The 288,358-nt window shown below is 41.8% G+C and overlaps 2 protein-coding genes across 5 annotated transcripts; one reads left to right on the top strand and one right to left on the bottom strand.

Moving 5' to 3' along the window:
* Nucleotides 1-85,373: 85,373 nt before the first annotated feature.
* Nucleotides 85,374-235,356, bottom strand: LOC117511367 (receptor activity-modifying protein 3-like). Its single transcript, XM_034171415.1, has 4 exons — nt 235,088-235,356; nt 127,979-128,008; nt 121,397-121,562; nt 85,374-85,799 (listed from the first exon to the last, which is right to left on the bottom strand). Exons 1-4 carry the CDS (start codon nt 235,137-235,139, stop codon nt 85,544-85,546), a joined length of 504 nt encoding a protein of 167 aa, XP_034027306.1. The 5' UTR covers nt 235,140-235,356; the 3' UTR covers nt 85,374-85,543.
* Nucleotides 235,357-239,553: 4,197 nt separating this feature from the next.
* LOC117511343 (mucin-5AC-like) lies at nt 239,554-286,189 on the top strand. Of its 4 annotated transcripts, XM_034171402.1 has the most exons (6): nt 239,617-239,702; nt 277,099-277,208; nt 277,325-277,487; nt 281,525-281,570; nt 282,173-283,972; nt 284,018-286,189. In XM_034171402.1, exons 5-6 carry the CDS (start codon nt 283,939-283,941, stop codon nt 285,103-285,105), a joined length of 1,122 nt encoding a protein of 373 aa, XP_034027293.1. In that variant the 5' UTR covers nt 239,617-239,702; nt 277,099-277,208; nt 277,325-277,487; nt 281,525-281,570; nt 282,173-283,938; the 3' UTR covers nt 285,106-286,189. The 4 variants fall into 4 exon arrangements, with proteins under 4 accessions (XP_034027278.1, XP_034027286.1, XP_034027293.1 ...); XM_034171387.1 differs by lacking the exon at nt 239,617-239,702 and adding an exon at nt 239,554-239,610 and having other exon boundaries at nt 282,173-286,189; XM_034171395.1 differs by lacking the exon at nt 239,617-239,702 and adding an exon at nt 239,554-239,610 and having other exon boundaries at nt 277,310-277,487; nt 282,173-286,189.
* The last annotated feature ends 2,169 nt before the right edge of the window (nt 286,190-288,358 follow it).

Below are 288,358 nucleotides of genomic sequence, written 5' to 3'. Positions count from 1 at the left end.
CACCTCGGTGACCTCAGTCTTTGGCTGAAGGTGCTCTGACAGGGAAGGTGTAACGGATGGTGAGCAGTTTTCTCAGCATTCTCCTCTCCAACACCTATGACACATAATAAGTTAACACCTGTGAAATGCATTAATGCGAATTCATTTCAACTCCAGTAATATTTTTGACCCCCAGTTAACGCATGTACATCCTGTGACCCTCAGCCCACACCATAGTTTAGGACAGAAAGTGATGCTGTAGTGTGTGGATAGCAAATGGGAGCAAACCTCTTTCAGCATAAATACGAGATTGAGGCATCCTTTGATTGATCTGTATTCGATTAAGTAAACTCGAGTCACCAAATAAGTCTCTGTGTCAGCTATGTGTCATTCTTTCACTCTTTCCACATTCTCTTTCATGGAGCAGTCACAATCTCAGAGCTGCCAAGGTCAAAGTTTAAAAACACACAAAACTTCAAGTACAAGTTTTTTTTTTTTCTTTTTCTAATGAATAGCGAATGTGAGACATGACCTTACTCCCAGCCTGTCAGGTAGAGATTTCCACAGAAATTCAACAGGTTTTACTCATAGCATGCCCGTATATAGAGGGGGTTCAGGGGGTTCAACTGAACCCCCCCCCCCCCCCCGAGAATTCTGCTGATTTTTTTCTGATCTGGATATCAACGTTATGTATTTTCTTTTCATTGATAATAAGCAACAGGCACTAACTGTTACACAGCTATTATCACACACCCTCAAGTTTCAATTTCCTCTGCCAGAGTAATCCCTTAAGTGATGAAAGGGGAAACTGCTAGATAAACTTTTCCCATGGGGGTTGAGAATTTTTGCTTCCTGGTCCCTATCCTCCTCTGATATCAAACAGATTAGTAGGCTTGTATAGACACACAATTACACTTGTCTGGTTTGTAAAAACATGTTTGTATGTATAAGCTGAGAAATAAAGGGAGCTTCTCCTTCCTGTTGCAAATACTGTAAAGGTGCAAATATTTGCGTGGGATTTATTATGCGAATTTCGCGAGTTAAACAAGGTCGCCAAATTAAATACCGCTATTTTAATACATTACGTACATATACGTACATATTCATAATGTAAACGTGAATATTAATACCGCTAAATACAAGGTCTGTTAGAAAACTATCCGACCTTTTTATTTTTTGCAAAAACTATATGGATTTGAATCAGGGCTGGACTGGGGAAATTTTTCAGGCCGGGCATTTTTAACCAAGACCAGGCCACCACCAGGTATCGAAGGGGAAAAAAATTAAGCCTGCTGTGACAGTGTTTTGTTTTGTTTTTTTGGTCACTTAACCGATCAATGTGCACCAGGAGACACATACATTTTAACACTATAAGAAGCATTATGAAAAGTTCTCCCGAAATACAGTTATCATAGGCTTATCAAAAGTACGATCTATTGACAGAAGGTCACATTACATTTTAGACATAATAAGCCGTCATTTCATTCAGCCTTGTTATTTAAATTTAGAAATAGAAATTATATCAAAACATTTGTTATAGAAATACTGTAGGCTATACTATAAATAATATATCATTACTTGTGTGATACAATTCATCATATAAAGCAAGAAATGACTGGATGACTGGACCAATGACTGGATACAAAGGTTGAACTTTTGAAACTGCAATACACAAAAAGGCCACAAGATGGCCACAAGATGATCTCACTACAAGCTACAAGTAACATCAAGGATTTCTTTTATTACCAATTTGTGTTGCTAATCAACTTAGAGAATGACTCTCAATTTAAAGTAAAATGTTAGGTATGTGAAATTATGCCAGGACTTTGGAAAATACATTTTAGACAGGGACACCGTTATACCACGCCACAGCACCGCAGACTGTGCAAAACAGCATACTTCGTATGACCGACGCACGACCGTCACACAAATAGAATAAAGAATAAAGAAACAACCTGGCGGCGACAGCATGGTAGCTAGCCATGCACACCATTTGCACAGGTTACATTAGCCTAGCAATGTAACCAATGTTACGTGACTGGCAGAGTTAGCACGAACGGAAATAATATCCAACCTTAATTCATATCTGAGTGATCCAGTTAGACAGCACTTTACTTCGGACCAGAAGATCAGAATGTCTCTCTCATACACAGATGTCTGATTTATGAACATGTTAGGTTGCTGTTCATCAGTTAATAGCTGAAGTTAACCTTCACTTACCGTCATGGCCGTAGTGGTCCCCGCCTCACTTTATAGTCACCCTTTCTTGACTTCAATGAAAATATCTACTTGTTTTATAAAAAGTAAAATAAAGACCTCTTTCTTGACCTCATATTTAACTGTTGACAGCACTGTAACAGTAAAACTTGTAATTTCTAACCTACATTGTTAATAAATGTAACTATTAAATTCTTTGTAACATTTTAATTTTCTCTAAACATTTTACTTGTCAAAATTATTATTATTTTAAGTAGTATTAGTAGTTGTAGTAAAAAAGGCTTCAAAACTGGACCTTTAATCTAGGGGTGTTGTGAGGGGGGGACATCCTTGCCCCACGCCCCCATTCCATCTGGATTCGCCCCTGCTTTGGCGTTTGAGCAGAAAGAATGGATAACATTTATTTATGCAGAAAACATGACCAGATTTACAGGTCAGAAAGTTTTATTGCGTTTTCGCATCATGCGCTCCCCAGAAAGAGAGTTTAGGTGCATTTCAGTGGAAAATAGTGTTAGTTGTTGACGCGTCGCGGAGGATCAGCTGTTTTAACGGGCAGATACGGAGCGGCTCAGCTCAGCTCTAAATAAAGGAGGAAAAAAAGCATAAAAATGTCTTTGTAAAGCTCAGTACAGGTGTGCTGTTATCACCGCGCTTTAAGAGGTGAGGACGAGTCGTAACTGCTACAAAAAAAAAAAACGCGGATGAAAAGCTCACAGCTCGCTTTAAAAAAAAAAATCCGCAGGCCAGTAGGCCATCAGGCCACCGGGCAAATGCCGGTGTGCAATACTATCAGTCCAGCGGTGATTTGAATCATGTGCGCTTGCATCAGCCAAGCTTGAACCTTCCGTGTGCATGCGTGAGTTTTTTCATGCCTGTGCAACCGACAGGCAGGTACAAAGTTTGCATTAATGTTATCTTGGTTCTTCCTGGGTGGTTCTTATGGCAACTGATCCAATCCCAAGCAAGGACTATTTCTATATAAAAATGTATTTCCTAAAATGATACATTTTGGGTTTAAAATGAAATTTATGTAGCTTTTTACCCCTCGAAATCCTCAAAAAGCTTCTGCTTCGGGGGGCTTTGCCCCCCCTGAGCCCCTCATGAGGGCATTGCCCCTCGACCCCACCGGGGGCCCTCAAGGATTTGAACCCCCCCTTTCACATTCATATATACGGCCCTGCTCATAGTCATCTGTTTTGTTTTTTTTTTAATGTTTTTTTTTTTCTCCAAGTGTGCAGCCAGAGAGGGGAGTCAAAAGCACCCTGTCCTCTTGTTAGAGTAAAAGTCTACTTTTGAAGACATTTTAAAGACTTGTTTTTACATGCATACAACCATAGTATAATAATATTAATAATAATAATTCTAATAATCATAATCAGAATTAATATATTTTAACAACTAAAATGTCATTCGTTGACTATTACGCAGTGTGTGCTAGTTTTACTACTACAATTCTACTGTAAGTGGAACTGATGAGATATTTAAAAAAATGTTTACTCATTTTTTAAATAAATAAATAATGATTACAAAAATTAAAAAGCAGCTTGAACTGAAGATACAAAATATGTGATTAATTGCAATTAATCATGAGTTAACTATGGACCATCATCCAATGAATTGTGATTAGATATTTTAATTGATTGACAGCCCTAATTTTATCGCTCATAGGGGTTGAATTTAGTGTGCATGTTAAAAGCAATGTAAATACCTGTTGCTGTTTGCAGTGTAAATCTACCAAGGTGTCAGATGGTGGTAGTAGACATTCTGACAGATGCACACATTAGCAGCTGTAATGATTCCTCTGATCCTAGTCCTTATAAAACCAGTAATGGCCGATGTATGGCTTTCATCCCAAAAATATGTGTAGCCCTCACTCAAACAAAGAACGTCCTGACAATATAATTTAATTTGAGTGTAGGCCACATAACTTTACTGGAAGGAAATTCTTCACAAAATTGATCCAATGAGTCTGTTTTGTTTTGTGTGGTTTTTTTTTTAAATTGTTGTTGTTTTCATGGACAGATGACCTGGGATGAGCCAGGAGGACACTATCCATTGTCTACAGAGGGTGCTGGTGTGGCATCTCCAGTCTGGATGGCTGAATCTTGCTTCTGGATTGCCATAGACAAATTAGGACATTCTTGTAACTAACAACAGTCACTGTATTCACATTGACCAGTTTCAGGTGGGATAGAGTGACTTATGCACTGAGGTGTTTGTTGACCATAACAACTTTTCAGAACAGCAGGTGTAATTTCAGTGAGTGGCAGAATGCCTGTAAAAACAACAGTCATCAAACAGGTGTAAGGTGAACTCCTGGACACCTCATATCAAAGTGACTGAGATCCATCAGCAGTGGTGGGCACAGTTCCGATAATCCAATAACCGATAATTATCAAAGATAATGTTTTCATTATCGGATTATCATTTTAGATAACTTTAAAAACCATTATCAGACTAATTATCTTCCGATAAATTTTTGTCCAATACTTTTTAGACCGATACCGTAGTAAATAAAGCTGAACAGCTACAAATATTTATAAACCTTATAATCAGTTCAGCACCTACCTGTTAAATGTTTCGTAGCAGATGTGCAGTTCTACCCTCTGCAAAACAGAGAAGAGCTGCTTCTAGAAGAAACTGCTCTATCCTCTGCAGGCAAAGGAGAACTAATCACAAAAAACTCATTTGTATTAACCCCATACTAACACGAGGGGAATATCACCCAAGTCATCCAGAGGCATACATTTTTAACATGGTTCAACTTTTAACCAAACTAATTTCAGATGAAATTATGATTTAAATTAATGTCATGTCTGAAGTTTTATAAAGTGAAAATATCAGATATATGTTTTAATGTGCCCAGCACTGCATTATGGGTAGGATAGGGTAATCTCAGTACGTTCACGACATGAGAAATGCATTTGAAACACTCTGATCAGGCTCCACGGACAACAGCATTAAACTCTAGTGCCTAAAACTCTCGTGAATACATTTTCTGGGTTTAAAGACATTGTTATTGTGTCTGCGTTTATTAAATTCCATGCATCTTAAATGTAGCAGACACGGATTATCTGTAATTTTGTTTTGGCAAGTTTTCAAGGTCTCTACTGCCATCTACTGGCCAGTAGTGTTCATGGCAGTATTGGCCCTGAAGCTGGGCTGATATATTTTCATTCACTGTACTGGGCGACAGCTCAAACTGTACCACAGAATCGCACGGTGTAAAAGTTCAGAGCGCACGTCGATGGGAGTACGGAACCCGGGAGAGGTCACTTAAAGTGATATTTTTTTTCTGGCCATGATAATTTGTTCCCACGTTTTCCTTTAATTGAGCCCACAAATTAATAAAACATGCTCTCAAATTAATAAAACGTGCACACGTATTCCTGGCCGTGATAATTCTTGTGCACATTTTCCTTTAATTGAGGCCTCAAATTAATAAAACGTGCGCATGTTTTCCTTTTGTTCAAAATTAACTTCATAATATGACCTAAATTGTCATCCTGACAACGGGGAGACGCTTCGCCCTCAGCATCCTTTTTAATGTGCTTAAATTCCAGATGATGGGCAGCTGGAGTTCTCTATATGTCCTTGTGTGCCCAAACCATGATGATACACTCTGACCAGATCCATTTCTAATGGGGAAATGTATTACACCGTCTCCTGGTTTGTTGGCTAATAGCCAACATTTATGTGTCAAGACAATATTGAGTGCACGTTTTACAAATTGTGGCCACGTTTAAGTAGATTGTGCCCTTGTTTTACTCAAACAATGCTTAAAACATGCGCACAATATAATGAGTGCACATTCCAGCGCTCCGTAAAAATGCCTGTTTTTACAAATAAAAAAATGGAATATTTTACAAAAGCACATTTATCTGTAAACATCAACACATGACACAAGTCACATTACAGTTTTTCTCAAATGCTAAAACACATTTCACAAACGTTTCCTCCATGTCCCCCAATGTCTAAACACAACACCCTTTTCTAAAGCTACACAAACACAACCACACCTTCACACTTCAAAACTCAAACTTTCACACCAAAAGAGCAGCTCAAAGCTTTCAAAAATGTAAACACTATACATATCATTACACACTACAGCAAAACAACTGAAAACACAATGCTCAATTTGTGAGACGGTTCTTTGTTTCATAACTGCCAATGCATATTTCTAGAAACTTTACAGTAACGGATCTTCTTAAATCTCTGTACAGGATTAGGCATTTAGATTTGTGAGTTTCATATGAAGAGTATAAATCTATAGAAAATACTGCATGTACACTACTGTAACACAACTCAATGCAAAAACAGAATCTATTGCACACAACAGTACCCTTGAAAACATATTCAGGGTGTGAAGTTGTTTTATTTACTTTATTCACACCACAATCACTGTGCGGCATCATGTTTCTGAGCTGCATCGGGCCACATCACCTCATCCACATCGCAGGCTATATTCTCTCTTGCCAGGCACCGCGAGAAAAACGCCCTGGAATGGAGAATCCATCCTTGGAAGGCCTCCACTGGGATGTCAACACAGGCCAGCTCCATTGCCCTTAGGAGGTTCTCTCTAGTGTATGGATGTCTGTCATAAACCTTCCATCTCCACGATGAGAAGAACTCCTCTGTAGGGTTCAGGAAAGGCGAGTAGGGTGGCAGACAGACGTTTCAAAACTGGTTACTCTGGGGGTGAACTACTCTCTGATTTGGTTTGTTCTGTGGAAGCTGACATTGTCCCAAATGATCACATAAATGGAATGTGCGGGCACAGGATGGTGTTGGTGGCGGTCCAGGAGGATGTCTCTTAGCTCCTCTAGGAAGGTGAGGAGACGTTGGGTGTTGTAAGACCCAAGGACAGCATGCCGGTGGACAAGCCCCTCCGAACTCATGGCCGCACAAAGAGTAATATTACCCCCCCGTTGGCCAGGAACCTCAGTGATGGCTCTTTGGCCAATGATGTTACGGCCTCTTTGCCTTTGTTTCTGCAGGTTGAAGCCAGCCTCATCCAGGAAGAGGTACTCATGAGGTCTGGCCATCGCGTCCAACTGTAATATCCTCTGTGAACATGTGAAAGTGCACAGGTGTTCAGAACAACAGTCAATCAGGTAGCGCAGTATTGTCCAGAAGTACTGTAGGCCACTGAGCAACACAGTATGTCCACTAACTGTACTGTGAACATGGATGTATACTTACTTGCACATACTCGTAACGTAGGTCTTTGTGTCGCGCAGAGTTGCGCTCAACGGGAACCCTATAGACCTGTTTCATCCGCATCTTCTGGCGCCGGAGAACTCGGTCTATTGTGGCCAAGCTGACATCATCAATGCTCTCGAAGTTGACATTATCGGCAATGACTTTGTCTCTGATCTCCCGGAGTCTGATGAGGTTGTTCTCACGAACCATATCCACAATGAGGGTTTCTTGTGCCGCTGTAAATATGGCAACCCTCCCACCTCTATGTGGCATTCTTTCAACTCTAAAGAAAGGAACATGTGTTGTCAATTGACATGTTTTACAATAACAACTGATTTGGAACCAACAGACAACTTTCACAGGCTTGTAAAACTGTATTGTGACGAAGAAAGCAATAGAGTACAATACCTGTTGTGTTGTCTGAATGCCCTGATAATGGTGGCCACGGTGAACCTACTCAGGTTTGGACGGACTCTTAGTCCTGCTTCAGCCATTGTCATGCCATGGACAATGACCTGGTCAATGACTGTTACTCGCATCTCGTCCATAATGATGGTGCAAGGTTGTCTTGCTCTTCCTCCTGGACCTTCTCCTCTCCCTCCTGGACCTTCTCCTCTCCCTTGTTGGCCTGCTCCTCTTCCTCCTCTGATTTGAACTCCTCTTCCTCGTTGGCCTGCTCCTCTTCCTCTTCTGATTTGAACTCCTCTTTCTCGTTGGCCTGCTCCTCTTCCTCCTCTGATTTGAACTCCTCTTCCTCGTTGGCCAGCTCCTCTCCCTCCTCTGACTCGAATTCCTCTTCCCCTGACTCTGCCTTCATCCATTGTGTTTGTTTGGAATCTTCAGCAAACTGTGCACTCTGAACTTGCTTTTATACATGTGGTCACAGCATTGTCAACATGTGTCTTCAATTTTGAGTCGTGTGTAATGAATGACGCCAGGTGTGTTCATTGTGTTCAAATATTGCTGCAAGCATTTTGCATCACATGAGCTTTCACTTGAGAATATGAGCAGAGTTCTTTTGCAACTTGTGTTTTAGCAAGGAAAAATGTGTTTAGATTTATGAGAACGGGGGATTGTGTTTTGTGAATTGTGTCTTCATTTGAAATGTGTTTATGATATTGGCAAATGATGGCTAGATTTAGTACATGTGTTTAGACAACTGGTCATTTGGTTTAGAGGACTGGCTTTTGTGTTTTAGCATTTGAGAAAAACTGTAACGTGTTGGTTTACATAATGAATGACTGAACCAATCAGTGTTTAGCAGAGGCACATTTTACCCAGAACCCTTTGCGATCTGTCTGTGTTTGTTACAAAACTTCAGAATTAGTGCATTATTCAACATTAAAACATATATGTTATATTTTAACTTTGTACAAATGACAGAATTGACATTAATGGAGTTATTCTATCAATATTCATTTTATTTATACACCAAACCATAACTCAGCATTGCTTTATTTTCCAAGACCTCTGCCTGACCGGAGCATTGTCATTGGGCAAAGAGCTGGGCTTTGTGGCTGTGTGTAGCTTGCCTCTGTGCTGGAAGCCATGTAGAGCTTCAGGCAGGGGGCAAGATGTTCAAAGACAGAAGTGCGGGCTCATTGTTTTGGGTCTGTTGTCACTTTTGATGCTACCAGAAGTGATTGTGGTGTTAAAACTCAAATTCAGCTTGTTAGTAGTTGCAAATGTACCAGAGACAATACTGGAAGTTATCGGGTATCTGTAACTTCCAATACATTTGTGGGTGGTTTATCGTTTTATCTTTATCAAACATAACTTTTCAGTTATCTGATTATCTGTTATCGAAGTTAATTTTTTGGTTATCTGTGCCCACCACTGTCCATCAGCAAAACGTTAGCAGTTATACAGAAACTTTCAATCCAAGAAACTTGCTTGAGTGACAGACATCAAGTCTTGTAGATAAAATGGGGGTCCTGCTGTTTCAGAGTGGGCTTTGGGAACACAGACTGACACTGATTAACTGAGTCATTAACATTTTTGTTATTGCAGACTATGATAAATATGTGCTGTACACAGTAAATTTTGCTGAGTAAAATATACTCTGCTGGGATAACATTTGGTCCCAGTCTAAATAGAGTAAAATACACTCTATAGAGTGAAATCAGCTCTACCATCTTGTCAAATCAAGTGTTTCTACTCCAGTAAGAGTTTATTTTACACTGTGATAGATTATATTTAACTCTGTTTGGACTGGGACCAAATGTTATCCCAGCAGAGTGTAAATTTTACTGTGTACCTTCTGTTTTATGTTGTTATAACGGACATAGCAGATGGTCACCTTATTGACTCCTGTCTGCTTGTGGTTTCTTCCTACAATCAAAAACTGTTGAGGGAATTTTTACCTATGACTGTCGTTAATGTGCTTGCTTGTGCTTGGTGGGTAAGGTCAAGACCATTCTTGTGTATAGTGTTTAAGCTAACAGCTGCAGAAGAATTGAGATGTGCTTCCTCAGGTGGGGGGTCGGGTTAGACTTGACTCTTGTGAATTGTCTTGAGGTGGCTTATGTTGCCATATGGTGCAGTACAAATACATTGAATTGAATTATGTAAACATTCAAATCATTATAAGTTTAGTTTCTCTTTTTGTCTTTCCTCAGCGGGCAGCTTAGCTTGAAGAAACACACCCCTTACTAACATTAAACAGACTTCAGAAATAATTTCCAAAGGTTTTAACCCTTGGCCTGTTTGCATTTTTATTTTCACTTTCTCAGCAATTTCCAGATAACTGAAGCATTGTTCAAAAAGTTGACTTTTTCTCTTAAAAACCTTTTTAGCTCAAAGGAAAAGTCTTGAAGTGATGTGAGGGGATTTCTTTTTCATAATCATGACTCTTCTGAATCTGCATCATTGTGCACGCTCTGTCACACTGCCAAATGACCCGGGTGTCACCACAAAAGGTGTCTGTGATTTAATGCTGTATGACTCACTTGCCAGACTAATAAATTAGTCTTGCATAGTGCATGACATTTCATTCTTTGTGTGATTGTCAAGAGTAAAGAAATGTACCACACAAGATACAGTACGCCCGCAACGTATTCACAGTGCTGCAATTTTCCCACATTTTGTTATGTTGCAGCCTTATTTCAAAATGGATACCCCATAATGAAAAAAGGTTGTTGTGTTTTTTGTTTGTTTGTTTTATTTATTTATTTATTTTTAGATTTTTGCAAATTTATCCAAAACAAGAGCAGTCTGAGATTTCTGACATCCACCAGTCTGGTTCTGGATCACCTCCAAAATTCAGTGGAGTCTTCCATGTCCTAATGTCTATCTGTGGTGCAAATTTTGTCAAACTGCAGTAGTTTTGAGATAATCCTGCAAACAGACAGACCAAAAAATTAATAAACACAGATGTCCTTAGCGGATGTAAAAAATAAATAAATAAATAAATAAGAAATCACTTGTACCTAGGTAAGTATTCAAAGCCATGAAGCTCAAAATTGAACACAGGCCCTCTCTGTTTCCACTGATCATCCTTGAGATGTTTCTACAGCTTAATTGGAGCCCACCTGGGGTAAATTCGACTGGACATGATTTGGAAAGATACACACCTGTCTACTTATAAGGTCCCACAGTTGACAGTGAATGGCAGAGCACAAACCAAGCATGAAGCCAAAGGAATTGTCTGTAGATCTCAGAGACAGGATTGTCTCGAGGCACAAATCTGGTGAAGGGTACAGAAACATTTCTGCTGCTTTCAAGGTCCCAATAAGCACATTGGTCTCCATCATCCATAATTGGAAGAAGTTTGGATCCACCAGGACTCTTCTAGAGCTGGTCACCTGTCTAAACTGAGTGATCGGGGGAGAAGGACCTTAGTCAGGGAGGTGAGCAAGAACCTGATGGTCACTCTGTCAGAGCTCCAGCATTCCTCTGTGGAGAGAGGAGAACGTTCCAGAAGGACAACAACCTCTGCAGCAATCCACCAATCAAGCCTGTATGGTAGAGTGGCCAGACGGAAGCCACTCTTCAGTAAAAGACACATGGTAGCCCACCTGGAGTTTGCCAAAAGGCACCTGAAGGACTCTCAGACCATGAGAAACAAAATCATCTGGTCTGATGAGACAAAGATTGAACTCTTTGGTGTGAATGAATAAGATTGTCCGTCATGGGGATGGTGCATGTTTTGCAGAATAATAAGCCTGTTCATGCACATGTGAGTATATTGTCCCTGAGGCAGCAGCATCAATACACATCAGTGTGTGAGTGTGGCTGTGTGTGTGTGTGAGAGAGAGAGAGAGCAAACATTTTTAGGAGTGAGAATAGATGCAAACAGGAAGAGGTAGCTGGAGGGAATGCTGCTTTTAGAAAAATGCCTTTGAATCCACTTTTGTATTCAGAGCTGCAGGATGCAACACCCAGAATATAACAAGGCACAAACGCGTCACCGGAAGAGTCTGGGGTTACAAGTACTTCAGACCTTTACTTTTCTGTAAAAAAAAGAAAAAGAAGACAGCTAACAAACTGTACATCATCCACAAACATAATTAATTCTTGCCATATTGTGCCATTAGAACACTGAAAACGAACATAATGCTGGAAATCCTACTGCTTCCTCACAATTAGTGTACTATATACAACCCTAATTCCAATGAAGTTGGGGCGTTGTGTAAAATGTAAATAAAAACAGAATACAATGATTTGCAAATCCTCTTCAACCTATATTTATTTGAATACACCACAAAGACAAGATATTTAATGTTCAAACTAATAAACTTTATTGTTTTTGAGCAAATATTTGCTCATTTTGAAATGGATGCCTGCAACACGTTTCAAAAAAGCTGGGACAGTGGTATGTTTACAACTGTGTTACATCACCTTTCCTTCTAACAGCACTCAATAAGTGTTTGGGAACTGAGGACACTAACTGTTGAAGCTTTGTAGGTGGAATTCTTTCCCATTCTTGCTTGATGTACGACTTCAGTTGTTCAACAGTCCGGGGTCTCCGTTGTCGTATTTTGCGCTTCATAATGCGCCACACATTTTCAATGAGCGACAGGTCTGGACTGCAGGCAGACAAGTCTACCCGCACTCTTTTACTACAAAGCCACACTGTTGTAACATGTGCAGAATGTGGCTTGGCATTGTCTTGGTGAAATAAGAAGGGACGTCCCTGAAAAAGACGTTGCTTGGATGGCAGCATGTGTTGCTCCAAAACCTGGATGTACCTGTAGAGTATTCATGGACAGCAGTGGTCAAAATCACATATGTGAGAAAGGGACTTAACTGGTGATACAACCAACACAAGCTTCACAGTGCACAGTCTCTCCAGTCACAGCAATATATGCAGTGTCTTGATGGTTTCCCTCAGTAGTGTCCGTCTTACTGGGTCAGTTCACTGTGTCAAAATTTGGGAGACTAAGATATGGAGTATCACTCGCACTGTGAGGGAGTGTCAGTCATGGTATTTTTGCCATGTGGCCCAATTCTCAGGGCATGATCCAGGACGCATGAGTGTTGAGGACCCAGCAGCTGGAGAAGGCCAAGGGGATGCTGATGCCTCACCTAGCTATGAACAATACATTGTCACTTTCAAGAGTTGGGGATGTGTTGATTGATGGGTGGTTGCCATCCATGATGCAAGGTTATTCCATAGTGTTTTGGATTCCCATTCCATTATTTTGACTTTGATACTTACTTACTTACTTATACTTTATTGTCATTGTCATAGTAACAACAGTTATAAATAACGAAATTTCGATAGAGCCTCAAACAATGGCATAGTAACTTATTCATGACATAGTACCTTATTCATGGGCAATAAATATGTTGTGAGCCTTCATTATTAAATAAGGCACAGAAAAACAATAGCATCTTAGTGCACAGTAAAACAAAGTAAAATAAAATAAAATACATATATGTGAGGGGGGTTACAGTAAGCAGGGATGTTAAAAAGTGTTGAGTGGTTGCTACAACAATGCAAAGACCAATTCACAGTTATTGTAGTGGTGGGATATGACGTGCAGTGATGGCGGGCGATGACAGAGAAGGGAGGGGAGGGAGAGACTGCAGGTTTAACAGCCTCACGGCCTGGGAATACAGACTGTGGGCCATTCTGGAGGTTCTAGCACGTATGGACCTGTATCTTCTCCCTGAAGGTAACAAATGAAATCATGTGCAGGATGATAACTGTCCCGAAGTATGTTGTACACTCATCTAAGGCAGCGGCTGGTGTAGAGTGTCCTGATCTCCAGGAGGGTAATCCCGATGATCTTCCCCGCTGTCCTCACCACTCGCTGGAGAGCCTGCTGGTCAGCCTTAGTGCAGCTAGAGAACCACACTAAGAATCCGTAGGTTAGCACACTGCTGATAGCACAGTTGTAGAAGTTAGTCATTAGTTACTGAGGAATTTTAGCGCATTTTAATTTCCTCAGAAAGAAGAGGCGTTTTTGGGCCTTTCCTACAACTGCAGCTGTGTTACTGTCCCAGGACAGATCCTCTGTCACCGTCACGCCTAGGAATTTGAATTTGGAGACCCTCTCCACAGTTTCACCACCGATGAAAAGTGGAGAGTGGGTGCGTTGACCTTTCTTACGAAAATCCACAATTATTTCTTTGGTTTTCTTAATGTTCAAAACCAAGTTATGATTATCACACCATGATGCCAGTTGTTGCACCTCATCTCTGTATGCTGCCTCATTGTTGTTGTTAATAAGTCCTAGCACTGTGGTGTCATCAGCATACTTAACAATGAGGTTTGATGGAAAAGAAGCTGAGCAGTCATGTGTGAAAAAAGTGTAAAGTGCTGGGCTGAGCACACAGCCCTGTGGGACCCCTGTACTAATGGAGATGATGGAGGAAATGTGCTTGTCCATCCACACACATTGTGTAGGGTTTGTTAAAAAGTCCAGAATCCAGTTGCATAGAGTGGTGTTCAGTCCAAGATTGTAAAGTTTGAGTATAAGTTGGTTTGGCCGTATCGTGTTAAAGGCTGAACTGAAGTCAACAAAGAGCAGCCTCGCATATGTATTCTTGAGCTCCAGGTGTTCTAAGAGTTTATGGAGCACAAAAACGATGGCATCTTCTGTCGATCTATTCCTCCTGTATGCAAACTGGTATAGGTCAAGTGTTGGTGATATTGATTTCTGTATGTGTCTAATGACTAGTCTCTCCAGACACTTTGCTGGTATAGGGGTGAGTGCCACAGGCCTGTAGTCATTCAGGCATGTGACATTAGACTGTTTTGGAATGAGAACTATTGTAGCTGCTTTGAAGCAGGACGGGACCCAGGGTGTCGACAGTGAGATGTTATAAATAGAAGTGAAAACATCCGCCAACTCATCCGCACAGTCTCTCAGCACCCGACCCAACACTCCATCGGGTCCGGCTGCTTTCCTGGGGTTGATGTTTCGGAGGGCGAGTCTCACCTCGTGTGTGCTTAGGACTGGAACAGTACCACTAGAAGGGAGGGGTGACAAGGGGAGATCAGTATTCTCCCTGTCAAAACGGGCGTAAAAGTTATTTAATTCCTCAGCTAAGTTGGAACTACAGTTTACTGAGGTAGATGTTTTTTTATAGTCCGTTATGACCTGTACGCTCTCCCATATTTGTCTAGGGTCTGAGTTAAGTTGTCCTGCATATGTTTCAAATGGTCCCGTTTGGCAACAGTAATGCCTTTCCTTAAAGCAGACCTAGCAGTGCTATAAGCAATCGGGTCCCCTGTCCTAAAAGCTGCATCCCTGTCTCTAAGCAGCCACAGTACGTTATATGTCATCCAGGGCTTCTGATTTGATAACATGTAGATCTGTTTCCAGGATGTTACACAGTCCACACAAAAGTTGATGTAATCCAACACGGTGGTGGTGTATTCATCCAGAGACTCACGAGTAGGCGTGATATCTATATTATAGTAGCCAAGTGGCCTCTGTGTGTGCATGTGTGTGTGTGTACATGTGTGTGTATGGTTTAAATCATGCAAAAACTGGGGAGAGCTGACATTTGCCATTTGCCAAATCTATACAACAAAACAAAAGGGGAAACATACATCATCTGCAACTTATGAAATATGAGGGCTTCTTGATTTTCTTTTTAAATGGAATATTTTTGTTTTTGACAGATTATTTTGAAAAACCTTCCTCTATATTATAATAGCCAAGTGGCCTCTGTGTGTGTGCGTGCATGCGCATCAGTTCGATCATGGCAAAACTGAGGAGAGCTGACATTTGCAGTTTGTTATGCTCAGTTATTTAGGGTCAAGGATGAACGGTGCCAAAATGGAACATTGATAGGACTAATATTTTGGAAGAGACTACAGATATTAGCTGACATTACTAATTACAATCTGGACTAACGCCATTCCAACAGAAAACAGCTTGGGACTCCAGCGAGGGTGGTTGCATCTCCTCCTCTCTCCTCTTCTTGTGTGTTTTTCTCTATCTCTGCCCCATCCTTCAAAAGTCCCAACTTCACCAGACTGTGTATTCTTCAAACTATATTTGGAATAACCATGGAATTGATCAGCTGGTCTCTCAACACTACTGACACCATTTTTTCAACAAGGAATCATGGCTGTGGACCCTGCGTGCCCAGATGGAACCTGTCTTGCAGGCTATGTTCTCTCACCTGGGAGAAGTGGCGCGTCGCATGCTTGGCACCACTCTCCATGGACGTCAAGGATTTATTTTTATTTGCCGTTATGGTAGGAGGTCTTATGCTGCTTGATTATGCGCTGCCCGGTAAATTGGCAAGACAGCTGCTACCAAAACCACAACCCCATATCTGTCCATCATGATTAACGAGGTGGGCAAGGAGGTACAATCTCAGATTGTGTTAATTTTGAATTTAAACGCAAGTGGAAACCATCATGGAGCAACTGTCTGCCCTGCAAAGGAATTGGTGTTGGAGACCAGTGAATATTATAATTGGATCTGGATGGTAATTCTGTGTCTCTCTGGCTAACCCAAACATGGCAGCCTTATCAGCTGCCGAAGCTCAAAATGCCCCGCTCTTTTTCCTGGCGAAGCATTTGGCTCCCTCTTCATTGCCCTCCCCTACAGACTCTATGCACACACGGACAGAGACTGATATGAACTCATCTGCACACATGATGCATGGCCCCCACCCCTACCCCTTCTTTGTGTTTCTGTCCACACCCCCGCCCCACCTCGGCCTCTGCTCTGCCACTCCGGGAGGTCGCATGGCTTTGCTGCAGCACCCCCCCCCCCCCACCCCCAAACTAGGCTGCGCGGGACTCTGCTGTGGCCTACACTCATTTCAATTCGGATGATGGACAGATTCAAAGTTTAGCGTACATCAACAAATCAAATCTATATGTGCAGTTGTTTTAATTCTGATGTGTGCCATTATTACGTGCAACCAGTAATAATTGTGGATTAATTGTTGTATTTCTGAGGTAATTAGATGTAAAGATAATTTCGTTACACTTGTTGTAATGGCAATAAATCATCATTCATTCATTCATTCATTCAGAGGGTGGTAAATCATCTTTATATTAACAGCGTGAGTGCGTTTGTGATTTTATTTAGTAAGTTCAATGTAAGTCCATAATATAATTGTCAATACATTAAAAATACATGGATGACACAAGAAAGTGAAAACAGGTATTTCCATTGACAAAATACAAGTAAAAATAAAATATAATAATAACAATAATAATGATGATAATAATCAATCAATCAATCAATTTTTTTTTATATAGCGCCAAATCACAACAAACAGTTGCCCCAAGGCGCTTTATATTGTAAGGCAAGGCCATAATAATGATAATAATAATGTGTATATGAGAACAAGAACCAAAACTATTTTTAAATACATTAAGTCAGTAAATTAACATTAAAAAAATTATATAATTCACAGTGAATTAAAGGGTTGCGTTCCTCTTCTAAAAATTGTTCAAGTCTAAGGTTCTGAAGCCTTGGTCCCACCGAATAATAAGCCATGAATAATGAGCCACGCATGGGAGTGTCAGCAATTATTCAAAGAATGATCCATGTTTTAAGCTATCACGTATCCACTACTAAGGCGGATACATGTGCCACGTATCAGCCTCTAGTGAGCCACAACTGACCTGTCATTTGAGCCCCCATCCTTTTGAAGCGTTTGATGGTGTGGATTGTTTTCTAGAGGATCGGTCTAGGTGCCAGTCAAGAACCACATTGTAATCCCCAGCCATTATCAAATTAGTATTTGCAAAATCAGGAATTTTGTTAAAGATTCTCAGAAAAAAACCCGCATCATCCATGTTTGGGCCATAAATGTTCACTAAAGTAACATGCATGGAATAAAGTCTACCGATTACAATCAAAAATCTACCATTAACATCACTAATTGTACTAATATGTTCAAAAGGAATGTTTTTCTTTATTATAATAGCTACTCCTCGTGCCTTACTAGAAAAAGTTGACTGAAATATTTGTCCTGCCCAACTGCATCTTAAACGTGCCTGATCACATGGTCTGATATGGGTTTCCTGTAGAAAGGAGACATCAGAACACAGAGATTTTAAGTGTGCAAAAACCTTAGCCCTCTTAATACAATTACCCAAACCTCTCACATTCCAACTGACCATATTAACCCCTCTATCCTTCCTATTAACCGTTGTCATCAAAGACTATGGTAATTATTCTCTGATAAGTGAACAAGTTTAATGCTCCATACAAGAAATAAATAGACAAAAAAACAAAAAATACATAGACCCCTTCCCTCCCCCCTACCCCACTACCCCAAACAAAGCAGGGCAAAAAACCCCAACCTAACATCAATCTAAGGGGGTACTTCTAACAGTACTCAGTAATGAAACCTACTAAGCTGTTAAAACACAAAAACAACCACTTCCTTAAGTGTACCCCTCTCAAAAACATATTTAAATTAAAACACCTTATTTAACTTAAGCTTATTTTAAGGCACTACAACATAAATTAACACTGCAAAAGAGGTTCATCCTGTCATACTTAAATTCAAAACATACCTTGTATAAATTAAATATTAAATTACCTCAAATGTCCATTCAATTTAGCCATAAAAGTACTAAGTGTGCGAGAGCCAAATAGGGACTGAATCAAACCAACAGTGCCCCATACCAAAGTTCTCCTCAATATTGTTCACCAGTTACCAGGCCATCCACGAAACTCTTCGCCTCCTCCGGTGTGTTGAACGTAGATGTTACATTGTCATGGGTAACCCACAAGTGAGCTGAGTAAATGAAACCTGTGCGGTAGCCCACAGCTTTCAGCTTCTTCCTTGAATCTTCAAACAACTGACGACGCCTCACAATCTCCACAGGAAAGTCCGGAAAAATATGGATATGTCGACCTTGGTACATCAGGGGAGAGTGCTCGATTGCCAGTCTCATAATTAACTCTTTGACGCGGCAATTATGGATCCTCGCTAACATTATACGAGGCCTGTTAGCATCCTTAGCCGGTTGACCACCTAGCCTGTGCGCTCTGTCCACTTCAACAGGTCGTGGGAAGTGGTCACGCCCAAATAAAGTGGGCAGCAGGTCGGACACAAAATCAGCTGGCCTCCCGGACTCCACACCCTCCGGCAGATTCACAAATTTTATATTTTGACGCCTGGAACGGGCTTCTAAGTCGACCACTTTCTCTAACAAAGTCTTATTAGCCTCCTCTAGCCACCTAGCTTGTTGCTCCAGCGTGGCTAACCTGCAATCATGATCATTCGTTGCCTCTTCCACAGCACACAGACGCTCGTCGTGCTCTTTGAGAGTGACCTGGCTTTCTTTCAAATCCGACTGCAAAGAGTTGAATCTCTCGTCCATTTTTCGGCTCATTTCTCGTATTGCTTTGAGGACAACCACGGTATCCGCCGAGGTGCTAACAGCTAGCTCACCTAGCATGTCGCTCTCGCTCATTTCCTCCGCGGTCGCTTTGGTGATTTTCTTCGTTAAACCTTGTTTCTTCTGAGACATTTTTCGATGACAATCACCAGCTACACTCATAGACAGTGTTTTTACAGTGAGTGCCTTTATCATAAAGGTGTTTTAAAAAGAAAAACTCGATTTGTCAGAGGAGCACCCGAGAAACGCATCTAATTACTCATGTGCATACCCCCACCTTGCGCACTCTTGTTCTGAGTAAATGCACGTCTCGAGTCATTGTGTCAGCGTGCACAGTGCACACCTCATCTGATCCATTATAACAAGATGTTAAATCTATTACAGCTGCTTATAAAGAAGGAATGAACATGCAACTGTTTTACCAAGCTATTACAATATAAACATTACAAATACTTACCTTTTAGGCTGTTCCAAATATGTTCTCCACCTCAGTGCATGAGACAGAGAGACGAAAAAAGCTCCAAATGTCTTCTGTGATTCCAGAAGCGATTAGAGGTGTCTTCAACATCCAAACTGTGATAGAAAATGATTAATCTGCTATAAAATAATTATTTAATATACAGTGTCCGGTGCACAAAGCAGGTGAGATTGTAGTGTGCAAGAGGGCAGTGCCAACATAACCTGTCCAAAATAGCCAGGCCGGTCCTCGTAGGTGCCAGGTGCTCAGATAATGGGCTTTTAACAGCCTCGTCCTCTCCACAGACATGCCTCTAAAATCCTCGTTTGTCCTCGTAGTACCTCATACTCAAACTGCCCCACGCTGTTGTTGCTAAACTTTGATTTTCTTGAAATTAGCGCAACGCTCAGAGATGAGCCTTGTTAGCTGAATATCCTGCCTCTAAGAGCCTCTCAGAGCCATTATTCCCCCACGAGTGTTAAATAACTGGACTCGTACCAAAAAAAATCATGCTACGTGGCTCATTATTCATCCTTCATTCTTTGGTGGGTTCAGTGCTTAAAAACATTCTAGACTCACATGCCATTCCAAGTCATACAAGCTTTGCTTAATTTATTACCACCCTTGAAAAATGTCACCAACCTATTTTATAAACACTACCCAATCTCGAGCCCGTGGATCTCCACAGACAATGCGGTAGCTTTTGTTTAACTTATAATGAACACACAAGCAGATTTTTTTCTTTGTCGGAAATGTGGAAAAAGTGAACTGTTAGTTGTAACTAATATTGGTTTACAAGTGTTTGCCATGTAGCACGGTGGCTTAGGGCAGTACTATCTCATACATGCAACTGGTGAAGAGGAGGCGGACGCAATATGGAGCAAAAACAGGAGAAAAGGCAATAACTTTCTCATGTGGAATCTCACTGAATTGGTCCTCCCCAACACGTGCATGCATAGCGGCCAACTTTTCTATATGGAGTGGTGGTGATAATTACAGCCATAAATCTCGAGCAGTCCACACACACACACCATGCAAAGGACACTGATGTGGTGTGTAGGACACACTCAACAGTCGAGCGGCACTGACACATCCTTTTCAGGCACATGGATTGGCACACAAATGCTGCTCAGCACTCTCACTGGAGTGGCTGACACGGCGACATGTTTGTGCGCACAGTGCTCAGGACAGATGTGGGCTATTACAGTGTTATTATGGAAAAGAGACTTTGAAAATTCCCCCAACTTTAGACAGAAAAAGCACTGAAAATAATAATTAAATAAAGTAAAATGCAGAATAAAATAATAATAATAATAAATAAGAATTAAAAACACAAGAAACATATAGACAGCCACTCACGGACTTGCAGAAGATGTCCAGGAGGTGCTATACGTTAATATTATTGTCCCAGCTGGTGACTCTCCACTCCTCCTGTAAATGACTGTGCAATCCTCCACGGGCCGAGCACCGTGATGCGCTCAAAGTGCTGCTCTATGCGCACACGGGCTCTGTGATCCTCTGGAAGCCCTCCGATGAAAAAATAAACTAAAAAAATAAATGCAGAGTATTGGCATCGCCCTCATTCAACGCACATCGGGTGTGCGACAACCAGGAGCATTAAACTTAAATACACTTCTGTCCTCAGAATAATAAATAAATTAGACACAATGAATCTGGTTCATGCAGCTTGTGCGTCCAGCCTAGTGTGCATGTTGAGTGTGTGCTGACCAGGAGAATTAAACTTAATTTCCAATTCTTTCTCCATTAAAAAAATAAATAAAGAGACACAATGAATCTGGTTCTTGCAGCTTGTGCATCAAGCCTAGGGCACGTGGGCACATCGGGTGTGTGCTGGCCGGCTGCAGGGCAGGATGGTTGGCAGCTGCTGGACTGTTCATTCACTTCCAGAAGTGCTATTCCTCTCCAATCATATAAAAACAAAAGGGTGTCAACCCCTCACAAGTTGTCTCATGTGTTGTTGCAGAGATGACGTGGTGAGGGGTTCAACGTGTCTGCTTGAAGAGTTCGCAAGAGAGTTCATCACGCCGATTTTTTTGGTTTGTTCAAAAAACAAGCAACACCAGGGCGTCACCCCGATACTGAGGCGACGGGACGGTGAACAATCACCAACCTCACGACAAACAAATTTCCTTATGGGTGCCATTTGCAGGCTGTCACAGCCGATTGAGATACGACCGTTAGCAGTTAGCATTAAGAAGGTCCTGGGTTTGCTTCCCACCTTGTCCGTTTTGTGTAGCATTTGCGGGTACTTTCTCAACAGGTACTCTCTAAACATCAAATCATCAACACCCACGGATATTACGCCAGTTTTTTTAGTGCCTGCAGCTGAACTGGTTCACTTTTTGGCCAAAAAAGTGAGACGACGGCGGAGAGGAAAACGAGCTGGAGCTCTCGTGCACCTCAGACGAAGGGGCACGCGCACGCCCCTACCTGGGATATTTCTCTCCAACGTCCACTCACTCCACAACAAGATGGATGAGCTGACACTGCTGATGAAGAAGAATAGAGATTTCTCCTCATCTTGTGTACTGTGCTTCATGGAGACGTGGTTAAATGCACAGACACCGGACTGCGCGCTCCAACTAGAGGGATTCCGACTCCTCCGCGCAGACAGAGACCGAGCACTCTCTGGTGGAAAAACAAGAGGTGGAGAACTCTGCTTCTATATCAACAACGCCTGGTGCTCCGATGTGACTGTGATCTCCCAACACTGCTGTCCCTCTCTGGAATATCTCCTCATAAACTGCAGACCGTTCTACTCTCCACGTGAGTTTAACTCTTTCATACTTTGCTCTGTGTATATTCTACCGAGTGCGGACGTGCATGAGGCCGAGCGCGCGCTCGCGGATCAGATTATGAACGTGGAGAGAGACTTTCCGGACTCTCTTGTTATAATTCTCGGTGATTTTAACAAAGGGAATCTCAGTCAGGAATTACCAAAATACAAAGTTTGTTAAATGCCCAACCAGAGAAGGGAGCACGTTAGATCATTGTTACACGACAGTGAGCAGCGCCTACCGCGTGGTGGCCCGTGCAGCTTTGGGACTCTCAGATCACGTGATGGTCCACTTGATCCCCACGTACAGACAGAGACTTAAACTCTCTAAACCTGTTGAGAGGACGTCTAAAGTGTGGAGCAATGAAGCTGTAGAGGAGCTACGCGCGTGCTTGGCCACCACGGATTGGGATATGTTTGAGGCTTCAACAGACAGTCTAGATGACTACACGGACATTGTGACGTCATATATTCATTTCTGTGAAGACAGCATCATCCCACAGCATACCAGGGTGAGATATAACAATGACAAGCCCTGGTTCACACCTAAACTCCAGCAGCTCCGTCAGCAGAAAGAGGTGGCTTTCAGAGAAGGAGACAGAGACAGCTATAGAGGTGCAAAGTACAGATTTAACAAGGAGGTGGCAAAGGCTAAATCCATGTACAGCTCACGTCTGCAGCAAAGGTTCTCTGCCAACGACTCGGCCTCTGTGTGAAGGGGGTTGAAAGAGATCACCAACTACAAGCCCAAAGCACCTTGTTCTGTTGACGACCTGAAGCTGGCCAACGACCTGAACGTCTTCTATTCACGCTTTGAAGACAAGGACTCACACCTCCCCACCCCCCACACAACTGGATACTCAAACACTGTGGACCTCCCCCCTCTCACTGCTGCCCTCCCCACTCCCCCTGTTGCCCTCTCGGTCCAAGAGGAGGACGTGAGGAGACATTTCAAAAGGCTGAATCCACGTAAGGTCCCGGGCCCAGACTGTGTCTCTCCTGCCACCCTGAGACACTGCGCTGATGAGCTGGCCCCAGTCTTCACGGGGCTCTTCAACACCTCCCTGGAGTCATGCCATGTTCCAGTCTGTTTCAAGTACTCAATCATAGTTCCAGTCCCCAAGAAACCACGCGTCACTGGACTTAATGACTACCATCCTGTGGCTCTCACGTCTGTAGTCATGAAGACCTTCGAACGCCTGGTTTTATCCCACCTGAAGTCCATCACCGACCCCCTCCTGGACCCCCTGCAGTTTGCCTACAGAGCCAAAAGGTATGCAGACGCCATAAACCTGGCCCTGCTCTTCTCCCTCTACACTAACTGCTGCACCTCCAGCCACGACTCTGTAAAGCTCATCAAGTTTGCGGTCGACACCACCCTCATCGGACTCATTTCGGATGGGGATGAGTCTGCCTACAGGAGGGAGGTGGACCGGCTGGTGACCTCAACGCCCAGAAAACAGTGGAGATGATCGTGGACTTCAGGAAAGCCAAGCTCCCCGCCCTCCCTCGCCCTCACCAACAGCCCCATCACCACTGTGGACTGTCACCACTTCCTCGGCACCACCATCACCCAGGACCTCAAGTGGGTGTCAACCATCAGCTCCCTCATCAAGAAGGCCCAGCAGAGGATGTACTTCCTGCGGCAGCTGAAGAAGGCCAAGCTGCCTGTCCAGCTGATGGTGCAGTTCTACACGGCCATCATCGAGTCCATCCTCTGCTCCTCTATCACGGTGTGGTACGCCGGGGCCACAGCCAGGGACAGACACAGACTGCAGCGCATTGTGGCCTCTGCTGAGAAGGTGATCGGCTGTAGCCTTCCATCTCTCCACGACCTGCACGTCTCCAGGACTCTGGGCCGAGCAGGTCGGATCACAGCTGACCCTTCTCACCCTGCTCACAGTCTATTCAAACCACTCCCCTCGGGCAGGAGGCTACGGTCCATCCGGACCAGAACCTCCCGCCATAAGAACAGTTTCTTCCCCTCTGCCGTTAGATTCATGAACATCTCATAACTCAGTCACCTTAAGCTTAACTCTGTCACTTTATCATTTTATCACGGGTCACTTCAGACAATGTACTTTGGTTTTTAATTGCACTCCTCCCACTGCACTGTTTTTTTCTGTTTCTCTGTTTTTCTGTTGCACACAGCCTTTCATATTTCATATTTCTTTTTTTTATCTTATATTTTATCTTATTTTGACACATATGTTATATTTTATCCTAGCATTTTATCTCTTCTTAATGTTGCACCATTGTACCGAAGCAAATTCCTAGTCTGTGAATCCTGTTCACTGGCAATGGCAATAAACTTCTTCTGATTCTGATTCTGATGTTTTTTGTTTGTTTGTTTGGTGCCAGGCTCTAAACATGTTTATTTCTGCTTTAAAGGTGGGGAGTTTCACATGAGGGGTCTGTGGGGACTGACTGGCTTTCGAAGCCAGCCTCAGGTCGTCATTTTATTAACTACAAGTTTTGCTTTTTGTTTTTTCCCACTTCTGCATTGGCTTCATTTGTCATGACTGGAGGTCGGGGCTTAGTAACTACACCTCAATAACACCACTATATCTACCTCCAGCTTCTAAAATGTCCCTTGCACTATGTTGCGCAAACCAGAGGACATCACAACAATCAAATCAGCCTTCTGGAAAGTGAGAAATCTGCAATACTACGGTTTCTTTTTGGATTTGCATTAAGCTGTACTGTTAAACTAAATATGTCAGCAGTGTGTCATGCCCAGAAAGCTTACATCAGAGGATTGGTTTGAAGTTTGGTTCAGCAAGCATTCATTAACATGTTGCGAGTGGAAAGACTGTGCTATAGTATGTACATTGGGGGCAAGCGGTAAGACAGACATTTATTCAAGTGTGTATAATCTGTTAACCTGCAAATCTGCCAGAAGAGAATGTACATTTGTATCAAAGAACTCTGGGTTTTTCTCTTTGTTCTTGTATTTTCTGATCCTTGTCCAATTCATACCCCTGCAGTGACCCAGTTTGAAAAAGGGAATCATGAAAATTTCATGTCATCTGTTGCAAGATTTAGGAATTAAGGATTTGCCGTACTGTTCATTTAGATTGAGGAATGAAGGCTTTTTTCAGTTTACATTTGTTCAGCGTTTGTTTCTTACTGGCACAAAAAGCAGTTTGTTCATTTGTTAGTGTCTATTTTAAAGCAGAGGGTCTCAAGCAGAAAATAGCAAACCATGTTTTCATCAGAGCCTCAGAGATTCATTATTGCATTCATTCGAGTTACAAAATAATTCCGACCTCTTCTTTAGCAGATCTGTGAAATTAGAGAATAAATACCCTGAGGACATTAGAAACATTTTCACTAAAGTCTGCTGTAAACATGATAGCAAAGCAGAAAATACTTAAAGCAAAGATGATGCAATAAGAGCCAATCTGACATAAAGCCAACAAAAATTTTAGTTTGTCATGTTACTGGAAATAATTAGGCAAGACATTAGAAAAGTTTTTAAAAAGTGACCTTTGAGACAATGGCCACATTGACACACCGCAGTCAACACAGTGGGTAATTGTTTTTGGATTCACCAGTCAGTTCCTACGGAGCCCTGGAAGTATCATTGCAAAATGTTTTGCATGTGGAGAGAACATGCGCACGTTTTGTTATATTGTGTGCACGTTTTGTTATATTGTGCGCTCGTTTTATTACATTGTGTGCACAAATGTGCATTCAATATTGTCGTGACACATAAATGTTGGATATTAGCCAACAAACCAGCAGACAGTGTAATACATTTCCCCATTAGAAATGGATCTGGTCAGGGTGTATCATCATGGTTTGGGCGCACAAGGACATACAGAGAACTCCAGCTGCCCAGCATGGCATCATCTAGAGATTAAGCACATTAAAAAGGATGCTGAGGGCGAAGCGTCTCCCCATTGTGAGGATGACAATTTAGGTCATATTATGAATTTCATTTTGAACGAAAGGAAAACGTGCGCACGTTTTATTAATTCGAGGTCTCAATTCAAAGAAAACGTGCGCACATTTTATTAGTTTGAGGGCTCGATTAAAAGAAAACGTGCGCACATTTTATTAATTCGAGGGCTCGATTAAAGGAAAACGTGCGCACGAATTATCACGGCCATTAAAACGTGTGCACGAATTATCAAGGCCAGGAAAACGTGCGCACGAATTATCACGGCCAGGAAAACGTGCGCACGTTTTATTAATTTGAGAGCACATTTTATTAATTCATGGGCTCAATTAAAGGAAAACGTGCGCACAAATTATTATTATGTCCAAAAAAAAACTTTAAGTGACCTCTCCCGGGTTCCAGTTCCAGCACAACTGAATGATGAAATGTTAGAAGTTCAGGACAACACTCTCACAGTGACACTGGTGCTACGATGTAATCTATAGCTACATCCAAATACTCATACTAGTTTTCTATATAGTTGGTGAAAAAACAGTTTGTCACAATTCGTACAGCACCTAAACACTCAACAGGCATTTATTAGTAGTCGCATGGTGCATGAATGATCTACTACCTACAGTGTGCAAACGTATGAGACATTGCAGTCCCATGAGGTAGCTGTAGCTCTGTAGCCAACGAAGAAGAATTTCTCGGGGAAAATTCAAAGAAGGTAGTGGACATTGGTGACCAGTGACCAGTGGTGGGCACAGCTAACCAAAATATTAGCGTCGATAACCAGTAATTCGCTAACTGAAAAGTTAACTTTTATAATGCTAAACTGATAAACCACTAAAAGATTTAGCGGAAATTACCGCTAACTTTTAGTATTGACTCCGTCACGACCACACTGGATTACACTGTCGGCTACTGATAAGCCAGTTTTGAGTTTTAGTGCCACAGGGGCTGCTGGGTAAATTAAAAGGTCAAGTCCCATAACCGGCGAATTCCAAGGATTACAAACACAAAAGAAACGCAAGGAAAATAAATAATTATAAAATAAAACCCCAAACACTGTCATCATCTTCATCAAAAGCATATTTATAAACTGCTAATGGAGCTACGTCTCACCCGTATTGCATTCACAAACACAAAATAAATGCACGAAAAATAAAATCCCAAACATAGTCATCGTCTTTATAAAAAGCAGTAAATCACAGTATTAATAGTCACAGTTTATCTCTGTATTATATTTAGAAACACAGGAACGGCTCACCTGTGTTGCGTTCAATACGAGTGGTAAAATCTACACCTCACCTGTCGAGTTCAGCTTCCCCACTGAAGAAAACCCACAGAATTTTTGTCTTTACATATAAATACAGCAGTAAGTGTCTTTTCACTTTAAAAAAAGTAAAGATTTGCATGTACATGCTGTCTTTAAAGCAGACACACTGTCGATTTACAGTACAGGAGCTCATCTCGAGAGAACCGTGGCCTGATTGTTGCTGACACACAACAAACAGGAACTAACATGTATGATTTTATGGTTTACAAACATTTTTGAATATTAAACTTTAGTCACTTTACCAGCAAAAAAAAAAAAAAAAAAATGTTAGCAGACTGAAAGTTAGTGGAACTAACTTTAGCAGAAGCTAATTGGTCCACTGATGGCTTTCAAAGTTAGCTGAAAAGCTAATCCACTAAGGAAAAAGTTAGCTCACTAATTAGCGGTTAGCAGATTAGTTTAAGTGTGCCCACACTGGTAGTGGACATACATGAAAAATGTAGTGGCATTCAATGGGCAAGCATAGTACATTCATTAGGCACCGGGAACTGTTTTTAAAAAGTCTGCTGTTGCAAAATAGAAATTTTCACAGCATACGTGTGCATGCACATATGCTTCATCTGTAAACATCCATGTCGAAGGACAAGCAAGATGTCAGCGGTGTAGTACATCTGAATTTTGTCAGATCTACTCACTGGGAGGTTTAGTTTCATTTTTGTTCCAAGATGAGTGTAGTCGCATTGTCTCTGTCTAGGTTCAGAGAGAGGTGTCTCTCTACAGACATATATTGTCACTTTGGCACTCATTGTCCTTGTTGCGTCCTCCTTGTTTTATCTACACCATTTTTATTATGGTCTTTTTGTGGGTTTTATTTATTTATTTATTGCACATTCTCTCTGCCCCACTCATCCATGTAGCATCCGTGACTCTTGTTTACATTCAGTTTCACGCCTCACTCACACCTGCATTCAAGTTAATCACACACTCTTTAAGTTAATAACTATCGATTGGCGGCACTTTAAAAAGAGGAGACTTGCCTTCATTTGCTGCCAGATGGTAAGTCTTCTACTTCGATTCATGTGTTCCTTGTGGGTATTTGTGTCCCTAGTGTACAAACAATTGCTTGTTTTTTCATTTCTGTGTTATGCCTCTTGTTGTACTTTCACCTGTGTGTGTTTTGGGTCTTCAGTATTGAGATCCTGGACTGTCTTTTGGATTGTGTATTAGAGTTCCAGACGTGGATACCATCACCTTGCTTACCGACATTTTGTGTACCAACCTGTGCCTAAACTGTGACCATTTCTTGCCAAGCCCTTGTGTTAAAGTAGACCTGCATTGAAATAAATGCAGTCAGATCTTTGGACCAAAAAATAACTTATATTTACACATAAGATCCTTCTGAATGTAGTAAAGTAAATCTGCAAGCCCAGATCTGTCATTCAACGGAGAAATCTTCATTTAAAAATGAGAAATTTACAGCTAAAATTTAGCCCTCCGCAAAACTGTCATCACATCCGGGACGCTGCCGAGATGTCAGGGAGAAGACCCTATCCCAGCATGCATTGCGCGCGCCAACTGTAATTTGTGGATTTACGTCAGTTTGCATCTGCACCTTTTTCTTGTCTTATACGGAAGGATCTACTTTTTTAAAACTTCACATTGTCTTGCAGTACGTTTGGTGAGTACACATTTCTTTTATTTGTGCTTGAAAATTATTTTGGGGGACTTTTCCATATGCCCGTTTGATTGAGTGGTGTCACATTGAAAATCTACTGTCTTTCGCCTCTGGTGTTACTGTCACGGGGTACGGAGGCGGGACCCGCAAAGAATCCAAGTCATTAAAAAGATATAATCCTCTCTCAGCGGCCACGGAGCTCTGCAGCTCCGATTACCGAGACGTGCGGCGCTGCAGATTTTGCCACAAGAAGTCTGTCCTTGTGAGCAACAGGTGTCACCGGGCGCTCCGCATCAAAACGGCGAGCGTAGTCTCTGGACTTGTGCCAAGTTGGCTGCACCTCCATTCAGTAGACAGAGCCGTGTCTGCGGCTGCACAGCAAACACGGGGGTGTGAATGGCCCACGGAGGCATTTAACGAGCGCATGCACTCGGTAAGCGCATCGGAGGCAGTGAGAGCAAGCCGTCGGGGAAGAACGGTGCCCACTGTCGATACCGCCGCTGATCTGAGCATGCAGAGCTGTATCTTGCATTCATTGCAGCTTACTTTTGGATGTTGAAACCTGGATGTGTATAAAAGTAACATTACTAGCAGATAAAATCAATTTCAATGCGGGATCGGACTGAAGGCGCGAGCCACGTCGTCTTGTCCCCGACGTCATGGAAATGATCTGGATGTACAAACAGTTTTCGCAGAGGGCTAAATTTTAGCTGCAAATTTGTCATTTTTAAATGAAGATTTCTCAGCTGAATTACAAATTTTGTTCTTACAGATTTACTTTACTGCATTCACAAGGGTCTTATAAATACATATCAGCTATTTCTTTCTGAAATACCACCAATACCCCATCCCCGTAGAGACGGTGCCTGCTCCCAGACCACCAACAACCAGTAAAAATCTATTTAAGCATAAAAATTAAAAAAGAAAAAAATAATATAGCACCTTCAACTGCACCACAGACTAAAACAGTTAAATGTGGTTTATTAAACATTAGGTCTCTCTCTTCTAAGTCCCTGTTAGTAAATGATATAATAATTGATCAACATATTGATTTATTCTGCCTTACAGAAACCTGGTTACAGCAGGATGAATATGTTAGTTTAAATGAGTCAACACCCCTGAGTCACACTAACTGTCAGAATGCTCGCAGCATGGGCCGAAGGGGAGGATTAGCAGCAATCTTCCACTCCAGCTTATTAATTAATCAAAAACCCAGACAGAGCTTTAATTCATTTGAAAGCTTGACTCTTAGTCTTGTCCATCCAAATTGGAAGTCTCAAAAACCAGTTTTATTTGTTGTTATCTATCGTCCACCTGGTCGTTACTGTGAGTTTCTCTGTGAATTTTCAGACCTTTTGTCTGACTTAGTGCTTAGCTCAGATAAGATAATTACAGTGGGCGATTTTAACATCCACATAGATGCTGAGAATGACAGCCTCAACACTGCATTTAATCTATTATTAGACTCAATTGGCTTCGCTCTAAATGTAAATGAGTCCACCCACCACTTTAACCATACTTTAGATCTTGTTCTGACTTATGGTATGGAAACTGAAGACTTAACAGTATTCCCTGAAAACCCCCTTCTGTCTGATCATTTCTTAATAACATTTACATTTACTTTAATGGACTACCCAGCAGTGGGGAATAAGTTTCATTACAGTAGAAGTCTTTCGGAAAGTGCTGTAAATAGGTTTAAGGATATGATTCCTTCTTTATGTTCTCCAATGCCATATACCAACACAGTGCAGAGTAGCTACCTAAACTCTGTGAGTGAGACAGATTATCTCATCAATAGTTTTACATCCTCACTGAGCACAACTTTGGATGCTGTAGCTCCTCTGAAAAAGAAAGCCTTAAATCAGAAGTGCCTGACACTGTGGTATAACTCACAAACTCGCAGCTTAAAGCAGATAACCCGTACGTTGGAGAGGAAATGGCGTCTCACTAATTTAGAAGATCTTCACTTAGCCTGGAAAAAGAGTCTGTTGCTCTATAAAAAAGCCCTCCGTAAAGCTAGGACATCTTACTACTCATCACTAATTGAAGAAAATAAGAACAACCACAGGTTTCTTTTCAGCACTGTAGCCAGGCTGACAAAGAGTCAGAGCTCCATTGAGCCAACTATTCCTTTAACTTTAACTAGTAATGACTTCATGACTTTCTTTGCTAATAACATTTTAACTATTAGAGAAAAAATTACTCATAACCATCCCAAAGACATATTGTTATCTTTGGCTGCTGTCAGTAATGCTGGTATTTGGTTAGGCTCTTTCTCTCCGATTGTTCTGTCTGAGTTATCTTCATTAGTCACTTCCTCCAAACCATCAACATGTCTATTAGACGCCATTCCTACAGGCTGCTCAAGGAAGCCCTACCATTAATTAATGCTTCGATCTTAAATATGATCAATCTATCTTTATTAGTTGGCTATGTACCACAGGCTTTTTAGGAGGCAGTAATTAAACCATTACTTAAAAAGCCATCACTTGACCCAGCTATCTTAGCTAATTATAGGCCAATCTCCAACCTTCCTTTTCTCTCAAAAATTCTTGAAAGGGTAGTTGTAAAACAGCTAACTGATCATCTGCAGAGGAATGGTCTATTTGAAGAGTTTCAGTCAGGTTTTAGAATTCATCATAGTATAGAAACAGCATTAGTGAAGGTTACAAATGATCTTCTTATGGCCTCAGACAGTGGACTCATCTCTGTGCTTGTCCTGTTAGACCTCAGTGCTGCTTTTGATACTGTTGACCATAAAATTTTATTACAGAGATTAGAGCATGCCATAGGTATTAAAGGCACTGCGCTGCGGTGGTTTGAATCATATTTATCTAATAGATTACAATTTGTTCATGTAAATGGGGAGTCTTCTTCACAGACTAAGGTTAATTAAGGAATTAAGTGCTAGGACCAATTTTATTCACATTATACATGCTTCCCTTAGGCAGTATTATTAGAAAGCATTGCTTAGATTTTCATTGTTACGCAGATGATACCCAGCTTTATCTATCCATGAAGCCAGAGGACACACACCACTTAGTTAAACTGCAGGAATGTCTTACAGACATAAAGACATGGATGACCTCTAATTTCCTGCTTTTAAATTCAGATAAAACTGAAGTTATTGTACTTGGCCCCACAAATCTTAGAAACATAGTGTCTAACCAGATCCTTACTCTGGATGGCATTACCTTGACCAGTAATACTGTGAGAAATCTTGGAGTCATTTTTGATCAGGATATGTCCTTCAATGTGCATATTAAGCAAATAAGGAGGACTGCTTTTTTGCATTTGCTCAATATGTCTAAAATTAGAAAGGTCTTGTCTCAGAGTGATGCTGAAAAACTAATTCATGCATTTATTTCAGAATTAATTTATTTCAGAATTAATTCAGTTTTACATAATTATTGTATGGCCTTGCCTTACAATATAAAGCGCCTTGGGGCAACTGTTTGTTGTGATTTGGCGCTATATAAAAAAATTGATTGATTGAATTGATTGATTGATTTCCTCTAGGCTGGACTATTGTAATTCATTATTATCAGGTTGTCCTAAAAGTTCCCTGAAAAGCCTTCAGTTAATTCAAAATGCTGCAGCTAGAGTACTGACTCTCACTAGAAGGAGAGAGAGAGCATATTTCACCCATATTGGCCTCTCTTCATTGGCTTCCTGTTAATTCTAGAATAGAATTTAAAATTCTTCTTCTTACTTATAAGGTTTTGAATAATCAGGTCCCATCTTATCTTAGGGACCTCATAGTACCATATCACCCCAATAGAGCACTTCGCTCTCAGACTGCAGGCTTACTTGTAGTTCCTAGGGTTTTTAAGAGTAGAATGAGAGGCAGAGCCTTCAGCTTTCAGGCTCCTCTCCTGTGGAACCAGCTCCCAATTCAGATCAGGGAGACAGACACCCTCTCTACTTTTAAGATTAGGCTTAAAACTTTCCTTTTTGCTAAAGCTTATAGTTAGGGCTGGATCAGGTGACCCTGAACCATCCCTTAGTTATGCTGCTTTAGACTTAGCAGAAGACTGCCCCTCCCTGAGCCTGGTTCTGCTGGAGGTTTCTTCCTGTTAAAAGGGAGTTTTTCCTTCCCACTGTCGCCAAGTGCTTGCTCACAGGGGGTCGTTTTGACCGTTAGGGTTTTTCTGTAATTATTGTATGGCTTTTGCCTTACAATATAAAGCGCCTTGGGGCAACTGTTTGTTGTGATTTGGCGCTATATAAATAAAATTGATTTGATTTGAAATCTGACCACATTTATTTCAATGCCAGTCTACTTTAATAAAATTGCCTTTTTGCAACTCAAGAATGTGTTAGTTTCCCACAAAGGTATCACTGTCTCCCAATGTATGACAATGTCTTGTAAACGCTACAGTAATGGCTGGGTAGTAGATTCCTAACCAGTACTAGAGGTTAGTGCATACTAATTATTCAAAAACAGGATTAGGCTACAAAGCAGCCAGTGAGGATGTGGCATGTAACTGTTCCAGCTGTCATTAAAAAGTTCAAATAATTTGAAAAAGGTTGCAAAGACCAGAGCATGCACTGCAAAGATGAAAGTGAGACATTGTTGCAAAGACGTCAAACCTTGTTGAACATGTTCCTGATTGCATTTTGTGTATTTCAGGATCTTTTCATCCACTCACACAGTCCAGCTGTGAGCTCCCTATGGAGCGGGGGAGTTGAACAGAGGAGGGCAAAGGGATCACTAGGGTAAAGGAGCAGGCAAGAGGATGGGGGAGGAGGAGGAAGGGAAGAAATATATGAGAAAGGTGAAAGCAAGAAAGACACTAGGGCCAAGTTTATGTAGTAAAATGAAGGTAAATCATGAATTTTTCAAAAGGTATTGGTGTTTTTCTTTATCTCCTTTAATTTAAATCAATGGCTTGACAACACTGCAAAGTCACAGATCTTAAAAAAAAGTTTTTGAAAACTGGGATGTGTGGTTTATGGAGGCAACGGGGGTACTGGAAACTCCAGAGGGTAAAAGACTGGAAGGATGTCCTGTTTGGGTCATGTGCTTCAGGGGTTTTTCACTGTGGGAATGTGTGTGCCTGTGTATGTACTGCATATACATGTGCTTCTGTGTGGTCTGGTTGTGAGAACTGACTTTTGACAGTCCACTGTTCCTAGAAGGGTGTTTTGGGATAGGGACATGGATTTTTAGGAGCCACTTGAGGGTGTGTTCGGTGTTGTAGAGACTCAGTGAGCAGTATCTGGAAACTTTCTACAATAGACTATTAAAGGATTATTAACCGACCAAGCAAGGTTAATAATTTGTTCATTATATGGCTATTATATACAACCCCAATTCCAATGAAGTTGGGACGTTGTGTGAAATGTAAATAAAAACAGAATACAATGATTTGCAAATCCTCTTTAACCTATATATTTAATTGAATACACCACAAAGACAAGATATTTAAAGTTCAAACTGATAAACTTTTTTGTTTTTGTGGAAATATTATTCATTTTGAAATGGATGCCTGCAACATGTTTCAAAAAAGCTGGGACGGGGAAACAAAAGACTGGGAAAGTTGATGAATGCTCAAAGAACACCTGTTTGGAAACAGGTGAGTGTCATGATTGGGTGTAAAAGGAGCATCCCCAAAAGGCTCAGCCATTCACAAGCAAAGATGGGGCGAGGATCACCACTTTTTGAACAACTGCATGAAAAAAAAAGTCCAACAGTTTAAGTACAATGTTTCTCAACGTTCAATTGCAAGGAATTTAGGGATTTCATCCATATGTCAGTCCATAATACAACCCCTGGCAAAAATTATGGAATCACCGGCCTCAAAGGATGTTCATTCAGTTGGTTAATTTTGTAGAAAAAAGCAGATCACAGACATGACACAAAACTAAAGTCATTTCAAATGGCAACTTTCTAGCTTTAAGAAACACTATAAGAAATCAGGAAAAAAAGATTGTGGCAGTCAGTAACGGTTACTTTTTTAGACCAAGCAGAGGAAAAAAATATGGAATCACTCAATTCTGAGGAAAAAAATTATGGAATCACCCTGTAAATTTTCATCCCCCAAATTAACATCTGCATCAAATCAGATCTGCTCATTGACACTGACCCTATGCCATGACATTGACCCTATGTGTCTTTTTGCAAGGAATGTTTTTGCAGTTTTTGCTCTATGGCAAGATGCATTATCATCTTGAAAAATGATTTCATCATCCCCAAACATCCTTTCAATTGTCCAAAATATCAACATAAACTTGTGCATTTATTGATGATGTAATGACAGCCATCTCCCCAGTGCCTTTACCTGACATGCAGCCCCATATCATCAATGACTGTGGAAATTTACATGTTCTCTTCAGGCAGTCATCTTTATAAATCTCATTGGAAAGGCACCAAACAAAAGTTCCAGCATCATCACCTTGCCCAATGCAGATTCGAGATTCATCACTGAAAATGACTTTCATCCAGTCATCCACAGTCCACAACTGCTTTTCCTTAGCCCATTGTAACCTTGTTTTTTTATGTTTAGGTGTTAATGATGCCTTTCGTTTAGCTTTTCTGTATGTAAATCCCATTTCCTTTAGGCGGTTTCTTACAGTTCGGTCACAGACATTGACTCCAGTTTCCTCCCATTCGGTCCTCATTTGTTTTGTTGTACATTTTTCGATTTTTGAGACATATTGCTTACGTTTTCTGTCTTGACGCTTTGACGTCTTCCTTGGTCTACCAGTATGTTTGCCTTTAACAACCTTCCCATGTTGTTTGTATTTGGTCCAGAGTTTAGACACAGCTGACTGTGAACAACCAACATCTTTTGCAACATTGCGTGATGATTTACTCTCTTTTAAGAGTTTGATAATCCTCTCCTTTGTTTCAATTGACATCTCTCGTGTTGGAGCCATGATTCATGTCAGTCCACTTGGTGCAACAGCTCTCCAAGGTGTGATCACTCCTTTTTAGATGCAGACTAAGGAGCAGATCTGATTTGATGCAGGTGTTAGTTTTGGGGATGAAAATTTACAGGGTGATTCCATAATTTTTTCCTCAGAATTGAGTGATTCCATATTTTTTTCCTCTGCTTGGTCTAAAAAAGTAACCGTTACTGACTGCCACAATCTTTTTTTCTTGATTTCTTATAGTGTTTCTTAAAGCCAGAAAGTTGCCATTTGAAATGACTTTAGTTTTGTGTCATGTCTGTGATCTGCTTTTTTTCTACAAAATTAAACAACTGAATGAACATTCTCAGAGGCCGGTGATTCCATAATTTTTGCCAGGGGTTGTATAATCAGAAGATTTAGAGGATCTGGAGAACTTTCTACACATAAGCAGCAAGGCCGTAAACCAACATTGAATGCCCGTGACCTTTGATCGAGGTGGCACTGCATTAAAAACCAACATCATTGTGTAAAAGATCTTACCGTGTGGGCTCAGGAACACTTCAGAAAACTATTGTCAGTTAACACAGTTTGTCGCTACATCTACAAGTGCAACTTAAAACTCTACCATGCAAAGCGAAAGCCATACATCAACATCATCCAGAAATGCTGATACCTTCTCTGGGCCTGTGCTCGGCCTGTGCTCATTTGAAATGGACAGATGCAAAGTGGAAAAGCGTGCTGTGGTCTAATGAGTCCACATTTCAAATTATTTTTGGAAATCATGGACGTTATGTCCTGCGGACAAAAAAAGGAAAAAGACCATCCAGATTTTTACCAGTGCAAAATTCAAAAGCCAGCATCTGTGATGTTATGCAGGTGTGTTAGTGCCCTTGGCATGGGCAACTTACACATCTGTGCTGGCACCATCAATGCTGAAAGGTACATCCAGGTTTTGCAGCAACACATGCTGTCATCCAAGCAACGTCTTTTTCAGGGACGTCCCTGCTTATTTCAGCAAGACAATGCCAAACCACATTCTGCACGTGTTACAACAGTGTGGCTTCATAGTAAAAGAGTGTGGGTACTAGACTGGCCTGCCTGCAGTCCAGACCTGCTGCCCATTGAAACTGTGTGGCGCATTATGAAGCGGAAAATACAACAACGGAGATCCCGGACTGTTGAACAACTGAAGTCATACATCAAGCAAGAATGGGAAAGAATTCCACCTACAAAGCTTCAACAATTAGTGTCCTCAATTCCCAAACACTTATTGAGTGTTGTTAGAAGGAAAGGTGATGTAACACAGTGATAAACATATCACTGTCCCAGCTTTTTTCAAATGTGTTGCAGGCATCCATTTCAAAATGAGCAAATATTTGCACAAAAACAAAGTTTATCAGTTTGAACATTAAATATCTTGTCTTTGTGGTGTATTCAATATAGGTTGAAGAGGATTTGCAAATCATTGTATTCTGTTTTTATTTAGTTGGGCTCGTTCCCTTTCTTCACCTCCACTTGCTTAACAGATGGCCCGGTCGTTACCTGGTAAGATTTCAATCTGTGTGTTTTTTCTGTTGCTGTTTACATATTTATGGAGTAAGTTCATGTCCTGCAGACCGTGTTATTAGCTTCCTGGTTTGTAACGAAAATACGCATTGTGGACTGATTGTCATTGTAACTGGTCCAATATGGGAAACTATCCAACCGGTAATCAGCCAATCAGAGCACGCATAGTGTCACAGCCATATAATTAATATGCATACTGTACAAATCCTGTGTGACATCACCCACAGGTTTTCTATAGACACCCAGAACAGCCAATATGAAGCTCATATCTGGCTGTTGCCATGTTGAGGTCCCCTCCTGTGCTGATTTACGATGAACTCATTAATGCATAAAAGGGTGGAGTGTGGACAGTGTTGCCAACTTGGCGACTTTCTCGCTAAATCTGGCGACTTTCCAAACCCTCTTGACGACTTATATTCTCAAAATTGACTAACGACAAATGTAGCTACTTTTCCTGGCATCACTGGAGACTCTTCTGGTGTTTGGCAGCCACGTCTCTGTTCTCACCAAGTGGCAACGGGTCTCCCCTTCTCCACTGCGGCTGCAAAGCCACAGAGCCCTATTGCAAAGCACTGAGCGGAGGGATATCTACAATCCTCCGCGTTCAAACACACACGTGCGATGCTTCCGCGGCTGTTCCTGCATTGAATGGCAAACCTGACTCAGTCAGCTTTTACCTGAGGAAGCTTCTGCAATTAGAAGTGAAATGTCCTCGCATCAAGCAACCCAGTCCAGTCGAAGATTCAAGCTTCTCCACATAGCACAGGGTCTATTCTCTTTAATACCTGTAATATTGATTTTTTTGACACACTAGACTCTAAAGTGTGTTTCAGAACACAAAAGGGAGACATCAGAACTCTAAAGTTTAGAGTAGGAGCCATTATCAAAGATAATGTGGAAAGATTGAGCTGGCTGTTGCAGCTATGTGACAGAAACACAACTGAAAAGCTCCCACACACACACACACACACACACATCACAGCCAGAGTAAAACAGGCGCTATTCTGATTTTTATTAGTGAATCATAGGGAATTCCTCTCAATAAGTGTGTTAAATTGTTGTTAGAGCTCTCATACTATTCATTTTTGGCCTTTTGTCTTCTTCTCACCCTTTGTCTTACCACCAATCATTTTCTCAGCACAGTACCCCTCTCTATCACTTCACTGCATGACCATCAGATTTGTAACGTCATCTTCCCCAGACCATCATCATTGACAAACCATGAACTACAACAGTCCTATACTATTGTACAGTTTGTAGCTGTAGTAATAAATCTGTTGGATTACAAACAAAGGTTTCTGTATCCAGTGGTAGGCACAGTTCCGATAATCCGATAATTATTGAAGATAATGTTTTTATTATCGGATTATCTTTTTAGATAACTTTAAAAACCATTATTGGACTAATTATCTTACGATAAATTTTTGCCCGATAATTTTTAGACCAATAACATGGTAAACAAAGCTGAACAGCTACAAATATTTACAGAAATTAAAATCAGTTGAGCACCTACCTGTTAAATGTTTCATAGCTGATGTGTAGTTCTACTCTCCGCAAAACAAAGAAGCTGCTTTAAGAAGAAACCTCTCTATCCTCTGCAGGCAAAGGAGAACTGGTCCCCCCCCCCCCCCAATAAAACCTCATTTCTTTTAACCCCATACTGATATGCGGGCAATATCACCCAAGTCATCCAGAGGCATACATTTTTAACTTATGGTTCAACTTTCAACCAAACTAATGTCGGACAAGTTATTTAAATTAATGTCATGTCTGAAGTTTTATAAAGTGAAAATATCAGATATATGTTTTAGTTTTAAAGAAATGCACTAATTTTTAAGGTTTTAGTGTGGATTATATGCTGTGCCCAGCAGTGCATTATGGGTAGGATAGGGTAATCTCAGTACGTTCACGACATGAGAAATACATTTGGAACACTGATCAGGCTCTACGGACAACAGCATTAAACTCTAGTGCCTAAAACTCCCGTGAATATATTTTCTGGGTTTATAGATGTTGTTATTGTGTCTGTGTTTATTAAATTCCACGCATCTGAAATGTAGCAGACACAGATTATCTGGAATTTTGTTTTGGCAAGTTTTCAAGGTCTCTACTGCCATCTACTGGCCAGTAGTGTTTATTCGCCCTATTGACGTATTCCATAATCCCTTGCATGCCAGAGAGTCGCTGCAGTCAAACAACATATACTATAGAGAATCAACACGATGACAGTTGTAAATTAATATTATACTACAAAAATGTATTTTTTATGCTTTTCATCACGTTAATAAGAGACTGCATGCATGATACCCTGAAAACTTGCTAAAACAATTATAACAAATAATCTGTGTCTGTTACGTTTAATCTGTGTGGAATTTAATAAACACAAACCGAATTTCAGACATATTATATATATTAGTCTCGACCAAAGAGGACAAACAGTGTTGTAAAGAACAATAATCAAGACGTTAAAGAGCAAACCTCACTTTCCCCCAGAATGACATGATCAGGTAGCGAGCGTAGCTCACAGCAGCTCCCATTGAAAATAACGGAGAAACAGCCTGTGATTCTTGCATGTTTACATAAAATAAACACAATAACAACATCTATAAACCCAGAGAATATATTCACGAGAGTTTTAGGCATAATATAAAAATAGTTTTATGTTGCAATGTTAATGGTGTTGTCTGTGTGCAGCGGTTAAAGTGCAGCGTGATCAGAGCGTCTCAGTGCAGTTCTCAAGGTTACTGAGATCTCGCAGCGCAGTGAGGTTTTGCAGGATTTGAAACATCAATGGGGCGAATAGCCAACATTTATGTGTCAAGACAATATTGAGTGCACATTTTACAATATAATAAAACGTGCGCACAACATCATAAAACGTGCACATAATATAATAAAATGAGCACACATTCTCTCCACATGCAAAACATTTTGCGATGACACTTTCAGGGCTCCGTAAAAATGCCTGTTTTTACAAATAAAAAATGGAATATTTTACAAAAGCACACCAACACACGACACGTCACATTAACGTGTTGGTTTACATAATGAATGACTGAACCAATCAGTGTTTAGCAGAGGCACATTTTACCCAGAATCCTTTGCGATCTGTCTGTGTTTGTTACAAAACCTCAGAATTAGTGCATTGTTCAACATTAAAAGATATATGTTATATTTTAACTTGGTACAAATGACAGAATTGACATTAATGGAGTTATTCTATCGGTATTAATGTTATTTATAAACCAAAACCATAAGTCAGCACTGCTTTATTTTCCAAGACCTCCGCCTGACCAGAGCATTGTTATTGGGTAGGAAGCTGGGTTTTGTGGCTGCTCTCAGCTTGTGTCTGTGCTGGAAGCCATGTAGTAAACAATAGCTTCCAGCAGGGGGCAAGATGTTCAAAGACAGAAGTGTGGGCTCATTGTTTTGGTCTGTTGTTGCTTTTGATGCTACTAGAAGCAATTGTGGTGTTAAAACTCACTCAAATTCAGTTTATTAGTAGTTGCAAATGTACCAGAGACAATACTGGAACTTATCGGTTATCTGTAACTTCCGATACATTTTTGGGTGGTTTATCATTTTATATTGATCAAAGATAACTTTTAAGTTATCTGATTATGTTATCGAAGTTAATTTTTTGGTTATCTGTGCCCACCACTGTCTGTATCAAATATTAACGTCTGTTTTTCTACTGTATCAAATACTAATTTCATGCAATAAAATGCAAATTAATTATTTAAAATTCATACAGTTTGACTTTCTGATTTTTTTATTTTTATTTTTTTAGATTCTGTTTCTCACAGTTGAAGCGTATCTACGATACAAATTACAGACCGCTTCATTCTTTGTAGGTGGTAAAACTTGCAAAATCAACAGTGGATGCAATACTTATTTGCCTCACTGTATTTACTGAATTGGGTCACCTTAATCATTTTCAGACTAATTTCAGAATAATTATTGAAACAAAATTAGGCAGGTGCATAAATTTGGGCACCCTTGTCATTTTATTGATTTGAATACATTTAGCACTAATTATTTGAACACAAAATTGGTTTGGTAAGCTCATTGACTCTTGACCTCCTTACACAGGTGAATCCAATCATGAGAAAGGGTATTTAAGGTGGCCATTTGCAAATGTTTCTTCTCTTTGCATCTCTTCTAATGAGTGGCAACATGGCAGCCTCTAAAGAACTCTCAAATGACCTGAAAACAAAGATTGTTCAACATCATGGTTTAGGGGAAGGATACAAAAACATTGGAGTTAAATCAAGGCCAAAAGTTTTGTAATCTGAAAATAAAAAAAGATTGAAAAAATAAATTTTGAAACTGAAAATTAAAGTTTGGTAATCTGAAAATAAAAGATTGAAAAAAATAAATATTGAAACTGAAAATTCAATGTTTGTTCTTGAATTTTATAATCATTTAAAAAAGTATTATCAAAATAAGTATTATTATTTTGTATTATATTTAATTATATTATAATTTTAATTATTTTAATTAATTGATTAATTATATTAATTCATTTTAATTATAATTATATTTTATTAATTATATTATTTTGATAAGTATTATCAAAATAAAAATAAGTAAGATTTATATTTTTCAGTTTAAATAAATTTTTGATTCAGCTCTGTAATTTTTTTTTTGATCAAATAATTTTTTTCATTCATATTTCTTTTTTCATTTCTTTTTTTTCTTCAGATCGTTTTTTCACTTTGAGATCTTATTTTTTTCAGTTTCAAACTTTTGGCCCCATTCTGGCGTGAGAGGTTGAGAGGGGCATGGAATTGTGAGTGACAGGAGAGCAATCAGTCCTCACATGATGTTGCTTTCAGGAAACGTGGGAACTTTGATGTAACAAAGTTGACCGCCCGTAAATCCAAAGCCGCCCGGAAGAGTGCTCCGGCTACCGGCGGTGTGAAGAAGCCCCACCGTTACAGGCGCAGCACCGTGGCACTGAGAGAGATCCACTGTTACCAGAAATCCACCGAGCTTTAAAAATTTATTTTTTCAATCTTTTTTTATTTTCAGATTACAAAACTTTAATTTTCAGTTTCAAAATTTATTTCTTCAATCTTTTTTTATTTTCAGATTACAAAACTTTTGGCCTTGATTTAGCTCCATACAAAAAGCTATCTCAGAGATTTCAGCTGTCAGTTTCCATTGTGAGGAACATAGTGAGGAACTGGAAGACTGCAGGCACAGTATTAGTTAAGGCCCAAAGTGGTAGGCCAAGAAAAATCTCAGATAAGCTGAAGTGATGGATTGGGAAAATAGTCATAGTCAACCCACAGACCTGCTCCAAAGACCTACAACATGATCTTACTGCAGATAGTGTCTCTGTGCATCGTTCAACTATACAGCGCACTTTGCACAAGGAGATGCTGGATGAAAGAGTAATGCAGAGGAAGCCTTTTCTGCATACACACGACAAACAGAGTCGCTTGAGGTATGCTAAAGCACATTTGGACAAGCCAGCTTCATTTTGGAATAAGGTGCTGTGGACTGATGAAACTAAAATTTAGTTATTTGGACATAACAAGGGACAGGAAAAGGACACATCATTCCAAGAAAAACACTTGCTACCTACAGTAAAATTTGGAGGTGGTTCCATCATGCTGTGTGGCTGTTTGTCCAGTGCAGGTACTGGGAATCTTGTTAAAGTTGAGGGTCACATGAATTCCAGTCATTCAGCAGATTCTTGAGAACAATGTTCATGAATCAGTGACAAAGGTGAAGTTGCGCCGGGGCTAGATCTTTCAACAAGACAACGACTCTAAACACTGCTCAAAATCTGCTAACGCATTCATGCAGAGGAACAAGTACAATGTTCTGGAATGGCTATCTCAGTCCCCAGACCTGAATATTATTGAAAATCTGTGGTGTGATATTAAGCGGGCTGTTCATGCTCGGAAAACAAAAAACCTGAGATGTTTTGTAAAGAAGAATGGTCCAAAATACCTTCAACCAGAATCCAGACTCTCATTGGAAGCTATAAGAAGCATATAGAGGCTGTTATTTCTGCAAAAGGAGGATCTACTACATATTGATGTATTTTTTCTGTTGGGATGCCCAAATTTATGCACCTGCCTAATTTTGTTTAAAGAATTATTGCACACTTTCTGTAAATCCTAGAAAGTTCATTTCACTTCTCAAATATCACTGTTTGTCTGCTATATGATATATTTACTGAAATTTCTGATCCAAACAACCAATGATTTATAAATATTTCTGTGAAGGCTTTCGGTTGTCCAGGTGGTTTCCATTGTAGAGAAGCTTGAATCTTTGACTGGACTGGGTTGCTTGACGCGAGGACGTGTTGCTTCTAATCGCAGAAGCTTCCTCAGCTAAATTTCTTGATCTGGTTGTCTGACTTCTGTCTTGACTCTTGTAGAGAAGAATAACAGAAGCCATCAAAGCTGGAGTTTTAAACCTAATCAGACCCCTCATACCGAGAGGCAGACTGCTATAGGCTAGTGACTAAACAATACCTCTAATTAACACCTATTGTGCTGTGGTTAGCACCCTCCTAATACAGGGCAGCTGTCCCTCCTAATGATGGGACTGACACCTCTCCTGACAACTCTCCTGACGATGTGAATGACTCATTACCATGAACAAAAGACTGAAACTGCTTTGACCTGATTACCCATTGCAAATAGGGGACAAAGCGTGTCTCAGACCCCCTCCCCGGTTAAGGCTGGGTTTCAACTGTTTCACATACAATGCTTCCTTCACTCCCCTCTCAAACCATTTCTTTTCTCTGGCTAAGATTTAAACTTCCTTGTCCTCAAACGTGTGGTTAGTGTCTTTAAGGTGGAGATGAACTGCAGACTGAGGTCCACCGGTGCCCTCTCTGTGGTGTTGGCATAGCCTTTTGTGCAACGGCTACTTTGTCTCACCAATGTAGTGTTCGTTGCAGTTTTCCTGACATCGGATAGAATACACTACATTGCTCTGTTTGTAACTAGGGATCCTGTCCTTAGGGTGAACTAATTTCTGTCTCATCAAGCATCCAGATTCATTGGGTCCAAACGGGTTGATGTTGTGTAAGATCTCCTCCATCATCTTCACAATATCAGCTTCATCATGCACCAGACGTTTCTTTCTGCATTCTTTGTGTTGTATATATATATATAAATATAATATAATATATTATAATATATCATATTATAATATATAATATGAACTTCATATTTTCAGTTTTAGCAGTATATTGTTCCTGTGACAGTCTGGTTACCTTTATATGACCTCAAAGCAGCATGAATAATTGTTCCATAATAAGTAACCCTGTTCTTGAGTCGAATGCGTGGTTCTCCAGTTGAATAAGAATACACATCACATCCACCAAGCAACAGTTTGTTGTAGAACTTCAGTCATTCAGGAGACTATTATATTGCAAATCAATGCTTTCAACATCATTCTGATGAAATATCAGTTCTGTTAGCACAGTTAAATTTGCCTCTCATCAGTCTCATACCTCTTTTTACATGTTCCCGACCTTAAAAAACATAGTCGGCGGCTAGTTTGTCACATAAAAATGGCCAGTCAAACATTTATTCTTCAGGAATCCAAATTTGGTTTGGTTTCACAAGATGACCTTGAAATGACCTTGAAATGTAATTTGAAGGTCACACTGGAATGGTAAGATGAAACATTGCGATCATAATAATGCTTGACATTTCAACACCTCAATTATGGTCAGAAGCGGCTTTCCCCCAGGTTTGACAATACATGTATGGTGTGTAACCATAACAACGGGCAATCATGGTGTGATCCCAAATTGCTTCCAATGTGAAGTGCATTGACTGCCCTCTCCAACAATACCACATAGTCCTTGCTGGTATGGAGCAAGTTTTACATATGCAATGTGATAGCGCTCGTGAACACTGAAAGTGTCACTTTTACATGTATGTTCAAGGTCATCCCAAGGTCACATACTGCAGCCAATGGTAATACATGATAGGTAGTCATGATGTTCCATTCCTCCTCTCTCAACATACCAACTTTGGTGTCAATCGGTCATTCCTTTTAGATTTCAGAAGCAATCAAAGAGAAGCACTCCATTATTGGACTGTAAATCCCAGGTCACGGGCTGTTTCAGGTCATTGACCTTTGAAGGCCATTTCCATGGCAAGGGCCCAGGGTCTGATTTTTATGAATGTCGAAATTGAACCCCTCAGGGGATTACCTTTCCAATGGTACCACATTTGTCCTAAAATATACTTTGACAGACAAACTCCAAAAATAAGGCTCTTTTGGGGGGTTGGCTTCTAGACCATAAGGGCCCCTTCACACTTAACAAGAAAGATGCAGAAACTGGAAAATCACTGAACCAAAAAATTAAATGGGGAACCATGAAACATTCCACCTGCTGTCAGAAGGGGCGCATGGTTGGACAGGTGTGCACAATACCATGGCGATGGTTTTGTGCATGCTCGTGTAGGCGCACACAAACAAGCATGTGGAAAGTCATGCACACAGCAGCGGAGAAAAAATATAAAAAACATCACCACAATTTATAATACTTAATTCCTGCTATAAAGAGCAGACTTAGCCTCCGCCTAGACGTACACAAGAAAGTAATGAAATGATGTTGATTACTGTTCTCCCTTTTATGTTTTACACAAATTACCTGATGCGCTTCTCTCATGAAAAGCCGGCCAGCTCCCATCTAACGAAGAGTCGGCTCCCATGTCATGAAGAGTCGGCTCCCGTCTCATGAAGAGCAGGATCTCGCGTCGTGAACACATCAGCAGTGATCCGCTGCAAATGTGATATACAGTATGCAGTGGTACAGATAACCAAAAAATTAACTTCGATAACAGATAATCAGATAACTGAAAAGTTATCTTCGATAAAGATAAAATGACAAACCACCCAAAGATGTATCGGAAGTTACAGATAACCGATAAATTCCAGTATTGTCTCCGGTACACTTACAACTACTAACAAGCTGATTTTGAGTTTTAACACTGCAATCGCTTTTCGAAGCATTAAAAGTGACAACAGAGCCAAACAATGTCAGCACTTTTGTCTTTCAGCATCCTGCCCCCTGCTGGAAGCTCTAGTTTACTACATGGCTTCCAGCACAGACGCCACTCAGAGAAGCCAGAAAGCTCAACTCTAATCAATCACTGTGCTGCCATCAGGCCGAGGTCTTGGAAAATAAAGCCCTGCTGACTTATAGTTTGGTGTATAAATAAAATGAATACTAGGGATGGGTATTGATAAGGTTTTATCAATATCGATGCCATTATCGATTCTGCTTATTGATCCGATTCCTTATCGATACCTCGTGAATTTTGTACTAAAAGTAGGCTTTACAGGTTTTCTATGTATTTCCTTGAGTCTTAAAGTAAATAAATATGAAATTAGTCACTGTGGGCCTCATGTATCAACATTGCGTACAGAATTATTTGAGTGTATATGGGGTGTACGCCAAAACGGCTGTGCTACTTGGCATTTATCAATGTGGTCGTTGGCGTACGCTGTGCTGAAAATATACACCAGGTCGAGAGGTGGCATAAATTATACACCAAAATGAACCAGCGCTGGAATCCACATAAAAATGAAGATGATCAACATGATAAACAGTGCCATTATACAAATCAATGCATATGTTACATAAATAACACTTTCCTGATTATACTACATAATAATCAATACAAATCCCGCCTTTGCGGGATTGTTATGGAGCACGATCCCTGGTCACAGCGCTGACTGCAAAGAAAGCGCTACTCGCCTTTTTCTCCAGACTTCCAGCCTGGAGCCAGAGCAGCGCTGAGCTTAACTTCATGTGGTGTGATCGTTTCAGACTATGAAATTGATAATAACAACTGTAGTTTCATCATTCCCTTAATTCGCCCGTTCTGCAACCAGGTTTTGTCGTCTCCATTCGGTTGTCACAATAAAATAAATACAGAAATACATTTAAAAAATAAAGAAATCTGACAGATTAGGCGTGTCTTATTAATTGAGCGAGCAAATATCCACATGTCAAGAATTATTGACATGTGAAAAGAGAATACAGTGGTCCCTCGCTATAACGCCGTTCACCTGTCGTGGCCTCGGAGTCTCATGGAGTATTTAGTCCAATTTTGCATGCCTTTTTTTTACAGTGTTCTGTGTTCTGCATATCTGTTTATAAGAATCTTGTTGCCCAGAAGAGAAAAGAGCACCAACAACTACTCATAACTGTGTTTGTCACACGGACACAGACACCTGCTGCAGCGAGATGTGAGTGGAAAAAGCGCAGCGCCAGGACGCAGAGGAGCAATCTGTGACATACTGGTGAGTCACTATTAATAATTTCTTATGTGTCCGACCTCGTTTGTTGATCGTTAAAATTAATTCGTTAGTTCTAAATGCCATCATAATTATTTATAGGAAAACGTTCTATTTTTATTTCTCAAACAAATGTTTGGGCCTGAAAACAGTTTGGTATTATTTTCCTACTAAGGTTTGAACTTTGAGAGTGTTTACACACGAGAGAAAAGTGAGAAAATGTTCATGCCTGACTGAGAAAGTGTATAAACTGTGTAGTGAGAGGTTTTACAGCTTTGAAACGTCTATAATAATTGTAAAAAATAACGCTGACTACGTCGCGGTTTCGCGTATTACGGGCTATTTTTTAGAACGTAACTCCAGCGATTGAGGGACCACTGTAAAACTTTTTTGATTATGCTACAAAACAATTGATACGACGGCCGCTTTTGACGCTCTATTGGCACGCGTCGTGATTGGTGAAGTTCTTTTTCATTGCCGTCTTCCCGGCTTCCATGTCGTAAAATGAGGATGTGTCTGAAGCGGAGTCTGAATATTTATGGGCGTGTTTATTATAATTACGATCGTTTCTACCCGCTGCATTTATCAAGATCACGTCAGGCGTACGCCAGAAATGGGCAGGTGCGCACTGCTTGATACATGTCACGGCAACTTTGGTGTATTTCAAGTTTACGCAGTAAATTTACGCCACAAGTGCACAACATTGATACATGAGGCCCTGTATCCTTGATCTCTGGACATAAATAAAAATAAACAAAACTGTGTTTCGCTTTGAAGTTATTAATTCAGACTGAATTCTATCGTTCTATCTTGACTTGTCAGAGAGCCGCGCAACGTTTGGAGCTGTGTGAACAGAACAGAGGATGATTCTCATTTCTTTCTCGCAACAAGACAGGAGTCCCAGTTAGTAACTTTAATCCGCACAAAAGTGAATCACAACTCATATTTAGGGATGAAAGTGGTGAAAAACAAAAAAAGCTGAAACCCAAAATTACCCCCAACACCACCTGCACGAAAATGTTTGAATTCTAGAATCTCTGAAATGCAATCTGGGACTATTCCAGACAATAAACTGGAGTGAGTGCTGAATCCATTTAGGTGACAAAAAAAAAAAAAAAATACAACTTTCCTTATTCAAATTCATTCCAGTAGTATTCTGCTCTTACTAGGATGCAGTTTTCTAGTTTGGCAGATAGTTCTGGAGGAAATCACTGAAGAAATTAACAAACTGAAAATATGGTTTGACCGAAACAAACTGTCATTAAACTTAAATAAAACAGGGATGAAATGGAGGTGTGAGAGTCACTCGGTGTTCACAGGAAACACATATATTTCTGTATGTATTTATTTATTTATGTTAGTTGCTATTATATATTTTTTCTGTTGTGTTTCTATTCAGGTTCTTTTTGTCTCTTTCTCTAAAACTGTATATAATAATCATTAGATTATTAATATATAAGCAAAAATAAATTTAAGGAATATTACAATTTGAAAACAAATGCACCCGAACGTGATGACGGCTGCAATTGCTAAATGCTAACTTTTAACATTGAAAATGCCATAGACATGCTAACGCGTTAGCATCGCTCCCGTTTTTAAGTTATAAAATACATCTATCAACTGTTTCAGAAGACCATAACAGGTCGGTTTAACATAGAAAAGGTAAATAATACTCAGAGACGTATGCTCTTTAGGGTTTTAGCGGGGGAAAATTAAGCGAAAGAAAGAAATAAACGAAGCAATCGACCGAAGCATTGCTTCAATCTGTGAACCACGCTTCGATTGGTTCAAGGTTCAAAGCAAAGCCGCGCTGCAGAAAAGTTAAGGACCGGCTGCAGGGTCTGTAATCAATGTAGAGAAATGATCATTTTCCTGACAAACACCCGCCAAAACAACGGCCACTCTGAAGGACCGATAACAGAATCGTTAAGCACAAAGCTTATTGATGTCAGTGGATCGAATCATTTCTTAACGATACCCGAAAGGAACTGGTTCTCGACACCCATCCCTAATAAATACTGATAGAATAACTCCATTAATGTCAATTCTGTCATTTGTACAAAGTTAAGATATAACATATATCTTTTAATGTTGAATAATGCACTAATTCTGAAGTTTTGTAACAAACACAGACAGATGGCATTCTGGGTAAAATGTGCGTCCGCTACACTGATTGGTTGATTAATTCTATGTAAACCAACACGTTAATGTGATGTGTGTCATGTGTTGGTGTTTACAGATAAATGTGCTTTTGAAAATATGCCATTTTTTATTTGTAAAAAAAACAGTCATTTTCAAAAAAAAAAAAAAAAAGCCAAGTTGTAATTAGATAACCATCTGATATAACCGGTGTCAAAAAGACCACTGCCAACTACTGGGGCCAGTGCGAATTTTGGCCCTTTTTCAGCTCACATCTCACGAGTCACGACCACCTCCTGATCACCGATCGTATGGTCAGATGAAAATCAAACCTGTTTGATATTCTTGTGCCTGTGCAAACACCGCAGAGCTGTCTTGTAATGTTTTTTTTGTTTTTTTTACTTTGATATCTCCCATCGAGAGTTTTTGTAAATTAAGTCTGAAAAAAAACATCTGTTTACATTTTGCTTCTGGAAACACGAGCCCGACATGTGGTTTTTGAACATACAATGTGTGTGAGAACATAAATCGGGCGCTCTGAACTTTTACACCATGTGGGTCTGTGGTACAGTGTCTGCCCAGCTTGAGTCTGAGCACAGCCATGAACGCTACTGGCCAGTAGATGGCAGTTGAGACCTTGAAAACTTGCCAAAACAAAATTCCAGATAATCTGTGTTGCTACTTGCTATGTTTAAGATGCGTGTAATTTAATAAAAGCAAACACAAAAACAACATCTATAAACCCAGAGAATATATTCACGAGAGTTTAAGGCACTAGAGTTTAATGCTGTTGTCCTGATCAGAGTGTCTCAAATGCATTCTCCTGTTGTGAACGTACTGAGATTACCCGATCCTACCCATAATGCACTGCTGGGCACAGCATGCCCACACTAAAACCTTAAAAATTAGCGCATTACTTTAAAACTAAAACACATATCTGATATTTTCACTTTATAAAACTTCAGAAGTGACGTTAATTTAAATAACTTGTCCGAAATAAGTTTGGTTAAAATTTGAACCTTAAGTTAAAAATGTATGCCTCTAGATGGCCAGTTCTTCTTTGACTGCAGAGGATAGAGCAGTTTCTTCTAGAACCAGGTCTCGTTTCTAGAGGGTAGAACTACACATCTGGTCACCTTTGTTTGCCATGTTAACGGTCTAAAAGTTATCGGACAAAAATTTATCGGAAGATAATTAGTCCGATAATGGTTTTCAAAGTTATCTGAAAAGATAATCCGATAATGAAAACTTTATCTTCGATAATTATCGATTATTGGAAGTGTGCCCACCACTGGATATATGTTTTAATTATTACAATGTGGGGAAATCCTCGTGGGGGTGTCCCGTGGGGTGATTTCCTGCATGGCACGATATTCAGCAGTGGTGGCTCTGATTTTTCATGAATGGCATGCATTTCCTCCTTCGTGCGCTAGTAGGCTTCAATCGTGTTATGTTTGAAGCAGCCCTAAAGATGGGGATTTTTCCACTTTTACAAGATTTTTCCTGACTTTGACCTTTGACCTATGATCTTGAAAATAGAATCAGTTCTTGCCTATCAGGATATGAATCTTAAGTAAAAATTTCATAGCAATATATGAAAAATTGTGGGCTCCAGGTTGTTCACAAACAGACAAACAAACAAAAAACAGGGCTGAAAACTTAACCTCCTCCATCTTCGCTGGCAGAGGTAATTATATGTGACCCTGAACTGAGCCAGAAGGTGAGGCTCTCAGTTTACCATTTGATTTACAGTCCTATCCTCACCTATGGTCATAAACTTTTGTAATGACCGATAGAATAAGATAGCAGATACAAGCGATGGAACTGAGATTTCATAATAGGTGGCTTGGGTGTGGGCATTAAACATTATGACCGGATTATTTCCTCAGTAACCGTGGAGTAACATCATGAAGCTGGCAATTCTTGCTGGCAATCCTAGTGGTGCTAACATGCAATTTAAATAACGTGAAAAGTTCACTTGATGAACACAAGACTTTATAGATGGTCCATTCATACAGTTAAGTGCACAGCAAACCATATATCTCAGATATTTGTAATATAATGTTCAGAAAGGTCAGCCATGGTCCATTGGGATAGTATCTCACTGGGCTGTGAATGATGGCGACAAAGCACACAAATTAGTCAGAATTTTGCAGTTGGAATCTCACTGAATTGGTACTTATGTCACTTGAGCACATGTTGTCCAAATGTAGGCTGAATCTTGTATGGCCTGGCAGTGAAAATAGAGACAAAAAAATCACAAGTAGACTGTATACATACTGTGCCGGTGTCACTCAAATGTTACGTGACATTCTTGCAAATGTCAAGTGCCACTTAACACATTTGCGAACAAAGTGCTTAGGATGCCTATGGTCTGTTATTATTCTGTTATTATGTGAAAAGAAGCTGTGCAAACACCTCAGACTGTTGTCACGGAAGGCAAAACCCTTCGGTTTTGCTAAATATTGTGTTCACAGTTTTACTTTTGTGTTGAGAATTTTACTTTTGGGGTGTTTTATGTTTTGTGGCTGTACACTACTAACAATACTGTATATACAGTATAATGATTATTTTTTTATCTCCATTGTGGTGGTGCACAGAGACAAAATAGCAAAAATTGTGTCTTATGTGCACCTCTAAATATCATATAACGGGAACATTTATCCTTGTGTGTACACCCATGTATTTTCTAAATATGACTCTCTGGTGATGGTGGCTGAGAAGAGACCACTGGACAAACTACTGGACATTATGGGTGATGCCAGTCACCCTCTGCACACTGTCATCAGCAACCAGAGGAGCCTCTTCAGCCACAGACTGCTCCTTCCCAAGTGCAAGACCAACAGACTGCAAAACTCCTTTGTCCCTCAGGCCATCTGACTGTACAACTCATCACTCAGGTGGAGGAGGAGTAACAAGAAGACAGAGGACAGGAAGGAGAGGAACAGTCATAGCTAGTAATCCAGTATTGATCAGTATGTTTGGTATATTGTGTATTTATATTTATATTTGCAAACTGTTTTTTACACAAGGCCAACATATGGCCATTGGGTATTGCGAAGACCTGGCGTCCATCCGTCTGTGTACAGCATAAGTCCACAGACCACAGTCTTCAAATTCACAGGGAACATTCCTGGGACACAAACCTTGGACACGTTCAAAGATGGCTAACCTTCACCTCTTTTAAGAGGTATTTTATGATGATAAAATGTCACATTCTGTACCTAATGTCATGGCATGATTTCGGGGACTTTAGTGCACGAGTGTGGCAACATCTCTTCCTGCTATCGCTAGGTGCTAATTTTGGTTCGATTTTTGGCTAGAAATAACACCTTTCTCATATATTATGTAAAAGCTAGTGAGAAATAAACACTTCTAAAACTGAAAACACTGTGTTTGTAACCTGATAACACATCTGGAAGGATTTACAAAACATTTAGCAGACATTAGTGTGGTGACGTCACAGGTTGGTAGCAAAACTGTTTTGTTTTTGTGTAAATATATCATCTTTGTCATATATTATGTGAAAGCAAGTGATAAATAAACACTTTTAAAACTGAAAACACTGTTTTTAGAACCTAATAATACTTCTGAAGTGATTTAAAAGACATTTAGCAGACATTAACATTGTTTTGTTTTTGAGTGGGGGGGGGGTGACAGCCAATTAGAGTAGAGGTGCACTGTGACATCACAGTCTGGGAGCTTGCTGAAAACTCAGTTTTTGGAACCTAATTATTACTTAAACAACTGCATATTATACACAACATAATGCTCATATGACCAAGTATATTTTAGCATTGCGTTACGTTCTTTTTTACTTTCAGTTTTGATACTTACCCTGTGTGCTGCTATACAATGCTGATGGAATCTCAGTTTTCCTGAGGGAGTCTTCCCAAGGGATCAATAAAGTTCTATCTAATCTAATCTAATCTAATCTAAGCATATAATGTGAAACATAGTTGAGTGTGTATGAGATGTTTTTGTTCAGCACTTTTTGGGGCTTTAAAACATCTTTTACAACTATCAGAAGTGTAACCAGAGCAAAATCCTCATCAGTTATGTGTCAGAGAAACAAACTGTAGTTGTTATGGTGCATGAAGGATGCAGTCTCACTCTGAAACACATCACAACTTACATGACAACCTGCTCTGTTGCAGTCATGGTTTTGCTGTTTCAGTTTACTTGCTGAGCTAAAGCCACAGTCAGACTAAGCCGAACAGGCGTTCTAATCAGCCGCTCTGTGACCTGTAATATTTCAATGGTGTCAAACCTGCTAAAAGATTCCATCTATATTACTGGTTATCCAGGAAGGCCTTTCAAGGTAGGGCGAAGGCTGCACGACAGCATCAGGATGGATAAAAATGGTGAGCCAATTATGTGCAAATCTAAAGCTCTGTTGATTGCAGGAGCTTGACAATCCCTTTTTAAAATCACTAGCCCACTATATCGTATTTCATCATTGCCCTGAACGAGCAAGGGAAGGAAAATTAATATATGCCGCACATCTGTCAAGGTCATGGCTCTGTCATTTTGTTGTAAATTCAATTCATTTATACAGCAGCAAATCACAACATAAGTTGCCCCCAAGTAAGGTCACAAGCAAGGTCGAACCTTACCCATCCTCTGAGCAAGAACATTGATGGCACAGTGGTCAGGAAAAAAAGCTTGTCCTCGGACAGAGAACAACAAGCTACTGCTGGAGACATAGACTGTATCCGAAGGGGAAGCTGCCTGTGCAGCCAAAACCAGGATAGTTTGATTAAACTCTCTTCTCCGAGTTAAAACTCCGGCCGGAGCATTTTGAAGCATTTGAAAACCTCAGATACTGGTGTGTGATGAACCAGAAAATAAGACACTACAATAATCAATATCAAGATGAAACAAAGGCATGAATCAGTGCTTCTGCATCAGCCATGGTCGAATTTTTGTAATATTACACAAATGGACAAAAGCATTTGTTTGTAATTTTCCTAATGTGGAGGTCAAAGGATAGTGAGGGATCAGAGATAACCACTAGATTTATTTTCTTTATTATTGTGATGAATGACATATGTGCTTCTAGTGTTAATATTAGCTGATCAAATGTGTGCCTGTGTTTCATGAGACCAATAACCATCATCTCAGTCCTGTCCAAATTTAAAAGTAAAAAAAATACAGCACAACCAGTTTTTCACTGATACCGCACAATTCTTTAAAATCCTATTTTGACAGTGATTATTTGCATTAATTTGCATATACAGCTGAGTGACATCAGCGTAGCAGCGTAATGTTATTACACAACTGCACAGAATCTGTCCAAGAGGTGTTATATAAAGACAAAATAGCACAGGGCCTAATACAGAACCCTGTGGCACCCCATATTTACCAAGGAAAGTTTCAAAGTGATGTTATAGTCCTAAACACACAGAGATCATCCACCTATAACCGCTTACTTTGATGGGCTGTCTCAGAGAAAATCATGCAGAAAAAGAGAAGTTGTCTGGATCACCATCACTGATTTCCATGAAACTTTCCAGAAGTGAGGAACAATCATAAAAACTTACCATATCATTTACCCATAACATTTTTTCACTCCATAAAACATTCTGAACAACTTCAATTTTTAAAATGATCCACTTTTGGCCATGCTTGCCGTCTCTACATTGAAATATAGAGTAAAAAAGCCGATTTTGAAAGTGAATGTTCTCAATTATCAACGCCTGTATTGCTTTTCCCTGTGTACCAGAATTTAGGAAATATATTTTTATAAATGTTTTTAGTGTCTGTAGCATGGCATATTGCAGTGTAAATTAGCAAAGTGACGTTTTCTGAGGAAATGTCAAATTCCCTAGTTACTGTCTTTAATGAGCTGTCTCAGAGAAAATCATGCGGGGGTGGCTGGATGACCGACTCTGATTTTGATGAAATTTTCACCATATACCCTTCAAGTAGATTGATTAGGAATGGCAAAGTTAGTTTTTCCATCAGGCAAAATTTTACTTGAATTTTGGTCAGTTCAAAATTTGATGTCAAAATGGAATCAGATTGTGTTACATTAAAATATAGTAAAAATGGCAAACTTTGACATATTGGTTCTCAATTCTTGACAGGTAGATAGAAAAAGTGAGTGTGATTCCTCATATGGGGTGCCAGTGACCTTCAAAAACCACTGTTCGTTCTCGCTCTACTGCCTCTACTGGTGGTTGGCTCTCACTGTGATATTGTATCACTTCCTGTTCCGGAGCACAGCGGTGTTTTGCTGTATCTGTTAGCTGTTTAATCTGTGTAGTTGGATTGATCTAGATAACTAGATAACGATTTGTTTCACAGTGTAATCTTCACATGCCTTAACTAAAGCACTCCCTCTGCTGAATCACCTCTAAATTATTTACACATTATTCACTTTGTGTGTTTTTAGGAATCCGCCAGCTTAGCACGGCTACTAGCTCTTAGACGGTTTAGCATGGCGGCTTCTCCTGTCTCTCCCGCACTTCTCTGCTCTGGGTGTGAAATGTTTAGTTATTCCTCAGCCTCCTTTAGCAGTAATGGTACTTGTAACAAGTGTAGCTTATTCGTAGCTTTGGAGGCCAGGCTGGGCGAATTGGAGATTCGGCTCCGCACCTTGGAAAATCCTACAGCTAGCCAGGCCCCTGTAGTCGGTGCGGACCAAGGTAGCTTAGCCGCCGTTAGCTGCCGCCCAGCGGATCCCGAGCAGCCGGGAAAGCAGGCCGGCTGGGTGACTGTGAGGAGGAAGCGTAGTCCTAAACAGAAGCCCCCTGTACACCATCAACCCGTTCACATCTCTAACCGTTTTTCCCCACTCGGCGACACACCCGCCGAGGAACAAACTCTGGTTATTGGCAACTGTTTTGAGAAATGTGAAGCTAGCGACACCAGCAACCATAGTCAGTTGTCTTCTGGGGGCCAGAGCAGGCGACATTGAAGGAAATTTGAAACTGCTGGCTAAGGCTAAGCGTAAATTCGGTAAGATTGTAATTCACGTCGGCAGTAATGACACCCGGTTACGCCAATCGGAGGTCACTAAAATTAATATTGAATCGGTGTGTAACTTTGCAAAAACAATGTCGGACTCTGTAGTTTCTCTGGGCCCCTCCCCAATCGGACTGGGAGTGACATGTTTAGCTGCATGTTCTCCTTGAATTGCTGGCTGTCTGAGTGGTGTCCAAAAAATGAGGTGGGCTTCATAGATAATTTGCAAAGCTTCTGGGGAAAACCTGGTCTTGTTAGGAGAGACGGCATCCATCCCACTTTGGATGGAGCAGCTCTCATTTCTAGAAATCTGGCCAATTTTATTAAACCCTCCAAACCGTGACTACCCAGGGTTGGGACCACGAAGCAGAGTTGTAGTCTTACACACCTCTCTGTAGCTTCTCTCCCCCTGCCATCCCCCCAATACCCCATCCCTGTAGAGACGGTGCCTGCTCCCAGACCACCAACAACCAGTAAAAATCTATTTAAGCATAAAAATTCAAAAAGAAAAAATAATATAGCACCTTCAACTGCACCACAGACTAAAACAGTTAAATGTGGTTTATTAAACATTAGGTCTCTCTCTTCTAAGTCCCTGTTAGTAAATGATATAATAATTGATCAACATATTGATTTATTCTGCCTTACAGAAACCTGGTTACAGCAGGATGAATATGTTAGTTTAAATGAGTCAACACCCCCGAGTCACACTAACTGTCAGAATGCTCGTAGCACGGGCCGAGGCGGAGGACTAGCAGCAATCTTCCACTCCAGCTTATTAATTAATCAAAAACCCAGACAGAGCTTTAATTCATTTGAAAGCTTGACTCTTAGTCTTGTCCATCCAAATTGGAACTCACAAAAACCAGTTTTATTTGTTGTTATCTATCGTCCACCTGGTCGTTACTGTGAGTTTCTCTGTGAATTTTCAGACCTTTTGTCTGACTTAGTGCTTAGCTCAGATAAGATATTTATAGTGGGCGATTTTAACTTCCACAGAAATGCTGAGAATGACAGCCTCAACACTGCATTTAATCTATTATTAGACTCAACTGGCTTCGCTCAAAATGTTAATGAGTCCACCCACCACTTTAATCATACTTTAGATCTTGTTTTGACTTTTGAAATTGAAGACTTAACAGTATTCCCTGAAAACCCCCTTCTGTCTGATAATTTCTTAATAACATTTACAATTACTTTAATGGACTAACCAGCAGTGTGGAACAGTGTTGGGGAAAGTAACTTTGGAAAGTTACTTCATTAGTTAATCTATACAGTTATATTTTACAGTTACTTCTTACATTTACTTCATTAGCAGCTGCGGACACCTTGTCGGCAGCTGCTGAATGTAATTAATAAAGTTACTCATAATCTAATTTGGTTATTTTTAAGATTTAGTACTCAGATTAGTTACTTTTCTGATTGCTCAATCTTACGAGTAACCAAGTTAGATTACTTGTTACCTTATTAGTTACATTACTTATTAGTTGCAAGTTTTCTGCAGATTCTAATAAAGTAATTGCATAAAGCTGCTAATGAAGTAACTGCATAAAGCACCTGTATAAAGCAACTAAAAAAGTAACTAAAAAAGTAACTTGTCAAAGTTACTTTCCACAACACTGGTGGGGAATAAGTTTCATTACAGTAGAAGTCTTTCAGAAAGCGCTGTAACTAGGTTTAAGGATATGATTCCTTCTTTATGTTCTCCAATGCCATATACCAACACAGTGCAGAGTAGCTACCTAAACTCTGTGAGTAAGATAGATTATCTCGTCAATAGTTTACATCCTCATTGAGCACAACTTTGGATACTGTAGCTCCTCTGAAAAAGAGAGCCTTAAATCAGAAGTGCCTGACTCCGTGGTATAACCCGTAAGTTGGAGAGGAAATGGCGTCTCACTAATTTAGAAGATCTTCACTTAGCCTGGAAAAAGAGTCTGTTGCTCTATAAAAAAAAAGCCCTCCGTAAAACTAGGACATCTTACTACTCATCACTAATTGAAGAAAATAAGAACAACCCAAGGTTTCTTTTCAGCACTGTAGCCAGGCTGACAAAGAGTCAGAGCTCTACTGAGCCGAGTATTCCTTTAACTTTAACTAGTAATGACTTCATGACTTTCTTTGCTAATAAAATTTTAACTATTAGAAAAAAAATTACTCATAACCATCCCAAAGACATATCGTTATCTTTGGCTGCTTTTAGTAATGCTGGTATTTGGTTAGACTCTTTCTCTCCGATTGTTCTGTCTGAGTTATTTTCATTAGTCACTTCCTCCAAACCATCAACATGTCTATTAGACCCCATTCCTACCAGGCTGCTCAAGGAAGCCCTACCATTAATTAATGCTTCAATCTTAAATATGATCAATCTATCTTTATTAGTTGGCTATGTACCACAGGCTTTTAAGGTGGCAGTAATTAAACCCAGTGGTGTCAAAAGTACACACATTTGTTACTTAAGTAGAAGTATAGATGCTGCAGTTTAAAAACACTCTGGTAAAAGTTGAAGTATCAACTTGACCTCTTTACTCAAGTAAAAGTGAAAAAGTATGTGCTCCAAAACCTACTTAAAGTATAAAAGTATAAAGTAACCTTTAAAAAAAAAAAAAAGTAGATGCCACTAGATGAATTGAAAGCTTAATTTAAAAACTGATTTGTTCTACATGTGGCCCAAGACCCAAAACCCAAAATTACCCCCCAACACCACCTGCAGGAAAATGTTTCAATTCTAGAAGCTCTGAAATGCAATCTGGGACTATTCCAGACAATAAACTGGAGTGAGTGCAGCATCCATTTAAGTGAGAAAAAACCCAACTTTCCTTATTTAACTTCATTCCAGTAGTATTCTGCTCTTACTAGGATGCAGCAGTTTTCTAGTTTGGCAGATAGTTCTGGAGGAAATCACTGAAGAAATTAACACATTGAAAATATGGTTTGACCGAAACAAACTGTCATTAAACTTAAATAAGACAGGGATGAAGTGGAGGTGTAACAGTCACTAGGTGTTCACAGGAAACACTTATTTCTGTATTTATTTATTTATGTTAGTTATTATATATTTTCTGTTGTGTTTCTATTCAGGTTCTTTTTGCCTCTTTCTCTAAAATTGTATATAATAATCATTAGATTATTGATATATAAACATAAATAAATTTAAGAAATATTACAATTTGAAAACAAATGCACCTGAACGTGCAATTGCTTAATGCTAACTTTTAACATTGAAAATGCCATAGACATGCTAATGCGTTAGCATCGCTCCCGTTTTTAAGTTATAAAATACATCTATCAACTGTTTCAGAAGACCATAACAGGTCGGTTTAACATAGAAAAGGTAAATAATACTCACAGAAGTATGCTCTTTAGGGTTTTAGCGGGGGAAAATTAAGCGAAAGAAAGAAATAAACGAAGCAATAGGTCAAAGCATTGCTTCAATCTGCGAACCACTGCTTCGATTGGTTCACGGTTCAAAGCAAAGCCGCGCTGCAGAAAAGTTGATTACAGGAGCACATGACGTGAAATATATATATATATATATATATATATATATATATATATATATATATATATATATATATATATATATATATATATATATATATATATATATATATAAACATTAAACTGAAGCCAAGAGTAACGAGGCTGTTTGTTTTAAAAAATGTAGGGAATAGAAAGTACAGATACTTGTGTGAAAATGTAATAAGTAGAAGTCAGAAGTAGGCAGAAAAATAAGTAATGGAGTAAAGTATAAATACCTAAAAAGTGTACTTAAGTACAGTAATGAAGTATTTGTACTTCGTTACTTGACACCTCTGATTAAACCATTACTTAAAAAGTCATCACTTGACCCAGCTATCTTAGCTAATTATAGGCCAATCTCCAACCTTCCTTTTCTCTCAAAAATTCTTGAAAGGGTAGTTGTAAAACAGCTAACTGATCATCTGCAGAGGAATGGTCTATTTGAAGAGTTTCAGTCAGGTTTCAGAATTCATCATAGTACAGAAACAGCATTAGTGAAGGTTACAAATGATCTTCTTATGGCCTCAGACAGTGGACTCATCTCTGTGCTTGTCCTGTTAGACCTCAGTGCTGCTTTTGATACTGTTGACCATAAAATTTTATTACAGAGATTAGAGCATGCCATAGGTATTAAAGGCACTGCGCTGCGGTGGTTTGAATCATATTTAGATAATAGATTACAATTTGTTCATGTAAATGGGGAATCTTCTTCACAGACTAAGGTTAATTAAGGAGTTCCACAAGGTTCTGTGCTAGGACCAATTTTATTCACTTTATACATGCTTCCCTTAGGCAGTATTATTAGAAAGCATTGCTTAAATTTTCATTGTTACGCAGATGATACCCAGCTTTATATATCCATGAAGCCAGAGGACACACACCAATTAGTTAAACTCCAGGAATGTCTTACAGACATAAAGACATGGATGACCTCTAATTTCCTGCTTTTAAATTCAGATAAAACTGAAGTTATTGTACTTGGCCCCACAAATCTTAGAAACATGGTGTCTAACCAGATCCTTACTCTGGATGGCATTACCCTGACCTCTAGTAATACTGTGAGAAATCTTGGAGTCATTTTTGATCAGGATATGTCCTTCAATGCACATATTAAGCAGATATGTAGGACTGCTTTTTTACATTTGCGCAATATCTCTAAAATTAGAAAGGTCTTGTCTCAGAGTGATGCTGAAAAACTAATTCATGCATTTATTTCCTCTAGGCTGGACTATTGTAATTCATTATTATCAGGTTGTCCTAAAAGTTCCCTGAAAAGCCTTCAGTTAATTCAAAATGCTGCAGCTAGAGTACTGACGGGGACTAGAAGGAGAGAGCATATTTCACCCATATTGGCCTCTCTTCATTGGCTTCCTGTTAATTCTAGAATAGAATTTAAAATTCTTCTTCTTACTTATAAGGTTTTGAATAATCAGGCCCCATCTTATCTTAGGGACCTCTTAGTACCATATCACCCCAATAGAGCGCTTCGCTCTCAGACTGCAGGCTTACCTCTAGTTCCTAGGGTTTTTAAGAGTAGAATTGGAGGCAGATCCTTCAGCTTTCAGGCTCCTCTCCTGTGGAACCAGCTCCCAATTCAGATCAGGGAGACAGACACCCTCTCTACTTTTAAGATTAGGCTTAAAACTTTCCTTTTTGCTAAAGCTTATAGTTAGGGCTGGATCAGGTGACCCTGAACCATCCCTTAGTTATGCTGCTATAGACTTAGACTGCTGGGGGGTTCCCATGATGCACTGAGTGTTTCTTTCTCTTTTTGCTCTGTATGCACCACTCTGCATTTAATCATTAGTGATTGATCTCTGCTGTCTTCCACAGCATGTCTTTTTCCTGATTCTCTCCCCTCAGCCCCAACCAGTCCCAGCAGAAGACTGCCCCTCCCTGAGCCTGGTTCTGCTGGAGGTTTCTTCCTGTTAAAAGGGAGTTTTTCCTTCCCACTGTCGGAAAGTGCTTGCTCACAGGGGGTCGTTTTGACCGTTCGGGTTTTTCTGTAATTATTGTATGGCTTTTGCCTTGCAATATAAAGCACGTTGGGGCAACTGTTGTGATTTGGCGCTATATAAATAACATTGATTTGATTTGATTTGATTTGTGGCATATTTCCTTATATTTCTGTAATTGACCCTTTTTGAATCTTATATAGTGCAGCAGATAAGATAATATTTACAATGGAATCCTGCAAATGGTGATACAAGCATCAAATTTGGCACAAATACTCCTTAGACATTACTCGTTTGAAATAACCGATTAGCTGCCTGAATTTTCAATAAGCATCCAGGTAAGGGTCAAATGAAGAATTACACAGGGGTCAAATGTTTAAAATGCTCCAATCATGTTGAATTCTATACCACATGATTTGTCTGATCATAATGATTCCAAAAATGTATAGTATGAACTATCTGTGACTGAACTGCATGGAGTTATGGGGTAAAAACAGCAAAAATGGTGACAAAGGTCAGTGTCAGTTTGTACAGGGGTCAAAAGTTAAAGTTGCTCCAGTTTTGGTAAAAAAAAAAAAAATGATGCTGACGTTGTGTCAAATGTAAATAAAAACAGAATACAATGATTTGCAAATCCTCTTAAACCTATATTCAATTCAATACACCACAAAGACAAGATATTTAATATTCAAACTGATAAACTTGTTTTTGTGCAAATATTTGCTCATTTTGAAATGGATGCCTGCAACACATTTCAAAAAAGCTGGGACAGTGGTATGTTTACCACTGTGTTACATCACCTTTCCTTCTAACAACACTCAATAAGCGTTTGGGAACTGAGGACACTAATTGTTGAAGCTTTGTAGGTGGAATTCTTTCCCATTTTTGCTTGATGTACGACTTCAATTGTTCAACAGTCCGGGGTCTCCGTTGTCATATTTTGTGCTTCATAATGTGCCACACATTTTCAGTGGGCGACAGGTCTGGACTGCAGGCAGGCCAGTCTAGTACCCACACTCTATTACTATGAAGCCACGCTGTTGTAACATGTGCAGAATGTGGCTTGGCATTGTCTTGCTGAAATAAGCAGGGACGTCCCTGAAAAAGACGTTGCTTGGATGGCAGCATGTGTTGCTCCAGAACCTGGATGTACCTTTCAGCAGTGATGGTGCCATCACAGATGTGTATGTTGTTCATGCCATGGGCACTAACACACCCCCATACCATCACAGATGCTGGCTTTTGAACTTTGCACTGGTAACAATCTGGATGGTCTTTTTCTTCTTTTGTCCAGAGGGCATGACGTCCATGATTTCCAAAAACAATTTGAAATGCGGACTCATCAGACCACAGTACATTTTTCCACTTTGTGTCTGTCCATTTCAAATGAGCTCAGGCCCAGAGATGGCGGCGGCGTTTCTGGATGTTGTTGATGTATGGCTTTCACTCTGCATTTTACAGTTTTAACTTGCACTTGTAGATGTAGCGACGAACTGCGTTAACTGACAATGGTTTTCTGAAGTGTTCCTGAGCCCACGCGGTAAGATCCTTTACACAATGATGTCAGTTTTTAATGCAGTGCCGCCTGAGGGATTGAAGGTCACGGGCATTCAATGTTGGTTTTCAGCTTTACCGCTTACGTGTAGAAAGTTCTCCAGATTCTCTGAATCTTCTGATTATATTATGACTGTAGATGATGGAATCCCTAAATTCCTTGCAATTGAACATTGAGAAACATTGTTCTTAAGCTGTTGGACTATTTTTCATGCAGTTGTTCACAAAGTGGTGATCCTCGCCCCATCTTTGCTAGTGAACAGCTGACACTTTTGTGGATGCTCCTGTTACACCCAATCATGAGCATCCTCAGTTCCCAAACGCTTATTGAGTGTTGTTAGAAGGAAATTTGTATTCTGTTTTTATTTACATTTTACACAACGTCCCAACTTCATTGGAATTGGGGTTGTAAAAAAAAACAAGATATTTTGCATTTTGCACACAACCACATTGTTCTGATTGCAATACTATTAAATTTATTTAACTTATATACAGTAGCACCAAATAACAGCAAAGTTGCCTCAAGGCGCTTCACACAAGTAAGGTCTAACCTTACCAACCCCTAGAGCAAGCACACAGGTGACAATGGTAGGGAAAAACTCCCTGTGAAGATTTGAGGAAGAAACCTCATGCAGACCAGACTCAAAGGGGTGACCCTCTGTTTGGGCCATGCTATTGACACAATTGACAATACAAATATACAGGAAATTTTGGGAGTCCATGCTGGTGCACAGGATGAGAGGCCTGTAGAAGAAGACACCACTCTCATCTCTGGATGGAGCCACACCTCAAACAGAGAGGGAAAAAAAACAGAATCATGCATCAGAAAGAAAACAAATACAGTGTAATTTGTCAGCATTAAGCAAAAAGAAAACAAGAAGAAATACTAAGGTGATCACCGGCCACTAGCCCTAAATTTCACTAAAAGACCCAGAATTTAGATAAAGTTGAGGCTGTGGTGTGCTCCGTTTCCTAATAAAATGAATTTAAAAGGGTTGAAAGCATAGTACCATACTATGCTGTATGCATGGAAAATAAGTGCGTCTTAATTAAGTTTGGACTTGAAAGTCTCTACAGAATCTGACTGTTTTATTGATGCAGAGAGATCAATACTTGACACAGGCAGTTGCTTGTCATCTAAGTCTAAACCTATTTGGGAGTAAAAAAGGGACTGAATAGATGGGAAAAAAAATAGCAGACACAGAAGAATGAGAGGGCTGACTTATCACATGACCACTTTCCACCAAAGACGTGAGCGCCACCATCACCAAATATGTAAACATGCAACAAGTCAGCGCAACATTCTGCAATGCTGTACCCAACTGAACTTGTTTACTACTGTACTACAGAGTCTGTAGTACTCCATGGTGTATGTGAGCCTCTTATCTGTGCTGTTGTGGAAAAGCCTTAAGGCCCGGTCACACGACACTTAACGAAGGGTAATGAAGCCCAAACGAAACAAGAAACCTGGACATTCATTGAGTTTTGTGTTCATTGTTTAACCGTCACACAGCTTCCTTTCTGCAGACGGTGCTTTGTCAGGATTTTTGAACTGTCGAAAAATTTTAAGGAATGCCACAGAAAACCTCAATTTGTCCGTATTTCATTTTGCTGTAGTTCTTGATGGTTTTTATCGTTTGCTTAATTTTTGTAATGTTGAAATAACTGCACATGTGAGTCAATGCGTGTTCACACAGACTGATTAATTTACTGCTCTGATACATTCAATCATCTTTACACTTATATTTATTCCCCCTTTTGACAGTTTTCTGTGATTAATCAATATATATGGTTTAGTAATGCAATAGAGTGATACAGCAGCCACCACAGCATACCAGTGTTTTTTTGTTTTTAATTGGAGCAAGACGGAGTGCGCAGCGCATTGTCGTCTGAACCAGACAGTGAGGATTCTGATGATGAAGGAGATGAACCCTCTTTTATTCTGGACGAGGAACCAGAGCAGGTGGATCCATCAACATGCGCACAGATCTCCACAGTGGGTTGGATCGTGTGCTTCTGTGTGCAGCTGGAATCCAGAGCAGGACGCAGACACGCTGCTCCAGCGGTGGCTCCAGGCGTGTTTCATTTAAAGCGTGGAGATCGGGGAAAGCTCAATCGATGGGGAAATCTCAATCGTCCACCTTTTTCTCAACAATTTGTGACTTTTTTACTTTTTTCCCTTTGTTCAGAAGTTGTTGTATGTAGTGTGACTGTTGTGTGGGCTGCCGAAGAGGAGGTACTGCTGGCCCACCACCACAAGATGGTGCCCTGCTTGAAGTGCGGGCTTCAAGCACGAGAGGGCGTCGGAGCGACCAGGAGTGACAGCTGTCACACATCATCCGTACCAGCTGTCACTCATCCACTACTCATCACTACCACCATAAAGGCCGGACTGCAACTCCACCTCCCCGCCGAGAAATCAGCTACCATTCAGGTAATTTTCTCTGCTGACTCAAAGCATTGAGTAATAATCTGAACTTCGTTGCAGCCGTTTTCCTGTGGTGTGTCCTTATCTGTGGGATTGGCATTTGGTGTGATCAGCAACGGCTTCACCTCACACCCCAAACCAGATAAGTGGTTAAACAGGAGCTGCACGAGTGTGTGATTGGAGGTGGAGGTGCTCCCTCCTAACTAAACACTGACTGTGGGATTACTGAGGGTGCGAACTCACACTCATCAGGACTGTCTCTGTTCTCTGCCAGCAGTACCGGGTCTGACTGCTGAAGACAGCGGCCACCTGGGGCGCAGGTCTTGGCGGCTCCGGTGTTCTTCAGCTCCGTTGGTGGTGGAAGCTGTGTGGGGATCTGGCTCTTCTCTCGCCAGGCGTCTTCTATCGTCGAGCCTGCCCACACGTCACCTGGTGTATGATTGACAGTCCACCATATTGTTCTTGTCTGTACGTCGTTGTGCGATTCACAACATTAAATTGTTACTTTTGGCTTATCCATTGTCCGTTCATTAACGCCCCCTGTTGTGGGTCCGTGTCACGACACTTTCACAACAGTGACCTGGCCGTAACAGCTGTGCGTGTTGTGGTTAAACTGAAGAAAAGCTGTTGAATGAACATTGTAATATTTAAACTTTTATTTTTGTATTTTTATTTGTTTATTTATTATTAAGAAAAGAAAAACAAACTGGACCAGTAAGTAGGGCAGTCACAATTATTACAATATTCACCAACTGCGATTATTTTTCATATTCACGATTATTTTTCATATTCGCGATTACCGTGAATTATTTATTTTATCCGCAAAGCATAAAATGACTCAGAATCTGACATCAATGTGCTGCAGCCTCACTCACTCTGTTTCTCTCTCATCTTAAGGCAGGACAATAACATGGAGGCTGAGCAATCTGTCCTGCCATTTGGATAAGACAGTCGATTAAAACTGTGGCCGTCTTCTTCAAAGCCGTCTAAAATGCGGAGTTTACCAAAGGAGCTGTCGGTGTGTGTGTGTATGTGTATGTGTGTGTGTGTGTGTGTGTGTGTGTGTGTGTGTGTGTGTGCGTGTGTGCACGCGCGTGGAATCTTCAGGCTGCAGACTTCGAGGGAGGGGGTGGGGGAGGCAGATTCCTGAATGGAGGCACAACACGTTAGTCTGCTGAGAACCATCAGTGCGCAGTGAGTGCGGAGCGGAGAGAGGATTTTAACCCGAGTGAACATGTTAAAAAAATAAAACCAAAATGTGGAGCTGCCTTTACTTCTCTCTGAACTTTCTCTCCCGGTGTGATTCTGCCGTTACTGTCCTGTTCACACCATGTGCACGTCGTATACTGAATTTATGAGATCATAAGATGAAGTAAACGGTCAAATATTTTTAAAAACATATTTAAAAAATGAGAATATATGAATGAACGTGGAGAAGCTGTGATGATGTTCAGACGCACAGATCACAAAAAGCAGGTGAGAACTCTGAACTTTAACAGCTGTTATTTTCCAAAGGTATTTATTTGTTCAGTCTTGAGCTTAATGTAGTGTTTAAGCACAAAACGTAACTGATGTGGAGAAACAATTTCAGAAATGCAACAGAAACAACCACAAATCAGAAAAAGTTGGGACTGTACGTAAAATGAAGATAAAATAAAAATGCTGCACTATTCCCAGTTTCTCCACTCAGAGAAGCCAAACGTTCTTGAGTTGTGTAATTATACTACGATAGTAGAATATAAAGAAGGGGAAACAAGAAAAAAAATAGACAATATATTCATCAATCGCAATTATTTGTCTGACAATTAATCGTCTCCAGAAATTCCTAATCGTGACAACCCTACCAGTATGACCTGGGGCCTCGTACAAAGGCCCGGTACGCACAAAAATGTTGCATACGTCCATTGCCACACCAACATTCAGATGTATCAAAAGTGAAATGACCGTGGAAATGTGCATTGCGTCACAAAAAAATCCTGGCAGCCATATGCACGTTTCTACAGCTATTGTTCCACTGTCAACATGTACAGGTGATGCTGGGACACTGTTAATAATGTAAACAAGAAGTCATCAGAGTGATGTGCACATCAGAGACACAGATGAACAGTTAACACACCCACGTGTTTGAAATTATATGGGTTTATATAAAAGCATGCGCAAAGTGATGCGTAAAGTGGCATTAACAGTGGCTGCATTAGCGTTGTTAGAGGACCTTGCAAATGGTGCAATCCGACGTGAGCGTGTATTCAGGGATTGCGAGGATTTACATGTAAATGACAATAACTGGGTCATAAACCAATTTTGATTACCAAGACCACTGTTACTGGAGTTGTTCTTTGTATTGCAATGTAGATTTAACATTTTTCAGTGAATTTTATCCTGGAGGGACTTAGAGTAGCACTCCTGCTTCTGTAGTCCATCTCCTGTCTGTGTCTGTGGTCTGTCCTTTGTTGGTGTCCTGGTGTTGATTGTCATGGTGTTCTGTGTCAGTATTCTCTGTGTTCTGTCACTTGTCTATGTCAGTCATCCGTGTTTGTCATCCTTGTGGTTTGTCTCCTGTCCGTATCTGCGGTCTGTCAGTTCATTGTCATTGTGAGCTGTCCTTTCTCCGTGTGTCTGTGTTTTTGGTCCTTATCTGTTCAGTCTTGTGTTCTTTGATTTAGTGTTATGTTTCTCTGTCTGCACTCTGTTCATTTTTGAGTTCCATGATAGTTTTCTGCTGTTGTTTCTGTTATGTGTCGACGCGGGTTGAGGAGCGGACCTGCGTCAGACGGAACCCAGCGCTACAAATAACCAGAAAAGCGGTTCCAAAAACAATAAATTTATTTCACCCACTAGTGCATAAAACGTGTAAAAACAGAAATAGCGTCCTTCTGGTGGAGTGAAGGCTGGCACGCTCTCCAGCGCCCAAAAGGATCGAAGCCCGGCGCTCCTGGACCCACTACCACCGCCAAACACCCCCCAGGTGGACACGACAAACCGACTCTCTGCGAAGCATAGAAGAGGTGAGGTAAGTTAACAGTTACAACTAATATCCTTCAAAAGACACACACTATCAGCAACACATACAGGTCTGTATTTTAAGCTTTATGCAAATAAGCAGCTTCTCACAACGGGTGGAGGACCACTTGTCCGCATGCCACAGCAGTGAGAAGCAAGCTGCACAATCCTCATCACAATTCAAGTATACTGCGTAACAAAATACCAAGTTACTATCAACAATTAGTCAAACACTTAATCACCTTTGATGTGTGCTGACAGCATGTGTCCCTCACCCTTCCTTGCTTCACGGGCTCGATGTGTCAAACCCAGGCGCGGTCCTCAGCGTCTCACAAACGAACATCACAAGGTCGAGTTCCCAGCAGTTCTGCTCGAATCACACATGACTTAAATGCAGAACGCCATCCAATTATCTGCTTCAGCTGAAAGTCTTTAAGGTTGCATGTGAGCACCATTCACAGGTGCTACACATGATGTTGATGAGGGAGAAGGATTCTTCAGCCAGCACCTTCTCCACAGACAAATCAGTTCTCATGCCACCTGGAGAGCAAAGAAAAGAAAACACCAAAACATCCAGCCACACCCCCCAACACACAACAGTTTCCTTGGTTTGGTTTTTGGTTATTTTGTGGTTCTCTTTGTAGTTTGATTATTGTTGTCATTATGTTTTTGGTTCTCCACACCCCCCGGGTTTCTGTTGAGTTTCTTTTGTTTGTCAAGTTCAGCACGTGTCCCCTTATTCATACACCTGTCGCTCATTTGTCATTTGTTCCATTGTATATTTAAGCCTGCCCTGCTTTCTGTTTAGTTTCTGTTTTGTTTCTCTTTGGTTCTTCCCTGCAATGCGAGTGTGAGTACTTTGCCGCCTCCGGTTCGTAGCTGTGTCCAGTTTATCTGTTGTGATTTTGTCCTTTGTTCCTCCATGTTTCCCTGCGTGTTAGATTGCATGTTGTGTTTGTTTGACTCCCATTTTGCAGCCTGTTGATCTTACTGTTTGCTGGACTTACTTCATGCGTTTGAACATTAAATCACCTGTCATTCACTTTACCTACTGTTTGGTTGGGGCCTGCTTTTTTGGGTTCACTCTGACATTGCATAACCTAACTGTTAGGTTATGCAATGTCACAGTGAATAGAAAGGAGAATGTCAGGTCCTAACAGAAAGGAGCCAGCTGAGGTTGTTCGGGCACCTGGTGAGGACGCCGCCTGGTCATCTCCCTGGAGAGATCTTCCAGGAGGAGGAGCACGCGCTGGAGGGACTCTATTTCCCAGGTTTGGGACACACACACACCCTCGCCAGGAAGCATTAGAGGACTTGGCCAAGGATTGGGAAGTGTGGGATGAGCTGCTTAATCTGCTGAAATCCAGATTCAGATAAGCAGCAGAAAATGAATGAAAGTAATGTAAGAGAAAATAGAATAGGTGAAAGACAGCAGCAGAGAGACATTTAAAATGCATCAGCAATTACTATAAACTTCATCATTCAGCTGATTATGAAACGAGGGTTGACATACGTTACCACAAAACTCTCATGGCAAATCATTCGGTTTTGATTGCTTTAAAATGTTGAATTCATGTTAATGAACCTTGTAGAGCTTGTTGCTGCAGGGGCAGAAACAAAAGGATGAAGGGTGAAACCAAATCATTTCTATGAAATCATGTATTTTGCCAATTAGTACACAGTCATACAGAATTCTTTAAAAAAAAAAGTGCATGAAAACTAGGTAAATTTACCTCCTTTGATATGAAAAAAACCCCTTAATTTTCTAACGTTTATAGTTACCTGGAAAACCTGAAGTAGGATACAGTGTTACGTATATTGACAGCAGTCAAATGGGAGCGCAGTATTCAGAGGCCTGGCACTCTCACACGTCCTGCAACACTTTTGGTTAAAACCACTGGCTCAACCCACTTCCCTGTATTCTTCTGTCAACTCTGGGAAAAAAAGCTTTAATATCCTTCCTGCATCCAAAAGGCTGGTCTCTGTGAAAAGCCATCCTTGAAACCAGCTGAGCGTCATCCATTGCCTCAGGGTGACCTATTGTCTTTTCTATTTGTGTCTCTAAACTCTGTTATTTCAACTCAACAGAAACAAACTGTCTTGTCATTTCCTGGACAATCTCACATGGAGTAAATTTTCCCTGATATCTCCAATGTGACTAATTTAGGTGGCGTCAGTAATGATATTGTAATTGTTTTCTGGGGTTTGTGTTTGACTTTTCCAGCTTATGTCTGCAGTAAAGTCAACATCACACCTTAGGCTCCTGACAGTGATGACTGCTTTGTTTGACTGTCACTTTATGTTAATGATGAAACAATATCTTTTTTTTTCTGCAGGGCAGGGACCATTGTTTCAAATCTTTACCTGGAAATAAATACTAAATCTGTCCTCCATCCATGTATTTGTATTGGAGAGAAAATATTGGAATTAAAAGAATAATACATAATACATTTTCATTTGCACCTGTGTTTCTCTGTTCTGTGTTTTTCTGTACTCATTTATCATATGTTCAGGAATAATAAACCTTTACTTTTGGGTTTGTCAGTTCAAGAAAAAAATTGGCCATATTGTCATAAAGGCATAAACTTGAAAAATTCCAACTCTTTCCTGTATCGCTTCCTGCAAACTAACTTCTGAATCATGATCTTCATTAAATCGCAAATATTAAATCTTCTTCACATTAATCTTAAAGCATGTCTTTAAAAAAAAAAACTGTTCTCATTCTTCTACTGTATGTCCTCTTTTTGAATGCTTCACAACATGATGTCATCTGCCAAAACAATGCACCAGGTGGATTAGTGTTCTACTCTAACTGTAATCTTTGATAATCTGAGACAGCCTGTAATCCCAATCTTCACTTCCGAAGATTTTAAACAGTTATGATGCTCATCTCTGGTATTCTACTTTATGTACTTCCACACATCTCCACATTGTAACATCATGAACCTTCTCCAGATCAACATGCACTATATCACCTTTTCTATTTTTCACAATACTTCTCCAAGACATGTCTTATTGTGATTGGTACACTAGTTGTTCCTTTCCTTTGTCTGGACTAAAACCAAATTGCTCATTGGTTGTCACAGGCTCTTCCTTTAGCATTCTACCTGTACTCCTCGTACTGATGTTAAATTCTATGTGAGATGACTTTGATTCCTCTAGTATAGGTGTCCACAAGCCTCCCATTTCAACATTCCTCATTTTGAAGCTCTTTTGCATCATACAGCACAACATCCCTAGTCCCTCTTCTCTTAAACACATGTAATTCAGATGTAAAGTGAAGTATACAGTAGTGTTCAGAATAATAGTAGTGCTATGTGACTAAAAAGATTAATCCAGGTTTTGAGTATATTTTTTATTGTTACATGGGAAACAAGGTACCAGTAGATTCAGTAGATTCTCACAAATCCAACAAGACCAAGCATTCATGATATGCACACTCTTAAGGCTATGAAACTGGGCTATTAGTAAAAAAAAATGTAGAAAAGGGGGTGTTCACAATAATAGTAGCATCTGCTGTTGACGCTACAAACTCAAAACTATTATCGTCAAACTGCTTTTTTAGCAATCCTGTGAATCACTAAACTAGTATTTAGTTGTATAACCACAGTTTTTCATGATTTATTCACATCTGCAAGGCATTAATTTTGTTGGTTTGGAACCAAGATTTTGCTCATTTACTAGTGTGCTTGGGGTCATTGTCTTGTTGAAACACCCATTTCAAGGGCATGTCCTCTTCAGCATAAGGCAACATGACCTCTTCAAGTATTTTGACATATCCAAACTGATCCATGATACCTGGTATGCGATATATAGGCCCAACGCCATAGTAGGAGAAACATGCCCATATCATGATGCTTGCACCACCATGCTTCACTGTATTCACTGTGAACTGTGGCGTGAACTCAGAGTTTGGGGGTCGTCTCACAAACTGTATGCGGCCCTTGGACCCAAAAAGAACAATTTTACTCTCATCAGTCCACAAAATATTCCTCCATTTCTCTTTAGGCCAGTTGATGTGTTCTTTGGCAAATTGTAACCTCTTCTGCACGTCTTTATTTAACAGAGGGACTTTGTGGGGGATTCTTGCAAATAAATTAGCTTCACACAGGCGTCTTCTAACTGTCACAGCACTTACAGGTAACTCCAGACTGTCTTTGATCATCCTGGAGCTGATCAGTAGGTGAGCCTTTGCCATTCTGATTATTCTTCTATCCAATATAATGGTTGTTTTCCATTTTCTCCCACGTGTCTCTGGTTTTTTGTCCGTTTTAAAGCATTGGAGATCATTGTAGATGAACAGCCTATAATTTTTTGCACCTGTGTATAGGTTTTCCCCTCTCCAATCAACTTTTTAATCAAACTACGCTGTTCTTCTGAACAATGTCTTGAATGTTTTTGTGTAGGCTCTCAGTTGTCCAGGTGGTTTCCATAGTAAGTACTGTAAGAGTAGAATGGGAAGCAGAGCCTTCAGCTTTCAGGCTCCTCTCCTGTGGAACCAGCTCCCAATTCAGTTCAGGGAGACAGACACCCTCTCTACTTTTAAGATTAGGCTTAAAACTTTCCTTTTTGCTAAAGCTTATAGTTAGGGCTGGATCAGGTGACCCTGAACCATTCCTGAACTTTCCCCTTCCTACCGGTGGTGACTGGCCAGCTGCTCTCTGCTGTGGTCCATGGAGTGTTGTTGCCCAAACCGCCTCTGCAGAACTATGGTCAGGTTGTGGAGGTCTCGCTGTTCTGCCGGGGCAAGATTAAGGAGCACTTGGACTGCCTTCCCTTCCAATGCTAGGGCCAGATGAGTGGCAGCTTGTTCATTGCTCCAGCCATTGTGCAGCATTGCTAGCTGGACTTGGGAGGCATGGCGCCAGCAGCATCATCCCATTGTATTTGGGCAGCTTGACTGGTGGCTTTGGCACCACCATAGGCTGTGACAGTCTTGCCGTGTTCGTTGAGGGGAGAGGCTCATCGGCAGTGGCAATCTCTGGTGCATTGTGATCAGCAGTCATCATGGCATCAGTGGCAGTAGCCCCCCCATCAACAGAGGGTGACGAGAGCACAAAGCACTGGAGCCATCGGGAGCATCATCAGCAGGCAACATGGCTCTGGCTGCACTGCCCCTCCCAGCCACCAGAGGCTGACATAACCTTGGGGTGTCATGTCCCTCTCTGGTAAGCTCTCTCTTCTGCCACTCCAAGTCCTGCAGAAATGGCATGCTCTGCTTCATGTCTTGCTCAAGCTTGTTCATTTCTCTTTCCATTCTTTCAAAGGCTGTAATCCCACTTCTGACACCAATGTGGCAAGCTGGGTGGAAGAACAAGCCAGAGCTTTTGTGTTTTCTGCACTCAGCCACTAGCAGGTGCTTTTATTTCTCACATGCACAGAGATGGTGGCAGAAGAAATCAAACATGATACAGTTTTCACTTATGGTCATGAGGACATGACACTCAACCAAACTGACTAAACCAATTGAACTACAGAACACAACAAATCAACAGCACTAACAACACTGCTAGATCAACATGAACCACAATAATAATGCTAAAAACACCCAAACCCCAAACTCCCATAATGCACTAAGTTAGAATGTATGTCTCAAACTGAAGACTATTTTAATTTCACACAATTGTGTTAGATTGGCTAGATAACACTATCAGGATGGACATTTGTGCCATTTCATTCCGCTGCCTTTTCTTTAATGCATAAATGCATTTAATGCATTTAGAGAAAGCATTTGACTAGAGAAATAGCAAATTGGGCTGGCGGCACAGTACTTGCATGCATTGCAACCTTAAATAGCTTGTATACTAAATAATTCAAAATGAAGCTCTTCACAAAATCAAATTGTCATGATCCCTTTAGGATCTATCAGTGTTGTACTCTAATGATCACATTTCCTTCTAATAATTAATTAATCTTTACTCTCAGTTTTGAAGAATCAGTTTTGCACAATTTATGTTGTCAATGATCAAGGTCATGTTGCTGATAGGAACTTGCTAATACTTGAAATAGTGTCAGAATAGTAAACGTCATCTGAAAAGATTTTTCTTTTCTTCTTTGAGTTGTCTTTTTCCACCTAGATGATGTGTGGAATTGATGTGGAAATGAACACTTACACAAGCACTCCAGATCCATCATAGATTAAATCTACAGGTTTTTTTTTGTTTTGTTTTGGTTTTTTTGTTGTTGTTGTTGTTTTTTTTGTTTGTTTGTTTTTTTTGAAGGGGGCAGCCAGTTGTACTGTTGTCAAGTCGGAAGTGTTTTTTGTTTGTTTTTGTCTTGTTTTGGTTATTCTGAGTAACATGATTTCAGAGTGTTAGTTTAAAGCAACTTCTAAAATGATTATAGTGGAGCTGTATGTGACACTGTGTTGTCAGTCACCACATCACTTGAATGCAGGGCCCATTAATGTACACCAACAACTCACTTCACAGTTCTAATTCCACTGAAAGTCTACCTTATCAACTGTGCAGTTTAAAACAGACTCTACAGGGAGTACATAGAGTCTGACTCCCAAATACTGCACTCTAGCTCCTATTAAATCAATTCTGTCATACTATTAAGGTTGGCTGTAAAGTTATGCCTCCTACATGGGCATTTAAATAACAAGCAAGATACCTACATACAGTGTATCCAAAAAGTATTCACAGCGCTTCAGTTTTTCAACATTTTGTTATATTATAGCCTTATTCAAAAATGGATGAAATTCATGTCCCCCCCCCCCCCCCCCCCAAAAAAAGAAATTCTGTACAAAACGCCCCATAGTTTTTACATAAGTATTCACAGCCTTTACCATGAAGCCCAAAATTGAGCTGAGGTGCATCCTGTTTACACTGATCATCCTCAAGATGTTTCTACAGTTTAACTGGCATCCACCTAGGGTGAATTCAGTTGATTGGTTATGATTTGGAAAGGCACACACCTGTCTACATATAAGGTCCCATAGTTGACAGTGCATGTCAGAGCACAAACCAAGCATGAAGTCAAAGGAATTGTCTGTAGACCTCTACGGCAGGATTGTCTCAAGGCACAAATCCGGGAAAGGGTATAGAAACATTTCTGCTGCTTTGAAGGTCTCAATGAGCACAGTGGCCTCCATCATCCATAAATGAAAGACGTTCGGATCTACCAGGACTCTTCCTAAAGCTGGGCACCTGTGATCGGAGAAGAAAGGCTTTAGTCAGGGAGGTGACCAAGTACTCAATAGTCACTCACTCGAGCTGCAGCATTCCTCTGTGGAGAGAAGAGAACCTTTCAGAAGGACAACCAACTCTGCAGCAATCCACCAATTAGGCCTGTATGGTAGAGTGGCCAGACGGAAGCCACTCCTTAGTAAAAGGCACATGGCAGCCCACCTGGAGTTTGCCAAAAGGCACCTGAAGGACTCTCAGACCATGAGAAACAAAATTCTCTGGGCTTGTAAGACAAAGATTGAACTCTTTGGTGTGAATGTCAGGCCTCATGTTTGGAGGAAGCCAGGCACCATCCCTACAGTGAAGTATGATGGTGGCAGCATCATGCTGTGGGGATGTTTTTCAGTGGCAGGAACTGGGAGACTTGTCAGGATTGAGGGGAAGATGAATGCAGCAATGTACAGAGACATCCTGGATGAAAACCTGCTCCAGAGTGCTCTTGACCTCAGACTGGGGTGACGGTTCATCTTTCAGCAAGACAGTGACCCTAAGAACACAGCCAAGATGTCAAAGGAGTGGCTTCAGGACAACTCTGTGTGAATATTCTTGAGTGGCCCAGCCAGAGCCCAGACCTGAATCCGATCTCTGGAGAGTTCTGAAAATGGCTGTGCAAGGATGCTCCCCATCCAACCTGATGAAGCTTGAGAGGTGCTTCATAGAGGAATGGGAAAAACTGCCCAAAAATAGGTGCACCAAACTTGTGGCATTATATTTAAGAAGACTTGGCTGTAATTACTGCCAAAGGTGTATCAAAGTACTGAGCAAAGGGTGTGAATACTTATATACATGTAATTTCTTAGATTTTTATATTTAATAAATTTGCAAAAATAAAAAAAAAAACTTTTTTGATGTTAAAAATTAATTTACTCCATTTTGGAATACACCTCCATTTTCTCCATTTTGGAATATAATAATATGTGGAAAAAGTGAACTGCTGTGAATACTTTCCAGGATGCACCATATGTAAAGTAAAGCCCATTCTCACATTCACTGCTATGCACACCAGGAGGTTGCGGTCTGTCACTGTGACAAACTGCCATGTGAAGATCACAGTTGCCCAAGAATGTGATCTAACATGCGGTGTGATGATATAACATGTTATTATGAGGTGTGACGTCTGCAAAAGTATAATCACAGACATCATAGTACACCTTTAGCAGTCGTATGGCTTTATGGGTTTGTATGGTTCTTTGTGTTTAATCGGGGGCTGCTCAGCTGGGTGAAGCAACATTTAACAGAACATTAAAATTTGACTTGTTGCGATGCATTAAAAACTGAGCTTGCGCAACGCTCTGTGGGTATCGCGCATTGCCGCTTGTCATCAGGCTGCTGCTGTCAAAGTTCAACTCAATCCAAATTTCACCTGTGCGCACTGTGATATAGCTTCGCATTTCCAATTTAAGTGAGGCATCAGGCCAAAACACTGATGACAAAGTGCAGAAATGTGCCAGAGGAACATCAGAACTGATCATTTTTACACAGCAGTTTTCTGAAGAAAATCCTCAAATGTTTTTTTTACCTCAAGATTAATTTCTGATTACTGTATATTTTGAAGTTATAAAAACATTTCTTAGATTAGAAAACTTGTAATTAAAATAGTTTTAAGTATAAAAAAAAACAAGGTTTTTTAGAAATCTTTAGAACATATCTATTGTTGTTTCAGATTAGACGATTTTTTGATTACTGTGATAATGAACCTTGGACATTTAGTTTTAGACAAATAAAATAGTATGAAAAATGTGTAAATTGTTAAGTCTGTGGGATTCATTCATTCATATTTGTATGTCAACCAGGAAAAGACACCATAAATAAATAAATACAAATATTTATTATAAACACAACAGGAGATTATGTAACAATGACTGCAGTGTGCCTGTTAATTAGTATTTCTCAGTGTAACATAAACCTCATAATGAAATCATTTAATTTCATCATTTCAACATCTAATCACATCCTCATTGACTATGTGATTGCTCTTAATGTGATCAGGGCAGAGTAACTGCTATAATATGAATTTGACTATTGTAGTGAATGCTTTGAAATTGTACACAACAGCGGTGGGGCTTCTACCTTTGCAAGTGTCTTTTTAACTGAACTTTGACTTCATGGGCATGTTTAATGATTCATTTATTTCATGTTAAAATATAAAAGGAAACAGCTTTTTCAAATATTAAAATAGTTGCGCTTTAAAGAGCCTTTGTTTTATTTAGAAGCGTAGCAGCAGGTGTTAGATTTCAGAGACGCCAAGTGAGCTGGACCCTCAGGACATTTAACCATATGAAGGTCTCCCCTGCAGCTTCGACCTCTTGGTGGAGTTTTTGGACACATCATTTTAAAGAGAAGAGATGTTCTCTTCTTCCTTCTGGACTTCAGGTTTTGGTGTCCAGCTCCATCACTGGATGATTTTGAAGTGCATCTTTACTCACAAGGTTCTCTACACAGCAAATGCAGAGATGTTCCTGATGTGGGACAAGTGAAGAATTTCTTAAAATATGAAGAAACATGAAAATTTAACTAAAAAAAAACTAAGTTATTTAAAGTTGCGACTTTTATTGTGGTCACAGTAGTAACTATTTTAAAAAAGTACGTAGTTTTATTTGGTAAAAATAAAAAAATAGATTGAACAATTTACAAATATAAAATGCTCACTCAGCTCAACTGAGTGATTCGGCAGCTAAAGGCTAAGCTAACATTAGCCGATAAATAGCGGTGCACTACATCACATTTTAGTTTCGATTACTCACTCACCTCAGACAAATTTGCAGAAGCTCCGTTTCTCAAACTGAGTGAGTGTATATATACAAAAGTGAAGAATTTCAGATTTAGTGTGTCTCCTCAATCATACCGGGTGTTCTCTCTCTGCCCGGGTCTCTGGCATGAACACCGGCCACTTCAGCTAGGCTCGGCCTCACTCGAACAGTCGCTGAAAAAAAGCTTCTCCCAGCAGGGTGATGTCCATCACTCATTCTTCTGCATTTCTCTTAACATTGTAGTTGGGTGATTCTTAGACTATGGGCACTTATTATGTCCTTTGATCATATTGTATGAAAAACAGAAAAAAGGGGAAATTTCACACTTTTATAGTTATCTTTACAATGAAAGTGTGTTAAGAAATTTGTTCTAGTAGTCTGTGATTACTTTTTCACCTTTTTTCAGCATTATTATATGCAAATATTGCCGTTTTGTGCTTGTCCCACACCCAGACTTTTGATCTTCAATGATAAAAATGAATGGTAAAGAAACATTTTTTCTAATGTTTTAAAATATCTCTGAATAAAATATCAGTAAAATAATAATAAACACCCCCCAGGTGGACACGACAAACCGACTCTCTGCGAAGCATAGAAGAGGTGAGGTAAGTCAGCAGTTACAACTAATATCCTTCAAAAGACACACACTATCAGCAACACATTCAGGTCTGTATTTTAAGCTTTATGCAAATGAGCAGCTTCTCACAACAGGTGGAGGATCACTTGTCCGCACGCCACAGCAGTGAGAAGCAAGCTGCACAATTCTCATCACAATTCAAGTATACTGCGTAACAAAATACCAAGTTACTATCAACAATTAGTCAAACACTTAATCACCTCTGATGTGTGCTGACAGCATGTGTCCCTCACCCTTCCTGCTTCACGGGCTCGATGTGTCAAACCCAGGCGCGGTCCTCAGCGTCTCACAAACGAACATCACAAGGTCGAGTTCCCGGCAATTCTGCTTGAATCACACATGACTTAAATGCAGAACGCCATCCAATTATCTGCTTCAGCTGAAAGTCTTTAAGGCTGCACGTGAGCACCATTCACAGGTGCTGCACATGATGTTGATGAGGGTGAAGAACTCTTCAGCCAGCACCTTCTCCACAGACAAATCAGTTTTCATGCCACCTGGAAAGCAAAGAAAAGAAAAGAACACCAAAATGTCCAGCCACACTCCCAACACACAACAACAACACTGTAATGTCCCTTTAAACAGTTTGTATGAAAGATTGTTTGGGTAGTTTCTATGGAGATAAACAGTGACATCAGAGCACATGTATATAGTGCCAAATCACAACAAACAGTTGCCCCAAGGCGCTTTATATTGTAAGGCAATGGTGTGGTGGAAATTACATTTACAAGGCCAATAGTGCCCATAGTTAAAGAATCACCCAGTTATAGTGTGAGAACAAGATGCCATCAGAGTGATGTGCACATCAGCAACACAGTGATGAGCAATGCATACACGTTTGCAATTATATGGGTGGATATAAAAGTATGCTCAAAATGAGGCCCCAGCAGACTAAATTTTAGCTCATGTTCACCTTATACAGGCAGGTTCACAGTGCACACACACTCTGTACACAAAGATGTGCATGTCGTCCTCCTCATCATCACTCATCAAACTAAAATGAAAATGAATTGAAAACAGCAACAAATAAACAAAAAACACACTGGTTGTATGTCTCCCTGTGTTCACAGTAGGAGCTTGCCATGGGCCATTCTGTGCCTCTTAGGATATGGAGGAGATCTGGGGCCTCATAGACAAAGACTTGCAATGGATTTTTTTTTTTAACTGAAACATGGCGTATGCCAAAAACCAGAAACTGGTGTAAGCACAAAAATATCCAGCTGTATCAAAGTCTGAGTAAGCATGGATCCAAGGATGTTCCGTTCGTACTGTACATCCCACTGAACGTGGAATTGAGCATACATGCACCAAACTCCACCCTGGCCATGCCCAGTTTAAATATGCAAATCAATGTAAGGTGGCCCTGGAGCTGGGATTCCCCACACCGTCACTGGGATTCCTCACGCCGTCACATCAGACAACATGAACACAGAAAATAATTTATACCCAGTGTGTACTACAGATGACTGAGAAATGCGTGGAGACATGCAGAGATAGTTTATTTGGTACCCCATTAAATGGAATAATCACGAAACTGGAAAAATATTTGTGGTAGTGTGTGTGTGTGTGTGTGTGTGTGTGTGTGTGTGTGTGTGTGTGTGTGTGTGTGTGTGTGTGTGTGTGTGTGTGTGTGTGTGTGTGTGTGTAAGGCCGTAAATTCTGTCGGCTCACAACAGCGCACACACAATTAAGTAAAAAACTTTACGCACGCGTTTATTGACAAACACTGAACACAGGAAGACAATCGGTTAAGAACCTCTGCTGCTTCAGTCTCGTCATCAAGGAAAACAATACACATTGATAATAACAAACCCAAAGCCCAAATGTTGTCGTTTGGAACAATTACACGAATACACTATTTACACAGCAAGCAGTCAGCCATCATGCACCGTGCCAGCCTCCAGCCTGATGTGAACATTGATGGAATTAAATTGTTTCCTATTAACAAAAACAAATTCATCATGTGATGACCCCTTTATAGCAATATGTGTGCAGTTAATAGCTCCAATTACATTAGGGAAACCAGCTCTTGCTGCAAATTGCACTTTAATGTTGGAATGTGATGTACCTGGATGACTTTTGGATGACTGCTTTCCACAGGTTGACTGGCACAGTCATGACCAGTCGGTGAGCTCCCGCTGGAATGCCCCTGTTGCCAGGAAGTCCAGCGTGGTCAGCACCTGTGTGGGCACAGACAACTCCTGGCTCCTCGCTGTATTGTGCTCCGGGCTAGCTGCAGTTCTGTGCACAGCTCCAGTAACAGTGGTCTTGGTAAGCAAAATAGGTTTATGAGCCAATTGTCATCATGTGCACATAAATCCTCACGTTCCCTGAATACACACTCATGTCGGATTGCACCATTTGCAAGGTCCTCTAACAATGTTAACACAGCCATTGCTAGTGCCATTTTATGCCATCACTTTGCGCATGCTTTTATATCCACCCCTATACTGTAACTGCAAACACGTGGGTGTGTTAATTGTTCATAAGTGTGTCTTTGATTTGCACATCACTCTGATGACGTCCTAGCATCACCTCTACATGTGGGCAGTGGAACAGTAGCTGTAGAAATGTGCATATGCCAGCCAGGATTTTTGCGTGATGTACCACACATTTCCACAGTCATGTCACTTTTGATACATCTGAATGTTGGCGTGGAGATGGATGTATGCCACATTTTTTTGTGTACACACGCTTTGTATATGAAACCCCAGGTGGTTTGAGCAAGAAATTGTTGCAGGAATTAGGTGCTCACCTGCTTCACCTCTGGAAGCTTTGGTGGATGACTACTGCTCCAGTAAATGATCAGCTCAATCCATTTCCTCCCCAGAAAACCTTTCGCCTCTGTCACCTATTGAATCCACCATTGAAATAGCAACATGCCAGGTACAAGCCCACTCGGCTTTCAAATCAAATTGATGTAATTCCTGTTAGGCCCAAAACACACCCATGATTTATTAAGAGATGTATTACACCCCTTTTCCACCCTGCACCTTACTTTGAACTTAAATCACACGCCATGTAAATAGCAACAAGGACACACCCCAATTACAGTTACACTCCATCCTTTAGACTGTGTGCTATACATCGTCAAGATAGGGCCCACAATGTTTGACAAGGAAAAAAGGGACTTGTACTTGATTTATTTTCCTCCATGACTGATGATTGCTGCAACTGAAAGAAACAGTGAAGTTCATGCATTAAATCGAGAATTTCTTCAAAGGAATTCATTTTAAAGCATCAGTGTATATTTATTATTCTGTCTGCACAACAGTGGAAAGACAGTTCAGATACAGTAGACAGCATGGACACAGACGAGTTGAATATTGTGAGGTCTAAATATCACTATACGTGGTTTTTTTTTAACACTGAAATCCCTCCTTGTGAGTATTTTATTCCACAATATCTGATAAATTATTTTTAAAAAATTATACATTGGAAGTTATGCAGTCACACAAAAATTCAAATCCCAAAATGTATGAATGTTATTTTGGTGACACACACAGTGTATCCTTTTCCAAAGGTGACAGTCCGTGCAACAGTTCAACACAAAATTGACATGCACAATCAATGCAGCATTCTACAACACCACATTGGTAGTGTAATACTGTACAAAATCCACATTTGACTTTTGTTACCTTTCCAAGCCAACGTAAAGTCACATGAAATTGTGTAAGTAAAAAGTTGCTGTCAGAGCAGTCCTATGAGAGTCGTATTTTCCATAGTTTCGACTCTGTTTTTGGTACTTTTGTAGATATTTTGATCTTCAGTAACCACACAGTGCTCTGACAAAAAATCTCTGAGATCTCCAGTCCACAACCACAAGCTTTGAAGAATACAACAACTTTGATCCAATGCATCAACTCCACATAGCATTGAGAAAAGGTGACGAGAAAGAAGAAGACATTTCACTGGTTAATCTAATATGTTTTGACAGTATCAGTGCATGAAAATTGTGGGTGTTGTAATTATATTCATTCTATTAAACAGATGAATGGAATGCCGTGGACATACAGTAATATCAGATATATGACGGTTGTTCTCATGCGCATTAATTATACTTAAATTCAACACCTTCAAAAATCCTCAACTTGTTTTTGTACCAGTTTAGAAATACCAGCCCATAAAATAAAAAAAAAAAGAAAAGTGGGTGACTTCAAGATGTAATCCCAGCATATATATGGCTTCCGAAGAAAACCTACATAAGCCCTGAGGGCCATTGGTGCCGGTGTTTATCCCCAGGTTCTGTAGTATAAAGTAGAAAGTCAACAACCTGTCCTGGATAGGACATTAGATCATTGCTGGTTACTTCCCCAGCTAAGGCTGGTACCCATTTACATTTTGCTGGGGGAACTTAGACAAAGCAGAAAGCTAGCCCAAAGGGGAATCAAACCCAGATCTACACATTGGTAACCTAACTCTTTATCCCACTGGGCTACCTGCTCTGAATGGGCGGCACATAAACATATTATCCAGATGCTTCGCATCAAAATGTTCAGAGCAGTGATCATAACACCACCACTCCAGTTCTGCTGCGTGTACACTGGGCAACATCTCAGACCGACTGAGCGTTTCACCTCATGACACCATTGATGTTGGCTGTAGTTCAATTAATTGATCTAGCCAGAATGATTTATCTGGATTTGGTGGGTACAAATTTATCTCCAACAGGTGCATAATGCTAAATGTCCTTTTGTGTTATTCCAAATTGAAGTACCGATCTGTCAGATGAAGGTCATAATCTCTCTCTCTGTTGTAGTTGGACATGGGATGTAGCGGTAAGGGGAACTATAGTCTTGCAATATCAACAAATTTGTGAAAAAAACATGAGCAGGTTCAGTATAGCGTGCAAGGCTAAGCTTAGATTCAGTCCAAGATGCCAAATTCATACTTTTTTGTCAAATCACTCAAAAGGTCAAGATGTCTATATTCATTCATTCATTTTCTAAACTCACTTTTAGCCCTGTTAAGGGTCACAAGATAGTGTGTGTGTGTGTGTGTGTGTGTGTGTGTGTGTGTGTGTGTGTGTGTGTGTGTGTGTGTGTGTGTGTGTGTGTGTGTGTGTGTGTGTGTGTGTGTGTGTGTGTGTTTAATAATTTCATAATTTCAAAAGTACAAAAATGGGAATTTGCAGTATCTAACCACAACACCAGGAATGTTTGAGTAATTTTCATCTTAATGTCTGTATCTAAGCTAAGCATGGCAATAATGATACAACAATGCTTTGAATTCTCAAAGATGACGTTCCATGTTTCACTAGAAGGTGCAGTTGGTTTGCATTGGCACTTATCAGGAAGTCTGACCAACAAAAGAACCTCCAACAGATCAGTGCCTTCCTTTCTCAGGTACAGTTTTGTTTGAGTGGAGAAAGTGAATCACTCCTTGTCTTCTTCTTCACCATCCTCAACTCCTGATTAAGCCAGGATGTCACTTCTCTTGCTGCACCACACCACCAGAGCAATCATAGCCAAGGTGAGGAAGACGGGAATGAGGATGAGGACGGTCAGCGTCTCATCTGGAGGATCCGCCCATATGACTTCCTCCAAGGTGCAGTTGGAGAAAAGGTGCTTGTGTATGTGGATGATGTAATTTTCCACCAGTGGGTTGGGCCAATAGCAGTTGATACTTTTGGACTTGTTCTCCGTGCAGCTTGTGAAGCTGTGGTACTCACTGTAGAGAAAGAGAGGAAACAGAATCAAGGAGGGTCAAATTGTAGGTTTTCTGATTTCTCATCTTTCTTGCTTTGATGTAATTTCAGTGTACTCTCTCCAAGCTAAAAACCATATTGGAACCATATTGTGTTCCACTTCACAGGTTCATGTTCTTTACTGTTTGCCTGTATGGACACTTGACTAACAGGAACACAGGACTTTACAAGTAACTGAAAACCTAGCCACATCGTCTCTGTCTTGCGTGTTTGACAATTCTTTGTTCAGATGGTCACCCCCTCTAAGGCTGGTCTGCTTGAGGTTTCTTCCTGCAATCAAAATACACCTTAAGGAGTTTTTCTTTACAACTGGTGCTAATGTGCTTTTTCAGTGGGGTGGGTAAGGTTAGACTTTACCTTTATGAATCACCCTGCGGCAACTTTTGTTGTGATTTGGTGCTATATAAATAAACTGAATTGAACTGATTAAGACCATTCAAGCAATAAATCTTGTGTGTTTCATAGTGGACGTGGTCTACTACAAAGGAGTAAATAAAACCACAATCCACTTTAAGTCTCACAGTGTAATTACTTAGTCTGCACTCGGTTTACTGAAGGGCACCAACCATTATAAAAAACTCTACTGGGGTTTCAGTTTGTTTCTGTAAGTAATCCATCATTGTTACACAGGATATATTGGCTTCAATTTTATTTTTTTATTTCACTGGGGTGGGGGGGAGGGGGGGTTTCATACACTATGCTATTTCAAGAAGCATTCAAGGTCAGTCAGAACCTTCACAAATTTTTCAGGCTTAAACCTCTGCTTTGACGAATCCTTTCAGCCAACACTAATTCTACTTTTTTCAGCCTAAATCCCATCAAGTCCAGCCTCTTTCCTCATCACATTCACTCACTACCTCAAGCAGAATAATGAACTTAGCAATACATTTATTTCATCTACACATGTAAACATTCACCCTGCTGTGGGGTCAGACTTTAAGAATGATGAAGATGGATGGCTGGGATGTGATAAAGTCAAAGAAAAACATATATAGTTCTCCCTGTGTGTATATTTATATTCATGAACATTTTCTCACACAGACACACACATACACTTACATGGGTGATTCTTAGACTACGGGCACTTATGTCCTTTGATCATATTGTATGAAAAACAGACAAAAGGGGAAATTTCACACTTTTATAGTTATCTTTACAATGAAAGTGTGTTATGAAATTTGTTCTATCAATCAATCAATCAACTTTTTTCTTGTATAGCGCCAAATCACAACAAACAGTTGCCCCAAGGCGCTCCACATTGCAAGGCAAGGCCATACAATAATTATGAAACACAGTCTACGTCTAAAGCAACATAACCAAGGGATGGTCCAGGGTCACCCGATCCAGCCCTAACTATAAGCCTTAGCGAAAAGGAAAGTTTTAAGCCTAATCTTTTGACTTGATGACTTTTTCACCTTTTTTCAGCATTATTATATACAAATATTGCCGTTTTGTGCTTGTCCCACACCCAGACTTTTGATCTTCAATGATAAAAATGAATGGTAAAGAAATGTTTTTTCTAATGTTTTAAAATATCTCTGAATAAAATATCAGTAAAATAATCAAAACATAACTGGGGTATTCAATGTCATACAACTGTTGTGATTTTTTTAAACAAAATATAGTTGTCCCACACTATTGCCGTAATTTCCACCACAACACTGTAATGTCCCTTTAAACAGTTTGTATGAAAGATTGTTTGGGTAGTTTCTATGGAGATAAACAGTGACATCAGAGCACATGTATATAGCGCCAAATCACAACAAACAGTTGCCCCAAGGCGCTTTATATTGTAAGGCAATGGTGTGGTGGAAATTACATTTACAAGGCCAATAGTGCCCGTAGTTAAAGAATCACCCACATATGGGCTGCACAAACACCACATTTTTCATCATGATTACAAGTACAAGCACCTACATTTGGGTATCTGCCAATACAGAACATGGACACGAATACTGAATAATGCCATATTTCTGCAGAAATTAACAGGGTGCTGATCGGCCAGTTCAGAAAGTCATGGACCTTTGATTATGCCAGATTCTATAGATTGTGTTATGTGGTGACAAGTGGGAAACTCATACCTGGGCTCCAGCACCCAAGAAAGCGACAATATTTCTTAAGGGCCTTTCACACTGAATGCGTCAGATGCGTCAGAAGCATCAAAAATCGGTCTAAAAAGCATTATTTTCAATGAGACACATTGCTTTTTAGACACGTCAGAAGCGTCGCATCAAAAGCTGAGCTAAAACGACGCTTCTGATGGGAGCGCGCATTGACGCTTCTCGGCAGGCTGACGCGGTCAAAGTTCAATCCGATCCAACTTTCTACGTGCTGAGCCTTGACATAGCTTCGCGCTGTCCAATAGGAATGACGCGTCGGGCCAAAACTAGAAAACTAGTGGCAGAAACCACTGATCTATACAAAACGGATTGGTGCAGAAACCACTGATCTATACAAAAACAGAAACGTGTCACAGGACTGCTCATTTACAGAGCAGTTTTCTGAAGAAAAGTCCTTGGAAATGTTTTTTTGTTGTTTGTTACCTCAGAATTTCTGATTACTGTTAAAAAAGTTTAGAACACTTCAGGTGGTAACCATTCGGAAAATTCAGATGGCTTTCAGGGACCATTTTATGGGATTACACAGATTAAGGAGTGCTCCAGCCGGTTTAAAGACCGCCCACAGTGTCTGAAAGCGCGGCGCACTCCAAGCGCCGATCAACAGGCTGACACCCCGCTGAAACAACCAGATCATTTCCAACGTGAAGGCTTTGTTGATCCGGGACGTCGTCTGACTTCCACAAAAAAGGCATAAGGCGTGGACATCAGCACTTTTTCGGCACATTCCACTGTTACAGGAGTTTTCTTCATGGAAAAAGAAGTGGACGGATGCGCCACCGTGCCGCTCATGGCGCAGGACAAAACCACCTCCGTGTTGGTCTCACAGGATGGCTTTGAGATGGATTTCAGACGGCTGTCGGTGGCTTTTTAGTCGTGTGACTATCCGAGAAATTGTGCATGAGCTGGACATGCCCCACCATGTCCTGTGAGGCTTCATCACGGCATTGCTTTGCGCCATGCGGCTCTGCCCCGATGCGCGGAATTCCTCCGCTCCTCTTTCCATGACAAAAACTCCTGTAACAGTGGAATGTGCTGTTCATTTCTAAACTGGACGCTCTGTTTTATCCAGGACGTCCTCTGACTAGCACAGAAATTGTGGAAGACGTGGAAATCAGCACTTTTTCGGCACATTGAGACAGACGTGGAGGAATTCCGCGAGTCGCGGCAGAGCCGCATGGCGCAAAGCAATGCCGTGATGAAGCCTCACAGGACATGTTCTGGCATGTCCAGCTCATGCACAATTTCTTGGATACTCACACGACTAAAAAGCCACCAACAGCCGTCTGAAATCCATCTCAAAGCCGTCCTGTGAGACCAACACGGAGGTGGTTTTGTCCCGCGCCATGAGCGGCATGGTGGCGCATCCGTCCGCTTCTTTTTCCATGAAAAAAACTCCTGTAACAGTGGAATGTGCCGAAAAAGTGCTGATGTCCACGCCTTATTTTATGTGTAATCCCCATAAAATGGTCCCTGAAAGCCATCTGAATTTTCCGAATGGTGTCCACCTGGAGGTCTCTCACAGTTTCTGGAAAAAATTGATGCAGCAAAGCTCCAAATCGTTCAGACATTTATTCGCAATAAAAATCCAACGACAGGGGTGGACCACTGCTCACACAAAGCCTACTCACAGGCGAATGACGCAATAGACAGGCGTGAAAAAACTCACGCATCCGCACAAAGGTTCAAGCTTGGCTGATGCAATCACATGTGATTCAAATCCATATGGTTTTTGCAAAAAATAAAAAGGTCCAATACTTTTCTAACAGACCTCGTATATGCATAACGCTGCATGAGCCACTAAGCGTGCGCACGGGGCGTACCACTGGACAGCTTTGATGAAAGTTTGCTAACATTGAGCCATGCTGTCCCCTGCATCAGATGGAGGCTTTCCCGTGAATTTCTTGAATTTCTTTTTTCTTTTGTGCTCACTTCAGGAGCACAACACAACTCTGGACACAGCGATGGTTGGATTATCACATGGGATTTATTTTTGTGTGGTTCATTCCAGCACACAGCAGCTGGGTTAGAGGATTTTAACCACAGGCTGCGGTCCGTGGCGCCACGTCCACGTCCATGCTGTGAAACACTCCTGGACCTTTGTTGGAGGTGAGATTCTTGTTTATTAATGCTGTCATGGCCTGGCACAACAGTTCAATGTCATATCTCCTACCGAGTTAGAAGGTGATCATATATTACAGCGTGAGATCCATTCAGCTCCGAGCCTGATGCGTGCAATGATACATTACTGCGCACCACGGAGAGGTGCAGCTGGCCGTGTTATATACAGTTATGATGGAGACAATAGTTCACATTATTTACGTCGCCCATGGGAAGGAATGGACAAATATCTGTACTGTAAGGTTTATTGTGGATATAACAGCCTGTTCAGATTTTCAGCAGCATGCACACAGTAGCGCACAATGCTATCGGATTGATTTTTTTTTTTTTTTTTTTTTGGCCTGTTGTTCTCACAGATCTGGCAACTTGCTTCTGAATGATTGTTTGTTGCTGTGACACTACTCTGAACTTCACATGGTTGTATACACTTCTTTTATTTCTGTTTAGCACTCTTCTGGTTATTAATTGTTTCTACTCTGAACGTTATTTAACAACAGTCCTGTTGTGAATCGCTAGCAGTTAGCATTCGCTAGCGGTTAGCTTTCGCTAGCTAGGTCGACTCCTCCCCTCCCCCGTCGATACTTTTTATAGCTGTTTCTTTTTTACCCGTTTAATACTTCTGTTCGTTTTTCAGTCGAACTGCTGTGAATTTTAAGTAATTAATTTTACTCCTGTGTAAAATCTTAGGAGCGGCTATCATTTCGCTAACAGTTAGCTTGTGTTAGCTATTTTGGACCCCTGTCATCATTTTTTCATTTCATTTTTTTATACTTCTGTTAGTTAATTAACTGTTTAGTGTAACTTGTGAATTTTAGGTTAGTACTTTACTCTTGTCCGAAAGAATGAGATCGCGAGTACAAGCGGCCGAGATGAGTTTCCTCCGCAGGGTGGCTGGGCGCTCCCTTAGAGATAGGGTGAGGAGCACGGTCACTCGGGAGGAGCTTGGAGTCGAGCCGCTGCTCCTCCACATCGAAAGGAGCCAGTTGAGGTGGCTCAGGCATCTTTTGCGGATGCCCCCGGACACCTCGCTGGAGAGGTGTTCCGGGCATGTCCCATCGGGAGGAGACCCCGGGGAAGACCCAGGACATGCTGGAGGGACTGCGTCTCTCGGCTGGCTTGGGAACACCCTGGGGTTCACCCGGAGGAGATGGGGGAGATGTGTGTGGATCGGAAGGTCTTGGCGGCTTTGCTTGAGCTGCTACCCCCGCGACCCGACTCCGGATAAAGCGGAAGAAAATGGATGGATGGATGGAGTTTAATTTTAGGAGTGGTTTCTTTTTCGCTCGCTAGGTTGACTCCTCCCCTCCCCCGTTGTTGTTTTTATAGCTGCTGCTTTTTTACCTGTTTAATACTTCTGTTAGTTTTTCAGTGTAACTGCTGTGAATTTTAATTCATTTATTTGCATTTGTGTGAGCCTTAGGAGTGGTTAGCTTATCCATTATTGGTTAGCTCGTGTTTGCTTGGCTACATTCTTGAATTTCTTAGTGCACAGAGTAAACTACAAATCCTACGTTACACCCTCTGTAAATCCTGCATGATGTTGGAAGATAGGGTGGCTCTCTTAGAGAACTGTGTCCGTAAGTTAGAGCAGCTTCTTAGCTCAGTGGAGTTAGATGTTATGGGCATGCCACATGAGGTTAGTGTTGGGCCGGCTAGCGAGCCCATTAGCATCAGCTTCGAAACACCGGCTGTGGAGGATGGCTTTCGGACTGTGGGTAGGCGGAGGAAGCCCCGTAGGGCTTGGTGCCCAGTTGTGGCACCCCGATCACACTCGCCACTGCGAACTGTGAATCAGTTCTCCCCCTTGGATTTGCCTGATGTAAATTCTCTGAGCCCACAAGTGACTTCCACTCCTGTCTCCAGGCCGAAACACCGGACTTTAGTGATAGGGGATTCTATCACCCGCAAAGTCAGGTTACAGACGCCGGCTGATGTTAAATGTATTACTGGGGCCAGAGCTCCCGACATTGTATCTTATCTTAGGGTGCTGATGCTGCAGAAGGGAAGACAGATGAAAGAACATGACATGAGATATAGTCACATAGTTATTCACGTTGGCACCAATGATATCAGGATGAAGCACTCAGAGGTCACAAAAATGGACATAGAGAGGACTTGTGACCTTGCCAGAAAGATGTGTCAGCATCGATTAACAGTCTCTGGTCCCCTCCCCTCCTGGGGTATTGATGAGGCGTTTAGCAGGCTGACATCATTAAATAGGTGGCTAGCGCATTTTTGTAGACAGCAAGGCTTTAGCTTTATTGATAAATGGCCTTCGTTCTGGGGCCGCCGTGGCTTGCTGATGCCGGACAGCCTCCACCCTACTGGGGAAGGTGCCGCCATCTTGTCTGTGAACATAGACAGAGCTCTACAGGGAGAGTAGCATTAGGAATTTACAGCAGGCCACAGAGCAGGTAATTAGAGACCCTGCAAGGCTTATGACAAATGTGGGTGTGGAATTCATTAGCTTAGCGGGGAAATTAGTGCAGAAAATCCACTGTGGTGATAGTCCAGTTTATTTGCCAGGGAGGGAATGTCAACAAGTTGAGACTGTGGCCTGCCTCCATAGTCGTGTCCATAAAAATCATAGAGGGATATGCTTTCCAAACTTAATATCCATTACTATATTGGATGATGTTGAAACTGAGGATGGCCCAGTGGTTGTTCCAAGAACTGCAAAGATTTCATGTCTGCTACCTACAACGCGTGTGGAATGTCTCAAACCTAAACCTACTTCTAGGCATCTTATATATGCTACTCTGGAACCACCCCTATGTATGTAGAATGGCCCAAGCAGAGGGTCACCCCTTTGAGTCTGGTCTGCTTGAGGTTTCTTCCTCAGAGGGAGTTTTTCCTTACCACTGTTGCTCTGGGGGTTGGTAAGGTTAGACCTTACCTGTGTGAAGCACTTTGAGGCAACTCTGTTTTGATTTGGTGCTATATAAATGAAAATAAATTGAAATTGAATTGAAAATTGTCTTTGTGATTCAACTAAATATAGGTTGAAGAGGATTTGAAATTGAAATTGATATCCGCTGTTCACATTCACTGTACATGATAACAATTCATAATTGTTGTCATGATGAAGTGTGCCACATACATTTCAACAGTTCCTTTGCGCTCTGTGGGGTGGACGTTATTATACGTGACACCTGCAGGTCATACCGGCATGCTTTGCTGTGCCAGGTCCATCTCAAGGTTCTCTTGTATGCACTCAAATTGTTTCAGATCCTGTTTTGCCAGCATCGGAAATTTAAATTGCAGTCAGATGGTCCTCAGATTGCACATGGACTGCCGTCGGATAGGTGTCCCATGTCAAAGGTGCCTGGACGTTTCTGAACATGTGTATCACACTCAGGGCCTCTGGTCGATTTTGACCAACTGTGTGGACTCCTGTAGATGGCTGTCAGAATGTTTTGGCACTAAAACCCGACACTTTTCAGGTGTGCACCGATTCGTCATTCTGACACCATTCTGCGTGATTCTGACTATGTGTGACGGGGGTATCAGTAACCAGTCATTTGACACAATGTCATTCCAGTGGTACTTATGGATTCTAAAGACCTAGTACCAAAGGTATACAGTCTTCACCTGCAGTCACCGATGAGTAACCAAGTCTCTAGGAGCTCAACCTTTGCATTAAACATAGATACACTTCTGAAGGCCAAATCTTGGAAGAAATGGAAGGCCTGGATCTTAGGCTTGATCCAGGACAGTCACAAACACAGACACCCCAACTCCTTCATCAGCTTCTCAAGTGCTGCAATCAAGACATCCACAGATTCGACAAAGATCACGGCACAAACTGCCACCAGCACATCACTACTCATTACAAACACATCACACAAAGCCAAAACTTTGCCGGCAGTCACCACAGTGTGGCGAGTGCTTTGAACATGACCAAAACATTCACATGGAGTTACAAAAGTTTACAGTAACCTTATCCACAGGCAACAACCATTTATTGCATATAACGTTGATTAGGGCCCCTTCACACATAGTGCGAAGTTTGGACGAAGTGCACACTTAGTGCGCATGACGCAGGAATCATGTGCAAACCGTGTGATGTCGGCCCTGCCATCAACGCCTGTTGCTACAACTATTTGCGCACGCAAGTGCCTGAAAGATAAAGTTTGCGGTATGCAAACCCATCACACTCTCGCGGCAGGTCTTGGACGAATTCCAGGTGACACGCACGAACATCTAACACCGCTCGCATGGCACTTAGAAAATGTGAGGCCAGTCGCACTTTTGGCATGACAACAGACTGCAGACAATCACTGTTGTACTGCTGTGAAATTTGTCAAAGTTCCCCACAAGTGTGACTTTGCAAACACACACTGACACGTGGGTGTGTGCGCTCCACTCACAGGAGGCATGGCTTCCAACAGAAGCAACTATGGTGATCTGTCATTCTGGACATTCCAGCTACACAACACCTACTGTGTTTGGACAGTCATGGACTAACAACTGTCCACTGTGAGGCGCCTGTGTCTGATTGCTGTATTAATGTGGACATAAATAAAAACATATATCGCCATGGTGGCGACAAGCTGCAGCAAGCGAGCGCGCACATGGAGCGGACACTGACAGCCCTCCAGGTTGAAACAGACCATCAGAACAGAATATGCAGTGGGCAATCTGACCGTCACGTCACCCACGTGAGCTCTGTTCCACATGACATGGTGTCTGTGCCGTGGTGCACCATCCACAAGACACGCATGTCGGCCAGAACACACACGCGGCCAACTGGACACACCTGACCAGTAGATGTGGACATGATCAAAGCACACTGCTTCTCATTCATGTCATTTCATGACTGTATGTGTTGGGAAAGTGTAGTGACACGGACCCACAACAGGGGGCGTAAATGAACGGTCAATAGATGAGCCAAAAGGTAACAATTTAATGTTGTGAATGTGCACAACGAAATACAGACAATCACAGAATTTGATATTAGTCAATATACAGAGGTGACGTGTGGGCAGGCTCGAGGATAGAAGACATCTGTCCAGAGAAGAGTCGGGTCCCACACGATTTCCACTGCCAACGGATCTGAAGCACGCCGGAGTCGCCAAGTCCTGAGTCCCCAGGTGGCCACCGTCTCCAGCTGTCAGATCTGGTACTGCTGGCAGGAGGCAGAAACAGTTAACGGTGGGTGTGTTTGCACACACCCAGCAAACAGTCAGCAAAAATGTTCTCTCTCTGCTGTCCGGTGGGAATAACACCTCCACCTCAATCACAAGTTCACAGTCATGCAAGGTTAGTCTCCTACTTTATTGCAGTTCGGAGTAAGAAGTGAAATCCGTTCACTTCTTCACCATCCACGAACTCGGCTGTAAGTACCAAGCGAACACCTGCAAACACAATCAGAATTGCGAGAGAAAAACAACGTGCGTTCAGCACAAACATGGCTGAGAATTTACCTTCGGGTAGTCGATATCTCGGCAGTGAGGTGGAGAAGCTGCCCGGCTTATATGGTGGTGGTGGTTGATGAGTGACAGCTGGCGTTGATGATGAGTGACAGCTGCCACTCCCAGTTGCTCCTGGGGCAGATGCGCCCTCTCGTGCCTGAAGCCCACACTTCAGGCAGGGCGCCCTCTGGTGGTGGCCAGCAGCACCTCCTCTTCAGCGGCCCACACAACAGTATGTCTGTGACCATGGATCATCACCAGAGGAACAGACGGATCATATTTGTTTTGCTCGCTTCATAAATGCGCTGTTTTTATATGGTGTGTGATTTAATTTTTTTTTTTTTTTTTGTAATACTTCCATGTCCTTCCTGATATGAGGCAGCTTCCCACCACTTTCAAAGAACAGCTCTGTAGCTCAGTGGTAAAATCTCTGACTGGGAATCAGAGGTTTTGAAAGGCACGAGTTTGTGCCCCAGGTGGTGTCTTTTTTTTTGTTTGTTTTTATTATTTTTCCACATAAGTGGCGCTATGTGGTCCCACAGGTACCGGCTGGTTTTTATTTTTTTATTTATTCCACATAAGCGGCGCGATGTGGTTCTACACGTACCAGCTGGTTTTTATTTCTTCCACATAAGTGGCGCCATGTGGTGCACCTGGTACTGTTCCTGCTTGATGGACACCGGCACGTACACGAACTCTTGCACCGGGTTCGTGCACACCTGCCCGTCGGTGCGATGTTTCGTGTGCTAATTTCGAACTGTTTCGCGCTGTTTCACTGTTTTCATCCAAACGCTGTCCAAACTTTGCACTATGTGTGGAGGGGCCATGAGTTTTGTAAATATAGTTTTTACACACACACACACACACACACACACATATACATATACAGTTGTGGTCGGATGTCTACATACCCTCATCTTGGACCTGAATGTTATGGTAATTTTGGGCTTTTAATGTGCTGTGGGGACGCCAACTGACAAAACGGAAAATCCAAAGGAACATACTTTCTTGTGCAAGTGTTGTGGCCGCACTCTACGATGTGTTGTTATGACTCCACCCATTCGCTCCCCTCGGGACGCGAACTCACGATCCTCGGCATGGAAGTCGGACTCTCTAATCAGAAGGCTAAAACCCAGGGCTCTGGCCTTGTGACCAGAGAATCCTTTTGAGCTGTTGGGAGTGAGATTTACTAACTACATCTGCACAGCGACACCTGCTGGCCTCCGTTACACAAGGCTAGTTAATTTTTATTAACATATGATTGATACAAATATGAAAATCATATGTCCATTTTCATAAACAAATTTGAAGTTAAATCTTGATGTGGTCTTTTTAAAGTGAAAACATTTTTGAAATACTAATTTATGATTATTAATGACTATATCTTTTAATTTAGTATTTTTGTAACTGTCACAGTTGAAGACACCAGGCAAGAAATGGAAGGACAGTGGAATGAAGAAAGAAAGAAAACACAAAGAAAATAACTGCAACAGAGCCTTCAGGCACAAGTGATGAACGTGGAGCATTCAGGATTGCAGGAAATAAGAAACCTTTGAAGTTATTTCCCAGATGTAATAAACGATAGCCAACAGGCTTTCAGGCTGTTAGCAGCTGGGAAGGTTAAAAAAGCTCTGTCAGCTTCACACTGAAGCACCTGGCACTAGAGAGCACTGCGACTGTAAGTGCAGCATTAAAGTCACACTTGTATTTTGAGTGGCATTAACTACTACATTCAAGTCCTTCGATCATGCTTCATATATAATGTTGTCAGGTACCCACTGACTTGATACATTGAGTCGTATTCCTTCAGTCGTACTGAACCTTCACTGCTTACAGTATATCACCACTATCTGCTGAAGCTATAAATGCCACGTACAGCCTCCTCCTTATCCACGAAGGTTTTAGTTTTTACATGGATCTCATGGTCGGGTATATACCTTCTTTTGGTTAGACTTTTCTTTCATTCACCAAATCTAACATGATGGGCCCTGTGACAGACCAACAGACACCAAGGCTGAATCTCAATTCTACCCCTTGGCCCTTCCCCTTCCCCCTTCCCCTCTGTTTTGCATGGGCACGAGCGACAGAGGGGTGTCCCAATTCTCTTTTTGGAGTGAGGCGGAGGGGTAGGCAGAGGGCTACAAACCTCTCCGTTTGGAGTGAATCTGGATGCACACTCCGTTTGGAGGAGTAGGAGGAGCTTACTGCTGTCTCCGAAAAACAAACATGGTGCTGAAAGAGCCGCACAAATTACGCTGTTTAGAAACTTATAACTTGCCAAAAAACTTTACAGGCAGTTGTCTATGACAGCAATGTGTATGCTGCTGGATGCATGTTGCGTATATTGTCGTTCTGAGGAATATCGTAACTTCGCTCGTGCGCTGAGGCGTTATAATGCGCATACACACAAACGCTACGATAAGACACTTTTATATCTCACAATGGAGAAAATCATGATAAAGGATAAGCAAGTTAATTTGTATGTTCATAAATCTTTGGATAATATCATCCCTGCTGTTGGATTTCAAGGTCTGTAACGTGTGTGTATTTAGTAAACAAACAGGGAGCCCTGAGCACACAGGTGCTGATCATATAATTAGAATATCATGAAAAAGTTGATTTATTTCAGTAATTCCATTCAAAAAGTGAAACTTGTGTTGGGAAGGTGTCATAGCACGGACCCACAACAGGGGGCGCAAATGAACGGACAATGAGTAAGCCAAAAGGTAACAATTTAATGTTGTGATAATACACAACGAAATGTGTCATAATTTTCACAGTCAATAAACACCAGGTGACGTGTGGGCAGGCTCGAAGATAGAAGACGCCCGACGAGAGAGAAGCCGCGTCCCACACGGCCTCCACCACCAACGGTCTGAAAAACACCGGAGCCGCCAAGTCCCGAGTCCCCAGGTGGCCTCTGTCTTCGGCTGTCGACCCTGGTACTGCTGGCAGAAAACAGAAAGATGATGTATGAGTGTGAGTCCGCACACTCAGTAATTTACAGTCCAGACACCGTTAGGAGGGAGCACCTCCACCTCCAAATCACACACACTCGTGCAGCTCCTGATCAACCACTTATCTGGGAGGGGGTGCGAGGTGAAGCCGTCACTGTCACACCAAACGCCAATCCTCCAGACAAGGCAACACTTCAGGAAAACGGCTGCAATAGAAGTTCAGTTGGTTACACAATGTGTCAGTCAGCAGAGAAATTACCTTGGTACTGGTAGTCGATTTCTCGGCGGGGAGGTGGAGTTGCAGTCCGGCTTATATGGTGGTGTAGATGAGTGACAGCTGGAGTAATGAGTGACAGCTGTCACTTCCTCTGGGTCTGGCGCCCTCTCGTGCTTGGAGCCCGCACTCCAAGCAGGGCGCTCTCTGGTGGTAGTGGGCCAGCAGTACCTCCTCTTCAGCGGCCCACACAACAGGACCCCCCCCTCAACGGGCGCCTCCTGGTGCCCGACCAGGCTTGTCCGGGTGTCGTCTGTAGAAATCGGCCAGGAGGGCCGGGTCCAGGATGAAGCTCCTCTTCACCCAGGAGCGTTCCTCAGGTCCATACCCCTCCCAGTCCACCAGATATTGGAACCCCCGGCCCTTACGACGGACGTCCAGGAGCCTGCGGACCGTCCAAGCAGGCTCCCCGTCGATGAGCCGGGCAGGAGGCGGCGTAGGTCCAGGTGCACAGAGGGGCGAGGTGTGGTGTGGCTTGATACGGGACACGTGGAAAACAGGGTGGACCCGCAGTGAAGCTGGGAGTCGGAGCTTCACTGCGGCCGGGTTGATGATCTTGAGGATGGGGAATGGTCCGATGTATCTGTCCTTTAACTTGGGTGAGTCCACACAGAGGGGGATGTCCTTTGTTGACAGCCACACCTCCTGCCCGTGCTGGTATGTGGGGGCCGGGGAACGTCGGCGGTCCGCATGGGTTTTGGCCCTCGTCCGGGCCTTTAACAGGGCAGAGCGGGCGGTCCGCCACACCCGGCGGCACCTCCTGAGATGGGCCTGGACCGAGGGCACACCGACCTCTCCCTCCACCAGCGGGAACAATGGGGGCTGGAACCCCAAACATGCCTCAAAAGGGGAGAGGCCGGTAGCAGACGAGACTTGGCTGTTATGGGCATACTCGATCCAGGCCAGATGGTGACTCCAGGCCGCCGGGTGCGCGGAGGTGACGCAGCAAAGGGCCTGTTCCAACTCCTGGTTAGCCCGCTCTGCCTGGCCGTTGGTCTGGGGGTGGTACCCGGACGAGAGACTCACGGTGGCCCCCAGCTCCTTACAGAAACTCTTCCACACCTGCGAAGAGAACTGGGGACCACGATCTGAAACGATGTCCGACGGTATCCCATGCAGCCGCATGACGTGGTGGACCAGGAGGTCTGCCATCTCCTGGGCCGTCGGGAGCTTCGGGAGGGCCACGAAGTGGGCAGCCTTGGAGAACCGGTCCACTATCGTGAGAATAATGGTGTTGCCCTGGGACGGCGGGAGGCCCGTGATGAAGTCCAGGCCGATGTGAGACCAGGGGCGATGAGGCACTGGCAGGGGTTGGAGGAGTCCCGTCGTCCTCCGATGGTCTGCCTTGCCCCTGGCGCAGATGGTACAGGCCTGGACGTCGTCCCGGACGTCGGTTTCCAGGGACGCCAACCAGAAGCGCTGCTGGACTACTGCCACGGTCCTACTCACTCAGGGATGACAGGAGAGCTTGGACCCGTGACAGAAGTCCAATACGGCAGCTCTTGCCTCTGGTGGGACGCACAGTCTGTTCTTGGGGCCAGTCCCCGGGTCCGGGCTCCTTGTCAGGGCCTCCCGGACGGTCTTCTCCACGTCCCAGGTGAGGGTGGCCACGACAGTGGACTCGGGGATGATGGTCTCGGTGGGGTTCGACAGCCCCGCTTTGGCTTCTTCTTCGTGCACCCGGGACAATGCTTCTGGTTTTTGGTTCTTGGTCCCGGGGCGATACGTGATCTGGAAGTCAAAGCGCCCGAAGAACAGAGACCAGCGGGCTTGCCTGGGGTTCAGCCGCTTGGCGGTCCGGATGTACTCCAGGTTCCGATGGTCTGTGAAAACCGTGAAGGGCAACGATGCCCCCTCCAGCAGGTGTCTCCACTCTTCAAGAGCCTCCTTCACCGCAAGAAGTTCCCAATTGCCGACGTCATAGTGCCGTTCAGCTGGGGTCAACCTGCGGGAATAAAAGGCACAAGGATGGAGGACTTTATCAGCCTCCACGCTCTGGGGACAGCACGGCTCCTATCCCTGAGTCAGAGGCGTCCACTTCTACTATGTACTGGCAATCAGGATCTGGCTGCACCAGAACTGGTGCAGTCGAGAACCGGCGTTTCAACTCCTGGAACGCGGCTTCGCACCGATCCGACCAGGCGAAGGGGACCTTGGTGGAGGTCAGGGCAGTCAGGGGGCTAACTACCTGACTGTAACCTTTAATGAACCTCCTGTAGAAATTTGCAAAGCCAAGGAACTGCTGTAGTTTCCTGCGGCTTGTTGGTTGGGGCCAATCTCTCACCGCCGCAACCTTAGCCGGATCAGGGGCGACGGAGTTGGAGGAGATGATGAACCCCAGGAAGGACAAAGAAGTGCGGTGGAACTCGCACTTCTCGCCCTTCACAAACAGCCGGTTCTCCAACAGCTGCTGTAGGACCTGACGTACATGCTGGACATGGGTCTCAGGGTCCGGGGAAAAGATGAGTATATCGTCCAGATATACGAAGACGAACCAATGCAGGAAGTCCCGCAAGACGTTGTTTACCAATGCTTGGAACGTTGCGGGGGCGTTAGTGAGGCCGAACGGCATGACCAGGTACTCAAAATGACCTAACGGGGTGTTGAATGCCGTCTTCCATTCGTCTCCCTTCCGGATCCGAACCAGGTGGTACGCGTTTCTAAGATCCAATTTAGTGAAAATTTGGGCTCCATGCAGGGGCGTGAACACTGAATCCAACAGAGGTAACGGGTATCGGTTGCGAACCGTGATCTCGTTCAGCCCTCTGTAATCAATGCATGGACGGAGTCCGCCGTCTTTCTTGCCCACAAAAAAGAAACCAGCACCCATCGGGGAGGTGGAGTTTCGGATCAGCCCGGCAGCTAAGGAGTCCCGGATGTAGGTCTCCATTGATTCGCGTTCCGGACGTGAGAGGTTGTACAACCTACTGGACGGGTACTCAGCGCCCGGGACCAAATCGATGGCACAATCATACGGTCGGTGCGGGGGAAGAGTGAGTGCCAGATCTTTGCTGAAAACGTCAGCAAGATCGTGGTACTCCTTTGGCACCGCCGATAGATTGGGGGGGACTTTGACCTCCTCATTAGCCGTAGTGCCGGGAGGAACCGAGGATCCTAAGCACTCCCGGTGGCAGGTTTCGCTCCACTGCGTCACAACCCCAGACGGCCAATCTATCCGGGGATTGTGCTTCACCATCCATGGAAAGCCCAAAATCACGCGGGAGGTAGAAGGTGTTACATGGAACACTATCTCCTCCCTGTGATTCCCAGACACAACCAAAGTCACTGGTTGTGTCTGATGTGTGATTAATGGAAGCAGGGTGCCATCTAGTGCTCGCACCTGCAATGGTGCCGGCAGAGCCACCAGAGGGAGCCCTACTTCCTTTACCCATCTGCTGTCCAGCAGATTCCCTTCAGACCCCGTGTCTATCAGTGCTGGGGCATGAAGGGTTAAATCCCCACAAAGGATTGTTACTGGGATTCGTGCAGATTTGCGGGGTTTTCCCGCGTGCGTGTTATGACCCACCCTTAGCCCAGTTTCTAAGGACGGGTGTTGTAGTTTGACCGTTTTAGGGCAGTCCCTCTGCATGTGCTCGCAAGAGCCGCAGACGAAACACTCCCCGCGGGCCAGCCTCCTTTGTCTGATGTTTGATTTTAATTTGGCCCTGCTCGTGTCCCTAGCCTTCTCAGCAGGGGGAGCTGTAGCCACACGGAGCTCTCTGGCAGTGAAGCGTGGGGACGACGTCACCTTATCGGAACCGGAAGGGGGAGGGACGACTCGTGCCCGGTCATGCCTCCCGGCCTGCTCCCGACGATGCTCATTTAAACGGCTGTCTAAACGTATAACCAAATCGATCAGCCCGTCCAATTCCCGCGGTTCCTCCTTGGCCAGTAGGTGCTCCTTAAGGACCGGGGACAGTCCATTTACAAAGGCGGCGCGGAGCGCAACGTTATTCCAGCCGGACCTCGCTGCCGCGATGCGGAAGCCGACTGCATACTCGGCTGCGCTACGACGCCCCTGTTTCATCGACAGCAGCACGTTCGAAGCGGTCTCGCCTCTGTTGGGATGATCAAACACTTGTTTGAATTCCCGTACAAACCCAGTATAAGACATTAGGAGCCATGAATTCTGCTCCCAAAGCGCCGTAGCCCATGCGCGTGCCTCTCCTCGAAGCAAATTAATAACATAAGCCACCCGGCTAGCGTCTGATGCGTACATGACGGGGCGCTGTGAAAAGACGAGCGAACACTGCATGAGGAAGTCCGCGCACGTCTCGACACAGCCCCCGTACGGTTCCGGAGGGCTTATGTATGCTTCAGGGGACGGTGGGGGGTTCGTTGAACGACCAGTGGAACGTCTAATACAGGCCCAGGACCAGCCAGAGGAGTGGCTGCAGCAGCGCCCTGATCGCGCGCTTCCACCCTGGCGGTGAGAGCCTCCACCCTCCGATTAAGGAGGACACTCTGCTCGGTCACTAATTCTAACCGGGCCTTGAAGGCAGTTAAGATCTGCTGCAGCTCACTCAACCCGCCTCCCGCTGACGCCTGCGCTCCTGGCTCTTCCATTGGCCGTTCAAGCTGGAGTTGACGCCCCTCGGAGTCCATGACGATGGCCGAGAAATCCTGTTGGGAAGGTGTCGTAGCATGGACCCACAACAGGGGGCGCAAATGAACGGACAATGAGTAAGCCAAAAGGTAACAATTTAATGTTGTGATAATACACAACGAAATGTGTCGTAATTTTCACAGTCAATAAACACCAGGTGACGTGTGGGCAGGCTCGAAGATAGAAGACGCCCGACGAGAGAGAAGCCGCGTCCCACACGGCCTCCACCACCAACGGTCTGAAGAACACCGGAGCCGCCAAGTCCCGAGTCCCCAGGTGGCCTCTGTCTTCGGCTGTTGACCCTGGTACTGCTGGCAGAAAACAGAAAGATGATGTATGAGTGTGAGTCCGCACACTCAGTAATTTACAGTCCAGACACCGTTAGGAGGAAGCACCTCCACCTCCAAATCACACACACTCGTGCAGCTCCTGATCAACCACTTATCTGGGAGGGGGTGCGAGGTGAAGCCGTCACTGTCACACCAAACGCCAATCCTCCAGACAAGGCAACACTTCAGGAAAACGGCTGCAATAGAAGTTCAGTTGGTTACACAATGTGTCAGTCAGCAGAGAAATTACCTTGGTACTGGTAGTCGATTTCTCGGCGGGGAGGTGGAGTTGCAGTCCGGCTTATATGGTGGTGTAGATGAGTGACAGCTGGAGTAATGAGTGACAGCTGTCACTTCCTCTGGGTCTGGCGCCCTCTCGTGCTTGGAGCCCGCACTCCAAGCAGGGCGCCCTCTGGTGGTAGTGGGCCAGCAGTACCTCCTCTTCAGCGGCCCACACAACAACTTGTATACATTCATTGCACACAGACTGATATATTACGTGTTTATTTATTTTAATTACAAATTAATTCATTACTAATCAATCAATTAATGATTAATCAAAAATATTAATTATTACTAATATTAATTAATTATTACCAGTATTATTAACATTAAATAATTACTAATTAATTTATTATTAATACTATTAATTATTATTATTATTATTATTATAATTTACAAATTAATTACATTCATTAATATGACGTGATTGCGACTTCTATTTCTTTGCATTTACACAGAAAGGCGAGAAAATAAAAAAGCAAACAGGCTACTGCAACAAGTTGCAATTCGGTTGCCATGTTAGCAAACAGTGAAGACGGCAGTTTGACACGGGCAGTTTTTTTTTTTCTCCTGAGGCGGAGGGGTGTCTCAATTCATAGGGCTAGAGCAGTGCTTAATTTGTAAAGTGGGAGGTCCCGGAGCACAGAGGATGAGTGGCTCCGGTGCAGAAAAAAAAGAACGCTGTGCGCCACACCGAAAATAAACTGGGCATGTATTAAAACCTAATAACACTAGTCACACCAAATCCGAATAGAGTACAAATTCCTATGTTTAATGCTGTACAGTGGTCCCTCGTTTATCACGGGAGTTACGTTCTAAAAATAACCCATGATAAATGAAATCCGCGAAGTAGTCAGCGCTATTTTTTACAATTATCGATGTTTTAAGGCTGTAAAACCCCTCACAACACACTTTATACACTTTTCTGAAACAGGCATTAACATTTTCCCACTTTTCTCTCTTGTGTAAACACTGTCTTTTTTCTTCTGGGCGAGAAGATTATAAACAGACACGCAGAACACAATGCACGTGGTCTCCCTTCGCTCACTGCCTCCGGAGGTATGGATGCGGGACCCGCATGAATCCAAGTCCTCTCTCTGTGGCCACGGAGCTCTGAGGCTGCGGTCAACATCCGGATCAAAACAGCGAGCGTAGCCTCTGGACCTGTTGCCAGATTTGGCGCAATTCCGCAAAGCAGACAGGAGGGCAGTGTGAGTGGCAGTGAGAGCAATCGCGGTGATTTTATATACATATATATATATATATATATATATATATATATATATATATATATATATATATATATATATATTGTTAGTCAAGAGAGGTGGCGGATCACCGGATCCAGTATAAATAGCTGGCGGAGCGCTCGTCCGAGGTTCCGGAGCGCACTCCGGCTTGCCCCCCCTCAAATTAAACCCTGGGCTAGAAGCATACCCCTTCATCTTACCCCTTGTTTTAAAGGGGTAGGCGTAGGGGTAGGGCCAAGGGGAGGAGAAGGGGTACAAAAGAGAATTGAGATTGGGGGCTAGTCTTAAGTCCAGTGCAGTGGATTTATGGTGACAACTTGGATTACAAATGATATTTTTAACCCTCTGAGGTCCATGTGTACATATACAGACATGTCTAAGTTTACTTTTCATCATATTTCTATTAATAGATCAGTTACAGAACATCAGAGACTTCATGCAACCACTTCCTGAGACTACAAATATCACCTGTAAAATTCATCTCACCTCTAGATGATCTTGAACTCAGGGCCAATCCCAGAGGCCGGAGATTGTCATATGGTGTGCTTCCTCTCTGTTCCTATGAGAGGCTGCACTCTAGCTGCACCACCAATTAGTGGGAGATCCTCACTGAAAAAATAAAGTCTAAAGAAATTAGGGATGCATCGATACCAATACCCGTATCGGGCATCGGCCCGATCCCATATGAATTTATTTGTACTTGTATTCATAAAACTGCTCTGATACTAGACCCCCGATACCCCTTTACTGCACCGTGATGTCAACCTATCAATGCAGCACGTCTGCAGGCATACACTGTGGTTCGACGGAACTGCCCACTTCGCCCACGAAGCGTTTGATGCTGCAAACTTCTCATGTTTTCTGCAGCGCAACTCAGAGTTGAGAACAGTTGTCATCTCTGAAAGCACGGTGACGGCAGCACACCTGCACTGAACTTTACAAAGACATTTTTAGGCTTTTTTTTTTTCTTTAAAACTCTGTGCCGCTCCGTGCGGGTCCTCACTAAAAACAGCTGATGTGCACGCATTAACAAATGCTAACGCTTGTTTTTTCCACCCAAATGCACCTAAAGTCTCTTTCCGAGGATGACATGAAGTAAAAAAAAAAAATGCTGAAAAACGTAAAAAAAAAAAAAAAAAATCCCTACATGTCATTTTGGTCATGCTCTTTTTCCATAAATACACTGTCAATTCTTCCTGCACATACGGCCATCCAGGGGTGAATCCAAACAGAAGATTAAAGGTCCACTTTTGAAGACAATTTTTCATACTCCTACTACTAATACTACTAATACTACAATAACAATAAATTTAACAATTAAAATTTTGAGAAATAATTTAAATGTTGGAAAAATGTTACAAAGAATTTAACATTTATAAACAAAGTAGATTATAAATTGTAAGTTTTACTGTTACAGTGCTGTCAACATTTAAATCTGAGGTCAAGAAAGATGTTTTTATTTTTATAAAACAAGTATTTATGTTTATTGAAGTCAAGAAAGGGTGACTATAAAGTGAGTATTGGGAAAAATAGTATTGGTTATCATTTTCATATTGAGTTGGCGGGGGTGTTGTCAGCAGCTGCTGAAAGTAACTAATAAAATAACTAGTAATCTAACTTAGTTACTTTTAAAATTGAGTACTCAATAAAGTAACTAAGTTATTTTTTCAAGGAGTAATCAGTAATTGGATTACTTTTTCAAAGTAACTGTGGCAACACTGGTGCTCACAGACATAAGTAAAGTTAGTGATGGACAATTTCAGTTCCGTTATTGGTGTTGTATATTTTGTAGTGCTGACGTCCACAGGTTACATTTAAGTGAGATGTCTGTCAGTGTCATGTTTGTTAAGAAACGCAAGGTTAATGTTAAAGGCCTTTTTTTGTAGTCAAAAAGTGAAGTTACATGATTTAAGTGGACTGATTGTAAATAAAAACAAAGCTAATGACATTGGTAGCAGTTATTATTGGGGGAGGTGATTGTCTAGTGGTTAAGGTGTTGGGCTTGAGTCCAGAAGATCATGGGTTCAAATCCCCCCCTGACTGGAAAGTCACTAAGGGCCCCTGGGCAAGGCCTTTAATCCCTTATTGCTCCCGGTGTGTAGTGAGCGCCTTATATGGCAGCACCTTGACATCGGGGTGAATGTGAGGCATAATTGTAAAGCGCTTTGAGTGTCTGATGCAGATGGAAAAGCGCTATATAAAATGCAGTCCATTTACCATTTACCATTTAGCAGTTATAGTCAAAAAGTAAGGAACAACTGATGAATAAAACATTTTCAAAGTCATAAAAAACTGTAATGGTATCATTAAGTATTCATATTGCTATTCAGTATCAACGAGTACACAAATGTAAGTATTTGTACTTCATCACAACTGGACTTTAGTAAGTCTCTTTGGCATCTCCCTTGTTTTCTGCTCAGGGTCACCACAGCAGATCCAAGTTGGATCCGCATGTTGATTCGGCACAAGTTTTTCAACGTGTGTCCTTCCTGATGCAACCCCATATTAGAGAACTGGCAGGGGTGGGTTTCAACTGGGAACCTTCCACACTGGAAACAAGCACATTTAACCACTACCCCTGCATCACAACTGGATTTTAGTCACACTAAAAGGACTTAATCCAAAACGTGATTCATTTGTTTTTTTATTTTTAATAAATTTACAAAAGTCTTTAAAAAAAACTTTATTTTTCCACTGTCATTATGGGGTATTGTGTATAGATTTCCAGGGGAAAAATTCATTTCATCTATTTTGGAATAAGGCTGTAACATAATAAAATGTGGGAAAAGTGAAGCGCTGTTAATACTTTCTGGATGCACTGTAGCTGCTTAGCTGTCATTAGCTGCTGCTGGGAAAAGAAATAAATAACTGTAATGACTTTAGGGCAGCCTCTGGTCAACATATGGGCTGGTTGTCATTTCTAATGGTTAATGATCATCATAAATGTTGTGCAGAGGCTGGTCACAGTAATATGCTTCCTGTGTGTGGAGCGTAAAGGCTGTAAACCTCTCAGACAATCAGCACGTTATTGAAAGACCACAGTGGGCATGTGCAGACACAGCCAGTCGATACCTTTCTTTTTGTGTTCAGATGAGGGCTGCATCTGTTTACTTCACTGTTGGTCATTCTGTTGGTTATTTTTTAATATCACTCAAATAATCAATCTATGAATTATCCAAGAATAGTTTCCAAAAAAAATTACAGTATCTCAATTTCACATCTGCTGGGGAAAAATGTTTAATATAAAATATAAAGCAAGATAAAACAGATTAAAGATTAAAGGATGTCACTGTTTTAGAGCCATTTTTAAACCAAAAAGTTGTATGTTTTCAATTATTGTTATTAATTCTAAAACACATTTAACCTACTGCCTTCTTGATGTGCAATAATTTGGGAGGAAATACTCACAATTATGAAAGTGAAACAAGTTCACAATTGGAATTTTTATTACTAAATTACTTGAGTAATTTATTATGAAATAATTTAACAAATCATATTTTTTTCTGTCAGTACATCCAGCACTAGTTCAGACGAGCTTGGACCAGCTCATTTCAAACAATAAATGCCATGTGTGTGTTTGCTCAGAATCGTGGCTCATTTGTCAAATAGAGGAAACTGCTTGAGGGTCACTGCTTGTTTAAACATGAGACCTCTCACTCTCTCGGTCTCATCCTGCTCTCTTTCTCGTGCTCTCTTGCCCTTGCCTTTTTATCACCTCCTTGCAGGACCCAAAGTAAGCTGCTACTGAGAAACCAGCACGTCCTCCACAATGTTCGATTGTGGGTCAACATACTGTCAGGATTGTGGATTTTGTCATGTGTTTGTGGGATTTTCTCTGTTACTTTTCTGCTTGGGATTTGTCTGACTGCTTTCTCTTGTCTGTCACTTGTGTGCTTGGTGATGGGTGGTCCCCCTTCTTTTTTCCACACCCTGTTCTGGATCTTTCCTGCACACCTGTTCCCTATTACCTGCTCATCACACCCTGTATTTAAGCCTCTCGTTTCTCTCTCTTCCCCGCCAGGTCGTTGTACTTTATGCCTTTGCTTCCAGCCCTGTTTCTTGTGTTTATCTCTGTTTATCTTGTTGTGTTTTTGTGATCCACCTGCCTCTTTTTTGGGCCACGCCTTAGCCTTATGATTCTGTTACCATTGCTGATTTTGGACTGCCTTTTTTGTGTAGCAAACCCTGCTCATCTACACAGTAAAACCTTTTGACCGAATCCCATTTGTCTGAGCTTAGCATTTGTGTCCAGCCTTCTTGTGTCTCAAGGTCTGATATACTCGTATACAGGCAAATCAAATGACTCGAAATGTGTTCAAATGTTTTAACAACACTGAGTAAAGAAGATGGCGGCACGGTATCACAGTGGTTAGCACTGCTGACTCACAGCTGATCCTTTCAGTGTGGAGTTTGCATGTTCTCCCCATGTTCACAGGGGTTCCATTTGGGTGCTTCCACCCGCTTCCAAAGACATGCAAGTTATGTGAATTTGAAACTTTTAAATTGACTGCAGGTGAGAATGAATTTGTCTGTGTATATGTTGCCCTATGATGCACTGTTGCCCTAGACCCTATGAATGCTGGGACAGGCTCCAGCCCCACCATGACACTTGATTGGCGTAAGCAGGTGGAGACAATAAATGAGTAAAGACAAAGATGCTGCAGGTCACATCAATTTGTCATAGTCGTTGGTATTTTTGCTTAACATTATGTTATAGTATGGAGGGAGGCACTGTCAGCATTGTCTGGAAGAAAATGACAGACCATGTGTTAGCGCAGTAGTATCATTTATTTCAATTAACTACTCACTATTTTGGCTTGTGAATTAAGTTGAGTTTTTTAATGTCATGTGCACAGTAAAAATGGGCAGTTATACCACAATGAAATTCTTACTCTGTTCATTCTCACTAGAAAATTTGCATGTAGAAAGTTCACATCAGATGATTAAAAAAATTATAAAATTCACATGGTTAGACTGAAGAGTGTATTCTATACACTATTTAAAGAATGTACAGTTTATGCAGTTGTAGCAATATTGTGTAGTTTTAAGCAGAATCCCTGCTGTGCAGGAGTCGTACGGTGCATGGATGCATTAATAGTGAACAGAGCTTTTATAATAAATACTTTGAGGATGATAGTAATAATAATGCGGAGGAGAAGAATTACAGTGAAATAACTCAGCTGGTGGAGGGGTCAGTGTGTAAGAGAGTTATTGAGAAGCCTAATGGCCTGTGGATAAAAGCTGTTCACCAGCCTAGTAGTCCTGGACTTCAGATTCCTGTAGCATCTGCCTGATGGTAGGAGTGTGAAAAGTGAGTGTTGGGGGTGTGTACTGGCCCTGGCAAGGTTGTGTGTCCTACGTAGGACTCTGGTTTGGTAAATGTCCTGCAGTGAGAGGAAGGCTGCCCCAGAGATGTAATGTGAGGTCTTAATCACACGTTGGAGAGCCTTCCTGTCTTGGACTGTGCAATTATCGTACCAGACTGTGATGGCAGTGGTGAGGACACTCTCAGTCATACACCTGTAGAAGCTGCTTAGAATTTTAGCTGGCATGCTAAATTTTCTCAGTCTTTTCAGAAAGTACACTCTCTGCTGGGACGTCTTGATAATCTGGTGGCTGTTGTAGTGATTACCTGTCAAGCAGACATAGGGCCACCACAGCTCAGTAGTAAAGAGGAGCACGAAGCATGAAAAAGTGAGTGGATGCTGGGTTACAATCACAGACTATATTTACACTGGCAAAATCCTCTCTGACATCACCCATAGGTTTTCTGAAGAGCAGGACTAAAGTTCAAGTGAAGCATCTCTAGATGTTGCTATCTTGGCAGTGTCTGATCCTGCTTAACTCCTGGCTAACCCATAAATGGGTAAAGGGGTGGTGCATGAGCAAAAACAGTGTAACCTGAGCAAGTTACCAAGCAAAGTTACAAAAAAAGCTCAGACTAACAGGCTAGGTCACCTAAATTATTGTGTTTTGACGAACACTTATTTTGACAGTCTGGGTGGTGGTTCTTACAAAACAGTCCAGCACATAGTTGGAGGATGAAAGATGGGACAGCGTGCACTGAGAGGCACAACCAAGTGTTGGGAATCGTGTACAGGAACATCTCTGCCACATGCGGATTAGAAGTCCCAATGGGAGATGCCACCAAAGGTGGTTGAGCATGACAGGGCTAAGGTCCTGTGGGACTTAAAATTCCAGACAAGCAGCTGCCTGCCAACCAACCAGACATAGTGGTGGTTGACAAGGTAAAGCAGACCACAATTGTGATCGATGTGACAGCAACAATAGAAAATAAGGAGCACAAGAAAATCGAGAAGAACCTAGGGCTGAAGGAGCAGATGTGGAAGATAACGTCCAAAGGGGCCCAGTGGAAATAGGGGGCACTAGAAGCATGTAACCCCCAAACTGAAAGAGTGACTGCAGCAGATTCCAAAGACAACATCAGAGGTCTCTGTCCAGAACAGTGCAGTCCTAAGAACAGCTAAGATACTTCACCGAACCTTCAAGCTCCCAAGCCTCTGGTAGAGGACCCAAGCTTGAGGAACACACATGCCACCCTCCCCAGGGCGGTGTGAGGTGTGATATATTCGGCATTGGCTGAGGTTTATCAACATAATAACAGCCCTTGTTTTGATCGTCTGAAAAAGCTGCTTCTCCTACAGTTTACATAAATTTTGTTCGTTGGTGTTACGAGAAAAAACAATACAAGATGAGGGGTCACTGCAAAAATGTAATCACTTCTAAAACTACAAATATAGCACACTCCCACAAGATGATAACAAGACCTGGCAGAGGATAAAGATAGCAGCTCATAACTGTGGGTGTGTTTCAGTGTCTTTTTTTCCATTTGCTGATTTCTACTGGCTGTTGTACAAAATGACCAAATCTGCTCTTTGCTTGAGTTTAAAAGCTACACATGGAGTATCTCCTGGTGAGGACATGTGCCAATATGTCAGCATCAAAAATTACAGCTGCACTCAAAAAATAATATAAAGAGATCTTTTGAATTTTACTCTTGAAATGGCACCCAGCAGTCATCAAAACCTAACGTTCATTTTTACTGAAGTTAGATATGAGGCGTTCAATGTCTTTGCCCAGCTCAGTGTGTTTACAGTTGTTTGGTTATGTAACTACATACATAAGGGTGATTCTTTAACTACGGGCACTATTGGCCTTGTAAATGTAATTTCCACCACACCATTGCCTTACAATATAAAACGCCTTGGGGCAACTGTTTGTTGTGATTTGGTGCTATATACATGTGCTCTGATGTCACTGTTTATCTCCATAGAAACTACCCAAACAATCTTTCATACAAACTGTTTAAAGGGACATTACAGTGTTGTGGTGGAAATTACGGCAATAGTGTGGTACAACTATATTTTGTTTAAAAAAATCACAACAGTTGTATGACATTGAATACCCCAATTATGTTTTGATAATTTTACTGATATTTTATTCAGAGATATTTTAAAACATTAGAAAAAACATTTCTTTACCATTCATTTTTATCATTGAAGATCAAAAGTCTGGGTGTGGGACAAGCACAAAACGGCAATATTTGCATATAATGATGCTGAAAAAAGGTGAAAAAGTCATCATAGACTACTAGAACAAATTTCTTAACACACTTTCATTGTAAGATAACTATAAAAGTGTGAAATTTCCCCTTTTTTCTGTTTTTCATACAATATGATCAAAGGACATAATAAGTGCCCGTAGTCTAAGAATCACCCATAAACATTTTATATTGATGGCAGCTCAGCAGACAAGTAGTGTAGTTACAGTGGTGGGCACAGCCAACCTTAAAGTGACCTTCAATAACTGTTAACCCACTAAAGGCTAATTGTGATAACGCTAAAAGGATAAACCACTAAAACATTGAGCTGACGCTAACACTAACTTTAATTATATGAATTCAGCTTTGACTTGGTTATTTTGGCTCTAAAACCCTGAACAAGAGTGCTCTCAGAGCATAATATTCCCCACTGGTGAATGCTGCTTTGGTACAATATTTCAAGGACTTGTACCAGTTTTCATGATATTCGTCCTAAATATGTGAAAAGGTGATTTCAGAATGTAGGCACCCTCTCATGAATTTAACAGAGTCTAGCTGTGTTAATCAAGGTCCATAACTCTCAAATGACCTGAAAACAAAGATTGTTCAACATAATGGTTTAGGGCAGGGGTGGGCAATCATGTGCCATGAAGGGCCGAGACACTGCAGATTTTCCTTACAACCAATCACCTCAGCAGGTGATTTCATTGACGATCAGGTGTTTATGTTCAGGGGAGAAGCTCATCAGCAATCCACTTGCTGAGGTGACTGGTTGCAAGGAAAACCTGCAGTGTCTCGGCCCTCGCTGCCCACCCCTGGTTTAGGGGAAGGATACAAAAAGCTACCTCAGAGATTTCTGCTGTCAGTTTCGACTGTGAGGAACATAGTGAGGAAATGGAAGACCATAGGCACAGTACTAGCTAAGGCCTGAAGTGGCAGGCCAAGAAAAATCTCAGATAAGCTGAAGCGAAGGATAGTGAGAACAGTCATAGTCAACCCACAGACCTGCTCCAAAGACCTACAACATGATCTTGCTACAGATAGTGTCTCTGTGCATTATTCAACTAAACAGCACACTTTGTACAAGGAAATGCTGTATGGGAGAGTAATGCAGAGGAAGCCTTTTCTGCATACATGCCACAAACAGCTTGAGGTATGCTAAAGCACATTTGGACAAGCCGGCTTCATTTTGGAATAAGGTGCTGTGGACTGATGAAACTAAAATTGAGTTATTTGGACATAACGACGGGCAGAAAAAGAACACAGCATTCCAAGAAAAACACTTGCTACCTAGTGTAAAATTGGGAGATGGTTCCATCATGCTGTGTGGCCAGTGCAGGTACTCTGAATCTTGTTAAAGTTGAGGGGCACATGAATTCCAGTCAATGTCAGCAGATTCTTGAGAACAATGTTCAAGAATCAGTGACAAAATTGAAGTTGCGCCGGGGCTGGATCTTTCAACAAGACAACGACTCTAAACACTGCTCAAAATCTACTAAGGCATTCATGCAGAGGAACAAGTACAACATTCTGGAATGGCCATCTCAGTCCCCAGACCTGAATATTACTGAAAATCTGTGGTGTGATTTTAATTGGGCTGTCCATGCTCGGAAACCAATAAACCTCAGATGTTTTGTAAAGAATGGTCCAAAACTGTTATGTGTCGGACGCAGCTCGGAGAACCGACCAGCGTTTGAAGGACCCAGTATGAAATAAGCACAGCACGGTACAAAGGCTAACTGAATTTAATACATAACAGTGATACAAAAATAACAGAAAGTGCGGTCTGGCGTGGTGCGCTCCCAGCAGCGCTAACGGTCTGGAGCCAGAAGCTGTTCGGACCCAAGGACCCCGCCGACACCCCCCAGGTGGCCGCAACAAACCGAGTCTGTGAAAGAAGGAACCATTATGTGAGTCCACACTCTACACACAGAGAGAACACTTAAAGGTGTACAAACAGCAAACACTTCCTGGCTTGATTACTAATCAGCTTCCCAACCTGCAGGCATGGAACATCCAGTTCACAAAACTCCACTGCAGTGGAAGCCGATACATGACTAACATACAGCTCAATATAATAAAGGTGTGAGGGACACCACATTTACTGACTGTATAAATGTTAGTCACAAAATCTAACGTACCTCAGGAAGTGTGCTGACGAGCGTGAGACCTTACCCCCTCCTCTTTCACAGACCGTGCATCAAACCCTGGACGTTCTCTGCATCCACTGATGATGAGATGGCTCCCGAGACGACGATCTCACCCGTCTGGTCACAAGGTCGAGTCTCTGGCAAATACACACTGTATACTCCAGTCTTAAATGCCACCATGTTCCAATCCATATAGATGCACCTCAGCTGTGAGTCCTGACAAGCCGCAGGTGATCAGGGTGAGGTCCTGATAACCTCAGCAACACAGCCACTCAGTCCCAAATGCAAGCCACCTGGAAGGAGAAACAAAGGACAGAAACAAAAAGGCAGCCAGGCCCCCCCAGCCATATAACACAAAACACCTTCAACCAGAATCCAGATTCTCACTGGAAGCTATAGGAAGCATTTAGAGGCTGTTATTTCTGCACAAAGAGGATCTACTAAATACTGATGGGGTTTTTTTGTTGGGTTTTTTTTTTGGGGTGCCCAAATTTATGTACCTGCCTAATGTTTAAATAACTATTGCACCCTTTCTGTAAATACTAGAAACTTCATTTCACTTCTCATATATCAGTGTGTTCGTCTGCTATATAATATATTTAACTGAAATTGCTGATCCAAACAATCAATGATTTATAAAGGAAAATAATGGAAATTATCAGGGGTGCCCAAACCTTTTATATACCACTGTATTAAGAAATAAAAAGATACATGGAAAATAATATTAACAATCTAATTAATGTGCATATACTCTGTCTTGGCCTAGTGCTCCTTCATCTCCTCGAGGTGATGCTTGTTGCCTTTGCATGATGTCAATTTCAATTCCAATTCAATAATTCAATAAGTGAAATCGACATCATGCAAATGTCGATTTCACTTTTTGAATGAGTGTATACGTTCCAACAGGAATAAACATGATTTTGTGGTTTGCAACCATTTTTAACTGTTAACCTTTATTCAGAAAAAACTTAGCTGACTAAAAGCAGAAATAAATTTAGTGGAAGCTAATTGGTGAAAAGCTAATCCACTAAAGAAAATGTTAGCTTTGCTCGTTAACTGTTAGCTGATTAGCTGAGCTGTACCCAACACTGTGCAGTTCTAGGTTTACTTTTGTTATTCTTCATTGTTCCCTGAACAACAACATTAAAGAAGACTGATTTTTTTTTTTTTTACCTGGGGCCTATATGACCTGTACAGTGGAGACAAGGAATATTTTTGCCGTGATGTTTTTTGCTTGCCCCATGAGCTTACATTATCAGCTGTTCAGCAACTGATGTTTTTTTAATAATCAAACTAAATAATCCACTAATTAAAATCTTTTTAGTCCCAAGTTAAAAGTTGAACCCAAAGCAAACTAAAGTGGGTTCAAGTTAAAAAAAAAAAAAGTCAAAATTCCCCTTTAAGCTACTTTTACACTTGGCTGAGTTTGGGCCATAATGGCTCCAACTACAATTCTGTGAACCTTGGCTGACTAAGCAGTTCTCACTAGCCCATATTCAGCGCAGAGTCCACCCAAACGGCCACACCACTTGGCAAAATCTAGAGAAGTTATTTTTTCTGGAGCTGAGGGCTCCCACGATATACAAATTAGATGTGATCATGTAATCACGTAATCTACTGACATTTCAGAAAGCCAGTAGTGACTTCTGGTGGGATATTTTTGGCAACACTGCTTATATGTGCAGATACAAGTCCAGGCAAGCAGTGGATAGCACCTCAGTGGATATTACAATAACGAGGAAAGACAAAGGCAGAGAGTAATTTCCCTGAACAAAGCAGAGGACCAGGAATGATCACCTTCTAGCAGCTGAGACTGACAAACACCATTCAAAAGGAGGTCAGTCAAATGGGAGTCAAGTTTAGATTCTTAAATTTGGACCAGTGAAAAGGGCTGCACCAAGGCAGCCAGTTCAGAGGCACAAACAATCTTGGAGAAAGTGGCAGGAGCCCTGGGCACAGTGTGCTTTCTTTTGTGAAGTGCAAGGCACCCTGTAGTGGGTTTCAGAGAGGTCTGTGCACTGACTGCATTGCAGTTCTTCTCCACCCAGCATTTGTTAGAATAGAATAGCACCTTTACGAGGTCTATTAGAAAAGAAACCGACAGTTTTATTTAAAAAAAAAACTATATGGATTTGAATCACATGTGACTACATCAGCCAAGCTGGAACCCTCGTGCGCATGCTTGAGTTTTTTCACGCCTGTCTGTGACGTCATTCACCTGTGAGCACGCCTTGTGGAGGAGTGGTCCAGCCCCCTCGTCGGATTTTCATTGTCTGAGAAGCTGCTGAGAGACTGGCGCTGTGCTTGATCAAAATTTTTTCAAAAACTGTGAGGCACATCCGAGTGGACACCATTTGAGAAATTCAGCTGGTTTTCTGTGAAAATTTTAATGGCTGATGAGAGATTTTGGATTGTTTCTATCGCTGTAAGGACTTCCCACGGAGCAGGACGTCGCGCAGCGCTCCGAGGTGATGTCATCATCCTGTTGCAAGCTGAAAACCTCCAAATTTAAGCCTCTGTAGACCCAGGATGTTGTGAGAGAACAGAGAACTTTCAGAAGAGGTCGGAATCAGCAGTTTATCCGGACATTCCACTGTTAAAGGAGATTTTTTTTAATGAAAGACGTGCGGACGGATTAGTGCGTCGGCTCGTAGCCGGCGCGGGGCGCCCGCCACAGGAAAAACACCTCCGTGTTGATAACCATTTGTAAAATCCAGGCAGCTTTTGGTGGCTTTCAGTTGAGTGTGTATCTGAGAAATTGTTTAACAGCAGGGCATGTTCCAACTTGTCCTTAAGGCTTCCAACGGAGGTGTTTTTCCTGTGGCGGGCGCGCTGCGCCGGCCGCGAGCCGACGCACCAATCCGTCCACACGTCTTTCATTAAAAAAATCTCCTTTAACAGTGGAATGTCCGGATAAACTGCTGATTCCGACCTCTTCTGAAAGTTCTCTGGTCTCTCACAACGTCCTGGGTCAACAGAGGCTTAAATTTGAAGGTTTTCAGCCTGAAACAGGATGACAACGTCGCCTCGGAGCGCTGCGCGACGTCCCGCTCCATGGGAAGTCCTTACAGCGATAGAAACAATCCAAAATCTCTCATCAGCCGTTAAAATTGTCACCGAAAACCAGCTTAATTTGTCGAATGGTGTCCACTAGGATGTGCCTCACAGTTTCTGAAAAAAATTTTGATGAAGCACAGCGCCAGTCTCTCAGCAACTTCTCAGACAAAGGAATTCCGACGAGAGGGCTGGACCACTCCTCCCACAAGGCGTGCTCACAGGCGAATGACGTCACCGACAGGCATGAAAAAACTCTCGCATGCCCACAAGGGTTCAAGCTTGGCTGATGTAATCACACGTGATTCAAATCCATATGGTTTTTTAAAAAAATAATAAGGTCGGATACTTTTCTAACAGACCTCGTATAGTGCAAAGGTTTGCATTCTTCTACTTTTAAATAATTAATACTGCAAAACAGAGGGAGTGTTGCTTTCATTCTCTGCACTGGATGCCATAAAGACAGTATTATTATTTAAAATGTCATTTATAAGACCTTTTTTTTGTCTGAGGGTTCCGACAGGCGTGGAAAAACTCACGCATGCGCACAAGGGTTCAAGCTTGTCTGACGTGAAAATATACTCAACAAAAATATAAACGCAACACTTTTGGTTTTGCTCCCATTTTGTATGAGATGAACTCAAAGATCTAAAACTTTTTCCACATATACAATATTACCATTTCTCTCAAGTATTGTTCACAAACCAGTCTGAATCTGTGATAGTGAGCACTTCTCCTTTGTTGAGATAATCCATCCCACCTCACAGGTGTACCATATCAAGATGCTGATTAGACACCATGATTAGTGCACAGGTGTGCCTTAGACTGCCCACAATAAAAGGCCACTCTGAAAGGTGCAGTTTTATCACACAGCACAATGCCACAGATGTCGCAAGATTTGAGGGAGCGTGCAATTGGCATGCTGACAGCAGGAATGTCAACCAGAACTGTTGCTCGTGTATTGAATGTTCATTTCTCTACCATAAGCCGTCTCCAAAGGCGTTTCAGAGAATTTGGCAGTACATCCAACCAGCCTCACAACCGCAGACCACGTGTAACCACACCAGCCCAGGACCTCCACATCCAGCATGTTCACCTCCAAGATCATCTTAGACCATCCACTCGGACAGCTGCTGGAACAATCGGTTTGCATAACCAAAGAATTTCTGCACAAACTGTCAGAAACTGTCTCAGGGAAGCTCATCTGCATGCTCGTCGTCCTCATCGTGGGTCTCGACCTGACTCCAGTTCGTCGTTGTAACCGATTTGAGTGGGCAAATGCTCACATTTGCTGCCGTTTGGCACGTTGGAGAGGTGTTCTCTTCACGGATGATGCGAAGGAGATGTGTTGCACTGCATGAGGCAAATGGTGGTCACACCAGATACTGACTGGTATCCCCCCCAATAAAACAAAACTGCACCTTTCAGAGTGGCCTTTTATTGTGGGCAGTCTAAGGCACACCTGTGCACTAATCATGGTGTCTAATCAGCATCTTGATATGGCACACCTGTGAGGTGGGATGGATTATCTCAGCAAAGGAGAAGTGCTCAATATCACAGATTTAGACTGGTTTGTGCACAGTATTCGAGGGAAATGGTGATATTGTGTATGTGGAAAAAGTTTTAGATCGTTGAGTTAATCTCATACAAAATGGGAGCAAAACCAAAAGTGTTGCGTTTATATTTTTGTTGAGTATATATGAATCAAATCCATATAGTTTAAAAATAAAAAATAAAAAGGTACGATACTTTATGGACAGCCCTCGTACTAACTAAACTGTGAACTTTTCCTGATAACAAACACTAAGAAGCAACTGAACGGTTTTCTGGCTGTCTGCTTATTTGGACCAGCTGCAATCAGTTATCATTGATTCAAACCGAACTGTGAACTTTTATGATAAAACATAACTTGAAGAATCTGAACTGAATCACTCTAACAACTGCACTCCTGGACCAGCTATGATAGTTTGTCACTGACTGACTGTGAGAATCACTTCTGGAAGTGACCCGCTCAGCACTCACTCCTCTGTCTCTCCTCCCCAGTCATGTCGACAGCTTGCAGGCAGCCACCTGGCTCCGGGACCCTTCTACCGGAACTGAAGACATCTGGGCTGCAGTTCCCCTGGTTCCACCGCTGAGTGGGCCTGTCTCCACGCGGCTAGATTGCCGCATACTTGACTCATTAACCTCAGTACTTGAACTCATTGTAAATAAATCTCTTTTCTTACGCACCTTTTCTGCTCCCTGCTTTTGGGTTCATCCTTCATCCACGCCGAACCATAACATCTGATGCAGATGGAAAATTGCTATATAAATGCAGTCCATTTACCATTCATGAGTCACAGGGTGTGCACTCTGCACTTGCTGTGCTTGCACGCCCCTTGGTCATGTCTGTTTGTTCGACAGTCCGATTGTTTCCCCTTGGTCTGTGTGTGTAGGGGCGTTTCTGTCTTTTGGCTATGGTTTGTCATCTGTCTGCCATGAGCTGAGTGTGTGTGGATTGTGCGAGTGTGTGTCTGTTCGTGTGGGATTTGACTGTGTGTTTGCACTCCTGGGCCACTCTCCCGTGCCCATGTCATTCTGTGTTATGTCTGTCAGTCAGCTGTGTGGGTGATCCCCTCGGGGCGTGTTTGAACTGTCATTCCCTACTGTCTTGTTCGGCCTTCCCCTTGTGTATGACAGCTTTCAGTCATCCCTCTGTTTCTCTGTGTTTGAGATGTTCCCACCTGTGATCTGGTCTTTAGTTTGCTCCCCCCCCCGGTGTTTACCCTGTGTCCATTTGATGTTTGTTGATTTCATATTTATGTCTGCCATGGTAATACTGTCTGTTTCATATTTAGTCCACGTGTGAGTTGCTTTGTATGTGTCGGCGTAATGAGTCATGATCGTGTTTTTATTTTCTCCACTCTGTGTGTGTTTCTCTGTGGGGATTTTGTGATCACGGCTTTATTTTCTATGATGTCTGTTTTAGTCACTTTATGTTCTTCCAGCCCTCACGTATTTGTGTTCGTCCTCCCCTGTTTTTTTTTCACCTGTTACTTGTTAGTGGGTGGTCTTTAAACCAGCTGGAGCGCTCCTTAATCTGTGTAATCCCCATAAAATCATCCCTGAAAGCCATCTGAATTTTCCGAATGGTGTCCACCTGGAGGTCTCTCACAGTTTCTGGAAAAATTTGATGCAGCAAAGCTCCAAATCGTTCAGACATTTTATTCGCAATAAAAATCCAACGAGAGGGGTGGACCACTGCTCACACAAAGCCTGCTCACAGGCGAATGACGCAACCGACAGGCGTGAAAAAACTCACGCATGCGCACAAAGGTTCAAGCTTGGCTGATGCAATCACCCGTGATTCAAATCCATATGGTTTTTGCAAAAAATAAAAAGGTCGGATATGCAAAAGTAATTTAAGGTCTGTGTACTGCTGTCAGATTGTGGGTTACTGTACCGGATGAAGTATGTGAGGTTGCACCAGTACTGCTCATCTATTCGAGCCATGTCCCGCTTGAAGTTCTCTCCGCAGACTTCCACCTCCCCCTGCAAGTGAGACTTATTACACATGGCAGTCCTGAACCGGGGTGCTAGAGTGCTCTCCATGATAACACTGTCAGCAGCTGAGAGGACACAAACACACAAAAAGGTAATGATTAATATTTCCTCTTTTCTGCTTTGAATGGAAAACATCATTTATGGCCAGAAAGCTGTGAAATTACAAAAAGCTATAAATGATTTATTATATTGCATATTATTTTTGAGCTATGGACTGATTTTTTTAAAAATATGTGGATATTCCTCATCCCACACCTTTTAAAAAAAATATATATTCTACCTCCAAGCTGTGGCATATTTTTCATAGTCACATGTGATCATAGCATATTTTACTTTCATTTGTTGTACACCATGTTTAATATTTTTCTGTAGCAATGACTCATAATTTTCTAGATAGCATTAAATTTATCTGTGTAATTGATAAAAAAAGATAGCTGTAGGGCATCTATTGTGTCAATGAATGCACACAGTGGCATGCAAAAATGTGGAAACCCTTGGGGGTTTCTACACTTTTTTAAATGTTTTGTCAAACCTTTGAGAAAATTCAGGCTTCTGTGTTGAAATTTCTAAAATTACAAAAACTCAGTGAAAACAAATTTCTATCTCACGATTTACATAACTTAAATAAACGTCAAATCCAAAGTAATAGGTTGCATAACTTTAGGGAGCCTTTAGTATAACACAACTAAATTATAATTTTAGAACCAGTTTTCTTTAGATAAAGCAGGTGATGGGTTGATTGATTGATTTGGCAAAATACATGATACGATATAACAATGACAATATACATACATATACTTGCTGAGGATGGCACAAAAAAGCACAGACTTATTTCCATCATGGTCCCCACGACAACACAGAATAACAAACAACAGAAAAAAAAAAAAACAGAAATTACTTTAAAATGGCTACAAGGCCATCTCTATACACAAATAAATAAAATACAAAATTATTATGATCTTCTGTTAAATCCTGAGACATAAGAAAATTTAACAATGTACCTCAGCGAATTTATCACCAGTGTATTTTATACAATTATAGACTTCTGATTTTGGTGTACCCGTGATTATGTGGACCTGGTCAGGATGGGGTTCACCAAGGCCTTGGCCGAGGTGAACCTCATGACCAGGTCTGCATAATCATGGGTACACCAAAATCAAAAGTCTATAACTGTTTTATTATATGATAAACCAGAAAATTGGGAGTTTGTCAAACATACTAAAACTGGAAAATCAATCTCAAGTTTCAACTCTTTATTATTACTGTCATAGTGCACCAACAGGTCCAAAATACTTAATGAGCACAATCTCTAAAGCCCCTTTCACACCGGGGCTGCCTCGAGCTTCCTGTGGTGTCATGACGACACAGGAATGTCTGCATCAGGTGTGCGCTGCAGACAGACTGTGCATTCTGATTTATTTTCTAGTTTATATTTGTTCTTGTGCTGAGCTGCAGGTCTGCGCTCTGAGTTCTGTTATAGTTTATCTTTCCTACTTCCTACGAGATGTGCGCGCAAGATACACGTGCGCATGAGCAAACGAACCGTCTGTGAGTAAATGTGGAGATGTCTGAAGTTATACTTGATGTGGACATGTCCTGTCTCTGGCAATCAGTCTGTGAGCAGGACTTGTGTCTTTTCTTTAACACAATGGTGAGAGAGTTTTCAAAGAGCGAGGAGCTCAGGCAGCCTTTTTTTTTCTTTTAATTGTTCACATGTGCGCGCACGAACGAATCGTCCGTGAGTGGACTGGAGATGTCCAGACTTTTTACTGAATGTGCATGGACATGTCCTGTCTCTAGCAATCAGTCTGTGAGCAGGACTTTTATGGAATGTATTTAAACACATTTGTGAGAGAAGACTGAGGAGCAGCAGCTGCAGCCAGCAGTGTTTTTTTGTTTTTTTTGTGCTCTTAGTTTTTACTGCATTGTGTACACGGCGTCATCATGACAACGCAACTCGAAGTGGGCCTGTGTGAAAGGGGCTTAATAAGGAAACGTCTTTGTGAAATAATGCACAGGCATCATGTAGAATCTTGTCAACAAACTGACAGCCAAAGTAGACATTGTATCGCGTTATCTGATTGGTCGTTATCGATAGAAGGCGTCGCTTGATTGGCTAGCGCTACGCTGCATGCGAGATGTACTCAGCTCCACCAGCGGTCAACTCGGTTCCACCAGCGGTCAACTCGGCATGTGGTACAGCGCAGAAAGTGACGAATGGGCCAATCAGAAGTTGGCAAAATCACATACCATATAATAAAAAAGATTTAAAGCCTGAGCTTTTAACAAAGGGAATCCTGTATGACGATAAACTATTTTATGTCTATTATACGAGGTCTGTCAATAAAGTAATGGTCCTTTTTATTTTTTTCAAAAACTATATGGATTTCATTCATATGTTTTTACTCAGACATGCTTGAACCCTTGTGCGCATGCGTGAGTTTTTCCACACCTGTCGGTGACGTCATTCGCCTGTGAGCACGCCTTGGGAAGGCATGGTCCCGCCCCCTCTTCGGATTTTCATTGTCTGGAAATGGCGGAATGAAAAGGACTTTTTTCCCATCAGAATTTTTTCAGAAGCTTTTAGAAACTGGCACCTGGAAACCATTTGAAAAATTTATCTGGCTTTCGGTGAAAATTTTACGGGCTTCACAGAGAATAAGGACTGTTACTACAGCTTTAAGGACCCCTTTAAGGACGCTTAGCGCACCGCGCTCCGAGCTGCGACGACGCAGCACAAGCCACCGGACCATTTCTAAACGGATGGCTCTGTGGATACGAGACCGTCGTGTGCTCTTTCTCTGGTTAACACAAAAGCTGGACATCAGCCATTTTCCGGCAGATTTCACTTTTAACAAGCGATTTTGTCATGGAAAGCCGCGCGGAGGCTTCGCACGTCACGACCGATTCGCTGATGAAGCGAGACAAAGGAACACCTCCGTTTCGGAGTGTCAGAGGACAAGTTTGGACATGCCTATCTCGGCTTTCAATGCTTACCAGTCCAGTAAGTATCAGAGAAATTGTGGAGAGCTGGACATGTCCAAACTTGTCCTCTGACACGCCGAAACGGAGGTGTTCCGTTGTCTCGCTTCCAAAGCGAATCGGTCTTTACTGTAGGACTGTAGTAACAGTCCTTATTCTCTGTGAAGCCCGTAAAATTTTCACCGAAAGCCAGATACATTTTCGAATGGTTTCCAGGTGCCAGTCTCTAACAGCTTCTGAAAAAATTCTGATGGAAAAAAAGTCCTTTTCATTCCGCCATTTCCTGACAATGAAAATCCGACGAGGGGGTGGGACCACTCCTTCCCAAGACGTGCTCACAGGCGAATGACGTAACCGACAGGCGTGGAAAAACTCATGCATGCGCACGAGGGTTCAAGCATGTCTGACGTAAAAACATATGAATGAAATCCATATAGTTTTTGAAAAAAATAAAAAGGACCGTTACTTTATTGACAGACCTTGTATTACTATTTATGTCTATATACTATTTTATCAATGACAGCTTGGAGTCTTTTGTGGTAGTTGTGGATGAGGCTCTCTGATGGTGAAGCTGCCACTGAATATGTTTCGGACTTTATTTACATCAATTACAAAGAAATACAAACAATATGGCACTCTATGGTAAACCTGCATGGAGTAGACAGTTCTCAAAAACTGAGTGACTGTGCAAGAAGTAGAAGAGTGAGGAAAGCCACCAAGACACCCAGACAACCCAGAAGAAGTTATAGGCTTATGTGGCTGTGATTGGAGAAATTATGCACAGTGTAAGCTTTGCTGCATTTTGTATCACCAGTTTTCCATCTTCATGATGAAGTGGTATAGAGGAGGATTTTCTTAAAAAGAAGACCTGAAAGTTTAGCTACAAATTGCCAGAAGGTACATCTGAGATGCAAGCCTAGATTTGATCTGTTATGGTGAAAGAATATCCTTTTCTGCTCTACTCCACTATGAAGCTAAGTGACGTAAAGGTGATGTAACACAGTCGTAAACATATCACTGTCCCAGCTTTTTTGAAACATGTTGCAGGCATCCATTTCAAAATGAGCAAATATTTGCACAAAAACAATAAAGTTTATCAGTTTGAACATTAAATATCTTGTCTTTGTGGTGTATTCAATCGAATATAGGTTGAAGAGGATTTGCAAATCATTGTATTGTTTTTATTTACATTTTACACAACATCCCAACTTCATTGGAAATGGGGTTGTAAATTAACATTAAAAAATTATGTAATTAATTAGAAAAAAAAAAGGGTTGAGTTCTTCTTCTAAAAACTGTTGAAGTCCAAGTTTCTATAAACATTCTGGACTCACACGCCAATCCAATTCATTATAGAAACTTTGCACAATTGATTACCACCCTTGAAAACTGTCAACTACCTATTTTATAAACACTACCCAATCTAGAGCCCATGGATCCCCCCAGGCAATGCATGAGAGTGTGTGTGCGCGTGTGTGTGTGTATATATATATATATATATATATATATATATATATATATATTAGTTAGAAAAGTATCCGACCTTTTTATTTTTTTCAAAAACCATATGGATTTGAATCACGTGTGATTGCATCAGCCAAGCTTGAACCTTCGTGCGCATGCGTGAGTTTTTTCATGCCTGTCGGTTGCGTCATTCGCCTGTGAGCAGGTTTTGTGTGAGCAGTGGTCCACCCCTCTCGTCGGATTTTTATTGCGAATAAATGTCTGAACGATTTGGAGCTTTGCTGCATCAATTTTTTCCAGAAACTGTGAGAGACCTCCAGGTGGACACTGTTTGGAAAATTGAGATGGCTTTCAGGGATGATTTTATGGGGATTACACAGATTAAGGAGTGCTCCAGCCGGTTTAAAGACCGCCCACAGCTGCTGAGAGCGCGCCGTGCTCCGAGCGCTGATCGACAGGCTCAAACCCCGCTGAAACAACCAGATCATTTCCAACGTGAAGGCTTTGTTGATCCAGGACATCGTCTGACTTACACAAAAATGGCAGGAGACGTGGACATCAGTACTTTTTCAGCACATTCCACTGTTACAGGAGTTTTTTTCATGGAAAGAGAAGCGGAGGGATGAGCCACGGAGCCGTTCATGGCGCGGCACAAAACCACCTCCATGTTGGTCTCACAGGACGGCTTTCAGATGGCTTTCGGTGGTTTTTCAGTCGTGTGACTATCCGAGAAATTGTGGATGAGCCTGGACATGCCAGAACATGTCCTGTGAGGCTTCATCACGGCGTTGCTTTGCGCCATGCAGCAACGCCACGATGCGCGGAATTCCTCCGCTCCTCTTTCCATGACAAAAACTCCTGTAACAGTGGAATGTGCCGTTCATTTCCAAACTGGACGCTGTGTTTTATCCAGGACGTCATCTGACTAGCACAGGAATTGCGGAAGATGTGGACATCAGCACTTTTTCGGCACATTGAGACAGACGTGCGGAGGAATTCCGTGCGTCGCGGCTGTGCCGCATGGCGCAAGGCAACGTCGTGATGAAGCCTCACAGGACATGTTCTGGCATGTCCAGGCTCATCCACAATTTCTCGGATAGTCACACGACTGAAAAGCCACCGAAAGCTGTCTGAAAGCCATCTCAAAGCCGTCCTGTGAGACCAACACGGAGGTGGTTTTGTGCCGCGCCATGAACGGCTCCATGGCACATCCCTCCGCTTCTCTTTCCATGAAAAAAACTGTAACAGTGGAATGTGCTGAAAAAGTACTGATGTCCACATCTCCTGCCATTTTGTGTAAGTCAGACTACGTGCCGGATCAACAAAGCCTTCACGTTGGAAATGATCTGGTTGATTCAGCGGGGTGTCAGCCTGTCGATCGGCGCTCGGAGCGCGGCGCGCTCTCAGCAGCTGTGGGTGGTCTTTAAACCGGCTGGAGCACTCCTTAATCTGTGTAATCCCCATAAAATCGTCCCTGAAAGCCATCTGAATTTTCAGAATGGTGTCCACCTGGAGGTCTCTCACAGTTTCTGGAAAAAATTGATGCAGCAAAGCTCCAAATCGTTCAGACATTTATTCGCAACAAAAATCCGACGAGAGGGTTGGACCACTGCTCACACAAAGCCTGCTCACAGGCGAATGACGCAACCGACAGGCATGAAAAAACTCACGCATACGCACGAAGGTTCAAGCTTGGCTGATGCAATCACACGTGATTCAAATCCATATGGTTTTTGAAAAAAAATAAAAAGGTCGGATAGTTTTCTAACAGACCTCGTTTTTTTTTTTTTATTATTATTTGACATCATCATCATGTACAAAATGTGTTTTCACTGTGAGTGTGAAGGGAATAATTTAAAAGCCTGAAATTTAAATGTAATATGTAATATTTAAATGTAATGTAATAAAAAATTAAATGCATACCACCCAAGGGTTCCCAATATTTTGGCTCTCACACATACATATATATACATACACACACACACACACACACACACACAGAGGAATGAATGAACGAATGTAATAATATTCTTACCTAGCGATTCTCTCATGATCCACGTACTGACTGTGAAAAGCAACAAAACAACAGAAGACACAGTTGAGAAGTGCCATTTTCAAAACATTTCATCTGGTTTTCTGTGTAACATTTCAAGTTATGGTCAACCAATTCCTGCTGTAGTTGTATTAATTGCAGTTATTACCCACATTTATAATGAACATTTGGTTCATGAAGAATATTAAAAACAACAGCAACACGAAGGCCACTCAGAAAGCGCAGAAACTCAGGCACTGTCCCATTTTTGTCTCTCTTGACGTTTTCCTTTTTATCACTTTCTTTTGTTGTCAGAGGGTTATTCATTTATTTCCTCATTAATGTTCTTACATCCTGAATTCTAACCTTTGATCCTGTTCAATGAGCTTTGAGCTTGATTGTTTACCTTTTGTTTATCTGGCTGATCCTGATCCTGATTATTGGCCTACTGTGCATCCAGAAAGTATTCACAGCACTTCACTTTCTCCACATTTTATTATGTTACAGCCTTATCCCAAAATCGATGAAATTATTTTTCCCTCAAAATTCACAATATACAATACACACAATATCCCATAATGACAATGAGGGGGAAAAGGGTTTATTTGAGATTGTTGTAAATGTATTCAAAATAAAAACAAACAAACAAACAAAAATGAAGAAATTACACGTACATTAGTATTCACATCCTTTGCAATGAAGCTCAAAAAGATTTCTACAGCTTAACTGAAGTCCACCCGGGGTAAATTCAGTTGATTGGACATGATTTGGAAAGGCTCACACCTGTCTACATATAAGGTCCCACAGTTAACAGTGCATATCAGAGCACAAACCATGAAGCATGAAGTCAAAGGAATTGTCTGTAGACCTCTGAGACAGGATTGTTTTGAGGCACAAATCTGGAGAATGGTACAGAAACATTTCTGCTGCTCTGAAGGCCCAAATGAGCAGAGTGACCACCGTCATCCATAAATGGAACAAAATCGGATACACCTGGACTCTTCCTAGAGCTTGCCGCCTGTTTGAACTGAGTGAACAGGAGAGAAGGGCCTTAGCCAGGGAGGTGGCCAAGTATCCATTGGTCACAGAGCTCCAGCATTCCTCTGTGGAGAGAGAAGAACCTTCCGGCGGCACAGTGACTTAGTGGTTATCACTTGTGCCTCACAGCAAGACGGTCGTGGGATCACTTCCCAGCCTTACTGTGTGGAGTTTGCATGTTCTCCCTGTGTCTGTGTGGGTTTCCTTCGGGCACTCCAGTTTCCTCCCACAATCACAAACATGTTTATTTAGGGTCTGCTCCTTTCTCTGCCCCTGACCAACTGGAGTTGGTCCCCCGGCACTGGCACTAGTGATGAGATTGTGTCTAACTGTAATTAGGATGGGTTAAATGCAACGGACAAGTTTCAATGTATGATATATGTGCAATGACAATAAAGGCTCTATTCTATTCTGTTCCAGAAGGACAACCATATCTGCAGCAATCCACCAATCAGGCCAGTATGGTAGAGTCACCAGACAGAAGCGACTCCTTAGTAAAAGGCACATGGCAGCCGTGGAACTGGGAGACTAGTCAGGATTGAGGGAAAGATGAATGCAGCAATGTACAGAGTCATCTTAGATGAAAACCTGCTCCAGACTGCTCTTGACCTCAGACTGAGGCGACCGGTTCATCTTTCGGCAGGACAATGACCCTAAGCACACAGCCAAGATATTAAAGGAGTGCCTTCAGGACAACTCTGTGAATGTCCTTGAGTTGCCCAGCCAGAGCCACTCAGGCATCATATTCAAGAAGACTTGAGACTGTAATTGCTGCCAAAGCTGCATCAATAAAGTATTGAGCAAAGGGTGTAAACACGTATGCACGTGATTTCTTGTTTTTTTATTTTTAATAAATTTGCAAAAATTCAAAAAAAAAATTTCTGTTTTCCTGGGGTGTTGTGAGTAGAATTTGGAGGGAAAAAATGAATTTATTCAATTTTGGAAAAAGGCTGTAACATAACAAAATGTGGAAAAAGTGAAGTGTTGTGAATACTTTCTGGATGCATGGTTTGGTCATCATCACTAATCACTGAACCTTGCCAAGGAGGAAATGTTTTTGCTATTTATTGTAGTTTGTCTGCCCTTCTGAATTCTGATAATATGATCAAAGCATTCAAGATCAAGAGATCCTCAACTTTGGTTCTGAACAATGAATGAATTAGCAGTTCTTATTACATGATCAAATACATCAGGATAACAGATGAAAAATCAAAAAGAGGGTCAAAATCAATCAAGATCAAAGACCAAACCTCAAAGCTTAATGACAAATGACAAGATCTATCCCCTGATCCTGATCCTGATCCACACCAAAATGTAATCACCTCTTCACTGATACAAGACCTTTCTCTCCACCAAATTTCTTTGAAATTATTTCATATAATTTTAAGATATACTACTAGCAAACAAACTGCAGCAAAACCATAACATCCTTGGTGGGTGTAAAAATAATTATAATTGTATTTGTATGGATTATTTCAAACAAGTGTTACGAAGCAGCCCAACAACATTGATACAATAAAAGACAATTAACACACTGAAAAAAGGATTTTAAAGAACACAGATCAAGTACAAAAACAAACATCATGCCAATTAAAACATAAAATATTAATTATTTAACCAAATGTTCTGCTTACGGAGCCATAAAAATAAAATTAATTGAAGATCATATTAATTTTAAACTCTGATAGAGGGCCAATAAGACAGAATAGAACAGTAAAATATTGTAAACTGTTGATGTTTTCTGCCTAGATTTTAAGTTGCAAGTAAGCTTGAGAACGTATTGAAATTTTTCTTATTTTACTGCATCTCTTCAGTCTCGTTGTGATGTGCTAACTCTTAAGTAAGGGTCCCTTCACACAAAGTGCGACTAAGTACAAATCAGGGTGAGTCACAGCGGAACAGCTTGTATGAGCAAACCACGAAAATATCGAGCCAATGCATGTGACAGTGTTATGTGAGCAGGAACACAGTGTGAGCAGCTAGGTCGTGGTGCACCGCATCACACCACTGATGTGGAGAAAAATAAAATAAAAACCAGCTGTATAATTAGTGAATATCACTGGGTTAATATAAATAATACATAAAAGGGGACACAATACAGAACCCTGCGGTTAAATAACCCTGGTTAAAAAAAATGCCACTCATGGGATTCGAACCTGTAAGCTCTGATAACCAGACAGAAACTTTATCTTGTAAGGAGCATGAAATGGCTAAAATCAACAAGCAGATAAATGTTTTTTGTTTTTTTTTAAGATACAAAGCCATGATAACTGACCAAATGGCATTTGTTACGGCATATTTCTGTTGATACGTGACTGAAAGTGGCATATTTGTTGTACTGTTGGTCCAGCAGTGTACTGCTCACAGGACACATATGTCATGTCAGACAGACATGACATTCAGATCGCCTGCTACGTGTCCACATGAACTGACGGTCTATTTCTCCAGCCCGTCGCAAAAGCTATATGTTTTTCAGTGATGCCGGTAACACGTTACTTAGGGCCCCTTCACACATAGTGCGAATAAAGTACAACTCAGGGTGACTCACGGCGAAATGGCTCATATGATTGAACCGCAAAACATCGCACCGATGGGCAGGCGTGCACGATGCCGGTGCGACGGTTTGTGCAGGCGGGAACACACTGCCAGCACTGCCGTGAAAAAATAAATAAAAATACATGCTGCGACGGTTTTGTGCATGCGGGAACACAACAGCTTTTCACAGCAGCTGCTGAAAATAAAAATAAAATTACATGCAACCCACGGGACTCAAACCTGCGCCTTTCAAAAGGTCTGATTGCCAGTCAGAAACTTTACCACTGAGCTACAATTGCTGTTCTGTGAAAGCTGCTGTGTCAGACCTGCCTGAAACAGAAACTTTACCACTGCACTACAGTCACTGTCATGTAAGAGGAGTGTGAAATGGGTAAAATCAACAAGCAGATAAACATATTTTCTAAAAAAAAAAAAAAAAAAAAGAACAAAAACACTGTGATCATTGACCAAACATTTCTGCTGATACGTGACTGAAAGTGGCGTAGTTGTGCGGCATGTCGCTCACAGCCCTCATGGCCTGACACGCGTGTCCTGTCAGGCGTGACATTCAGATTGCCTGTTGTGTGTCCAAACGGACTGACGGCCCATTTCTCCTCCCACTGCAAAAGCATTATATGTTTTTATGTATTTCCACACAAGCACACACGTGTCCATCAAAACACAGGACGTGTGCTGCAGATGTGGAGTCCGGGACCGGAGACGTCTCAACAGCTGTAGGCAGTCACTCACACCCCCTGTCCTGTCAGCACACAGACCAAGAAGTCACTCTGTTATTAGATAAGAGATACCTCGCCTGCGGGGGGCAAACCAACACTCTGGTACTCCACATGTACACTCGGCAACTTCATTTCGACAAATTTCACATCCACCTCGCGAATCCAGAGTGCAAGGGGCGTGGGGCGGGGCAGGGATGTGCCCCCCACAACACCCCTAGATTGAAGGTCTAGTTTTGAAGCCTTTTTTTACTACAACTAATAATACTAAACTAAACTAGTAATCTAACTTAGTTACTTTTACAAATGAGTAATAAGTAAAGTAACTAAGTTACTTTTTCAAGGGGTAATCTGTAATCAGTAACTGGATTACTTTTTCAAAGTAAATATGGCAACACTGATGTTTTTATGTATTTTGATGTGAGGACAGCAAGCACACACACACACGTGCGTGTCCGTCAAAACACGGTGTGTGTTCTGCAGCTCTGATGTCCAGGACCAGAGTTGTCAACAGCTGCCACGCCCCCTGTCCGTTCAGCATACAGACCAAAGTGTCACTCTGTGATCAGATGAGCGGTGCCTCACCTGCGGGGGAGCACACGAACAGTACGCACGCACGTGTTGTGGGGAGAGCTGACACTCTGACACGCCACATGTGCAGTCGGCAACTCCACAGCCGTGGGGGCACTTAGACAAATTTCACATCCAGTTCCACAGTGATTGTCTGTTGATTGTTTTCATGCTAATAGTGCAAATGGCCACATATTTTCTAAGTGCCCAGCGAACAGGGTTGATGTTTGTGTGTTGGAGGCAGCTATGACTTTACACGTATTGCATATGATTCCTGCTTCATGCGCAATTCGACCACATGTCAGGTGATTTCACATTACTTTTGAGAAACAGAGAGAGATAGAAAGAAAAATATCTAAAGATAGCTATGAATATTACAAAAGAACACTGTTCAAACTTTTAAATCAGTTTCTCTGTCCTTGATCTCAGGCTCACTGTAGCGAGTTGAGTTGAATAATTTTGCTTTTGAACAGGAAGGCGTGCACGCCTTTGAAGTGCCACATGTACAAAGCAGACAATCTGTGTGAAAGACGCCCTGCAGGACAAAGACTCTTCACTGACCAAATTTAGAAGCATCCCTCTTTGAGCATGTTAGGATGTGGGAGTTGGAGTGTTTGGCCCACATATAGATGGTTCATCATAAATATAGCTGCACTGATTATTTATTTCTTTCAAAGTTCCTTTTTTGTTGAAGAAAGAAAAACATCTGTAGTAATGCAGTAGGAAAGGTTTGGTTATGCAAAGATAAAAATTTTCCCCACTCACTAATGCAAAAAAAAAAAAAACAACCCACAGCAAAGCATAATAATAATAGGAAAACATAGTGATAGTGATGAGGTACCCCCCCTCCCCGCCATCCACCCGAAAGTAGCATGAGGTAAAGCACTGCAAACATAATACATTATTCAATAAATAAATTATAAATTCCAAACACATTAACAAAACTGATAGAGCTATATTAAAAGAAAGTAGATGCATTAATAATATACATAGATTTATAAATATTCATTCATCTTCTACCGCTTTGTCCAATTAAGGGTCGCGGGGGGGCTGAATATAAATCATGTAAACATAAACATATGTGAATTTAAAAAACACACACACACAATCCAGAAGCTACTCAGCATTGACAGTCTTGGGTTTCTCAAAGGAAGTCATGCAAAATCAATGCCAAAGATAGCAGTCAGAGGGTTTGGTACAATTTGATGGTCAAGTATTTCTGAAATAGTTTGAATATAAGATACCCAGTATTTAGTTAAAGTAGGACAGGACCAGCACATATGCAGAAGCGAGCATTCGTCACAGGTGGGGTCAGCATCAGGTTATATATGAGCTAGCCTAGTTTTAGAAATATTAATTTGATGAACTACTTTAAATTGTAAAAGGGCATGTCTACAAATACACTTCTAATGTCTGAGTCCACAAAATCACTGAAAGCATTGATCTTAGTCTTGATTTAGGACAATCGCACACCCAGACAAAAGGGAGCAACACATGACAATCTGGCTGGATTAATTGAAGCTAACACTCAGAACACACACATTTAAAAAACTGAATCCAACCTCTTTGTGCCCGGTGCATAATTTTCCACTCAGATATGCAGTGTGTAAATAGTGAAGTGAAGTTGGACATGTCCTAAATGCACTTCCACTGTGCATTTAGGACATGTAATGTGAAGCATCACTTTATATGTAAACATTTCTGTAGAAATATGTGTAGCAGTTTCATTTGTTAATGACATGAATGAAAATCACAACAGCTTTCTTTGTTTTGATAGGCACGGTCAATTTTAGCTCAAAACCTGTGTGTGTGTGTGTGTGTGTGTGTGTGTGTGTGTGTGTGTGTGTGTGTGTGTGTGTGTGTGTGTGTGTGTGTGTGTGTGTGTGTGTGTGTGTGTGTGTGTGTGTGTGTCAAGCTGCCTCCTATTAACCTTACACAGTTGTGCTTGATGCCTTTGAAGGTTGAACAAGAGTTTCAAAAGAGCAAAAAAATCTGCAGTTGAAGAAAACCTTTTCCGATATTCAGTAATTCACCGAGCAGAATAACTTGCTTTTAAAGAAAATATCTGAGTCTTGCCTTTTAAACATTTCAAAATCTTTAGATGATACAGACAGAACAAATGGGCTCTGAGGGTGGCAGCCTGGTCAGACCCACAATTATTAGACCACTTGAAGAGACAGCTGAGGGAGGGAAGATGTCTCCCTAGTCTCATGACGGGTCACAATGTCAACTCTATACACTTGACATTTTCTGTGTTGATGATCACAAGATACCAACTTCATTTCTTAACAGAAAATTGAAGAATTGTAAAGTGCAGACAGCTAGTTATTTTTTTAAAAGATTTTTTAAGGTCTGAACATGAGAAAATACTTAAAAATACAATTTGTCTTTTAGCTCTCTTTGTCAAAAGTATCCTCTTGGAGTTCATTTTTATCTGCAACAAACTGCATATAAGCAAGTCCAAAAATATTATTTCTTGAATAACATTTACTCACTCATCTTCAACCACTTATCTGGGATTGGGTTGTGGGGCAACACCTCCAGCAGGGAACCCCAAACTTCCCTTTCCCGGGCCACATTAACCACTTTGGACTTGGGGATCCTGAGGCGTGTGGAGATATAATCTCTCCACCAAGTCCTGGGTCTTCCTCGGGGTCTCCTCCCAGCTGGACATCTCTGGAACACCTCCCTAGGGATGCACCCAGGAAGGAGCCTTACCAGATACCCGAACTACCTCAGTTGGGTCTTTTCAACGCGAAGGAGCAGCCAGCAGCTCTACTCCGAGCTCCCCACGGATGACCGAGCTTCTCACCCTATCTCTGAGGAAGACACCAGCCACCCTCCTATGGAACCCTGTTTCGGCTAGTCTACCCGCAATCTAATTCTTTCGATCATGGCCCAATACTCATGACCATAGGTGAGAGTAGGAACAAAGACTGATCGGTAGATCGAGAGCTTCGCCTTTTGGCTCAGCTCACTTTTCGTCACAACAGTACAGTAGAGCGAATGCAATACCGCCCCTGCTGCGCCAATTCTCCAGACAATCTCAAGCTCCATTGGCCCTCACTTGTGACCAAGACCCTTGAACTCCTTCACTTGAGGCAAGACCGCATTCCCTACCTGGAGTAGACCATCCATCAGTGAACCACGGCCTCAGATTTAGAGGTGCTGATCCTCATCACAGCTGTTCTGCACTTGGCTGCAAACTGATAACTGATATTCAAGCCAGGATCCATTCTAGCAGGAAAACACCAGAAATTCTTCTCCCTCTGTGTGACACTTCCATAATCAAGGAAAGCCATCTGCACCAGCTGACTGATGCCAGTAGCAAACATATCCAAGTGCTATGGAACTACACATCAAGCAGAGATATCTAATAGGTTCATCAGCTGTTTTTGTCATCACCTTGCACTGCAGTGTGAAGAGTTTTAATTAGGGCTGGGCAACGTTAACGCGCTAACGTTGCGTTAATTATTGAGGTCATTATCGCCGACAATTTTGTTCCTCCCCTTAACGCTGCGGGTTTTGTTTTTTTAAGCCTTTTATGACTGTTTGTTGCCTTTTATTTTGAAAGCGTCAGTCGGGAGCGAGTTTATGCTGCTGCTTCCTGCTGATAGCTGAGTTCACACAGAAAACAACACGAGGATCGAGAAAAGTACAGGCTATGCAATGCACAACAAAACAAAATGCAGAAAGACGCCGAACTTTTGAATGGACATTTTTGGTACAAAGTTCTACAGGGTCAGGCCCGGATCCAGACTGGTTTGGACCGATGCAGCTGCATCGGTCAAATTTTATTTACGCATCGTTCGTCATTGGTAAAAAAAAAAATCATGAATAATCCCGAATAGTGCCGAACGTGTCCCCGTGGTGAACACAGCTTTTCGGTGGTTTCATCTCAACCTATAGTCCGTAAATTATACGGATTTTTTCCGAGTTTCAGAGTCATACGACGTACAAATAAAGTCGGATATTCAGTGTTTGGTCAGTAATCAACCGTTTCTGCAGCGCGGCTCCACTTTGAAACCATGAACCATTGAAGCATTGCTTCGATCCAGTAGCTCTTTGGTTCTTTGATTCACTGCTCTTCGGCAAGTCCGCTTCTTAACCCCTCTCAAAGCAATTAAAATATCGTCAGTCACTTTTGTGTGGATTAAAGTCACTAACTGGGACTCATGTCTTGTTGCTGTCAAGAAAAGAGAATCGCCCTACGTTCCGTTCACACAACTCGAAACGCTGCGCGGCAGAGACAGAGTCCGATCGGAATTAATAACTTCAAAATGAATCGCCGCTTTAAATAAAATGACACCTCTTTCCAAACATTGTAATACAGACAAGAAACCACAATCGACTAAAACGTTTTTTTCCTCTCAAAATGAAACGTGCTGTATTTTCTTTTCAAATTACATCCTGAATTGAAGCACAGCAGCTGTTAAGAGCTCAGCTCAGATATATGGAAAGACATTTATGCCAATAATGTCTGAAAGGAAATGCTTTTGACAAAAACTACAGATTTTGTTTATTCCTATTTATGTCCAGAGATCAAGGATTCACGCAATATCTCTAAAATTAGAAAGGTCTTGTCTCAGAGTGATGCTGAAAAACTAATTCATGCATTTATTTCCTCTAGGCTGGACTATTGTAATTCATTATTATCAGGTTGTCCTAAAAGTTCCCGAAAAAGCCTTCAGTTAATTCAAAATGCTGCAGCTAGAGTACTAACGGGGACTAGAAGGAGAGAGCATATCTCACCCATATTGGCCTCTCTTCATTGGCTTCCTGTTAATTCTAGAATAGAATTTAAAATTATTCTTCTTACTTATAAGGTTTTGAATAATCAGGTCCCATCTTATCTTAGGGACCTCGTAGTACTATATCACCCCAATAGAGTGCTTCGCTCTCAGACTGCAGGCTTACTTGTAGTTCCTAGGGTTTGTAAGAGTAGAATGGGAGGCAGAGCCTTCAGCTTTCAGGCTCCTCTCCTGTGGAACCAGCTCCCAATTCAGATCAGGGAGACAGACACCCTCTCTACTTTTAAGATTAGGCTTAAAACTTTCCTTTTTGCTAAAGCTTATAGTTAGGGCTGGATCAGGTGACCCTGAACCATCCCTTAGTTATGCTGCTATAGACGTAGACTGTTGGGGGGTTCCCATGATGCACTGTTTCTTTCTCTTTTTGCTCTGTATGCACCACTCTGCATTTAATCATTAGTGATCGATCTCTGGCTCCCCTCCACAGCATGTCTTTTTCCTGGTTCTCTCCCTCAGCCCCAACCAGTCCCAGCAGAAGACTGCCCCTCCCTGAGCCTGGTTCTGCTGGAGGTTTCTTCCTGTTAAAAGGGAGTTTTTCCTTCCCACTGTAGCCAAGTGCTTGCTCACAGGGGGTCGTTTTGACCGTTGGGGTTTTACATAATTATTGTATGGCCTTGCCTTACAATATAAAGTGCCTTGGGGCAACTGTTTGTTGTGATTTGGTGCTATATAAAAAAAAAATTGATTGATTGATTGATTGATTGATTGATTGATTGATTGATTGATGTAGAGTTTATTATGTCCAAAGTTTAAGGATCCAGTGACCAATTTCATATTTATTTACTTTAAGACTCAATAAAATGTTCAATTTCAGTTCAATTTAATTGGCTTATAAAGTGCCAAATCACAACAAAATCAAATTGTGGTATGTGTACAATTGTGATGTATTTGTTTTAGTATATTTAGTCATGGACATGATGAATATTGTTACCTGCTGGACTGTTTCTAATTTTGATTGTATCAATGGAAAATGTCTTATGTGAACTGTCTGTATCTCAATATATTATTAAGAATATATGCAGTCAAATTTTTATTGATTTTATCAATTGAAAAAAAAATCATATAGATTCAGGTATAATTGAAAGATTTGGGCAATAAATTTGATCCTGTTTACAGTCAATTTTTGTTATACTCGTAGTGTTATTTTTTTAGGACATCATATTTATACAAATAAGAAGTGTTCACTATGGTCCATGAAGTATAATAAATACATTAAAAAAAAGTGTGACAGTGTATGTTGCACACGAATAAAAGAATGAAGATTGAATAACAAGACGCGTATGATTTTTATTTTATCATTGGGCAAAAATGCATCTGTCAGATTTTCACTCTGGATCCAGCCCTGAGGATGGCGCATTGGAGAAAAGCAAAGTTATCTGTAATCATTGCAATGCAGAATTTACGTTTCACCAAAGCTATACAAGTCTCAGGTACCACCTCAATGGTTACTGTTTTTTTATTTATTTATTTTTACAGATTCTCATTTTGATATGAAACAGGATAACAAATGACCTGCCAGTGGTTTTATATTTGATTTAATTAGTGTTTCAGTTGAAATTTACATTTTCAAATGCAACGTTCATTTACATTTTCAAATAAAACTGTGCTTTTAAGCGGCTTTTGAATTCATTTTTGCGCTTCACATATACCATGCGATTAATCATGATTAATCACAGAAAGTCATTGAGTTAATGCGATTAAGATTTTTTATGTTTGCCCACCCCTAGTTTTAATACTAAAAGCTGCTCAGCTCAGGTGACAGGAAAGAATCCTTGCTAGATCATCGTGACTGTTACAGCCACCACTTGAAGGGACTGTCATGAGCATTTCCAGCTGCCTCAACCATTGCAGGAAACTCTGGCTCCCATCACAGTCAAAGGCAGAGGACAGGTCAAACTTTACATTCACTTGGTTGGTGTATGGGGAAAACATTTGTCAGTCTGTCACAGGGCCACACATAGACAAACAAACACATTCACAAGTGAAAGTTTCCAATCCACCTAACCTGCGTGTCTTTGGATGTGGGAGGAAGCCAGATCACCCAGAGAGAACCCACACAAACACAGGGAGAACACACAAACTCCACACAGAAAGGTCATAGGTGGGAATCAAACCCATGAACCTCTCACTGTGCTAACCACTAATGTACCATGCTGCACAAGAAAACAAAAATAATAATTTTTTAAAAAATACCCAAAACATGAACATGTTGCAAACAGCACTGTCAGATCAATGCAATGAAATTCAATAATTGTATAATCTTGAAGAACTCCAAGTCCTTTCTTCTGGCCAACTATGAGAATTTGTGTTGTGTTGGTTTGCGTTGTCTTCTGCATGGTGCAGGCAGCCCCCCATCGATACATTCAGTGTACGGCTCCAAACTACCCGAGCCTATGGCCTGTCACTGAGTTTTGTGGTTTCGCCAGACTTAAAGATAATTAAATGAGAAAACACAAGGTTACAGGAACAGCAGGTCAGACAGTGACCACTATTTATTTCACTGTTTTTCTCTGAACACACTACTTGAGAGAGGTGGCAATCTTTGCCACAATTGTGCATGATTTCACTGAAATCAGTGGACACACCCCCAAGTATTTTAAGAGCAACACATTATTTCATTTTAGTGTGCATTTGAAACCCAGGTTAACATACTCAGTGATATTTTTATTCATTCATATTTGCCTTGGTGGTTAATGACTCTTGTATGGTGTCACAAGCTCAAAAAATATATTTAAGTCTTTCATTCAGATCATGACTGTTCAAGCTTTTCAGTTTTATGTCTGAATAAGAGAATCCTGGGCGTGAGCTGTGAACCAACAAGTCAAATGAAAATGTAATTTTGGCTCCACAATAGACCAGGAGCACAGGTGTAAATTATGCAGACAAAGACTGTTTTCCAATGAGGGCAGCTTGAAATTGAGGCATCTGCAGTTGTGAATTAGACCACAAATGTCAGCATGGCTTGTTGGCATTGTCTCAACTAATTTAAAAAGAAGAAATATCTGACCAGAGTTGTTTAGCAACCTTCACCTTATTCCAGATCGGCTTCATTACTAAGAGAGAAAGGTGTGCAGTGCAGAGTGACTAAACTGAATTGCTAAACAGGACATGTGGGATATCTCTTCTTTGTACCTACTGTGCCTACAGTAATAAGGCCTGTTGTGTTTAAAATCTGTAAAACATAAAAGCATGAAATGAATCCCACAGCAGACAGCTACCAGATGAAAATGTGCAATTAGGTGGCACACAATAAAATACTTAACTATAATTATTTGAGACCTAGTGGTGTAGGGATAGGCAGTGCAGCACGTGCCATCGTACTGGGGCCCAGGACATACAAGAGCCTGTGAACTTGTCTGGTCTAATTTATATTATCACAGTGAATTTCACTTTTACACACAATGTGAACACTGCATATGACACATCTTGCACATTAGACAGCTGATTCATTGTCTTATAGCCTTTAAACAAAGCTATGGTTTGTTTAAAGGCTATAAGGTCTCTCAAATGGTGAAATAATTGTAGTGTAGGTGACACGTTATGCCATGTTTTATTGAATATTTGAGACTAAAATTAAACAACAGTTTGAAATTTATCCTTTCCTGGTGTGCATACGGATTTTGAACCATGCGCCACTAAAATCCAGGAACTTCCGCAGCTTGTCCACTCGACACGGAGGCAAAACTGAGTATTTTCTGATTTTTTATTTTTGTTTTATTGTTTTGTGGATCATGGCATAATTTCATCACGTGAGACGTTATGAGCAGATGACGAACTTGTCTTTTAACTTGCAGTACAAAGCGGCCAATTGAGAGCAAAGACTCGATCCATCAGCCGCAATAACAGCCAGCGCTGTAACCTGGCACCAAATTCCCGTGTGAGAAATGGACTTTTCTTCAGCCAAGACAGAAGGAATTAAATTCTTTTTCAGATATCATTTTGTAAACATGGATAAGTTTAAAGATGATCTCACCGAAACGGACAGGAAAGACTATGTTATTTACTCCTTCTGTGAATGGTTTTAATATTTAAAGTAGACCTGCATTGAAATAAATGTGGTCAGATTTCAGAAAGAAATAGCTGATATGTACTGATAAGACCCTTGTGAATGCAGTAAAGTAAATCTGTAAGCCCAAATTTGTGATTCAGCGGAGAAATCTTCATTTAAAAATGACAAATTTGCAGCTAAAATTTAGCCCTCTGTGAAAACAGTTTGTACAGCCGTATCATTTCCATGACGTCAGGGACAAGACGACGCGCTCCCTCCTTCAGTCCGATCCTGCACTGAAATTGATTTTATCTGTTAGTAATGTTACTTATACACTTCCTGGTTTCAACATCCAAAAGTAAGCTGCAATGAATGTGAGATACAGATCTGTGTGCTCAGATCAGCAACGACATCGACAGCAGGCACCATTCTTCCTCTCCCGCTCTCTGCCTCCGCTGCGCTTATTAAGTCTGCGGGCTCATTAACAAGCTCCTACCACCCGTGTCTGCTTTGCAGCTGGTGTTGTGCCAGATTCAGCACACAACACCGGCATCACCTCTCTGTCTACTGAATGGAGCTGCAGCACACTTGGCACAAGTCCTGAGATTACGCTCGCTGTTTTAATGCGAAGCGGCCGGTACACCTGTTGCTTCAAGGACAGACTTCTTGCGGCAAAATCCACAGCACCGCACATCTCGGCAATCGGAGCCCCAGAGCTCCATGGATGCTGAGAGAGATTTATATATTTTTAATAACTGGGATTCTTTGCGGGTCTCGCCTCCATATCCCACGATGGTACCGGAGGCGAAAGACAGTAGATTTTCATTGCGACACCACTCAATCAAACGGGCGTATGAAAAAGTCCCCCAAAATAATTTTCAAGCACAAATAAAAGAAATATGTACTCACCAAACGTGCCGCAAGATAATATGAAGTTTTTTAAAAAGTAGATCCTTCCATATAAGACAAGAAAAAGGTGCAGATGCAAACTGACGTTAATCCACAAATTACAGTTGGCGCGCAATGCATGCTGGGAGAGAGGGTCTTCTCCGTGACGTCTCGGCAGCGTCCATGATGAGAGGGACAGTTTTGCGGAAGGCTAAATGTTAGCTGTAAATTTGTAATTTTTAAATGAAGATTTCTCAGTTGAATGACAGATCTGGACTTCCAGCTTTACTTTACTACATTCAGAAGGATCTTATGTGTAAATGTAAGTCATTTTTTGGTCAAAAGATCTGACTGCATTTATTTCAATGCAGGTCTACTTTAATAATAACATGTTACGCTACTAATGTATAGTACACTAACTGTATTCAAAGAGGAAACAATATTTATTTAAAAAATAACTGATATTCTCAGTCCCTCATGTCATTTTTTAGATTTGAAACATATGTACCTTTTTCTAAGAAAAAAAACCTAAATAAAAAATCCACACTTCCTCATCACGTTTTTCTGATGTCAAGGACAGTAAAACAAACTTTTAAAAAAATTATTAGTCAATTATGACCACAGAGCTGGGAAAAACAAAGTTTATCATCTGCTGCATGCCGAAATCGCCTGCATTATTTATTTATTGTATAATCACCATTCTGTGTTCTGAACTCTGCCAATATCATCACTGTTGTCAGACTGAAGGTTTTCCTCCAATGTTTAGTCTCTTTCATTGTCATCTAAATAAGGCTCAAAACCATAAGGCTGTATTTCACACAGCTTGTACAGAATCACCTTCAGACTGGACTTTAAAAAAAGCTCCAAAACAGCTCGACCTCTGCTGTGTTTACAATTGATTTGGGCTTGAATCAGCTGGTCCTTTTCTGGTTATGATGTAGCAACAATATGGCCACGGCTGAGGGCTGAAATAGAGTGCAGACTTCAGACAGCTGTTGTTTATCCTTCATCTGTGCACTTTTCATTGACTTTTATTGTTCAGGATTTTTTAAAATATCAACATTTCAGCATTTTTAGTGATTATTTGTGCACATTTTTTGGTGTCACCTACACTTTAAATGCAATATACAGTAAAACTCGCAGATATGGATTCAGGTGAATCAGCAAATTTTATCCATTATAATATATAAAACAGGCAAAATCCGTTATATGTATAAAAATGGCAAAATCCGTTATATGTAGGTAACGGAATAGTTACAGTCAGGAGGCGCCGAACGATCTACTGGGAATAACAGCTCCAATTAGGCTTATGTATTTCCTTGATTAAAAGCCTGACCTTGAATAGGGACCTGCCTCATTTAATGATTGGGTCAAAACTTTGTCTGAAAAAAATAAATGCCTGCCTTAAATAAGCGCTGGACATTAAATATGCCCTGGACATTTAGTTGGGTCATTCTGTTTTCTAAGTTAGCTATGGAGTGGTACCTTAAAATCCTAAAGCCTGATTTATGCTTCTCCAGCTCCGCAACTCCATGGCCACGCAATGATGCTTCCGACTCCGTGTTGTGAAGTTGGTCATATTTGCAGACTTTTCTGTCAAACGTATCTGATCCTTCATCGAAATATAATCGGCGGTCCCGCTGCAAATTAAAATATGATGGGAGAGGAAGGAGTGAAAATGTAAAAGTGACAAATCACAGCCTTTTGCAGTCTCAGTCATTTAGCAGGTGCACATCAAGGGGAGGGTTCGCAGCCAAGATGAGAGCCAACAAGTAGCATTTTGTTAATAATCACCAGCCTTGAATTATGCCCTCCCTCATTTAGGTCCAGTGTCTGAGCATGGTTTTTAAAAAATACACAGCCGGTCTTTTAATCACAGAAATACGGTACGTTTTTTTAATGAATAATAGGCTACATTTACAATTAAAAAAAATACTCAGTTAAAAGAATAACGTAATGTCTGTTGGAGTATTTCATAAGATGCTCATGCAGTGATGAATGCTGGGTAAACTATATGCTGTCTCCATGTCAATCAATGACATAGCTAGATTTATGAGAACTAGTGACACTAAAGACCTTGCAGAAAAATGTCTTCCTACAAACATACATCTGGCAGTAATAAAAGAAAGGGAAGAACAGACAGAGAAGACAGATTTCCCAGCACGGCCAGTTGCCAGCACCAACAGCCCACCGACAAGTCCGGGCCCGAGCCGCTCCTCTTGTTTCTGACGTTGCATGTGACAGTGGCGTCAGATGAGAGATTGTTTTCTCAGTTAAAAATGATTACGATATACCTGGGGAGCTCCATGGGGTAGGAGCGGCTGAGTGGTTTAGCCTCTCCACTGAAAATTTAAGAGCCAGAGATTTGGACATTGGGGATGTTATAGAAGATTTTGCCCAGAGCAAGGCTCGCAAGATGCCCTTCCACTGAGCCAAATTTTTTTCAGGGAACTTGGGGTATCTGCCTGAGGCAGGTTGCCATGCCCCTGTTTGATCACCGCTGTGCGGCAGTTTCACAAGAGGTCTGTGTTTTCACATGTTACACCGTTGTTGTTTGGTCAGAAGATCTTTGAATAAAGTATCAAAAAAAAAACAATAACATCTCTCTTCTATCTTGTCATGCTATAGGCTTCATTTTGTGATCCTCTCTTCTTGCCTTAATGTTTACTGTGTAGGGGTGCACTCCTGACTTTGCAAGAAAAATGATTTTGTAGTCATTCAGCAATGCCATGAATTAGATGGCTCCTCTCTTGCTGTCTGATACGATGATGAGGTATGTTAGCTGCAGATGCGATTCAGAGCTGGGTCTTAAATCTAGATTCTTGACCTCTTAAAAAATTCTAATACAATAACCCAAATAATTTATTTGATTGTAAAATCCAACAGACTGTTGTTGTTATGTGCTGACGTGGGTTGAGGAGCGGACCTGCGTCTGACTGAACCCAGCGCTAAATAACCAGAAAGCGGTTCCAAAAACAAAACAATTTTATTTTTCTCCTGTGCAATAATTGGTGTACAACATAAATGTGCGTTTGTCTGGCGAGGTGAAGGACGGCGCGCTCTCCAGCGCCCAAATGGATCACAGCTCGGCGCTTCTGGACCCAGACTCACCGCCGAACACCCCCCAGGTGGATACGACAAACTGACTCTGAAGGATGGAAAAGGTGAGGTAAGTCAACAGCTACAACAAATATCCTTCAAAGGCACACACTATCAGCAGCACATTCAGGTCTGAATTTAAGCTTTATGTAAATGAGCAGCTTCTCACAACAGGTGGAGGATCATCATTCCGTATGCCACGGCAGTGAGAAGCGAGCTGCACAATTCTCATCAATATTCAAATATACTGCGTAACAAAATACCAAATTACTGTTAACACTTATTCAGACAATAATCACCTCTGATGTGTGCTGACAGCATGTGTCCCTCACCCGTCCTCCTTCACAGGCACGATGTGTCAAACCCTGGCGCGGTCCTCAGCGTCTCACAAACGAACGTCACAAGGTCGAGTTCCCGGCAATTCTGCTCGAATTACTCATGGCTTAAATGCAGAACGCCATCTCATTATCTGCTTCAGCTGAAAGTCCTCAAGTCTGCACGTGAGCATCATCCACAGGTGCTGCAAATCATGCTGATGAGGGTGAAGGACTCTTCTGCCAGCACCTTCTCCACAGACAAAAACCAGTTTGCATACCACCTGGAGAGCAAAGAAAAGAAAACAACACAAAAACATCCAGCCAAACCCCCCAACACACAACAGTTGTATTTCCACCCATGTAAAATGCATTAACGTAGCCAGAAACAATTTTGCTGAGTGACCTAAATATAAATTTGTTGGGTCAACATGATTAATTTGTGTTACCTTTACTTAATTACCATGTGGGTTGGACCCGGCAATACGTGGTAAATGGACTGCATTTACATAGCACTTTTCCATCTGCATCAGACACTCAAAGCACTTTACAAATAATGCCTCACATTCACCCATTCACACAGACACACTCACACACCAATGTCAGGGTGCTGCCATGCATGGCGCTCACTACACACCGAGAGTAACTCGGGGATTAAAGATCTTGCCCAAGGTCCCTTCATGATTTTCCGTTCAGGCTGGGGTTTGAACCGAGGATCCTCTGGTCTGAAGTCCATGCATAACCACTAAACCATCACCTCCCCACTGTTGCACTGTTGCACTGGGGCCCATGCTGAGGTTGCTACGCCACTGATGAAACCTGCAGCATACAGTCCGTATAATTACTGTGAAAGCCAACTTGACTCTTTTAAAATTACTCCATGACAGTTTTTCTCTTACTGTGGGTAAAATGGTCAGCAGCAGTGACCTTTGTCATATCTCTAATGAGCTCGTTATGCAGACCATCAGTACAATTCAGAATGATCTGGTGAATGAGGCACTTTAGATCTGTGCTTTCCATTTTAATCCCACAAAATAATTATAGCCTTGCAACAGACTGGTGTCCTGTCCAGGGTGTACCCTGCCTCATGCCCTATGACTGCTGGGATAGGCTCCAGCCCCCTGTGACTCTTAATTGGAGTAAGTGGGTATAGAAGATGGATGGATGGAAAATAATTAGAATTTAGATGATCATTTGCATGAGACCAGTATTACTGCTTTTTACTTTATGCATTTAAAATGCAGAAAATCATGCGATACATTTTAGGCTACTCTGTGGGAATCATGTAGAACAGTTAGCTCAGTGGGATAAGGAGTTGCTCTACCAATGTGTGGGACTGTTCAGTTCCCGGTCATACTATCTGTCTGTGTCCTTGGACAAGACACTTAGGCCCTGGTTTACTAAAGATTTGCGTGTGTTAAAATGTGTGTGCGCATCATAACGCTCTCAAAAATAAACATGCATGCTGATTTACTAACTGAGAATTGCATGTTGATTTATTAACACTGACGACTGAGCCTTTCCAATGTGTGGAATGTCCATTCAACATGTCTGCATTCATGAATGTGTAATTTGGGGTTTGTCCATCCAACTGCGCAAAATTGTGAGATGGAACATAGTGAGTTTTCTGCATGCAGGTCAAAAGGAAATTGCATCAGTGTCTGTATTTTGCATTTTAAAACCTTGGTGTTAACTTACCTGCATGATAAGATGGCACACAGCACTTCCAGGTTCAAACAATTCTATTAAATTTATTTTATTAATATAGCGCCAAGTCACAACAAAGCTGCTTCAAGGCACTTCACACGAGTACAGTCTAACCTTACCAACCCCCCTGAGAAAGCAGATAGGTGACAGTGGTAAGGAAAAACTCCCTCTGATGATACTGAGGAAGAAACCTCAAGCAGACCAGACTCAGAGGGGTGACCCAATGCTTAGGCCATTCTAACAGTTACAAGGTTTTTTACACAATTCTACCAAGTTCAGAAGAAATAGAAAACAGAAAAAATAAGAATAGCGTCAAAAACATAGTTCAGCATTGAGGGGAGCATACAGTTATTGATGCAACAGTCAGGGCAATGTGAGATCAGTCCAGCCCCCTGAGGTGCAGGGCCAGCATCCATCTCTCACCTCATCTGTTTCAGTTCAGTAAAAGCTATCTTGATGGAAGACTGCATTCCAAAAGCAGACTGCAACGGCTCAGAGAGGTCACTCCAAACAAAGGTTTGCATGCTTTCCCATTGTTTTGATTGTGATTTGTTACTAGTACGTATATTCAGAGAATGAAAATGCCTAAATGTTGTGTTTCTAACTGTAAGAGCAGATAAGAAACATCACACTATCACGTGACCCTGGGGTCACACGCGTGTGACACAGGCCAGCAGGAGTCGCTGTGCATGTGGTAGTCAATAGGCCTCAATCCCCCTCATTCTGGCCAGAGGTTTTATCCAACCGGACAGATCATCTGCCTCTCATGCTGGAGATCATGCATTTTGCATCCCGAGGAGAGCGAGTGCAAGGAGTTAATCACAACACATGGTCTTGCAAGTTATGGTGTTTTGGTTATTTCTTCTCCTGGTCAGATCATCCTCTAGTGTCACTGGTTTCTCCCTGTGTGTGTGTGTGTGTGTGTGTGTGTGTGTGTGTGTGTGTGTGTGTGTGTGTGTGTGTGTGTGTGTGTGTGTGTGTGTGTGTGTGTGTGTGTGTGTGTGTGTTTGGGGGGGTATGTCTCGGTGTCATGGGGTGTGCAGCCAGTACACTTGCCGGTGTGCCAGACCAAATGGTCCCCCCTAAAAATCGGTCCGCCTGCCTTTACTGCGCATGCGTCGTTTGGGACCACAGCAGCTTGTCTGTGTCTGACTTCACCCAAAGCTATCAAAGGGAATAATGTGATTATTAACCATCAGATGACAAAGTAAAACCTCTTAAATCATTCTAAAGTCAGTTTTAAGCAGAAACGAGGCGAAACTCTGTGACGCTTTGAAATGACTTACGCGCAGTGAATGCATCAGCTAGCAGCTCATGTAGCCACGGTGCTCCGATCACTTCATCCATCTTTTATAATGAAATAATGCTGAATTTATGTGGAAATGTTGTACAAAAGCTTCAGATATCTGTTGCTGAGATAAATGATGTCTGGAGTACAGATTTAAGTAGAAACGAGGTGATAATACGTGAACCGCGGCTAATGACACATGCGCAATGAAGGCAGGGAAGACTAATTTGTAGGTGGGACCATTCGGTTGATGACACCAGCCCCAAGCCCGGATAAATGAGTAGGGTTGCGTCAGGAAGGGCATCCATGGTAAAATAAGCCAACCCAACCATGCAGAGTACAAATCACATTTCCACAGGGGATTAGTCGAGGCGTGGGTTAACAATGACCACCACCAGTGCCGTTGCCCAACAGGGTGCCAGCAGAAATCGGGCTACTGCTGGGCGAAGAAGAAAAGGAGGAGAATGTGTCCACAGACAGCAGGAGAAGAGAAAAACAAGAATGGTGGAAGTGAGATTCGGGACTTTGAATGTTGGTAGTATGACTGGTAAAGGGAGAGAGCTCGGTGATATGATGGAGAGAAGAAAGGTAGACATATCGTGTGTGCAAGTGACCCAGTGGAAGGGAAGTAAGAGCAGGAGCATAACCAGTGGTATCAACTTGTTGTATCATGTTGTAGATAGGAAGAGAAATGATGCCGGGGTCATTTTAAAGGAAGAGCATGTTAAGAATGTGTTGGAGGATAAGCGAGTGATGAGTGTTGGAAATTGAAGGAATGATGATGAATATCATCAATACATATGTCCCACATGTATGTTGTGAGATGAAGGAGAAAGATTTCTGGAATGAGTTAGATGGAGGTGGTGGAAAGTGTGCCCAAGCATTAAAGAGTAGTGATAGGAGCGGACATCAGTGGGAATGTTGGTGAAGAAAACAGAGAGAGACAGAGAGAGACACTGGATGGAGGGGAAGCAATTTTGGACAATTGGTAAAGTACTGCAGCCGTGTTGATTGAGACAGCTAGGAAGGTACTGAGTGTGACATCTGGACAACGGAAGGAAGACAAGGAGACTTGATGGTGGAACAAAGATGTCCAGGAAAGCATAAGGAGAAAGAGGTTAAGGTCAGTCAAAGCTAATAAACCTTAGTTATCAACAAAGGAACCTAAGCCAGTGGTTTCCACAACCCAACCTAAAGCCCAGTCCAGGCACAAAATGAACAGTGTCCGAGCCAGAACACATCCCTGACAGAAGCCAACATTCAGTGGGGAAAAATTCAGAAATCAAGGCTGTCAAAAAATCAAGGACAATAGACAGAAGATGTTTTGAAACAACAGCGGGACTTTGCAAGCTTGGCTGCATTCACATGCCGATGATAAAAAACTCATCATACCACTGATTACAGCAGCAGCAGGTGACACACAATGGATTCATTCTGCAGTGTTAATTAGATGGGCAATAATTTACCAAACTGAAAGATACCAGAGCTTTTAAAAGCTGTGATATTAAAACAGGAAACTGTCACCATTGGTTCATGTCAACTTCTTAAAGCTTTACTTCTCTTTTAATGTCACAGAGGATTCTACTATTTATCTGATATAAAAGCGTGTCTTCTTTCAGTTGCTCCCTTTCCGGGTCACCACAGCAGATGAATCGTTTCCATCTCACCCTGTCCTCTGTATCGTCCTCTGTCACACCAACCACCTGCATGTCTTCCCTCACCACATCCATAAACCTCCTCTTTGGCCTCCCTCTTCTCCTCCTGCCTGGCGGTTTCATCCTCAGCATCCTTCTCCCTGTATACCCTGGGTCCATCCTCTGCACATGTACAAATGATCTCAATCTCGCCTCTCTGACTTTCTCTCCAAACCATCCCATCTGGGCTGTCTGATACTGTTCATTTCTCTCCATTCTCGTCACACCCTAAGACAATTGCAACATCTTCAGCGCTGCCACTTCCAGCTCTGCCTCCTGTCTTTTTGTTGTTGCCACTGTCTCTAAGCTGTACAACATACTGTCTTGTGGACTTTCCCCTTCAATCTTGCAGATATTCTTTGGTCACAAATCACTCCTGCCACCTTTCTCCACCCACTCCACCCTGCCTGCACTCTCTTCTTCACCTCTCTACCACACTGTCTATTACTTTGGACAGTAGACCCCAAGTATTTAAAGTCATCTACTTTCACCACTTCTACTCCTTGTAACCACACTATTCCACTGGGCTCCCTCTCATTCACACACATGTACTCACTCGTGCTACAGACTTTCATTCCTTTCAACCTGCTCTCTACTCTCACTACAGATCACAATGTCATGTGCAAACATTATAGTCATTGGAGACTCCTGTCTGGACTCAGAAAGAAAGGACGCAGAGCTGATCCTTGGTGTAAACCCACCTCCACCTTAAATGAGTATGTCATTCCTACTGTGTATCTCATTAGAATGCAGTATTTTCAAATACCACCAGCTGTAAAATAAATAATAAAAAAAATCCTAACCAGTGAATATACCTGTACAGTTTTTAGCACGGTGCTTTAGATTTCCCTCAAAATATTTTATTTTACAAACTATATATCTTCTTTTTTGAATGGTTTATTTATTACAGTGTAAAAACTGAAGGAAATCATCTTGGCATAATGTGCCAAGATAAGAGTTGGAACATGGATTTAGAGAGCTTTCTCTAAATCCACAAACACACAATGTAACTCCTTCTGACCTTCTCTATACTTCTCCATTAGTATTCTCAGAGCAAACATTGCATCTGTAGTGCTCTTTCTTGACATGAAACCATATTGCCGCTCACAGGTCTTCACCTGTTTTCTAAGCCTAGCTTCTACTACTCTTTACCATAACTTCATGCTGAGGCTGATTAACTTTATGCCTCTGTAGTTACTGCAGCTCTGCACATCACCATTGTTCTTAATAATACAAGCACCACTGTTGGGAAAGTGTAAGTACACGGACCCACAACAGGGGGCGCAAATGAACGGACAATGGAATAGGTCAAATAACACACTTTACTGTTGTGAATATGCACAACAAGTACAACAGATTACAATAATGGACAAAGTCAAATTCACACAGGTGTCGTGTGGGCAGGCTCGAAGATAGGAGACGCCTCTCCAGAGTAGAACTGGAACCACACGGTTTCCTCCGCCACCAGACCCCGGGAATACTGGAGCCGCCAAGTCCCGAATTCCCAGGTGGCCACTGCCTCCGCGTGTCGGACCTGGTACTGCTGGCGAGGAATAAAGAACAATTAAAGGAGGGCGCGTTCGCACCCAGGAATCCGAACGGCAGGTAAGCTACCTCCACCTCTCATTGGAAAGTTCTCTCAGAGTAATGCACAAAGTCACAAAGATCACTGTCAAACAGTTAGCTGAGTACGTTACCTTCTCGGTAGAAACGATATCTCGGCAAAGAGGTGGAGACGTCGTCCTGCTGATATACTCCTACCGATCAGATGATTGGCAACAGCTGTTGCAGGTGATGCGTGACAGCTGTCACCCTGGCTGCTCCTGTGAGGCGGATGCGCCCTCTGGTGCCTGGAGCCCGCACTCCAGACAGGGCGCCCTCTGGTGGTGGGCCAGCAGTACCTCCTCTTCTGGCGGCCCACACAACACACCACTATATAACTCTCTATCTCTCTCTCTCTCTCTCCATATATATATATATATATATATATATATATATATATATATATATATATATATATATATATATATATATATATATATATATATATATATATATATATATATAGTACATTAGTGTTCAGAATAATAGTAGTGCTATGTGACTAAAAAGATTCATCGAGGTTTTGAGTATATTTCTTATTGTTACATGGGAAACAAGGTACCAGCAGATTCAGTAGATTCTCACAAATCCAACAAGACCAAGCATTCATGATATGCACACTCTTAAGGCTGTGAAATTGGGCTATTCGTAAAAAAAAAAAAAAAAGTAGAAAAGGGGGTGTTCACAATAATAGTAGTGTGGCATTCGGTCAGTGAGTTCATCAATTTTGTGGAACAAACAGGTGTGAATCAGGTGTCCTTTATTTAAGGATGAAGCCAGCACCTGTTGAACATGCTTTTTTCTTTGAAAGCCTGAGGAAAATTGGATGTTCAAGACATTGTTCAGAAGAACAGCGTAGTTTGATTAAAAAGTTGATTGGATAGGGGAAAACTGATACGCAGGTGCAATAAATTGTAGGCTGTTTATCTACAATGATCTCCAATGCTTTAAAATTGACAAAAAAAAGAGAGACATGTGGAAGAAAACGGAAAACAACCATCAAAATGGATAGAAGAATAACCAGAATGGCAAAGGCTCACCCACTGATCAGCTCCAGGATGATCAAAGACAGTCTGGAGTTACCTGTAAGTGCTGTGACAGTTAGAAGATGCCTGTGTGAAGCTAATTTATTTGCAAAAATCCCCCACAAAGTCCCTCTGTTAAATAAAAGACGTGCAGAAGAGGTTACAATTTGCCAAAGAACACATCAACTGGCCTAAAGAGAAATGGAGGAATATTTTGTGGACTGATGAGGGTAAAATTGTTCTTTTTGGGTCCAAGTTCCGCAGACAGTTTGTGAAACGACCCCCAAACTCTGAATTCAAGCCACAGTTCACAGTGAAGACAGTGAAGCATGGTGGTACAAGCAACATGATATGGGCATGTTTCTCCTACTATGGTGTTGGGCCTATATATCGCATATCAGGTATCATGGATCAGTTTGGATATGTCAAAATAGAGGTCATGTTACCTTATGCTGAAAAGGACATGCCCTTGAAATGGGTGTTTCAACAAGACAATGACGAGCAAAATCTTGGTTCCAAACCAACAAAATTAATGCCTCGCAGATGTGAAGGAATCATGAAAAACTGTGGTTATACAACTAAATACTAGTTTAGTGATTCACAGGATTGCTAAGAAAGCAGTTTGAACATAATAGTTTTGAGTTTGTAACATCAACAGCAGATGCTACTATTATTGTGAACACCCCCTTTTCTACTTTTTTTTTAATAATAGCCCAATGTCCTAGCCTTAAGAATGTGCATATCATGAATGCTCATATATATATATATATATATATATATATATATATATATATATATACACTTTTCAATGGTTTTTCCATTATCTATTGAGGATTTTCATAAACAGAAACTTGCATCTCAACCTCACACTGATTTTTAATGGAAGTCCAGTGGATTTTGGCCACTTGCGAGTCTGATGAATGGTACTCTTTTTATATCATCATTTTTATCTTTGTCCAAAAAAATAGCATGAAATATTGTGATATAAATAGAAGCCGGTATCGTCCCTACCTAGTCTATACCATGTGTTTTTGGGTTGGTTTGGGTAGCCCTTTCAGTGAGTGTACAGGCATCAGATTATACATTCAGCTAATGGAAAACAGGATATGTGTTTCTGTTGTTGCAGACATTTGAGGTGAATCAAGCCAAATTCTGCATATCTCAGTCATTCTTTCATTCAATCAGCATTGATGAATAAAATTCTGACCACCTCTCTGCTCTTTGAAAGAAGCAATCTGTGATTTTCCAGCCACACTGCCCTCTGTGATCACCATCTGTTGGAAAAAAAACAACTGAAGCGGGCTTGATCAATGCAAAGACAACCCTCTGATGCATTGCTAAAACAGAGATGACATGTGCAACTGAGCCAAGAAATGCTTGTCTGATTTCACAAGAGAAGTCAAATGAGAAGTCTGGGTGCCACTGCTGAAAGCAGAAGCACTGAATCTATAGACAAAACAACTTCTCTCTTTGTTGTTATTCCTCCTCCTCTCAGAGCCAAGGGATTTCACTGCTCTTCCAACAATAACCGAGGTTATCAAGCTGAGGTCGCTGAGGCAGACAGACTGCTTTTAAGACGTATTCTCACTGTCCTTCAGAGGGATGGAAAACCTTTCAACTGTGATAAGATAGAGTGACTGTCAGAGCCTCAGAGTGGTGTGTGGGCTGAAGTAACACATAACAGTGAGAACACCAAAAATACTATAATGTGATAAGCATTACTGTCATGAAATGAAAGCAGGTCAGACAAAGAATATCAGAAATGAAGGGTAGCTTCTGTCTCACACCATCAGCACAGGTGCTTCCCAAATTCTTCCTGCCACACAGAAGATGCAGGCAGCTGCATGCCACTCTTCCGCTCCTGAGTTAAGGTCTTGCTATCTTTGGTAAGCAATTCTTGCACTGCAAAATGACATTAAGATCAAATACAGGTCAGTACTTGGTATGATTGGTGAGTTTAGGAATCTACTACTAGAACAAAAGCAACCCAACCTTAGATCATGTCAGAGTACAGATCCACAATGACGGATGGCTAAGGCTTGCAACCAGCTCCTACTTCCACTGAAAAGCTGTTTCTTTGTAGTGCTAGCAGTATAACTAAGGTCAGGTCAGGTCTGGCACCATGTGCTGGTGGTGTGCATTATGGCATCTGCCACACCTAGGTCCTGTTTGATAACCACCCAGGGAGATGACTTGAAAGTGTCCATCTATCTGCAGGTGAAACTAGGTTACCCTCCAGCTTTTGTAGCCATTGGAGTCCTGAACAGCCCAGTCTCGTGCTTTTTTGTGATACTATCACAAAATGTGTCACATTTTTATGGTGTGGTCAAGTTTCACTAGTCGCTATTTTTAACCCTAATCCTAACCCTAACCTTTACCCTAAACATAACACCCGTCACTCCAAAGTTCGTGATACCATCAAGAAGTAATTATGTGATACTGTAAGGAAAATGTAACACATTTCATTATACGAGTAGTATCACATAATATCACAAACTAATAGATCGAATCACTTTTGGTGATGCCATCAAGAACTTGGCATGAGATCAGGTTGTCCTCAAGACTGAGTGCTGAATCATGCATAGAGAAATATGCCATATGGCCAAAATGTCAGAACCGATGTTCTCTCACAATGCAAGTGACCTCACCTATGGAAGAGAATCACATTTATTTCTATTTTTCCAACTCAAGAGACTCAGGGCTCAACTGATGTGGGAAGATCTTGTGTAACATCTAGAGCCAGATCTCCATAAACAATTATGCGCACATCACATTAGGCTCCGGTGAACAAAGACATTTTCCAGCTGGGATCACTTTTCAGTGAGTGGTTAAGCTGAATGAAGTCTTCTCTTCTGTGATGTGTTAAAGGGTGAAATGAACGGTGTTCAGGGGCATATCTGTGGTGGTTGCAAGTGGGGAGGGCTTTGTTCTCATAAAGACTGAAGTGCTGGATTATTGAATACATTGGTCTAAAATTCAAAGTTTTAAAATACTTTAAATGTTCTTTGTAATTATGCACGAGTCCCTTCAAATAACATATTATGTGAATCCCTTTTTTATTTTCATATAATTTATAAAACTCTATTAATTCTTAAAACCATATGGAAGTCTGTATTGAAATAATTTGATACATTATATCAATCAGTGCAGTGCCTGTAGGAAGTTTGTATTCCTATAGAAAATAGGGAGCTACAAAAATTGAATAAAAAAAATACGATCACCAGATCAAAACCACATAATAATGCCAAATACCACCACCAAATTGAATTCGAAATAAAGTGTTTGAAGTGCCATCACTAGAATGCAGTACATTCAAATGCCACCAGTTGTAATATAAATAATAAAAAAAAAAATCCTAACCAATGAATATACGTGTACAGTATTTAGCACAGTGCTTTAGTTTTCCCTCAAAATATTTTATTTTACAAACTATATCTCTTCATTTTTGAATGGTTTATCTATTACAGAGTAAAAACTGAAGGAAATCAATTGTAAGGCCTAAAAGAAGTTTCTTTAGGAAGTATTTTAGCCATAAGGTCAAGTAAGGGGCAGTGTTTGCTTTTTATGTACTCGAAAGACACTGGACTCATCGAGAGGATTTAGTACTGCTTTAACGGACTGATGCAGCAGGTGGCAGCAATGCAACAGTAAGGATGCCGGCTGCCATTAAATGCCATAGAAGAAGAAAGGGTGCACTCATTTTTAACCACAGGGTCACGTTTTGACAAGAACATGTTTCATGTCAGAATAAAGCCATAATATATAGATTTTAAGATAGTGGTTTTATATGATGAAATAAAAGGAACATGGAAACTAATTTTTATGGAAATCAGTATACAAATGGAGGTTTTGCAGGACAGACGCCACAAAGTACTGCTAAGTCTTGGAAGTACTAATGTTACAATGTCAACATAAAGGTTTAACATCAAAATAAAGGTTTTGAAAATTAATCCCCAAAATTTTCATAATGAAGAATGCACATCATCATGCCATGTGCAAGCCATGTCCGAAAGCTGAGGTTGATCTGACAAACAGAGAGATATGCGAGCCACATACCCACACACAGATATTTCTTGCATAATGGATAGATGAAGCCATAAAGACATATAAAGGGCTTATTATCTCCATTTTCTGAACCAATTTATTCCAGTTAAGGGTCATGGTCTGGCTACAGTCTATCACAGTTGTCACTGGTCAAGAGGTGGGGTACACCCTAGACAGGCCACCTGTTTATCACAGAGACATTCACACTCCCAGTCATACCTATGATCAATTTGGATTCATCCATTCATCTAACCTGCATGCCTTTGAAAGTGGGAGGAACAAATATTTCTTTCAAATATTGTTTCTCTTAACTATGCAACATCAAAAAATTTTATGCCTAAAATGTTAAAAAAAAAAGCGTTCACTTCTCAATACTGATGTTCAAATAGAGGGATATGAGCTGTATTTTGTGAACAGAAGAGATAAAAGGGGCGGTGGTGTTGCTCTGTACATAAAGGCAGATCTGATATGTACAATTGTAGAAGAAATGATAACTGTGGATGACATCATAGAAATTGTAACAGTGGAACTTGTACATGAAACATCTAAAAATATTTTAATCAGTTGTGTATACAGAGCACCAGACACTTGTGTTGTGAAATTTACAGATAGAATAATAATTATTCCATCAAATTAAAAACAAAACGCTTTTTATATGTGGAGACTTTAACATTAACATAGAGAGCTCCAGTTGCCAAAGAATAAGTGATTTTGTGAATTCAATGTATAGTTTGGGGTTATTCCACTTGATAACAAAACCAACCAGAATCACATCGCAAAGTGCAACGGTAATCGACAATATATTTACAAATAGAACAGATGAAATTATCAAGAATGGGATCTTGATGACAGATGTTAGTGATCATTTACCAGTCTTTTCAATATTTAAATATAAAAATAGGTACAAGAAAAAACTGTTATAAACTTTAAAAGAGACAAGTCAGTAAAAGCCTTAGAGGCATTAAAATATGATCTTAAAAATCAAAATTGGGAAAAAGTTTATGTCAGTGATGTTAATGTAGCATATAACTCAGTTATGAAAATATTGATGAAATCATATAATAAAAACTGCAAATTAATAGAAATTAGTAAGAAAAGAGTAAATAAACCATGGCTGACAAAGGGAATAAAAAATGCTTGTGCAAAGAAAAACTATTTATACAGGTGCTTTTTAAAAATGCAAACAAAGGAAACAGAACACAGATACAAAAAATATAAAAATAAACTATTGACAATAATTAGGAAACAAAAAAAAGATTATTATAGTGAACAATTAAATAAGAGTAAAGATAATATGAGGGCAACATGGGGAATTATAAAAAGTGTGATTGAAAGTGATGGAGCGAAAGCAACTTTTCCAAATTACTTTGTCAAAGAAAATAAAGAGATATATGACATAAAAGAAGTGGCAAATGGGTTTAATGATTATTTTTCAAATGTAGGATCAAGTCTGGTGGGAAATAAACCAATAGTAGAAGATACATTACATACACTTGTAAATACGGTCAATAGTATTTTCCTGGACAATGTGGAAAAAGATGAAATAAGAAATATTGTAAAAAACTGTGTAAGCAAAAGATCAACTGACCATGAAGATTTAGACATGATGACTGTAAAAAGTATAATAGAAACTGTTATTGAATCATTTACTTATATTTGCAATCTGTCTCTGTCAACAGGGATTTTTCCAGATGAAATGAAAATTGCCAAGGTAGTCCCATTATATAAAAATGGAGACAAACATAAATTCTCTAATTACAGGCCAGTATCATTGCTTCCACAGTTTTCTAAAATTATGGAAAAAGTTTTTGTGACAAGGTTGGATAAATTCACTGAGAAACATCATATTTTAAATAATGCTCAGTATGGATTCAGAACAAAACATTCGACAGCTATGGCAATTATGGAATTAATAGAGAAATATCAACAACAATAGAAAATAAGGATTATTTTGTAAGTATTTTTATTGACTTGAAAAAAAGCTTTTGATGTTATTGACCACTCAAGATTGCTTCACAAGTTACAACAATATGGAATAAGAGGTATTGCACATCAGTGGGTAAAAAGCTACTTAGAAAACAGAAAACAGTTTGTTCAGATAAATAATATCAAATCAGAATTGTGTAATATTGCTTATGGAGTACCACAAGGATCAGTACTTGGACCCAAACTGTTTATTTTGTATATCAATGATTTTGTGAATGTATCTAATGTGCTTGGTAGCATTTTATTTGCTGATGATACAATGCTGTTTTACTCTGGATCAGATATACAGGAAGTAGCACAAGTGATAAAAACAGAATTGGAAAAGGTTAAGCATTGGTTTGATATAAACAGACTGTCACTAAATATTAATAAGACAAATTTCATATTGTTTAATGACAGAGCAAAAAAAAAATAACGTGTCATTACAAATAGATGGAATGGATATACAAAGGGTAAAAGAAATGAAATTTTTAGGAGTCATAATTGATGAAGATCTTACATGGAAGTCACACATAAATTACATAAAAGGAAAAATAGCGAAAGCCATTGCTGTTTTGCATAAAGTAAAATATTCATTAAATAGTTATGGTTTATTAATATTGTACAATTCATTGATTTTCCCATATTTAACTTATTGTGTAGAAATCTGGGGATCAACATATACAACTTATATACAACCTTTGTTTATTCTGCAGAAAAGGGCTTTAAGGGTGATTAGCAACAGTGGTTTTAGAGATCCATCTAATCCATTGTTCATTAAGTACAGGGTACTTAAATTTCGTGATTTGGTCGATTTGAAAATATTACAAACAATGTACCAAGCTAATAAAAATGCTTTACCAACAAACATTCAAAATGTTTGAGAAAAGAGTAAGTAGTTATAAACTGAAAGGAATAGAAATCTTTAGAAAACCAAGATACAGAACCAAAGTAAAAGAACGGAGTATTGCAGTAAATGGTGTAAAATTATGGAACAATCTCAACAAAGAAATTAAAGAATTAAGGTCGCTTAAATTATTTAAAAAACGTATTAAACTAGATGTATTAAGTAAGTATGAAACTATAAAATAAGTTAGTGGGCTGTAAGGAAGTAAAAAAAAAATGTAATTTGTTAATAATGTATAAAATGTTTTAAGTTTAAAAATGTAACCTGTCAGAGATGTAATCTATTTAATAATGGTCATAATTATGAAATAAGTCAGTGGTATGTGACAAGTTAAACAAATACAATCTGTTAAATAATGTTGAAAAATGACGCTGGATATTGAAAGATTGTATTGTAAAAAGGGGCAGAAAATATAAGACTTGTTCTTCTCTCTGCTCCTTTTCATTCTGGTAATGGAGATGCTTTATTTCTGCTTTTCTGTTTTTTTTCTTTTAAATGAATGAAATAAATAAATAAATGAAATGAAAAATGAATGAATGAATACAATGTTTATGACAACACATCTTTAGCATAAAATTATTTGGTTAAGCTTAATTTATTACGCGAAGTTCTGTAAATATACTGTGTATTTTTTTTCTATTATATATTTAAGGTGTTAATACTGTTAAGTCCCTGCGGCTACTCCCTTGTTTTGCACTCGGGGTCACCACAGCAAATCCAAGATAGATTTGCATGTTGAACTGGCACAAGTTTCACACTGGATGCCCTTCCTGATGCAATTCCACATTACATGGAGAAATGTGGTAGGTGTGGGGTTTCAACCAGGAACCTTCCACACTGTAACAAAGTGCACTCACCACTTGGCCATCACCCCTTAAGCTGTTAACACTAGTATATTGTTCAATTTGATGTTCAGATTTGCCTTAGAATTTTGAAATGCCATTATTTAATGTTGTCAACCTACATCTTGTAATGTTTTTAAAGCTTTGGTTCAGTCAGAGCTTAAGTACCAGCACTGTTTAAAAACTAATGGTTTAGCACCAGTATCACTAAGAACTCCAACAACATCCACCACAATTTATACATCAGACAGATGAAACAAGCCGTTTTAAAGGAGGGTGATTATAGTGGAAACTGGGGTACCTGGTGACTGTGTTTCACATGAGACACATAGAAGGACCCCTTAGCAGAGGTTAGGGGGAGGTGATGGTCTCGTGGTTAAAGTGTTGGGCTTGAGACCAGAGGATCCTCGGTTCAAATCCCAGCCTGACCAGAAAATCACCTTGGCCCTTGGCCCTAAGGTCCTTAATCCCCTATAGTCTAGTGGATAAGGGAAAAATCATTCAAAATGTGATAAAAGCACCAAAATTGGCAGAGATGTTCTTTAAGAGATTAATTTAAGATAGGGACCCACATCAAAATCTACCTTGGTTAGTCAGACCAGAGAAAAACAATTTTAGGCCTAAAATTGTTATGTGGGCCGCTGAAGAGGAGGTACTGCTGGCCCACCACCACCAGAGGGCGCCCTGCTTGGAGTGCGGGCTCCAAGCACGAGAGGGCGCCAGACCCAGAGGAAGTGACAGCTGTCACTCATCGCACCAGCTGTCACTCATCTACACCAATACATAAGCCGGACTGCAACTCCACCTCCCCGCCGAGAAATCGACTACCAAGAGGTAATTTCTCTGCTGACTGACACTTTGTGTGTATAACCTGAACTTCTGTTTGCAGCCGTTTTCCTGGAGTGTTGCCTTGTCTGAGGAATTGGCGTTTGGTGTGACAGCGACGGCTTCGCCTCACACCCCAACCCAGATAAGTGGTTAAACCAGGAGCTGCACGAGTGTGTGATTGGAGGTGGAGGTTCTCCCTCCTAACTGTGTACAGACTGTGGACTACTGAGTGTGCGGACTCACACTCATTCATCTTGTCTCTGCTTTCTGCCAGCAGTACCAGGGTCGACAGCCGAAGACAGAGGCCACCTGGGGACGCGGGACTTGGCGGCTCCGGTGTTCTTCAGACCGTTGGTGGTGGAAGCCATGTGGGACGCGGCTTCTCTCTCGTCGGGGGTCTTCTATCTTCGAGCCTGCCCACACGTCACCTGGTGTTAATTGACTTTACAAATTTTGTGTGTTTAGTTGTGTGTTGTCACAACATTAAATTGTTACTTTTTGGCTTATTCATTGTCCGTTCTTTAGCGCCCCCTGTTGTGGGTCCGTGCTACGACACCTTCACAACAGGATTTCTCGGCCATTCGTCATGGACTCCGAGGGGCATCAACCCGAGTTTGAACGGCCAATGGAAGAGCCAGGAGCGCAGGCGTCAGCGGGAGGCATGTTGAGTGAGCTGCAGCAAATCTTAACCGCCTTCACGGCTCGGCTGGATTTAGTGGCCGAGCAGAATGTTCTCCTTAACCGGAGGGTGGAGGCTCTCACCGCCAGGGTGGAAGCGCGCGATCAGGGCGCTGCTGCAGCCACTCCTCTGGCTGGTCCTGGGCCTGTAACAGACGTTCCACTGGTCGTTCAACGACCCCCCCCACCGTCCCCTGAAGCATACATAAGCCCTCCGGAACCGTACGGAGGCTGTGTTGAGACGTGCGCAGATTTCCTCATGCAGTGTTCGTTCATCTTTTCACAGCGTCCTGTCATGTACGAGTCAGACGCCAGCCGGGTGGCTTATGTTATTAGTCTGCTTCGAGGAGAGGCACGCGCCTGGGATACGGCGCTTTGGGAGCAGAATTCACGGCTCCTAACGTCTTATGCTGAGTTTATATGGGAGTTCAAACAAGTTTTTGACCATCCCAACAGAGGCGAGACCGCTTCGAGTGTGCTGCTGTCAATGAGACAGGGGCGCCGCAGCGCAGCAGAGTATACAGTCGACTTCCACATCGCGGCAGCGAGGTCCTGACTGGAATAACGTTGCGCTCCGCGCCGCCTTCGTAAATGGACTGTCTCCGGTCCTGAAGGAGCGCCTGCTGGCTAAGGAGGAACCACGGGATTTTGACGGGCTTGTTGATTTGGTTATACGCTTAGACAACCGTATGAATGAGCATCGTCGGGAGCAGGCCGGGGGGCGTGACCAGGCACGAGCCGTCCCTCCCCCTTCCGGTTCCGAAAGGGTGACGTCGTCCCCACGCTTCACTTCCAGAGAACTCCGTGTGGCTACAGCTCCCCCTGCTGAGGAGGCTATGGACACAAGCAGGGCCAAAATAAAAACAAACATCAGACAAAGGAGGCTGGCCCGCGGGGAATGTTTTGTCTGCGGCTCTTGTGAGCATATGCAGAAGGACTGCCCCAAAATGGTCAAACTACAACGCCCGTCCTTAGAAACTGGGCTAAGGGTGGGCCATAACACGCACGCGGGGAAACCCTGCAAATCTGCACGAATCCCAGTAACGATCCTTTGTGGGGATTTAACCCTTCACGTCCCAGCACTGGTAGACACGGGGTCGGAAGGGAATTTGGTGGATAGCGGATGGGCAAAGGAAGTAGGGCTCCCCCTGGTGGCTCTGCCGGCACCATTGCAGGTGCGAGCACTAGATGGCACCCTGCTTCCATTAATTACACATCAGACACAGCCAGTGACCTTGGTTGTGTCTGGAAATCACAGGGAGGAGATCATGTTCCATGTAACACCTTCTGCCTCCCGAGTGATTTTGGGATTTCCATGGATGGTGAAGCACAATCCCCGGATAGATTGGCCGTCTGGGGTTGTGATGCAGTGGAGCGAAACCTGCCACTGGGAGTGTTTAGGATCCTCGGTTCCTCCCGGCATGACGGCTAATGAGGAGGTTAAAGTCCCCCCCAATCTATCGGCGGTGCCAAAGGAGTACCACGATCTTGCTGATGTTTTCAGCAAAGATCTGGCGCTCACTCTTCCCCCGCACCGACCGTACGATTGTGCCATCGATTTGGTCCCGGGCGCTGAGTACCCGTCCAGTAGGTTGTACAACCTCTCACGTCCGGAACGCGAATCAATGGAGACCTACATCCGGGACTCTTTAGCTGCTGGGATGATCCGGAACTCCACCTCCCCGATGGGTGCTGGTTTCTTTTTTGTGGGCAAAAAGGACGGCGGACTCCGTCCATGCATTGATTACAGAGGGCTGAACGAGATCATGGTTCGCAACCGATACCCGTTACCTCTGTTGGATTCAGTGTTCACGCCCCTGCATGGAGCCCAAATTTTCACTAAATTGGATCTGAGAAACGCGTACCACCTGGTTCGGATCCGGAAGGGAGACGAATGGAAGACGGCATTTAACACCCCATTAGGTCACTTTGAGTACCTGGTCATGCCGTTCGGCCTCACTAATGCCCCCGCGACGTTCCAAGCTTTGGTAAATGACGTCTTGCGGGACTTCCTGCATCGGTTCATCTTCGTATATCTGAATGATATACTCATCTTTTCCCCGGACCTTGAGACCCATGTCCAGCATGTACGTCAGGTCCTACAGCGGTTGTTGGAGAACCGGCTGTTTGTGAAGGGCGAGAAGTGTGAGTTCCACCGCACTTCTTTGTCCTTCCTGGGGTTCATCATCTCCTCCAACTCCGGCGCCCCTGATCCGGCCAAGGTTGCGGCGGTGAGAGATTGGCCCCAACCAACAAGCCGCAGGAAATTGCAGCAGTTCCTCGGTTTTGCAAATTTCTACAGGAGGTTCATTAAAGGCTACAGTCAGGTAGTTAGCCCCCTGACTGCCCTGACCTCCACCAAGGTCCCCTTCACCTGGTCGGATCGGTGCGAAGCCGCGTTCCAGGAGTTGAAACGCCGGTTCTCGACTGCACCAGTTCTGGTGCAGCCTGATCCTGATCGCCAGTACATAGTGGAAGTGGACGCCTCTGACTCAGGGATAGGAGCCGTGCTGTCCCAGAGCGTGGAGGCTGATAAGGTTCTCCATCCTTGTGCCTATTTTTCCCGCAGGTTGACCCCAGCTGAACGGCACTATGACGTCGGCAATCGGGAGCTCCTCGCGGTGAAGGAGGCTCTTGAAGAGTGGAGACACCTGCTGGAGGGGGCATCGTTGCCTTTCACAGTTTTCATGGACCATCGGAACCTGGAGTACATCCAGACCGCCAAGAGGCTGAACCCCAGGCAAGCCCGCTGGTCTCTGTTCTTCGGGCGCTTTGACTTCCGGATCACGTACCGCCCTGGGACCAAAAATCAAAAATTAGATGCATTGTCCCGGGTGCACGAAGAAGAAGCCAAAGCGGGGCTGTCGAACCCCACCGAGACCATCATCCCGGAGTCCACTGTCGTGGCCTCCCTCACCTGGGACGTGGAGAAACCGACGTCCGGGACTACGTCCAGGCCTGTACCATCTGCGCCAGGGGCAAGGCAGACCATCGGAGGACCTCGGGACTCCTCCAACCCCTGCCGGTGCCTCATCGCCCCTGGTCTCACATCGGCCTGGACTTCATCACGGGCCTCCCGCCGTCCCAGGGCAACACCGTTATACTCACGATAGTGGACCGGTTCTCCAAGGCGGCCCACTTCGTGGCCCTCCCGAAGCTCCCGATGGCCCAGGAGACGGCAGACCTCCTGGTCCACCACGTCATGCGGCTGCATGGGATACCATCGGACATTGTATCAGATCGTGGTCCCCAGTTCTCTTCGCAGGTGTGGAAGAGTTTCTGTAAGGAGCTGGGGGCCACTGTGAGTCTCTCGTCCGGGTACCACCCCCAGACAAACGGCCAGGCAGAGCGGGCTAACCAGGAGTTGGAACAGGCCCTTCGCTGCGTCACCTCCACGCACCTGGCGGCCTGGAGTCACCATCTGGCCTGGATCGAGTATGCCCATAACAGCCAAGTCTCGTCTGCTACCGGCCTCTCCCCTTTTGAGGCATGTTTGGGGTACCAGCCCCCATTGTTCCCGCTGGTGGAGGGAGAGGTCGGTGTGCCCTCAGTCCAGGCCCACCTCAGGAGGTGCCGCCGGGTGTGGCGGACCGCCCGCTCTGCCCTGTTAAAGGCCCGGACGAGGGCCAAGACCCATGCGGACCACCGGCGTTCCCCGGCCCCCACATACCAGCCCGGGCAGGAGGTGTGGCTCTCGACCAAGGACATCCCTCTTTGTGTTGACTCCCCAAAACTGAAAGACAGGTTCATTGGTCCTTTCCGTATCCTCAAGATCATCAACCCGGCCGCAGTGAAGCTCCAACTCCCGGCTTCACTGCGGATTCACCCTGTTTTTCATGTTTCCCGTTTGAAGCCACACCACACCTCGCCCCTCTGTGCTCCGGGACCTACGCCGCCTCCTGCCCGGCTCATCGACGCGGAGCCTGCTTGGACAGTCCGCAGGCTCCTGGACGTCCGTCGTAAGGGCCGGGGGTTCCAATATCTGGTGGACTGGGAGCGGTATGGACCTGAAGAAGGCTCCTGGGTGAAGAGGAGCTTCATCCTGGACCCGGCCCTCCTGGCCGATTTCTACAAAAGACACCCGGACAAGCCAGGTCAGGCGCCAGGAGGCGCCCGTTGAGGGGGGGGTCCTGTTATGTGGGCCGCTGAAGAGGAGGTACTGCTGGCCCACCACCACCAGAGGGCGCCCTGCTTGGAGTGCGGGCTCCAAGCACGAGAGGGCGCCAGACCCAGAGGAAGTGACAGCTGTCACTCATCGCACCAGCTGTCACTCATCTACACCAATACATAAGCCGGACTGCAACTCCACCTCCCCACCGAGAAATCGACTACCAAGAGGTAATTTCTCTGCTGACTGACACTTTGTGTGTATAACCTGAACTTCTGTTTGCAGCCGTTTTCCTGGAGTGTTGCCTTGTCTGAGGAATTGGCGTTTGGTGTGACAGCGACGGCTTCGCCTCACACCCCAACCCAGATAAGTGGTTAAACCAGGAGCTGCACGAGTGTGTGATTGGAGGTGGAGGTTCTCCCTCCTAACTGTGTACAGACTGTGGACTACTGAGTGTGCGGACTCACACTCATTCATCTTGTCTCTGCTTTCTGCCAGCAGTACCAGGGTCGACAGCCGAAGACAGAGGCCACCTGGGGACGCGGGACTTGGCGGCTCCGGTGTTCTTCAGACCGTTGGTGGTGGAAGCCGTGTGGGACGCGGCTTCTCTCTCGTCGGGGGTCTTCTATCTTCGAGCCTGCCCACACGTCACCTGGTGTTAATTGACTTTACAAATTTTGTGTGTTTAGTTGTGTGTTGTCACAACATTAAATTGTTACTTTTTGGCTTATTCATTGTCCGTTCTTTAGTGCCCCCTGTTGTGGGTCCGTGCTACGACACCTTCACAACAAAAATAGCAAAATTGTGAAAATCGTGCAAATTCCAGGAGGTGGACAGATTTCAACAATAACTTGTAACTGACTGTTATAACCAAATGAAGTGTCCAAATTTGCTATTTGTGTCAAAGATATCCAAATACAACATTTTTTGATTAGCCGACTAGTCGAAAGCCATTTATTAAGTTGATTTAACTCTTTAAAGAATAAATCTTCTCTAGATGCCACCACTCCCTTCACTCAGTGAGGCAAGTGTGTGAACGTTGACAGGTGAATTAGTCAGCTCAAATAGATCGTCTATGCCTAGTAAATGAATGTAGGCGTTGACTTCATGCTAATGCTGTATTTGTGATTCTGTGCTTATATTTGTTAAAATAAATGTCACATTTGAGTTTCACCATGAAGATTTGGAAATGGGTTAATTCATTCAATGTCAAATTTAGTCACTGACTAGTTGACTAATGATTATCATTCGTTTCCCCAACCCTATACAAAACTGAAGACAGGATTTCCAAAGAAGGAGAAAGAAGAAATATGGAGGATAAACTGAGTATACTGATAACTAGGTTATCTGGCATCTTTCAGGCATGCAGGTTGTTGAATTAGTCAGGTGTGTTTAGTCTTACTTTTATTTTTCGTGCTCCCGTCATGAAATAAGTCATATTTTTGTGACAGTTTTTTTCTCAATTTTACTATTTCTAACCCAACCGCTTCCCCTAACCCTAACCATAACCCCCACAGAAAACACCCCTACAGCATCACCCTCCATTTCGTGATACCATCACAAAATGAATTTGTGCTCCAGTCACGAAAATTGGCACTTTTTGTGACAGTATCATGAACCAATACATTAATTTACTTTTTGTGATGCATCATGAAATGGTGTGAGATTGGGTTGGTTTGGACAGGCGTGTGAATGTACAAGTGGTGCAGTTCTGGCCACTGAAAGACTGGCATTGCTTTCACAAGACAAATGGACTTCTGGATTTCCAGACACATGAAAAGATGTTGTTTTTTGGTGTTGTTGGGGTTTTTTTGTTTGTTTGTTTGTTTGTTTTGGACAGAGAACAACAGGAAATTCCATCACTGCTGACTGTAACAGTGTGACAGTGCTTCTGCTGTAGTGACCAGCTGGTCTGTTTTTCTGTAAGTGCAGCATGGAACGATTATCCCAGTTATCAGCACGGCTTTCTGCTGTGGAAAATAGGCTGTGTCAGAGCGTACACATCCACACATAAGTGGTCACTGTAAACATCCAAATGTGACACCACAACGAGCTCAGGCTGTGAGCTCTCATGCACACTGGATCTCTGCAGATGTGGACTGAAGGGAGCAAGAAAACTTAAATATCCTTTGTAAAAGGATGACCAACATGGCACCGGTGAATACAGCATAGTGCTGCTCTGGCTGTTTTTTTGAGGGGTTTTTGTTGTTGTGTACTTGGTCCGAGCCAATTGTTAATTAAAATATGCAAGAGTTGAAGTTTTGGACATCCAGGATAATGTGGAAAACATCGACAGAGGCTATTTTTCTGAGAGAATGACTTTGTGAATGGAGGAACAGAGGAAGTCACTGGCAGGACAAATCACTTATACCATCAATAGCAGTTTTCTGAGATGACAGGTAAGCTGGCAATACCACCAAGCTCAACCCAAGAAGCAAGGAAGAAGGACCGGTGTCCTGCTGCATCTATGGAGACATAAACATCACTGTCCACCGCTTAGCATTATCCTGTCGAACATCACAATGTTGGCCACTCAGGCGGATAAACTGGTCTTTCATATTATCCATGATTGCTGTGTGCCGCTTCAGGTAAAGTGAAATCAGCATGGTGCAGTTGTGTTGCAAGGTATGAATTTATTATTTGTTACTTTGTTTATCCAGTCTGGCTCAAGAATGCCCTCTAATGTCTTTTACGGACACTTGGTTCAGCAACAGAGTGCCAGACTCGGCACTAACCAAGCTTCTCTCTTCACCGTGCAGAATGTACTGTGGATTCACAGTACATGAATAAGGCCAATAATAATAATAATAATGCACACCCTGCAGTGGCCCAGATGTGACTAGACAGAATTGAACTTTTTAACAATCACCTTGATCATTTTTATCATGTAATTAAAAACTTTGGTTTTATGAAAGTGATCAAATTTCATATACAAAGAAAAATCTGGTTTTCAAGAGTGGAAACAGTGATGGCCTCTACTGGTGGTTGGCTCTCACTGCGGTATTGTATCACTTCCTGTTCCGGAGCACAGCGGTGTTTTGCTGTATCTGTTAGCTGTTTAATCTGCGCAGTTAGATTGATCTAGATAACTAGATAACGATCTGTTTCACAGTGTAATCTTCACGTGCCTTAACTAAAGCACTCCCTCTGCTGAATCACCTCTAAATTATTTACACATTATTCACTTTGTGTGTTTTTAGGAATCCGCTAGCTTAGCGCAGCTACTAGCTCTTAGCCAGTTTAGCATGGCGGCTTCTCCTGTCTCTCCTGCACTTTTCTGCTCTGGGTGTGAAATGTTTAGTTATTCCTCGGCCTCCTTTAGCAGTAATGGTACTTGTAATAAGTGTAGCTTATTCGTAGCTTTGGAGGCCAGGCTGGGCGAATTGGAGACTGGGCTCCGCACCGTGGAAAATTCTACAGCTAGCCAGGCCCCTGTAGTCGGTACGGACCAAGGCAGCTTAGCCGCCGTTAGTTCCCTTCCAGCAGATCCCGAGCAGCCGGGAAAGCAGGCCGACTGGGTGACTGTGTGGAGGAAGCGTAGCCCTAAACAGAAGCCCCGTGTACACCGCCAACCCGTTCACATTTCTAACCATTTTTCCCCACTCGGTGACACACCCGCCGAGGAACAAACTCATAGATAATTGGCAAAGCTTCTGGGGAAAACCTGGTCTTGTTAGGAGAGACGGCATCCATCGCACTTTAGATGGAGCAGCTCTCATTTCTAGAAATCTGGCCAATTTTCTTAAATCCTCCAAACCGTGACTATCCAGGGTTGGGACCAGGAAGCTGAGTTGTAGTCTTACACACCTCTCTGCAGCTTCTCTCCCCCTGCCATCCCCTCATTACCCCATCCCCGTAGAGACGGTGCCTGCTCCCAGACCACCAATAACCAGTAAAAATCTATTTAAGCATAAAAATTCAAAAAGAAAAAATAATATAGCACCTTCAACTGCACCACAGACTAAAACAGTTACATGTGGTCTATTAAACATTAGGTCTCTCTCTTCTAAGTCCCTGTTAGTAAATGATATAATAATTGATCAACATATTGATTTATTCTGTCTTACAGAAACCTGGTTACAGCAGGATGAATATGTTAGTTTAAATGAGTCAACACCCCCGAGTCACACTAACTGCCAGAACGCTCATAGCACGGGCCGAGGGGGAGGATTAGCAGAAATCTTCCACTCCAGCTTATTAATTGATCAAAGACCCAGACAGAGCTTTAATTCATTTGAAAGCTTGACTCTTAGTCTTGTCCATCCAAATTGGAAGGCTCAATAACCAGTTTTATTTGTTATTATCTATCGTCCACCTGGTCGTTACTGTGAGTTTCTCTGTGAATTTTCAGACCTTTTGTCTGACTTAGTGCTTAGCTCAGATAAGATAATTATAGTGGGCGATTTTAACATGCACACAGATGCTGAGAATGACAGCCTCAACACTGCATTTAATCTATTATTAGACTCAATTGGCTTTGCTCAAAATGTAAATGAGTCCACCCACCACTTTAATCATATCTTAGATCCTGTTCTGACTTATGGTATGGAAATTGAAGACTTAACAGTATTCCCTGAAAACTCCCTTCTGTCTGATCATTTCTTAATAACATTTACATTTACTCTGATGGACTACCCAGCAGTGGGGAATAACTTTCATTACACTAGAAGTCTTTCAGAAAGCGCTGTAACTAGGTTTAAGGATATAATTCCTTCTTTATGTTCTCTAATGCCATATACCAACACAGTGCAGAGTAGCTACCTAAACTCCGTGAGTGAGATAGATTATCTCATCAATAGTTTTACATCCTCACTGAGCACAACTTTGGATGCTGTAGCTCCTCTGAAAAAGAGAGCCTTATATCAGAAGTGCCTGACTCTCAAACTCACAGCTTAAAGCAGATAACCCGTAAGTTGGAGAGGAAATGGCGTCTCACTAATTTACAAGATCTTCACTTAGCCTGGAAAAAGAGTCTGTTGCTCTATAAAAAAGCCCTCCGTAAAGCTAGGACATCTTACTACTCATCACTAATTGAAGAAAATAAGAACAACCCCAGGTTTCTTTTCAGCACTGTAGCCAGGCTGACAAAGAGTCAGAGCTCTATTGAGCCGAGTATTCCTTTAACTTTAACTAGTAATGACTTCATGACTTTCTTTGCTAATAAAATTTTAACTATTAGAGAAAAAAAATACTCATAACCATTCCAAAGACATATCGTTATCTTTGGCTGCTTTCAGTGATGCCGGTATTTGGTTAGACTCTTTCTCTCCGATTGTTCTGTCTGAGTTATTTTCATTAGTTACTTCCTCCAAACCATCAACATGTCTATTTGACCCCATTCCTACCAGGCTGCTCAAGGAAGCACTACCATTAATTAATGCTTCGATCTTAAATATGATCAATCTGTCTTTATTAGTTGGCTATGTACCACAGGCTTTTAAGGTGGCAGCAATTAAACCATTACTTAAAAAGCCATCACTTGACCCAGCTATCTTAGCTAATTATAGGCCAATGTCCAACCTTCCTTTTCTCTCAGAAATTCTTGAAAGGGTAGTTGTAAAACAGCTAACTGATCATCTGCAGAGGAATGGTCTATCTGAAGAGTTTCAGTCAGGTTTTAGAATTCATCATAGTACAGAAACAGCATTAGTGAAGGTTACAAATGATCTTCTTATGGCCTCAGACAGTGGACTCATCTCTGTGCTTGTTCTGTTAGACCTCAGTGCTGCTTTTGATACTGTTGACCATAAAATATTATTACAGAGATTAGAGCATGCCATAGGTATTAAAGGCACTGCACTGCGGTGGTTTGAATCATATTTATCTAATAGATTACAATTTGTTCATGTAAATGGGGAATCTTCTTCACAGACTAAGGTTAATTATGGAGTTCCACAAGGTTCGGTGCTAGGACCAATTTTATTCACTATATACATGTTTCCCTTAGGCAGTATTATTAGACAGCATTGCTTAAATTTTCATTGTTACGCAGATGATACCCAGCTTTATCTATCCATGAAGCCAGACGACACACACCAATTAGCTAAACTGCAGGATTGTCTTACAGACATAAAGACATGGATGACCTCTAATTTCCTGCTTTTAAACTCAGATAAAACTGAAGTTATTGTACTTGGCCCCACAAATCTTAGAAACATGGTGTCTAACCAGATCCTTACTCTGGATGGCATTACCCTGACCTCTAGTAATACTGTGAGAAATCTTGGAGTCATTTTTGATCAGGATATGTCATTCAATGCACATATTAAACAAATATGTAGGACTGCTTTTTTGCATTTGTGCAATATCTCTAAAATTAGAAAGGTCTTGTCTCAGAGTGATGCTGAAAAACTAATTCATGCATTTATTTCCTCTAGGCTGGACTATTGTAATTCATTATTATCAGGTTGTCCTAAAAGTTCCCTGAAAAGCCTTCAGTTAATTCAAAATGCTGCAGCTAGAGTACTAACGGGGACTAGAAGGAGAGAGCATATCTCACCCATATTGGCCTCTCTTCATTGGCTTCCTGTTAATTCTAGAATAGAATTTAAAATTCTTCTTCTTACTTATAAGGTTTTGAATAATCAGGTCCCATCTTATCTTAGGGACCTCATAGTGCCATATCACCCCAATAAAGCGCTTCCCTCTCAGACTGCAGGCTTACTTGTAGTTCCTAGGGTTTGTAAGAGTAGAATGGGAGGCAGAGCCTCCAGCTTTCAGGCTCCTCTCCTGTGGAACCAGCTCCCAATTCAGATCAGGGAGACAGACACCCTCTCTACTTTTAAGATTAGGCTTAAAACTTTCCTTTTTGCTAAAGCTTATAGTTAGGGCTGGATCAGGTGACCCTGAACCATCCCTTAGTTATGCTGCTATAGACTTAGACTGCTGGGGGGTTCCCATGATGCACTGAGTGTTTCTTTCTCTTTTTGCTCTGTATGCACCACTCTGCATTTAATCATTAGTGATTGATCTCTGCTCCCCTCCACAGCATGTCTTTTTCCTGGTTCTCTCCCTCAGCTCCAACCAGTCCCAGCAGAAGACTGCCCCTCCCTGAGCCTGGTTCTGCTGGAGGTTTCTTCCTGTTAAAAGGGAGTTTTTCCTTCCCACTGTCGCCAAGTGCTTGCTCACAGGGGTCGTTTTGACTGTTGGGGTTTTTCCGTAATTATTGTATGGCCTTGCCTTACAATATAAAGCGCCTTGGGGCAACTGTTTGTTGTGATTTGGCGCTATATAAATAAAATTGATTTGATTTGATTTGATGATTATAAGGTAACCTGATATGAATTCAACAAGCTGTGAGGCAGGCTAAGTGTAAAGGTGGACTGCTGGATAAGCCACAAGATAAAGATATCAGAGGTTTGGAAGGCGCTCCAGAGGATTACTGGGTACAAGAGGAAACAGATAACCCAGGATGATGACCCGCTTCTTCCTGATAAGCTCAATGAATATTTCTGCTGATTTGATGTGGAATCGGAGGAAAACATCAGTGCAGCACTGCCAAGAAAACCCACGTCCTCTACTTTAATGGTCATACAGCATGAAGCAGAGGTGGAAAACCCCAGCGACAGTGAGTAAAAGTTCTACGATGTATTGCTTTGACCTTTACCCCTAAAATAGGTAATTTCACTGATTACCTCATCAACCTGCATGAAGAGCTGAACTACTTAGAATCAGCTGGCTTACTGAGTTAATGGAATAAATATATGGTAGGGCTTATACTCACTGAAAGAGTCACTTATTATTGGCCTTATTTTGTAGAGATTTGCAGTCAGCCATTCTTCCAGTTCCAAATTAACTGGCACAGACAGCATTAAAAATACATCCAATAAGTGTAAACCAGACTTGACAAACTAAGTGTCAAATAGTAAATACATACCCTGCAACATAACCAAATCCTGCTGATTTTAATTCTCCTTCAGGGACACACACAGCAGCTATGCAGAGTATCTTCCTGCTGTCCAACCCTGCTTGTGGCTTCATAGGGCTTTGTTTGCTTCAATATTTCAAATTCCATGACTTTCACTCGACGATCATTCAGCATCTGATTGGCAACATCACATTTGTGTTTCTTGATCCTCTCATTTATCCAAAAACAGTCAATGACATTGTCCAGTGTACACAACACAGCTGTCCCATTGTGGTCATTTTCTCTCTAAGCTGTCATGGCAATCCCGCACTGGTGAGAAAGATTGTCTCTTGATCGATTCCCAGACAGGATGGTGGACACAGACTGAATAGGCCCAGTGTTGCATACTGTTTCTGAAAGACACTGCACGTGGTTGCTGCAGGAATCTTCTGCCAGTTAGGTTCTTGCTCTCTCTCCTTCCTCTTTCTCCTCTGTGTTGTTCATTCGAGTTCTTTCAAAAGCATCCACTCCAGTGTGGATCATTGCTCGCCAGCTGCCTCAGTCCCTCGGAGCAGCACCTGAGGTTGTGCTTCAAGGAGTCCTTGTAGAGTTTCTTCTGCCCTCCTTTGAACCATTTTTTTCACTCAGCTGGGAGCAGAAGATCTACTTGGGGAGTTGGCTGTCATCCATCCTAACGACATGACCCAGCCACCAAAGCTGGTTCTTGATGGTGACACATTCAATGCTCTGGAGCTTGGTTTCAGCCAGGATGCTGATGTTGGTACAGGTGTCTTCCCACTTGATGCGGAGGATGCTACTCAGGCAATGTTGGTGGACCTCCTGGTATCAGTAGGTGTTGGTGGACCTCCTGGTATCAGTAGGGTTGGCATGACAACAGCTTTGTAGACAAGGGTTTTTGACTCCTGTTTAAGGTCTCTGTTGTATAAAACATGGTTGTGAAGCCAACCGAAGGCAGTTCCTGAACAACTGACAAGCACTGGGCTTCAGACTGGAGGATCCTCGGTTCAAAACCCAGACAGACCAAAAAAAAAATCACTAAGGGCCTTTGGTCAAGGTCCTTAATCCCCAAGTTGCACCCCAAGTCAGTGGTGGACTGAAGTCCGTGTGTGAGTATGTCTGTGTGAATGTGAGGCATTACAAGAGCTTTGAGTTTCTGATGCAGATGGAACAGCGCTATATAAATGCAGTCCATTTAATTGTTAAAAATTATGTAAATTAGAGCTAGGCTGTATGGACCAAAAACCATATCATGGTATTATTAAGATGAATGGTGATGTACAATACATATTGGCATTTTATATGAAATTGGCTACTGTGCATCCGGAAAGTATTCACAGCGCTTCACTTTTTACACATTTTGTTATGTTACAGCAGAGGCATTAAACTGATTCCAGAAAGGGCTGAGAGGGCGCAGGTTTTCTTTGCAACAATCCACTCCACCAGGTGATTTCACTGATTAACTGAATCCATCTGCTCAAAGTGGTGTTAATCAATTTGTTCTGATGAGTTTCGTTTTGGCCGCCATTAGACTCTTGCGCTCAATCAGTCACAGACGTCAGAGGAGCGGAAAATAATACTTTCTTGGTGGTCGGATCAATAGAATGCCAGGTAATTTCAGGTTTTTTTTGTTGTTGTTGTTGTTTTAATTAATGTGATGGCTGTAAAGTGAAGCAGCTGGACCAGCTTACCTCTCACACCTCAAATTCATCCCAGTGCATCATCAGAGTTTAATGTCGCATTAATACTTAATGGAGCCTGGGCTGACAAATAAAGACACCATTTTCACTAATCAATGGAGAGACAGTTAAATTATAAGATAGTATACGTTTCACGAGTTAGTGCGTTAGCAAGGCAGCGGTATAACGCAAGAGAGCGTTTAATTCTGCCTTGCAACAGCAGGAAGGTTCAAGGTTCAAGGTGTCCTTATTATCCCCAAGGGGGCAATTTGGTTTGCAGAAGCAGCAAAAATAGCCACCAATTCACACATCCAGTAAAACAATAACACAAAAAAACAGACAATTAAAAAGATGAACAACAATTACAGTTACAAAGACTGGTTTAAAACACCAACTGCAACTGGAATAAAAGACTTTTTAAATCTGTTGGTTCTACACTTGGGGACAGTGAACCTGCGGCCGGATGGCAGCAGTGTGAACTCAGCCCATAGAGGATGGCTGGGGTCTGAGGAGATCTGTCTCGCCCTTTTCAAAAGATGTGTCCTGTACACATCCTGCAGGTCATTAAAAGTGCATCCTGCAATTTTGCCACAGTGCTTTGCAGGTGCTTTTTATTCTTCATAGAAAGAGCACCAAACCAATATAAAAGAAAATGTTAAAATAGACTCAATAAAACATGAATAAAACATTCACATAAAAGTCTTCTCAACATTAAAATTCCGCAGTTTCCGATAAAAGTGTATGCGCTGATGGGCCTTGGAACAGAGGGCATCAACTTGAGCCTCGAAAGTCAGTTTGTCATCAATAATTGTTCCCAAATATTTGTACTGGTGCACCACTTCCACCGGCTCTGAGCCAAAGAGCACAGGACAGAGGGGAGGAGGAGATCTCCTAAAGTCAATATGCATCTCCTTTGTTTTTGAGGAGTTTATCCTTAAAAAGGAGGCCTCACACCACTCATTAAAATCAGACACCACAGGACCTCAGTGTCCGGGCCCTTCAGAAGAGAGACAATCACAGTGTCATCCGCAAATTTCAAGATTTATCAGTCGTCGTGCTGACTTCTGCACTCATCAGTGTACAGGACAAAGAGGAGAGGCAAGAAGACACACCCTTGAGGTGATCCTGTGGAGGACAAGAGGACATCTGACAGAACAGGAAGACATCAAATGTAGTGTTTTATCTGTGAATATGGGTCAGTGTCTCTCTGGAGTTTCACTATCCACTCCCTTTTCAGTTGCTGATAATTTGGAAAGGAGTGAAATAATTTGTCAGATTCTTTTTCCAAAGCAACATTTGAGCTTCCCACCCTTTGCATCACATCAACAGAATGTGGCTGTTATGTGAACAGGGTCCTTTAGCTCTGTTTTCTGTTTTCTTTCCATTTTTATGCAACTTTATTGGTCGGGCTGTGCAAATAGCACATTTCATATTGAACCAAAATTGCACGCTAAAAAGCATTATTGCACAGTAAATGAAACATAATGGCAAATGGTACAAATAACCCATGTCACAGGACATACAAACTTGAAACGTGACATGGGGAAGTTCCAAAGTGTGTGTGTGTGTGTGGGGGGGGGGGGGGGGGGGGGACTAGTTTGTGAGAAAAGTGTCCCCAAAACCTCAAGAGGTCGAAACTGCAGAAGAGACCTTCATCTGATTAAATGTCCTTAGAGTCAATCTCACCTGTCACCTCAGAAAACTCACACCTATTGTTATGCTTCTAAATAAACCAAAGGCTCTTTAAAGAACAATTGTTTTATTATTCGAAAAAGGTGTTTCTGTAGAACCTAAAATCCAACATGTTAATTCTTGTTGTGTGCTTTACAATAAACAGACCGCTGTGAGAAGCTTAGTTGTCCACCAGTAAAAGGGGGGAAAACCAGGTGCAAGCTGATATTGCAAAAAACGGGGGGAAAAAAACATAATTTACTTTCAACATGCTGATACTCAGAGAGTGGGCAGCAGACATGAAGCACAAAGCACGTTTCACTCATGGTTTCATTTAAAACCAACTAATTCCAGACAATTTAGCGAAATTAATGGCAATTCTGTCATTTTTACAAAGTGAAAACATGATATTGCACATATTTTTTAAAATAATGCACTAATTCCTGAAGGTTTGAGCATTAAACAGACACATGTACCGAAAGGCATTATGGGAAACTCAAATGAGCTGCTCTCATCACTCCCCACCCCCCAAAAAATGCAGAGAACACTGCCATCTACTGGATGGGAGAGTAAATAGATGAACATATTTGTGAATCTCAAACGTAGTTTTACGCTCAGAACGTCTCAATATAAGGGGATCACCGATCACACGCATTGTAAAAACCAACACACAAGTTCCAGTAACTTTACAGGGGGTGTTAAAATTGACTTTTTTTTTTTTGTTTGTTTATTTCAGTTTCACGACAGTATATGATTTTAAAGTACCACAATTCACACCATTGAGATATCTCATAATCCCTTGCGCACCAGAGAGTTGCTGCATTCAAAATAACACTGAGAATCTACATGACAACAATTGTAAATGAACATTATATGACAAAAATGTAACTTTTATGCCTTTCATAACATTTTTAAGAGACTGCTGCATGAGACCCTGAAAGCCTGCTAAAATAAATATTCCAAATATTCTGTCTGCTACATTTAACCTTCTGGGGCCGACACCAGCATATACGATGGTTAAGACTAAGCTTTACTAAATTAGAAATAACATTTTAATGATATGAGATAGAAACTTACTCTTTTTTGCTGAAAAGTTAACTCCACAGACTTTCAAGACAGCCATAGGTCATCTTTGTACTCCTCATAGAAGCTGTGTGATGATGTGCGCAATGTGAGTGTCCAATCAGAATTGGTTCACCGTCACATGGTTTTCCAAAATCCAATTGTAGGGCAGATTTACCTCACATGAAAAGCCAAAGATCATTTTCAGGAGTGATATGTTACTAATTAGCCCATTTGAATAGCCCCCTGGGTGCTCCAATGAGTACATACTATTGGGCTCCAAATGCACCCTGCACCATTATGCATAGTGATCACTGAAAGCAGACGGAGCAGATGGAGACCCTCTCATGACAATCTCACGTGCTCAAACAAAGAGTGTGTAACTATCAGGATGGTTCCACTAGTTTGCATGTGAATGCTACTGGATAACTCTGTTGCTTTTACCATGAAGACAAAAAAATGCATAGATCATTTTGTATATACTGTTCAAAATGTGCATTTGTGTTTATTGTTTGAACCTTTTTGTTGTACAGTCTTTCACACAAGACCTCAAATTACCTTTATAAAGTGTCAAAACAGTTGTTTATTATAGTTTGCTGTGTGTTTTAAAAAAATGTGTGTGGAAAATTATTTTCCACTTTACTTTTTCCTTCCTTATTTTGATTGTACACCTTTACTACACTTATAAAACACAACAAAAGCATATATATTATGAAAGCACAAGTTGTCCTGAAAAAAGAGACATAAAACTTGATTGTGGGATGCAGGGAGAGCTGTTAACAGCAATAATAAAACATTTATGCCAGGTGAGTGAACTGTCCAAAAACTGCCCTCGGACCCCAGAGGGTTAACATGCATGGAACTTTATAAACACAAACCGAACTTCAAACATTTTATATATATATATTACTCTGGAACAAACAGTACTGTAATGCTGCATTTACACATAGGCAGGATGCGTTACAAATGTCATATTTGCATCATTCTTGGCACATTCCTGACATTCTTAACGAGACTTAACACATCTGAATAGGTTTCTTAATAGTGCTTGTTGATGCATGGTATTTTTGTCGAGCATGTTTTTGGCTGTCAAAAAATCTTCCACGAATGTCACGCACCACCCTCAATTCGCCTCATGTCGTGGAGGTCACAACTGAGCGTGTTGATCCGTCTTGATTAGTGGTGATCCTTAATAAAGCGTGATAGCGTACTTCTCTGACGTGTGCACAATTAAACCCTGCTGCACTGCATTCAGTTTCATTGCTGCAGTATGCTGAAGAAAGACAGTGACACCAAGTCGGCTAAAAGTTTTGTTCCAATGCTCCTCAGAGCACTCCTGCCGGCGTTCCACCTGCTGCTGCTGCTGCTGTGCCTGTATTTGGGAAAACACATGAGACCAGAGCCACGTGGAGCCACACATCTGGTTCTCTCCATCCCCTCCTCCTCTTTGCGCTACTCCATGGCACAGAGCCCAACTAAGCATGCAATCACAAAGTTCTGCTGTGGATTTTGAGGAGCAAACTGGAGCCATCTGAATTGCTCAGCAGCTGATGGTAGGATGAATATGGGTGTGTGTATGGAGACAAGTCACCTCATTCACAACGTGACAGAATGTAACGAAGCGCTGTAGCATGGTGTAATGGTTCCTGATAATTCACCAACTACACATGCCATTAATCGTAACGCGTGTTGACAGGTTGTAGCAGTTCCTGAGGACACCTGAAGCCTCTGCCTCAAATCATCACATTCGTGATCAGCGACCAAGAATGACTACGTTTACATGCCGTTAATATTCGAGTTAAGGTCAATATTCCGGTTTATGAATCATTAGGAATAACCCGTTTACATGCTTAAGCAGACAGAGTTACTCCTGTATACATGGTCAGTGGTATCATTTGGAATATCCCCATCTAAACAGCGACGCACATCTTCCACCACTGCTTGATTTGGTCTGGCGTTCATGCAAATCCTGCTTCATGTAACCCTGCTTCGTGTAAAACCCCTCACTACACACTTTTCTCAAACAGGCATGAACATTTTCTCATTTTTCCCTCCTGCGGGCTGCCTCGGCATCAAAACAGCGAGCGTAGTCTCTGGACCTGTTGCCAGATTTGGCGCAGCTCCGCACAGTGGGGGGGGGGGGGGGTGAGTAGCCCTCTACGGCGTTTACCGAGCCCGCAGACTCAGTAAGCACATCGGAGGCAGAGCAATCGCGGTGATGCTGGTGCCGGTGCCGCGACCAGCCCACCTGATAAGGACGCAGAACACAATGCGCTGTTTATCTCTGCTTCTGTGGTGTCCGGTGGGCTGCACACGCTGCATACAAGTAGTTGCCGTACTCAAAAGACCAAGATTCCTTGCGGATAGGACATGCGCAGAACACAAAATAATGTTCCTTTCTATGGGGATATCCCGATGCGCGTTTATATGACCTGATATTCAGGTTAGAAAAGGAGTAACCCAGGGGTCTTATTCGGGTTTTTAAAAACCGGAATATGAGCATATTCGGGTTTTTGCGGGTGTTTACATGGCCGTGCGCAACCAGGTTATTGCTAATATTCCGGTTATGAAAGGGTTATTGGCTGCATGTAAACGTAGTCACTGTATACTTCGTGGCGTTCGTGACTTGTCGTTGTTATGTGTAAACGCAGCATAAGGACAATAAGCAGGATGTTAAAGAGCAAACCTCAGTTTCCTCCAGAATAACATGAACATGAAGCGATCGCAGCTCACAACGATTCCCCGCCCACTGTAAATAACAATTAAACAACCTGAGCTTCTCGCAGGTTAATATAAAACAAACACAATAACAATGTCTATAAACACAGATCATTCGCCCTATTGAGGTTTTAAATCTTACAAAACTTCAGAGAGTTCGCCGCTCTGTGAGATGTCAGTTACTTTGACAAATGCATTGAGATGCTCTGATCAAGCTGCAATTTAACCGCTGCACACAGACAACAGTATTAACATCGCAACATAAAACTCTGTATATTGTGCCTAAAACTCTGGTGAATATATTATCTGGGTTTTTAGACATTGTTATTGTGTTTGTTTTTTGTAAACATGCGAGAAGCTCAGGTTTTTTTTGTCCGTTATTTTCAATGGGATTTCCTTTGAGCTGTGATGGCTTCCTGTTCATGTCGTTCTGGGGGAAAGTGAGTTTGCTCTTTAACGCCCTGCTTATTGTCCTTTACAACACTGTTTGTCCAGTTTGTTCCAGAGTAATATATTTAAAAAACATCTGAAATACGTTTTGCATTTATTATATTCCATACAGGTTAAATGTAGCAGACACAGATTATGTTTAAGATTTGTTTTAGCAAGTTTTCAGGCTCTCATGCATGTAGTCTCTTATTAATGTGAGGAAAAGCATTAAAAAATACATTTTGGTAGTATAATGTTCATTTACAGTTGTCATGTGGATTCTCTATGCTGTTTAGACTGCAGTGACTCTCTGGCATACAAGGGATTATAGGATATCTCAATAAGGTGAATAAATGCACAAGAGTTTTAGGCACAATATACAATGAGTTTTAAGTTGGGACTTAAATGCTGTTTTTCGTGTGCAGTGCAGTGGTTAAACTGCAACCTGATCAGACAGTCTCAATGTGAACTCTCCAAACTTTGCGACATTTTGCGGGATTTGAAACCTCAATACTACACACAAATTACAGTTGCTGTATTTACACTCGCATCCAGTAGATGGCAGTGTTCTCTGTGTTTTGATGGAGAGGGGGAGGAGGAAGTGATGAGAGCAGCTCATTTGAACTGTCCCATAATGCCTTTCAGCACGTGTCTAACTCTCAAACCTTCAGGAATTATTACGTTATTTTAAAAAATATGTGCAATATCATATTTTCACTTTGTAAAAATGACAGAGTTGCCATTAATTTCGCTAAACTGTCTGGAATTAGTTGGCTTTAAATGAAACCATGAGTGAAAGGTGCTTTGTGGATGCATGTTGAAAGTAAGTGAGGCTTCCTTTTTTGTTTGTTTTTTGTAGCAGTGGGCCAGGTGCACAGAGACAGAAGCTCTGGCTTTTTTTGTTTGATTTTGGTTAGTAATCATCTTTGAACTTACCCAGCAGCACTTGCAGTGCTGAAACTCAAAACTGGCTTAGCCAACTGCGTACTGAGTCGATACTAAAAGTTAACGGTTAGCTGTAATTTCCGCTACATTTTTTAGCAGTTTATCTGTTTAGCGTTATAAAAGTCAGAGGTGGGACGAAGTCACCGTCAACTCACTCTCAAGTCATGAATCAGCAAGTTCCAAGTCAAGTCTCAAGTCATAATGACCATCAATTGTTTGCAAGCGGACTAGAGACTTGACTTGAGACTTGCAGACTGATGATTTGAGAATGACTTGACAGTGACTTCGTCCCACCTCTGATAAATTTAACTTTTCAGTTAGCGGATTAGCGGTTATTGAAGCCAACATTTTGTTTAGCTGTGTCCACCACAGATTGTGCATAATTTCAAAGTATTCACAATCACTAGAATAGTCAAACTCATATTTTAGTAATTCCTCTGTCCTGATTACAACATTAAAAGTAATCACATAGTCAATAAGGATGCAATTAAATGTTGAAATGACTAAATTAAAAAGGATTTCATCATGAGGTTTATGCCACCTTTAGAAATCCTAATTAACAGACATACTCCAGTCATTGTTGCATCATCTCTTATTGTGTTTGTAATAAATACTCATCATTCACTCACTCATCTTCAACCGCTTATCTGTGATCGGGTTGCGGGGGCAACAGCTTCAGCAGGGGACCCTAGACTTTCCTTTCCTGGGCCACATTAACCATCTCTGACTGGTGGATACTGAGGCGTTCCCAGGCCAGTGTGGAGATATAATCTCTCCAACTCGTCCTGGGTCTTCCCCGGGGTCTCCTCCCAGATGGACATGCCTGGAACACCTCCCTTGGGAGGCACCCAGGGGGCATCCTTACCACATGCCCAAACCACCTCATCTGACTTCTGTCAATGTGAAGGAGCAATAGCTCTACTCCAAGCTCCTCGCGAATTACTGAACTTCTGACCTTATCTCTAAGGGAAACCCCAGGCACCCTCCTAAGGAAACCCATTTTGGCTGCTTGTACCCATGATCTAGTTCTTTTGGTCATGACCCAACTCTCATGACCATAGGTGAGAGTAGGAACAAAAATTGTCCATTAGATCGAGAGCTTTGCCTTTTGGCTCAGCCCCCTTTTTGTCACAACAGTACAGTAGAGCGAATGCAACACTGTCCCTACTGCACCTGTTCTCCAGCCAATCTCACACTCCATTGTCCCCTCACTCATGAACAAGACCCTGAGGTACTTGAAGTCCTTCACTTGGGTCAAGACCACATTCCCTACCTGGAGTAGGCAATCCATCAGTTTCCTGCTGAGAACCATGGCCTCAGATTTAGAGGTGCTGATCCTCATCCCAGCCGCTTCACACTCAGCTGTGAACCAATCCAGTGAGTGCTGGAGGCCACAGGCTGAAGAAGGTCACAGACTGATGGTATTTATAATAAATATTTAGATTTATTTACGATGTCTTTTTTTCCTGGTTGAATTGCAGATATGAATGAATGAATCTACCAGACTTAAAAATGTACACATTACATTTCATGCTATTTTGTCTAAAAATAAATGTCCAGGGTTCCTTATGTTAATCAAGAAATCATCTCATATGAAACAACAACAGGTAAGTTATGGTTTTAATTTACAGATAAAGATTTCTAAAGAATCTCTTTTAACTTACAACTATATTAATTTCAAGTTTTCTAATGTAAGAAAGGGTTTTTTTTTTTTACGTCAAAATGTACAGTAATCAGAAATTAGTCTTGAGGTTAAAAAAAGTATTTTCTTCAGAAAACTGCTGTGTATAAATTAACAGTTCTGTGATACATTTCTGCACTCTGTCCTCTTCCATGTTTTGGCCTGATGCCTTGTTTCTTTTGGACAGCGCGAAGCTACGTCACAGCGTGCAGTGGTGAAAGTTGAACTGGGTTGGACTTTGACCGCAGCGGCCTGACAACAAGCTGCAATGCGCATTCCCAGTGGAGCGTCTCGCTAGCTCCGTTTTTCACGCATTGAGGCACAACACATCAAAAACGCAGTGTTTCTCATTGAAAATAATGGGTTTTAGAGCAATGCATGATGCATTTAACACCATGAACATGTGCAGTGTGAAAGGCCCTCACCACCACCTCAGCTGTGGGCAATGCCTCTTCTACTTGAGGAAATTTAAGAGTGCTGAAATCCCTCAGCAGCTCAGGGTAAACTTCTACCACTGTGCAATCAGCAGCATACTGACCTACAGATTCTTAGCGTGGTTTTGCAGCTGCACTGAGGCTGAGCAGCAGGCCCTCCAGAAGGTGGTGAAAACAGCAGGGACAATCACCGGGACCAGTCTCCCAGAGATCAGCACCGTCTACACCACCCACTGTCTGAGGCGGGTACACAACATCCTGTGTGACCAGCATCATCCTGCGCATCACCTCTTCCACCAGCTGCCCTCTGGGAGGAGATATAGGTCCATCTGCGCCAGAACCACCAGACTGGCCAACAGCCTCTACCCTCAGGCAGTGGGGCTATTAAATGAGCTACCCCATCCATCTTCACACACCACATCCCACCACTACAATAACTGTGAACTAAGTCTTGCAGCTCTCACACAACATTCCACTCATCTCTGTCTACTGCCTCCCTGTTCGGTTTCATACAGAGGATGGCAGTTAAAGACAGTACCACTGTATTTTACATACATACATACATACATAGATATATATACTTCTATGTCAATAATAAGTTGATCTAAATGATATCATATTGTTATTTATAACTGTTATTGTGATAATGACAAAGTATTGATTGATTAAGCTAGCATCAGTCTGTCAGGTCAACAAACACAGAATTAATAGATATAATGTGCGGCTGGGGTAATGCCAGAACTTTTCATCAGTTCTACAAATTAATGATGTGATCTCTAAATACTGCTACAGAGTACTTCAAAACCTGCTCCAAACATTGTTTTAGAGTAGAGTATAAAATAAAAGACAACTTGATTATTGATTCTGAACAAATGCTTCAAAACTTTCCAGTTGATTTGGTGTTGAAATGCTAAAACATAAGTGAATGTACTACGACTGCACTGTTTTTGAATTTCATATATACTCAACAAAAATATAAATGCAACACTTTTGGTTTTGCTTCCATTTTGTATGAGATGAACTCAAAGATCTAAAACTTTTTCCACATACACAATATCACCATTTCCCTCAAATATTGTTCACAAACCAGTCTAAATCTGTGATAGTGAGCACTTCTCCTTTGCTGAGATAATCCATCCCACCTCACAGGTGTGCCATATCAAGATGCTGATTAGACACCATGATTAGTGCACAGGTGTGCCTTAGACTGCCCACAATAAAAGGCCACTCTGAAAGGTGCAGTTTTGTTTTATTGGGGGGATACCAGTCAGTATCTGGTGTGACCACCATTTGCCTCATGCAGTGCAACACATCTCCTTTGCATAGAGTTGAAGAGAACACCTCTCCAACGTGCCAAACGCCAGTGAATGTGAGCATTTGCCCACTCAAGTTGGTTACGACGATGAACTGGAGTCAGGTCGAGACCCCGAAGAGGACGACGAGTATGCAGATGAGCTTCCCTGAGACGATTTCTGACAGTTTGTGCAGAAATTCTTTGGTTATGCAAACCGATTGTTTCAGCAGCTGTCCGAGTGGCTGGTCTCAGACGATCTTGGAGGTGAACATGCTGGATGTGGAGGTCCTGGGCCGGTGTGGTTACACGTGGTCTGCGGTTGTGAGGCTGGTTGGATGTACTGCCAAATTCTCTGAAACGCCTTTGGAGACGGCTTATGGTAGAGACATGAACATTCAATACACGAGCAACAGCTCTGGTTGACATTCCTGCTGTCAGCATGCCAACTGCACGCTCCCTCAAATCTTGCGACATCTGTGGCACTGTGCTGTGTGATAAAACTGCACCTTTCAGAGTGGCCTTTTATTGTGGGCAGTCTAAGGCACACCTGTGCACTAATCATGGTGTCTAATCAGCATCTTGGTATGGCACACCTGTGAGGTGGGATGGATTATCTCAGCAAAGGAGAAGTGCTCACTATCACAGATTTAGACTGGTTTGTGAACAATATTTGAGGGAAATGGTGATATTGTGTATGTGGAAAAAGTTTTAGATCTTTGAGTTCATCTCATACAAAATGGGAGCAAAACCAAAAGTGTTGCGTTTATATTTTTGTTGAGGCTACAGTCAGCACATGGTCTATATGTGCACTTGTGCATACATTGATTGTTTAAAAGTGACAAAGTGTGTCTAGCTTTTATGATTAAATATGATTGGGTTATCATCTTAAACATCCTCTTTGTTCAGGACCATTTTTTTATAGCACACAGTTCTTATCAGGCATCCGTCCTTGTTCTGTTTTGTTACAAAAACAAGCATGACATGTCACCATTTGAAAGGTTTGGGAACAAATGATTAGATATGAGGTACATCTCATGATTTACAGTTACAAGCTAAAATTGTTCTCTCAAGGATGAAATTAAAAACTGATTTCGTATCTACCCACACAGCTATAAAAAAAACCAAAAAAAAACCAAAAAAAAACAGGCATTCCAAATTCCCCTTTGTCTAGGTGCTGAGTGCAAGTATCCAGCCTGTTTCTACTGGAATGGCTTCCGTGTAGGGAGAGTTGGGGTCAAAGAGGATTTAGAGGAAGAGGTGACTGAAGAATGACACAGATGTGCAAGACAGAGGGGGAGTCTTAGGTACTTGGCAAACAAAAGCAGGAAGGATGGGGAGAAAAGAGAAAGAGAGAGACAAATAAATAGAGAATCCATGATAGGGGACTTTCCACAGAGAATTAATCAACTTTTTACACATACTGCATATCTAATATGTATGATATAGCAGATTTAAGAGTAATTTGTGCTGTCAGAAGCTACGGCATTAGAGCGGGTGATTAAGTGACTGCAGGGCTGGGGCTTCAACAACATGTCACAGTTCTTTGTCCTGCATTTTTGCATTGCTCTCGGAGTAAAAAGCTCTATAAAGGCAATCCATTTTCAATGTGGAGAGGAAAATTACTGCCAATCTTCAGCCAAATACACCTCTGCAGAGCAAGGCCATCTGTCTATCAGATTTCATGCCAGTTTATTGAAGTGTTGCAGAGTCTTTTATTGATGATCGCCAAAATAAAATATAACAGCTTTCAACTTTATCCTCTATATTTTGCACACGTCTGAATAATTGCCTCTGCTGAGGAGGTCATGTTTTCATTTCTTAGTTAGTTACTTAGTAGGACATCTCAAAAAGAAATAACAGAATTTGATGGTGAGGTAGCCATGGTCATAGATGAGCCGCTTAAAATTCATGCTGATCTATGAAGGGAGAGATGTTGCCTTTGATTGCTGAATCTTTACCTTTGATCAAGAATCCTTTCATTCTGAGCCTGCTGTTGATTTTTAATCCTAGTTTCTTTGATCCTCAGCAAGGGCTGCATCCCACTCTTGCTCCTTTATATTTGACTTTGATCTTTAATCTTTCACCCTCAGTTCTTTCATCCTAAACATATCTGTCATCTTTAGACCTGATTCAATAGACCTTGTTCAAACTGCCAGTCAAAATCTGATTTATGTGCATATCTGATTTAAATCTATCTCCATGCTTTCAATCTGGATAGTCAAAAGACGCTTAAGGAGCCTTGACACTTGCACAAATTTTATTCCTGCACTGGCATTCAATCTGGCGTGGCAGTGAGTGAAGTCGTAAACTGTGTGAGCTGTGCACGACTGCGTGCAAGTGCGCAAAAGAATATTTTGAAATGTTCAAAATTTCTGGCACGCATTAATTTTTTTGAACTAGACGTGAACATTGCACAACCTATTTGAAAACACTGAATGCCACTGTGAGTCAATGTGTCTCATTGCAGCATCTATAATAAACATAATTTTACAGATAGATACATTATCTAACACATACGAAGGAATGACAATGCAACTATTTTACCAATCTATTGCAATATAAATATAAATAATTACCTTTGAGACAATTCCAAATGCGTTTTCCACCGCACAATGCGCACGAGACAAGCTGCAGCTGCAGATAATTTCTCTGTGATTTTGGGAGCAATGAGAGATGGTTTAACCAGCCAAGTTCTAAGAGCAAATGCATCTTCGGCTATGAAATGATTGTTATTTAATGTGGTGTCAAACGGAACAAAGCGGCTCGTATTGGCATGACGAATTGCACTGTACTGCAGGTATCAAATTCGTGCTAATGTCAAGGTGGCTTTAGAATCCATATTTTTCAAAATCTGTTTCAAGCCTTATTCATAGGTAGTTTGAAATGCAACTCAAATTTCTACACATTTTTGTTGTTGTTTGTTTTTTGGGCGGAGGGGATGTAGTTTTTAGTTTTTTTGGAACACTCAGAATGGATTTAGGGTGTGTTTAGTGACTTTTCAGGCTACTGCTGGAGCTGTGATGAGAGCTACACTGAGAAATGTGTACTCCCCCACCATGAGTCCGGATTCTTTCTCGCTGTCCTCCTCCTCCTCCTCTAATCCATTTTCAGTGCTACTTGTTCCAAAACATGGTCGACAAGAAATGTGTTTGCAGGGACGTGCTGTCGACTGACAACCGCATATCGGTTGTAGAGGTGAATGAAAGAAAGGGGGAGGCGAGACGGGGAGAACGAAGATGCACCTAGGCATCACACACACACACACACACACACACACACACACACACAGGCCCAAACTAACTTATAAACACACACACTCACATTCTGTATCAGTCATACTTCAGACGCATGGTGTGATATCACTCTCTTCTGGTTTGGAAAGGTGGAGTGAAAGATTAAGGTGACAGCCTGTGGGTGACATCTGAAGGGTTTTATTTTTACCCCCAGTATGCCACTTCACTTGCCCCAGCAAGGCATGTGGGAGGATTACTATAGCAACCGATGTGGCTCAGAGCTTGCTCTACAAGGCCTTGTTTACACTGCCACGCACCTTATATAGGCCACAATGAATTTTTGTGTGGATACAATTAATTATTTTGCCAAAAGCAACTGCTGAATTTGAAACAACAAAAAAGTTGATAATTTCCAATGGTACTTGAATGCAGCGGCAGCAGCAGCTGCTGCGTGTGCTTATTATTTTTTATTAAATATAACAATATGAGTGTAGGAATGACAATCCAGCCCTTATGTACATGTGGCAACAGGTAGATAATTCAAAAGATTATATGAAGAGCTGTTCTGGAAGGTAGAATTCATGTTGTGGATCAGCTGCAGCTGGTGGAAATAACCGCACATGTGAGTCAATGCACGTTCACATGCACTGATCAATTTACTGCTTTGATATATTCAATCGTCTTTACACTTATATTTATTCCCCGTTTTGACAGTTTTCCATTATAAATCAATATATATGGCTTACAACATAATACAGTGATAGAGCAGTGACCACGGCACACCAGAGTTTTTTTTTTATTGAAGCAAGACAGAGCGCGCAGCATGTCATCAGATAGTGTGGATTATGATGATGATGCAGATGATCTTCTTTTGTTCTGGATGAGGAACCAAAGCAGGTGGCCCACCACTGTAGACACAGATCTCCACAGTTACTGTTTGCAGTTTCGCCAGGACTCAGGCACTATAAGCTCCATCCCAGTGCCGAGTCCTGGAATGCAGAGATGCAGACACACACTGCTCCAGCTGTGGCTCCAGGCCCGTTTCATTTAAAGCGTCGGGATCGTTAGCTTCGGTTTTGTGAAGTTCCTCTTTCGTCCCTTTTGCGTTCTTGCTTTGCAGGGTATTCAGTGATAAAGCTCTTTCATCCACCTTTTCTCAAGAACTGTGACTTTATTTTACTTTTTCCCTCCATTCAGGAATCGTCGGAATCGTGGAATCGTCGAAGGAATCGTGTGACTGGGCCATTATCCATATTGATTACTATACTAACAAGCTATGCCCAGCAAAACATGGACAATAGCAAAAAGTGCCTGTTTCTGGCCAAAATGGTTATTCGCGGTTTTAGAGTATCTCAGACTCCTTTGCGCACTGGGGAGGGAGGCTTGATAATGGCTCAGCTTAATGCTGATCTATGAAGATCCATGCTATCTTTGCATTCTTCTGGAAAGATAGCAAATGCTGCACTTTGATTCAGTAACAATGACACTATTTCAAGAATGCAAATGTACAATCATGTAGCTCCAAGTTACTAAGTTGGTGTATTTTTTAACTGTGCATATATAGTAAGTGCTGTCTGATACCTTACGTCCTGCCCCATGCACACTCTACCCAGACAGATTTTTTCAAATGGGTAAGTCTCATACACATACTATCTGTTTCTTGCTACATGTGCAAAAGGGCAACTCCAAACAGTGTCTAGACCTGATTCTCCAGTGTCCAGAGTTGGTATAAGGGGGACAGCTGTCTTGAAAATAAACAGTATTGGAATGCATGTCAGTCAAGATCCTGTCAGGGAGTTGATGGATGCATAAATTAACAGATAAATTGACAAATTTATCTGCTAAGCAAACAGGTCAAATGGCGTGGAGTCTAACATGTCAAAGACGGACTGCTGGTCCGATGAGTGCTGATCTGCTCATGCACCACCAGCACTGTTACTGTTGGAAACAAGGAAAAAGTAAGGAGATAAAGATTTGCACAATCAATGTCAAAATACAGTCAGTGGTGGCAACAGACTACAACACAGGATTAAGCAATAAATAAATAATAAATAAATAAATAAATCAAAAAGTTCTCCAGTATTTCTCTCTAAAGCAGTGCCAAAGGCCTTTGACATAGAGAAAGAACATTGCCAACAAGCTGTTCATCTGGCAGACTAAAGGGAAAAGGACAAAAAGGGCAAGAAAAGTCAGGGACACACTGCCTAACAGTGTTGCCAGATTTTCACAGAAACAAACAACCGTTCTTTAAAATAAGCAATTTTGCAATTCAGTAAGAAGCCCAAAACAAGTATCTCCATAAGTATCTCCTTAAAATTCTTTAAGCTGAGTAATTTATATTAAAACAAAAAGAGTTACACTATAATAATAATAAGAAGAAGAAGAAGAAGAAGAAGAAGAAAACTGGATTTAAACACTCCTTCTGAGAATTTGGGATTTTCATGTGAAAGAATTAATTTTATTTTATTTGTGCAAGTTGGCATTTTTGTTTTTCACATCCCCATAATTTCTTGTTGGTTCATTTACAAGTCAAAGTTGTGTTAATATAATACAACAAATCAACTTTCATGCCAAACAGCAATGTACTTTTTATTTAATGTTTACTCATATTTAATTACTGATTTCTTTATTTATTTACTTGCTGTGATTGTAGTAATTTCCTGTTCCTGCAATGATAAATAGCCTTTTAAGATCCTTGAGGACTAAATGGTAAATGGACGACATGTATACAGTGCTTTTATCTGAGACAGAAGCTCAAAGCACTTTACAATGATGCCTCACATTCATCCATTCACACACACCTATGTCAAGGTGTTGCCATGCAAGGCACTCACTACACACTGGGAGCAACTCCAGTATTAAGGACCTTGCCCAAGGGCCCTTAGTGACTGTCTGGTCTGATGGGGGGCTGAACTGAGGATCCTCTAGTCTCAAGCCCAACACTTAACCACTTCAGACTATGATCTTGACATATTCAGAGAATATTCATGTGTGCTCCGTGTAAAGTGATGTTCCCATTTTTTTCACATACTGTGCCGTTTTTACCCAAGGTCATCAAATATGGCCACTGGGTATTGCAAAGACTTTGCATCCATCGTTCATCTGTCTGTAACTTCCGCTAACTCAAAGCTAACTTGCACGCTTGTCAATAGCTCATGTACTCAGCCTTCTTTTGTCTTTGCTCGATTGCCTGCCCGTGTTAGACCCCGCCTTGTTTTCTGGGCCTTTGTCTCTGCCTCTGTACTCCGTTACACCATGTCTTTTGAACCTCACTTGTTATATTACCTCGCCTCTGTCAGCCAATCATCTGTACCTCTGCCTCACTTACTGCCTTCCTGTATACCGTACCTCTGCCTATTGAATAAAGCCTTTTAATAACTCCAACACCTGTGTCCGTGAGTCCGCATTTGTGTTCACCTCCAGTTTGTGCCATGCCACCCTTGCAGCCTGACAGAATGAACTGGCCAAACATGGACACAGCAGACTCAAACCACACCCTCATGAACCTGGACATGGCCGCTATTAAGGAGATCTTCTCTGACCTTGAGTTCTTCTTCATCCGTTTGTGACTGTCACACCCAAAGGGAGAAGTACGACTAGTTGGACCAGGCTTGGGAAGTGGTGGAAGCAAACACTTGGCTGTATGAATTCTTCCCGGAATGAGAAGATCTGGACAGTTTATTTGCTGTGAGGAGCTTTCTAGTCTGGGTGAGGCAGCCAGAGCTGCACCTGCCGCCCAGCCTTCCTCACTCTGACAGTGAGTCTAACTGGATAAACATGGACAATGATTCACCATCAGAAGTGGAGGGACTAGCCTTCTAAGACACGGCTACAGTTTTTTTCAAGACCCAGGATTTATTTTTTGAATACTGGGATAATCCAGGTCGGCAGGACAGACAACAAATTTTTTCGGCACTAGACCTGATTTTGTGAGTTGAGCTTGATATCCTGACAGACCTAGATAATATAAAGACACTGTTCAGGCAGGGTCGGGTTCCTCCTTACATCAAGAAGCCCATGGACTTTCTGTTTGAATTGGACCTGTATGATTCCTGCTCTGATGTTCCATGTTTGATTTCCCTGTCTGATGCAGCAGTCACATTTCCCCAGTCTTCCACCCTGGCACCTCGACAGCCATCTGCGTCAAAACTCCGGCAGCCTTTGAAGCTCACACCGAACACTTCCTGCCTGCCTCCAGTACTGGCTGTTTGGCGTTCATCTGCACAGAAGCCAGCTGAGCCATGTCAGCCTGAAGATCTGGCTCCTCGGCCATCTCCAGTACTGACACTGCCTACGCCATGCCACTCACCTGTGCCGGCACCTTGGCGACCCTCAGGACTGTTAACATCTGCACCACATCCACCTCGGGTGCCAATGCCACGAAAATCTCTAGCACTTCTGCCACAGCACCCGGCACCCACGATCACCCCGCCCACAGAAGCAAAAGCTCTCATGTTGCCTGACTCCTCTGCTGTGATTACACCTCCAAGGTTGTCTGAACCACTCACGCCTCCAGAATTGCCAGCAGAGACATCAGGAAGAGTCTTGTCGCCACAGCTCAACGTAGCATACATGCCACAGGAAGCCCCAACAGTATGCCCGCCTCAGGATGACCTGGTGTCGCATACCCCATGACCAAGTGGAGCCGCTCATGTCTCCACAGTCAGCAATGGAGCCAGCGGATTCAGCCTCAACACGCACCTCTCCACAGTCATCAGTGGAGCAAGCAGGTTCAGCCACAACGCACACCTCTCCACAGTCAGTAGCGGAGCCAGCTGAATGACCGACTGTGCACACGCCTTTGGAATCACCTTCTGTGCATCCACTTCCAGTCCAATCACCAGAGTCACCCTCCAAGAGTACTCTACAATCCATGGCCAGCAGGACAGTGAGTTTTTTTTCTTATTTTGTTTCTCTGTTATGCTGTTCTTTTTTTTTTCACCTGTTGTGTCCAATGGGTAACCCGTTTAGTGCCCTATGTCAATGTTTGGTTATGTCCCCTCATACATTTTGCACCATGGTATTGATAATTATCTCCTGTATATTGTGTTTCTGGTTCACTTTATTTTTCTGGTCCCCTCACAGTTTGCATTTTTGTATGAAACAGGTCATCCGTTCGTCCATCTGTCTGTAACTTCTGCTTCCTCTGACCACATCATTGTTTAGTTGATTTCTCTCCCAAGTCCTTTATTAAGTCTTCTGTTTTTTGTTGGCCCCAGAGTTTGTTTTACTGGTCTTTGCACTTTTGACCTTCTTTGGTTGTGCAGCTGTTCTCCCCGTGTAGACCTTTTGCCTGTTTATTTGTTCTTCAAAGTTACAAAATTAAATAAGGAATGAAGCTAATTTGGTGGTAGTCAAAAATGCAACTTTCAGGTGAGGGTAGTGGTGGTGGTAGTGGTTAGTGGTGGTGGTGGGGGGCAGTTCATGAGTGGTTCAGCAGGTTCAAGTACAGTACATCTGGAAAGTACAATTCTGGCACACTGAAAATTCTGCAAAATGTAGTATATGCCCATTGTCTGTCTGTCTGTCTATGTTGCAAAAAATACTTTCTAGATACACTGTAGTTCAACAGCAAAGGAGTAATAAGAGGAGAGCAGTGGAGTGTCAAAATTACATAACATTAATGTTCAAGATTCCAATGAAGTTGGGACGTTGTGTGAAATGTAAATAAAAACTGAATACAATGATTTGTAAATCCTCTTCAAACTATATTCAGTTGAATACACCACAAAGACAAGATCTTTAATGTTCAAACTGATAAACCTTATTGTTTTTGTGCAAATATTTGCTCATTTTGAAATAGATGCCTGCAACACATTTCAAAAAAGTTGGGACGGGGCAACAAAAGACTGGGAAATTTGATGAATGCTCAAAAGAACACCTAATTGGAACCAGGTGAGTGTCATGATTGGGTATAAAAGGAGTATCCCCAAAAGACTCAGCCGTTCACAAGCAAAGATGGGGCGAGGATCACCACTTTGTGAACAACTGTGTGAAAAAATAGTCGAACAGTTTAAGAGCAATGTTTCTCAACATTCAATTGCAAGGAATTTAGGGATTCCATCATCTACAGTCCATAATATAATCAGAAGATTCAGAGAATCTGGATAAGTTTCTACACGTAAGCAGGAAGGCCGAAAACCAACAATGAATGCCCGTGACCTTCGATCCCTCAGATGGCACTGCATTAAAAACCGACATCATTGTGTAAAGGATCTTACCACATGGGCTCAGGAACACTTCAGAAAACCATTGTCAGTTAACACAGTTCGTCCTTACATCTACAAGTGCAAGTTAAAACTACCATGCAAAGCAAAAGCCATACATCAACAAGATCCAGAAACGCCGCCGCTGCCTTCTCTGGGCCTGAGCTCATTTGAAATGCACTCATTTGAAAGTGTACTGTGGTCTGATGAGTCAAGATTTCAAATTGTTTTGGGAAATCATGGATGTCGTGTCCTCTGGACAAAACAGGAAAAAGACCATCCACATTGTTACCAGCGCAAAGTTCAAAAGCCAGCATCTATGATGGAATGGGGGTGTGTTAGTGCCCATGGCATGGGTTACTTACACATATGTGATGGCACCATCAATGCTGAAAGGTACATCCAGGTTTTGTAGCAACACGTGCTGCCATCCAAGCAGCGTCTTTTTCAGGGACATCCCTGCTTATTTCAGCAAGACAATGCCAAGCTACATTCTGCATGTGAGATTGAGGGTACTAGACTGGCCCGCCTGCAGTCCAGACCCGTCGCCCATTGAAAATGTGTGGCACATTATGAAATGTAAAATACGACAACGGAGACCCCAGATTGTTGAACAACTGAAGTCGTATGTCAAGCAAAAATGGGAAACAATTCCACCTATAAAGCTTCAACGAGTGTCGTCAGTTCCCAAACGCTTATTGAGTGTTGTTAGAAGTAAAGGTGATGTAACACAGTGGTAAACATACCACTGTCCCAGCTTTTTTGAAACGTGTTTCAGGCATCCATTTCAAAATGAGCAAATATTTGCACAAAAACAATAAAGTTTATCAGTTTGAACATTAAATATCTTGTCTTTGTGGTGTATTCAGTTGAATATAGGTTGACGAGGATTTGCAAATCATTGTATTCTGTTTTTATTTACATTTTATACAACGTCCCAACTTCATTGGAATTGGGGATGTATTTCTTGTAGGCATTCTACAAAAGTGACAAAATTTATTTCATGTTACAATCTAGTTATTATAATGTACATTTTTTTCTTCCGTACCATGTTTGGTGGACTATGAGTTGCACATTTGTACTTGTTTGGCTGATCCTGAAACTGTTGTGGAAAAATACTGCATTATCATCTATGGCCAAAAGATGGCATCATCTATATGCATGACAAGCTGCTCTTGTACACTGATCTTAATGAGGTACAGTCTGATCCAAACTCTGAAACAGAAGGTGGCAGTAATATACCATGAAGCTGAATGAGGATGATTTCCTGGGTCTTACAGAATGAATGAAATTAATAAATCATGCTCTTGAACTTAAAAACCATATTTTTGATTAGTGGGAAAAGCCTTCATACGCTCTTGAATAAAGAGCGCGAATAACCTTCATACTACTCGGCACTCCAGTTGCTTGTGGGACAGCCAGAACCATAACAAGGACAGCTAGGCTGAGGTTAGGCTAATTTTGTTTTTAAAATGGATTATGAAATAAAAGTATATTTATATTTAGTGAGGTAAACGTACACATGTTCAGCTTTTTCTTGACATTTTAGTCTGTTCAGTGGTGACAAGAAGCATTTTACTCTGAATTCTTTGTGCCTTTATCAATAACATTATCACATAAACTTCTGCTTGCTAACACAGTGTTTCCATTATAAATAAATAATGTGTCAATGAAATTCATCTTGCTTGTTGCTGCATGAAGCAGTAGTACAACATTTCAAAAATAAATGTGACATACAGACTGATGACACTTACTATGTTTTTCCCTCTTCATGACACATTTTTTGGGCAAATGAAAATAATACTCCAGTGTAACATATAGCCTAGAAAATATGGTATGCTACTTCACAAAATTACAGCTAATTTTATTCATGGTAAAAATATTTATTATGGAGTTATTCCATGGCAAATATAATAGGCTCACTCCATCAGATCTTAGGGCCCTGTCCCACTGGCGTTTAGGAGGATTTGCGTATGGATTGCGCACAAAATTGGCTCATATTCGCCAAACATCCGCAATATCCGTGTAACATGCCTGTATGAGTCGGCCGTCATCCGAACACGCCCGTGATCATCCGCAGAGGCACGCATGTCCGCAGCCAGGATTTTTCAGCTGTTCAAAAATCTGAATGAGGACGACATCCCCCTTACTCTATATATAGTCAATTCATACACAATACATACTCACTCTATGTGCTGTATATCTGCCGTTAACCGCTGATATCCGCAATTGACGGGGATTTGCGGCTTGGCAGCGGACTGGGACAGTGTGTAAAACAGATATATATCATGCCCATCATGTCCACATCACAAACTAAAATATGTTATAGCAAATGCATACAAATTGGCCACGAATAAAGTGTTTTTATTACATCTGCTTTGCAGCTGATTTGCAGACAATCTGTGAATGCATAACAAACACGTCACGTAAACCCAAAGTGTTATGTGGGCCGCTGAAGAGGAGGTACTGCTGGCCCACCACCAGATGGCGCCCTACCATGCGGGCACCTTTTTGCCCTGAAGAGGGCACTGGCCTGTTGGCCTCTTTTGGCACCACCACATGTGCACCGTTAAGCTGTCATCAGCTGTTTGTCATCTTCATCATCATCACCATAAAAGCCTGGGAAAGACACCATAAGTCTGCCGAGTTATCAGCTTACCATACAGGTAAACCTACTCAGCCTCTTTGTGCAGTACGCACATTCATTGTTACTGAAGTCTTTTGCAGTTGTGACATTTTGTATACTTGCAGCTTGTAGCTGGGTTTGTGGAAGTTTGGAGGAGCTGGCGTCTCCACTCCTCGCTTCTTATTTTCTAAGTATTACAATTGACACTGCACGTTCTCAAATTTTCCTCTGCACTCTGGGAGTTATTGGATTTATTCCCTCAGGAGGATTACTGTGTTTTTGCTGACTGTTTGCTGGGTGTACACACACCCACCTAATCTGTTTTTGCTCCTGCCAGCAGTACCGGTCCAACAGCCTTGAGCGGTGGCCACCTGGGGTACCAGGACTTGGCAGTTCTGGTGTGTTGCAGACCTCCGGCTGGCGGTGGAACTACGTGGGTCCTGGCTCTTCTCTGGATAGGCGTCTCCTACCCTCAGGCCTGCCCATGTGTCACCATTTGTTACTTAATTGGACTTTGCATATTTGGAACCCCGTTTGCACTTTTGCATAATAAATTGCAATTTATTGGAATTCCTACTGACCGCTCATTTACGCCCCCTAACGTGGGTCCGTGCATTCACTTTCTCAACACAAAGTACTATATGTGGCAGAAAGGGACATACCTGCCAGTCAGTGCCAGTCCGGCTGTGTAAATCCACAAAGACGTAATAGCTGCTGCAATCCAGGACTTTTATTTAACACCAACAAAAGGAAGCGTTAGTTAGTCCCTGACTAAGGCCCTTCTCCCCAACACCATTCCTCTGTGTAGAGAGGAGAACCTTCCAGAAGGACAACAATCTGCAGCAATCTGACAACAATTTTTAATTATACACCCAATCAATCAGGTCTGTATGGTAGAATGGCCAGACGGAAGCCACTCCTTAGTAAAAGGAACATGGCAGCCCACCTGGGGTTTGCCGAAAGGCACCTGAAGGACTCTCAGACCATGAGAAACAAAATTCTCTGGTCTGATGAGACAAAGATTAAACTCTTTAGTGTGAATGCCAGGAGTCATGTTTGGAGGAGACCAGGCACCAGCCCTACAGTGAAGCATGGTTTTGGCAGCATCATGCTGTGGGGATGTTTTTCAGCAGCAGGAACTTTGAAACAAGCCAGGATTGAGGGAACGATGAATGCAGCAATGTACAGAGACATCCTGGATGAAAACCTGCTCCAGAGTGCTCTTGACCTCAGACTGGGCCGACGGTTCATCTTTCAGCAGGACAATGACCCTAAGCACACATCAAAGATATCAAAGTAGTGGCTTCAGGACAACTCTGTGAATGTCCTTGAGTGGCCCAGCCAGAGCCCAGATGTGAATCCGATTGAACATCTCTATAGAGATCTGAAAATGGCTGTGCACCAACTCTCCACATCCAACCTGATGGAGCTTGAGAGGTGCTACAAAGAGGAATATGCAAAACTGCCTAAAGATAGGTGCACCAAGTTTGTGGCATCATATTCAAGAAGACTTGAGACTGTAATTGCTGAAAAAGATGCTTCAACAAAGTACTGAGCAAAGGCTTTGAATAGTTATGTACATGTGGTTTGTTGTTTGTTTGTTTTTTTTATTCAGGTTGCAAAAAAAACACTTTTTTCATGTTGTCATTATGGACTGTTGTGTGTAGAATTTTGAAGGGAAAAAATGATTTTCATCAATTTTGGAATAAGGCTGTAACATAAAATGTGGAAGAAGTGAAGCACTGTGAATATTTTCCGCATGCACCATATTGCCACAGGACTTCCCAAGACAACTGGCTCTGATAATGATGTATAATATTAATTAAAAATTAGTCTCAGCCTGCAATATTGTATCAATTTACATTTCCAATAATCTCTGGATCATTTGTGATTTATAGCCACCAAGACTTCAGCATTAACGTAACATAATATGAGCAAGATGAGTGAAGTTACAAAGTTCAAGTGCTTTCTCCTGCATGAATATTTAACAGACCTCTAAAAGATTGATAATGGTCTCAACACACTTTTACTGCAGCTGACTCAACTGTCTAAGGATAATCATCAGTCTTTAAAAGCGAGAGATTTGTGTAGGAAATATAGTGTGGCTGTCTATTTAAACAAACAAAACTTTTTAATTTAGCTTTTAAAAACAAAAAAAAACATGCACTTTGAATCTTTAAAAACTCAAAACTATGACAAAACTAAGTATCTTTTTAGACCTTGCCTTTTTTCTTCTTTTTTTTTTTTTTTTATACAGAAAATCCATGATCTTGTTCATGGTGACATCATCATTGTCACATTTTCTGAGGAGGAACTTGTAAATATGTACAACTCCAGGGCAACACCCGTTGGAGCAGCTGGTACGTGCACACCACAAAACATCGCGCCAACAGGCAGGCGTGCATGATGCTGGTGCGACGGTTCGTGCACGTGGGAACACAACAGCTTTTCCCCAGCAGCCACAACTGAAAAAATAAATAAATAAAAAATACATGTCACCCACGGGATTCAAACCCGTGCCTTCCAAAAGCTCTGACTGTAGTCAGAAACTTTACCAAGTGAGCTACCATCGCTGTCCTGTAAAAGGTGCTGGACACTGCCTTATATCAAGAAGCACATGGACGTATTTATAAAAAAATTACGACGACAAAACATAAAAACATAGCATTGTATTAAATTGTATTAAATCCATCTCATCAAGTGAGCAATACAAATATGATCCATCTGTTCCTCTGTAGATGACCTATGGTCACTGACGTACAGTCATGAAACTACATGAATGAGAAGCAGTTCGCTCGTCTCATCATGTCCACATCTGCTGGTGCATGTCCTGCCAGCCCCCGTGCTGACACGCGTGTCTTGTGGACGGTGCGTGTCGTCCACAAGGACACTGCATCATGTGGAACACGTGGGTGACATGACAGTCAGATTGCTGCGTGTGATGATCTAATGGTCCGTTTCAACCTGGGGGCAGCCTGTCCATGTGCGCGCGTCCGCTCACTTGCTGCAGCCCGTCGCCACAGTGATATACGTTTTTATTTTTGTCCACTTGATGACAGCAAACAGACACACACGCATCACAGTGGTCAGTTGTTAGTCCATGTCTGTGCAAACACAGTACTGTCCAGCTGAGATGTCCAGAATGACAAATCTCCACGGGTGCTTCTGTCATAGCCACACCTCCTGTCAGTTCAGTGCACACACCAAAGCCACACTCGTGGGGCACTTAGACAATTTCACTGCGAGTACGACAGTGATTGGCTGCAGACTGCTGTCGTGCCAAGAGTGTGACTGGCCACACATTTTCTAAGTGCCAATTGAGCTGTGTTAGATGTTTGTGCGTGCCACCTGGAATTTGGCCAACACCTGTCACGAGAGGGTTCGATAAGTTCGCACAGCGCACACTCTGTCTTTCAGCCGCTGGTGTATGCAAATAGTTGTAGCAACAGGTGTACGAGGCTTTGGAAGCAGCTACGAAATTACACGGTTTGCATACGATTGTTGTGTGGGCCGCCAGAAGAGGAGGTACTGCTGGCCCACCACCAGAGGGCACCCTGCCTGAAGTGCGGGCTTCAGGCACGAGAGGGCGCTGCCACCTACAGGAACAGCCGAGGTGACAGCTGTCACTCATCAACTATGACAGCTGTCACCGATCATCTGCATCTCACCCGGGATAAAAGCAGGATGACACCTCCACCACATCGCCGAGATATCGACTTTTGTGAGAGGTAATATTCTCTGCCAGCATTCAGTGTTTCAAGAGCTCTTGTGTTGCAGCTGTCAACCAGAGGACCGGCGTGGGTCGCGACTGTTTCGTCCTTCGTCTCGTCAGATAAGTGGTTAAACAGACGCTGCACGAGTGTGTGTTAAAGGTGGAGGTGGACTTCCCACCATTACTGTTACGGGGTGTACACACACCCACACTTGACTGTCTTTGTTCTCCGCCAGCAGTACCAGATCCGACACGCTGAGACGGTGGCCACCTGGGGACTTCGGGACTTGGCGGCTCCAGTATCCTTCGGGTTCGGTGGTGGTGGAAATCGTGTGGTTCCGGTTCATCTCCAGATGGGCGTCTCCTATCGTCGAGCCTGCCCACACGACACCTTCATTAATTGACTTGTATTCATTCTGTAATTTGCTGTGTGTGGTTGTGACATTCACAACAGTAAAGTGTTCTAATTTAACTCCCTCTATTGTCCGTTCATTTACGCCCCCTGTTGTGGGTCCGTGTCACTACACTTTCCCAACAGGATATCTCGCCCAGCGTCATGGACTCCGAGGGGCGTCACCCAGCTGTTGAACGACCAATGGGAGAGCAGGGAGCGCAGGCGTCTGCAGGAGGCAAGATTGGTGAGCTGCAGCACATTCTCACCGCCTTTACGGCTCGGTTGGATCAAATGACCGAGCAAAACATCCTCCTGAACCGCAGGGTGGAGGCTCTCTCCGCGCAGGTGGCGGAGAGCGCTCAGGGCGCTGCTGCAGCTCCTCCTCCTGCCGACCCTGTGCAGGATATGAATGTTCCAGTGGTGGTTCAACAACCCCTCCCACCATCCCCTGAAGCATACATAAGCCCTCCTGAGCCGTACGGAGGTTGTGTGGAGATGTGCGCGGACTTTCTCATGCAGTGTTCGCTCGTCTTCGCACAACGTCCCGTCATGTACGCGTCAGATGCTAGTAAAGTAGCTTATGTGATTAATCTGCTTCGGGGAGAGGCACGCGCTTGGGCTACGGCGCTCTGGGAACAGAACTCACGGTTGTTATCAGCATACACTGGGTTTGTGAGGGAGTTCAGAACAGTGTTTGATCACCCTAACAGAGGAGAGACCGCTTCAACAATGCTGCTGTCAATGCGACAGGGGCGCCGGTGCGCAGCCGAATATGCAGTCGACTTCCGCATCGCGGCTGCGAGGTCTGGCTGGAATAACATTGCGCTCCGCGCCGCCTTCATAAACGGACTGTCATCGGTCCTGAAGGAGCATCTGGTAGCTAAGGAAGAACCGCGGGATTTAGATGGGCTTATCGATCTCGTTATACGGTTAGACAATCGGTTGGAGGAGCGCCGTCGGGAGCGAGGCGAAGGACGTGGCTGGATACGCGCCGTCCCTCTCCCTTCCGGGTTCGAAAAGGGGCCGCCCTCCCCACGCTCCACAGCCGCAGCGCTCCGTGGGGCAACAGCTCCCCCTGCTGACGTTGTTAGGGAAACGCACAGGGCCAAAATGAGGAGGCTGGTCCGCGGGGAGTGTTTTCTCTGCAGCTCAAAGGAGCACATACAGAAAAACTGCCCCAAACGGCCACAACGACAACAACCGCCCTTAGAGACTGGGCTAAGGGGGGGTCATAACATTCACGTGGGACACACACAGATTGCCACACGACTCCCAGTTACAATCCTGAGTGGGGATTTAACCCTTCAAGCCCCAGCACTGGTGGACATGGGGTCAGAAGGGAATTTGCTAGACAGCAGATGGGCAAGGGAGGTAGGGCTCCCTCTGGTGGCGCTTCCTTCGCCATTGCAGGTGCGGGCACTAGATGGCACCCTCCTCCCTTTAATCACACACAAGACACCACCAGTAACTCTGGTGGTGTCTGGAGACCATCGGGAGGAGATTGAGTTTTTTGTAACTCCTTCTACCTCCCGCGTGATTTTGGGCTTCCCATGGATGTTGAAGCACAATCCCCGGATTGGTTGTCCGTCTGGGGTGGTGGTTCAGTGGAGCGAAACCTGCCATCGGGTGTGTTTAGGATCCTCGGTTCCTCCCGGTTTACGTGCTAAGGGGGAGGTCAAAGTCCCTCCCAATCTGACAGCAGTGCCGGTTGAGTACCACGATCTTGCTGACGTCTTCAGCAAGGATCTGGCACTCACCCTTCCCCCGCACCGTCCGTACGATTATGCCATTGATTTGGTTCCAGGCGCTGAGTTCCCGTCCAGCAGGCTGTACAACCTCTCACGACCTGAGCGCGAATCAATGGAGACCTACATCCGGGACTCATTAGCTGCCGGGCTGATCCGGAACTCCACCTCCCCGATGGGTGCAGGTTTCTTTTTTGTGGGCAAGAAAGATGGCGGACTCTGTCCATGCATTGATTACAGGGGGCTGAATGAGATTACGGTTCGCAACCGATACCCGTTGCCATTGTTGGATTCCGTGTTCACCCCCCTGCATGGAGCCAAAATCTTTACTAAGCTGGATCTTAGAAATGCATATCACCTGGTTCGGATCCGGAAGGGAGACGAATGGAAGACGGCATTTAACACCCCGTTAGGTCACTTTGAGTACCTGGTCATGCCGTTCGGCCTCACCAACGCCCCCGCGACGTTCCAAGCCTTGGTTAACGACGTCTTGCGGGACTTCCTACACTGATTCGTCTTCGTATATCTGGACGATATTCTCATCTTTTCTCCGGATCCTGAGACCCATGTCCAGCATGTACGTCAGGTCCTGCAGCAGTTGTTAGAGAACCGACTGTTTGTGAAGGGCGAGAAGTGCGAGTTTTACCGCACGTCTTTGTCCTTCCTGGGGTTTATCATCTCCTCCAACTCCGTCGCCCCGGATCCGGCCAAGGTCGCAGCGGTGAGAGACTGGCCCCAACCTACGAGCCATAGGAAGCTGCAACAGTTCCTCGGCTTCGCAAATTTTTACAGGAGGTTCATTAAGAGGTATAGTCAGGTAGTTAGCCCCCTGACAGCCCTGACCTCACCAAAAGTTGCCTTCACCTGGTCGGATCGGTGCAATGCCGCGTTCAGGGAGTTGAAACAGCGCTTCTCGACTGCACCCGTCTTGGTGCAGCCCGATCCTAGTCGCCAGTTTGTGGTTGAAGTGGACACCTATGACTCAGGAATAGGAGCCGTGCAATCCCAGAGCGGAGAGACCGATAAGGTTCTTCACCCGTGTGCCTATTTCTCCCGCAGGTTGACCCCAGCAGAGCGGAACTATGATGTGGGCAATCGAGAGTTCCTTGCAGTGAAAGAGGCTCTTGAGGAGTGGAGACACCTGCTGGAGGGAGCGTCAGTGCCTTTCACGGTTTTTACTGACCACCGGAACCTGGAGTATATCAGGACCGCCAAGCGACTGAACCCCAGGCAAGCCCGCTGGTCACTGTTTTTCGGCCGTTTTGACTTCCGGATCACTTACCGCCCCGGGACCAAAAACCAGAGGTCGGATGCCCTGTCCCGAGTGCACAAACATGAAGTCAAGACCGAGCTGTCGGATCCACCGGAACCCATCTTACCAGAGTCCACTATCGTGGCTACCCTTACCTGGGACGTGGAGAAGACCGTCCGGGAGGCTCTGGCACGGAGCCCGGATCCCGGAACAGGACCGAGAAACAGACTATACATCCCACCAGAAGCCAGAGCTGCCGTCCTGGACTTCTGTCACGGGTCCAAGATCTCTTGTCACCCAGGGGTGCGTAGGACCGTGGCAGTGGTCCGGCAGTGCTTCTGGTGGGCGTCTCTGGAGGCTGACGTCCGGGCTTATATCCAGGCCTGCACCACCTGCGCCAGGGGCAAGGCGGACCACCAGAAGGCACAGGGACTCCTGCAGCCACTTCCTGTGCCTCATCGCCCCTGGTCCCACATCGGTCTGGATTTCATCACGGGCCTCCCGCCGTCCCGGGGGCACACCACCATCCTCACGATAGTGGACCGGTTCTCCAAGGCGGCCCACTTCGTGGCCCTCCCGAAGCTCCCATTAGCCCAGGAGACGGCGGATCTCCTGGTCCACCATGTCGTCCGGCTGCATGGGATACCAACAGACATCGTTTCGGATCGCGGTCCCCAGTTCTCCTCGCAGGTGTGGAGGAGTTTCTGCCGGGAACTGGGGGCCACCGTGAGCCTCTCGTCTGGGTATCACCCTCAGACTAACGGACAGGCTGAACGGGCCAATCAAAAGTTGGAGCAGGCCCTGCGTTGTACAACATCCGCACACCCAATGGCTTGGAGTGAACACCTGGCCTGGATCGAGTACGCGCATAACAGCCAAGTGCCCTCTGCCACCGGCCTCTCCCCGTTTGAGGTGTGTCTGGGGTACCAACCCCCTTTGTTTCCTGTGGTGGAGGGAGAGGTCGGTGTGCCCTCGGTCCAGGCCCACCTGCGGAGATGCCGTCGGGTGTGGCGCACCGCCCGTTCGGCCTTGTTGAGGGCCTGGACGAGGGCAAAAGCCCATGCAGACCGTCGACGGTCCCCGGCCCCCGCATACCAGCCCGGGCAGGAGGTATGGCTATCTACCAAGGACATACCTCTCCAAGTGGCTTCCCCGAAGTTGAAAGACCGCTACATAGGGCTGTTCCGCATCCTCAAGGTCCTCAGTCCCTCCGCAGTGAGGCTCCAACTCCTGGACTCACTGCGGATCCATCCAGTTTTTCACGTCTCCAGGTTGAAGCCACATCACACCTCACCCCTCTGTGCACCCGGTCCGGCGCCGCCTCCTGCCCGTATCATCGACGGGGAGCCGGCTTGGACAGTACGCCGGCTCTTGGATGTCCGTCGAATGGGCCGGGGCTTTCAATATTTGGTGGACTGGGAAGGGTATGGACCCGAAGAATGCTCCTGGGTGAAGAGGAGCTTCATCCTGGACCCGGCCCTCCTGGTCGATTTTTACCGACGCCACCCGGACAAGCCTGGTCGGGCGCCAGGAAGCGCCCGTTGAGGGGGGGGGGTCCTGTTGTGTGGGCCGCCAGAAGAGGAGGTACTGCGGGCCCACCACCAGAGGGCACCCTGCCTGAAGTGCGGGCTTCAGGCACGAGAGGGCGCTGCCGCCTACAGGAACAGCCGAGGTGACAGCTGTCACTCATCAACTATGACAGCTGTCACCGATCATCTGCATCTCACCCGGGATAAAAGCAGGATGACACCTCCACCACATCGCCGAGATATCGACTTCTGTGAGAGGTAATATTCTCTGCCAGCATTCAGTGTTTCAAGAGCTCTTGTGTTGCAGCTGTCAACCAGAGGACCGGCGTGGGTCGCGACTGTTTCGTCCTTCGTCTTGTCAGATAAGTGGTTAAACAGACGCTGCACGAGTGTGTGTTAAAGGTGGAGGTGGAATTCCCACCATTATTGTTACGGGGTGTACACACACCCACACTTGACTGTCTTTGTTCTCCGCCAGCAGTACCAGATCCGACACGCTGAGACGGTGGCCACCTGGGGACTTCGGGACTTGGCGGCTCCAGTATCCTTCGGGTTCGGTGGCGGTGGAAATCATGTGGTTCCGGTTCATCTCCAGACGGGCGTCTCCTATCGTCGAGCCTGCCCACACGACACCTTCATTAATTGATTAATTGATTCATTCTGTAATTTGCTGTGTGTGGTTGTGACATTCACAACAGTAAAGTGTTCTAATTTAACTCCCTCTATTGTCCATTCATTTACGCCCCCTGTTGTGGGTCCGTGTCACTACACTTTCCCAACAACGATTCCTGCTTCATACGCACTTAATGCACAATTCAACCAAATTCGCACTATGTGTGAAGGGGCCCTCAAGAATGCCCTGGTTGAACCCCCCCACTACCACTCCTATAAAACTCACTACCATGTACAACAACCACATGCAGTGATCCGCAGAGCTCAACAGAACAACATCTATGACTAGCATGATAAGAAAACTTCTTTTTTTCCACAAGAATTCTTTTTTTAGAATGCAATGGAACAAAAGAACCCTCCAGGGCATTTTCCTGCTGCAAGAGCTTGAATAGCTATTTATTGGTGTAAGCAGATGCTTTGCAGTCTGAGGGAATCACTCCTTCTCTGTGCTGCAGATGTCTTCCTTTCTATTCACTGCTGCATCACTCACACTGGTACTATATCAAATACAAAACAGAATGACTCAATGTGATTTCCCCAAGTTCTGAATTTATTTTAAGCACATTTGACTTTAGCTTCCTTCTGAATGGGGATCTCAACAGAAAACAGTTTTGGTCTTGACAAGAGCTATCACAGGAAACCACTGATGCAGGTCTTTACAGGTCAGCAGCACAGCAAGGGAATATAAGCTTTCACTGCTTTGACAATGGAAACTGCAGTCAGAAGTGCACCAACTCTCCTTTTCAATGCACAAAACATAGTGTCATCACATAGATGAGTCTTCAATATAATCACCACGATGACTTGGTGCCAATGACAGTGCTTTGTTCATTTGTTGCCTACCAACATACTTTTAATACCCCATCACACTAGAGCACAAATGAGCATGAATGCCGTACCAATGAGGATTCGAACGACAGTCGTGCAAATTCAAGCTGCACTTAAATGCCTCTTACAGCGTTCTTACAGCATTCGGCACATACGTGCAGCCAGAGCACATGCACTCTACATTTGTGTTGCACTCGTGTTCGAAAACATTGGAACGGTGGTCAAGTTGCAGTCGTACTGCATTCTGACTGCCGTATGAATGCAGTATGACATACATACGGCAATTCATACGCAATTCGAACCATTCAAACGGCAATCAAGGGGCTGTACAAATTGTTCAAGCACGTCGAATCCTGGCCGAATGTCTCGAGCGTCCTCCCCATCACACTAGAGCACGAATGAGCATGAATGTTGTACAAATGGACATTCAAACATCATTCATGCATATAAAGCTGCATTCAAGCCACATTTGATGTCCTCATAGGAGGTCTGTCAATAAAGTATCGTACCTTTTTATGTTTTTTTTTTAACTATATGGATTTGATTCACATGTTTTCACGTCAGACAAGCTTGAACCCTCGTGCGCATGCGTGAGTTTTTTCACGCCTGTCGGTGACGTCATTCGCCTGTGAGCACGCCTTGTGGAAGGAGTGGTCCCACCCCATCGTCGGATTTTCATTGTCTGGAAATGGCGGAATGATTTGGGGGTTTTTTACATCAGAATTTTTTCAGAAGCTGTTAGAGACTGGCACCTGGAAACCATTCGAAAAATTTATCTGGCTTTCGGTGAAAATTTTACGGGCTTCACAGAGAATAAGGACTGTTACTACAGCTTTAAGGATGGCTTTAAGGACGCTCAGCGCGCCGTGCTCCGAGCTGCAATGACGAGGCAGAAAACGCCAGATCATTTCTAAGCTGATGGCTCTGTGGATACGAGATCGTCGTGTGCACTTTCTCTGGTTATCACATTCTCTGGTTATGCTACGCTGATGCACAGTGCAGCTGTCTGGATGGTGTCTAACAGCCATGACAACATGAAATTACAGCTACATCCTCTGGCACATGAGGTGGACAGACAATGGATCTGTGATATCATGTTCATTTTGGGTGTAAGTGGCGTAGCCTTTGACCGGCCGTGCTGTGCTGTGTCCACATTCCTCCTGCACTCTGGGTAGTTGACCTGGATTCGGGAGCTGTTGCACTCTGAAAGTGTGCGAATCATTCGAACTGGCTTCGAACCACATTCTGGGTATTCAAACGGCATTTGTACACAGCTGTACGAATGTCTGTCCCATACTAATACAGCTCAAATTCTGTTTGTTTTCCCATTCATGTAATACGGCATTTGTGCTCTAGTGTGACAGGGCCCTTAAGAACTATAAACTCTCCAGACCTGATATTTTTTTGCATAAAAGAGATAATATTAAATAAGTAAGTAAGTAAACTTTATTTATATAGCGCTTTTCACAGACAGAGGTCACAAAGCGCTTTACAAGGTAAAACAATAAAAATATACAGTAAAGTACTCAGTACTAAAAGATTATTGGCCATGAAAAGCCAGTTTAAAAAGTAGAGTCTTTAGTTGCTTTTTGAACATCTCAACAGAGTCCAGGGATCGGACTCTGTTGAGTGTCCGATCCCTCTGTCTGTCAAATAGTCTAAAGTAAGGTTGTGTCATTTAAATATTTAGTTTACCCAGGATAGTTGTTTTATGATGAACATAAAAATGACTTTTCAAGAAAAAGCATGCAAAATTCGTGGCAGTAATGTTATTTAATTCGTTAATCTGAATGTAGGACATGGCACACAATGGACAACAGAAATTAGCTTTTAAACAAAACACACGGGCTGACAAAGAAGGTGGATGCGCATGATGTTGCAATCACGCTCACAGGCTAACACTAGCTTAAATCTTAATGTCACTATCAATGTTAGCAGCTTGTTAGAATCATAAGCTAGCAAAGCTGCCACTGATATTTGCAACTCATTTGAATTGCTTGTTGTCACAAGGAGCTTCAAAGGCAATGTGCCAACTTTGAAGTGGGTTTTCCTCAAACCATCAAAGAAGCATATATGAAATGAGTCCAAGGAAGGCTCATTTTATAAAATTTGCATTTGAAAAGGGCTAAACCTACACACACACACACACACACACAAATAAATGGAAAGATGTTCAACAGAGATACTTTTTTCGATGTTATATTTATGTGGATCTACTGTGGTGGTTTACGTAATTTAGACATTGGAGCTTTATGTTTTGATGGGCCATGTTTCATAGACTAGGTCTGTGGTCAAATTCTTTAGTTGTTTAGTACAAAGAGCAGGTAACTGAGTGAATATGGAGCTAATCTGCCAATATGTAGACCTGGTTTCAAATCCCATCAAGGTAGCTGTCTGTGTCGTTGAACAAGACACTTAATCTACATTGTCTCAGTCCATCCAGCTGTAAATGCGTACCGGCCTCGGCTGGGGAAGAAAGCTGTGTCAGAATGGTGTCTCGTCCAGGGGGGGTCGTAGACAGTCATCCACTTGAATCTCAAGATAAGTAGCAGTACTGATAGGGAGGGGTGTTATTTAAAAAAAAATTGGAACTCTATAAATGTTTGGATGGAATATGTAAATATACATGAAATAAACCATAGCAGGATAAATTTTGGGTGATTTGGTTCCAAAAACCCATATGAACGGAGCGTTTGAAAATTTCTGAAATAAAAACTACATAGATTTTTGTTTGTTACAATTGATCGTAACATATGTACTGAAATTAGGTTTTTTGTCAATTACTCTCAAAAAACACCAGATAGGCTTATTGTTACTATAGAAGTTGAATATAAACTTGGGGTCAAGTAACATTCGGAGCCAAATTTCCAGTCTCTAGGTGCAGCGGTTCTCAAGATATGACATTTTCGTCTATATTTTTGGTGATTTTTGAACCCGTTATCTTCACTGGCTCCATCCATATCTAATGTCTGAAAAGTATGTTCATTTATGCACTCAGTATTTGGTTGTGGGTCCTTTTTTAACACATTCCTGCATCAGTGCGACGTGGCATGGAGGCAATCAGCCACTGGCACTGCTGAGGTGTTCTGGAATCCAGGTTGGTTTGATAGCAGCCTTCAGCTCATCTCAATGGTTGGTTCTGCGGCCTCATGTTTCTCTTCACAATACCCTATGAGAGATTGTCTGTGGAGTCAATCAAGTACAATAATACCATGGTCAGCAAGCCAGGTACTAGTAGATTTTGCACTGTGGGCAGATGATAAGTCCTGCTGGAAGAGGAAATCAGCATATTCATAACTGTCCGCAGATGGAAGCATGAAGTGTTCTACAATCTCCTGGTAGATTGCTGGTTTGACTTTACAGTGGACCAACACCAGCAGATGACATGGCACCAAATCATCACTGACTGCAGAAACTTCACACTGAACACAAGCAACTTGGATTCTGTGGCTCTCCACTCTTCATCCAGACTCTGGAACCTAGATTTCCAAATACGAGATTTCCAATACATTATACGTACCTCGTATAATGTAAAATAATTTACTTTTATCTGAAAAGAGGACTTTTTGTTGTGAAAGTGTAGGAACACGGACCCACAACAGGGGGCGCAAATGAACGGACAATGGAGGAAGTCAAATAACAACACTTTACTGTTGTGAATAAGCACAACAAACACAGCAGATTACAATAATAGACAAAGAAGTCAATTCACAAAATGTGTCACGTGGGCAGGCTTGAAGATAAGAGACGTCTGTCCAAAGCAGAACCGGAACCACACGATTTCCTCTGCCACCGAGCCCCGGGAATACTGGAGCCGCCAAGTCCCGAACTCCCAGGTGGCCACTGCCTCCGCTTGTCGGATCTGGTACTGCTGGCGAGGAACAAAACAGTTAAATGTGGGTGCGTTTGCACCCAGCAACACGTATGGTGGGAAAACCACCTCCACCTCTCGTCGGAAGAAATGTCTGCTATCCAACGCACAAGGTAACAAAGTATTAATGTCAGAAAGACAACACAGTCGGCTGAGTACTTTACCTCCTTGGTAGAGCGATATCTCGGCAAAGAGGTGGAGATGTCGTCTTGCTGATATACCACTGCAGATCAGATGATTGGTGACAGCTGTCGTAGGTGATAAGTGACAGCTGTCACCCCGGCTGCTCCTGTGAGGCGGCAGCACCCTCTGGTGCCTGGAGCCCGCACTCCAGGCAGGGCGCCCTCTGGTGGTGGTGGGCCAGCAGTACCTCCTCTTCAGCGGCCCCACACAACACTTTTGACTACTGAGCAACAGTCCAGTTCTTTTTCTCCTTAGCCCAGGTCGCTTGTGACTGTCTGTGGTTCAGGAGTGGCTTGGCACAAGGAATACAACACATGTAGCCAATTTCCTGGACACATCTGTGTGTGGTGGCTCTTGATGCACTGATTCCAGCCTCAGTCCACTCCTTGTGAAGCTCCCTAAAATTCTGAATTGGCTTTGCCTTTCAATCTTGCCAGTCATCCCTGTTGCTTCTACATCTTTTCCGACCACACTATTCCACTCCAGTCCACGTTTCATGAATATTCTTTGATTCAGAACTCTGTGAATAGCCAGAGCTTTCAGCAGTGGCCTTCTGTGTCTGTGAGTGTCTTCTGGACAACTCTTACTTCAGCAGTCTTCCCCATGATTGTGATCGTGTGTACTGAACTGGATTTAAGAGATTCATGGTATACATACTGTGACTTGAAATAAAATATTCTAATGTTTTGAGATATGCATCTTCTATTTGAATAATTATCAAAATTAAAATAAGTAAATAAATCATTGAAACATTTTAGTTTCTATGTACTGAAACTAGAATATATAACATTTTCACTCTGAAATACTTGACAAAAATATTGAACTTTTTCTCGACATTCTATTTTTTTGAGATGATCCTGTAAATGATAGTGGTCTTGACTCTTTTATTTTCACATGCATTTCCATTGGCAAAGCAGGCAGCTCTGTGGGATAGGGGTTGGACTAATCCACAGACCAGGAGTTTGATTCAAATTGGGTGCTCTTTGCCACCTGTCTGCATTGTCCCAGTCCACCCAGCTGGCCTGGGATGAGGAAGTAACCTGAGTCAGAGTGGCGGCCTGTCCAGGGGGAGTCATAGATTCTCTTCTGCTTCAAGATGGAATCCATGGATAAGCACTGACACCAAAGGTTGTTAAGGCCTATATGGGACTTCTTCTTTACGAACCTGTGCTGGAAGTTGTTTTGACAACATCTGAGACAAAACACGTCTGTGTAGCGTTTTGCTTGTTTTCTGCTGGAGTGTTCTCTACAGGCTATAGCTACTGTATATGTGGAAGGCTGAATATTTTCAGCAGGCACAGCTCACATCTTCCTCTGTGCAGTCAGTGGCACACTTTAAATTGGGAAAGTCATTTTCCTAAATTGTGTTCAGTTGTGGTTTTCTTATCTGCTTTCCCCTCTATGAAAGTGAGTGTATTCCACCACTAGAATGTCTATAGTTTCGCAGATACGGGCCTGACTTAGAAGGCGTAGTGAATTACAAACCTTGAAATTGAAATCACTTGGACCACATTGCCCACATCTGAGCTAGTCAGGCAAGTTCAGTCAGTGTTATACCAGATATATATTGCCAAAGCTATTCATCAATTCAATATGTCTTAAAGAATCCTCAGCCTAGCTTCTCACTGTCTTGACAATACGCATATGACACTAGCTCTACCTGTACAATGCACGGGTCAAAACTTCATTTATTTTTATTTTGTTAATATTCAATTCAATTTCAATTTACTTTATTTGATTTGTACAGCGCCAAATCACAACAATGCTGCCTAAAGGTGCTTCACATGAGTAAGGTCTAACCTTACCAACCCCCCTGAGCAAGCACACAGGTGACAGTGGTAAGGAAAAACTCCCTCTGGTGATAATGAGGAAGAAACCTCAAGCGAACCAGACTCAGACTGCTTAGGCCATTCTAACAGTTACACAGTATTTACTGATTTTACAAGAATTTCTAAGCAAACAGAAAAAAACAGAAGACAAATGTATAATAGAGATGTCCAAAATAATGGAGCAAAACAAATGCAACATATGTCTACGTACATACATTTAAGCAGAGGTGGGCACAGTTCTGCTAATCCACTTACTGCTAATTATCAAAGCTAATGTTGTCATTAGCAGATCAGCTTTTCAGATAACTTTGAAAACCATCATCGGACCAATTATCTTCCAATAGGTTTTGGTCCGATAATTTTTAGACAGCTGACATATTCTTGGAGGCGTGGTGAACAAAGCTTAACAGGTACAAACATTTATTAAGTTTAAAATCAGTTGAGTACCTACCTGTTAAATGTTTTGTAGCAGGTCTGCAGTTCTATCCGCTGCAAACAGAGGAGAGCTAGTTCTAGAAGAAACTGCTCTATCCTCTGCAGGCAAAAGAGAACTGGTCACAGAAAAGAAAAAAGCTAATTTCTTTTAGCCCCATACTAATATGCTGGCAATATCACCCAAGTCAGGCATATAGTTTTAACTTATGGTTAAAATTTTAACCAAACTAATTTCGGACAAGTTATTTAAATTAACATCACGTCTGAAGTTTTATAAAGTGAAAATATCAGATATATGTTTTAGTTTTAAAGCATTGCACTAATTTTGAAGGTTTTAGTGTGGACATGCTGTGTCCAGGTGCATTATGGGTAATCTCAGTACATTCACGACAGAAGAAATGCATTTCAGATGCTCTGATCAGGCTCCACACGGACAACAGCATTAAACTGTGTCTGTGTTTGTTACAAAACTTCAGAATTAGTGCATTATTTAAAATTAAAAGATATATGTAATATTTTAACTTTGTACAAATGACAGAATTGACATTAATGGAGTTATTCTATCGTATTAATTTTATTTATAAATCAAAACCATAAGTCAGCACTGCTTTATTTTCCAAGACCTCCGCCTCACAGCGACACTGTTATTGAGTAGAGAGTTGAGCTCTGCTGCTTCTCTCAACTGCTTCACTGCTGGAAGCTATGTAGTAAAGAGGAGCTTCCAGCAGTTAGCAGGGTGCTCAAAGACAAAAATGCTGACTCATTGTTTGGGTCTGTGGTTGCCTTTGATGCTACCAGAAGCGATTGTGTTGTTTGATGTGGTTTTCTCTGGGCCCCTCCCCAATCGGACCGGGAGTGACATGTTTAGCCGCATGTTCTCCTTGAATTGCTGGCTGTCTGAGTGGTGTCCAAAAAATGAGGTGGGCTTCATAGATAATTGGCAAAGCTTCTGGGGAAAACCTGGTCTTGTTAGGAGAGACGGCATCCATCCCACTTTGGATGAAGCAGCTCTCATTTCTAGAAATCTGGCCAATTTTCTTAAATCCTCCAAACCGTGACTATCCAGGGTTGGGACCACGAAGCAGAGTTGTAGTCTTACACACCTCTCTGCAGCTTCTCTCCCCCTGCCATCCCCTCATTACCCCATCCCCGTAGAGACGGTGCATGCTCCCAGACCACCAATAACCAGCAAAAATCTATTTAAGCATAAAAATTCAAAAAGAAAAAATAATATAGCACCTTCAACTGCACCACAGACTAAAACAGTTACATGTGGTCTATGAAACATTAGATCTCTCTCTTCTAAGTCCCTGTTAGTAAATGATATAATTGATCAACATATTGATTTATTCTGCCTTACAGAAACCTGGTTACAGCAGGATGAATATGTTAGTTTAAATGAGTCAACACCCCCGAGTCACACTAACTGCCAGAATGCTCATAGCATGGGCTGAGGCGGAGGATTAGCAGCAATCTTCCACTCCAGCTTATTAATTAATCAAAAACCCAGACAGAGCTTTAATTCATTTGAAAGCTTGTCTCTTAGTCTTGTCCATCCAAATTGGAAGTCTCAAAAACCAGTTTTATTTGTTGTTATCTATCGTCCACCTGGTGGTTACTGTGAGTTTCTATGTGAATTTTCGGACCTTTTGTCTGACTTAGTGCTTAGCTCAGATAAGATAATTATAGTGGGCGATTTTAACACAGATGCTGAGAATGACAGCCTCAACACTGCATTTAATCTATTGTTAGACTCGATTGGCTTTGCTCAAAATGTAAATGAGTCCACCCACCACTTTAATCATACCTTAGATCTTGTTCTGACTTATGGAATGGAAATTGAAGACTTAACAGTATTCCCTGAAAACCCCCTTCTGTCTGATCATTTCTTAATAACATTTACATTTACTCTGATGGACTACCCAGCAGTGGGGAATAACTTTCATTACAGTAGAGGTCTTTCAGAAAGCGCTGTAACTAGGTTTAAGGATATGATTCCTTCTTTATGTTCTCCAATGCCATATACCAACACAGGGCAGAGTAGCTACCTAAACTCTGTGAGTGAGATAGATTATCTCGTCAATAGTTTTATATCCTCATTGAGGACAACTTTGGATGCTGTAGCTCTTCTGAAAAAGAGAGCCTTAAATCAGAAGTGCCTGACTCCATGGTATAACTCAAAAACTCGCAGCTTAAAGCAGATAACCCGTAAGTTGGAGAGGAAATGGCGTCTCACTAATTTAGTGCTCTATAAAAAAGCCCTCCGTAAAGCTAGGACATCTTACTACTCATCACTAATTGAAGAAAATAAGAACAACCCCAGGTTTCTTTTCAGCACTGTAGCCAGGCTGACAAAGAGTCAGAGCTCTATTGAGCCGAGTATTCCTTTAACTTTAACTAGTAATGACTTCATGACTTTCTTTGCTAATAAAAATTTAACTATTAGAGAAAAAATTACTCATAACCATCCCAAAGACATATCGTTCTCTTTGGCTGCTTTCAGTGATGCCGGTATTTGGTTAGACTCTTTCTCTCTGATTGTTCTGTCTGAGATATTTTCATTAGTTACTTCCTCCAAACCATCAACATGTCTATTAGACCCCATTCCTACCAGGTTGCTCAAGGAAGCCCTACCATTAATTAATGCTTCGATCTTAAATATGATCAATCTGTCTTTATTAGTTGGCTATGTACCACAGGCTTTTAAGGTGGCAGTAATTAAACCATTACTTAAAAAGCCATCACTTGACCCAGCTATCTTAGCTAATTATAGGCCAATCTCCAACCTTCCTTTTCTCTCAAAAAATCTTGAAAGGGTAGTTGTAAAACAGCTAACTGATCATCTGCAGAGGAATGGTCTATTTGAAGAGTTTCAGTCAGGGTTTAGAATTCATCATAGTACAGAAACAGCATTAGTGAAGGTTACAAATGATCTTCTTATGGCCTCAGACAGTGGACTCATCTCTGTGCTTGTTCTGTTAGACCTCAGTGCTGCTTTTGATACTGTTGACCATAAAATTTTATTACAGAGATTAGAGCATGCCATAGGTATTAAAGGCACTGTGCTGCGGTGGTTTGAATCATATATATCTAATAGATTACAATTTGTTCATGTAAATGGGGAATCTTCTTCACAGACTAAGGTTAATTATGGAGTTCCACAAGGTTCTGTGCTAGGACCAATTTTATTCACTTTATACATGCTTCCCTTAGGTAGTATTATTAGACAGCATTGCTTAAATTTTCACCTCTAGTAATACTGTGAGAAATCTTGGAGTCATTTTTGATCAGGATATGTCATTCAATGCGCATATTAAACAAATATGTAGGACTGCTTTTTTGCATTTGTGCAATATCTCTAAAATTAGAAAGGTCTTGTCTCAGGGTGATGCTGAAAAACTAATTCATGCATTTATTTCCTCTAGGCTGGACTATTGTAATTCATTATTATCAGGTTGTCCTAAAAGTTCCCTGAAAAGTCTTCAGTTAATTCAAATTGCTGCAGCTAGAGTACTGACAGGGACTAGAAGGAGAGAGCATATCTCACCCATATTGGCCTCTCTTCATTGGCTTCCTGTTAATTCTAGAATAGAATTTAAAATTCTTCTTCTTAATTATAAGGTTTTGAATAATCAGGTCCCATCTTATCTTAGGGACCTCATAGTACCATATCACCCCAATAGAGCACTTCGCTCTCAGACTGCAGGCTTACTTGTAGTTCCTAGGGTTTGTAAGCGTAGAATGGGAGGCAGAGCCTTCAGCTTTCAGGCTCCTCTCCTCTGGAACCAGCTCCCAATTCAGATCAGGGAGACACACACCCTCTCTACTTTTAAGATTAGGCTTAAAACTTTCCTTTTTGCTAAAGCTTATAGTTAGGGCTGGATCAGGTGACCCTGAACCATCCCTTAGTTATGCTGCTATAGACTTAGACTGCTGGGGGGTTCCCATGATGCACTGAGTGTTTCTTTCTCTTTTTGCTCTGTATGCACCACTCTGCATTTAATCGTTAGTGATTGATCTCTGCTCCCCTCCACAGCATGTCTTTTTCCTGGTTCTCTCCCTCAGCCCCAACCAGTCCCAGCAGAAGACTGCCCCTCCCTGAGCCTGGTTCTGCTGGAGGTTTCTTCCTGTTAAAAGGGAGTTTTTCCTTCCCACTGTCTCCAAGTGCTTGCTCACAGGGGGTCGTTTTGACCGTTGGGGTTTTTCCGTAATTATTGTATGGCTTTGCCTTACAATATAAAGCGCCTTGGGGCAACTGTTTGTTGTGATTTGGCGCTATATAAATAAAATTGATTTGATTTGATTTGATTAAAACATAAAATCAGCTTGTTAGTAGTTGCAATGTACCGGAGAAAATACTGGAAGTTATTGGTTAGCTGTAGCTTCTGATAAATTCTTGGGTGGTTTATCGGTTTAGCTTTATAAAAGATAACTTTTCAGTTAGCTGATTATCTGTTATCGAAGTTAACGTTTTGGTTAGGTATGCCCACCCCTGCATTTAAGTAAAGCTTTTCCTATTAATGAAAGTGCATACACACAATAAATTAGAGAATTGAAATATACTGTATATTAAATGGGCAGCCCAGTCTCATGCTTTGTTTTTTGTTTTTTTATTTCACTACTTCTAACTCTACCCCTTCCCCTAATGGTAACCTAACCTAACCCTTTCCCTTCTCATCACTCGTGCTCCCATCATGAAATGAATTTGTGCTCCCATGAAGGTATTACGAACTATAGATTAATTTACATTTTGTGATGCCATCACAAAATGGCATGAGATTTGGTTGTAAATAGTACATTGTGCATCAACAATAATCATATCCATTAATAATTATAGAAGGGTTATTGTAAGCTGTGATTTGTCAGTTTTGAGGGGACACCACTTGTGTGCATAACATCATCATCCCAATATGGGCTACTGCCTGAAGTTGACAGATGACATAAAATTATCACCCAACAGACAGAAAGACATACAAACAACTTTAAACTGACACAGTTCTTTGCAAACCAGGTGGACCACTCACTCTTGGCCAACTATTAATTGTATACCATTAATGCACAGACTGTAATGTGTACGGTACATAATATGGACTGGCATGAAGAAAATAATTGAACATTTTTTGCTTGACACCAACGGGAAAAAGTGTACATTTGGAGCTGCAGAACTGGCTCTAAATGCTTACATGACACAATGGAGGTCTAAGGAGTATTCTACGTATAAACCTGGTGAAGTGTCAGTAAGCTCTGAATTCACAGAAACCCTGTACTGTACATTCCAAATACCAGTGTCAACCAAAGTGTAGATGAGTTGCTGTGGTAACTTACACTGGTAAATTAACCTGCTTCTTTGTAGGTTAACCTGAGTTAAATATTGCCAATATTAGCCTGCATTAATCTGCTATGTTGCAGACTCTGTAGCAATATGCTGTGCCCTTGTATGAATGACACTGGCGATTTTGAAATGCCAATATATGGAGTCTTTTGCAGGAAATGAACAAACAGATCAAGGAAATGGGCAAAATGTCAGAGACAACATTTGAATTCATCATGTTTCAAAGGTTTGCACAAGTACCACCCCTCAAACACTCAACATAAGCCATGCACTTTGGGTAAGGGGTTTTTATTTGTTGTAAACAAAAAAAAAAAAAAAAAACGTGTTTGAATTAGGAATCCAATGACCTTAAACGGGAACAGAAACACCCATGTATTATTTATAGCATAAATCAACAGAAAAAATGCATTCTTTTGATAGTTCAAGAAATACCAAATACTAAAGACCATAAAACATCTGCAGAAAACCTTGTTTTAGTCGTGGTCTGAGAGGTTTTGGCATCGACCAGCTGCCGCCATTTACAGTAGTGTTCAGAATAATAGTAGTGCTATGTGACTAAAAAGATTAATCCAGGTTTTGAGTATATTTCTTATTGTTACATGGGAAACAAGGTACCAGTAGATTCAGTAGATTCTCACAAATCCAACAAGACCAAGCATTCATGATATGCACACTCTTAAGGCTGTGAAATTGGGCTATTAGTAAAAAAAAGTAGAAAAGGGGGTGTTCACAATAATAGTAGCATCTGCTGTTGATGCTACAAACTCAAAACTATTATGGTCAAACTGCTTTTTTAGCAAACCTGTGATTCACTAAACCAGTATTTAGTTGTATAACCACAGTTTATCATGATTTCTTCACATCTGCGAGGCATGGAGTCAACCAACTTGTGGCACCTTTCAGCTGTTATTCCACTCCAAGATTCTTTAAGAACATTCCACAATTCATTCACATTTCTTGGTTTTGCTTCAGAAACAGCTTTTTTGATCTCACCCCACAAGTTCTCAATTGGATTTAGGTCCGGGGATTGGGCAGGCCACTCCAAAACATTAATTTTTGTTGTGTGGGCCGCCAGAAGAGGATGTACTGCTGGCCCACCACCAAAGGGCGCCCTGCCTGAAGTGCGGGCTTCAGGCACGAGAGGGCGCTGCCACCACGGACACAGCCGGGAGTGACAGCTGTCACTCATTAATCCCTGACAGCTGTCACACATTCTTCATCATCGCACTCCATAAAGACCAGACGTCATCTCCACCTCATCGCCGAGATATCATACTTATTTGGAGGTAATATCCTCAGCCTTTGTAAATCTGTTTATTGTGAGTGTTTGCAGGAGAACCGGTCGTTTTTGAGGAGGCTGTGCAAGACGGCGCTCCTTTTCAGCTGAGACCGCTGCAACACGCTGAGTGTGAGGTGGAGGTGGCATTCCCACCGTTGTTGTTACTGGGTGTACACACACCCACACTTGACTGTCTTTGTTCTTCGCCAGCAGTACCAGATCCGACAGTCGGGGACGGTGATCACCTGGGAATTCGGGACTTGGCGGCTCCAGTATTCACCAGGTTCTGGGGCAGCGGAAATCGTGTGGTTCCGGCTCTTCTTAGGACAGACGTCTTCTATCCTCGAGCCTGCCCACACGTCACCTTTGTGTATTGACTGTTATGATATTCTGAGATTGTCTGTATGTTCGTTGTGCACATTCACAACATTAAATTGTTATATTTTGGCTCATCTATTGACCGTTCATTTGCGCCCCCTGTTGTGGGTCCGTGTCACTACACTTTCCCAACAAATTTTGTTGGTTTGTAACCAAGATTTTGCTCGTTTACTAGTGTGCTTGGGGTCATTGTCTTGTTGAAACACCCATTTCAAGGGCATGTCCTCTTCAGCATAAGGCAACATGACCTCTTCAAGTATTTTGACATATCCAAACTGATCCATGATCCATCACATCCAGCACTTACAGGTAACTCCAGACTGTCTTTGATCATCCTGGAGCCGATCAATGGGTGAGCCTTTGCCATTCTGGTTATTCTTCTATCCATTTTGATGGTTGTTTTCCGTTTTCTTCCACGCGTCTGTTTTTTTTTTTTTTTTCCATTTTAAAGCTTTGGAGATCATTGTAGATGAACAGCCTATAATTTTTTGCACCTGTGTATAAGTTTTCCCCTCTCCAATCAACTTTTTAATCAAACTACGCTGTTCTTCTGAACAATGTCTTGAACATCCCATTTTCCTCAGGCTTTCAAAGAGAAAAGTATGTTCAACAGGTGCTGGCTTCATCCTTAAATAGGGGACACCTGATTCACACCTGTTTGTTCCACAAAATTGACGAACGCACTGACTGAATGCCACACTACAATTATTGTGAACACCCCCTTTTCTACTTTTTTTACTAATAGCCCAATTTCATAACCTTAAGAGTGTGCATATCATGAATGCTTGGTCTTGTTGGGTTTGTGAGAATCTACTGAATCTACTGGTACCTTGTTTCTCATGTAACAATAAGAAATATACTCAAAACCTGGATTAATCTTTTTAGTCACATAGCACTACTATTATTCTGAACACTACTGTATGCAGGTCAGGCGGGCGACATCACTAGTTGGGGGGATGATGAGCCTCGTTCTGAGATACCCTGCCAGAGGCACCAACAAAGAGGTTATATATGACTACTGGAGTCAGCACTCCCAATGCTGCCCACGAAACGCGAACGTCCCTTCATGGACAGCAACATGACGCCTCCTAACCGGACGAAGTTCCCAGATGTCAATGTTTTTCCAACTGAGTGCTATCCAGCAGGAGACGACTAATGTGTGCAGTGAATTTGGTGACACTACACCTGAATTTATTGAATATTTTTCTGGTGTCTCTTTTTGTTTTTGCACTTTGTAGACGGTCCCTAAGCCTCCATTTCTCTGCCATCTGCTCATTCAGATCAATGTTATTTTTCCAGCTCAGAGGACAGAACATATGGATAAAAATAAGGCTGTAGCTTGTTGTCTACCTTCCTGAGGTTAGAAATTGGTGTTGTTTGTTTTTCCACAACGTTTCTCTTCAGATTATTGAGCCATTTACCAGAGGGGGAGATTTCTGTCCTCACGTTTTGCAATTAACTGTTTGTGGATAATTCACGATTTGCAGCTGATTCATGTTTTGGGGGTTAACACACCCACACATTCCAAAATATTAGTGTTGAAAGTTATACGAATTTGCACTGTTAAGCTGCACTGCTGGGCTGAACTGAGCTGCTGTTGCTTGTCTGCTTGGGCATGTTTCTCCTACTATGGTGTTGGGCCTATATCGCATACCAGGTATCATGGATCAGTTTGGATATGTCAAAATACTTGAAGAGGTCATGTTGCCTTATGCTGAAGAGGACATGCCCTTGAAATGGGTGTTTCAACAAGACATTGACCCCAAGCACACTAGTAAACGAGCAAAATCTAGGTTCCAAACCAACAAAATTAATGCCTCGCAGATGTGAAGAAATCATGAAAAACTGTGGTTATACAACTAAATACTAGTTTAGTGATTCACAGGATTGCTAAAAAAGCAGTTTGAACATAATACTTCTGAGTTTGTAGCATCAACAGCAGATGCTACTATTATTGTGAACAAGCCCCTTTTCTACTTTTTTTTTTACTAATAGCCCAATTTCATAGCCTTAAGAGTGTGCATATCATGAATGCTTGGTCTTGTTGAATTTGTGAGAATCTACTGAATCTACTGGTACCTTGTTTCCCATGAAACAATAAGAAATATACTCAAAACCTGGATTAATCTTTTTAGTCACATAGCACTACTATTATTCTGAACACTACTGTACATGTAAATCTAGCAGCAACTTTTGAGTCAAATAATTATATTATCTACACTGCGCTCAAACATTCTGCAAGTGTATGAATAACACTTAATTTTTACCAAGGAATGCACAAACAAATTCTAAAAAAGTGTTTCTGGTCCCCTTTAAAGACTGAAATCATCCACAATTATGAATGAATGACATGGCATATCTTTATCTGATCCTCCAGAAATTCAGTTTGATGGTTGTCTTCATCATTATAAGCCTCGGGAGCTCTTAGAGATTAGAGATTTGCTTTTACACAGTTGGATTTTCTGGAGGTCTTTTACAGGAAGCTACTAACACTGAAATAGTCATCACATTAGACTCCAGTTGAATTTAGGTGAACACACAAACATTAGGAAAAATAAAATACTTCTTAGATTCAGTTGTGGTTTACCAGCCTGGTCTTCTTCCCATGATGGGTGGCAAAGTCTGGTCTACAGAGAATAACAAGCTCAATTGTCAGAACTCATTTCGGCCCCTTTTACAGAGGACAGCAACAGTTGTGAGTCTGTCCTGTGGCTTAAAACGTGCTCAAAACGTGCTTAATGTGCTCAAAACGCGTTTTTAATGTGATGTGTTGGAACCACCATGTGATTCCATAGGCGTAGGAGGTGGGGGGGGAGCAGATGGGCTGGGAAATTCGGGCATGGGCCATGTAGACTCTGAATACACAATAGAATGACCTAAAATGTTGTCAGACTTATTTTCGCAATTAATGTAAACAATCAAACCGCTATTTGGTCACCAATATAAATATAAATATGTAGGGATGTCCCGATCAGGTTTTTTTGGCCCCAATCCGATTCCGAGTCATCTGATTTTGAGTATCTGCCGATACCGAGTCCCGATCCGATACTTTAAAAAACTGAATAAACAATGAACAAATGCTAAATATATAATAATTTCATTTTAATCACCCTATTTTATTATCACTTAAACAGTGCACTTCTCCTTGAGGTAGCTTGAACAATCAAGTAATAATCTACCACACTTAAAAAAATGTACATATTTCCATGTTATTTTATTTGTCTAAAAATAAATGTCAAAGGTTCCTTATGCTAAACAAGAAATTATCTAATCTGAAATAACAGGTGGTTTTAATTTATAGATTAAAGGTTTCTTTAAAAAAAACATTTATTGATTTAGCTATTTTAATTACAAGTGTTCTAAACTTTTTTAAACAGTAATCAGAAATTTTTAGGTAACAAACAACAACAACAAAAAACGTTTCCAAGGATTTTTCTTCAGACACGTGGTTTCTGCACTGATCTGTGGTTCAAATCCCCGCCTGACTGGAAAATCACTAAGGGCCCTTGGGCAAGGTCTTCAATCCCCTTTTGCTCCCGGTGTGTAGTGAGTACCTTGCATGGCAGCGCCCTGACATTGGGGTGAATGTGAGGCATTATTGTAAAGCGCTTTGAGCGTCTGATGCAGATGGATAAGCGCTTTATAAATGCAGTCCATTTACCATTTGTACAGATCAGTGGTTTCTGCCACTAGTCTTCCGTGTTTTGGCCCGACGCGTCGTTCCTATTGGACAGCGCGAGGCTACGTCACAGCTCAGAGCGTTGAAAGTTCAAAAGTCAACTTGAAAAGTAAAAGGAAAAAAAAAAAACAACTTACATTTGCATCCTGACAGTCCTCAGTGTACCCCTCTGATGCTTTATCAGTGTTCAACAAGTTCAGAGCAGCGCAGTGAACGTGAATGAAGACGGAAGCTCTTTAAGATGCGCTCCTAAATGTGATGAGTGTGCACGTCCCTTATGCGCACACCATCTCTCGCTCCGTTTGCAGACAAACGATCACAGGACAATTTGTTTTTTTTCTTTTTGTTATTCAGATGACAGATCGTTGTCCTGAGGACTTGGTCAGCACCGGGTCCTGCTGCGCACGGAAGGATGACTGAGCAAGAGTTTCGGTGGGAAAGTGTCCATCATCCTCTTGTCATTCCATCGAGGCGTCAGGCTGAGCACGTAAACACACCAACAGCAGTTCTGCGAAAGAAACTTTGCGCGCATAACTCCCCCCCACCTCTGTCCGGTTGAACTTATGTTTTTTCTTTTGTTCAATTAAAAAAAAAAGATTGGGTTGAACTTTGGCCGCATCAGCCTGCCGACAAGCGGCAACGTGCGCTCCCATCAGAAGCGTCCCATCAAAAGCCAAGCGTGATGCGTGAAAGGCCCATTAATCTGCAATAATGTGCCTGAAATAGTAATAAATAATGAGGATAAAATCTATATCGGATTCCTGATCGGGATGCAACGTCCGATTTCGATCAAGTCTGAAACCACGTGATCGGATCGGGACATCCCTATAAATATGGGTATATAAATATATGGTCATTTAAAGAGTCAAGGGGGTTTCTGAAATTCGGGCAAATTTGGTGTCGCCCCCCCAAATAGACCCCACCTCCTATGCCTATGTGTGATTCCACCTTCCACCTGTACTGGACGCAATTCTGAGCCAAACCACATCTGATCCTTGAGACTTAAATGCTGCAAAGTGAAAAATTTTCAAAGGGATTGCCATCCATCTAGATGCGATGTGTTTTTATGCACGGTGCTGATCTGTCAGCATGTGATGGATCACAGAGTGCACACAGTCAGTGGCTGCAGAAGAGTTTTCTGCCTACTGGTGTGACCCCGCCCAGTGCGTGGCGTCATCGCGTGATGTCATTGCGACTGGGTCTATATATTAAAACGTTCCACACAAGGTGTTTCAGGCAGGTGCTGTCAGGCGCATGGAAAAAACCCGCACACACACATAATCCAAACTGAATGTGCACATACAGAAACGTGAAAAAAGGATTCATTCAATACTTAGCTCTTTTTGTCTTCCATGGTGACAGGGTTTTAGTTAGTGCTGCAGGTTGTCATCATAACAGTAATTGGGGCGCCCATTACATGTCTGATGTGTCTGATCTGACATGTTTTTGGTGACAGTCAAGCTGCATGTCAGCTTGTGCTGAATTGACACTGGAGCTTTGAGATGCCAAGAATAAAGCATCAGCTGCAAAAAAAATAGAAGACAAATCTCTCCGACTGATTTCCGCTCAGATTTGAACAAGCACAAAAGTTTCTAAGGAACTCCAGGGACATCAGCTGACAAGGAACTCATTTTGTGCTTTATAACAGCGCTTTATAAAATGAACTTTATTCATAAAACTCACGACACACAGTCCGGATCAACGGGTGCCTGTTGACTGTGATATTGAAATGATATTGCTCTTTTTTTTCTGAGTTCATGTCCAAACTCACCTCACTCCGATCATGTTAGTGGATGATCTGTTGTTGCTGTGGCAAAAAACGTTGCGGTCATTACACATCCGACAGTCACGGGGTGAAAGACCAAACGGTCCACCCCAAAAAATCGGTCTGCCTTTTGCATCTGTGCATGTGTCATTTCGGACCACAGCAGCACATCTGAGATGGAGTATCTTCATTCAAAGCAATCAAATGGATTAATGGGATTATTAACCATCAGATGATAAAGGTAAACCCTCTAAAATCATTCTAAAGTCGTTTTTAAGCAGAAATGAGGCCGTTTTAAGCAGAAACTTGGTGAAATTCCATGACACTTTGAAATGACCGACACGCAGTGAACACATCAGCTAGTAGTTCGTTTAGCTGCGGCGCGCTGATCGCTTCTGCTGCCTTTTATGATGAATGTGGAAATGATTGTTGTACTAAAGCTTCAGATATCTGTCGCTGAGATAGATGATGACTGGAGTGCAGTTTGAATCAGAAACAAGGTGTTACTCTGTGAACCGCGTCATCGCTGTGTCATCAGGGGGGACCATTCGGTCGGCGACACCGGATTTCACCACTTAACTAGAGACATTCATCACGAAATGCCCCGCACACAGTACTATTTTCCATGTAAAGTGCAGTAATATGTACATGTGTGGGGTAGGTATTTGGTTGAACCCTCATGTGTTTGATGTAAACTGAGATACACAGTGGAAAAATTGGAGATTGACATTACATTTATTTAGAGGATGTGGCCAACAGTGAGATACACAGTGGAAAAATTGGAGATTGACATTACATTTATTTAGAGGATGTGGCCAACAGTCACTGACCTTCGAACCCATGCAAAGTACTCCTCCAAGGCATGTACCCATCAAATATGATGTTTCTGTGAGCAATAGGTGCAAAGCTACGTTGCGGCGAAGGATTTGACAGTTGTGACCACTGGTGACCTTGAAAAGTAGGTCAAGGTCACCGGCCTTCGAACCCATGCGAAGTACTCCTTCAAGGCATGTACCCACCAAATATGAAGTTTTTGTGAGCAATAGGTGCTGAGCTACGTTGCGGCGAACGAATTGCGGCCGGACAGACGGACAGACGGACTGACGGACAGAAGAATGGACGGACAACCCGGATGCTATATGCCCCGCGTCATGGCGCAAGCACCGCGCAGGGCATAAAAATGAAAACAAACTTTTCCCTTTCAATTTTTATATTGTGCTGTCACACAAATATTAGATGCTAATTTATAAATATGAGACAGTAAGTCGGACTTATTATTAAATTAGCTAAAATTTCATAATTATGACAGTATTTCATAATTATACGAAAGCCCAACTTAGAAATGAGTGCAAAAAATGAAATGGAAGTTTTTGTTTTTGTTTTTTGAGTGGCAGAAACTGGCTCCTATAAAGAGTGACAGCAGGCGGTGAAGTTCCACCAGGCACACAAATTACAGACTACAAATGGTCCAACAACAGGCAAACTGGATGACATTTCATTTTTGTCTGGTACTATGAAATTTCTGACTGTGACTGTAGAATATTATAATAGATTTAAGCCTTTTTAGGATGCGCACATCTTTTAAGTAAACAAACAAAAAAAATGTAGTGGCCACATCATTAAAATTACACATCTGTGCACTTTGGTATTCATTATTTCCTATTATGTGTCTCTCTCAGTCTCCTCAATAAATACGGCTGTATTACTTATGGATTTTCATACAAAAACCTGATCAAGTCTAGGCTTGAGTCCCCCCCCCCCCCCCCCGCCTTATAGCAAACTGCTGAAATTTCACATTTTTCAAAGAAAATCCTTCTCTGCTTCACATGAAGCTGTATAACTTGGTGATGCAACACACAAAAACTGCACTTTGTACAGTTTCTCCAACCAGCTACAGAAGCCTAGAATTCTTTCAGAGTTGCTGAGGTTTCCCTCACTAATCTGCTTCTTGTATTATCATTCGGTTTTTCAGAAATTCTAACTCCAGACAGACTTGTTATACAGTACCATAGTGTTTGTATTTATTAATGACTGATGGAAATTAAGTCCAAGATATATTCAGTCAATCACAAATGTTCATGTATCCATCTCCTGACTTGTGTAAAGAAAACTGGCTATAACAGGGTAAGATTCCAATTCTGTCAGCATATCTAAAGCTACGGTCAGATAAAAATGAGGGGCACAAGCAGTTGGCGATGCCACTTGATCATTGTTCCCATTTGCGCCCATGTGGCTGTTACTGGCCATTACTGTGCACTAAGTGGACCAATAAATTATAAAATGGGAAACACAACACTGTCATTAAAAACTTTTACTTCATGTTTGACAGCTTAACAGAAACCAAGTTTGAGTGATTTGTTTCAATGTCTTTCACAGTAGCATTCCTGTAATGCTAGCCAGCATGCTAACATCTCAGTAAGATGCCTTGTAAATCTTTTTTTTTTTAGATTTAGCAGTGCTTATTTATCGTTGACCTTTACAAAATATGATACAAATGCCAAACACATTTATACTCAAATACATCCATTTCTGAGAGCATTCTTCCATCTTGCATTACTCTGTTAAAATGAGCAACCAGCATATGTCACGTAACCATCACGCTGCCTTCACTCAGATTGGCAGTCACCATCTCAGCAGTTGCATAATATGACTTTTTGTCTATTTTGGTCCCACCTAGCTGGCAGCATAGCAACCACTTGTCCCCTGTCGCTGTAAAACTCCCACTCTGATTGAAAACAAATGGCAGGTCCTCATTTTGCTTCTGTCACTTGTTGCTAATGTGACCTAGGGGTAAGACTAATAAAGCAAACTTGTGAACCAGTTCTGTCCGACAACTTGAGTTGCATGCTACATATACACCAACGTACATCCTACTAAAAGACATTGTTTACATGACCCTCCAAAACACTCCCTCTAAATTAGGCGGGCTGTTTTTCTTCTCTGCTCTGCATCCACCTGTAGGCTGCAGTTGGGGGGAGAAAATATGTACCGTATCTAATCATCACTCCCTTATATCACAAAGCAAGTATTGGCGGGGGGGGGGGGGGTGATCGGAGCCTATCAGCCAAACTCAAAACTATATGCTGCTTTGGCAATAAATATTTTTCTTATACATGAGTTGTCTGACTGAACTGTGTTTGGGAAGTTTGTCTAATTCACTCAAGCAAGAATGGCCTGGCTCTGCCCCCCCCACTCACACACACACACACACACACACAAGTTTAATTTTGTGATGTCTGGGAGTAGTAAACACATGCACCACACAATGGAACTGCCTTGGGTCCTGGACTGCATCCATGCAAGCTGACAATTGGTCCATTTACACCTCTCAAAAGTAAGCATCTGTCTGCCAAAGCCGGGTGAAACGTGTGCATCCCTTTGGCTCTTCTCCAGCCACTGGGGACCTCAAAACTAAGGCAGTAGTGTTCACAAAATCATCTGCTGTATCATGCTCAGAGAAACCCACATAACGTGGTCAAAATATTGTAGCTGACGTTCCCTCACAATGCAAGCGGTACTCAATATCTTATAGTAGTAGTAGTAGTAGTACATGGCAGAGGTGGGACGAAGGCACTGTCAAGTCATTCTCAAGTCATCAATCTGCAAGTCCCAAGTCAAGTCTCAAGTCAGCTTGCAAACAATTGGTGGTCATTATGACTCTGTCCCACCTCTGGCACATAGTACTAAAGACAGCTAGTCAACACCTTAGATCAGTGGTTATCATCCAAGCCTCACAACCATACAGCACAACAGTCAGCACCAGGACCCTAAACACTAAGACCTTCCCACGCGTCTCTTGATCTCAAAGGCAGAGGACCCGGAGATAAAAATGTCACTGCCAAGAAAAATGAATGCCACTATAAGTTCAGCACTGTCACCGCACACAGGCTTCTGATGTCCGAGTGCAGGAAGTCAAAGCCTGGATCTTAGTCAGAGATCCAAAATTTGTGTTACATATTCAGTAGCTCCATTACAACACAATACATAAACAACACAAATAAGACATAGATATTTCACAAACAAACAATCCATACAAAAAAAATTTACTCGCATTACGGCCTTGATAATGTTGTTATGGACTGATTCTGCAAAGATCACAGCATAGACTGAAAAGTCGGGGTCAGCAATTCTTGACTTTAGGGGGAGGATAAACAATGCATAATGCAGTTCTGTCAGATTGTCTTAAGAGACTTCTATTTTTCAGTTTTTTAAAGGACTGAATGAAAAAATTTATAGTTCCCTTTGAATGCACTAAAAAAAAAAATAAAAGTTTCAAAATGTTTAGTTTTGTTTTTAAATCTTGTGTGCACAATCTAATTATCTAGTGTGTGTTATTGCATTGTGCACACAAGATTTAAAAACAAAACACCTTGGAGCAATAAAAAAACCAACATAATGTGTTTGTAAAATTTAATTATAATGATCCTTGAAACTGATTTTCTGCAGGAACTACTCAGAGCCCTTTGTCTACGTGAGGAACAATGTGTTTGATAGAATGTGTCCTTACAGTCTGGCTCTGTCCTTCTTCCTCACTCTTTTCCTTCAAGTCTTCCTTTATCCATCCCTTCTTTCTCACACTTCCAGACTCATCACTTTTACCATCTTCATCATCTCTTCTTATCACATGGTCAAACCACATTAGCAGAAATTACTCTTCACAGTCAGCAATGCATTTGTCTAGCTAAAGATTTTACAATTTGATGACCCTGTGAAATGCATGCATCAGCCAAATAACGCAAATAACTCAAAAAAACTAATGATCATACATGATCAGTGAATGAAAAATTAAAAAAATAAAAAGTGCATTATAAGAGAATTGATAGAAACCTGCATTTTCACTACAATCAGCCATGGAACAGATAAGATGTGATGTTTAGACAAATCAAACAGAAACAAATGCAGGCTTTCAGAAGATTTATGACATTACTTATTATGCTGATATATTAAATCATCTATTGACGGAGTAGTAAATGTGCATATAAGATGTCAATGATGAAGGGTATGCGTACAAATCAAAAATGTTGACTTCCCTGTGCTTTTTAGTGTGATCTCCCATTGCTGATAAAATTAAGGAAATCAGGCCTGATTTTTTTTTTCTTTTTTTAAATTGTAGGCAAAATCAGATTATAGAGCTGGGTATCGATTCAAATTTCAAGAATCAATTTGATTCCGATTCTTCAGAATCAGAATTGATTATTTCAATTCGATTTGGTCTGACCTCGATTTGGGTTAGTGTTATTAAAGCATGTTTTGAACTGTTACATGATAGTCTAATTATGCAACATATTACTTCACAAAATTTGGCCCTCAAAACAGAGGCAACAGTGCTTCAGAAAGTTATAAATTTAAAAATTTTCTGGGGGATAACGGTCTCGGTCTCCCCTACAAAACTCATGCCTGCAGCATTTGCTGCATGGCACACTGCAGCAGGAGAACCCGGCTATTAGAAAAGTTATCCTGCAGCAAGGGAAGGAATCCTAATGTCTCCTGCAGCAGGAGAACGCGGACATTAGAAAAGTTATCCTGCAGCGAGGGAAGGAATCCTAATTTCTCCTGCAGCAGGAGAACGCGGACATTAGTAAAGTTATCCTGCAGTGAGGGAAGGAATCCTAATTTCTCCTGCAGCAGGAGAACAAAGACATTAGTAAAGTTATCCTGCAGTGAGGGAAGGAATCCTAATTTCTCCTGCAGCAGGAGAACATGGATATTAGAAAAGTTCTCTTGCAGTGGGGGAAGAGTTACTAAATTCTACCGCAGCAAGAGAATGCAGCTCCCACAGTCCACACTATAGAGAATCTTTGTGCACTGTTCCATGGAAATGGCACGTTATGAGGAACGGAAAAAAAAAAAAAAACACTGTGTGAATTAAACAGCGGATGATTTTCCACAACAACAGTCCCGATAGTCATGATTAACATCTTTAAATGGCCAATACGCACCCTCGGAAACAGTGCAACGGCCCAAATGCAGCATAATTTTGGGACAATCTCATCAGCTGTTACAATGCTGACGAGAAGTGTGTGTGTGTGTGTGTGTGTGTGTGTGTGTGTGTGTGTGTGTGTGTGTGTGTGTGTGTGTGTGTGTGTGTGTGTGTGTGTGTGTGTGTGTGTGTGTGTGTGTATATATATATATATATATATAATTTTAGAAAAAAAAAAAGATCTTTGGATGTATGAATCAATCTGTGGGAATTAGAATGAGAATCGATTTAAAATCTGCGAATCGATCTTTTCAACCCAGCGCTATCAGATTACCTACATTTTATATCTGCTTACATATTAGTGGAACTGAATACAGCCAAATACACCTGAGTATGTACACAGTAAAATCACTAGTGTTAAATTAACACTGACAGTGAACATATGGCCCCACTCTCACCAGAGTAGGGCCATATGCACACTGACAGTGTTAATTTAACACTGTCACTCAGGGTCACCACAGCAGATACAAGGTGGGTTTACATGTTGAGTTTTATACTGGATGCCCTTCCTGACGCAACATCACATTAACATGGAGAAACGTGGCGGGGGGTTGAACCGGGAACCTTCGGCACTGAAACCAAGTGCACTACCACTTGGCTGCCATCCCTGCTACCTAGCTCTGTCTTATTGATTAATAATTATTACAATGCAAAATGAATATGTTCTTTATTTTTGCATGTTATTAATTACAATGCAAATATATGGAACAGATAAGCTGTTAATTGTCTATTTCAAAGATAAAATCTTTGCAAAAGGGTCACCGAATGTTTAAATATCCTCAAAATGTAGTTTAAACAGACACATCGCATCTTTTTTCAAACCCTTTATTTTCAGTATTTTTCTGTATTTGTGAAAATTCTTATCTGTAAAATCTAAAACAATAGTAAAATTCAAATTAACAGAAAAAACATTATTAGTTATGTTGTAATTTTTACTGTATTGTACAGTTTTTGGTATTACAGTTTTTCTGTGTTTAAACTACAGTCATTTGTAAATTCTACAAGGGTATATGATCATTTTAACATATTTGTACTGTTAAATTCATAGTTCAGTTCCAAATTTTACAAATTATTGCTGTCAGTTAAACACTGGTTTTCTTTTCACAGTTTTTTTTTATGCTGTGATTTTACAGGATTTCCCTGTTAACTTCACAGAATTTTTTATTATTGTTATTATTATTATTATTATTTTCAAATTTATTAACCACCCATTTTCAGGCCTTAGATTAGTTATCTGTTTTTGTTTTTTGAATGTCATAAACTTACACAATCAGGTATCAAAATTTGGCAGTGGAAGACCGCCCTTAGATATTGCTCTTACTTTTGTTGCATTTCTGATTCTGATTTTTATGAAAGAATTCCTGCCATATCCAGCTTCTTCTCCTGCACTCCCTTCACTGCCCATGTCTCAGGTTCATTCATTCATCATTATTCACTCTGGCTCCAAGCTCAATATTGAAGCCTGAATTTTACTTCTGAAAAACATGACAGTTTAAATGAACACTGTTACACTGGATCACCACAGAACAGCAGGAAATAAGCGGATGCTGCGTGTATTTTTCCCTCTGCTGCAGAAAAGTGAGCAGAAAATACTCATCTAACAAAGTCAGGCTTAACAAAGCTTCAGTTCGAACAGCAATTTATGTGACATCTTGGAATAACCTTCGCATAAACGCACAACATGGGAGTTTTGTAGAGTAGATAGTAAGTCCTGAAAATAAAGAAAATACGATCATACTCACACAAAATCCCGACCACGAAAAGTTTGAGTGCTGCGCACTCATTTGTATCCATCACGCTGGAAGAATCGGACCTCAGTGTGAGTGAAAAGCTCAGCTGCAGCTCCGTGCAAATGTCAGTTTGAAGCGAATCATCATTATCCCAAATGTGCACGGCTGACTTCCCTCATGCTGTCACCACTCAAAAACGATTTCTGCTGGCTTTGGAAGCCAGGTCAGACACGGAAGAAATCCTATCCTAAAGACCGTTTTCTTGATGACTGCCTCAGCCTCCTGTATCCTCTGGAGAAGGAGGAGAAGGAGGAGAAGGAGGACGAAGGAGGAGGAGGAAAGAGGAACCACCACGATTTGGGGGCTTCTCCACAGCGCACAGACATATTTAATGGAAAACGGTGCAGATACCTGTAATTCACAGTGAAGCTGCGTGCAGGTATATTTCTGCAGAAATGAAATACGAAGGAAAAACACTCAAGATAGTCTTATCATCTTTTTGATGTTGTGTGTTCTGATAAACATATGAACACGGGCGTATTCGCGTGTTTTGGAGCTTTTGCATGTATTAGATCAATTAAATTTGTATTATTTCATATATCGTTATTTCCAGTCAATCCAAGAATGTATCAAAGAACTGCCACTGTTTCAATCCTATTTATGTAAGGCAACACTGACCCCTGCTGATTTCCTTTTGCACTGCATATTATTCAGCCTGCAGAAATTTTGTATTATTTATTCATTGCTTACAGAAAACATTCTGCACGCTTAATTGTTACATCACAATGTAGCAGCACTCATTTCACCAGTTGATTTTATTCATTATTTTTTACTTAAACAATGAAAACCAGCAAAGAGTTTATTTCCTTATATTAGGAAATGTTACAAAAAGTAACCTAAAAAAAGGACTGTAACATATTTCATTAAAAGTTTATCCTGTTTTGTTGAAATTACCAACAACACTCGTCATTGGTTTTACTATTTCATTAAAGCTACAGTGTGTAGGATGTATGATACGATAAACTTTATTGTCCCCAAAGGGAAATTTGTCTTGGACTGTAGTGTCATCTAGTGGTGAGGCTGCAGATTGCAATATGGTATCACTGGTCACAATTTGGTCTTCACATTTTTGTTTCGACGATGAGTATTTATGTTGCCTTGTCTTATCATGTGATAAGCAAAATGTATGATCCTCCATTTCACAGAAATGAGGGTTCTCAGACTTGTTAGCCTGCACCAGAAACCAGTAGACAATGTATTAGGGAGTAACCACTGATTCCTCTTCCCTTTTCTTCTGGCCACACTCCAAAATGCTGCATCAACATGACAGTGCTACATGACAGCCTCCATGAGGGGGCCCACTCCCATGTAAATACGAAGGGCTCATTCTAAGCGTACAAAAACACATCACGTTAATGTCCCAGGTAATTTATACACCAATGCACAGATGGTTATGAATGCTATATTCCATTTCTACTAATAAATGTAACTAATACATCCTACACTCTGTAGCTTTAAGAGTTTTTCTTTCAGATTATTCTAGGTAAAAAAACTCACTGTTATAAAGCTGGATAGTCTTAGACAGAATTTAGCACCAACAAAGACTCCAGAACAATATTGCAGAATTACAATGAAAGTGTTTTCCACATTCAGGCCTTACCACCCACCCAATTTAATTTAAAAAAAGAAAGGGAAAAAATAAAAAAAAATTTTTTTTTTTTTTTTGTCTTTGTGAAATTGTGGATAAAATCATAAACTGATAATATGCAGTGTGTTATGGGCAATAAAGTACACAATAAGGATTTACTTCATCACATATGTGCAGCTTTAATTTTAATTACACCAGCTGATTTTTTACAGCAGTTTCCGAGACCCATCATATTATGTGTTCTTGTTAAGAACTACAGCTAACAGTAGGCAAAATGTCAATTATAAAAGTTTTTACTCTGCCTGTATTCAAAAGCTCAAACTAAATGTTTGGCAAAATGTTTAATTAATTACAGAATAGTGCTCTTAATAGAAACAGAATTTTTCCACACTTTTTTGTCAAATCAATAATTTATTACTTAGATTTCTATGCTACACCTTATACAGTCTGAAATATCAAAGTATGACCTGAACAAAAATACATAAATAAATAATGGAAGTATAAAGTTTTGATAGCAACTTTAGTTTCTATCATATGTCTGTGTCATTTAATCTGTGTGGGGCATGTCGCATGGAAGTCACTGGCCGGAGGATTTTTATTTTTATTTTAATGTTTTGTCAGAAATTAAATGGAGACAACCTCCAAAGAAACCCATGTCTGAGACTGTTCTTCAAACACAATGCAGAGTCAGTCACAACCGGTTACACTGATAACAGCAGCTGTAACAGAGTTTACAGTGCAAAGCTGGCAACATAAGTTTTCTCTTAAGCCACACCTAAACAGCCAGAGATATAAAGAATACAGTCAGAAAAAAAAAAAAGATGTTCACAGAAGCAGCCCAAATTTACAATTTTACCAGTACAACATTATAAAAAACAGCCGCACTCAGCAGGAACCAGCACTATCTGGCAACTGTGATTCTGGCCTGCAGTTTACATTAAATGCAATAGTTTGTAATAACCGCTCGGGGGCGATGTTTCTGTAGAAACTGAGCCAGCTCGTGGATGAGTGTGCAGCTGATGGAAAAATAATGACACATCACCAGTATTATCCAGTTTTGCAAAGAAAAACAAAACTCTTTCCATGAAAAAAACAAGCTTATGACATGCAGCAGAGAGGCTTATGGGAAATGCAGTTTTAATACTGAGAACCAGGAGGAGAAGTGTGAAAGTAATATATTTAGGACATTGCAGTTTGACACCTTGTCATAAAAGTCCCACATTCTTTGCTTGTGCATGTAAAAACCACCATGCCATGGGGAAAATTTAAACCTGAAATGGCTTATTTTAAACACCCATGACTTCTATGACAAGTCGTGGAAGTTCATCTCTGAACCAAATGAGACACGTGCACTGAGTCAATTCACAGTTTGTGCAACATACCCACATGGTCTTACATACCCACGTGTTTTCTTTGTCTCCTTGTCCAATTACTTTTGGTTGAAAAAGGGGGGGAGGAATAAAAGGCACTGCAACTGATTCACATGTTAACATACTTTGAGTAAATTGAAGTCAGTCCATCATTTGAAGTTTGTTTTCAAAATGACAAATTCAAAAATTTGACAAATGCACCATCATTACATCCGCACTGTGCAACAGGAGTAACATCAATCAATCAATCAATTTTTTTATATAGCACCAAATCACAACAAACAGTTGCCCCAAGGCGCTTTATATTGTAAGGCAAGGCCATACAATAATTATGTAAAACCCCAACGGTCAAAACGACCCCCTGTGAGCAAGCACTTGGCTACAGTGGGAAGGAAAAACTCCCTTTTAACAGGAAGAAACCTCCAGCAGAACCAGGCTCAGGGAGGGGCAGTCTTCTGCTGGGACTGGTTGGGGCTGAGGGAGAGAACCAGGAAAAAGACATGCTGTGGAGGGGAGCAGAGATCAATCACTAACGATTAAATGCAGAGTGGTGCATACAGAGCAAAAAGAGAAAGAAACAGTGCATCATGGGAACCCCCAGGCAGTCTACATCTATAGCAGCATAACTAAGGGATGGTTCAGGGTCACCTGATCCAGCCCTAACTATAAGCTTTAGCAAAAAGGAAAGTTTTAAGCCTAATCTTAAAAGTAGAGAGGGTGTCTGTCTCCCTGATCTGAATTGGGAGCTGGTTCCACAGGAGAGGAGCCTGAAAGCTGAAGGCTCTGCCTCCCATTCTACTCTTACAAACCCTAGGAACTACAAGTAAGCCTGCAGTCTGAGAGTGAAGCGCTCTATTGGGGTGATATGGTACTACGAGGTCCCTAAGATAAGATGGGACCTGATTATTCAAAACCTTATAAGTAAGAAGAAGAATTTTAAATTCTATTCCAGAATTAACAGGAAGCCAATGAAGAGAGGCCAATATGGGTGAGATATGCTCTCTCCTTCTAGTCCCCGTCAGTACTCTAGCTGCAGCATTTTGAATTAACTGAAGGCTAACGTCAAATTATTTTCATATATATATTATATAACGATATATATATATTATATAACGATTTTGGAACCAAACTCTTCATTTGCTTTCAGCTCCAGCGTGCTTTTATTTGCAGACATAAAAAAAAGTCCAAATATTTAGGTGCCCTTGTTAAACATTAGGAGCCTGAGGGGAGATTTTTTTGGCCGGCAGGTGAGGTCGCACGTGTCCGGTTCTGGGGCTCACCTGCAGCTGGACTTTGACCTCCGGTCCACTGTGACACGGAGGGACCATGAGTTCGTGCGTGGAGGGTTTTGCGTTCCGTTCCTGAAGGCATTTAGAAGCTGTGCGTTGTCGGCAGGTTGTGTGAAGTTTTTTTTTTTTTTTTTGGAGTGGTTAAAGTAGAATGTCAACAAGTGACGCAGCAGAGTTTGAGCAGAGAGGAGGCGATCACAGAGCTGCAAGAAGAACTCCGACGGAAAGGTCTGTTCACTGGCTTAAAAAAGGACTTTCATCCACAACATTTTACCTCCACTTGACCTTAATTTGTATTTACTCTGCTTGTCATCGTCCCGGTGAGTGTCACTGCAACTTTTTAAATCTTTTTCCTCTCTATTGACACTCTTCGCCTGCACGCGCACCAAACTGCGTTGACAAAATGTGTGTTTTTGATTTCTTGTCGCTTTTATGCACAGATGTAAGGTGTCATATCAAAGTGAAAGCCGCTTAACATTCAACGCATTATTGGAGCAAATTCGGCAGGAACATATTTGAGTAAATTCAGCATTTAGGTTTGTGATCAGCACTGGCAATGATTCAATTCAATCGCAGCGACAGGAGGCGGTCTGTTTAAAAATATATATATATATATATATATATATATATATATATATATAACACAATAATAACGAAATAAGGCGTATTACTTGTAGTTTTGTTTAAATGTCTGTTCTGATGACAGAATGTACAGCTTAATGATTCCTCGTTTTTCCATAGCTGCTTGCTCGCGCTTACAGATTAAACAGGTTTTTGCACCGGGTTTGGTGTGACGCGTTCTTAAACACAGCGCCGATCGAGTCATGTTCACCTTGAATATGGGAAATATCAATAGCGATGTGCTTTAAACGTACATTTTTGGTTGTTATTACGTATGGAGTTTCGTATCGAGTCGTGCAAAGTAGCACCTACACGTGAATGGGCGTGTGCTTATGTTAGAACATTGCCTGGCCAGAAAAATAGGCACACCTTTGCACTGTTTTCAGTTGCGCTTCCACCATCCTGCTGGAAATAAGACTTTATTTAAATTAACGAGCATGTGTCCAGACTGCAAATTCTATTTTATTTTGAGTCAAATTTATGATGCAGTTTGTACACTGCTGGGGTGCTGGTCGAGATTATGTAAATTTTAGGCACGTTTAATATACCTTTAGAGACTTTTAAATAATTAATATACTAATTTCAAAATACATAAATAAATAAAAATACGTGTTTCTGTTGACCTGCCCATGAAGAAAAAAAATGCTGTTTTTATCTAAATTCTAGGATACCTAAAAGGTATGTTTTAATATTTTATCCACCTCATATACTTGTCTGACTAGAAGAAATTGTTATAAGAAACATGATACAGCATTTTACAAACAGCAGCACACACTATGACTACAGAGTTAATTCAGCATGTCCCTGACAGTGTCAACAAGTTGTTTTCTTGTTTGACTATTACATTTGATTTAAGGCCAGGGGTAATGGTTATTTCCCGTATCTATTATTATTATTATTATTATTATTAAGTCTGTCAAGGATGTAATAAAATCATCAGCATTTATTTATTTGTCTGTCTGTTAGCAGGATTACATCAAAACTACTGCATGGCTTTTGACAAAATGTTCACCACAGATAGATATTAGGCCATGGAAGACTCTATCAAATTTTGGAGGTGATCTGGATCTGGATTCTGGATCAAGTTTCACTTTATATAGGCTTTGAAGGCTTATGTAAAAAAGAAATACTTAATGGATTCTCACCAAATTTGCACCACAGATAGATATTAGGGCATGGAAGACTGCTGAATTTTGGTGATCCGAATCTGGATTGGCAGTTGTCAATAATCTCAGATTGCTCTTATTATTATTATCCAGCCGTCCATTTTCAATACCTGCTTACTCCAGTTAAAGGTCACGGTGGACTGACAAACACATTCACACCCGCACACAGACCTACAGACCATTTAAAGGTTCCAATTCACCTAACCTGCATGTCTTTGGATGTGGGAAGAAGCTGGAGCACCGGGAGAGAACCCACGCAAAGACGGGGAGAACATGCAGACTCCACACAGAAAGGCTACAAGTGGGAATCAACCCCACTTACCAACAGTGCTAAACCACTAAACCACTGTGTTACTTATTATTATTATTATTATTATTAATCATAATAATAATAATAAGCAGTTGTTTTTTTATATTAATCAATTATAGAGCACAGCAGGTTAAATGTCAGAAATGTGCGTTGTTGATTTTAAGTATCACTTTGCCCGAGGTGATAAAATCAAATATTGAGTTTTATTCATGCAGCAGTCCAAAGCCGAAAGATATTTAATTTACAGTGATATGAAACTGGGTGACACGGTGGCTTAGTGTTTGACACTGTTGCCTCACAGCAAGGTCATGGGATCGCTTCCCACCTGGTCCTTGGAGTTTGCATTTCTCCCTGTCTTTGCGTGGGTTCCCTCCAGGTGCTCCACAGCTTCCTCCTGCTTCCAAAAACATGCATGTTAAATCAACTGGTGACTCTGTATTGACCACAGGTGAGCATGCAAGTGTGAATGTGTTTGTCTTTCTATATGTGGCCCTGTGATATAATGGGGTCCTCTCACCCTATGACTGCTGGGATGTAATCGGTTTTGCAACAGACTAAGCCAACAAAATATTATATTCACCTGCTGATCAACCAGTCAGTTAACTGAGTGATTATATCATCTCTGTGAGGAACCAGTCATATTGATATTTTGCCTTTGATAACTTGATGATTAATAAGGTTTTAAAATATTTGGCATGTATTTTACTGTCAAGCTACAGTTTGATTGTTGTTTTTAGTCGTGTTTGGATTGTGTGACATTGAACAGATGTCATTTCAAGTCTGGGAATGCTGGTGCTGTGATTTGCCACATCCATGACACCAGACAACCAGGCCTTGGGTCCCGGGTGGCAACCACCCAGGCAGACAGCCGGTGCATCCCCACACCTGTAAAATAATCATCTATCTGCTGCAGCCAGGTGAAATGTGGGCAGATGTCTCTGAACATTAAGTCTGCAGAAGCAAAAATAGCAGTAGCAGAATCAAGTAGTGCAAAGTAAAAACAACAACGGATGGCTCTGTGGATACGAGACCGTTGTGTACTCTTTCTCTGGTTATCACAAGAGCTGGACATCAGCCATTTTCTGGCAGATTTCACTTTTAACAACAGGTTTCGTCATGGAAAGCCGCGCGGAGGCTTCACGCGTAAAGACCGATTCGCTTTGGAAGCGAGACAAAGGAACATCTCCGTTTCAGCGTGTCAGAGGACAAGTTTGGACATGTCCAGCTCTCCACAATTTCACTGATACTTACTGGATTGGTAAGCATTGAAAGCCGAGATAGACATGTCCAAACTTGTCCTCTGACCAGGGGCGTAGGTTTGCATATGGACCATAGGGACAAGTCACAACCAATATTTTGGGATGGCAAAATAGTCCCTACCAATATTTAGCATTTTTGTTTATATAACAAAATCATTCACTATTTTTTTGCGAACTCGATACTATAATTTTAGTCGTCACGTTTTGTGTTTTCGACGTGCCAGAGTGACAGGGTTACCCATGTTGCAATTTCATTAGCTCACGTTCTTCTCACATGGACGTAAACAAAGCGCATCTCGTGGCAGGCAGTGCTTAATTTGTAAAGTGGGAGGTCCCAGAGCGCAGAGGATGGGTGGCTCCGGTGCAGTGTTGCCAGATGTACGATAATTATCGTATTTGTACGATAGTTTTGCCATCTGTACGATGTACGATCTATAATGGGAAAAAACCCAATATGTACGATAATTTCAGTTGGTTGCCCAAACACGCATCTCTCTCTGACACCCAAGAATCATTTTTTGCAGGCGTTGCACTCAGGCGGCATCAAAGACACACCACACACAGGGCTGCTGCTGGCTTTGGGCTGCCGGGACAGTCATTTGAAAGCCCGCCCCCTCCCCATACAAAGTAATGAGTTCCCATCCAATCTCTGCAGGACAGGACAGGAAGATTCCCCAACCAACATCTTTTTTTTTTTTTTTGAAACTGTATTTCAACAAATCCAATAACAAACGAACAAAACACAAGAGCAAAGAGATATACAAGAAAAATAAAAAAAAGTTCAAGTTCCTTATGGAGGTGTCAACATTTTTTCTGTGTTCAACAAAATCTGCACAAGTGGCCATGGCATCGGATGACGACAGGGACCTCGAGGTTGAATTCGACTCTTTCTAGTCTGGTAATTAACACGTTTGTGTTACTTCACAGTCTGGTAGTGCATTTGCTTGTGCATTTGCGTTCTTTTTGTGCCATAGTTTCCCCATTAATATAATTACTGTTTAAAAATGTGACATAAAATTCTTTGTAAATTAAAAAAAAAACGCTAAAATAGCTACGTTGTATGCGTTTTGTTTGTGTACGATAATTTCTCCCAAAATACGATCATTTTGAGGTTTTGGTACGATAGTTTCATATTTCATATCTGGCAACACTGCTCCGGTGCAGAAAAACAAGAAGGGCGGGGGGGAGGGGTTGCGAACAATGCTGTGCGCCACACTTAAAATAAACTGCACACCCACACAAACACGCACACACACCTTCACAAATGACACTAACATCCTGCCTTTTCCTCAAAAAATACATTTATGTTTGCTGTCTGTCTATGTACTTTTCTGTCACTTTTGCGCTCTTTTTCATACTTTTCCCTCGTTTCAAAAGTCACCGAACGCACTTTACTGTAATATATGCAACATATAGCACACTGTTGGAAAGCACGGGTTCTTGGCTTGCTGTCAGTGTTGAAATTTTTCAGAGTGAGGGCTTACATGAGAACTTACGGTAATGAGAATCAGCGGCGCACTAGTGTGAAACTTCCGTGTTTTTCCTCTGCGTTATGACATCACAGGCTTACGTTTACCGTAATACACCATATATATCATTGGAAATCCCTTTTTTTTTTGGCAAATTAGGTTGCCAGATACCTACAACTGCATTATTGATGAAGAGAATAGATTATACATCTTGTTTGCAAAAACTTTTTTTTTTTTTGTTAGCTCCACAAGTATTTTTTTTTTGTTGTCTTGTTCTCTCAGGTGTAGGCCTATAGAATAGATTCGTGATTTTGGGTGCAATTTTGTTATTTAAGCTATTTGTTTGTTTGCCTACACACTTAATATTGTAAATAAAGTGTTAAATTATTCAGCATTATGTCATCATATGTTATGTATTATGCTGTACTTGTGCGTCTAATGGTATGAGTGGGTTAGGGGGTGATGGTGGTGAGCAGGGGGGCCGGGTGGGGGGGGGGTGGTATTGTCCCTACCAAAGCTGAGACCAAACCTACGCCCTTGCCTCTGACACTCCGAAACGGAGGTGTTCCTTTGTCTCGCTTCCAAAGCGAATCGGTCTTTACGCACGAAGCCTCCGCACGGCTTTCCATGACAAAATCTCTTGTTAAAAGTGAAATCTGCCAGAAAATGGCTGATGACCAGCTCTTGTGATAACCAGAGAAAGAGCACACGACGGTCTCGTATCCACAGAGCCATCTGTTTAGAAATGATCCGGTGGCTTGTGCCTCGTCGTCGCAGCTCGGAGCGTGGTGCGCCGAGCGACCTTAAAGGGGTCCTTAAAGCTGTAGTAACAGACCTTATTCTCTGTGAAGCCCGTAAAATTTTCACCGAAAGCCAGATAAATTTTTCGAATGGTTTCCAGGTGCCAGTCTCTAACAGCTTCTGAAAAAATTCTGATGGAAAAAGTCCTTTTCATTCCGCCATTTCCAGACAATGAAAATCCGACGAGGGGGTGGGACCACTCCTTCCCAAGGCGTGCTCACAGGCGAATGACGTCACCGACAGGCGTGGAAAAACTCACGCATGCGCACGAGGGTTCAAGCATGTCTGACGTAAAAACATATGAATGAAATCCATATAGTTTTTGAAAAAAAATAAGAAGGACCGTTACTTTATTGACAGACCTCGTACTGTGAAAATGTTATAACTGAAATTATTATTGTTCCCCGCTCACCAGACAATAATGATTATTGGAAAAATAATTTGAGGTTATAAACTTAGATCACACTTGCACCATTTCTTTTTTTTAAACAAAAAGCTATTTTTGTATTGACACTGTTTATATTGCAATTTAGTACAACAATTAAGTATTTTCTTTTGAAATAATGTAAAACATTGGACACCTTGTATATTTTATTCAGGACCACGGGCAAATGTTCATTGTTTTCATTGCTCATTATTTTTTGCTTTTTTTTTTTTTTTTTATGGAAAGCAAAGTAGTGTTCGTCTTTTTTCTGATCTGAAAGCGATCTGACCCATGTCTTCGAAAATCGTAATTCGAAAATGAAAATCGTATTCAATCTGAATTGTGGATTCATTCATTTTCTATTCCTGCTTACTCCAATTAAGGGTCATGGGGGTGGGGAGGTGGGGCTCTGGTACCTATCCCATCAGTCATCGGACAAGAGGCGGACAGGCGCCACTCAATTTTAGGACCACATTTTGTGATCCATGACACCCCTATTATTAGTAGTTTGGCCAAAACAGATGGTCACTCCTCTGAATCTGGTCTGCTTGAGGTTTCTTTCTGTAATCAAAAATGCCTGAGGAAGTTTTTCCTGAACAGTGTTACAAATGTACTTGCTCGGGGTGGATAAGGATTTTACCCTTGCGAAGTACCTTGGAGGACTTATGTTGTGATTTGCTACTGTATAAATAAATGCAATTTAATTGGATATTATATTGTCATATTTGATTGCCATTATATTAATATTCTAATCATTTTCTTTCTTTTGTTAAATAACAATTAATTTAGAACAGTTGGTTGTTTCTTTAAAGCAAATTTGTAAAACTCTGCATTCAAAAATGATTTCTGTGTGTTTTAAGAGGAATATCAGATTGTTATTTTATTATTACATATTATTGAAGCATTTTTTCTTTGTCATTTATGTTCTTTTTTTCTGCTGTTGTCTTGATTAAATTCCACTGACTGAATGCTTGTATTACTTAAACAAAAATGCATAGATAGCAGTGTTTGTTTTCAGTGAGCACAAAACTGACCCATCAGGATTACAAGTATTGATAATGTAAATTTGATCCCCATTATTAGTCATTGGTAGCATCTGTTCTTGATGTATTTTGGGTTCTTCAGCCCTCATCAGGCGAGCTCATGCACATCCAGGCCTGTACTATATCAGTACTACCATAGCAACACGGTGCCATTGTCCGTGCATGTTCAGATCTCTCCCTGTGTTGATTATCGGTACATCCTTCTGCTAACGCACTCTGAACCTATTTATACACATTGTTATAAACAGCAGTCTGACAACACCGCAAGTGTGTTAGAATGAGTCTCACGCAGTCCTGTTTACTTTTTATTACTATCAGTATCATCAATACAAAGTTATTTGATGAATGTTAAATACAGGTTGAGTTGTAGCTGTGGGAACATATTTGTCAGTGTTTCATACACACCCACACAGAGTTTAGACTGGATTATTCTTGTTATGTAAGTGTTATCCGTATGCAGTGCACACCCACAACAAGGCTAAAATATTGATTTGTTCAAGAATAATTTGCTGCCTTATAAAATCTGATATTTTGCATTCAACACTTTCAGCAATATGGTTTCATGCCAAGAAAGAGCACTACAATGCAATGTTTGCTCTGAGAATACTGATGGAGAAGTGAAGGCCAGAAGGAGTTACTTTGTGTTTTTGTGGATTTAGAGAAAGCTTATGACAGGGTGCCAAAAGAAGAGTTGTGGTATTGTGTGAGGAAGTCTGGAGTGGCAGAGAACTATGTGAGGGTATTGCAGGACATGTACAAGGATAGCGTGACAGTGGTGAGATCCGCAGTAGGATTGAGAGATTCATTCAAGGTGAGATTATACCAAGGATCATCTCTGAGTCCTTTCTTGTTCGCAATGGTGATGGGTAGGTTGATGGATGAAATCAGACAGGAGTCTCCATGGACTATGATTTTTGCAGATGACATTGTGATGTGTAGTGAGAGTTCAGAGCAGGTTGAGTCTAGCCTGGAAAGGTAGAGATATACTCTGGAGAGCAGGGGAATGAAAGTCAGTAGGAGCAAGACTGAGAACATTTGTGTGAATGGCAGGGAGCCCATTGGAATAGTGTGGTTACAAGGAGTAGAGGTGGTGAAAGTAGATGAGTTTAAATACTTGGAGCTAGCTATCCAAAGTAATGGAGAGTGTGGTAGAGAGGTGAAGAAGAGAGTGCAGGCAGGATGGAGCGGGTGGAGAAAGGTGGTAGGAGTGATTTGTGACCGAATAATATCTGCAAGAGTGAAGGGAACGTTTACAAGACAGTAGTGAAATCATCTATGTTGTACGGCTTAGAGACGGTGGCACTAACAAAAAGGCAGGTGGCAGGAGCTGAAGATGTTGTGATTCTCTTTGGGAGTGACGAGAATGGACAGGATTCGTAATGAACATATAAGAGGGACAGCTCAGGTGGGACGGTTTGGAGACAAAGAGAGGTGAGATTGAGATGGTTTGGACATGTGCAGAGGAGGGACCCAGGGTATATAGGGAGAAGGATGCTGAGGACTGAGCCACCAGGCAGGAGGAGAAGAGGGAAGCCAAAGAGGAGTTTTAGGGTCCCTTAACACATAGTGTGAAGTTTAGTCAAATATGGCGAAACAGCGCAAAACAGTTTGAATTAGCACACCACGAAACATCACGCCGAAGGGCAGGTGTGAACGATGACGGTGCGAGAGTTCATGCATGTGATGGTGTCTTTCAAGCAGGAACAGTGGAATAAATAAAAAATAAAAACCACGTGGTACCTGTTAGACCACATCACGCCACTTATGTGGAATGAATAAATAAAAACCAGCTGGTGCCTATGGGACAACATCGTGCCGCTTATGTGGAATAAATGAAAAAACATGCCACCCACAAAACTCGAACCTGCGCCTTCCAAAAGCTCTGAATGCCAGTCAGAAACATTACCACTGAGCTACAGAGCTGTCCTTTGAAAGCTGTGGGAATCTGCCTCATATCAGGAAGGACATGGAAGTATTCCAGAAATAATTAAAATCACACACCATATAAAAACACCACATTTATCAAGCGAGGAATACAAATATGATCCGTCTGTTCCTCTGTAGATGACCCATGGTCATTGACATACAGTCATAAAATGACATGAATGATAAGCAGTGGGCTCTAATCATGTCCACATCTACTTGTCCGATGCGTCCAATCGCTCTGTGCGTGTGTTCTGCCCGACAAGCATGTCTTGTGGATGGCGCGCCGCAGCACAGACACAGCTCTGTGGAACAGAGCTCATGTGGGTGACGTGACAGTCAGATCACCCGCTGCGTGTTTTGATCTCACTGTCCATTTCAACCTGGGGGGTTGTCAACGTGCGTGCGCTTGCTCGCTGCAGCTTGTCACCATGGTGATATGTTTTTATTTATGTCCACGTAAGCACAGCAATCAGACACACGCGTCTCATAGTGGACAGTTGTTAGTCCATGTCTGTCCAAACACAGTAGGTGATGTCCAGCTGGGATGTCCAGAATGACAGATCCCCACAGCTGCTTCTGTCGGAAGCCACACCTCCTGTCAGTGTGTGTGTTTGCAAAGTCACACTCATGGGGAACTTAGACAAATTTTACTGCGAGTACGACAATGATTGTCTGAAGTCCTGTTCTCATGCCAATTTTCAAACTGATAAACTTTGTTTTTGTGCTAATATTTGCTCATTTTGAAATGGATGCCTGCAACACGTTTCAAAAAAGCTGGAACAGAGGTATGTTTACCACTGTGTTACATCACCTTTCCTTCTAACAACACGCTATAAGCGTTTGGGAACTGAGGACACTAATTGTTGAAGCTTTGTAGATGGAATTCTTTCCCATTCGTGCTTGATATATGACTTCAGTTGTTCAACAGTCCGGGGTCTCCGTTGTCGTATTTTGCACTTCATAATGCGCCACACATTTTCAGTGGGTGACAGGTTTGGACTGCAGGCAGGCCAGTCTAGTACCTGCACTCTTTTACTACGAAGCCACACTGTTGTAACACCTGCAGAATGTGGCTTGGCATTGTCTTGCTGAAATAAGCAGGAACGTCCCTGAAAAAGACGTTGCTTGGATGGCAGCATGTGTTGCTCCAAAACCTAGATGTGCCTTTCAGCATTGATGGTGCCATCACAGATGTGTAAGTTGCCCATGCCATGGGCACTAACACACCCCCATACCATCACAGATGCTGTCTTTTGAACTTTGCGCTGGTAACAATTTGGATGGTCTTTTTCCTTTTGTGTCCGGGGGACACAATGTCCATGATTTCCAAAAACAATTTGAAATGTGTATTCATCAGACCACAGCACTTTTCCACTTTGCATCTGTCCATTTCAAATGAGCTCAGGCCCAGAGAAGGCGGCAACATTTCTGGATGTTTTGATGTATGGCTTTCACTTTGCATGGTAGAGTTTTAACTTGCACTTGTAGATGTAGCAACGAACTGTGTTAACTAACAATAGTTTTGAGGTGTTCCTGAGCCCACGCGGTAAGATCCTTTACACAATGATGTCGGTTTTTAATGCAGTGCAGCCTGAGGGATCGAAGGTCACGGACATTCAATGTTGGTTTTCGGCTTTGCCGCTTACATGTAGAAAGTTCTCCAGATTCTCTGAATCTTCTGATTATATTATGGACTGTAGATAATGGAATCCCTAAATTCCTTGCAATTGAATGTTGAAAAATTGTTCTTAAGGTGTTGGACTGTTTTTTCATGCAGTTGTTCACAAAGTGGTGATCCTAGCCCCATCTTTGCTTGTGAACGGCTGAGCCTTTTGGGGATGCTCCTTTTAGACCCAGTCATGACACTCACAATTAGTGTCCTCAGTTCCCAAACACTTATTGTTGTTAGAAGGAAAGGTGATGTAACACAGTGGTAAACATACCACTGTCCCAGCTTTTTTGAAACGTGTTGCAGGCATCCATTTCAAAATGAGCAAATATTTACACAAAACAATAAAGATTATCAGTTTGAACATTAAATATCTTGTCTTTGTGGTGTATTCAATTGAATATAGGTTGAAGAGGATTTGCAAATCATTGTATTCTGTTTTTATTTACATTTCACACAACGCCCCAACTTCATTGAAATTGGGGTTGTACACATTTTTCATAAAATTCCTGCTTCATGCACACTTCGACCAAAAGCTTCGCACTGTGAGTGAAGGGGCCCTTATGGATGTGCTAAGGGAGGACATGCAGGTGGTTGGTGTGACAGAGGAAGATACAGAGGACAGGGTGAAATGGAAACAATTGATCTGCTGTGCCGACTCCTGACAGGAGCAGCCAAAAGAAGATGATGATTTCAGTAAGGAGTACAACCCCTGGCAAAAATTATGGAATCACCGGCTTCGGAGGATGTTCATTCAGTTGTTTAATTTTGTAGAAAAAAAGCAGATCACAGACATGACACAAAACTAAAGTCATTTCAAATGTCAACTTTCTGGCTTTAAGAAACACTATAAGAAATCAAGAAAAAAAAATTGTGGCAGTCAGTAACGGTTACTTTTTTAGACCAAGCAGAGGGAAAAAATATGGAATCACTCAATTCTGAGGAAAAAATTATGGAATCATGAAAAACAAAAGAACGCTCCAACACATCACTAGTATTTTGTTGCACCACCTCTGGCTTTTATAACAGCTTGCAGTCTCTGAGGCATGGACTTAATGAGTGACAAACAGTACTCTTCATCAATCTGGCTCCAACTTTCTCTGATTGCTGTTGCCAGATCAGCTTTGCAGGTTGGAGCCTTGTCATGGACCATTTTCTTCAACTTCCACCAAAGATTTTCAATTGGATTAAGATCCGGACTATTTTCAGGCCATGACATTGACCCTATGTGTCTTTTTGCAAGGAATGTTTTCACAGTTTTTGTTCTATGGCAAGATGCATTATCATCTTGAAAAATGATTTCATCATCCCAAAACATCCTTTCAATTGATGGAATAAGAAAAGTGTCCAAAATATCAACGTAAACTTGTGCATTTATTGATGATGTAATGACAGCCATCTCCCCAGTGCCTTTACCTGACATGCAGCCCCATATCATCAATGACTGTGGAAATTTACATGTTCTCTTCAGGCAGTCATCTTTATAAATCTCATTGGAACGGCACCAAACAAAAGTTCCAGCATCATCACCTTGCCCAATGCAGATTTGAGATTCATCACTGAATATGACTTTCATCCAGTCATCCACAGTCCACGATTACTTTTCCTTAGCCCATTGTAACCTTGTTTTTTTCTGTTTAGGTGTTAATGATGGCTTTCGTTTAGCTTTTCTGTATGTAAATCCCATTTCCTTTAGGCGGTTTCTTACAGTTCGGTCACAGACGTTGACTCCAGTTTCCTCCCATTCATTCCTCATTTGTTTTGTTGTGCATTTTCGATTTTTGAGACATATTGCTTTAAATTTTCTGTCTTGACGCTTTGATGTCTTCCTTGGTCTACCAGTATGTTTGCCTTTAACAACCTTCCATGTTGTTTGTATTTGGTCCAGAGTTTAGACATAGCTGACTGTGAACAACCAACATCTTTTGCAACATTGCGTGATGATTTACCCTCTTTTAAGAGTTTGATAATCCTCCTTGTTTCAATTGACATCTCTCGTGTTGGAGCCATGATTATGTCAGTCCACTTGGTGCAACAGCTCTCCAAGGTATGAATACTCCTTTTTAGATGCAGACTAACGAGCAGATCTAATTTGATGCAGGTGTTAGTTTTTGGGGATGAAAATTTACAAAAAAGTAACCGTCACATTCCTTACAAACCAGAAAGCTAAAAACACGATTAGAAAAAACCAAGTCGGACATGAAAATACTCCATAAATATCTAAACAGCATTGGATAAAAACACACAGATTGAAACCTTACCAGCTTACAACCCTGACCATCTGTGAAGCAAGTTCTTCATGGAGGTGAAGCGAACAGATGTGACTATGAGCCCAAAACCGTCAGCAGCTTTCATATTCTGCTATAAACCTTGTTTGCTCGGTTAATAATCCTTTAGTACAACATACAAAGCTATCACCATTTGAAGGGTTGATAATTTGTGCTGAGTTTAAAGTTTATATCAACTGATTTAGTCCATTTTACACCTGAAATCACACAAACAGAGATTACTCAGGTTTGGTGTTTTTAATTTGATATTAACGTGGGTGGCGTCCAGGGGACAAGCTCCTCCCGAGTGACTCGGGAGGAGCTCGGAGTCGAGCCACTGCTCCTCCACGTCGAAAGGAGTCAGTTGAGGTGGCTCGGGCATCTTTTCCGGATGCCCCCCTGGACGCCTCGCTGGAGAGGTGTTCTGGGCACGTCCCATTGGGAGGAGGCCCCGGGGAAGACCCAGGACACGCTGGAGGGACTACATCTCTCGGTTGGCTTGGGAACGCCTTGGGGTTCCCCCGGAGGAGCTGGGGGAGGTGTGTGTGGATCGGAAGGTTTGGGTGGCTTTGCTTGAGCTGCTGCCCCCGTGACCCGACTCCGGATAAAGCGAAAGAAAATGGATGGATGGATGGATTAGTGTGGGTGCAGTAAAACCTTTTGTGCAGTAACAAATACAACTAAGGTTAACATTTTATATGGGTATTTCTGTGAACTTTAAGTAGAACATCTTGTAATGAGGGCTGTTCTCCTGGATCTCACTGTTGGAGTGTTTTCTGTCCACTACCAGCTGCTTAGCAGCTGGTTAGGAAAGTATCACAGCAATGAATGTTTATAGGCTGTTTACTCTGTGTTGAAGTGTATGCACCCAAGGCAATGATCACGGAACATAGTATAAACAGTTCTGGTGTCCGTGACAATACTGGTAGTGCAGCAGTGGAATGAACCTTTGCGCAAAGGTCAAAAGTGACAGATATGAATCTGCCTGTATGCACAAGCAGTTTTGAAAATACTATTAAACTACTCACATATTTTAGATGCAGTTGAGTTTCAAAAGGCAGATTTTGTAGCTCTGCTATGGAACTCATGTAAGTCAGGTTAAGTTGACAATATTTAACTTTTTTTTTTATTCTTAGCTGGAGAAATTATACACAAAAAGATTACACAACTCATCAACAAATAAGTACCGGAGGGCCAAAAAATCAACCCAGATAAGAAGTAGGTTCTGCAAATGTATGTCCACTCAAAATGTCCAGTTAAAAAAAAAGTCTACAGACATTCATTGAGACACCACTTTGATACTCCACCCACAATAGCTTTTGAAAAGCAGTACTGTGAAAAGTTGCCAAAATAGTTTGTCAACAATCTTTGGCATATGGCTTCAATTGCATAACACAAGCACATTTGGGGTATTTCAGCTTCACTTTACTTTACACTGCAGTTATGCAGTGTTGCCTAGGAATGCACCGATCCAAATTTTTTCACTTCCAATCTGATCTCAATACCTTTTTTTTTAAATGGAAGTCCAAAGTCAGTGCACAGCCATGACTGGACTACACGTTATAATTTGGACTGTAGCAGCAGTGGAACACCAAAATGTAAGCCCCTTTTCTGTTGTTTATAAATAATATAATGAAATGGCACCATCAATGCTGAATGGTACATCCAGGTTTTGGAGCAACACATGCTGCCATCCAAATAACGTCGTTTTCCGGGACGTCCCTGCTTATGTCAGCAAGACAACGCCGAGCCACATTCTGCACTTTACAACAGCATGGCTTCGTAGTAAAAGAGTGCGGGTACTAGACTGGCTTGCCTGCAGTCCAGACCTGTCACCCATTGAAAATGTGTGGCGCATTATGAAGCGCAAAATACGACAACGGAGACCCCAGTGTGTTGAACAACTGAAGTTGTATATCAAGTACGAATGGGAAAGAATTCCATCTACAAAGCTTCAACAATTGGTGTCCTCAGTTCCAAAACACTTATTGAGTGTTGTTAGAAGGAAAGGTGATGTAACATAGTGGTAAACATACCACTGTCCCAACTTTTTTGAAACATTGCAGGCATCCATTTCAAAATGAGTAAATAGTTGCACAAAAATAAAAAAGTTCATCAGTTTGGATATTAAATATCTTGTCTTTGTGGTGTATTCAATTGAATATAAGTTGAAGAGGATTTGCAAATCATTGTATTCTGTTTTTATTTACATTTTACACAACGTCCCAACTTCAATGGAATTGGGGTTGTATAATGGCTAAAATAGATCCTTGTCATTTGATATTATATTAATTTACATATAATCAACAGAAAAGAGACTTACATTTTGGTGTGTGTCACTCACTGGTGCTTTGACATCAACAGTCCAACACAAACTTTAAATAAGAGTCCAAAGTTGTCCTCAGTCAAATTGGAAAAACAGTTAGATAGTTCAAAAATTATTCTGACAAAGTAGTCCGTAATACTTCAAAAAAAAAAAAAAGGACTTTGTGTACTTCCTCAGTCCAACAAAAATCACGTCAGACATTTGTCCAGGCTTTTATCGTAACAGCTCTTGATGCCTCCAGACAGCTTATGGTGTTGTGGATTTGTTTTTTGTGTGTTAGAAGACTTAGCACCATCAATTAGGCCATTCAAATCGTCTTCCGTCAGCAAAACAAACTCTGCCATGTTTAGCCAAACACGGCCCCCACTAGTGTGTGCGTGGGCAGGTTTCGCAGCGTGCAATGGTACAAAACACATGGAACCAAATTTGCACGGTCAATGGAATGAATAATCCATGTCACATGACATACAAAGCACCAATCAAATGACAAGGATCCACTCAGCTGTTTTATAATATCTGATACCACAACTTTTAACAGACTTTAAAATTTCTTTACTGAGTGGCATTGTTACCTCTGCCAGTGAAATTGGGTGGGGGTAACAATGATTATATTTTCACCCCTGTTTGTTTGTTTGTCTGTTTGTGAACAGCCTGTAACCCACAATTTTTCATATACGAGGTCTATTAGACAATAAACCGACCCTTCTATTTTTTTTTTTAACTATATGGATTTGAATGACGTGCGATTCCACCAATCATGCTTGAACCCTCGTGCGCATGCGTGAGTTTTTTCACGCGTGTCGGTGACATCATTTCCCTGTAGGCAGGCCTTGAGTGAGATGTGGTCCCGCCCTCTCGGCTGAATTCCTTTGTTTCACACGCTGCTCCAGACGGCGCGCGTTGCTGTATCAAAATTTTTTCTGGACCTGTGAGGAATATCCGAGTGGATACTATGCGAGAAATTAAGCTGGTTTTCGGTGAAAAGTTTAACGGCTGATGAGAGATTATGGGGTGTTTCTGTCGGTGTAAGGACTTCCCACAGAGCGGGACATCCTGCAGCGCTTCCAGGCGCCGTCTTCGGCCTGTTTCGACCTGAAAACATCCTAATTTAAGGCTTAATTCACCCAGGACGTCGTGAGAGAACAGAGAAGATTCAGAACAGGCCGGCATGAGGACTTTATGCGGACATTCCACTGTTTAAGGACATTTTTTAATGGAAGACATGCGCGCAAATTCGCCGAGTCGTTTCCGTGACGACTCGGCGAATCTGTGTGCGCCGCGACAGGAAAAACACCTCCGTGTTGAAAACCATTTGTAAAATTCAGGCGGCTTTTGATGGCTTTCAACAAGTGAGTAACTGAGAAATTGTTTAACAGTTGGGCATGTTCCAACTTGCCCGTTAAGGTTTCCACCGGAGGTGTTTTTCCTATCGCGACCCCCCGCGGTCGGGTCCGGCCCGACGTGCGACTCTGCCCGCACGTTCTTTCATTACAAAATGTCCGTTAACAATGGAATGTCCGAATAAACTACTCATGCCGACTTCTTCTGAAAGTTCTCTGTTCTCTGACAACTTCCTGGGTCAACAGAGCCTGAAATGTGGAAGTTTTCAAGCCTGAAATGTGGAAGATTTCAACTTGAAACGGCGAGACGCTGCCGCCTTGAAGCGCAGATCGCCGTCAGGCGCCGTGGGCCGTCCTTACGGCGACACTACCAGACCAAAATCTCTCATCAGCCATTAAAATTTTTACCGAAAACCAGCTGAATTTATCGAATGGTGTCCACTCAGTTGTGCCTTACAGTTTTGAAAAAATTTTGATCAAACAAAGCAGCAGTCTCTGAGCCATTCCTAAACAATGAAAAAAACGACGAGAGGGTGGGCGACTCCTCACTCAAAGACTGTCCACAGGCGAATGACGTAACCGACAGGCGTGAAAAAACTCTTGCATGCCCACGAGGGTTCAAGCATGTCTGATGTAATCACACGTGATTCAAATCCATATGGTTTTTGAAAAAAATAATAAGGTCGGATACTTTTCTAATAGACCTCGTATTATGATTTTTTTTTTTTTTTTTTTTTTACAGAGGATTCATATCCTGATGGGCAAGAACTGAAGGCAAGTCTTCAAGGTCATAGGTTAAAGGCAGGAAAAATCTTGGAAAACTGGAAAAATCCTTATCCTTTAACATTGAACAAATTTTCAAAAATTCATAACTCTGTCAAAAAAGATTGAATTTCTTTCATATTTGAGAGCGTTGTGTAGTGTGGTATCCTTTATCAACTGACAATGTTTGATCCGGATCTGATCTGGATGACAGATTTTGTGGCCATTTAAATTTAACATTAAAAACTCCATTTAATGTATATTTTAAATTATATCTTAATGAAACTTGTCCCAATCACTCTCATATTTGAAAGTAAGGTGCAGAATGCTACAGTACTTACTGTCAACTGACAAAGTTTGATCGGATCTGATCCAGATTGTGGATTTTGTGGACATTTGAATTTAATATTGAAAAGCCCATTTGGTGTACATTTTGCGTTATAGCTCAATCAAAAGTGCCTCGGTCACGCTTATTTTTCTGTTATGGATTTACCTACACCACCAAAATTGAATGGCGGTTCCAATTCTATGGCTGTTTGTCTGTAAAACCCCAGTCGCACTAGAGGCTGAATGCCATCCGAATGAAAGTTCAGCCCACATTCCGGAAGTGTCGAGGTGCATTCAGGGATGTCGGACAGCATTCTGAGAGCAGTCTAAACAGTCAGGCAGATTCTTGTGGCTGCCCCGAATGTTTTGCACGTGTGCAAAAGAGTGGAGATGGAAAAATATCAAACAACGGCAGATGGAGTGCAGTCTGACTCCAATCTAAATATTTGTATGGCATGAAAGCAACATTCGAAGCATTCTGTCGCGTTCAAGGGGCGGTTCGAAATGATCTGCCATTTTGGATGCTGACCAAATGTCCCAACTGTGCCTGAATGCATCACGAGCACACCCAGAGTGCTTCTGGATTATATTTCAATTCAGTTCAATTTATTTCCTTTATATAGCGCCAAATCACAACAAGTTGCCTCAGGGCGCTTCACACAGGTAAGGTCTAACCTTACCAACCCCCAGAGCAACAGCAAGGAAAAACTCCCTCTGAGGAAGAAACCTCAAGCAGACCAGACTCAAAGGGGTGACCCTCTGCTTGGGCCATGCTACAAACATAAATTACAGAAATAATTCACAGAACAATTCACGGACGAATATACAAGAATTGCTGTTGGTGCACAGGACAGGAGGATCGCCAACACAAACACATCTCCCATCTCTGGATGGAGCTGCACCTTAAACGGAGAAAAAACAGAATCAGACATCAGAAAGACAAAAAATACTGTATAATTTGCCAGCATTAATCAACAAGAAAAACAGAAGAAATACTAAGGTGATCGCCGGCCGCTAGCCCTAAGCTTCACTAAAAGACCCAAAATTTAGGTGAAGTTGAGGCTGCGGCCCACTTCAATTACTAATAACATGAATTAAAAGCGTAAAACAAAGCTGCACCAGTATGCTAGCCATATGAAAGGGAAAATAAGTGCGTCTTAAGTCTGGACTTGAAAGTCTCCACAGAATCTGATTGTTTTATTGACGCAGGGACATCATTCCACAGAACAGGGGCACGATAAGAGAAAGCTCTGTGACCCGCAAACTTCTTATTCACCTTAGGGACCCAAAGTAGTCCTGCACTCTGAGAACGTAAAGCCCGGGCCGGTACGCAAGGTTTAATTAGGTCAGCTAGGTAGGGAGGTGCCAGTTCATGAATAATTTTATAGGTTAGTAGCAGAACCTTAAAATCTGATCTCACTTGGACAAGAAGCCAGTGAAGAGATGCCAAAATGGGTGTAATGTGGTCAAACTGCTTCGTGTCAAAAGTCTGGCTGCAGCATTCTGAACCAATTGGAGACCCCTAATGCTAGACTGCGGTAGACCAGAAAATAGAACATTGCAGTAGTCCAATCTAGAAGAGATGAATGCATGGATCAGGATCTCAGCATCAGCCATAGACAGGATGGGACGAATCTTCCCTATATTTCGCAGGTGGAAGAAAGCAGTCCTAGTAATATTTCTAATATGGAGACCAAAGGACAACGAAGGATCAAAAATTACCCCATGGTTCCTCAGTTTGTCAGTGTGATGTATGACACATGAGCCTAGGCTGAGTGTTAACTGGTCAAATTGATGCCAATGTCTCACTGGACCAAGAACCATCATTTCAGTCTTTTCAGAGTTTAAAAGTAGGAAGTTTCTAGACATCCAGCTTCTCACTGATGCAAGGCAATCTTCTAAGGATTTTATGTGAACGAGATTACCAGCAGGTATTGGCATATATAATAGTATCATCTACACAGCAGTGAAAGGTAATCCCAAAATGCCGCAATATGTGCCCAAGGGGTGCTATATAAAGGGAGAAAAGCAGGGGGCCTAAGACAGACCCCTGAGGAACCCCAAATTTCATGTCACTAAGGTTAGAGGTAGTGTTACTGTACAAAACACAGTGAGAACGACTGGTCAAGTATGACGTAAGCCATGCAAGGGCACTCCCAGTAATCCCAAAATGATTTTCCAGCCTATCAAGTAGAATATGATGATCCACTGTATCAAATGCAGCACTGAGATCTAACAGCAACAGAACCTTAGTGGTGTCCGAATCCATTGTAAGCAGAAGATTATTCACCACTTTAGTGAGAGCCGTTTCTGTGGAATGATATTTTCTAAAAGCAGACTGCAGCGGCTCAAAGAGATTATTCTCAGTAAGATAGTCTACAAGCTGCCGTGACACCACTTTTTCCAGAATTTTAGAGCAAAATGATAGATTTGATATCGGCCGATAGTTTTTCAATACACTAGGGTCAAAATTAGGTTTCTTAAGTAATGGTTTAATCACTGCATATTTGAAACTTTTAGGAACAGATCCAGAAGTTAAAGAAAGATTAATAATTTCCAGCACAATCGGCCCAAGAGTGGGCCACAGGTCCTTAATCAGTTTTGTTGGTATAGGATCAAATAAACAGGTTGTGCTTTTTGTTGATGTTACGAGTTTCGTCAGCATGTCTAGAGAGATACCATCAAATTCTGTAAATCTAGGTAATACCTCAGTCGTGGCGCCCACCTCAATAGCAGGGTGTAGTAGCTGGGTTAAGGCATGCTGGGATATGTTCAACCTAATGTTATCTATTTTCTTCTCAAAGTAATCCAGGAAATCTTGTGCTGTAAAAGGAGAGCGAACTACAGGTGGTTGTCCATGAATAAGTGTTGCCACCGTGTTGAACAAGAACTTAGAGTTATGCTTGTTTTTGTTGATCAAATCAGAGTAATAGGTCCGCTTTGTAGCCAATAGTGCATGCTTATAGTCTAAGATAGCATCACGCCACGCAAGGTGGAATACTTCTAATTTTGAACGACGCCATTTCCGTTCTAGACCTCTTGCTTTATGCTTGAGGTCACGCAGGTAATCATTGAACCAAGGTGACGGCGATTTGGGGGAGCGCGGTTTCAACACAGGTGGTGCAATCATGTCGAGTGTCGTTTTGAGCACTGAGTTTAAACTATCCACAAGTCTGTCTACTGACTGGGTGTTTGTCAAAAGTGAGGCTAAGACATCAGGCAATCTAGCTTCTAGTTCAGTCTTAGTTGAGGAGTTGATGCATCGCCGTAATGATAAATAAGGTTGTTGTTCCACTAAACATGGCAGTAAAACTGTAAACTTAATAAGTGAGTGATCAGAGACCACTGATGTAAGAGGCATGATGTCAATATTCGTGACAGCAATACCACGTGTGAGAACCAGATCCAGGGTATTTCCACTAATGTACGTCGAATCCCGAATGCATTGCCGAAATCCTAATGCATCCACAATTTCCATAAATGATTTGCAGAGGGGATCAGAAGGCTTATTTATATGAATGTTAAAGTCACCAATGATCAGAATGTTATCTGCTCTCGTTGACAAGTTAGAAATGAACGCACCAAATTCATCTAAGAATTCAGAATATGGGCCAGGAGGCCTATATACAGTCACAAAGTAATACGGGTGATTTTTATTCTTCTGACCTTGGCAATGCGTAATATCCTGAGCGGAGCGGAGAATCAGATGCTCAAACGAGTTATATAAGAGCTACACCCCCGCCTTGCTTCGCACCACGAGGGACGTGACTAAATGTATATGCTGGTGGGCAGGCCTCATTTAAGGGGAGGACAGCTGTAGGTTTAAGCCAGGTTTCACATAACCCAATCATATCTAAGTGATGATCATTAATTAAATCATTAATCAACAATGATTTTGAGGACAGTGATCTTATGTTAATGAGACCCAGTCTAAGGACCTCAGTGGGGTTGACAGTTGAGCTGTTTGGGTTTAGGGGTGGTTCCAGAGTGCCATATATAAGATGCCTAGAAGTAGGTTTAGGTTTGAGACATTCCACATGCATTGTAGGTAGCAGACATGAAATCTTTGATATTGCTGGAACAACCATTGGGCCATCCTCAATTTCAACATGATCCAATATAGTAATGGGTATTAAGTTTGCAAAGCATATCCCTCCATGATTTTTATGGACCGTCTATGGGAGCAGGCCACAGTCTCAACTTGTTGAAATTCCCTCCCTGGCAGATAAACTGCACTATCACCATAGTGGATTTTCTTCACTAATTTCCCCTCTAAGCTAATGGATTCCACATCCACATTTGTCATAAGCCTTGCAGGGTCTCTAATCACCTGCTCCGTGGCCTGCTGTAGATTCCTAATGTTACCCTCCCTGTAGAGCTCTATGTTTGCAGACAAGATGGCGGCGCCTTCCCCAGTAGGTGGAGGCCGTCCGATTTTCGTCGTCAGATTTTCATTGTCTGGAAATGGCGGAATGATTTGGACTTTTTTTTCCATCAGAATTTTTTCAGAAGCTGTTAGAGACTGGCACCTGGAAACCATTTGAAAAATTTATCTGGCTTTCGGTGAAAGTTTTACGGGCTTCACAGAGAATAAGGACTGTTACTACAGCTTTAAGGACGGCTTTAAGGACGCTCGGTGCACCGCGCTCCGAGCTGCGACGACGAGGCAGAAAACGCCAGATCATTTCTAAGCTGATGGCTCTGTGGATACGAGACCATCGTGTGCACTTTCTCTGGTTATCACAAGAGCTGGACATCAGCCATTTTCCGGCAGATTTCACTTTTAACAAGAGATTTTGTCATGGAAAGCCGCACAGAGGCTTCGTGCGTAACGACCGATTCGCTGTTTGAGCGAGACAAAGAACACCTCCGTTTCGGCGTGTCATGGGACAAGTTGGGACATGCCTATCTCGGCTTTCAATGTTTACCAGTCCAGTAAGTATCAGAGAAATTGTGGAGAGCTGGGCTTGTCCTAACTTGTCCTCTGACACGCCGAAACGGAGGTGTTCCTTTGTCTCCGACGAGGGGGCGGGACCACTCCTTCCACAAGGCGTGCTCACAGGCGCATGACGTCACCGACAGGCGTGGAAAAACCCACGCATGCGCACGAGGGTTCAAGCTTGTCTGACGTAAAAACATATGAATCAAATCCATATAGTTTAAAAAAAAAATAAAAAGGTCCGTTACTTTATTGACAGACCTTGTATAAGTAATATGTGCAGAATGTGGTTTTGCATTATCTTGTTGAAAGATGATAAATATGTTATCTTGAAGGCAGCATATGTTGCTGCAAAATCTCAGTGTACGTTTCTGCATTAATGCTGCCATCACAGATTGTAAATTACCTTTGCAAAGGGCACTGACACAAACCTCATCATGGCAGACCCTGACTTGTGGAGTTGTTGCTGACAACAGTCTGGATGGTTCTTTTTGTCTTTGGTCTAGAGCATGTCCATCCAGATTGGGAATACTGTTTGTTTGAGTACACATTTCCACTGTGTGATGGTCCAAGTCAGATGCCTCAGATCCCAGAGAAGTCACTGTTGCTTCAGGACAAGGTCAACATTTGGGTTCTTTTTTGCATAGTAAAATTTTAAGTGGCATTTATGAAAGTAAGTCAGTATTACAGTGCTTGACAAAGGTTTCCCAAAATATTCCTTTACCCACGTGGTTATGTCAGTTATTCATGAATCACAGTTCTTGATGCAGTGCGATCTGAGGGATGGGAGATCACAGGTGTTCAGCTTAGGCTTGCACACTTCCCCTTTAGGTACTGAAATTCTTCTACAGTCTTTAAACCATTTAATGATATTATGCACTGTTGAATGGGAAATATGCAAATCCCTTCTTAGCTTTCTTTGAGGAACATTGTTTTCATCATTTTAATAAATTTCTCATGCGTTTGTTGATAAACTCGAGATCATCTGCCCATGTTTGCTCCTCAAATGCTCAGTATTTCATGGATATTCTTTTGTACCAAATCATGATTAAAAGCACTTGTTGACATCGCCTGTTTGAAACATCATTATTTATTTATTTATTTTTTGCCTCATTACCAGCCCTAAATTGCCCCCTTCCCAGCTTTGTGGGGAATGTGTTGTAGGCTTGAAATGCATGAATGGATGTACATTAACAAATGAAACAAAGTTTACCACATAAAACATGAAATATATCTTGGCTTCATACTGTCTATAATGAAACTGAAGTCAACAAAATATATCTTTTTTAAACCCACTGCAGAGTTTTTTTGTTTGTTTGTTTTTTTAGGGTTTTTTGTTTGTTTGTTTTTTTGTTGTTGTTGTTTGTTTGTTTGTTTGTTTGTTTTTTGCATTTTCCATAGAGACCCATCCATCCATCCATACCTACTTACTTCAATTAAGGGTCACAGGGGCCGGGGTGGGGGGCCGGAGCCTATCCCAGCAGTCATAGTGCACGAGGCAGGGTACACCCTAGACAGGGCACCATTCTATCACAGGGCCACGTATATACGTATACACGTACAAACAAACACATTCACACCCACGCGCACACCTACAGATAACTTATCAGTCCACCTAACCTGCATGTCTTTGGATGTGGGAGGAAGCTGGAGCCCCCGGAGGGAACCCACACAAAGAACCATACAGTCCCAAGTTTTTCTTATTGGGAGGTGTAGTCTAAATATTAATTTAGTGTAAATATGCCACAAGTATAATTTAAGATGACCCTTGTCTGCTTTAACTTTCAGATCATATATGCTAAGATCCTGAGTCATCAGTGTCCTGTGTACGGCTTCATTCTAAGCTTATCACTTTTGCTCTAAGTGACACACTGCAGTCTGTATCTATGTACAGTGTGACATTTTCTGGAAATACAGTAGTAACTGTAGCATGTTGTCATGTGACGTTGTTGGTGCTGTTTACACTTGTCTTGCTTTGTCGCACATACAGTCTGCTTCAATCTTGTAATGTTTCAAAGCAACTTTTTGATGTAGGGTAATTTTTCTATCTGTTTATAAAGGGCTTGTCTCACTCTAGTCAACACTATCTTTTAAAAAACAATTAGATACCAGATTTTAAATCATTTTTCCATCTCTTTAACTTGTGTGGGCAGATGTAGCAGATAAAAGTAAAATAATCCAAAGTGCGTCTGAAAATTACACAATTGATTCACAATTACATAACATCAGGTACCAACTTGTAGCTACCGGAACGTCACTCCACTTGTGTCCAGTGACAGTCCACTCCATGACTTCCACCAGCCTAGTGCACACAGTCGATCTGAAAATGCAAATGTCATAAAATGGCCTTAATTTGGCTCTCAAGTTAAATTCTTGTGTATTGCGATCAACATACAGTGAGGAAAATAAGTATTTGAACACCCTGCGATTTTGCAAGTTCTCCCACTTAGAAATCATGGAGGGGTCTGAAATTTTCATCTTAGGTGCATGTCCACTATGAGAGACATAATCTAAAAAAAAAAAAAAAAAATCTGAAAATCACAATGTATGATTTTTTTAATTTATTTGTATGTTACTGCTGCAAATAAGTATTTGAACACCTGTGAAAATCAATGTTAATATTTGTTACAGTAACCTTTGTTTGCAGTTACAGAGGTCAACGTTCCTGTAGTTTTTCACCAGGTTTGCACACACTGCAGCAGGGATTTTAGTCCACTCCTCCACACAGATCTTCTCTAGATCTTTCAGGTTTGGAGTTTCAGCTTCCTCCAAAGATTTTCTATTGAGTTCAGGTCTGGAGACTGGCCAGGTCACTCCAGGACTTTGAAATGCTTCTTATGGAGCCCCTCCTTAGTTGCCCTGGCTGTGTGTTTGGGGTCATTGTCATGCTGGAAGACACAGCCATGACCCATCTTCAATGCGCTTACTGAGGGAAGGTGGTTGTCTGCCAAAATCTCACAATACATGACCCCATCCATCCTCCCTTCAATACGGTGCAGATCGTCCTGTCCCCTTTGCAGAAGAGCACCCCCAGAGTATGATGTTTCCACCCCATGCTTCACGGTTGGGATGGTTTTCTTGGGGTTGTTCTCATCCTTTTTGATTCCAAAAAGCTCTATTCTGGTCTCATCTGACCACATGACCTTCTCCCATGCCTCCTCTGATCATCCAGATGGTCACTGGCGAACTTCAAACGGGCCTGGACATGTGCTGGCTTGAGCAGGGTAACCTTGCTGCCCTGCAGGATTTTAAACCACGACAGCATCATGTGTTACTAATGTAATCTTTGTGACTGTGGTCCCAGCTCTCTTCAGGTCATTGACCAGGTCCTCCCATGTAGTTCTGCGCTTTCTCAGAATCATCCTTACCCCACAAAGTGAGATCTTGCATGGAATCCCAGACAGAGGGAGATTGACAGTCATCTTGTGTTGTCTTCCACTTTCTAATAAATAATCATAACAGTTGTTGTCTTCTACCAAGCTGCTTGCCTGTGTCCTGTAGTCCATCCCAGCTTGTGCAGGTCTACAGTTTGTCCCTGGTGTTCTAGACAGCTTTTTGGTCTTGGCTATGGTGGACAGGTTGGAGTGTGATTGATTGAGTGTGTGAACAGGTGTCTTTTATACAGGTAACAAGTTCAAACAGGTGCAATTAATACAGGTAAAGAGTGCAGATAAGAGGGCTTCTTAAAGAAAAATTAACAGGTCTGTGAGAGCCAGAATTCTTGCTGGTTGGTAGGTGTTCAAATAGTAGAGAAGCTTGAATCTTCGACTTGTCTGGGTTGCTTGACATGAGGACGTTTCGCTTCAAATCGCAGAAGCTTCCTCAGCTAAAATTCTTGCTGTGATAGTCTGACTTCTGTCCAGCTCCAGCTTTTGTGGCTTCTGTTTATTCTTCTCTACAGAGTCAAGACAGAAGTCAGACTACCAGAGCAAGAATTTTAGCTGAGGAAGCTTCTGCGTTTTGAAGCGAAACGTCCTCGCGTCAAGAAACCCATCCAGTCGAAGATTCAAGCTTCTCTAACTATGGAAACCACCTGGACAACTGAGAGCCTACACCGGTGTTCAAATACTTATTTGCAGCAGTAACATACAAATAAATATTAAAAAATCATACATTGTGATTCTGGATTTTTTCTTTAGGTTATGTCTCTCACAGTGGACATGTACCTAAGATGAAAATTTCAGACCCCTCCATGATTTCTAAGTGGGAGAACTTGCAAAATCGGCAGGGTGTTCAATACTTATTTTCCTCACTGTATATCTGACTCCGCTTCTTTGTAGCCCACGGAATATTGAGAAAAACAAACCAATAATAAATAAATAATAATTCTCAGTAAGACTAGGGTGACCATATTTTGATTTCTGAAAACCAGGACACTCTGCCCGGCAATGAGACACTCAAAGTTTACTCAAAGATGAAAAACAATGAAAACCAGGACATTTTCATCACATTCTAAAACAAACCCAGGATGACCAGGACAAGATGTGAAAACAGGACATGTCCTGGGAAAACACGATGTTTGGTTACCCTAAGAAAGACTGAATAATAGTAATTACATACTCTGAAAGCGATGTCACTGATTTTACTCCTGTTGTATTCGCACATAGAGCCATGTATTGTTCAGCTGTGTGGCGGTGTCCACAGTGAACAACATTCCTCCACTAGACTCACTGGTTCCCAGTACCATAGCTTAGCCTGACACAATGCGGCCATGCAAACCCCAAACACAGCCAGTTCCATGCTATCAGGAGAGGCAGCACGCTTTGTTCAAGTTTACCTGGCCAAACGAATGGAAAGGATAGAATTCATGGTTAGATTTTTGTTGTTGTTGTGTTGTTTGTTTTTTAAAAGACCATTTCCATGCTATGCTCTGCTTCATTTCTGTCATCTGTCTGAGAGGCACTTAAAAAAAGCTTCCACTTTCCTCCTCAAAATCCTATCTTTGAGAAAACTGTCCACCTAATAAATATCACGAGTGCTATGCTGCATCTTCCCAAAACACACCTGTTCACCATTTCAGTGTCACTGCCAAAGTCTACAAAACACAGATTTTGTGCTGCAAAAAAATGTTTTTCTACTCGTTTCAATAAAGGGTCTGAGGGGCATTGCTTGAAATGATGTGACTGAAGTCCACATTTCTCACGGGTTCACGTTTCTTTATCAGTGGCAGGTGAATCAGGCTAAATTACCCCATGTTATGGCTTAATTTCTCAGGGCATATGGCTACAAAATAAAACACAATACATCAATATTGTATACGTCTTTGTTTACTAAGAATAGTTGGCTCATTTTGACATTTCATTTACCAGTGGATGTGCACTTTAAGAAAAAGCAGCTTTGGAAGTGTTTTTTGTTTGTATTTTGTTTGTTTTTTTAGCATTTGCATCTTTTCATTTCCAGTTGAATTGCCAGTCTTTCATTGCTGAGTGGCTTCGGGAAGTGTGTGAATATAGTAGGGCTTTACAACATAGTTCATTGTAGCACACTACAGCTACTCACAACCTCACACGGTGGCACCTGAAAATCAAGTATGGTAACGGGTTATGTTTCACGTTATTAGAGAGGCATGTATTGATCATATGTACGTACAAGTTAAATCTGGCTTATAATTAATAAACCAAATAATGATAGTGTCTATGCATTCTTATTACTACGCACACTGTGGTGTTCAACTCTCCATTAAACCTGTTGATATCACATAGTACAGTAAAATGTTAAAAAGCATTTTTGCACACCAAATTAAAGTGTGTGTAGTTTTTTTGTAAAATGGTAAAGTGTATGCTCTTGCATGTATCAAAAGAAATGATCAAATTGCTGATAAACAGGAATGAAGTTAGCAGTATTATTTGCTGTCTGAAGCTGTCAAATAGAAGTACAATACAAGTCATTGGAAAAGCAACTAAATACATTCGTGCCAATCACTGTGCACTCAAGCATTTTGTTTCAATTCCTGAGAATGATATTTAAACACTGATTTCTCAAGTTCCACCATTACACCTGTCATTCAGTGCTGAAACTATTTAAACACAGTGTCCAGAGAATTACACCCTGATGTTGGTGTGATCTGTTATGATTTCTTGTATTGCCTCTGGGAGGGGTAGGATTAAAATCACACCGTTCATCTACATGTAAGGCATGCTTCCTCTCCCTGTTGCTCTCTGCTTCTCTCATGTCACGTCATGTCAGGTTGTTGTAATAGCCGCATAGACATTATGCTCAAATGAAGACAGTGAGTCGCCCCTAAAGGCAAGGCGGTTCAGAGGATTTACATGCCTGTGCAGAGGAGCTTGCTCTAGAAAGGAAAAAAAAAATCAAGATGCTTCACTTTTAGATCATGTAAACACAGGTTCAAAATCCCTGGTCCCTGGACCAGTACAAGGACGTGATTGGCTGTTAATTGGTTATGGACTGCCACTGGTGACATTAGTAGCTTCATTTTTATGATTATTTTTTGTTCATTTTGTATATCATATGTCAAATATTTGCGTATATACACTGTATTAACATTAATATGGCAAACCTTTTTTATTTGTAAATTATATTTTTTAGTTCAATCATTCTGATAACTGCCTATTTCCATGCGTGAAATGATGTAGATTCAAATGACAGTGATGATAAAGAGACATTACATAAGACTGTTGCACACTTTCTGTAAATCCTATAAACTTCACTTCATTTCTAAAATATCATTGTGTTTGTCTGCTATATGATATTTAACTGAAATTGCTGATACAAACAACCAATGCCTTATAAAGGAAAATCATGGAAATCATCAGGGGTGCCCAAACTTTTACATACCACTGTATCTTGGTCACTTTGCATAAAAGTCGTGTTCTTTAAAATTATGCTCCTAAATCTTTGGTGAAATAGACCGCCAGCCAAAATGTCTTATCCTGGGTTGACTCAGACATATTGGGGAAGACTATTGTTCCAATCATCTTATTACAATTTTTATGGGTTCTGGGGAGGTTTTTTGTTTTGTTTTGTTTTTGGGGTGGTCACCCTGTATGGTCCTGTTTAACTCTCTAGCATTAGTTTGTTAAACTATAACTACAGGCAGAAGTTATATTGACATTCATCCTTTGATACTTGACACAGTCTAATTTAGAATCTTTTAAGACAAGGAAGTAATGTGGATTAAACAAGCTACTTATTGACCTAATTCAGTCTTCTTTTACTTGCACTGTGCACTGTATCAGAGATTTAAATAAGGCCATTGCAATGATGGGAGTGAGACAGGTAGAAAAGAGGTGTAGCTAACATAAGAAATGGTGTGGTCCAGTTCAGGGGAGTCTCAAATTAATATACAACATTCTTCCAGGCATGAATATGGGAAATAAGTGTGTGCATGTGCGTGCGTGCGTGCGTGCGCATTTTAGGTGCCAAAACCTGGACAGACAGATGTTTTTTTCCATTGTTTTTGTCTCTGTTGTTAAATTTGGATAATGAACAGCAAATGTTACTGTTTTAGGATGAATTTAAATCTAAATGGAACTTGAAGTCTGCACAGGTTTCTGCAGATGCGTTTTCACTTTGACATGCTCCATGTTTAAACCCCACAGAATTAAAACAGCTGGGAATTTCTGACATAGTGGAAGTTACTTATTTTTAGATTTGACATATTTATTCATTTTTCTAAACCCGATTACTCCAATCAGGTCACAGGGGGGCTGGAGCCAAATCCAGCAGTCACTGGGCGAGAGTAGGGGTCCAACCTGGACAAGATTCCAGTCTATCGCAGGGCCACATATACAACCCCTGGCAATAATTATGGAATCACCGGCCTTGGAGGATGTTCATTCAGTTGTTTAATTTTGTAGAAAAAAAGCAGATCACAGACATGACACAAAACTAAAGTCATTTCAAATGGCAACTTTCTGGCTTTAAGAAACACTATAAGAATCAAGAAAAAAAATTGTGGCAGTCAGTAACGGTTTACTTTTTTAGACCAAGCAGAGGGAAAAAAAAATATGGAATCACTCAATTCTGAGGGAATAAATTATGGAATCACCCTGTAAATTTTCATCCCCAAAACTAACACCTGCATCAAATCAGATCTGCTCGTTAGTCTGCATCTGAAAAGGAGTGATCACACCTTGGAGAGCTGTTGCACCAAGTGGACTGACATGAATCATGGCTCCAACACGAGATTTGTCAATTGAAACAAAGGAGAGGATTATCAAACTCTTAAAAGAGGGTAAATCATCAGGCAATGTTGCAAAAGATGTTGGCTGTTCACAGTCAAGCTGTGTCCAAACTCTGGACCAATACAAACAACATGGGAAGGTGCTAAAGGCAAACATACTGGTAGACCAAGGAAGACATCAAAGCGTCAAGACAGAAAACTTAAGCAATATGTCTCAAAAATCGAAAATGCACAACAAAAGAAATGACGAACGAATGGGAGGAAACTGGAGTCAGCGTCTGTGACCGAACTGTAAGAAACCGCCTAAAAGAAATGGATTTACATACAGAAAAGCTAAACGAAAGCCATCATTAACACCTAAACAGAAATAAACAAGGTTACAATGGGCTAAGGAAAAGCAATCGTGGACTGTGGATGACTGGATGAAAAGTCATATTCAGTGATGATCTTGAATCTGCATTGGGCAAGGTGGATGATGCTGGAACTTTTGTTTGGTGCTGTTCCAATGAGATTGATAAAGATGACTGCCTGAAGAGAACATGTAAATTTCACAGTCATTGATGATATGGGGCTGCATGTCAGGTAAAGGCACTGGGAGATGGCTGTCATTACATTATCAATAAATCACAAGTTTACGTTGATATTTTGGCCACTTTTACTTATCCCATCAATTGAAAGGATGTTGGGGATGATGAATCATTTTTCAAGATGTTAATGCATCTTGCCATAGAGCAAAAACTGTGAAACATTCCTTGCAAAAAGACACATAGGGTCAATGTCATGGCCTGCAAATAGTCCGGATCTTAATCCAATTGAAAAATCTTTGGTGGAAGTTGAAGAAAATGGTCCATGACATGGCTCCAACTTGCAAAGCTGATCTGGCAACAGCAATCAGAGAAAGTTGGAGCCAGATTGATGAGAGTACTGTTGTGTCACTCATTAAGTCGATGCTCGGAGACTGAAAGCTGTTATAAAAGCCAGAGGTGGTGCAACAAAATAATAGTGATGTGTTGGAGGCCGTTCTTTGTTTTTCATGATTCCATAATTTATTCCTCAGAATTGAGTGATTCCATATTTTTTTCCCTCTGCTTGGTCTAAAAAAGTAACCGTTACTGACTGCCACAATTTTTTTTTCTTGATTTCTTATAGTGTTTCTTAAAGCCAGAAAGTTGCCATTTGAAATGACTTTAGTTTTGTGTCATGTCTGTGATCTGCTTTTTTCTACAAAATTAAACAACTGAATGAACATCCTCCGGGGCCGGTGATTCCATAAGTTTTGCCAGGGGTTGTAGACAGAAAACACATTCACACCTACCGGCAGCAACTTAAAAGTTTAAAATCACTGAACATGCATGTCCTTGGAAGTGGGAGGAAGCTGGAGCAGCCAGAGGGACCCCATGCAAACTCCGCACAGAAAGGATCAGATTTGAAGCGATCCCACAACATCCTTGCTGTAAACCATTAAGCCACTGTGTCACCCAGATTTGGCACACTGTTATAAAAACATAAATAAAAGCTGTCACATCAACTGCCACAAGATCAATGATGGAAATTCTTCCATATTTAATTTGTTTATGATTAATGAGCGATGCCTGTAGGTGACATGTACGCTGATATTCGGCTAATTGTCGACTCCACTCAGGTGACAACGGCAGACTCGTCGGTTGGCAGTTCAGTGTGGTTTGACAGTTGGTTTGCAGCAGTAAATGTGCACACTCTGCTGCCTGTGTGAGTGGGTGTGTTTGCAACTCTTATCTGGTTTGAAAAGAAAGTGTGGATTATACGTGGTTGAATCATTATATAATCATGGCTTATCTGTCAGCACTGAACTGATAAGATGAGGAAAGCAGTGAGTGCTTTGGTTTTGTTTCATGAGCCTTTTACATTCATCTTTTCCTGCAGAAACAAGATGCAAGACATAATCCTGCATGTATGGCTGTGTGAATTCTTATGGTGAAGACATTTCCCGGCTGAAAAGTGTTGGTCATGAAGGCATATTATTTATAACACCTTGAGTCTTGAAGAAGCTGCATTGTTCCACAGCTGCTCCAGTGGAGTTGTGCAGCACTTTGGCTGATAGTGAAATGTAAAGCAGGGTGTGTGAACATAAACCCTACCCTGGGTAATATAGTCTCCAAAATGAAATGAATGTTTTTTTTTTTTTTTTTTAAATGAAGGGTAATACAACTTATTCATGTGTGCAAACCATTTAATTATTTGTTAGTGGCAGTGAGGGTGGTGAACTAATCGGTTCCCTCAAGACTCTTTGTTCTCTCAGAACAACAATTATTTCCTGAATCACTTAATTCATGCTCTTAATAACACTTGGTGCAGACATCAAGCAACACATATTGCTTCTTGCCTTTTGTTTGTTTTGGCACACTGTGCAGAGCCCAGCAGGCAGCTTGAGTTATTACCATTAAATTTAATTTGGACATAACTGAAATTGTGGGGTATTTTGGACATAGCTGTGTTATCGTGGTGAATAAGCTGTCACATGTGGGGCTCTGTAACAGGTCAATGTAGTCATCCACTTCATGTGAAATGGCATAAAGAAAGATTTTCTTAAAAGAAGAATTAAGAGTTCAGCTACGCTTTGCGAGAAGCATATGAGAGGATGCAAACCTAGATTTGATCTGTTTCGTTGTATGAACATCCTTCTCTGCTCATCTCCACTGTGAAGCTGTGAGTGGTGACATGAAATGCAGAACCGATAACATCTTCAGAGTTGTCATGGGTGTCTTGGTGGCTTTCCTCAGTGGTCCCCTTCCAGCACAGTCACTCCCTCATTCTTTACTCCACTTGATGAGCTGAAATGTTCCAAAATCTTTCATGCATAAATGTTGTGCTGTGTGGTGCAATCTATCACCAACACGATGTGCAGCTCATCAAGTGGAGTAAAGAAGTGAACAGAGCGAGTGGTGACGTCAGCGGATCGCATCAGAGCGCAACTCGTCTGAACATTATAACAAGAAGTTAAATCTGTTATAAACATATTTAGCAGCTGCACACAAGAAGGGAAAGAACACACAACTGTTTTTATACCAATTCATGACACTGCAAACATGACAAATAATTACCTTTTTAGACGGCTCAAAAATGCTTTCTGTAGCTTGTTAGGCACCGGTGCGCGCAAATGGCTGCAGCTGGAGCGGTCCTGTGTGATTCAGGAGAGCAATTACGCTGTTTCAACAGCCAATTTGCAGAGAAAATGATTAATCCGACACACTGTGTATATAACAATTTATATACCAGCGTCCAGCGCAGAGCGGTAGAACAGAGAAACGTCGTCAGCTGTGAACACAGCAGGTGGGATCTCCAGGCGACGTGCGTGCTACTGCGTCAGGGGCCTTTAGTTGGCTCTCCTCTGCCCACTGAATCCCACAGTCCAGATGCGGGTTCAAGTTTGTGGGGGACATGGCTTTGGACGGAGCACTGATGGGGTAGGGAGGGGGTGGAACCTACAGGAGGTGCTACTTTCAAATCTTCCTACCTATCTTGCTAGCTCTCCATGACTACCAACTCTAGCTTTAATGCTCAAGGTTATCTCAGCATGTTGATTTAAGTTCACTTTTATGTCCTATTGCACTTCTTGGGCCCCATTGTTCTTGAACCAGGAAGCTTTTGTTTTGGAAACAAGTGGCCACTTGACCACCATGTCGCCCAGCATCACTACCTCATTGATGGGATACAGAATGTTAAAATACACTTTGTAGTGCAACAGTAACTAACTCCTGCTCTCTGTGTACATGATCTGCCATTCTTCCAAAATTCATATATAGCACTGTTTGCTTTACATTTCTGAGAACCTCACATTTTATCGCTCTACAGTGTGTGCCTCGTGATTTGAATTTTAAGTGAGGACCAGTGGGCCTAAAAAAAAAATTGTAGGGGGGACACTAAGCCCCCATCTGTTTTAAACACAAATCTAAACATGTTGAATGAATTTTGACCAAAAAATTAGCAGAGGTGATCCTTTGGTCAAGGAAGACCTGAGTACATTTTGATGGGGATCCAGATCTCTTTACACCCGCACACAGTGGAAAAAGATGCAGTAATATTTTCTGTCCTTTGCCACAAATACATTCTGAGTGCCATTCCCAAGCCGGATAAATGAGGGGGGTAGAAGGAGGCAGAGTGTTAACCTTAAGATGGAACATATCTCAACAACATTGGGTGTGCAGCCAGTACATCTGAGTGCCAGTCCCAAGCCCAGATAAATGAATAGGGTTGCATTAGAACAGCATCCAGCGTAAAGCAAATCCAAAATAAAGATGCAGACTACAAACTGAATTTCCGTACCAGATCAGTCAAGGCCCGGGTTAACAACAACAACCACCACCAGTGCCATTGCTCTACAGGGTGCCGGCAGAAATTGGGCTACTGCTGGGCAAAGAAGAAGAAGAAGAGGAGGAGAACGTGTCCATAGATAGAGGGAGAAGAGGAAAACTAGAAGGGTGGAAGTGAGAGTCGGGACTGTGAATGTTGGCCCTATGACTGGCTGATATGATGGAGAGGAGAAAGGTAGACATGTATGTGCAAGAGACCAAGTGGAAGGGAAGTAAGAGCAGGAGCATAGACGGTGGGTTCAAGTTGTATCATGGTGAGGATAAGAACAAATGGTGTTGGGGTCATATTAAAGGAAGAGTGAGTGAGTTGGAGGTTAAGCGAGTGTTTGACAGGGTGATGAATGTGAAGTTAGAAATGAAGGGGTGATGGTAATATATAATCCTGCATATATGCCCCACAGGTAGGTTGCGAGACGAAAGATAAAGTAGATTTCTGGAGTGAGTTAGATGAAGTAATGGAGAGTATGCCCAAGAATGAAAGAGAGGTGACAGGTGCAAACTTCAATGGGAATGTTGGTGAAGGGAACAGAGGTGATGAGGAAGTAATGGGTAGATATGGTGTCATGGACAGGAATGTGGAAAGGCAGATGGTAGTTGATTTTGCAAAAAGGATGGAAATGGCTGTGGTGACCACCTATTTTAAGAAAAGGGAGGAGCAAAGGGTGGCATATAAGTGTGGAGGAAGGTGCACACAGGTGGACTATATTCTTATGTGAAATTCAGTGAGCAGGTGAGAGAGGCACTGGGTCGAGGGGAAGCAATTTTGGACAGCTGGCGATGTGGTGAGGGAGACACCTAGGAAGGTACAGGGTGTGACATCTGGACAGTGGAAGGAAGACAAGGAGACTTGGTGGAACAAAGATGTCCAGGAAAACATAAGGAGAAAGAGGCTGGTGAAAAATAATTAGGATAATCGGAGAGATGAAGAAAGTAGACAGGAGTACAAGGAAATTGTTTCACACCATTTGCACTTTAAAACTCCTGTTTGCAACACACCGATTAAAAAACTCCTATAAGCTGTCTTCATCAGTGCAGAGCTTTCAAAGAATGATCAGGTGTCAGAATGTAACATCTACTCTCCAGATTTACAGACAGAGCAGAGAAAAAAAGGTCAGACAGAAACCCCCTGCCTCCACCTTCCCACTGCATGTTTTTCATTATAAACACTCTGTCCATGTTATACTGTTACATCAAACAAACAAAAAAAAAAAAAACGAAACGTTAGGGGGTCCGTGTCGTGTGCATCGGTATTATTGAAGCACTGGTGCAAGAGGTTGAGTCAACGCACAGTAATCCCATCCACATATTTTGATATGTCAGACACTGATTGTGATGACGGGCACTGCTTTGTGCGGCAGCTCGATGTGCTTTAAGCTGATAAAACAGTTTTTGTCATCTCATGGCACAGCGGCAATGCAACAAACAAGGGTAACGTTTAACAGATTTATGCTTTGCTTTCTTTGAAATATGGCAACACAATGGGTTAGTGGTTAGCGGTGTTGCCTTACAGCAAGAAGGTCATGGGATTGCTTCCCATCTGGTCCTTCCTGTGTGGAGTTTGCATGTTCTCTCTGTATTCATGTGGGTTTCCATTGCGTGCTGTGGCTTCCTCCCGCTTCTAAACACATGCAGGTTTAGGTGAATTGGTAACATTAAAATAACCGTAGGTGTGTGAATGAGTTTTTTTATATGTGTCCCTGTGATAGACTGGCATCCTTTTCAGGATGCACACACCTCTCGCCCTATGACTGCTGGGATAGGCTCCAGCACCCCCCCCCCCCCCACCCACCCACCCTCCCAGGTGACCCTTTCAAATACATCCTAAGTCTCTGCGCATCTTCTGGTTGTGTTTGTGTGGAGACAACAGCAGCACGGCCACAGTGAGATTTAAAATAAAATTATTGCTTTGCTGTTTTTCAAACACACAGTCTCCTTCTAAAGATGGAATGAAATAAAAGCATAGACAAAACCTTCATACTCGTCAATCAGGTAGCGCTTTCCACATAAATACCCAAGTTCTTCATTCTGCCTGCAGTGACTGTGAAAGATCAGGGGTGCAGCTAGAGGGGAAAGAAGACAGAATGCCCCCCCCCCCCAACACCCTTAGAGTAAAGGTCCACTTCTGAAGACATTTTTGTTGCATATAATAATAATAATAATAATAACATCATATTTTAACAACTAAAATGTTTAATCAGTATTAGTGTGTGCCTTAGTTTTACAATTCTGCACTAAGTGGAATTGATTGAGCCATATGCCAATATGTTTGCCTAATTCAACTTTTCTGCATAACTAAAGTGGGGTGTGAAGCAGTATCTTTTTTTTTTTTATCAATGTCTAAGCTGGTCCTTCAAAGAGGGTGGGGAGCACATGGGGGCAGACTTCTCAAGAGACAGTCCTTTTGAGGACAGAAAAAATTCCCCAACAGTGGACCCATAGAATTGTCCATATGTTTTTGTGACTAATATTATGTTTAATTCATTTTTATCCACATTTTAAGGGCTCTTTTGCATTGTATTTTGTATTGTTTTTGACAGTTGTCATTTTCTTTCTATTTGTTTTGTTTCGTTAGAGAACAGCAGGATGACATATTCAGTGGCAGATTTATACGTGACAGTCATCATGAAGGTCTTCATCAGCACACTGAGCAATCAGCCATCAGATCTGACACAACACACAAAGGTGTGAGTTTTGGGGGGAAACCTATGTTCATCTAATTTATGTTTTGCTTGTGTTTTTTATTTTAATATGACTGTAAAACAGACAGTTTTTATGTCTTACAGCACTAATATTTGCAGCAAACAGACAGAAGCAGGAGGCTACTCACCGTCGTGTTTCAGAAAACCACATTCAGAGGACTTTTGGATCAAAGTTCACCTCCTCTGTCTACTTAAGACTTTCCAGGGATCTACAGCTTAACAGACCAGAGCTCCAGAAGAATCGAGATCCTTGTCTACACAGGTAAACATAAAAATTAAGTTGTTGCTATGGGATACAAATTACGGACGGGTGGTATAAATGGTAGATGATATTGTGCACCAGCATGGAGTCCCATAATCTCCCAAAATTTCCTTTATTGTCTGTTGTCAGTAGCATGACCCAAGCAGAGGGTCACCCCTTTGAGTCTGGTCTGCTTGAGGTTTCTTCCTCAAATCATCAGAGGGAGTTTTTCCTTGCCACTGTCGCCTGTGTGCTTGCTCTGGGGGTTGGTAAAGTTAGACCTTACTTGTGTGAAGCGCCTTGAGGCAACTTTGTTGTGATTTGGCGCAATATAAATGAAAATAAATTAAATTGAAATATAAACGATATAAATTTGCCCAAGCGATGGCACTTCTTGATGATGTCATTGACTTGCATCAAAAGTGAGAAACATGGGAAAATGGCCAAATCAAGGAATTATTTTGATTGATCTGTATTGGTTAAATTAAAATCAAATCATCAGATAAGTGTGCCCTTGTTGTCTTTGCTTTATAAACACAGAGCAGTGGACCAAACTGTCATGGCAAGAAGCCTATTTTATTGTCACAGATCAGCAGTGCATGTCAGTCTCCCTCTGTTTGATAAGAGTGGAACAGTAAGAGGTGGCCCTCACAGCTAACCCAGTGAGAGTTTCGCAAACTAATTTCACATCAAACACTCACAAATACGTGCCCTTATAAGGGCATGCAGTAACTGAACTGCCACATGAAACTGTCTTTAAACTGAGAACAACCAAATAGTAACGCTATTCCTGATAAGTGCATCAAAAGACATACAGGCCAGGGATTCAACGAAACAAACTATCCCATGAATTTCTTTATTAATAGCCTAAATGACGTGTTTTCTCCTGCAGGATAGGAGAATACACAAAAATCAATGCATGTCTGTTATTGTGGGCTCATTGTTTCATGGGTGCAGGTGGGACTGGACACACCCATTGCAGGTGCGGACGGGAATGGTAAGAATTTCAGCGGTAGAAGTGGGTTGAACAATATAGTCCCGCGCAGGGTTCTATGTACTGTATCTGCATTCTTTAACCTTTGTCACGCTGTCTGGACACCTCAGGAATTTCTACAAACAGGAAAAAAAATTCACTCAAGATTAAGCATAAGTCAGATACACTCCATGTGTGGTTTATCACATAAAGGCACTCTTCTGAAAACCTACCGGGCTTTAAATTCTTACAGGTAATGTTTCATAAACTCATCCAGATCATCTAAGTGTGAGTTGTAACAAAAACCCTCAGTGAATTAAGTTATTTTTAAGTATCTTTTTAACTTTCATGTGTTACTGTGGTTTTTAATGCCATATATACGTTTTGTTTGTATGATTTAGCAAAAGCCGCAGATTTGGGTTTTTTGCAGAAACTCTGGTGTCCCTTCATTGTTTCTTTGGAAATTGTGTTTTGCAATTTACGTTTATGTGTGTGTGCTAGCAGTGTGTGCACATGATAACACACTTTCCATTTGAGCATGTGCATATTGGTGTGCAGTGGTGGGCACAGATAACCAAAAAATTAACTTCGATAACAGATAATCAGATAACTGAAAAGTTATCTTTGATAAAGATAAAACAATAAACCACCCAAAAATGTATCGGAAGTTACAGATAACTGATAACAGATAATTTCCAATATTGTCTCTGGTACATTTACAACTACTAATAAAACCAGTTTAAGTTTTAATGCCACAATAGCTTCTGCTGAACTTTTTTAAATTTTAAAAATGCTTATCGCTGTTCAGCTTTGTTTACTTTGTTTATCGGTCTAAAAGTTATTGGACAGGAATTAATCGGAAGATAATTGGTCCGATAATGGTTTTTAAAGTTATCTAAAAAGATAATCTGATAATGAAAACATTATCTTCGATAATTATCTGTTATCGGATTATCGGAAGTGTGCCCACCACTGTCTGTGTGTGATGCAATGTGTGCACAGCGCTACCAACAGGCTTGTCAATTGAGGTCATTGATTGAATTGTCTCCATAGATGAGCCACACCCCTTTGTCCGTCTGTCTCTGATTCACCTGCACGTACTTGATATCCAGCATTACCTTATGTTGATATCTTGCGCTGTTTGTGAGATTGTGAATAGACATGTCGTCCTACCACATCTAAGAAAAAAAAGTATGTTTTAAGTTTTTGTATTGAATGAATGAATTTATTCGGCACACATGGATCTAAAGCAAATCAACAAAACATACAAAGAAAAAGAGAAAATAGTCCAACAGTGCACCCATGCGGCTGAAAGGGTACAGGCAGAAGAAAAGCTTGTAGACGCCTACCCCTTTAACCAAAGAATTAAAAATAAAAATTGTGCATATGTATATAAATAATTATACATATACCTAATACAAATATAAATTGATCTCTGAACTACAATTTCAAAAACACAAACGTACAAGCAGCAGTACACAAAAAAAAGAGCAGTAAATTTAACATACTATAACAAGCAATCAAATAGTTTCTGTAGTGTCTATTAAAGCCTACCAAAGTACCAGTTGATTTTATGTTATCCGGGCAATTTTTCCAAATGTTGACACCTTTTACAGAAACACAATGACTTTTTACGGTAGTTCGTATCTTTGTTTTCTGAAATAACAATGTGCCTCATAAGTTATAACTAGAGTCTCTCATTTTAAACAGGTCTTGGGCATGTAGTGGCAGAAGTTTATTTTGTGCTTTGAACGTAATTTGTATTATGATATAATCAATCATATCCCAAAATTTCAAAATATGCAAACGGACGAACAATGGATTTGTTGGCTCACAATATGGTTTCTTCTTATGGCTTTCTTTTGAAGTAAAAACAGGATTTGTAGGTGGTTCCCCAAACTTCAATACAGTAGGTCATGTATGGAACAAGTAATGAATGATATAAGGTAACTAATGAGTGTTGGGGGAGGAAGTCTTGTGCTTTATCCAAGATGGCAATAATCTTTGACATTTTAGATTTAACATAATTTATATGTGTTAACTAAGATTATCATCGATAAAGACCCCTAGAAATTTAGTTTCATTTACGAGTTCAGTTTCAACATCGTGTACTCTTAAACTTCTACATAAGGTCCTGGGCTTATTACCAAATACAGTACACTTCATTTTACCAAAGTGAAGTGACTGTCCCAAATGATCCCCACTACAAAACACAGTCGTGTGATCAGCAAATAAAATACAATGCACAAACTTGGAAACTAAACATATGTCATTGATATACAAAAGAAACAGCAAAGGCCCAAAGCCTGAGCCCTGGGGAACCCCGCAAGTGCACCTCAAAAACCCAGAGTTATCCCACCCAAGTGAACATATTGATATCTGTTGTACAAATAGCTAGCTTATTGTCCCTTTAACCGTGGGGAAAAACTGTTTAATTAAAAGAAAGGGAAAATGAGGACAAGAACACTGGAATGTTGACCATCCTGTTGCTCTGCTTTCTTAATTTAATGCCTCAAATGTCACAGACAAAACATTACAGTCAAAGAAAATCTAGGCGGTGCCTCCAATTTTACTATGCGTCTTCTCACCGGTAAAACTAAGAAACTCGTTTTCATGTTTTGATTATTAAAGTCTAACTGTCCTCTCTTGGCTACTTGTAACATCAGTGAAATCCTGTAAGAATCCACCCTTTTCATTTTCCCCACATAATTAAAACCACCTTTCCATTCTTCTTTGTAAACATCAAACATTACACAATTCACTACAAAAAAGACTGCAGTGTTCATTTACCTGTTGCAGAATAAACACCATCTGGATTAAAGTCCATATTACACTTTACATAAAACACAAATCTTCTTAAATAATTAACATTTTTTTTTTGGTCATATTTCCTCACATAAATTCATGTTTTTGATGGAAAATCATATTAAACTGTTTAAGCAATCACAATTTTTAATATTCTCATAATGAACATATGGACTGGAGTGTAACCATTTCCATACTGTGGTGTTTGATTTATAGTGATTTATTTGATATATAGTTTGATGCATTTGTTTTTAATGTCTTCTCTCTCCTGTTTTCCCAGTGTGACTGATCCACAAAGGATTGAGATTGGTTAGAACAGTTCTCTGGTAAGAATCAGCCGCCATTTTAATCGCGTGAAAGATATCCTCGAGATCCTCGATATGCTTGAAGTGCTTTACAATCAGATTACACATGCAGCCATTTTATATTAGTGTGTGTTCTTGTTAACAACTATGTTAAAAGAACAGATTGTTACCCATTTACAGAGACAGGGTGTGTGCGCATTGTGTGTCTGGAAATCTTGTGTCTTTCAATATAACCAGTTTGTCAAGCCATGAATCTCTTACATAGCTACACCATGGAAACAGAAGCCTGAGCTGAGCTAAGCTTTGCATTCAATGCAAGCATGCCATTTGAAATTTAGATACAATCAGAAACTGTTGCACAGACAGCATTTTACTTTGCAGTGCTAAATGCTTTGGTGTAATTGACACAGTAGCATTAAGTTCACATTTAAAGGTTTACAGCCATAGAGTTTATATTGTATCTGGGTTTACATTACAGATATTTAAAAATTACATATCATGAATGGTAGATGGCAGGATTCAGTGAAACTGGCGTATTCCAAAGTTCTATCAAGTAGTTGCATAAACAGCATACATAGTCTACAACACCAATCCACTTATAATAATTCTTCGTTTCTTGTCAGGACACTGGAGGAGCATCACCAACAGATACTACTCGAGAAGCAGTCTGTGTCTTTCCAGTCCCAAAGAAGAGCTCAATAACTGTCAGACAGGAAACTGAGTACATTGTTTGCAATGGCCCAGACACTATTGTAACATGCTCTGATTTCAGTAATGACAAGTTTGGGTTTCATGGGTGTCATGGTTTGCACAAACATCCTTATGGTTCACAACCAGAAAGGACTGACTCTGGGTTACTTCACACAGCTGTAAATGACTGCACAAGGCTTAAGAAACAACTCAGTCTTCTGGAACTCTCTGACCCCACTGCAAGCATGCTGTCTTCCACTGTAGTAACAGTCCTTGCACCTCACTGGAGTGGCCGACTACGCCGGACCAAAAGGGAAGAGGGAAATGGTAGTTTGGAAGCGCCAGCAAATTTTCAAGATACAATACATGGTTCCAATGAGGCCACCTGTGCAGGTGAACACTTTCAGCAAACCCAAAACCAATATGGAGCAGAAAGTGTGTTGACAGATGGATCTCAACACCAACTGAGAATGTCAGTTCTGGGTAGCAGGAGGACTACAATTGGTTGGTCAACAAAAAGTGGTCCTCCAAGCTTTAATCTGGAGTATGAATCCAAGAGGAAACTGTCCCAGCCTGTGCATGTGGATGTAACCTCTGGAAGGATAGACAACAGAAAAACAGGGTTCCGGTGCTTTAAGTCCTTTAGCGACAGCTCCAGCTCCCCAATCTCCCTTTTTTCTTGACCCAAATGAGGAAAAGAATCTCCAGACTCACCAAGAACCTTCATCTGTAAGTTCAAAACCAACAACCAGTAGTCTGCTTCTCTCTTTACGGAGGTTCAACTCCCATAGCAAGAAATCAAATACAGAGCTCACTGGCTCTGAGACAAATCCACTGTCTCTGAACAGCTCAACTATTGATGATGTTAGAAAGCCCAGGACACCTTGTTTTTCTCAAGCATTCACAATAATGACATGAAAGAGAGGTCAAAGCCAACATTTCTCTTATTCACCAATGTCATCTAAAAGAACTGAGAGTAGCCCCATTTTTCCCTCACTATCTCCCAATGACACACAAGGAGACACATTCAGGTTTTCAGTTTTACCCAAAAACAAAAATACAGAAAGTGCATCCTTTACCAATCTTCAGTCCTTAAGTACAACCCAGTCTAGTCTTTCATGTTCCAAACACGCATTTCTCAGTAGAGGACCTTTAGATGAACATCAGAGCTGCAGAGAGTCAAACCAAATTATTGACAAAATCTCAGCCTGTTCAATCACCTCACCAGCCAATTCCAGATATGATAATACCGGTGTCCTACAAAGCCCCCTTCCTAGAAACACCACCCTGACATCCACTTCTATGTTGAAGAGGTTGTTCAAGAAGGCAGTTCACTGTTCACCTCCAGGCCTTCTGCCAACAGCACAAACAAGGGAAACACACCTTTATCTCCACCCTGCAATGATAGTAATCACACTGCATCTCCAGGGCAAAGTGACAACAAAACATTTAGCAGTCAAATCCCCAATAAAACTGACAGTGATAACTCATCAGATCCAATTTACAAAGACAACATGAACATCGTTATGAAGGCACACAGTGGACTTCACACCCTTCAACACAGCAATTATGTGGAAACAGCTGACCACGAATCACATGAACTAATTAAACATCAACATGCCCCCCACTGTAAGTAAGAGAGAACCACATATTTTAACCAGTGTTTCCCCCTGCTCTAAATTTCAGCAGTCACCCAACAATGAGTCAGCGTCAAGATCACAAGCATGATGTTAGTCTGTTTACACCAGATGTAGGTGAATTGTCACATACCTTACTAAATCAGAAGAGCCCAAGCACACCCACTGACAGGCAGCAACAAATACAAAATAATAATTTGTTGAAATTCAACGGCTGTGCCTCACTTAACAGTGAAGATTATCAAAGCTTTGCCAGCCAATCACCTTTGCTTGAGGCCACAAAGTCTGTTAGTAATGAGGCCCTTTCTTCCAAAACTAGTTCCATCTTACACCCTCAAGCATTGTCCCCTACACCCATTAAGACAGTCACGGCCACACTTCTTGGATTTGAAAGGAGCTACCCTTCTATTGCTAAGTCTTTCCATCCTAAAACTATGTCAACCCTTATTTCTGCAACGAACAGTTTCTCTAAAACTGACTATGATCCTGTTTGCACACTTCCTGCCTCCTCTTCTATCACTGGTGGCAAGCCTACAACCTTAACTCTCTCATCTCCTACCACATCTGTTACCATCTCATCTCTCTTAACTCCTCCTGCTACTCCTATCATTACCAGCACCAGCAATCCAGCCACTTTTCAACCTCAGGTAGAGAGGAAATTCTCTGACAGTCTAGAAAACAGGCCAAAAAAATTGCATTCCAGTGTTGAAGGGAAAAAAGCAAGGAGAGTAACGTGGGTGACTCCGTGGTGGATGCACCACTGTTCTGAGAATACCCCATTGGAAAAGCAAGATTCTTCTAAGGCCTTGACAAACCCTCTGTCCCCCTCCAGGTCTCCACAAAACATCAAGGCCCCATCCATATTTTCTTTCCTCAGAGCCGGAAGTCCATCCACAAATAAATCTCCTCTCTGCACTCCTGTTCCCAAGACCTCCAGTATACAAGTGGAGAGAGGGGGGAGGTATCGGTCTTTATCATCTGACTCTGCTGTGCAAGCACAAAGAGACAATGGAATACATAAGGAAGGGCCTGCTGACAGTATCACCTTGGACCAGGGAAGTGCAGACCTACTTCCACGAGAGAGAACATTTCAGAGGGGGCCTAGCCCAACAATTTGTCGTTCCACTGCTCCTCTCTCCCTCCCTCCTGACTTCACAAGTGATTATAAACTTCGTTATAGCTCTCCACCTTATTCAACTCTCCATGTCTACCAGGTCAGCATTAGGTGAAACTAAGACACCCAGACCAACCTTCTTCCAGCAACCCTCAGATTATACCTCACGCCTGTCTTTACATTCAACATACCCTCACACACATCCAAACCCCCTCCATCGCCTGTCAGTTCACCTCAGCCCTTGTCCCTCACCTTTCCAAAGCAAAGTGTCTTACAAGAAAGTTCAAAATGTGACATTTCAGAAAGTGATCAAGTCAACAATAATCACTGCAAGCCCAGCAACCCAAGAGCACCAAATAGCCAGGTGGTCCTGGTCAAAAATAAACTTCGTATCAGCTCACACATTGTACAAGATGGTAAGGAATCATCATCCTCCAGCTGTGTAATGGAAACATTGGTTTATAGTGTTACAAAAGACTCTGTAGCTCCTCCAATAACACCACACCCCAACTGTTAACAGAACATGATACAAATATACAGTTCCTGCAGAGACCAAATTAAGTGAACATTTGCAGGCAGAGAAAAGTATGTATCCTGTAGGCAAACCAGACTGTCATTCAGATCATAGCTCAAGTGGCAGCAGTTCCACAGAAAGTCAGTCTGCAGACAGAAAATGCCGTAGCAGAACACTGAAGGTGAATGGTGTTGGTAAAAGCAGGTTTTATTCAGTGGAGAGCAACAATGAACAAAGTCCCAAAAAGGACTGTTTGCACAAAAAAAAAGTCCCAGCACGCCAAACTCTGGATTGTCAAGGTCTGAGTCCAGAGAGGGTTAATAAGACCAATAACAAGTGGACCTAGTCCTAAACAAACTGAAACAAACATTTAGCAGTAGACGTTCTGATGACGAGCTCTCATTTTCATGGAGACGGAAGCGAGCATCGCAAGCACCTTCTGTTGGTGAATCAGGTGACATCAGCAGTGTCAGCGATATCACTGTTGGTAACAAAACAGCAGAGGAACAAGACCAGGAAGTGGGAATGCTGCTGAAGGATAATGAAAAAGGAATAGATGGTAAGACTGGATGGACCCAAAATAGATACACCCTGATACCATCATCAACTGATAAACACTCCTTTTGCTCAAACGAATCATCCTTAGAAAGTACCCAAGATGATCTCTCTTTGTTTCAAGTGTCACCAAAGGGTCAGAAAAATCTTGCAGAATACACTCTGTCTGAAAGTAAAAACCAAGCTCCTTTGAAAAACCACAGCCCAACAACAGTGTCAGATTACAAATCAAAAAACCAGTATCTCTCTGGTGTAGACTGCAGCACTTCTACAATCCCAGTCTCCCCTCTTGGTTTTACCACTCAGTTTAGAAAGTCTACGTCAAGCCCCAGGAGCCCCTTTTCCCCATTCTCTTAACTTTCCCTGTCTCCCCATTTTTTTCACCTGATGTTACAGATGACACTGTGTTCTACAGTCCAAAGCCACAGCGTCATAAAGAATCCTCATCACCATGTCAGCCAGGAGAGCCAGTCCATCTGGTGGACTCAAGAAAAAGACAAACATCTACAGTTCTTTCAAGTGGAAGCCCAGGACAAGACAATGAACAGTATGCAGATTTAAAGTATGGCATTGTGCCTGGGAGGTCATTTTCTGTAAGTTCGGTACTCTCCAGTCGACCCTCAGGACCTGGACGCATCTCTACTGGAACCAGGTTCACAAGTGTGGGTGATCTCTGTGAGTCTGCCTGTTCTTATGGAGGTCAGGGCAAAGATTTAGATCAGTGGCCAATCATCAATGATTGCACAAGAAAATATGGCTGCCAGCACACTAGTGACTGTCGTGAGTCGTCTTTCCCTTGTGATTCAGGTAAAATGAGATCAAGATCTCTTCCTCGATCACTGACCAAGTGTTTGACAAATTGGAGTTCAGGAGCCACTGCTTCTCCACCTGCAGTTGCCACAACGACAAAGTCCAGCCTGTTTCGGAGTCCAAACATGGACACATCCTACTTTGCCTGGGATGTTGAGGGTCCCCCAACACCTCCTCCAACACCTCCCCAATCACCCAATCCAGACACATGGCCAAACCCCCTAGTCTTTCTTCTCCTACCTTTCCTACATCACCAGGAGCTCCACAGGACAGCCAGTATCCAAAGGGCATTTGCCCCTCCAAAGGTTATGTCTCCACCCTCCGTGCTTTTGAGGAGTCCTCAGACAGCAGCTCTGACACAACGACAGATGATGAATATTGCCTTGAAACGGGTGAAGACGAAGACAAAGAGACAGAATTGTGAAAGTATAACCTTATTCCTTCATGTCTGATCCTAAGGTTTGACCTGAGAAAGAACCACAATGATGAGAAAAAATATGGGTTGTAAATCTTTGTGTAATCGCCTCTGCTTGGCTCTGTTCTGTGTCTTTTCTATTATTGCAGCAAAGCAAACTGGAGGTGAGTTGGCTGCATGATATGCTGCTCATAAGTGGTGGTTGCTGTTATATCAAAGAATTGAAATGAGCAAGCATGACATTATAAGGACAGATTTATAGATTGTACAGTATAACATCTACATTATTTTATTTATTTTTATATATATATATATATATATATATATATATATATATATATATATATATATACACACACACACACACACACACACACACAGTTGTGCTCAAACGTTTACATACCCTGGCAGACTTTTTGGGCCATTTGTCAGATAATATGAATAATACAAAAACTTCTTTTTCACTCATGGTTAGTGGTTGTGTGAAGCCATTTAAAACAATTGTGCTTATTCTTTTTAAATCATAATGACAACAGAAACTACTCAAATGACCCTCATCAAAAGTTTACATACCCCTGTTCTTAATCCCGTGTGTTGCCCCTTAAACATCAGTGACAGCTTGGAGTCTTTTGTGGTCGTTGTGGACGAGGCTCTCTGATGGTGAAGCTGCCACTGAATGTCTTGGACTTTACTTACATCAATTATGAAGAAATACAAACAATATGAGTGCCTCCTCCTCCTGAAGTGCCAAGATGGCGCGTTGTGTCTGGCTGCTCGTCTGCTGCTCTCCAGTCTGTTTGTATTTTATTGTTTTTAATTTATGCTGTTTTGAATCAGAGGCACTGCGGGTGTATGATCGCCAAACTCTGCGGATCTCCAGCCCCCGGTTCGTGATGCGGTGTAGGGTTATCGGCGGGTGGACAGAACTTCCGCCCCCCATTTTTATCGGAGGTGCCGCTATTCTGTGCCGTGCTCCTGCGCTGCCTTTTGGCCGAAAGCGCAGTCGTCGCCGCGGGAGACGAAGTGGACGTCTGGTGAAGCTGAAGCTCTGTTGGCCTGCTGTTTGGCTTCCGG

This window comes from Thalassophryne amazonica, chromosome 1 (genome assembly GCF_902500255.1).
Source record: "Thalassophryne amazonica chromosome 1, fThaAma1.1, whole genome shotgun sequence".
Lineage (NCBI taxonomy): Eukaryota > Metazoa > Chordata > Actinopteri > Batrachoidiformes > Batrachoididae > Thalassophryne > Thalassophryne amazonica.
Note: the sequence above shows the minus strand (reverse complement) of the source record. Positions and strands in the feature narration are given on the sequence as shown.

Bases quoted from the DNA above. Each gene is read 5' to 3' on its own strand.
- LOC117511367 (XM_034171415.1), bottom strand. From the start codon at position 235,139: ATGGATACAAATGAGTGCGCAGCACTCAAACTTTTCGTGGTCGGGATT. The intron at 128,009-235,087 runs GTGAGTATGATC...TGCTTTTCACAG, and splicing joins TTTCGTGGTCGGGATTTTGT to TCAGTACGTGGATCATGAGA. The intron at 121,563-127,978 runs GTAAGAATATTA...GTGTCCTCTCAG, and splicing joins GATCATGAGAGAATCGCTAG to CTGCTGACAGTGTTATCATG.
- LOC117511343 (XM_034171387.1), top strand. From the start codon at position 283,939: ATGAGTCAGCGTCAAGATCACAAGCATGATGTTAGTCTGTTTACACCA.